Raw genomic sequence first — 288,358 nt, 5'->3', positions numbered from 1 at the left:
CTTACTATTCTATTTATTTTGTTAATAATGTGCATCTAGCTTTACTTCTATTTATTCTGATGACTTGACACCTGTCCACATGTTTTGTTTTGTTGTCTGTCTCCCCCTTCTAGACTGTGAGCCCATTGTTGGGTAGGGACCGTCTGTATAAGTTGCCAACTTGTACTTCCCAAGCACTTAGTACAGTGCTCTGCACACAGTAACTGCTCAATAAATATGATTGAATGAATGAATGAATGAATCCATCAACTCCCTGCTGCCCATCCCCAGCCTGCTGCCCTAAAGTCCCTGCCGAGGTCAACCCCAAGTCAAGGGAGACTAACCACTCTTAAGGTAACCCACCCTGGCCTAATGGCCTTCATCTTACAACTGAATTTATTGCAGACTTCCTGTCTCATATGTATACAGTCAGTTCTCCCATAACATGTGTTTTTCCTCTGTGGGCTGGATAGAATGCCCGGCACATGTGGAAAAATGATGACATCACACATGCCATTTTGCAGAACACAGATTTCTTGTGAACCTTAAAGTGTTTTCCCACCCAGGTCCATATGACCTTTTGGCACTGCTTCTGAACTGTGAAACTCAACAACAGGAACTGCAGAGGTGAGATCAAAACTTAAAAATTGGACATAAAAATGTCCAGTTCTGGGTCAGGACAAGCCAGGGGGCCAGCCAGCTGAAAACCAGACTATCCAGTATAAAACCTGATGAATAGGCACTCTAATGATGGGAGTAAAGCTAGCTAACTTCTTCCCCAAAGTTATCGGAGCTACTCAGACAGTTGAGGCCAGTCTGCCCCTTCCCGTAGTGCTGAAAAAGGACCCGAAGGAAGTGGAGTCACCAAGATGGCAGCTCCAGGCCCAACTCTTTGATCCACATCCCCACAGGAGGAGGCAAGCTCTGGTTCCTGTGGTTGCTGCAGACCCGGGCTCTCTCCAGCCCCCAGTCAGCCAGGCTAGAAACAGCCTTCACCCAGGCCCATCACAGCTGGCAGAGGGTTCTTTCGTGGTACCTGGCTTGACTCTGTATCCATAGCGAGGCTTTTTTCATTCTCAGTCATGGCTGAGGCAGGCCCTCTCTGCTCCTGTCCTCTTTTGAGAGTGAACTGTCTCCTACCCCAGAGCCACCCAAGGGATATCCGTGGCCCTCGTTCCGGGGCAGAAGTCCTTGCTCAGTTATTGTCACGCTCTTGGGCCAGAACTCAGGTCCTTCACTTCCCTCCCCTGGTCAGAAAACAGCATTGTTTCTGTTTCTGCCCTTCATCATCATCATCAATCGTATTTATTGAGCACTTACTATGTGCAGAGCACTGTACTAAGCGCTTGGGAAGTACAAATTAGCAACATATAGAGACAGTCCCTACCCAACAGTGGGCTCACAGTCTGAAAGGGGGAGACAGAGAACAAAACCAAACATACTAACAAAATAAAATAAATAGGATAGATATGTACAAGTAAAATAAATAAATAAATAAATAGAGTAATAAATATGTACAAACATATATACATATATACAGGTGCTGTGGGGAAGGGAAGGAGGTAAGATGGGGAGATGGAGAGGGGGACGAGGGGGGAGAGGAAGGAGGGGGCTCAGTCTGGGAAGGCCGCCTGGAGGAGGTGAGCTCTCAGTAGGGCCTTGAAGGGAGGAAGAGAGCTAGCTTGGTGGATGTGGGGAGGGAGGGCATTCCAGGCCAGGGGGATGACGTGGGCTGGGGGTCAACGGCGAGACAGGTGAGAACAAGGCACGATGAGGAGATTAGCGGCAGAGGAGCTGAGAGTGCGGGGTGAGCTTTAGAAGGAGAGAAAGGAGGTGAGGTAGGAGGGGGCGAGGTAATGGACAGCCTTGAAGCCCAGGGTGAGGAGTTTCTGCCTGATGTGCAGATTGATTGGTAGCCACTGGAGATTTTTGAGGAGGGGAGTAACATGCCCAGAGCGTTTCTGGACAAAGACAATGCGGGCAGCAGCATGAAGTATGGATTGAAGTGGGGAGAGACACGAGGATGGGAGATCAGAGAGAAGGCTGATACAGTAGTCCAGACGGGATAGGATAAGAGCTTGAACGAGCAGGGTAGCAGTTTGGATGGAGAGGAAAGGGCGGATCTTGGCAATGTTGCGGAGCTGAGACCGGCAGGTTTTGGTGACTGCTTGGATGTGAGGCGTGAATGAGAGAGCTGAGTCGAGGATGACACCAAGGTTGCGGGCTTGTGAGATGGGAAGGATGGTAGTGCCATTAACAGAGATGGGAAAGTCAGGGAGAGGGCAGGGTTTGGGAGGGAAGACAAGGAGCTCAGTCTTGGACATGTTGAGTTTTAGTTGGCGGGCAGACATCCAGATGGAGATGTCCTGAAGGCAGGAGGAGATGCAAGCCTGGAGAGAGGGGGAGAGAGCAGAGGCAGAGATGTAGATCTGGGTGTCAACAGTGTAGAGATGATAGTTGAAGCCGTGGGAGCGAATGAGGTCACCAAGGGAGTGAGTGTAGATCGAGAACAGAAGGGGGACCAAGAACTGAACCTTGGGGAACCCCCACAGTAAGGGGATGGGAGGGGGAGGAGGAGCCTGCAAAAGAGACTGAGAATGAACGACCGGAGAGATAAGAGGAGAACCAGGAGAGGACAGAGTCTGTGAAGCCAAGGTCAGATAGCATGTTGAGGAGAAGGGGGTTGTCCACAGTGTCGAAGGCAGCTGAGAGGTCGAGGAGGATTAGTATAGAGTATGAGCCGTTGGATTTTGCAAGCAGGAGGTCATTGGTGACCTTTGAGAGGGCAGTTTCCGTGGAATGTAGGGGATGGAAGCCAGACTGGAGGGGGTCGAGGAAAGTGTTGTTGTTGAGGAATTCGAGGCAGTGCATGTAGACAACTCATTCAAGGAGTTTGGAAAGGAATGGTAGGAGGGATATGGGGCGATAACTAGAAGGTGAGGTGGGGTCAAGAGAGGGTTTTTTTAGGATGGGAGAGACTTGGGCATGTTTGAAGGCAGAGGGGAAGGAACCAGTGGAGAGTGAGCGGTTGAAGATGGAAGTTAAGGAGGGGAGAAGGGATGGAGCAAGAGATTTCATAAGATGAGAGGGAATGGGGTCAGAAGCACAGGTGGACGGAGTAGCACTTGAGAGCAGGGGGGAGAGCTCCTCTGAGGATACTGCTGGGAAGGATGGGAGAGTAGCAGAGAGTGTTGAGAGCCAGGGGGTTGGAGAAGGGGGGGAAGTGACTTTGGGGAGGTCGGACCTGATGGATGATGATAATGATGATATTAATGAAGACGATGATGATGGTGGTGATGATGATGATAATGATGACAGTGATGCTGACAGCAACAATGATGATGATCATAACAACCATGATGGTGACAATGTTGATGATGATGACAGTGATGATGGTGAGGATCACTTCCAGACCCTAACTCTCAACTGCTTCCCACACACCTCCACCAGACTGACCCCTGGCTGGGGGACTCTGCAGCCTATTTCATCTGCTTCCAGTCTTCACTACGCAGCAGTGGAAACGCCGCCTGCTTCCTTTCCTCTCCCTTGGTCATTAGTTCCAGGTTTTTCTGGAGCAGCCTGTCAGTCTCCAGGCCGCCTCCACCTTCCACAAGGGCGAACTACTCTCTCCACCTCCCTCCCCAAGAATTAGCCCAGTGGTTTCTCTTGCACCTCCAGTCCACTTTTCCCCAGCATGGCATTAAGGGCCCATTTGTCCAGCTGAGGGAGACAACTCTGGGAGCCAGGCCCCCACTCCCTCCTGGAGATCATGTGGCCCAGTTGGCTCTCTTGGATGAGACCCATCCCTGGAGTCACTGCTGACGAACATCAGGTCCCTCAGACGTCTCTGGAACCACTGTAGGGTGACTCAACTTCTTAAATAAAAATTTAATGATCACTTCTTGCTTTCTAACATTCCCAACTTGTACGGCAGCCATCCATTTCAGCTGAGATTGGCAAAATCCAGAGGCCTCTCTCTGGAGTTCTGAGGTCCCCCAGGGCTAAAAATAACAATTAGTTTACACTAAGCTGGTGACTTACGGGTTTTGTCTGCCATGAACAGACATAACTCTCAGATAAGGACCATTAGAGTAAATTGAATAGCTCTAAAGTGGGGGAAATTTGGATAAATCATGTTTCACAAATCACAGGTAGAGGTCATACTTGGCAAATCTCTCACTCTAGGAAACGTGACAGGTATCTAAGCTAGGACAGTTCTCCATCACCTTGGAGACTCAAATTCTTAGTGTCTGAATCTGAAGCTTCCTAAGCTTCCTCTCAGATCCCTCAGATTTCAGGACTCCTTTCCTCCCAAGCCAAGCAGATGGGGGTTCCCCAGTTCTTACGAAGTCTCAGGAGAGGGGTCCCCTACCCTGTTTCAGATATGGCCTCAAGCCCCACACTACATGGGTGCCCTTTCTGACCTGAAATCCCTCATCTGGGAATGCTAATGCCTAAAATCACAGGTGTCAACTTTTCACTTACCAAAAGGTAGTCAAAAGGGGGCAAGAGGAAACACCTGGGATGCACTACAAACAGTTATTGAGCCACAAAGCTGCCACTCTGAATCTTTTCAGTTCTGAATGGAAGCTCTCAGGTCTTACCTGGGACTTGGGATGAGCAAAGCTGGGGAGTAAACATCATGGCCTCCAGAAAAGAGCCCTTGATTGGAAATGAGGAGACCTTGGTTTTAACCTAGCTCCACCGCTTGCCTGAGTGACCTTGGGCAAGTCACTTAACTTCTCTGGGCCTCCATTAACTCAATCGTAAAATGGAGATTCGATACTTTTTCTCCCTACTAGACTGTGAGCCCCACGTGGGACCGGGACTGTGTGGGATCTAATTGTATCTGCCCCAGTGCTTTGTTCAGTGCTTGGCACATAGTAAGCAGTTAACAAATACCATAATAACCAATAAATAATTATATATATTATATATGTATATTAATATGCATCTATGCATTTAGATATCTGCTTGTGTGAAGTGAATAAATGCATACACTGGGCTAAGGATGCCATTGATCTAACTTAATAATGACCTTCCTTATGGTCTTAGATACATTTTAAAATTTTCCTTCTGAAGGAAAAATAAAAGACAGTGAAGCAGAAAGAATAAGCTGAGAAAGAAAGCAAACATATTGATCTGGTATTCCACCCTGACTCCCTGCGGCCAGAGCCTTTTTTAAACTCCTTTTTCCACTCACACCAGCCAATTGAATTTATTATTAAGTGCGTACTGTGTGAAAAGCATGGTCACCCCCACTCTTCCTTGGGGGTTTGAGGCACCAATCCTTGCCCCCACTCTGCAACAACACTTCAGCCCTGCGCTGAACCTGGTGGGTCCTCACCAGTGACCCGCTCCAAACTCAGAGACCACCCTTCCCCTCGGATCACCTGTAATTACTACTAACAATAATGGTGGGATTTATGAAGTACTTTCCATGTGTCCAGCCCCGGGGAAAATACAAGATAATCAGTTTGGACACTATCGACATACCACAGTCTAACAAGGAGGGAGAACAGTTATTTCATCCCTATTTTACAGATGAGCAAACTGAAGCCGAGGGAAGTGAAGTGACTTGGCCAAGGTCACACAGCAGGCAAGAGGCGGAGCCGGGATTAGAACCTGGATTTTCTGATTTCTGGTCCTGCACTCTTTCCATTAGGCCACCCTGCCTCCCTACTGTTCCACTACAGCACTGAGAAGATAGCTGCATTCCCTTTGTCCTGCTGGTGGCCATCGAGGGCTTCACACACACACATCTTTTGAAAAAAGTGTTCCCTTAAAGGTAGGCAAAAGCTTAGGCTCTAAACTGGAGCTTTAAATCAAACACAGAAACTGTTAGAGTGCACTTGAGAAACAAGCCAGCTGAGGAAGCTTACATTCACGGATCAACCCACATTAAAGAACTTGTCACAGCACAGTTATAGCGAGGTTAATTAGCAGGAACCCATGTTCAACTGAGTAAATTGTATCTTTCGCAAATCATCTGGAACAGATATAGCCTTAGTTTTATCTACAACATCGCCATTCAGTGAGTCCTGCTTCCTCCATGATCATGCCTTTGTAATTCATTCAGTCATATTTATTGAGCTCTTAATGTATGCAAAGCACTGTACTAAGCATTTGGGAGCACAGTAAGTGCTCAATAAATACGATTGATTGATAGAGAGTACAATACAGGAATAAATGGACACATTCCCTACCCACAAAGAGATCATCCTGGAAGCCGGCTATAAATCCATTGCCCATTATTCCTAGATAAAGTAGTAGTAGTAGCAGCAGCCTGGTGTAGTGGATAGAGCATGGGCCTGGGAGTCAGAAGGTCATGGGTTCTAATCCTGCATCCACCACGTCTGCTGTGTGTCCTTGGACAAGTCACTTCATTTCTCTATGCCTCAGTCACCTCATCTGTAAAATGGGGATTAAGACTGTGAGCCACGTGTAAGATAGGGACTCTGTCCAACCCAATTTGTTTGTATCCATCCCAGCATTTAGTACAGCGCATGGCACATAATAAGCACTTAGCAAATACCATAATTAATATTATTATTAGTAATTGTGCTATTTTTAAGCACTTACTGTGCCAAGCTCTCTGGTACATACCAATCAATCAATCAATTTTTAATGGTATTGGTTAAGCACTTACTCCATTCCAGGCACTTTACTAAGCGCTGGGGTAGATACAAGCTAATCAGGGTGGACACATTCCCTGTCCCCTATGGGACTCATGATCTTAATCCCCATTTTACAGATGAGGTAACTGAAGCCCAGAGAAGTGAAGTGACTTGCCCAAGGTCACACAGCAGTAAGTGGTGGAGCTGGGATTAGAACCCAGGTCCTTCTGACTCCCAGGGCCGGACACAATCCACTAGGCCATGCTGCTTTCCTGAGATGAGGTTAGAGGAACGAAGTGTATGGGTTTCCATCTTGTGATCCTCTGGGTTCTCCTGGGGTGCTACACACACCCTCCCTCCTCCCTAAAACACACTATGCTTGGGGTCAGGTTTCCATGCTGTGGAGGAGAGAAGTCCAGTAAAAGCCTCTTTTTTCATTTGCCTATTTCTGAACTGATCAGGTTCTCAGCTACCAGGGGCTGGAGTGAGTGAAAGGGGGAGAAAAAGTAACTCTAATCAAGGTTCAATTCATTCAGTCATATTTATTGAGTGCTTACTATGTGCAGCACACTGTACTAAGCGCCTGGAAAGTACAATTTGGCAACAGATAGAGACAATTATGAATACCCTTCCTCAATACTCTCATATATAAGTTTATTCAAATTCACATGCCTGGATTTATTTTACCTACTCTTTTGCATGTTTTTTACATCTTTCTCCTGTTAGAGTCCAAGCTCCACGTGAGCAGGAAACGTTTCACTTCTTTCTTTATACTTAACAAGCTTGCAGTATATGGCATTACATCCTGGGGGCGCTCAATCCACCAGTGGTACTTATTGTGTGATTACTATGTGCAGAGCACTGTACTAGGCACTTGAGAGAGTACAACACAACAGAATTATCAGAAATGCTCCCTGCCCATAACAAGCTTACTGTCTAGAGACTGTCAGCTCAATAAAGATTACTTATTACTACTAATACTACTACAACCTTTGTTACTGGGGATCAAGGTGTCAGTGGTGCAGCATGAAGTCATACACCTACAATACTCAATCAATGAATCAATCAATTTTATGAATTAATCAATGGTAATTAATCAATCCATGATCCCACACTGAGTGCAAACTGCAGTACTGAATGCTTAGGAGAGAACAGCAGAAGCCACACACATGGTCTCCTGTCCTCAAAGCATGGCAAGTTCAAAAAGAAATCAGATCAATGTTATCGATGATGGGTAGCAGTGTGGCCTAGTGGAAGGAGCACGGGCCTGAGGTTCAGGGAACCGTTGTTCTAATCCTACCTCCACCATTTGCCTGCTGTGTGACCTTAGGGAAGTCACTTCCACTTCTCTATGCCTCAATTTCCTCAGTCTGTGCCAATTCTCCCTGCCCTTTAGACGGTGAGTCCCAAGTGGGACAGGGACTATGTCCAACTTGATTATTTTGTAACTGCTCTAGTGCTTAATACTGCATTTAGCACATAGTAAGTGCTTAACAAATATCTTTATTACTATGTTATTATTATTGACAAATTCAGGGAGAAGATGGAAGAATGGGATATTTCAGGAATCGGCCCAAATGTGTCAGTCTGAAGCAGCCAAATCACTAATCAAGCATGCATTCATTCATTCAATTGGATTTCTTGAGTGCTTACTATGTGCAAAGCACTGTACTAGGTGCCTAAGCAGTGCTTGACACATACTAAGTGCTTAACAAATACCATCATCATCAAATATAGAAGTAGGTGCTGAGGAAAGTAATAAAATGCATACATGCTATGGGTGGTAGTTGGGTGGGCCTGATTTGGATGTTGTGAAATGACCATGGAAAGCTTCCTGGAGGAGGTAGTATTTTGGGGGGCTTTGAAGATGGGGAGAGCGGTAGTCCGGCCAATCTGCAGGAGCACCCTGGGATTCTCCTATGCTCCCCCCACACCCTGTGAGGATCTGACTCCCAATATGAAAGATATCAGCCTTGGGGGAAATGTCTTTCTCTTTGAAGTGAAGTTGTACTAAAGTCTGGCGATAACTAGATTATGTCAAAGGATTTTCATGGCAGAATCCTGAACTTTATTTTGTGCTATTTATTCCTCAGCCTCCAACCCGGGGTTGAGCGCTCCAATATAAATCACCCCTTTTCCTTCCTGGAAATCCCTTAATCAGCTCCTGCTGCAGAAAGTAAACGAAACATATTGACCCAAAATCCATCCTAAAATTGCAAACAAGTCCATTGACGCAAGGCGGCTCGTGCCAAGACAGATCGGGCCAGAGCTCTCAAATCTTTCTGACTTTTCAAGAAATCCTCTTACCTTTCCTCCCTGTCATCAGCAGGCTGCATCTCCAAATGTGGAGACGCTTAAGGGATAATCAATTTAGCAATTTTTCCTTAAGTCTGTTGGCTTTTTGTTTGTTTGCTGGCTGGCTAGGTAGGCTGGTTCAGGATGAAGATGTCGCGGTCTTGGGCTATTTCTTCCACGAGGCAAGATCAGGGAAGATGGTGGGGGAAATGGGAACCCAGCATCAAATTCACTACTTGAGTGGAGCAAAACTCCATGCACGTTTCCCTGGGCCTCGATGAATTTCCCAGACTGCGCCTTCTAGGCTCTGCATGTCGAAGAACACATTTGCTCTCTTGGCTGGAAATCTAGTTGACCCCTTCCCCCAAGACCCTCATATTTATTATTCCATTTATTTTATTAATGATGTGTCTATATGTATAATTCTATCTATTTATATTGATGCCCATGCACTTGTTTTGTTTTGTTGTCTGTCACCCCCATTCTAGACTGTGAGACCATTGTTGGGTAGGGATTGTCTCTATTTGTTGCCGAATTGTACTTTCCAAGCACTTAGTACAGTGCTGTGCATACAATAAGCACTCAATAAATACCATTGAATGAATGAATGATGCTGGACACCCAGATGCAGAACTGGGGATTTTGACAAACAGTGAGGCTGAGTGGGAAGAGCACAGGCCTGGGAGCCAGAGGACTTGGGTTCTAATTCCTCCTCTGCCTCTTGCTTGATGGGTGATCTTGGACGAGTCATTGATCCATTCATTTATTCAGTTGTATTTATCTAGCGATTATTCATTCTTTCAATCGTATTTATTGAGCTCTTACTGTGTTCAGAGCACTATACTAAGTGGGTGGAAAGTACAATTCGGCAGCAGATTGAGACAATCCCTACCCAACAATGGGCTCACAGTCTAGAAGGGGGAGACAGGCAAAAAAAAACAAAACAAGTAGATAGGCATCAATAGCATCAAAACAGATAAATAGAATTAAAGTTATATGCACATCATTAATAAAATAAATAGAATAATAAATATGTACAAATATACACAAGTGCCGTGGGGCAGGGAAGGGGGTAGAGCAGAGGGAAGGAGTCAGGGTGATGGGGAGGGGAGGAGGAGCAGAGGAAAAGGGGAGCTCAGTCTGGGAAGGCCTCCTGGAGAAGGTGAGCTCTCAGTAGGGCTCTGAAGGGAGGAAGAGGAGCTAGTTTGGTGGATGTTCAGAGGGAGGGCATTCCAGGCCAGAGGTAGGACGTGGGCCAGGGGTCGATGGCGGGACAGGCGAGAAGGAGGCCCAGTGAAGAGGTTAGCGGTGGCAGAGGAGCAGAGTGTGTGGGCTGGGCTGTAGAAGGAGAGAAGGGAGGTGAGGTAGGAGGGGGCGAGGTGATGGTGAGCTTTGAAGCTAATAGTGAGGAGTTTTTGCTTCATGTGAAGGTTGATAGGCAACCATTGGAGATTTTTCAGGAGGGGGGTAACATGCCTAGACCATTTCTGTAGAAACAATTATTGTGTGCAGAGCACTGTACTAAGCTCTTGGGGGAGTACAATAAGACAATAAACAGACACATTCCCTGCCCACAATGAGCTTACATTCTAGAGGTGGGGAGACAGATATCAAGACTAATAAACAAATTACAGATATGTAAATAAGTGCTGTGGGGCCAGGAGGGGGATGAACAAAGGGAGTAAGTCAAGTCGCTGCACCTCGGCTTCTCCATCTGGAAAATGGGGTAGAAATACCTGTTCTCCCTCCTACATAAACTGTGAGCCGCCCGCCCCTCCCAGTCCCCAGACTTGATCCGATCTGATTATCTTGAATCTACCCCAATCAATCAGTCAATCTATCAATCGTATTTATTGAGCGCTTACTGTCTGCAGAGCACTGTACTAACTGCTTGGGAAGTACAAGTTGGCAAAATATAGAGACAGTCCCTACCCAACAGTGGGCTCACAGTCTAAAAGGGGGAGACAGAGAACAAAACCAAATATACTAACAAAATAAAATAAATAGAATAGATATGTACAAGTAAAATAAATAAATAAATAGAGTAATAAATATGTACAAACATATATACATATATACAGGATATACCCATATATACCCCAGTGCTTAGTGCAGTGGTTGGCCCATAGTAAGGACTTGAATACCTTTATTATCATTTGCCCTGGCCTAGAGTGTGACAGGTTCCATATTTTCCCATTCATTGAGAAGCAGCATGGCTCAGTGGAAAGAGCATGGGCTTTGGAGTCAGAGGTCGTGAGTTCAAATCCCTGCTCTGCCAATTGTCAGCTGTGTGACTTTGGGGAAGTCACTTAACTTTTCTGTGCCTCAGTTACCTCATCTGTAAAATGGGGATTAAAACTGTGAGTCCCCCATGGGACAACCTGATCACCTTGTAACCTCCCCAATGCTTAGAACAGTGCTTTGCACCTAGTAAGCGCTTAATAAATGCCATCATTATTATTATTATTGTTGCCTTCTGCTGAGGATCTACCCTTAGCATTTTGCCCTCAAAGCCATCAGGAATAGATTGGATCTGTTGGTTGTCATGTCAGCTCATTGTGGGTAGGGACCATGCTACCTCTTTATTCTGTACTTCCCAAGTACTTACTACAGTTCCTTGCACCAAGTGAATAATAATAATAATAACTGTGGTATTTGTCAAATGCTTACTATGTGCCAAGTACTTTACTAAGCGCTGGGTGGATACAAGCAAATCGGATTGGACACAGTCCCTGTCCCATGTGGGGTTCACAGTCTCAATCCCCATCTTACAGATGAGGTAACTGAGGCACAGAGAAGTGAAGTGACTTGCCCAAGGTCACACAGCAGACATAGAGAAGCAGCGTGGCTTAGTGGCAAGAGCACGGGCTTGGGAGTCAGAGGATGTAGGTTCTAATCCCACCTCCACCACTTGTCTGCTGTGTGACCTTGGGCAAGCCACTTCACTTCTCTGTGCCTCCGTTCCCTCATCTGTAAAATGGGGATTTAGATGGTGAGCCGCACGTGGGACAACTTTTTTACCTTGTGTCTACCCCAGCACTTAGAACAGTGCTTGGCACAGAGTAAGTGCTTAACAAATACCACGATTTAATTTTTTTTAATGTGACAGGGCCGGAATACTCAGTAAATACTAATACTACATGAGCTCAAGTGCTTTAACCCTAAATCATTCATCTATCCATCTTTCCAACCTCTTTTTTCTCTCGTCTATAAATTTTGGGTTTGATTTTAAACTCCTTGAGGGCAGGGATGGGGTGGGGGTGAAGGGAATAGTATTTATTGAGCTCCCACTAGGTGCAACCCACTGTACTAAGCTCTTGGGAAAGTATAACTGAAGCACAAGACACTTCTCCTGCCCACAGGGAGCTTACACTCTAACCTGGGAGACTTTTATCTCTTGCTCACCCAAGCACTTAGTATAGTGCTCAATGTGGGCAGGCAGAATGTCTACCAATCTGTTCTATTGTACTTTCCTAAGCACTCAGAAGTAGCACCCATGTTTCCAGGAAAGCGGTGTGGCTTAGTAGATAGAATGTGGGTCTGGAAGTCAGAAGGACCTGGGTTCTATTCCCAGCTCTGCCACATGTCTGCTGTGCACAAGTCACTTCACTTCTCTAGGCCTCAGTTACCTAGAAGTCTCCCCCTTCTAGACTGTGAGCCCGTTGTTGGGTAGGGACCATCTCTATATGTTGCCAACTTGTACTTCCCAAGCGCTTAGTACAGAGCTCTGTATATAGTAAGCACTCAATAAATACAACTGAATGAATGAATGAACAAATTCCACAATTACTATTGTTGGGGGAACTCCACACATCTGGGGCAAGTTGGGTGCCAGGGGTCCCCTGGAGAAGTGCTGTAGAAGCCTGGACTCCTGAGGCATTGTTTACAGATTATTCACTGGCCAAGGAATCAAAAGGCAAATCAGGGCCAAGGGATAAGGCAGGGATTATTTACTTGTTTAGCTCTTAAATGCCACTTGTCTGGATTCTGGTCTGTTTCCTCTCAACACCAGGCACTCAAAGACTCCACAGAACTAACACCCACCTTGGAAAATAAAAAGAAGAAAAGGCTCTGTCAGATCTTTATTGCAGGGAACCTCCTGGCAGCAGCCTGCAGGCCTGACTCATTACTGTATCAGGCCAACCAGCCCCCAGTCCACATATCGTCACCTCCCAGGGGACAGCAGGATCTGGAGCCCTGAAATGATTTCTAGACTGTGAGCCCACTGTTGGGTAGGGACTGTCTCTATGTGTTGCCAACTTGTACTTCCCAAGCGCTTAGTACAGTGCTCTGCACACAGTAAGCGCTCAATAAATACGATTGAATGAATGAATTAATTAATTGGTGACCCCTAGTCCTCGAGCAGGGCTTGTCCCAAGCAGACTCTAACGACAAGAGCATGGGGCTGGGAGGAGCTCCAGGTGCTAATCCCGCCTCCACCACTTGTCTGCTGTGTGACCTTGGATGAGTCATTTAACTTCTTTAGACTTCAGTTTCCTCATCTGTAAAATGGGAGTGAAATAGCTTTTCTCTTTCCTACTTAGACTGTGATCCCGATGAGGGACAGGGACTGTGTTCAACCTGATTATCTTGTATCTACCCCAGTGCTTACCCCAGTGCTTGGTATATAGTAAAGACTAACAAATAGCACAGTTATTGTTGTTTTCATTATTATTATTATTATTGTTATCGTTCTGGGTTTCCTTACAACCACAGGCTGAGATTTTCTGCAGGTTGCTTTCCCAATCACTTAGCAGAGTGCATTTCACTCAGTGGGCTTTCCAATTGATAAACAATGGTATTTACTGAGCACTTACTGTGTGTAGAGCATTGTACTACTTGCTTGGGAAAGTCCAATACAGCAGAGTTGGTAGAGATGTTCCCTGCCCATACCGAGCTTACAGCCTAGAGGTAATGGGGAGGTCTATTCAATCATTGCTATTACAACTACTATAGCAACTCCTGGGACCAAACAGCCAAGGGAGCCCAGCTCCCAGGGACCCTGAGCCCCCCAAAGCTTCCAGCCCAGAGGCTAGCCCAGATCCTCAATGCTCTGGCCAGAAATTGCAGAAATCAAGAAATTCAGAACCAGATCATGCAAACAGATGCTTCATCCACTGTTCCAGGAGGAGACAATGGGGATTTCAGCAGAGTTCTCTGAACCTCCCTATACTTTAATAGTACTACTAATAATAATGGTATTCGTTAAGCGCTTACTTTGTGCCAGACACTGTACTAAATGCTGGGGTGGTTACACAGTCCCTGTCCCACATGGGGCTCACAGTCTTATTCCCCATTTTACAGATGAGGTGACTGAGGCCCAGAGAAGTTCATTCATTCATTCGATCGTATTTATTGAGCGCTTACTGTGTGCAGAGCACTGTACTAAGTGCTTGGGAAATACAAGTCGGCAACATATACAGACAGTCCCTACCCAACAACGGGCTCACAGTCTAGAAGGGGGAGACAGACAACAAAACAAAACATGCAGACAGTTGTCAAAATAGTCAGAACAATTATGACTTGCCCAAAGTCACACAGCAGACTACTGGAGGAGCCGGGATTAGAACCCATGACCTTCTGACTCCCAGGCCCGTTCTCTATCCACTACTCCATGCTGATTCCCCTCATTCTACCTTCCTTCCTCTCCTCCTTCTCCTTCTCCTTCTCCTTCTCCTTCTCCTTCTCTTCCTCTCCCACTCCCCTCTCCTCCTCCCTTTCTCCTCATCCCCCTTCCCCTCCTCTTCCTCCTCCCTTCTTCTCTTTCCCTTCCTCCCCGCTCCTTCTTCCCCTCCCCATCCAGTTGAGTGTGCACATGCTGTAATTGAGATGAAGGGACAAGAATCCTGTTCAGAGCAGCCTGGCAAACTGGAGAGGAAAATAACATAATTGTCCTCATTGCTGTTCTCCTGAAGGGCCCTGCTGGTATGAGCCATGGCCCCAACAAAACACTTCAGCCACTAGGACCGCCATGCCTCACAGTGAGCTCTTGTGGCCCGGAAACCCAGAGGCCCAACATCCACCAACTGGTGGGTTGAGAATGCCACAGCATCTACTTATGCCTTTCACAGCCCAGTCCCTCAAGCTCCTCCAGCTACCCAGGAGATCAGCTGCTTATTCCTTTAGTCCCAGTTAAACACAGTAAGATTGATTAGTATTCATTGGGCTCTTACTGTGTGCAGAGCACTATATGAAGTGCTTGGGAGAGTACAATTATAACAATATAACAGACATAGTCTCTGCCCACAATGAGTTTACAGTCTAGAGGGGTGCTAATCAGGAGGAGCAACTGACAACATTTTTCTTCCAGCGAGCAATAAATACCTTTGACTGAGGGTTTGGTTGATTCCAAATGGCCTTTGTTGACAATATGGGAGTCAGAAGTCAGGAGTGGATGGGTCACTGGCCTGGGCTAGTAGAGCCTTGGCTAAGACCTTATGCTCAAAACCATTCCATTAGTTAGTGATGGTATTTTTTAAGCCTTGTGGAAAAGAAATGATCATTCTCTGAGCCACGGTCTTGGTTCCACACAGGAGGCACCTATCCAGAATCCCTTGTACCTGGAATCTCTCCTGTTGGACTGCCCTTTACCAACACGCTGGACGCTGGTCTGTTTTTCTGCTGCTCTTCCCCTGGACCCTTCATGCCTAGTATCTTTCCACTAGGCCTTAGGAAGCAGTGTGGCCTCCTGGAAAGAGCCAGGCCTGAGAGTCAGAGGACCTGGGTTCTAAACCCGGCTCCATCTTGTGACTGCTGTGTAAGCTTGAGCAAGTCACTTAACTTCTCTGTCCTGCAGTTCCCTCATCTGTTAAACACTACCTGTTCTCTTCTCCTACTTAGACTGTGAGCCCCAGGTGGGACCTGAGTATTTTGAATCCATCCCAGCGCTTAGTATAGTGCTTGACACATAATAAGCACATAACACATACCACAGTTATCATTTATTTTCAGCCCCCTTCCTGGCCACGGAGGGGAGTTACTCGTGAAAGGATTTTTTCATGTTCCCATCCCAGCCCCCAGAAGGATCAGTTTTGACTAAACAATGGAGCTGTGAATTGGGAAGGAGAGAGGGCACAGCTCAGAGTGTGGCCAGGAAGAAGCTGAGGGAGAATAAGATGTTCCAACCTGCCACGAAGTATTTAGGACTGTGCTGCCCTCCCTCCTAGAGAAGCTGGGCTCACTGGACTTCCTCATATTCCAGTTTCCACAGTGCAGAAGCCTCTGCCAGCAAGGACAGAAGACCCTTCTCTCCACCTCCCCACCCTCACAGCCTCCAATTGTGCTCTCTTGACCCAAACCACAACCTGGAGATCCCAGGGAACAAAGACCCTGGAAGAGACAAGATCCAGAGGACCCAGAGTGCAGGCAAAGAACACTAATTATTATTATGGTATTTCTGAAGCACATACTATATGCCAAACACTGTTCAAAGCACTAGGATAGATTCAAGAGAATCAGGTCAGACACAGTCTCTGTCCCTCATGGGACTCACAGTCTAAGGAGAAGGGAGAGTGTTTTGGGGAAGGACTTGGGGGTGGGGGTGGGGGGGTTGTGTGGGCCTTTAGGTGCTCACAGAGGGCTCCAGTGGGCACCCTTCACCCAGGAACCATTTTGGAACCCTCACTAGGATAGGTCTCCACCCAAATCTGGAGGGGTTGGGGAACTGGAATGGAGGAAGTGAGGGGACAGAGAAAGAGGGGGTGGGGCAGGAGAGCAATATGGATTTTCTGGTCCCATTTCAGTAATGAAATGCAGATGTCCAGTCAGGGTAGGCGGAGAAGCAGCTGGCTCCACCTGCTGCTGGGCCCCCAGGGGGACCCCAGGAGACAGTTCAGAGGTTAAAGGTCACAGGCTCTAAATGATTCTCTGAAAGCAGTGAAGGCTTGGCTTCTTCTCAAAGGCAATTAGCGAAATGATGGGAAATGAGGGATGCTTAAAGCCGGGTCCCCCTCCCCAACCACAGACAAGGGTGGAAGAGCAGCTTTAGGTCACTCGTCTAATTGTTGAAGATAAGGAAAGCTTCATGCTGGAGGGGGGACAAGGTGGAACACACTGAGCTCACCTCCCTGGGTGAGATGGGATGATAAAAATGTTGGGGGAGGACGAGAGGGCCACTAGGAACCTGCTTCGGTAGGTGGAGTCTCCAGCCCGGAATGAGATGAGCCTGTCTGGAGACTTTATTTTTTACATGGTATTAAGCACTTACTGTGGGTTAGGCACTGTACTAAACACTAGTGTAGATACAAGCTAATCAGATTGGACACAGTCCATGTCCCATTTTACAGGTGAGGTAACTGAGGCACAGAGAAGTTCCGTGACTTGCCCAAGCTACAGAAATTGGGGTTGGGAGCCATGCCAGAGGGAGGATGAGGGCTGAAAATTAAAATAATCAGCAACAAGGCATCTGGTATGGAATTCCTATCAGACAAGTGACAGACCAGCTGACAACAAGACTGTCCACTGTAACAACGGGAAGGTAGGCACCACCATGCCCCCCAAGGCCATTTGCACTTGAAAAAACTCCCGGGAGCCCGAGAACAAGGAGTCAGTCAGTCAATCAATTGTATTTATTCAAATCTACATCTCTGCCCCTGCTCTCTCTCCCTCCCTCCAGGCTCGCATCTCCTCCTGCCTTCAGGACATCTCCATCTGGATGTCTGCCTGCCACCTAAAACTCAACATGTTCAAGACTGAACTCCTTGTCTTCCCTCCCAAACCCTGCCCTCTCCCTGACTTTCCCATCACTGTTGACAGCACTACCATCCTTCCCCTCTCACAAGCCCGCAACCTTGGTGTCATCCTCGACTACGCCCTCTCGTTCACCCCTCACATCCAAGCCATCACCAAAACCTGCCAGTCTCACCTCCGCAACATTGCCAAGATCCACCCTTTCCTCTCCATCCAAACCGCTACCCTGCCCGTTCAAGCTCTCATCCTATCCTGTCTGGATTACTGTATCAGCCTCCTCTCCAATCTCCCATCCTCCTGTCTCTCCCCTCTTCAATCCATACTTCACTCCGCTGCCCGGATTGTCTTTGTCCAGAAACGCTCTGGGCGTGTTACTCCCCTCCTCAAAAATCTCCAGTGGCTACCAATCAACCTACTTATCAGGCAGAAACTCCTCACCCTCAGCTTCAAGGCTCTCCATCTCTTCGCCCCCTCCTACCTCACCACCCTTCTCTCCTTCTATAGCCCAGCCCGCACCCTCCACTCCTCTGCCGCTAATCTCCTCACCGTGCCTCGTTCTCGCCTGTCCCGCCATCAACCCCCGGCCCACGTCATCCCCCTGGCCCGGAATGCCCTCCCTCTGCACATCCTCCAAGCTAGCTCTCTTCCTCCCTTCAAGGCCCTACTGAGAGCGCACCTCCTCCAGGAGGCCTTCCCAGACTGAGCCCCTCCTTCCTCTCCCGTTCCTCCCCTTCTCCATCCCTCCGCCTCATCTCCTTCCCCTCACCAGAGCACCTGTACATATGTACATATGTTTGTATGTATTTATTACTCAATTTATTTATTTATTTTATTTGTGCGTATTTATTCTATTTATTTTATTTTGTTAATATGTTTGGTTTTGTTCTCTGTCTCCCCCTTCTAGACTGTGAGCCCACTGTTGGGTAGGGACCGTCTCTATATGTTGCCAACTTGTACTTCCCAAGTGCTTAGTACTGAGCTCTGCACACAGTAAGTGCTCAGTAAATACGATTGAATGAATGAATGAATGAATTTATTAAGCATTTACTTTGTGCAGAGCACTGTTCTAAGTGCTTGGGAGAATGCACGTAACAATGAACAGACACATTCCCTGTCCATAAGGAGAAGGAGTAGTAAGCACAGGGAGAGAGAAGAACCTAGAAGTCTGTCAGAGGAAGGCACCACCCTCTCTCCCACAGTGCTGAGAAGCAGCATGGTCTAGTGGTTAGAGCACGGACCTGAGAGTCAGAAGGACCTGGGTTCTAAACCTGGATCCACCGCTTGTCAGCTGTGGGACCTTGGGTAAGTCATCAAAAGCATCAATATAAATAAATAGAATTATAGATATATACACAACATTAATAAAATAAATAGAATAATAAATATGTACATGTATACACAAGTGTTGTGGGGTGGGGAGCTCACAGTCTTAATCCCTGTTTTACAGATGAGGTAACTGAGGTACAGTTACCTCATCTGTAAAACAGGGAGTATTCCATTTATTTTATTAATGATGTGTATATATCTATAATTCTATTTATTTATATTGATGCTTTTGATGCCTGTCTACTTGCTTTGTTTTGTTTTGTTGTCTATCTCTCGACTTCTAGACTGTGAGCCCATTGTTAGGTAGGGATTGTCTCTGTTACCGAATTGTACTTTCGAATCAATCAATCAATCGTATTTATTGAGCGCTTACTGTGTGCAGAGCACTGTACTAAGCACTTGGGAAGTACAAGTTGGCAACATATAGAGACAGTCCCTACCCAACAGTGGGCTCACAGTCTAGAAGGGGGAGACAGAGAACAAAACCAAACATATTAACAAAATAAAATAAATAGAATAGATATGTACAAGTAAAATGAATAAATAATGTAATAAATACGTACAAACATATATACATATATACAGGTGCTGTGGGGAAGGGAAGGAGGTAAGACGGGGGGTGGAGGGGGGGGCGAGGGGAAGAGGAAGGAGGGGGCTCAGTCTGGGAAGGCCTCCTGGAGGAGGTGAGCTCTCAGTAGGGCCTTGAAGGGAGGAAGAGAGCTAGCTTGGAGGATGTGCGGAGGGAGGGCATTCCAGGCCAGGGGGATGGCGTGGGCCGGGGGTCGATGGCGGGACAGGCGAGAACGAGACACGGTGAGGAGATTAGTGGCAGAGGAGCGGCGGGCGTGGGCTTGGCAGTAGAAGGAGAGAAGGGAGGTGAGGTAGGAGGAGGCGAGGTGATGGAGAGCCTTGAAGCCAAGGGTGAGGAGTTTCTGCCTAATGCGCAGATTGATTGGTAGCCACTGGAGATTTTTGAGGAGGGGAGTAACATGCCCAGAGCGTTTCTGGACAAAGACAATCCGGGCAGCAGCATGAAGTATGGATTTGAAGTGCTTAGTACAGTGCTCTGCACACAGTAAGTGGTCAATAAATATAATTGAATGAATGAATGAATGTGGGACATGGACTGCATCCAAACTGATTAATTTGTATCTACCCCAACACTTAGAACAGTGCCTGGAACATAGTAAGTACTTTACAAATACCATTAAAAATCATTGTGGTGGATTTTCATTTTCCCTTCTTTTGGGCCTGCAGGAAACATTTTAATGGCTCTGAAGAGCACACAGGGGGACTTTCAGAAGTCTGGATTGTCATGCACAAAAGAACCTTGATCTGAGGGCATAGAGAGTCTCACAAAGCTCCTCTAACTCCCAGGCCTGTGCTCTGTCCACTAGGCTTTGCTGTCTAAAGGACACTGCCTGACAGCTGGAATTAACTTTCTCCTAGTAAGTGGTTTGTTCTGGATTGGGGCAAGGGAGCTGGGGGCTCACAGCAGCTGCTGAGCCTAGGTAGGACAAATGGTTGTCCCCCATGAAGAGAGGCTGGGGAAAGTGGGTTCCCTTTCCTCCACAGGGCCACCCCTCTCAGATTCTGTAAATGGCCAGCTATGACCTCCAGGCTGACTCATTGATGGGGACACAAAGAAACATAATCCTAAACCCCGAGGTTCAGCTGTGGTCAGCTGGGAGACCGCAGCAGGGGGAACGGACCAACCGTGCCCAGGCACCACGTCCTTGGAGCCGAGATCCATGCTAGGGGCTGCCCCGTGGTGGTGCCAGCCACAAGCCGAAGGGTGGGCCCCTCGGTGACATCATCTTCCAGGTTGCAGGACCTCAAGGGGTGTGTGGTTTTGGTGGAGCCTCCAGGCTCTCCCTTCTGATGCCAAGGCTAGCTCTCCCCTTTCTCTGCAGCCAACTAACTGCCTGCCCCAATCTTAGATTGTCTCGGGTGGCCCCAGCCAGCCACCCCATCTTCCTGACTGAGAGTCCAGAAAGAGTCCCCTTCTAGGTCCCCAAGACTCCAAAGGGGTACCCAGGAACTCTTGGAAACGAAGCCTTCTCATGAAGCAGCATGAAGTGGCAAGGCTTAATGGATAGATCACAGGCCTAGAAGCCAGAAGGACTTGGGTTCTAATTTGAGTTCCTGCACTTGACTGCTGTGTGACCTTGGGCAAGTCACTTCACTTCTCTGGGCCTCAGTTACCTCATCTGTAAAATAAGGAATAAGAATGTGAGCCCCATGTGAGACATGGACTGTGTCCAACCTGAGCAGTTTGTAACTACCCCAGCATTTAGTACAGTGCCTGGCACATAGTAAGCACTTAATAAACCATAAAAATAAAAAAAGTGAAAAAGATAAGTTTAAAAGCAAAACAGACCTGGATGTCCCATCCCTGCAAACTAGAGCAAGCCCAGGCTGACAGGATCCAGGCTGGGGGTGAGTGGAGAATTTTTATTAAAATCTGAACTCCCTTCTGCCGAGTGGCTGACCCCATGATCCCCGCCTTCCCCTGATCCTGCCCGCCTTGGCCTGGGTGGTGCTCACAGCCATCACAAGCAGCAGGGGAAGTTTGGGGAGCACTTTGTGGGGGACACAAGATCTTTCTGCACTCCCTTGGGGTGACAAGAGTGACAATTGCGTACGAGAATCCCTCCACCCTTGGCCGCAGTCACAGCAACAACCCCGGCACCCTCTCCTTCGTTCAGAGATGCTCCAGATCCGAAAGAGATTTCTTTGAACTGCCAAATCCACTAAGATTCCCAAATTCTGCTTGTGGTTTGGCTGGAACTCCATCCGCCTAACGCCACACATGCTCCAGAGTCACATTTCCAACAGGGGAGAGGGGAGGTTCTTTTTCAGTCAGTTTTCTAGTTTTTTACAAAATACTTTTCTTAGGGAGACGGGTAGTGAGGAAGGGGTGGAAAAGAATATAGACTTGTTTGGTAAAGATCAAGAAGACCTTTGATCCCCACTCCCCTCCTCCCAGGCCCCTCCAACAAGTGCCTGTGTGTCAGCACTTCATATGGCAGGAAGTCCCTTTGCTTGCTGCTCCCGCTGACTGGCAGGAGGAAAAACCCTTCATAATTTACTTCTAAATAGGGTGGCCAGTCATCCAGCTTTATACCACACATCCTGGTGTTCAGCTGGTCTGCTCCCGATCTGGTATCAATGTGGCACCAACTTCTTTCATGTTAATGTCTGTCTCCCCCTCTGGCCTGTAAGCTCGTGGGCAGGGAATGTTTCTGTTTATTGTTATACTGTACTTCCCCAAGTGCTTAGTACAATATTCTGTACAAAGTAAGCACTCAATAAATACGATTGACTGACTGACTGACTGACTGACTATCATTTACATTTTTGGTGCTGTATCTTCCCCAGTCCTGGCTCCTGCCATGGCTCAGGTGAATGCCAGGGACCCCAGTGGCCTCTGAGGGGAGCACAAAGGCTCTGAAAGGTCGAGGAGAGGGAGATTCTGGGGTCCCCCTGAGGAGATGCTCTATGATCACATGACATGGGCATACTTCCCCAGTTAACGCACATGACATCATCAGGCTCCACTTGACCCAACACAGAACATGCGGAGCAGAACACGCTAAGGGTGTTGCAGTTCTCATCTCGAAATAAACTCTCTAGCAATGAATAATCATAGTTGTGATATTTATTCGTGCTTCTCTGTGCACCAAGAGCTGTGCTAACCACTGAGAGAGTCACAACACAGAATTCAGACCACCACTGGTAATGCTGACGGATTCCCTTGCAGACAATCTCAAACACGAGTCAAGGGGGGATAGCCAGTTTCTCATGAGCCCCCGTCCCATCTTCCCCAAGTCCAATGGCCGCCCAACACTTCTTTCTTACTTAATTGCCAACTGAAGGCATTTGTTGCTTCCGATCCTTCTCCCCAGAACCATCACCCCATGAAAGTAGAAGCTGAAAAGTTTCAGAGCTGGCAGAGAGAGACAGGAAAAGTCACACTATGACCTGATCCAGCTCTTCTTAGTTCCACCTCTGTCGGTTCATCTTTATTGGGTTTTCAACACCCTCCCACCTTTGCACGCAAAGTGAAAATCCAGCCAAAGCAAACTTGGCCAATTCACCTTCTGGCAGTAGCCCGGCCTGCTCTCACGCAGTCTCCCCAGTTTGCAACTGACAGAAAGTTCCTACTCACCAGCCACCGAGCAATCCGTGGTGTGACACTGGTGTCCCGGGGATGAGGCAGGTGGGAACACGAGGGACAAGGCCACAGGACTAAGGCCCGAAAAGAGCCAGCTAGCTCCCAGTCCCGCAAACCAGACTCTCCTCATTCACGGACAAGAATCTGTCTCAAGGCTGGAGAGAGCCATCAGAAAAAAAAAAATGTGCTTTCAGTAAAGGCTCTGTCCTCTTGTCAGTCAAACACTGCATAGTTTCAACTTGGCACTCATCCAGAGAGACATGGAATTATTCTATTTTTGTGTCCCATGGCAATGGAAACTTCTGGTTTTTTTGCAGATTTGTGGTCAGAACCTGAATTTTGCAGTCAGCATGTGGAGAAGCATAATTAGAGACCCTGCTAAACTGACGCCCTAATAGGAGAAAGAACCAGATTAAATCTGAAGCTGGAGATAACACTAACACCAGGACTGGAAAGTCAGGCATGGAAATAAATGAACTATAAAGAGACCGACAACCAGATGGGATTTACACCCAGGAGTCTGCAAAGCCTCAGGGCATGCTGGGATCATTTCCCAGGAAAATGCCTTTAATTTTTTTCAAAAAACAAAAAATAATGATTTTTAGGGATGAATGTGTATTCTTCAGTAGAGAAATCTGAATGTTAGTGTTCTTAACCACATAATGCTTGGAATGTTCGCCCTTTTCCTGCCCACGAGTGCTTACTTTAAGGGTTTCCACATTTCACTTTTGTTGGCTTGGAGAGTCAGCCTCCAAAATTCCATGGTTCTTGAGTTTTTAGGGAACAGAACCCACAAATTGTCCTCGAAAAACAGACCCCTTCATCAGTGACTTTGCCAGGTCTCCTATCAAAACAAAGGGAATGGGCCACAATCTTCCAAAATCTTCCCCCCCTAGAGGGGGTCCTTGAGGGAGCCATGACCTTCAGGAATCATCCAGTCCAACCCCCTGTCTCTAGGCAGGCTTCACCTGAATACATCATAGACATCACCTGTCCTGGGCAGCAGCAGCTTGGGAGAGGATCAAGGGCAAAGATTCATATTTACTACACAGAAGGAGGCAATGGCAAATCACTTCTGTATTTTTGCAGAGAAAATTCTATGGATACACTACCAGAACATTGCAGATGGAAGTGGGGCGTTCTGGGAGAGATGTGTCCATGGCATCACTTTGGGTCGAAGATGACTCAACGGCATAAGACAAACAGACCGACAGATCTCCAGTAGGGTCCCCAAAACTGTCTAAACTCTTCCAGAAGCGTCCACTATTTCTCTCCATTGTCTGCTTGAACAGTTGACAATCCTTCCTATTGGGAAGTTCTCCCAGATGTATAACTTTACTCCCTCTTGCTGCAGTTCAAGCCCATGTTCTCCTGCTCTGTTCTCAGTGCCCAGGGAAAAAAGGGTCGTTAACCTCTCTTTCACTTCCCTTCCTAGAATTAAAGACCATTCTTTAGCTCCCACTCTAAGGCTCCTTTCGCTCAAGCGAAATAATCCCCAAATCCTTTAACTTATCCTTCAGCGATCTTATAAATGACCATGACTGGGTTTTTGAGCTCATATGGGCCCAGATGAGCAGTGAGTCAGATCCCAGAGGGCTTTACTCACTAAATATAGGTAACCCCTGGCCTCGCAGGGACTACCAGAGCTAGGTTGAGGGAAGGGGGAGAAACAATTGTTATAATCATTATGGTGTTTGTTAATAATAATAATAATAATTGTGATATTTGTTCAGCACTTATTATGCACCAAGCACTGTACTAAACACTGGGGTGGATACAAGCAAACAAGGTTGGACACAGTCCCCGTCCCACATGGGGCTCCCAGTCTTAATCCCCATTTTACAGATGCGGTAACTGAGGCCTAGAGAAGTGAAATGACCTGTCCAAGGTCATACAGCAGACAAGTGGCAAAGCCAGGATTAAAACCATGACCCTCTGACTCCTAGGCCGGGCTCTATCCATTACACCATGCTGCTTCCTCACTTAGTGTGAGCCAAGCCAAGTTGTGATAAGTGCTAGGACAGATAGAAGATAATCAGGCTGAACACAGTCTCTATCCTAGGAGGGGCTCACAGTCTCAGGGGGTGCCCACAAGGAAAACCCCCCAACTTCCCGTAAATATCCTCCCCACCAAGTGTTGAGCCCCTAGAGGGTGGGGTTGCTGTAACCCCTCAACTTCTTGGGGCCTCAGTGAGGTCAGGGAATGAGGGAATCAGAGGGTGCACTGGGGGATGTTGGTGTTAGTATTGGGGTAGTTTATCAAATCAATCAATGTATCGAGAGCTTTCCATGTGCACAGCACTGTACTAAGCACTGGTGGAGTACAATTTAATAGAGTTGGTAGGACAACAAAGGGCTTATAATCAACATCCTTCCTCCACTTTCCATCCTCTCCCCAGCCCAAAGCCCTAACCCTCCTTGCTTTCTGACCTTTTACTTCCATTTTCCCAGCTCCAGGCACCACGTGTGATCCTGAGGGTCTCAGTCCTGTAACTCCAAAGCAACAGCCCTCCTCAAGACTGTAAGCTTATTATAGGCAGGGAATGTGTCTGTTTATTGTTCTATTGTACTCTCCCAACTGCTCAGTACAGTGCTCTGCACACAGTAACCACTCAATAAATACAACTGAATGAATGAACAGAGAGGCAGACCCTTAGTCTTACTGCACCTTTACCCAAATGGTTCCAGGTCCAGGATGCAGGCCAGAGTCTCCACCCTCAAATGCTAACCCCAACCCACCTCCGGTGTGCAGACATACATGGGGAGTCCTGTTTCAGAAGAAGAATCAAAGCTGTCCGAGGATCTGACCTACCTCCTGCTGCCTCCCTCAGGGGCCCATCTGCCCATCTCGGGGGCTCTCCTCATGGTGTCGAGTTCAGGTCCATCCATTCCCCATGGTTGGCCAAAGGAGGTGCCCTGGTCCCCCAGCCTTGGGGCCTGGGGCTCCAGATCCAACAGAGAAGGCTCCCCCAGGCCTCCACAAGTGCCCCAAAGGCTGCTCTCCATCTTAACTTCCACCTTAACTTCCATCTTCAACCGCTCACTCTCCACTGGTTCCTTCCCCTCTGCCTTCAAACATGCCCATGTCTCTCCCATCCTAAAAAAACCCTCTCTTGACCCCACCTCACCTTCTAGTTATCGTCCCATATCCCTCCTACCATTCCTTTCCAAACTCCTTGAACGAGTTGTCTACACGCGCTGCCTAGAATTCCTCAACAACAACTCTCTCCTCGACCCCCTCCAGTCTGGCTTCCGTCCCCTTCATTCCACGGAAACTGCGCTCTCAAAGGTCACCCATGACCTCCTGCTTGCCAAATCCAACGACTCATACTCTGTCCTAATCCTCCTCGACCTCTCAGCTGCCTTTGACACTGTGGACTACCCCCTTCTCCTCAACACGTTATCTGACCTTGGCTTCACAGACTCCGTCCTCTCCTGGTTCTCCTCTTATCTCTCCGGTCGTTCTTTCTCAGTCTCTTTTGCAGGCTCCTCCTCCCCCTCCCATCCTCTTACTGTGGGGGTTCCCCAAGGTTCAGTGCTTGGTCCCCTTCTGTTCTCAATATACACTCACTCCCTTGGTGACCTCATTCGCTCCCACGGCTTCAACTATCATCTCTACGCTGATGACACCCAGATTTACATCTCTGCCCCTGCTCTCTCCCCCTCCCTCCAGGCTCGCATCTCCTCCTGCCTTCAGGACATCTCCATCTGGATGTCCGCCCGCCACCTAAAGCTCAACATGTCGAAGACTGAGCTCCTTGTCTTCCCTCCCAAACCTTGTCCTCTCCCTGACTTTCCCATCTCTGTTGACGGCACTACCATCCTTCCCGTCTCACAAGCCCGCAAGCTTGGTGTCATCCTCGACTCCGCTCTCTCATTCACCCCTCACATCCAAGCCGTCACCAAAACCTGCCGGTCTCAGCTCCGCAACATTGCCAAGATCCGCCCTTTCCTCTCCATCCAAACCGCTACCCTGCTGATTCAAGCTCTCATCCTATCCCGTCTGGACTACTGCACTAGCCTTCTCTCTGATCTCCCATCCTCGTGTCTCTCTCCACTTCAATCCATACTTCATGCTGCTGCCCAGATTATCTTTGTCCAGAAACATTCTGGACATATTACTCCCCTCCTCAAAAACCTCCAATGGCTACCGATCAATCTGCGCATCAGGCAGAAACTCCTCATCCTGGGCTTCAAGGCTGTCCATCACCTCGCCCCCTCCTACCTCACCTCCCTTCTCTCCTTCTACTGCCCAGCCCGCACCCTCCGCTCCTCCACCACTAATCTCCTCACTGTACCTCGCTCTCGCCTGTCCCGCCATCGACCCCCGGCCCACATCATCCCCCGGGCCTGGAATGCCCTCCCTCTGCCCATCCGCCAAGCTAGCTCTCTTCCTCCCTTCAAGGCCCTGCTGAGAGCTCACCTCCTCCAGGAGGCCTTCCCAGACTGAGCCCCTTCTTTCCTGTCCCCCTCGTCCCCCTCTCCATCCCCCCATCTTACCTCCTTCCCTTCCCCACAGCACCTGTATATATGTATATATGGTTGTACATATTTATTACTCTATTTATTTATTTATTTATTTATTTTACTTGTACATTTCTAGCCTACTTATTTTATTTTGTTGGTATGTTTGGTTCTGTTCTCTGTCTCTCCCTTTTAGACTGTGAGCCCACTGTTGGGCAGGGACTGTCTCTATGTGATGCCAATTTGTACTTCCCAAGCGCTTAGTACAGTGCTCTGCACATAGTAAGCGCTCAATAAATACGATTGATTGATTGATTGATTGATTGCTCTCAAGGGACCTGTGGCAGGTGCCCCATTTCTGCCTCGGCCCCTCACTCCACGTGACCAGGCTGTCTACCCTCTCTCAGAAGCAGGCAGGGACTGTTCTCCGGAGGACCCCTAGTGGGACCTGGTGAACCATGGGCTTTCTCCAGAGACAGAGTCTGGGCTGGACGGGAAGACCCGGGGCCGGCAGGAGGATCAGTAGGAGCAGCAGTGCTCTGAAGGAGCAGGAACCCCAGGGTGGCAGCTGCTGGGCAGACACATCTGCCCTTCCTGGTTAATACTTAATTGAAATTCCATCCACTAGGTCCCAGGGACCCACTGCCCCTGGGTATGAGTGTCCAGGCTAAATAATAAGCCAGCTGGCACCTGCTGGGAACCATTCTGAAATAGGCACATACCATGCACCCAAACGCACACAGACACACACCCACTCCACGCGGGTGATGGGGATGATGCCCACCTCCCTTTCCTCCTGCTTTCTGAGCCGGACTCACAGGATGTGCACAGACCTGAGACTTTCCAGTCAGGCCTCAAAGACACAAAATGGTTGCTTTCTGACCGACTGGCTCCTTGCATCCTGCCGCTCAGGCCTTATTCACCCTAAAAACACCTTTTCCTCTCTTGGCCCCCATGCTCAAAGTAAAAAGCTGACATCTATGCATGCACACACACACATACACACATGTGTTCAATCTCTCTCCAAAAATTCCCCAGCACAGTACCTGCTACTCAGCCAACCTGGTCCTCTCTAGACCTTAAGCTCCCGGTGGGCAGGGAATGTGTCTACCAACTCTGTTATATTGTATTCATTCATTCAATTCATTCAAGTGTATATATTGAGCGCTTACTGTGTGCAGAGCACTGTACTAAGCACTTGGGAAGTACAAGTTGGCAACATATAGAGATGGTCCCTACCCAACAATGGTCTCACAGTCTAGAAGGGGGAGACAGACAACAAAACAAAACATGTGGACAGGTGTCAAGTCATCAGAATAAATAGAAATAAAGCTAGATGCACATCATTAACAAAATAAATAGAATAGTAAACATGTACAAGTAAAATAAAAAGAGTAATAAATCTGTACAAACATATATACAGGTGCTGCGGGGAGGGGAAGGAGGTAGGGTGGGGGAATGGGGAGGGGGAGAGGAAAGAGGGGGCTCAGTCTGGGAAGGCCTCCTGGAGAAGGTGAGCTCTCAGTAGGGCTTTGAAGGGAGGAAGAGAGCTAGCTTGGTGGATGTGCGGAGGGAGGGCGTTCCAGGCCTGGGGGAGGACATGGGCTGGGGGTCGATGGCAGGACAGGTGAGAATGAGGTACAGTGAGGAGGTTAGTGGCAGAGAAGCAGAGGGTGCAGGTTGGGTTGTAGAGGAGAGAAGGGAGGTGAGATAGGAGAGGGGGAGGTGATGGAGAGCCTTGAAGCTGAGAGTGAGGAGTTTATGCTTGATGCATAGGTTGACTGGTAGCCATTGGAGATTTTTGAGGAGGGGAGTAACATGCCCAGAGTGTTTCTGCACAAAGATGGTCTGGGCAGCAGCATGAAATATAGACTGAAGTGGGGAGAGACAGGAGGATGGGAGATCAGAGAGGAGGATGATGCAGTAATCCAGTCGGGACTAGGGTGAGAGATTGAACCAGCAAGGTAGTGTTTGTACTCTCCCAAGCACTTAGTACAGCACTATGCACATAGCAAGTGCCCAGTAAATACAATTGATTGATTGGTTGATCAGTGCTGAGGAGAGGCAAGCAATGGTCTGGTGTCTCGAGCCCCATGGGACACCATGGCTCTCGGCTGCCCCAGTTTGTTCACAGTTCACTCTGCAGATGAGGGGAGGAGCTTCAGATCTCTCCTTGAGAATGAGGGAATTGATTAAGTACTTACTGTGTGTCGAGTATTGTGCTGAGCACAAGATAATCTGGTCAGACCCATTTTCTATCTATTAGGGGCTCAAAATCTAAGCAGGAGAGGGAACATGTGTTTTATCCCCATTTAACAGATGAGGAGACTGAGCATCAGAGGATTTAAGAAATTGCCTAGGGTCACCCAAGCAGGCAAGGCAAGTTCTCCTGATTACAAGGCCTTTGATCTTTCCATTAGGCCACCCCTGCCTTCCTGCTGTTCCCCTGTGATGGACTTTCAAGTCTAGTCAGAGAAGGAAGTTCCCATCTCAGAAATGTCATTCAGACCACTTCTCTGCACTTAAGAAGCACACATAATAATAATAATAATCATAATTGTGGTATTTGTTAAGCGCTTACTATGTGCCAGGTACTGTACTAGGCACCGGAGTGGATACAAGCATATGGGGTTAGACACAGTCCCTGACCAACATGGGGCTCACAGTCTCAATCCCCATTTTACAGAAGAGGTAACTGAGACACAGAGAAGTGAAGTGACTTGCCTAAGGTCACACAGCAGACAAGTCATGGAGTCTGAATTAGAACCCATGACCATCTGACTCCCAGTCCATGTTCTAGCCACTGAGCCGTGCCCCTTCCCTATGTCATGCCACTTCTCTATAATAATAATTATAGTATTTGTTAAGTGCTTACTATGTGCCAAGCACTGTTCTAAGCACTGGGGTAGATACAAGGTAATCGGGTTGTCCCATGTGGAGCTCACAGTCGTAATCACCACTTCACAGATGAGGTTAACTGAGGCACAGAAAAGTTAAGTGAATTGCCCAAAGTCACACAGCGGACAAGTGACAGAGCCAGATTTAGAACCCACGACCTCTGACTCCCAAGCCCTTGCTCTTTACACTAAGCCATTTCCACACACCATATTTTTGAGTTTCTGTTCACCATGGTTAGAGTTTTTCCTGTGAGCTTATTCCTTTCAAGACAAAAAAGCAGTTAGCCTGTGGCACATTCTCATGTGCTTCTGGGCAGCAGCGAGACCTGGCAAACAAAGCATTGCCTGGGAGCCAGGACACCTGGCTCCTCCTTCCTGCCACTGCCTGGGCCCAAAGCATGCTCCACTCTTTTGTTTTACGATATTTGTTAAGGGCTTACTTTGTGCCAGGCACTCTTCTAAGCACTGGAGTAGATACAAGGTTAGACATAGACCCTGTCCCACATGGGGCTCACAGTCTTAATCCTCATTTTACAGATGAGGTAACTGAGGTACAGAGAAGTCAAGTGACTTGCTTAAGGTCACAGAGTGAGCAGGTGGCGGAGCCGGGACTAGAACCCAGGTACTTCTACCACTCAATCCTGTGCTGTGTCCACTAGTCTACAATGCTTCTTAACCCCACACCTCTTCTGGTGGCTTCTGCCATCTCAACCGTGGGGCCTAGGACACTACTAGCCATGCCCCAGCCACCGGCCAAGTTGAAGTGGGTCTCAATCTGGTGAGGGTCAGCAAATTTAGACCAAGTGCTTGGACAGGGTAGGGCCAGTCGCTGCACCCATCCCCAGCCCAACCCACCCAGGCAGAGCCCCCTGCAAAGGACTGGAGTAGTGATTTAAGGTAGGCAGCCACGGTAACCAAATAATCAGCTCTAAAGCATAGGGTGCCTCGTTTTGCATCACCTGCCACCTCACAGAGAAAGGAGAGCCACCATGGGGCCTGGGGCAGACACCCCAAGCATGGACTCAAGATCTGTCTAGCACTCAATTCCCCAGTCCTCTGTCGGCCTCTAAACAGGCCTCCAGTGCCGCTGCCACATCCCAGGTCCTCATGGCGGGCGAGATGAGAGGAACTAAGTCCCAGGCCCGAGGCGGGCCTTCAGGAGGGTCCAGCCTATGGAGGGAGCTCGCGGTACTCTGGAGAGGAGGCAGCCCCCAGAGTAGGGGTAGGAGGCTTGGGGGTGGGGGGAGAGGGAAGCTCAGGCATTGCTCCCAGGAGTCAGACAAGGGCCCCCGCCCTTGCTCAACAGCAGCACAGGCTGACAGAAGTGTCAGGGCAGCTGGCACAGACATAGCTTTCTTCCCCACGAGACAGTGGGCACCAAGGAAAGCTCAGCTGGTTTTGTTCTCCTTAATCGATGCCACATGGATTCTTATTGCCCTTCCAAAGTTAGACGATATTCACACGCCACACCCAGTCACTTCTTTTTCAAAAACAGGCTCTTGTAGAGGAAGCGCTGCTCCCTCCTGGCAGCTGCTCCAAAACCCTCCAGGGCTGGACGCCACCCACTGTGCCAGACCAGAGGGGACGGGAGGGGATGGCTGGGGCCCTGAGTCCTCTGTAAATTTAGAAGAAATGAATCATGTCTGACTCTCCAGCTAGGTCTGCCTGTCTCATCTCTCTGGTAAAATGTAGGCTTTGCTTTAAACCCACTAATTCAGTTTCCCCGAAATGGAGTCAAGAGCTTCCCAGCCCCAGCCAGCATTTACCAGGGACACTTATCTCTCAGACATTTGATGGGAAACTGGTCTCTCTAGTAACCCCTAGTAACCTTCTAGTACCCTTCTCTCTAGGAAAGTAGTGTGGTCTGCTGGATAGAGCACGGGCCTAGGAGTCAGAAGGACCTGAGTTCCAGTCCGGGGTCCACCACTTGTCTACTGGGTGAACTTAGGCAAGTTACTTCACTTCTCTGTGCCTCAGTAACCTCATCTGTTAAAGGGAGATGAAGACCATGAACCCCATGTGGGATATGGACTGTGTCCAACCTGATTAGCTTGTATCTACCCCAGTGCTTAGTACAGTGCCTGGCACATAGGAAATACCATACAAAAAAAAATCCCCTCTGGGGCCCAACACCATCAGAGAGGCTGGCAAGATCAGAGGTGGGGCACATTCACCATCCCATCATGGAACTGGAGCAACAAAGGAAGCAGTGTGGCCTAGTGGAAACACTACAGGCTTGGAAGTCAGAGGACTTGGGTTCTAATCCTTGCTCAAACACTTGCCTGCTGTGTGAACTTGGGCAGGTGACTTCACTTCTCTGTGCCTCAGTTACAGATGGGGAGTAACACTTGAACCTCATTTGGGACAGGGTCTGTGTCCAACCTGATTATCTTGAATATACCCCAGTGCATAGCTCAGGGCCTAGCACATAGTAAGTACTTAACAAATACCATAAAAAGGGGGGGAAGGGGCTGTCAGAGTGAGCACTCTCCTATACTTCACCTTCCTACACATATACCTACCATCCCTTCTCCACACAGCACACTTCTACGCTCACCAAACCCTCCATTACTGTCCCATCATCTAGGAAGTAGTGGGAGGGAGGTCTAGGCCAAAAAGCATGGCCCTGGGGTTCAGGAAACTTGGATTCTCTCTGCAAAACCCTGGAGAAGGCACTTAACCTCTCTGGGCCTCGGCTTCCTTCTCTATAAAATGAAGATAAACTACCTCCTCTTCCTCCCTCTTAGACTGTGAATTAGACAGGGACTCTGTCCAAATTGATTATTCTATAGCTACCCTGGTGCTTAGCACAGTGTTTGGTACATCTTGAGTGCTTAACGAAAACAATTTTTAAGAAAGAGGGTGGATGTTAGCAGACAATATTCTTCTGTCAGGCGGAAGGAAATCTAAGCGACAGCCCAGAGCCCGCCATCTGTTCAGTCTTCTTGTGGACCCAGAGAAAGTCTGGATCACTTTGATCTCCGCTCTGTGCTCCTGGATTTGGGGGGTCAAGGTCTCTGCCCCTGCGTCTCCTCTCAGCTCTTGCTCTGACTGCCCCCGGCCTCCGAGGCCTAGGGGAGTGGCTGGGAACTGGGCCCCAGACCCAGAGAACAACAGCATGTCTCCCAGGAATGCTGGACTACACTCTCCTCAGCTGGGACCTCAAACGATCCAGAGGGGCACCCCAACGAGACGCTCTGCTTATCTCATCAGCAAGAAGGCAAGACGGATGTCTATGCTTCTCTCAATCCCATTTACAAAGCACAGGCTCGTTCTTAATATCTTTATCAGAGAAAAGAGGAGATGGACAAAATAACATTAAGGGCCTCAATTTACAGAGCACAGATTTCCAGTTGGGGTGATTTCTCGTATGTGAAGTTATTTGCCTGAAAGAAGTGAGCCTGGGTCTCGGGTGGCTGGCAGTCCAAGCAGCTTTGTTCCCTGTCTACCCCAATGTCTCCCTGCTGAGAGAGGTCCTTGTCCATTCATTCAACTGTACTTATTGAGCACTTACTGTGCGCAGAGCTCTGCACTAAGCGCTTGGGAGAGTATAACAATAAACAGATACATTCCCTGCCCACAGATGAGCTTACAGTCTAGAGGACGAGCTTAGGCTGTGGCTCCCCTGCCATCCCTCTCTGGGGACTCACACCTTCCAGAACTTTCTTCCAAACCTGTCTCAGATGTTTGATTTGACCCTCGAGATGTGCTTCCTTCCCTCCACCTGCTTTTGGGGAAGGAAATAGTTAATGTTGAGAAACCACGGATTTGGGGGTTGGAGGGGGTGGTTTCTAGGGGAGCCTGTTCCCCTAGATAACAGTAGGAGTGCGTGTTAAGAGATGGGGCTATGCGAAAACATTAGTGAGATGGGCTTGCTGAGCCAATGGGAAATTGACCAGGAGTCACATTGTAATAGAGAAGGAAGTGTCCAGCTATTAACCCAGCGCTTAGAACAGTGCTTTGCACATAGTAAGCGCTTAACAAATACCATCATTATTAACCAGTGCCTTTACCCTATAGACCGTGAGCTCATTGTGGGCAGGAATGTATCTGTTTGTTGTTATACTGTACTCTCCCAAGAGCTTAGTATGGTACTCTGCATAGAGTAAGTGCTCAATAACTATGATTGAATGAATGAATGACATGCCCAGGGGCAGAGGGCAATTTTTATATGCACTAAATTATTTGGACTGGACATGCCAAGTATATATTCCAGGGCAGCGCATACTATGCTTGCTCGGTGTACATGGGTGGGGAAGGAAGTGACCAAAACAGCTCTTTTCTCAGGGTGGCTCTCAAACAAACTACAGGAGACAAAATCTGAGGCCAAGAGATGGCAGAGGCATCTTTTACCCCCAGGCTCTTGTGCCAGGGCCCTCTTGCTTTTTGTCCCCACAATCTGTGTGCCTACTAGGGTCTGGGACCCCCAGAGTCTGGGCACCAGGGTTGTAGGTCTCTTGGTCTTTGGGCCTGTCCCAAGAGCTTAGTACAGTGCTCTGCACAGTTAGCACTCAATAAGTACGAATGAATGGATGGGAGAATTCTGCCAGAGAACCAGACTCTGTGGGGTTACCCGCCAATGAACTCAGCTCTATTCATAATCAGTCATTCAATGGGTATTTATTGGGCACTTATCACGAGCAGGGCACTGTAACAAAAGCTTGGGAGAGTTCACTATAACCGAGTTGGTAGGCATGTTTCCTGACCACAAGGAGCTTACAGTGTAGAGGGGGAAATAGACATTAAAATAAATTATTAGATATGGACATAAGTGCTGGGGGATGAGGGTGGGTCTTTGACTTTTACCTGCATGGATAGCTTTCTCAGTGCCCAGTCAATCAGTAAATTAATCAATCATATTTACTGAGAGCTTACTGTATGCAGAGCCCTGTACTAAGGTCTTGGGAGTGCCCAGAGCCCAAGCATCTGTTTGGGTTAGAAAACCCTCTCAGTGCACTCCCCTCCCCCAAGCCACAGAGGAAGAATAATAATAATAATAACAATTACGGTATTTAAGAACTTACTAAGTGCCAGGCACTTCTAAGGGCTGGGGTGGATACAAGTTAATCAGGTTGGATGCATTCCTTGTCCCACATGTGGCTCACCAACTCAATCCCCATTTTACAAATGAGGATTGAGGCCCAGAGGCCCCTGGGCATCTCTGAGGCCCAGAGATGTAAAGTGATTTGCCCAAGATCACACAGCAGACAAGTGGCTGAACCGGGATTAGAACCCCTGAGTCAGGGCCTGGGACACTCCCAGGGGAAATGGGAAAAAGAGAAGTAGGGTGGCCTAGTGGATTAAGTACGGGCCTGGGAATCTGAAGGACCTGGGTTCTAAGGCTGGCTCCATCACTTGTCTGCTGTGGAAACTTGAGATGTCACTTAATTTTTCTGTGCCTCATTCCTCATCTGTAAAATGGGGATTAAGACTGTAAGCCCCTTGTGGAACATGGACTACACCCAAACTGATTAGCTAGTATCTATTCAGTGCTTAGTACAGTGGTTAGCAAATAGTAAGTGCCTAACAAATACCATTAAAAAAAAAAAAAAAAGAAAGAAAAAGAAGTTGCAACAGTTCTGCTTGCGGGGTAGGGAAGGAGAAGACAGGGGTTAGGGTACCTGATCGCCCCCTGGGGCACCAGATGGGATGAAACACCAGATCCACTACTCTCCCAAGTGCTTAGTAGATTGCTCCATATACAGTAGGCTCTCAATAAATTCCACTGATGGATTGACTGCCCGAGTTGCCTGGCTGCCATACTTACCTTTTCTGTACTGATTGACTTTATCATTTGACTACTATCAAATAATCTATCTGTATTAATCTTAATCTGCCGATTACTATCTGTAAATGACTTTAGGATCTGCCTCTATTGCTAAATTGTAAGCAATTTAAAAGGGCAAGAATGATATCTACTAATTCTATACTAGTCATCCACACACTGAATACAGTGCTCTGCACACAGTAGGTGCTCCTTAATTTCAATTGTTTGATTTTCTCTGCCTGCTTTTTCACCCTAAAACTTTGGAGGGGCACCCTCTCAGGACCTGGTGTTTCCCCAGATCCCAGCATGCCAAGGGACTTGGCCACAAGGCTTGCTGGGATGCATCAGCCTCCTCTCTGATCTCCCATCCTCCTGCCTCTCCCCACTTCAGTCTATACTTCACTCTGCTGCCTGGATTATCCTTGTTCAGAAATGCTCTGGGCATGTCACTCCCCTCCTCAAAAATCTCCAGTGGTTGCCTATCAACCTTCGAATCAAGCAAAAATTCCTCACTCTCAGCTTCAAGGCTCTCCATCACCTCGCCCCCCTCCTACCTCACCTCCCTTCTCTCCTTCTCCAGCCCAGCCCACACCCTCCGCTCCTCTGCCACTGCTCACCTCCTCACTGTGCCTCGTTCTTGCCTGTCCCACCATCGACCCCTGGCCCACGTCCTTCCCCTGGCCTGGAATGCCCTCCCTCCACACATCTGCTAAACTAGCTCTCTTCCTCCCTTCAAACCCCTACCAAGAGCTCACCTCCTCCAGGGGGCCTTCCCAGACTGAGCCCTCTTTTTCCTCTCCTCCTCCCTACCCCCCGTCCTACCTCCTTCCCCTCCCCACAGCACTTGTATATATTTGTACAGATTTATTACTCTATTTATTTTACTTGTAAACATTTACTATTCTATTTATTTTGTTAATGATGTGCATATAGCTATAATTCTATTTGTTCTGACGATTTTAACACCTGTCTACATGTTTTGTTTTGTTGTCTGTCTCCCCCTTCTAGACTGTGAGCCCATTGTTGGGTAGGGACTGTGTCTCTATATGTGGCTGACTTGAGCTTCCCAAGAGCTTAGTGCAGTGCTCTGCACACCGTAAGTGCTCAATAAATATGATTGAATGAATGAGTGAATGAATGAATGAATCTCTGTTCTCCTCACAGGTCTATCCTCTGGGGGTTGGGAAATGTTGTCCCAACTGGGCCAGTAAGGTGGAAGGAAAAGACCTAAGACCTTACTTAGACTGTGAGCCCCATGAGATACAGGGGCTGTGTCCGACCTGATTAGCTTGTGTCCACCTCAGTGGCTTAGTAGAGTCCCTGGCACAGCAGCGTGGCTCAGTGGAAAGAGCAAGGGCTTTGGAGTCAGAAGTCATGGGTTCAAATCCCAGCTCTGCCAATTGCCAGCTGTGTGACTTTGGGCAAGTCACTTCACTTCTCTGGGCCTCAGTTACCTCATCTGTAAAATGGGGATTAAGACTGTGAGCCCCACATGGGACAACCTGATCACCTTGTAACTTCCCAAGTGCTTTGCACATAGTAAGCGCTTAATAAATGCCATTATTATTATTATTATTATTATTATTAAGTTAGATAGATAAATAAATAAATACATACATACATACATACATAAATGCATATGCACATAAATATATAAAAAATAAATAAAGCCGTTGCTAGTTATTGACCAATGATAGGGAGTGGCCAATTCCCTCCAAGGTGCAAAAGGTCATTTCCAGCCCATCTGTCTGGGGCCAGTAGGGCTGCTGGGCATTGACCCGTCCAATTCACTCAGCATCCCTGAGGGCAAAGTCTGAGCACTTGCAGAGAAGCAGAGTGTCTCGTGGATAGAGCACAGGCCTGGGAGTCAGAAGGACCTGGATTCTAATCCCAGCTCCTCCACTTTGCTGTATTCATTTATTCATTCAATCATCATCATCATCATTATCAATCATATGTATTGAGCGCTTACTGTGTGCAAAGCACTGTACTAAGCGCTTGGGAAGTACAAGTTGGCAACATATAGAGACAGTCCCTACCCAACAGTGGGCTCACAGTCTAAAAGGGGGAGACAGAGAACAAAACCAAACATACTAACAAAATAAAATAAATAGAATAGATATGTACAAGTAAAATAAATAGAGTAATAAATATGTACAAACATATATACATATATACAGGTGCTGTGGGGAAGGGAAGGAGGTAAGATGGGGGGATGGAGAGGGGGACGAGGGGGAGAGGAAGGAAGGGGCTCAGTCTGGGAAGGCCTCCTGAAGGAGGTGAGCTCTCAGTAGGGCCTTGAAGGGAGGAAGAGAACTAGCTTGGCGGATGGGCAGAGGGAGGCCATTCCAGGCCCGGGGGATGACGTGGGCCGGGGGTCGATGGCGGGACAGGCGAGAACGAGGTACGGTGAAGAGATTAGCAGCAGAGGAGTGGAGGGTGATGGGTGGGCTGTAGAAGGAGAGAAGGGAGGTGAGGTAGGAGGGGGCGAGGTGATGGAGAGCCTTGAAGCCCAGGGTGAGGAGTTTCTGCCTGATGCGCAGATTGATTGGTAGCCACTGGAGATTTTTGAGGAGGGGAGTAATATGCCCAGAGTGTTTCTGGACAAAGATAATCCGGGCAGCAGCATGAAGTATGGATTGAAGTGGGGAGAGACACGAGGATGGGAGATCAGAGAGAAGGCTGATGCAGTAGTCCAAACGGGATAGGATGAGAGCTTGAATGAGCAGGGTAGTGGTTGGGATGGAGAGGTAAGGGCGGATCTTGGCAATGTTGCGGAGCTGATACCGGCAGGTTTTGGTGACGGCTTGGATGTGAGGGGTGAATGAGAGAGCGGAGCCGAGGATGACACCAAGGTTGTGGGCTTGTGAGACGGGAAGGATGGTAGTGCCATCAACAGAGATGGGAAAGTCAGGGAGAGGGCAGGGTTTGGGAGGGAAGACAAGGAGTTCAGTCTTGGACATGTTGAGTTTTAGGTGGCGGGCAGACATCCAGATGGAGATGGCCTGAAGGCAGGAGGAGATGCGAGCCTGGAGAGAGGGGGAGAGAGCAGGGGCAGAGATGTAGATCTGGATATTTAGTGAGTGCTTATTGTGTGCAGAGCACTGTACTAAGTGCTTGGAAAGTACAGAGACGGTACCTTTCCAACAATGGGTTCACAGTCTAGAAGGGGGAGACAGCCAACAAAACAAAACATGACCTTGGGAAGTCACTAAAACTTCACTGGTCCTCAGTTCCCTCATCTGTAAAATGGAAACTGAGAGAGACTGTGAGCCCCATGAGGGACAAGGACAGTGTCCAACCCGATTTGCTTTCTTTCCACCCCAGCACTTAATACAGTGCCTGGCACATAGTAGGTGCTTAACAAATACCACAATTATTATGGTTATCATTATTATTACAGGATCTCTTGGGAAAGCCAGCTTGGGCTGTGGTGCTTTCCCTGTTCCTAACACTATGTGTGTGAGCTCACAACCATTTCTTCCTGCCCTTCACCCCCTATGTCCCTCCAGTCTCATGGGGCTGGAACAATTTTCCCTAAATCTGCCGCATGTTCTACCCAGAGTGCCAAGGGAAAACTCGGAGTCTGACAGGGACTAAGTCTACTTTATTTGGCACATAGTAAATGCCTATCAACTAGTACAATCATTATAGATGATATGTTGGGTGTAAAAGTGTGTGTGTGTAGGGATGTGAGCATGTGTGCATTTGTTTTCCATATTGCTATACAAGGAGCTCCAAAGACTGTCATGTGGACATCTGTATCTGGTCAAATGTTACCAGGTTTCATCATCATTTCTGGTAGTCTCTTGCAGAACCTCGCAAGGTGACCAACACCATTCCCTGATTCTTCTTCCTGAGAGCAAAGCCCTCCCTCTGCATCCTCTCCCACCAGCTGGCAGCCCCCTCCTCCAGCTTCATTCCAGTCATTTTGGAATGTTCGGGGCAAACCAAGATAATAATAATGGTGGTATTTGTTAAGCGCTTACTATGTGCCAAGCACTGGGGATACAAGGTGATCAAGGTTGTCGCACGTGGGGCTCATAGTCTCACAGTCCCCATTTTACAGATGAGGGAACTGAGGCCCAGAGAAGTTAAGTGACTTGCCCAAGGTCACACAGCTGACAAGTGGCAGAACTGGAATTTGAACCCATGACCTCTGACTCCCAAGCCCCACTCTACCTGCCTGCCACAGCCCTGGAACAAAATGGCCTTGTGAGCCAGGGGTCCCTGAATTGAATGGCTGCTCTCCAGAGCAGGGAAATATCTTTCTACACTCATTGTGAAATTGAAGAGTGGAGCTCAGGAACTCACACATATACTCACACATTCACATACCCATGAACACCTGCACATGCATACACATAAACACCTATGCACACAAACCAGCACACATATGCACACAAACACACAGACATACACACACATACACATTCCCAAACACACGGAGTGCCCAGTTGCATTCTCTGAAACACTGTGACATTCCTGGGTGTCTGAACACCCTTGCCCAGAAGACTGCTCCAGTCTCCTCTGCCCTCTAGCTTCTAGAAGCTGCATTTTCCAGCAATATCCCATGCCTCAAGAGGATGGTTATGGGGAATCCCCCTGCTTATGACCTTCAGGAGCTCCAGACCCCCAGATAGTGGGCTCTGCAGCTGTGGGAGCTGGGTCCAGCCATTTGCAGGACAACCAGAGATGTAGGGGAGAAGCTACTGAAGAGGAAGGAGGCAGAGCCATCCTGGGCAGAAACAGACCTCATCCTCCCAGCTCCTCAAACTGGGGAGGGCTTTCCCTATAAGGAAGAAGCATCTCTCCTTCCTCACCTGCAGAGAGGGAGGCAATCAATCAATCAATCAATCAATCAATCGTATTTATTGAGCGCTTACTATGTGCAGAGCACTGTACTAAGCGCTTGGGAAGTACAAATTGGCATCACATAGAGACAGTCCCTACCCAACAGTGGGCTCACAGTCTAAAAGGGGGAGACAGAGAACAGAACCAAACATACCAACAAAATAAAATAAGTAGGATAGAAATGTACAAGTAAAATAAATAAATAGAGTAATAAATATGTACAACCATATATACATATATACAGGTGCTGTGGGGAAGGGAAGGAGGTAAGACGGGGGGATGGAGAGGGGGACGAGGGGGAGAGGAAAGAAGGGGCTCAGTCTGGGAAGGCCTCCTGGAGGAGGTGAGCTCTCAGCAGGGCCTTGAAGGGAGGAAGAGAGCTAGCTTGGCGGATGGGCAGAGGGAGGGCATTCCAGGCCCAGGGGATGACGTGGGCCGGGGGTCGATGGCGGGACAGGCGAGAGCGAGGTACAGTGAGGAGATTAGTGGTGGAGGAGCGGAGGGTGCGGGCTGGGCAGTAGAAGGAGAGAAGGGAGGTGAGGTAGGAGGGGGCGAGGTGATGGACAGCCTTGAAGCCCAGGGTGAGGAGTTTCTGCCTGATGCGCAGATTGATCAGTAGCCATTGGAGGTTTTTGAGGAGGGGAGTAATATGTCCAGAACGTTTCTGGACAAAGATAATCCGGGCAGCAGCATGAAGTATGGATTGAAGTGGAGAGAGACACGAGGATGGGAGATCAGAGAGAAGGCTAGTGCAGTAGTCCAGACAGTCCAGTCCAGTCCTGTCCAGAGGCAGGAGCCAGAGACCTGATTCTTGTCTGAACTCTGCTCAGCCTGCTGTAGGAATGTCTGTCTCCCGGAAGGAGCATGGTCTACTGGTTAGAGCATGGGCCTGGGAGTCAGAAGGACTGCGTTCTAATCCTGGATCTGTCACATGTCCACCTTGTGACCTTGGGTAAGTCGCTTCACTTCCCTGTGCCTCAGTTAAGTATTCTGGAAGCTTATTATGGCCAGAGAACATGTATGTTAATTCTGCTGTATTCTCCCAAGTACTTAGTACAGTTCTCTGCACATAAGCACTCAATAAATACCATTGATTGATTGACTGATAGGGCTTTAGGAGGTCTTTGCCCTGCTCTGAGCCCCCAGGGTTTCTCATCTCTCCTTTGTTATCCTCCACCCCAGAGGGCATGAGAATGGAGCCAATGACTAAAGTTCCCAGAGGCAACGTGGGTCATTAACAGATCAAATGCAAACTTCCTTTCTGAAGGCTGGTCACACAGGCAGTGACCAATTACTCACACCTCCTCCAAGAGGGCTTCCTTGACTAACCCCTCATTTCCCCTACTGCCTCTCCCTTCTGTCACTCTTCAATCAATCAATCAATCGTATTTACTGAGTGCTTACAGTGTGCAGAGCACTATACTAAGCGCCTGGAAGGGTACAGTATAGCACTATAACAGACACATTCCCTGCAGACAGTGAGTTTACAGTCTAGAGGTGTTGACAGGCATTAATAGAAATAAATAAATTAAAGCTATGTGCATAAGTGCTGCGGGGCTGGGAGGGGGGATGATTAAGAGGAGCAAATCAGGACAACACAGAAGGGTGTGGAGGAAAGGAAAGGAGGGCTTAGTCAGGAAAGTCCTCTTGAAGGAGACTTGCCTCATTAAGTCTTTGAAGGTGGGAAGAATAACTTTCTATTGGATATGAAGAGGGAGGACAATTCAGGCCAGAGGCAGGACATGGGCGAGAGGTCAGTGGCAAGACAGACCCTTGCTCTCCGATCCGTACCTTTTATTCTTCCCACTCTCAGCCCCACACCACTTATGTACATACATATCCACTTATGTACATACATACATATCGAGAAGCAGCATAGCTCAGTGGAAAGACCCCGGGCTTGGGAGTCAGAGGTCATGGGTTCTAACCCCGGCTCCGAAACGTGTCGGCTGTGTGACTTTGGGCAAGTCACTTTACTTCTCTGGGCCTCAGTTACCTCATCTGTAAAATGGGGATTAAGACTGTGAGCCCCACATGGAGCAAACTGATCACCTTGTAACCACCCCAGCGCTTAGAACAGTGCTTTGCACATAGTAAGGGCTTACAAATATCATCATTATTATTATTATATCCATAAAGGTATGTAAATGTCTGTCTCTCCCTCTAGCCTGTAAGCTCCTTGTAGTCAGGGAACATGCCTGCCAACTCTGTTATATTGCACGCTCACAAGTGCTTAGTAATAATAATAATTATGGTACTTATTAAGTGCTATGTGCCAGACACTGTACTAAGCACTGGGGCGAATGCAAGCAAATCAGGTTGGATACAGTCCCTGTCCCATGTAGGGATCACAGTCTCGATGCCCATTTTATGGATGAGGTAACTGATGTCCAGAGAAGTGAAGTGACTTGTCCAAGGTGACACAGCAGAGAAGTGGCAGAGCTGGGATTAGAACCCATGACCTCCTGACTCCCAGATTCACACGCTATCCACTACACCATGCTGCTTCACTTAGTACAGTACCAGGCACCTAATAAGTGCTTAACAAATACCATCATTATTATTACTACAGTGCCATACACACAGTAAGCACTCAACAAATATAATTGATGGATTGATTAATTGAACTATTGCATCTGCCAAATCTGTTGTATTGTAGTTTGCTGAGCTCCTAGTACAATGCTCTGAACACAATAAGTGCTCCAAATATACCATTGATTGATTTCATGCTCCCTGGGGCTCCTGACAGTCTTCACCCCTTATTCATTCAATTGGATTTATTGAGTACTTACTGTGTGCAGAGCACTGTACTAAGCATTTGCACTGTACTAAGAGAGTCCTGTTTGCCCTCTCATTTATCCCTGGGCAGAGCTAGCTGCAGTGAGGTCCCTCTCTCCTTGAGGAGATCCCACCCCCTGCTCCTGAACATAACCAGAGCCTGGACTGCTCCACCGCATTTAATACCAGAAGGCCTGCTGGGAGACCTTGAGCAAGTCACTTAACCTCTCTGTGCTTGCTCTGCACAAAATAAACACCCAATAAATACCAGCGATTGACTGATTTTGTCATCTGTAAAATGGGGGTGAAATACTGTTGTCTTAATCCCTTAGACTGTGAGCTCTGTGTGGAAGAGGGACTCTGTCTAATCTGGCTGACATGGAAAGTGTTGAATAAAACCCTAACCTACTAAAAGGAACTTGAGGCTCCCAAATTTCAGCCACACACCTCGCAGAATTTGCTGCCACCCAATCATTCATTCATTCAATCGTATTTATTGAGCACTTACTGTGTGCAGAGAACTGTACTGAGGGCTTGGAAAGTACAATTCAGCTATAAAGAGAGACAATCCCTGCCTACACTGGATTTCCCAAGCAGAAGTCCAGTCTTGGCTGTCCTGTCAACGTTCTGCAACTCAGCAACATCCTTTTTTTTCTGTGGTATATATTAATTGCTTACTCTGTGCCAGACACTGTACTAAGAGCTGGGGTAGATAGAAGCTAATCAGGTTGGACACAGTCCCTGTCTCACACGGGGCTCACAGTTTGCTTTACAGATAAGGTAACTGAGGCACAGCGAAGTGAAGTGACTTGTTCAAGGTCACATAGTAGACAAATGGCAGAGCCAGGATTAGAACCCAGGTAGTCTCCATCTCCCCAAGCAGAGGCGTCCCGCAGCTTAAGGTCTTGGCCCTCCAGCTGGGCCCCGTTTGGTTCAGCTAGGTTCTGCCCTTCAATCTGGTCTCCCCCACCCTCCCATCTCCCACAAGCTTCTGCAGTCTCCAGGGTTTAATAATAATAATAATAATGTCATTTGTTAAGTGCTTGCTATGTGCAAAGCACTGTACTAAGCACTGGGGGAGATACAAGATTTTCAGGTTGTCCCACATGGGGCTAACAGTCTAAATCCCTATTTTACAGATGGGGTAACTGAGGCCCAGAGAAGTAAAGTGACTTGCCAAAAGTCACACAATTGACAGAGCCAGGATTTGAACACATGACCTCTGACTCCCAAGCCCGTGCTCTTTCCACTGAGCCACACTGCTTCTCTAAATAATGATGATGATGGTATTTGTTAAGCGCTCACCATGTGCCAAGCGCTGTTCTAAGCACTGGGGGAGATACAAGATTTTCAGGTTGTCCCACGTGGGGCTCACATTCTTCATCCCCATTTTACAGATGAGGTAACTGAGGCACAGAGAACCGATGTGACTTGCCCAAAGCCACCCAGCTGACAAGTGGAGGAGCTGGGATTAGGACCCATGACTTCCGACTCCCAAGCCTGGGCTTTTTCCACTAAGCTATGCAGCTTCTCTTCAAGGTTTAGGCCCCTTGAACATCTTTTGGAGCCCAGAGCTTTTCCCCTCTGGATCGTAAGCTCATTGTAGGCAGAGAATGTGTCTGTTCATCATTATAATGTACTCTTCCAAGCACTTAGTACAGTGTTCTGCACACAGTCAGCAGTCAATAAATATGACCAAATGAATGAACGAACAGTGCCTGGAGAGAGGCTCGTGATTCTGTAGGGGAAGAGCTCCAATTAAGAAGGCTCTGCTTGACCATGGCCTTGGCCTTCCACCTCAGAACCGGAGTTCCTACCTGTTCCCTGGGGAAAGGTCAGGAGTATCAGTCAGGTGTTGCCTGAAGGCTACTAATTGTCCAGCCAGGAGATTCATCCTGCTTCACAAAACCTGTGAAGTTCATCTACCTACTGCAATGTATTCTCCCAGGTGCTTAGTACAGTGCTTTGCATGCAGTAAGGGCTCAATACATATTATTGATTAATGGATCAATCAATCAATCATATTTATTGAGTGCTTACTGTGTGCAGAGCACTGTACTAAACGCTTGGGAAGTACAAATTGGCAACATATAGAGACAGTCCCTACCCAACAGTGGGCTCACAGTCTAGAAGGGGGAGACAGAGAACAAAACAAAACATATTAACAAAATAAAATAAATAGAATAAATATGTACAAGTAAAATAAATAAATAGAGTAATAAATACGTGCAAACATATATACATATATACAGGTGCTGTGGGGAAGGGAAGGAGGTAAGGCGGAGGGGATGGAGAGGGGGAGGAGGGGGAGAGGAAGGAGGGGGCTCAGTCTGGGAAGGCCACATACCACCCTTGGCTGAAGAGGACCAGGAGAGATCAACTAGTCCATGAAAATGATGAAAGTCTTTATTGCTTCCCACGTGCCCAAGTGCTGTGCTAAGCACTGAAGTAAACACAAGATAATTGAATGGAGACAACCCATATGGGACCCACAGTCTAAAAGGAAGGGAGAACAGGAAGTTTATCCCCAAATTACAGATAAGGACACTGAGGCACAGAGAAGTTAAGTGACTTACCCACCTTGATTACTGTATCAGTCTCCTTGCTGACCTCCCTGCCGCCATCTCTTCCCACTCCAGTCCACACTTCACTCTGCTGCCCAGATCATTTTCCTACAAAAACGTTCAGACCATGTTTCCCCATTCCTCAAGACCCTCCAGTGGTAGCCTATCCACCTCCACATCAAACGGAAGCTCCTTAACATCAGATTTAAAGCACTCCATCACCTTGCCCCCTCCTACCTCACTTTGCTACTCTCCTCCTACAACCCATCTCACACACTTTGCTCCTCTAATGTCAACCTACTCACTGTACTTCTATCTCATCTATCTCACCCCCGACCTCTGGCCCACATACTGCCTCTGTCCTGGAACACCCTCCCTTTCCATATCTGTCAGACAATTACTCTTCTAACTTCAAAGCCTTAATGAAGGCTCATCTCCTCCAAGAGGCCTTCTCTAAGCCCTCATTTCCTCTTTTCCAAATACCTTCTCTCTTGTCCTGACTTGCTCCCTGTATGCATCACTGGCCTCCAGTCCCACAACACTTAGGTACATATCTGTAATTTCTTTCTTTATTTATATTAATGTCTGTCTCCCCCTGTAGTTTGTAAGCTCATTGTGGGCAGGGAATGTGTCTGTTATATATTGTTGTGTTATACTTCCCCAAGTGCTTAGTACTGTGCTCTAAACACAGTAATTGCTCAATAAATGTGATTGATTGATTGATTAACTTACCCAAGTTTCCACAGCAGGTAGAGGGGGATTAGAACCCAGGACTTCTGACTTCCAGTCTTGTGTTTTTCCACTATTTCACACACCTTCCCATTCCCCAACCTTTGGGCAAGACCTTTCTGACAAGAGGAGACTCTCCATCTGCTGAAGAGACTACGCCCTCCTACTCCTTTTCTGTCTCCCTCCCTCTCCTCCCTCACCTCTTCCTTCTTTCCCATTGCTAGTCTTTCTACCATTTTTAAACGGTATCTGTTAAGTGCTTACTATGTGTCAGGCACTAATAAGCACTGGGGTAGATACAAGATAATCAGATGGATGCAGTCCGTGTCCCACATGAGATTCACAGTCGTAACCCCCATTTTACAAGTGAAGTAATTGAGGCCATGAGAAGTTAAGTGACTTGCCCAAGGTCACACAGCAGACAAGTAGCAGAGCCAGGATTAGAACCCAGGTCCTCTGACTCCCAGGCCTATGCTCTGTCCACTAGACAACGCTGCTTCCCAAGCTGCTCTCCATGCTGCTCTTTTCCCTTCTACTTGGATCTGTCCCTATTAAGTACTTGATATTCACCCCACTCTCAACCCCACAGCACTATGTATATGTCTATATTTGACTTTAATATCTCCTCCTCTAGATAATAACAACAATAATAATGGCATTTGTTGAGGATTTACTATGTGTCAAGCACTGTTCTAAACACTGGGGTAGATACAAGCAAATTGGGTTCCCACATGAGGCTCACAGTTTGAATCCCCATTTTACAGATGAGGCAACTGATCCCCAGAGAAAGGAAGTGAATTACCCAAGGTCACACAGCAGTGACAGAGCCAGGATTAGAACCCATGTCCTCAACTCCAGGTCTGTGCTCTTTCCACTAGATCACGCTGACTGTAAGCTCCCTGTGGGAAAGGAATATGTCTACCAACTCTGTTGCACTGTACTGTGCCAAGAGCTTAGTCCAGTGCTCTGCACACAGTAAGCACTCAATCAATACCATTGATTGATTGACTGAGTCCAATGTTTGACCCTTTCTGTTAAAAAACATCTCACTGTATCTAGTCAAATCCCTCCCACTGCAGGGAAAACTCCTTGGGTCTTGTTCCGATTTTAGGGGAGAAGGCATCAGATGTTCTTATTCATGTCAGCCCTCCAGAGCCTGGAAGTTAATAATTGAAAGCTCACTGTGGGCAGGAATTGTGTTATACAATATACAATTGTTGCATTGTACTCTCCCAAGCACTTAGTACAGTACTATGCACACAGTAAGCACTCAATAAATACAACTGAATGAATGAATGGTGTCTCCCCAGAATCTCTTCTTCCTTGACCTTGAAGGCCCTGGTGCTATTTTTGCCATAGGAAATACCCCAGACCATAAATTGTTTAAAGGCAGGATTTGTCTTCGATTTCTATCATTTTCTCTCAATCAGTTAGTCATGTTTCTTGAGCTCTAACTGTGTGCAGGGCACTGTATTAAACACTTGGGAGAGTACAATGTGACAATAGACACATTCCCTGCCCACAAAGAGCTTACATGCTAGAGGGGAGACAGACATTAATATAAATACATAAATTACAGATATGTATATAGTGCTGTGGGGCTGGGAGGGGGGATGAATAAAGGGAACAAGTCAAGGTGATGCAGAAAGGAGTGGGAGAAGAGGAAAAGAGGGCTTAGTCAGGGAAGGCCTCTTGGAGAAGATATGCCTTCAAGTGCTTAGTTCTGTGTTCTGACTCAGGAATCGCTAAATACATGTTATTGGTGGAATGGTTGGTTGATAGCCCCTTCATATATAAACACACGCACACGTCGAGAAGCAGCATGGCTCAGTGGAATAAGCATGGGCTTGGGAGTCAGAGGTCATGGGTTCTAATCCCAGCTCCGCCACATGTCTGCTGTGTGGCCTTGGGCAAGTCACTTAACTTCTCTGAGCCTCAGTTACCTCATCTGTAAAATGGGGATTAAGACTGTGAGGCCCAAGTGGGACAACCTGATCACCTTGTATCCCCCCCAGTGCTTAGAACAGTGCTTCGCACATAGTAAGCGCTTAACAAATGCCATTATCATTATTATTATATACAGAGAAAGAGTGTAGTGGGCATATTCAAAGCCCTAGATGAGCAAGGTGGGTCCTTGAAAGGAGGGAATTGGTTCAGTGAAGAGGAACTTCCGGCTCACACTGGAATTGGCAGGAAGCTGGTTGGGAGAGTCAGTCAGATCAGCTTGGTGCCATCCTACAGTCATGTGACCATCTGAGGAAAATGGATTTCCCCTCAATGCACCCCAGCAGCAGGGCCATTCTCAGAAATTTCCAAGCATCTGTTTTGGGTGTTGCTCAGGGCACCTCCTCTGACCTGCCGGTCTCAGCTCCACAACATTGTCAAGATACGCCCTTTCCTCTCCATCTCAACCACTACCCTGCTCATTCAAGCTCTCATCCTATCCCATTTGGACTACTGCATCAGCCTTCTCTCTGATCTCCCATCCTCGTGTCTCTCCCCACTTCAATCCATACTTCATGCTGCTGCCCGGATTATCTTTGTCCAGAAACGCTCTGGGCGTATTACTCCCCTCCTCAAAAATCTCCAGTGGCTACCAATCAATCTGCGCATCAGGCAGAAACTCCTCACCCTGGGCTTCAAGGCTCTCCATCACCTCGCCCCCTCCTACCTCACCTCCCTTCTCTCCTTCTACAGCCCAGCCCGCAACCTCCGCTCCTCCGCCGCTAATCTCCTCACCGTACCTCGCTCTCGCCTGTCCCGCCATCGACCCCCGGCCCACATCATCTCCTGGGCCTGGAATGCCCTCCCTCTGCCCATCCACCAAGCTAGCTCTCTTCCTCCCTTCAAGGCCCTGCTGAGAGCTCACCTCCTCCAGGAGGCCTTCCCAGACTGAGCCCCTTCCTTCCTCTCCCCCTCGTCCCCCTCTCCATCCCCCCATCTTACCTCCTTCTCTTCCCCACAGCACCTGTATATATGTATATGTGTTTGTACATATCTATTACTCTATTTATTTATTTATTTTATTTGTACATATCTATTCTATTTATTTTATTTTGTTAGTATGTTTGGTTTTGTTCTCTGTCTCCCCCTTTTAGACTGTGAGCCCACTGTTGTGTAGGGACTGTCTCTATATGTTGCCAATTTGTACTTCCCAAGCACTTAGTACAGTGCTCTGCACATAGTAAGCGCTCAATAAATACGATTGATGATGATGATGATGATGACCATCTGTCCCAGGCATATGCCCCGGACATCTGCTCTGAGCATCTTCTCTGGGAATCTGCTCCAACCATCTGCCCAAGCATCTCCTCCAGGAGTTTGCTCCAAGGATCTTTCCCGGGCATCAGCTCTGGGTGTCTGCTATGGGCATCTGCCCCAGACATCTGATCCAAATATCTGCCCAGAGCTTGTGCCACATGCATCTGCCCCAGGCATAATAATGATAAGAACTGTATTTGCTAAGCACTTACTATGTGCCAGGCATTGTAATAAGAATAATAATGATGGCATTTGTTAAGTGCTTACTATGTGCTGAGCACTGTTCTAAGCGCTGGGTTAGATACCAGGTTATCAGATTGTCCCATATGGGGCTCACAGTCTTAATCCCCATTTTACAGATGAAGGAACTGAGACCCAGAGAAGTGAAGTGACTTGCCCAAATTCACACAGCTGACAAGTGGCAGAGTCAGGATTAGAACCCATGACCTCAGACTCCCAGGCCCATGCTCTTTCCATTAAGCCCTACTGCTTGTACTAAACACTGAGGTGGTTACAAGCAAATTGGTTTAGACACAGTCCCTGTCCCATGTGGGGCTCACAGTCTCAATCTCCATTTTACAGAGGCGGTAACTGAGGCCCAGAGAAGGGAAGTGATTTACCCAAGGTCACACAGCAGACAAGAGGCAGAGCCAGGATTAGAACCCATGACCTTCTGACTCCCAGGCCCATGTTCTATCTTCTAGGCCACACAGTGCCCAAGCATAATTATTATTATTATTGTATTATAATATATTAATTATTATATTACATATTATATTATATATAATAATATTTGTAGTATTTGTTGAGTATTTATTATACGCCAGCACTGTTCTAAGTGCTGGGGTAGATACGAGTTAATCAGGTTGGACACACTTTCTGTCCTATGTGGAGCTCACAGACTTAAACCCCATTATAGAGATGAGGGAACTGAGGCACAGAGAAGTTAAGTGACTTGACCGAAATCACACAGCAGGCAGCTGGTGGAGCTGGGATTAGAATCCAGGTCCTTCTGACTTCCAGGCCTGTTTCTTATCCACTAGGCCACACTGCTTTTCTGGGCATCTGCTCCAAGCACCTGCCCAGGGCGTATAATAATAATAATAATGATGGCATTTATTAAGCGCTTACTGTGTGCAAAGCACTGTTTTAAGCGATGGGGAGGTTACAAGGTGATAAGGTTGTCCCACGGGGGGCTCACAGTCTTAATCCCCATCTCACAGTCTTAATCCCCATTTTACAGTTGAGGTAACTGAGGCACAGAGAAGTTAAGTGACTTGCCCAAAGTCACATAGCTGACAATTGCCAGAGATGGGATTTGAACCCATGACCTCTGACTCCAAAGCCCGTGCTCTTTCCACTGAGTCACGCTGCCTCTCTACTGCCCCAAGCACCTGCTCCGGGCTTCTGCCCCTAGCCAGTGGCATCAGTCGTTCAGTCAGTTGTATTTATTAAGCACTTACTGTGAGCAGAGCACTGTACTTAGTGTTTAGGAGAGTACAGTTTAACAGTATAACAGACACTTTCCCTCCCACAGTGAGCCTACAGTCTAGAAGGGGGTCTCACCAGACCTGCTGGGAGAAAAGGATTCTCCTGCAGGAAGAGGCAGAGGAGGTGGGGAGAGAAAGCACCTGCCTTCAGAACACTAAATTTAACACCTTTGGGAGGGTTACCTGACAGGAACCCTACTGCACCTCCTCCCTCCCACTCCACCACCATCTTCTCTCCCCTGGTACCACAGAAGAATTAGAAATAGCCCAAGTAGCATCATTAGGGGGTGTGGGAGGAGAAGAGGAGTGCCCTCCGGGAAAGGCAGAAGGCATGGAATGTTCAACTTCCCCTGACTCAAACGCATCCAGAGCCTTAATCTGTCCCTGCCATGTGACCTTGGGTAAGTCACTGAGCCTCTCTGAATCTCCACTTCCCTTCCAACAAAATAGATCAGCCAGCCCTAATCCCTACTCCCTCCCCAGGATTCTAGGAGGACAAGGGTGTGATGAACGGTGAGATCATGGGAGATAAATATTTGACTCCTGGGGGAAAAGGCACTTTAAACAATCAAGCTGGATTCTGTGTTCATCTGGGGAAAGTGCTGGCTTTTAGGGAACCCGTTAAGTGTCTCATAGGAAGCAGGGACCATTGCTCACCCCATTCTCTTCCCAAATGGACTGAATTTGATAAGTAATTCACTGGACCTTGCCAAGAGCTGAAAGCCCTTCCCTTAAGGCTCTGCACAGACTTCATTACCACGATGGCATTAAAATGATCTTCCCGGAGACATGGTTATGCAGAAGCTTCAGTTGTCCGCCTTCTCTCTGTATTGAATTAGTGAATCAGAGAATCCATTCAGTCTCTTTCGTGCCTAGAAGGATGGGCACAAAACAAGAGTGGCCCCGTGTTAACCCCAGGGGATGGAAATCTGTCATTTCTCCCTCCGTCTTTGACATTTCTCGGCCGTTCTCCCTGTTCTCCCGGGGACTGGCTGGAGCACCTGCGGGCCCTTGGGTGGCCACACCGGGGTCTATTGTCCCAAACCAAGGTGGTTTTGAAGTGCAGCCTTCCCTGGCTGCATTGGCATCTGAAGTTGGTGCTAGTCTTTCTCCTCTTGGAATGAAACATTCAGAGTAGTCCATTTTCATCCAAGAAATGTTTGCTGAGCCTCAGCTGTTTCCAGAAGGAGGTTTGACCACAGAGGATGTTTGTCTTCATCAATCTGAATACTGTACTAAACAATGGGGTAGATACAGGATAATCAGAATGGACACAGTCACATCGGGCTCACAGTCTAAGTATCTGTGGTTTATTTGGTAGCTGTAATTTATTCTAAGGCAAGTCTTCCTTTAGGCAGTAAGCTCCTTGTGGGATTTCCACTGGGCCAAACTTCTTCTCTGCAAGTATGCTAGAGTGAACTATCAGAATATATCGAGAGACATGGTGGTGTGACGGAAAGAGCCTGGGGCTAGCAGTTTCTCATCTGAGCTCCACCTCTAGCCAGATTTGGAACTTGGGCAAATCATCTAACCCCTTTCTATCTCAGTTTCCTCATCGATAATAATAAAATGGGGAAAATAATGCCTGCTTTCTCCTACCTGGCAGGGATGTTTTGAGGGCAGAATGAGATAAATGTGAAAGTGCTTTGGGAATAACAAGGCATGGTTATTGAATATCCCTATCAGTCAAGCAATAGTATTTATTGAGTACTTACTTTGGGCAGAGTATTTGGGAGAGTACACTCCCAAGTTGTAGAGATGTAGACATAGGCCCTGCCCTGAAGAAGCTTACAGTCTAAAGGGGAAGACAAACATTAAAATAAATTGCAGGTATGGGAATCAAACAAGTATAAGGATTATGGACAAAAATGCCGTGGGGGTGGAATGAGAACCAAAGTGCTTAACAGGTGGGAATAAGTACGTGGTTGAGACAGTAGGAAGGGAAAATAGACAGTGTAGGAGTGAGAAGTTAGTCAGGGAAGGCTTCCTGAAGGAGAAATGATTCCAGTAGGACTTTGAAGATGGAGAGAGTGCTTGTTGAGATGGATACACAAACCTAAGTGCTAGGAATAGCCATTGGGCTAAAGCAATTTGGTGTGTTGGGAACTAATCAGGAAAGTCTTCCTGGAAGAGGTGAGATTTTAAAAAGGCTTTGAAGATGTGGTGGCCCCATTCCTTGGCTGAGTTCCCTAAGTAGTTTAGTGTCCCTATGTAAAAGAAGGAGTAGTCAGTCAGTCAGTCCGTTGTATTTATTGAGCGTTTACTATGTGCAGAGCATTGTATTAAGCACTTTTATGCATTCAATCGTATTTACTGAGCATTTATTGTGTACAAAGCACCATACTAACTGCTTGGGAGAGTACAATATAACAACAGACTCATTCCCTGCCCACAACAAGCTCACAGTCTAGGGGAGATATAAATAAATAAATAAATTACAGATATACATATGTACTGTGGGGATGGGAGGGAGGATGAATGAAGGAAACAAGAGTGATGTAGAGGGGAGTGAGAGAAGAAGAGAGGAGGTCTTAGTCAGGGAAGGCTTCTTGGAGGAGATGTGCGTTCAATTCCGCTTTGAAGTGGGGAAGAGCAGTTATCTGTCTGATACGAGGAGAGAGGGCTTTCCAGGTCAGAGGTAAATGTTGACAAGAGGGTGGCAGCAAGATAGACAAGATGGAGGTACAGTGAGAAGGTGAGCATTAGAGGAATGAGGTGTGCGGGCTGGGTTGTAGTAGAAAAGTAGGGAGATGAGGTAGGAGGGGGTAAGGTGATGGACTGCTTTAAAGCCAATGGTGAGGAGTTTTTGTCTGATGCAGAGGTGGATGGGCAACCACTGGAGTTTCTTGAGGATTGGGGAAACATTGTATGAATGTTTTTGAAGGAAAATGATCCGGGCAGCAGAGTGGAGTATGGGCTGGAGTGGGGAGAGACAGAAGGCAGAGAGGTCAGCAAGGTGGCCGATAAAATAATCATGGTGGGTTAGAATAAGTGCTTGCATTAATGTGGTAGCAGTTTGGACCGAGAGGAAGGAGCAGATTTTGGCGATGTTATGAAGGTGGAAATGCCAGTGATCACAGGCCACTTCCATAATGAGGAATCAGCAAAAGATTACAACCTGAATTAAGGATCAGCTCAGATTTTAAGGAACAGACACATGCCGAACAGAAGCTATTAATGGCATGTGCATCTTCCACCGGGGACATGCATCTTGGAGAGCTTCTGAAATGCCATAAAATGACTAACGCTTATATCCCTTTAGATGGGCACAGCTACCCAAAAGACCTCTAAATTACTCCTCTACAAAGAAAGCTTCAATCTGTGAATATTCCCTGACAACTGTGGATTCACTCACCTGGGCCAAACTGAACTCTGTTGGCTTCCAGCAACGTTCTGTGACAAGAACATTTGAAATTGCACCGTTAACTCCTCACCCCATGGCCGGGGAAGCTTTCAGCAAAATGAGTTGTTTCACCAACAGAGGAGAGGCAGAAAGATTTAAATAATTGAAGAGTGTGTTATTCTACCCACCCAAACACATTATTGAAAATGGATGGATAATTGTCCAGGAGGCCGCCTCCCCTGGGACCAGAGCTCACACAAAACCTACAGGAGCTCTTAAACAACAACAACAAGAACAACAACAAAAATCAGGATACTTTTTTTTTAAATTCCTAACCATGAACTCTCCGAAGTCAGTAGGACTCAAATGACCTCTAGCTATTCCTCCCACTCCATCCTCCACCAGACTGTCAGCTCATTTTGGGCAGGGAAGGTGTCTACTAATTCAGTTGTGCTATACTCTCTCAATAACTTAGTACAGTGCTCTGCACATAGTGCTCAATGAATACCATTGATTGATTGATTCCCAGAGACCAGGTCAATCCTGAGCTCGTGGCTGGCAGGATTGTAACAGGTTTTGCTGGGGGTTGGTGTGTTTCACAAAGCCTGTCCACAAGCACTAACTCAGGTAGTTTCCTGCGCTGAGTTTCGCTACCACTAATAAAGAAAGCTGACAGATGATTACTCTCCTCACCTTTGAAGCCTGATTGAAGACACACCTCCTCCAGGAGGCCTTTCCTGACTAAGCCCTCATTTTCTGTTCTCTCACTCCCTTCTGCGCTGCCCTTGCACTTGGATCTGTTCCCTTCATGGACCCCACCCTCAGTCCCCTAGCACTTATGTACATACCCATCATTTATTCATATTGATGTCTGTCTTCCCCTCTAGACTGTAAGCTCATCATGGGCAGGGAATGTGCCTGTTATATTGTTATTCTGTACTCTCCCGAGCACTTAATACAGTGCCCTGCACACAGTAAGTACTCAGTAAATACTGTTGATTGACTGTGGGCAGGGAACACATCTACCAACTCTGTTATATTGTTCTTTCAGATCCTTAGTACAGTGCTCTGCAACCAGGAAGTGCTCAATAAATACGTTGATTGATTGATCAGTAGTAGTATTACATATTTCCTGTGCTCAGAGCACTGTTCTAAGTGCTGAGCACTGTATCAAGTGCTGAAAACAGTTCTAAGCATTGGATCATGGCTATAGAGGGAGAGAGGGAGAAAAAGTGCCTCCTTCCTTACTAATTTCTCTCTTCACCAAGAGCCGCCCCTTCCAGCCATAGACTTTGGATTTGTTCATTCATTCATTCTGGGGCCTGGTGGGAAAGAAATGAGGAGAGAGGCCGGGAGAGAGAAGCTCCCCTGGGGAGGAATAAGAGGCATCTTCCAACTCTTTTGAGTCCAGGGCTCTGCACAGAGTGATGATAATGATGATGATGATGGTATTTGTTAAGCACTTACTATGTGCCAGGCACTGTACTAAGCACTGGGGTGGATACCAACAAATCAAGTTGAATACAGTCCCTGTCATTCATTCATTAATTGATTCACTTGTATTTATTGAGTGCTTACTGTGTGCAGAGCACAGTACTAAGCACCAAGGGAGTGAGTGTCCCACGTAGGGCTCACAGCCTCAATACTCATTTTACAGATGGGGCAACTGAGGCCCAGAGAAGTGAAGTGACTTGCCCAAGGTGACACAGCAGACAAGTGGCAGAGCTGGGATTAGAACCCATGGCCTTATGACTCCCAGGCCTGTGCCCTATCCAGTGTGTCATGCAATGCCAAACCAAAAAGCCCTTCAAGCCAGAATCTAACCAGCGACCTAAGGACAGCTCTATATTCACTACTACAGTCCTCCACTCTACCAGCTGAACTGGGCGCTCAATAAGCACTACTGAGTGATGGATTGGTTGCCTGGGGCTGGAGGAAGAGCCAGGCTTCTATTAGCTCGTCCTTCTGCCAAAACCCCACTTCCATCTCTCCACAGCCCCACCTGATTGAAGCCAAGACACACCCAGTGGAAAAGTGAATTTCTCTTCTTGCTCTTTCCTGCTCCCTCCATCTCTAAGGAAAGAGCTGTTCACCCTCAGGAAGCTGCTCACATAGTCCACCCATACACATGCATGCACACACATACACACCACACACACACACACACACACACACACACACACACACACACACACACAGGCACACCCCTCTCCCTTTCCCCTCCTCCCTCCTTTGGCTCAGGCCCGGACTTGTTCTCCACTCAGACAGGAGGAGGCAGCTGTCAGCTAGAAGCCCAGCTGGATCCTCCATCTGGCCTCCTGAAGAAGATGAGGAATCCCTGTCTTCCCCTACCTCCTACTTACTTTCCCACTTCCGTCTCCCATCTCCATGGGCCAGGTTCCATTTTGGGAAAACAGGAATGTCAGGCTTTGACCTTCTTCAGAGCCAGCCAGGCCAGCTACAGGACAGACTCTTCCCCCAATTGGTTCTGGTGCAATCATTGTTGAGGCATCCACAGGGCATCCATCCATGCAGCCTTCCTCCATCACCCAAAAACTTTGGGAAGTTGGAAGGGAAACTTTGGAAACAGCATGGTCTGGTGGATCAGAAGTATCTGGGTTCTAATCCCAGCTCCACCACTCATATGCTGTGTGACCTTGGGAAAGTCACTTCATTTCTCTGTGCCCCAGTTACCTCGTCTGTAAAATGAGGATTAAGACTGTAAGTCTCATGTGGGACAGGGACTGTGTCCAGCCTGATTAGCTTGTATCTACCCCAGCACTAAGTATGGTGCCTGGCACATAGTAAGTGCTTAACAAATATCAAAATAAAAGAAACTGGGGTGCTTTCCTGCCCAGCTTAATGAGGCAATGCAAAGAGCTTTGCAAGACCCTGGAAGTCCTCTCTGCTCTCTCCCCTGCAACCAACAACCCTACTTACACTCCATGTATCAGCTCAACATGAGAAGCAGCATGGCAGAATGGGTAGAGCACCTGCCTCGTAGTCAGAAGGTAATGGGTTCTAATCCTGGCTCCACCACTTGTCTGCTGTGTGATCTTGGGAGAGTCACTTCACTTCTTTGAGCCTCAGTTACCTCATCTTTAAAATGGGGATTGAGACTGTGAGCTATACATAGGACAGGGACTGTGTCCACCCCAATTTGCTTGTATACACCCCAGTGCTTAGTACAGTGCCTGGCACACAGTAAGCACTTAAATACCACAGTTATCATTATTATTAGATCCTTCTGCCTTGGACCCCTTCCCAGACGTCCTGTCCAGCACCCCAGTCCGGACTCCCTGTTAGCAGGGAGTGGAGCTCTCTGGCTTTGTCTGGGTAAAGGCCAGTTCTCAACCAACATCCATGAAGTCCACCTTGGCTCCAAACTAGCGCATGTGGGTGGGAGAGTTCAGAATCGGTGAGCAGGCGGCACTGAAGTCTATGATTCAGTAAGCTCCTTGAGAACAGGAATCTTGTCTCCCAACTTATTGGCTTGTACTCCAAGCAGAGAAGCTTGTAGAGAAGCAGCGTACCTTGTGGAAAGAGCCCAGGCTTGGGAGTCAGAGGACATGGGTTCTAATCCCAGCTCTGCCACTTGTTTGCTGTGTGACCTTGGGTAAGCCACTTAACTTCTCTATGCCTCAGTTACCTCATCTGTAAAATGGGGATTAAGACTGTGAGCCCCACATGGGATAACCTGATTACCTCGTATCTACCCCGGCGCTTAGAACAGAGCTTGGCACATAGTAAGCACTTGACAAACACCATAATTATTGTTATTATTATAACACTCCCCACTGTTCAACACAGGACTCAGCACCCACTAAGCACCCAGTCAATGGCACTCGCTGATTGACTGATTGACGAAGCACCGATCCAGCTACGAACCCAGCCATCCAGCAAGTGCTTGGAACAGTGCTTGGCACACAGTAAGCGCTCAGTTCTTTGTGGCTCCTCTGACTCAGATTCAGTCAAGAAGATCCGGCAGCCCTGGTCTCTAGCTAACTATCAACGCAAAACCCTCCCTCCCGCACCCCAGGGAGGGGGAGAGGGCTATCCCCACTGTGTCCACCCTGGGGACACAGATACCCATAGCTGCAGGTCTTGAGCCTCTGTCATGAGAACTCAGTCAAGCACCACAAAAGAAACTTAAAAGAACCATCACTTGACCAATCCAAGTGTATCTAAAATACTTTTTTTAATCTTGCGGAAATTCACAAATGATACAATATTGAAGATTTTTAAACATACTGTACAGTCATATTCTAGAACCATTTTACATCAAGGCACAGCACACCATATTTTACAAATACACCCTGACCGGCCGCGATTTGGTGGGATCAAGCACTTAGTACAGTGCAAGTGCTTACTGCAGTGCTCTGCACACAGTAAGCATTCAATAAATATGGTCGCTTGACAGATCCCCTAGATCTGGCAGTGTTGCCAAGGTGCATAGCGTGGGCCACATTGCACATATATGATCTGAGATCGAGAAACAATCGACACGCTCACATTTTATTTGAAGTAGCATCGCATGTAAAAAGAGTATACCATAATTAGCTTCTTTGGGACTATACGTAACAGAAGTGCTTTGTTCCGAACAAAAGAAACACTTTTCAATATCTAGAAGGATGCAAAAAGGTGGCTCTTCTATTTGGCCTTCTTGGTTTATGGAGGAAAGTTGCTTTCAGTAGAAATTAAAGGAAGTTAAGAATTCAATTTCATGGCAATCTGAAAGAAGACAAAGGGGAATTGCTAGGTGGGAACAATGCCTATCATTTATCATTTACCGATCAAAAGAAATTACTTAGAGTAAGTAGCTTTTTAGCAAATGATCTTTTCTTCTTCCCAGGGATCTCCAGAGAGGGGAAAAAGATGCCTGAGATGCTGATAAAGTTTGAAAATGAAAAGACAAGATTAGGCAAAAGTCTCTACTTGGTTTGCAGCCAAAGAGGCATTCTGCCCAGAAAAGAGGAATCCCAAGGCAGTCCATGGGACTCAGTGGCTGAATTGATTTCCAATTGGACTGGGCAAACCCTCCTTTAATTAGCCCTGTGGCCACTCAAGGTATCTGGCCTGGTAGGGAAGACACTACAAAACTGAAATCTGTCCAACACGCCCCCAGGAAACGCGGGAGACCATTATTCTGAGACCCAAATGCCACGGATCTATTGGTCACCAAAAGAGGAAGAGCTGAGGAGGAAGTGTGGTCTAGTGGAAAATATGCGGAACTGGGAGTCAGGTGACCTGGTTTCTCATCCCAGCTCTGCCACTGACCTGCTATGGGATCTTGGGCAAGTGATTTAACCTCTCTTGGCCTCAGTTTCCTCTTCTGTAAAATGAGGATAAGATACCCTCTCCCTCCCTCTTAAAAGATTGGACTCTCCTAAGCACTTAATACAATGTCTTGCACAGAGAAAGCCCTCAAAACATACAATAAATTAGTTGATTTATTGGTCAGTCAATCATATTTATTAAGTGCTTATTGTGTGCAGAGCACTGCATTACATGCTTGGGAGAGGACAATGCAACAAACAACTGACACATTCCCTGCCCACAATGAATTTGTAGTCTAGAGGGATTAAAGCAGGAGCACCCTGTGGGACAGGGGCTGCACCACAACTGATGACCTGTATCTACCCCGTTGCTTAGCACAGTGCTTTGACCCATAGGAAGTTCTTAATAAAAGCCATATTAATTCTAAAAATGTCTCTGAGGGGCTGAGAATAAGCTCCCAACCTAGGTTGCAAATGCATTTACCATTTTCCGGGGGTTGCTCAGGAGCTTAAATTTGCACATCTCTCCGTCGCCTGCCAAATGCTTTGGATCCCACGTTGGTGGGTACATAGTTGTTCTTGCCCACGCCTCCTGACCGGCTCAGGAAATCCGCCAGGCGATGGGTGACGCAGGTGGCCGTATTGCACGCTCTTTTCTGGGTTGAAATGCTGCTTTTCAAGGTGAGGGAGGGTAAAAGCACATTATCAACAAGACTCAGTTGCCTTGAGATGTTCAAAATAACACAGGGTGGGAAGTAGCCCTGCAGAGGCTGCCTTAGCATTATGAAGTTGTTGGGGTTTTGTTATGCTATTTGTTAAGGGCTTACTGTGTGTCAAATGCTTTTCTAGGCTCTAGGGTAGGTACGAGTTAATTAGGTCAGACACAATTCCTGTCCCGCATGGGGCTCACAGTTTAAGTAGGAGGGAGAAGAGGTATTGAATCCCTATTTTACTACTGAGGAAAATGAGGCACAGAGAAATCAAGTGACTTGCCTAAGGTCACATAGGAAGTAATTGGTAGAACCGGGATTAGAACCCAGGTTCTCTGGCTCCCAGGCACTGGCTCTTTCCACTAGGTCACGCTGCTTCTCATGGTCTATAACGTTCCCCTGAGCAATGGGGATTTCTTCTGTCTCTATCAGCAAGACAGTAAAAAAAAGTCAAGAAGACTGTAAGCTCTAGACTGTAAACTCATTGTAGGCAGGGAATGTGCTTACCAACTCCATTGAATTGTACTTTCCCAAGTGCTTAGTTCAGTGCTCTGCACATACTAAGCACTCGATAAATACCTTTGTTGTTTTTGATGATGACGATTCTTAAGAGAGATTATCCTTCATGATTGCCAGCTTTTGCAAAGAGCTCACCTCATAGATTATGGGGTGGGGCCTAGTGGAAAGAACATGGACTGGGTTCTTATCCCAGGGTCACCCTTCCCTGCTGTGTGACCTTGGGCAAGTCACTTAATTCCTCTCAGCTTCAGTTTCCTCATCTGTAAAGAGGGGATTTAATGCCTGTTCTCCCTCCCCCTTAGACTGTAAACCCGTGAAAGGCAGGGATTGTGTCTGACCTGATAATTCTGTATCTACCACAGGGTTGGGTACATAGTAAGTGCTTAACAAATAGCACAGTTATCAGTAAGAACAAAGAGCAAAGTTCAATGTCTACTGAAATAACCATGTTAACTAAAACTCATGTATTTTTTATTATGTTCTCTGTGAGGTTTCTCTCTCTCTGGTAAGTAAGCCCAGATCAGGCAGAAGCTGTTCTAAACCAGAAAAAAAAAGCGAGGAAATCTTACCATGACATAAAAAAAGAAATTAGCAATAGCCTGGGAGGGTAAAGATCATGTTACCTATAACCAACATCCTTAAACTTGTAGAGGGCAGGGAACGTGTTGGCTAACTCTGTTGTATTCTCCCAAGCGCTTAGTGCAGTGTTCTGCATATCATAGGTGCTCAATAAATACCATTGGTTGATTGATTGATTGATCCCATTTTAGTTCAGCAGAGACAGGCAAAACTCTGAAATTGCATTCCTCCCTCTTGGCTACATTCACATGCAGAAAGGCAGGCAGATCCCTTTACTAAAACATCCAATCCAAACCTAACCCGATGTGGAGGTTGCCCTAATTAGAAATTCAAGGTAAACACACAGAAAATGAATACTTGCAAAAGTCTTACCTTTAGGGATTCAGAGACAATATGGCTTTCATCGGTTTGTTACCTTTCTACAAGGGTGTCCTTCCGCCTTTTACACCTGTGTTTCTTGATTGCTGTGCTAGTTGAAGTTTACCTCCCAAAACAGTCTTCCTAAAATTTTACCCTTCAACAACTGATCTACCTGTGCAAATACTTAGGGTTCCGCTTAGGGACCTGAATTTTTGGAACCCATCACACAGGTTAGCAGGTTTCCGAATTTGTTTAAAGAAGAGGGTCTGAAATATTCCTATTTTTAAACTATTGCTCGTGATCAGCAAGGTCAAAGCAGTCCATACAGCAGTTCTAATCCTTATAGAAAAATAGGTTTGTTAAACGAGTGGCTGGGTGTGAAAGATGTTTTTATTGATATATTTAATAGCCAGAAATGGACAGCTTTGTTTTAAGACTATTCTTTAAAAATTAAACCTAAGAAAATCAGGGGAAATCTCAAGACAGTGCTGATGATCTTAGTTTATTTCACTGGCATTGCTTCGATTTTTCCCCCCTCGCTTGGCATGAATATTATACTTTCTTTATCCTCCTAGAGTAAGACAAACATTCCCTGTCGAAAAACCAAACTTAAGGAGCACAGCAAAGTGGGCATCAGCCTAAAAAAAAAAAAGCCCAAAAAACAGGGAGGGGAAGGGGAGGAGAGTTTCTCGCTAGTTGTTTCCAAAGGGTCCCCCATAGTTTGCATAAAGTTCGCTTTCCAGGTCATTCAGCACATTTCTTTTCTTGCCAGGAGTTCCAGCCCCGACGTCAGTGCGAGGATTAGTTTGCAACTTGTGCAATTCTTGAGAGAGTTTGCCCAGCACACAGGTACTCAGATTGCTGCAGCGTTTAGATATAGGTCTGTCCAGGCTGCAGGGAAAAAACATGCCAAAACGGTAAAGGGGGTACATGCAGTCACATGCACGTCAACTTGGGCAACGATCGACTAAGAAATGGCACTCATCACATGCAAAGGGGACAGAGTAGGGAGGAGAAGGCAATCCCTCAGAAACTGGGAAACTGAGCAAGGAGCCGCTGTTCAAGCAGGGAGGATGAGCTGTTCTGAGGCTCCTCGTTTGACTGCTGGAGGTTTTCTCTCCAGTGCATTCAAGCATGCCAGTCACAGCCTTTCATGCTCAGCAACAGGGATTCACTTAGAGAAGATGCAAACGTGACACATGCCCCGGCCCCCCGGGGGATGCTGGGAAAGGAAATCTTCATTGCCTCTGCGTGCACCTGGGGGTGGAAGGGGGAGGCTCTCCAGTCCCCGAGGCCAGCATGCCTCATGACAGCATGCACTATTCCAACAGAGAACCTGGCTGGGCCCTAACCCATCTCAGATCACAGCACGTACCTCTCCCGGCTCTATTTTATAAAACCCTCTGACAAGTTCAGCTCACTCTCTGGTGGCATATTTTGCCTCTTAAGAGTTGTGAAAACAAATATAAGCAGGTTAGGGGAGGATGGAGTTGGGGTGTGGGTGGGGGAACACAGTTGACCTAAAGTACAGGGAGCCCAGGGCCAAAAGGGGGCCGAGGAGGTCATATCCGCGAACCCACAGACTTCAGGCAGGACCGTGTCCCCTGGAAATCTCCTGTCCTGATTTTACAGGCCTCCAGAGAAGGAGGCCTAAATCTCCCAATCCCCCTAAATCCCTGTAAATCCCCCAATCCATCGTCATATAATCCTGTCAGGAAGTCATTCCTTATGTCTCACTGAGAGCTCTCCTGCCCCTACTGCTTTAGCCCAGTTACTCTTGATATATCATCAGGGGAGATTGAGGAGGCTTCCTCAGATAATGCAGTGATGAAGCAAGGCAACTCCTGGGCAGATATGTCTTTGGGACCTGTCAGCTTTCTTCTTCTGCCTTTAAGAAAACTGCCTGACAGAGTGAACTGCCAAAAGAAAGGGAAAGTATGTGTGTGTGGGCAATGGTCGGCCTAGTGGAGAGACATAGACAAGACCTTCCCCATGGCTAGAAACTCACTGGCCAGTGACCCTTACCTGTCCCCCTCAGTCATTTGCTCCAGCTCTTCTGTTTTCATCTGTATGAACTCTTTCACCAAGGCGTTTAGCAATCGTCTGGCTTCATCATCATTCAGGGTCACTCGGTCTGCGGTAGACTCAAACCCTGGTCTAGGTAAAAAGGAAATACAAAGGCTGGCCCCCACAAACCCAGAAAGACTCGGGGCATCAGTGAGTGTCTGGCCTTCAGAATGAGGTCTACCACCCTGAACCTTAGTGCTTCCTGAATCTCACACTCAGCCCACACTGAGTCCGAGAGGTGGCTGCACTCTAGTAGAGCTTCCCCAGGAAATCACCCAGAATTTCCTCCTTTATCCAAAGCTATAGGGGCTCTGTGGGTCACAGACCACATGCGACAGGCTGAGGGGATGGCTTCTGAGCTCAGAGTGCTCGGAGCAGGGTTGCCTCTTACCTGAGTGGAGCTGCCTGGAAACTGTCCATCTGGCAGGTGATCAAGGCGTAAACAGCCAGAAAGGAGGATAGCTTCAGCGTGACCATCCTATCCTCCCAGGAACAAAAGAATGACATCAAAATGGGGCTCCTTTCCTCTTTCCCCAGCCCTCCCGGTTCAACCCATGTCAGTAGCAATAATAATAGTAATAGCTATGGTATTTGTTAAGCGCTTACTCTGTGCCAGGCATTGTTCAAAGCACTGGGGTGGATACAAGCAAATCAGGGTGGACACAGTTCCTGTTCTATGCTGGGCTCACAGTCTCAATCCCCATTTTACAGATGAGGGAACTGAGGCTCAGAGAAGTGAAGTGACTTGCCCAAAGTCACACAGCAGACAAGTGGCAGAACTGAGGTTAGAACCCATGACCTTCAGACCCCCAGGCCCGGGCTCTGTGCACTACACCACACTGCTTCTCATGTCCTTCACTTCCCCCACTTGCATTTCCCTCACCCCCTCCTTACAAGGATGGTCACTTCCCACCACCACTCCTGGTAACTAGAGAAAAAGCAAATTATCAACAGTAAGAAGTTGGAGATAGTGCCACAAGCCCAGACCATGCCTGTGTGTTCTATTAAGCACTAGAAAATAAGGTGTGAGAGAATAATACAAGAATCAGTCTATTTAGTATCTGGTGGCAGCAGAGGTCCCCGAGGGAAAATTTTAATGTTGAAGTAATGACTGATACTTTGAACATGAGCCCTGCCCCCATCCATTACCAGCTATTTCATTTGGAGATGATCTTGGACGTGAATTAACATATTTATAACATCTTTGAGTTGATGATAAATTATGATAACCTGTAGCCATTATTTTAGAACAAAGCTAAGCAAAAATATTTAATTAAGTTTATTATAGTATATAAATGATGCCTCTAATAAATAATCTGATGAAGTACTTATTATTTAGCATTGCAGACTTTTTAAAAAATGAGACAGCTTCATGGTTTGCATTCCACGCTAAAATGTTTCACAGGATTAAATCCCAGAAGGGGCGAGGCTCTGCAACAGGTTGCCTATAAAACCCACCAGAAGTTACAAAACAGATTATCAGAATAATTAGGAAATCAGAAAACCCTTGTAAAGGTGGCCAAAATAGCAAATATTCTGAAGAATAAAGTGATCATTTGGAGACCATCGCTTAACCATTCCTTTTGCAGCTAAATTAGAGGATTAACCATAGAGAATTCTGTCAACCATTCCTGACTAAAATAAAATGCATCAGTTTTCCAAATAGTCACATAGGATATTTGAACAAAATTCATAAACTGTCATTTATGTAGCAGGATAAATTGAATAGGGAGAAATTAGCAACTCTATTTTGGATACTACAGGTAGCAGGTGCCAGAAGACTGCACTAACTTCCTCTAGCATTTGCTTTTCTTAAACTGAATGAATTCGGAGTGATCTCCATACACATCTCCCAGCGAGTTACTAGCCTTGCAATCCTTAAAAACACAGAGATTTTGGATGGAAAAATTACCAGTGGTTTAGTTTGAGGAAAAAACCATGCCCAGAGCAAGTTGCATTTGTTTCATGAACTTTAGAAACGTAAAACTTTCAAGCTTTGACAAACCAATCAATCGTATTTATTCAGCACTTACTGCGTAAAGAACACTGTAATAATAATTGTGGTGTTTGTTAAGTTCCTACTATGTGCCGGGCGCTGAACTAACTGCTAGGGTGCAAACAAGCAAATCAGGCTGGATTGTACTAAACGCTTGGGAGAATACAGCCTAACAGATTTGGGGAAATCCAGCTTTTGTAGCTGGCAAAGAAAAAAGATTAGAGTTACTATTTTAAAAAAAGCAATCAGAAATTCTCTTACCTGGATGAGCAAAGCTTCTTAAAGCAACAGTGTGGAGAGTGAGGGGTCCTCCCGAATTTGGGTCTCTAATCCTGTTGCTGTCCAAAATTGAAGCTCTCCCCTTTTATATCTACCGCCAGGAAGAGAAATCGTAGGCGTTGGAGCGGCCTCCGCCAGCCAATCACAGAGTCTGTTGGCAAAAAGCAGCCAATCCCCGGAAAGGCAGGAAAGCCTGAGAGTTCGAATTACGTCAGCCTCCAGTCATCCCAGTATCCCATTCACAAAATGTGCCAGTCATTGGAGCATCTCATAGGTTTATATTTGCATTGAGGTCATTGCTTAAAAAAAAAAGTGCGAGCGAGAAAAAGAGAGAAGATCGAACAATTAATGAAAAGTAAGGGAAATAGTCTGAAGCCATTACTAATATACCTGGGTGGCTCTTTCTTCCCCCTTACCTCCTCCGGAAAGACGCAGACCACATCTGATTTAACGGGTGCTACCCAGGATGGGGTATTTACATATTAGAAGCGACATCTGCTGCAAAAATGACTGCATTGCAGAAGAAGAGAGGACGTGGGTAAGAGGTTTAGACCCGTTCTCACTAAACTTGCTTGGATCGGGCACACACCCATGCCAAAGGCAATCTCAGCTCAGGTGTGCTGCGCTCCACTGACCCACGCTCCCAGAGAATAATAATTATGGTATTTGTGAAGCACTTACTATGTGCCAAGCACTGTTCTAAGTTCTGGAGTAGGTACGAGATAATCAGATTGTGCCCCGTGGGACTCACAGTCTTCATTCCCATTTTACAGATGAAGTAACTGAGGCAGACAGAATTTAAGTGGCTTGCCCAAGGTCATACAGCAGACAAGTGGCGGAGCCGGGATTTAGAACCCACGTCCTCTGACTCCCAAGCCCTTGCTCTTGCCACTAAATCAGGGAAGGGGTGAGGGGATGGGAGGAGCAGAAGTGAAACCTGTTTTAATGAAGTTCCCCTGTTTGGATAATAATTATGGTAATAATCATGATATTTGTGAAGTGCTTACTATGTGCCAAGCACTGTTATAAGCACGTGGGTAGATACAAGCTAATCAGGTTGTCCCACATGGGGCTCACAGTCTTAAATTCTCATTTTACAGATGAGGTAACTGAGGCACAGAGAACTTAGTGACTTGCCCAAGGACACACAGCAGACAGGTGGCAGAGCCAGATTAGAGTCCACGTTCTCTAACTCCCAAACCCTAGCACTTTCCATTAAACCATGCTGCTTCTCTCATAGCCCCTACAAGCTAGCCAGAAGCCACCCAGAGAAGATCCTTGGGTCTCCCTGGGATAGGTTGCCTAGGGACTGTCCAGGAGGCCTCTAGAGTAAGCAGGAGTAAAGGACTAACTTCGCCTCCATCTCAGTTAAATCCAACCAAGTCCATCCTCCAGTCTGGGGAGAAGACCCGAGAACTGAAACTGGGAAGATGAGGTAAAGATAAAGGCAAGAAACTCTTGCAAATAGTAACTTTTCTCTCATTTCCACCCACATCAGCCTAGAAATATAGTTTCCCAAGCCTGGGGCTCACCCTTCCAGGCAGATTTTATTAATAATTGTGGTACTGATTAAGGTCTTACTATGCTCCAAGCACTCGGGCAAATATAGGATAACCAGGTTAGACACCGTCCATGTCCCAAATGGGCTCACAAGTCTAAGGGGAAGGGAGAAAAGCTAGTTACTTAATCCCCATTTTACAGATGAGGAAGCTGAGGCCCAAAGCAATTAAATGACTTGCCTAAAGTCACATAGCAGGTAAATGCTGGAGCTGAGATTAGAACACAGGTCTCTTGATACCCAGACCTACACTCTTTCCCCTGGGCTCGCTGCTTCTCCTGATTTTCTCTTTCTTGGCCAGAATTCTGAGTTTCTTCATGGACCCTGGGGACAAGAGGGAGGGACAGTCAGACCCACTGATCCTCGGGTTCAAGAGTCCAGGCTCCAAAGGGTTAAGCAGAGGGGTCCGGCGGCCCCCCTTCACTGCCACCTCCCAGTAGAGAAGTTGGATACATGAGTCCTCCAGAAAAATCCTAATGTCAAACAAATACCTTTTCCCCTCCCTGTTACACTGTGAGCCCGTGAGGGTAAGGAACTGGGTGGGCACTGATTATACTTTATATGCCTTGGTGCTTAGTACAGTGTTGGAACATTGAAAGTGCTTAATTTTTGCCACTACTATTACTGCTACTATAACTATCACTGCTGCTGATGCTGCTTCTACTATTACTACTATCACTACCACCACCACCACCACTACTACTGGAAAGCAGCATGGCAAAGGGGATAGAGCACAGGCCTGGGAATCAGAAGGTCATGGGTTCTAATGCCTGCTCAGCCACTTGCCTGCTGTGTGGCCTTGGGCACATCACTTCACTTATCTGTGCCTCAGTTCCCTCATCTGTAAAATGGGGAGTGAGACTGTGAACCCCATGTGGGACAGGGACTGTGTCCAAACCAATCTGCTTGTATCCACCCCAGCGTTTAATATAGTGTCTGGCAGATAGTTAAGTGCTTAACAAATACCATAATTAATATTAGTAGTACTCCACTACTACTATCAGAGTACACAGCAGGCCTGACCAAGGTGTCAGTAAATTTTGCTTTTTGCAACTCGCAGGCAGGAGAGAGGACCTGCTGTGACGTTCCCTCGCCTTCTCCGGAGTTTCGTCCCAGGGGCTCAGCATTGGAATTGGCACTAGCTTTTGGATGCAGTTTTAGCTGGGTGGACAAGCAGCTCCCGGACCCATCGCTTCCATTCTGAGCTGAGTCTGGCGCCTTCTCTTTAGAAGGGTCTACTCAGGCATCTTCACTGGAGCCAAATCCACTGCCTCTGTCTGGGAAGTGCAATGACTGACCCAAACTAAAATAATCCCAGTCATGATAGATGAGGATAAGGGAGATGAAGTATGTTTTGTGATGATTAATAGTGACAAAGGTGGCCCTCCCCGGCCCTTGGGGTGGAAGCCTTGCTCTCTGCCCGTCAGGGAGAGGCCTTTATGCAAAATCTGGGAGTCGTGGGGAGAGGGCTGCCCTAATGCAGAGCCCTGAGTCGCCCTCTCCCCCTTCCCCTGCCTCACCCCAGGGCAGGTTGGACATTTTATCCCTCTCCATCCCCCCCCAACCCAACTCTTCCCCCCCCCCCCCCGTGGGGGGGAGGGTTGTAGGGGCAGAGCACAGCTCCCCTTCAGCAAGGCGACACCTCTCCTCTGCCCCCTCGCCCAGGCTCAGCGGTTTCTGGCCAGCGGGAGCCCCTTGGCTACCTGTCCACGCACACTTGGCCGCGCCCCCCCCGCTTCCACCGTCTCCCCCTCGGGCCCCGGGGTGGGGAGAGGGCTTCACAGCACCCCAATCCAGCCCCCGAGCCCCGGCCCCGGACAGCTGGAGCATGTCCAGCCGTTCGATCCCCGGGGAAGGAAGATGGGGGGAGGAGGGAAGGAGTCGGAGGAAGATGGAGAGAGACAGAGAGGGGGGTCCTGTTGGGTCCCCAGCGGCGACCCCCACCCCCGTTTTCCTCCGGCCGCAAGAGCGGCGCGCGGCCGGCGGGGATGCGCCCGCAGGGAAGGACTGGCTGGGTGATGCCCGGAAAGGGTCTTTCTGCCCACTGGGCAGGACTGGGGGAAGAGGGAGGCAGTGCCATTTTTTCCTTCTCCCTTCGCTTTTCTCTTCCCCTGTCCGGACAGGACCAAGCCGGGGAGGACAATCACACCACCCTGAGACTCGGAGCGCGTTAAACTGGCAACTTCTTGGTCTCCCTGGTGGTGGGTACCGGACTGGGCATCTTTCCCGTCTCCTAGAGCGCGCGCGCGCGGGCAGTGTGGATGTGCCTGCGCGTGAGTGTGGGTAAGTGAGGGTGGGCGTACGTGTGTGGGGAAAGTGTGTGGGGGGGTGAGTGTGTGTGTGGGTGGGTGGGTGTGGATGTGAGCCCGTTGTTGGGTAGGGACCGTCTCTATATGTTGCCGATTTGTACTTCCCAAGCGCTTAGTACAGTGCTCTGCACACAGTAAGCGCTCAATAAATACGATTGAATGATTGATTGATTGTGCGTGTGTGGTTGGGTGTGAGTGTGCGTGGGTGTGTGTGGGTGTGTGGGCGTGAATGTGCATATGTGGGTGGGTGGGTGTGAATGGAGGATGTGATGTGGTGTGTCTGGGTGGGGGTGTGGGCGCAGGGTCCCCCCTCCAGTGATGTCCGCCCCCTCCCCGCCCCCCCGGGCTGCGGACATGGACACTGAGCCCTGTGGATCGTGCGGCGGGAAAGTGCGTGTGTGTGTGTGTGTGTGTGTGTGTGCGCGCGCATCTCTGTTGTGTGTGTGTGTGTGTGTGTGTGTGCGCGCGCGCATCTCTGTTGGAGGAGAGGGTCTCTCCGCAGCGAAGATCGGGTCTGCCGGCTTCGCTGCTCGTGGTGGGGCAAGAATCTATTAGTCATAAATAATTCTATTTATTTATATTGATGCTTGTTCACTCCCTCCTCCCCAGACTGTGAGCCCGTTGTGGGCAAAGATTGTCTCTCTTTGTTGCTGAATTCTACTTTCCAAGCTTTTAGTACAGCACTCTGCACACAGTAAGGGCTCGATAGAGAAGCGGGGTGGTTTAGTGGCAAGAGCACGGGCTTGGGAGTCAGAGGCCATGGGTTCGAATCCTGATTGCGCGCTTATCAGCTCTGTGACTTTGGGCAAGTCACTTAATTTCTCTGTGCCTCAGTTACCTCATCTGTCAAATGGAGATGAAGACTATGAGCCCCACGTGGGACAACCTGTTGGCCTTTTATCTACCCCAGCGTTTAGAACAGTGCTTGGCACATAGTAAGGGCTTTACAAATGCTATTATTATTATAAATACGATTGAATGAGTGCATAAGGAATCTGAGAGGTGATGGAGAAGAGGTGATGACCTTGTATCTACCCTAGCGCTTAGAACAGTGCTTGGCACATAGTAAGGGCTTTACAAATACTATTATTATTATTATTATTATTATTATTATTATTATTGTTGTTATTATAAATACGACCGAATGAATGCATGAAGAATCTGAGAGGTGATGGAGAGGAGGCGATGACCTTGTATCTACCCCAGCGCTCAGAACAGTGTTTGGCACATAGTAAGGGCTTTACAAATACCATTATTATTATTATTATAAATACGACTGAATGAATGCATGAAGAATCGGACAGGTGATGGAGAGGAGGTGATGACCTTGTATCCACCCCAGCGCTTAGAACAGTGCCTGGGGACCCAGGTGGTCTCCGCTGCCCACCCACCAAGCGCCGGCAGGGAGGAGGGCCCGGGGCTGGGTCGGTTTGTTGTTGCATGGTCCCAAGCGCTTAGGACAGTGCTCTGCACACAGTAAGCGCTCAATAAATACGACTGGCTGACCGACTGACCGGCCGATCTCCCGCGGCAGCGGCCGGGGGAAGAGGGGGAGGAGGAGGATGGAGTGGGGAGGAGAAAGACGGGAGGAAGAAGGGAGGAGGAGAAAGAAGAAGAAAGGAAGAGGAGGAGGGAGGGAGGAGGAAAAGAAAGAAGGGAGGAAGAAGGGAGGAGGAGGAAGAGGAGAATGGAGGGAGTAAGAGGAGGAAGAAAGCAAGAGGGAGGGAGGAGGAGAAAGAAGGGAAGAGGAGGGAGAAGGGAGAAGGAGGAAGAGAAGGGAGGAAGGAGGGAGGGGGAGGAGGGAGGGAGGAAGAGGAGGAGGAAGAAGGGAAGAAGAGGAGGGAGGAGGAGGAGAAAGAAAGGAGGAAGAGAAGGAGGGAAAGAAGGAGGAGAAAGAAGGGAGGAAGAGAAGGAGAGAGGGAGGAGAAGGAGAAAGAAGGGAGGAAGAGAAGGCGGGAGGGAGAAGGGGAAAGAAGAGAGGAGGAGAAATAAGGGAGGAGAAGGAGGAGCCCCTAGCGGAGCGGGGCGGGGCGGGGCGTCCCGGCCCAAGGATCGGAAGGTGTCTGCCTGCTTTCCAAGCGCCCCCGCCCCCCCGGCCCGAAGCCCACCCCCCGGCAGCAGCCTCCCGCCCAAGGGGCCGCGGCTGAAGGCTCAGGGAGCGCGCCAGCTCCGCCCTCCCGGGGAGACCCCAGGGCCGGGTACCCCCCGACCCCTGACCCCTGCACCGGAGAGGGGGGAGGAGGGGTCCATCATCGTCACCATTATCAATCGTATTTATTGAGCGCTTACTGTGTGCAGAGCACTGGACTAAGCGCTTGGGAAGTACACATCGGCTACATATAGGGACGGTCCCAACCCAACAACAGGCTCACAGTCTAGAAGGGGGAGACAGACAACAAAATAAAACATGTGGACAGGTGTCAATACCATCAGAATAAAGAGAATTATAGCTATATGCACATCATTAATAAAATATCGTAAATATGTATAAATAAAAAAAATAGAGAAATATGTACAAATATATACAAGTGCTGTGGGGAGGGGAAGTGGGTAGGGCAGAGGGAGGGAGTGGGGACGGTGGGGAGGGGAGGAGGCTTCCCAGACTGAGCCCCCTTTTTTCTCTCCTCTCCATTTTCCCCGCCCTACTTCCTTCCCCTCCCCACAGCACCTGTATATATGTTTGTACAGATTTATTACTCATTTATTTTACTTGTACATATTTACTATTCTATTTATTTTGTTAATGATGGGCATATAGCTTTAATTCTATTTGTTCTGACGATTTTGACACCTATCTACATGCCTTTTTTTGTTGTCTGTCTCCCCCTTCTAGACTGTGAGCCCGTTGTTGGGTAGGGACCGTCTATATAGGTTGCTGACTTGAACTTTCCAAGCGCTTAGTACAGTGCTCTGCACATCATAAGCGCTCAATAAATACGATTGAATGAATGAATGAGAAGAGGAAAAAGCCGGTTTGGGGGGTGGGGGGCTCAGTCTGGGAAGGCCCCTGGGAAGTCAGCTCCTGGATTCTAATCCCGCCTCTGCCACTGGTCCGCCGTGGGACCTTACGCAAGTCACTTCACTTCTCTGGGCCTTAGTTCCCTCATCTGTAAAAAGGAGGATTAAGACTGTGAGCCTTATCTGAGACGGGGACTGTGTCTAAACCGACTTTCTTTTCTGGCCTAGTGACCAGAGCCCGGGCCTGGGAGTCAGGGGCTGTGTGTTCTAATCCCGGTTTCTCCACCTGTCTACTGTGTGTCCTTGGGCAAGTCACTTAACTTCTCTGGGCCTCAGTTACTTCATTTGTATAATGGGGATTGAGACTGTGAGCTCCACGTGGGACAATCTAATTACCTTGTATTTACCCCAGTGCTTAGGTCAGTGCTTGGCACATAGTAGGCACTTAACAATTATTATTATTATTATTGTTAATTATTATTATTATCCACCTCAGCGTTTAGAACAATGCCTGCATACAATAAGCGCTTAGCAAATGCCATTATTATTATTAGTGGTCTGCCCAGAGTTAGCCCTCAGTAAATACCACTGAGATTGATTAATTAGCAGATGGACAGCCTAGACCCCGGAGGGGGTGGGGGAAAGCGTGGCACCCAAACCGTGGTAATTTTGCAATCATTTTTTTCTTTTTCCAAGTCCCAGTCCCCTCTAGCTCTCCGTGAGCGGGCCGAGTGCCCAGGTGGCAGGCTTAGGCCAGGCATTTTCCGCCCACAGGCCCCCGCCGGGATTCCGCCCCAAGCTTTGCCCAAGGAATTGCGGGATTTCCGGCTCCCCGGGAGACGCAGTAAAGGGGTTGGGCTGAAGTCCCAAATCCTCCTGCGGCCCCCCAAAACTGTGCTGGGGGGTTGGGGGAGGGTCTTCCGAGCGAGAACCGCCCCAACTCCGGGAAGGAAGATCCCGACTCTCCCGGACACACGCTCGCAGGAGGCTGAACCTGTATCTGCCGAATTGTACTTTCCAAGCGCTTAGTACAGTACTCTGCACACAGTAAGCGTTCAATAAATACGATTGAATGAATGAGTGGGTGAATGAATGAATGAAAAGTGCCCGCAATAAACGCGAAACCCAGAATTCGTTTAGACGGTAGGAGATTATAATAATATTTACGACATTTTCTCAGCGCTTACTATGTGTCAAGCACTGTACTAAAGCGCTGGGGTGGATAATTTTGCTAAGAAGCAGCGTGGCTTAGTGAAGAGAGCCCGAGCTTGGGAGTCAGAGATCGTGGGTCCGAATCCCGGCTCTGCTACTTGTCAGCTGTGTGACTTTGGGCAAGTCACTTAACTTCTCTGTGCCTCAGTTACCTCATCTGTAAAATGGGGATTAAGACTGTGAGCCCACGTGGGACAACCTGATAACCTTGTATCTACCTCAGCGCTTAGAACAGGGCTTGGCACATAGTAAGCGCTAAACAAATACTATTGTTATTGTTATACCCGATTTGCTTGTATCCACCCCAGCCCTTAATACAGTGCCTGTCACTTAGTAGGCGCTTAACAAATGCTATTATTATTATTATTATTATTATTATTATTATTATTATTATTATTATTATTATTACAAGCAGATCGGGTTGGGAACGGTCCCTGTCCCACGTGGGGCTCCCAGTCTCAATTCCCATTTTACAGAGGAGGGAACTGAGGCCCAGAGAAGTGAAGTGACTTGGCCAAGGTCACACAGCAGACAAGTGGAGGAGACGGGATTAGAACCCAGGACCTTCTGACTCCCAGGCCGGAGCTCTAACCGCCCCCCCCCCCCCCCGCAATTCGTCTCCATCTGACAGAGGGGATCCGCGTGGAATAAGAAGCAGCCCCCCTCCAGCCAAGCCCCCGACCCCTCCCCCGAACCAGTCCCGTTCTCTGGACAAATTGCACCCCAACCCAGCCTCTCCTCCGACCCAACCGCACCCCAAAATCCAACCCCTCCTCCTCCCAGATCCAGCGCCCTTCGCTGGCTCGCGGGAATGGCGGGGGTGGGGGGCCTCATTTTTCCAATCGAAAGGCAGATTTCGTTGTAAAATCACGGCGCCTCTGACCAGTGCCTTCACCAGGTTATCTTTTGAACTGGAAAATCAACACGTTTCGAAGCCAAATTTTGAGGATATAATTCGTGACTGAGAAGGTAAAGGGGCTTGATTCATCAGAAAAAAAAAATAATGTAAATTACATGGAGGTAGAGCAAAACACCAAGGGGCACTACACAGCCATGCAAAAACCTAGCACGAGTGTCTCGTTCTGTGGACAACATGATTTTCTCGATTTGGGATGGGAATTGCGAACAGACAAGGTTAGACTTTATAGGTTAAGTAAATAATTGCATTTTCTCCCTTCCTCTCCCCTCCAACGAAGTGTTCTGCAATCCCAGAAGGGACAGTAAATGCGTTAATAAAAACATTTCCCGAGGAAATCCTTTTCCAGGTTTCCGTCTTCCGCCTTCTTCTGCAAAGGAAGAGAGGCGCCGCTTTTGTGCGTTTCTGGATTATTAAATGATAAGGGTGGGAGGAGAGAATTCGATGAATCACTGTAATTGGGCTGATCCCTCTGGACTGTAAACTCGTTATGGGCAGGGAACGTGTCTGCTAATCCTGTTGTAGTGCACTCACCCAAGCGCTTAGTACAGTGCACTGCACATAGTAAGTGCTTAATAAATAAATGATGCCCTGGGAAATTGCATTCTGTTTTTTTTGGGGGGTGTGTCTGAGCTTTGAAAGCATTCCCAGCCAGTCCGGCAGGAACAGAGCATCTCACTTCAAGTAATTTTCCTCTTAACTAACTGGCTGTGAACATGTGATCAGCCCACCAGCCCTCCACAAAATCTAGAGGAGCTCCGATTCAATTTGATAGAACGTGCAGTAATCTAAACTTTTCCCGTTTTCTTAGCTACTTTATTCTCTTTGGAAATTTAAATTGAAAGACTGTTTGTCAAGTCACATTCAGTAGTAACCAAATCAATCAATCAGTCAATCAATTGTATTTATTGAGCGCTTACTGTGTGCAGAGCACTGTACTAAGCGCTTGGGAAGTACAAGTTGGCAACATATAGAGACAGTCCCTACCCAACAGTGGGCTCACAGTCTAGAAGGGGGAGACAGAGAACAAAACCAAACATATTAACAAAATGAAATAGAATAGATATGTACAAGTAAAATAAATAAATAAATAGAGTAATAAATATGTACAACCATATATACATATATACAGGTGCTGTGGGGAAGGGAAGGAGGTAAGACGGGGGGATGGAGAGGGGGACAAGGGGGAGAGGAAGGAGGGGGCTCAGTCTAAGAAGGCCTCCTGGAGGAGGTGAGCTATCAGTAGGGCCTTGGGAGGAAGACAGCTAGCTTGGCGGATGGGCAGAGGGAGGGCATTCCAGGTCAGGGGGATGACATATCCAAATCAAATTAAAAATTCAAGTGTGACTATTAATAGTTATGCTTGACTACTGTCTATTTCTTGACCCTGCATAAATTTTTTTTAAAAATACCCTTTTAGTTGCTCTTTTCCAGTGATATTAGCTATTTATAGAGCTAATACTTTAAAAATCTCCAGGCTAATCTGCATATGGACACAGAAGTTATTTGTGCTTCCAGAATTTTGAGAATATTGTCCATTTCAAATAATACTGTATATTATCCATGCTCTTGGTAGGAGTATATTCTACAGTCATTCAATCAAGCACTCAATCAGTTCTCTTGCTCCTTTTTTCCACTCTCTTCTCCCACTACACGTCATTCCTCAATCTATCAGTCAGTCAAACAATGGTATTTATTAAATATTTACTGCATGCAGAGCATTATGCTCAGTGCATGGGAGAGTAAAATACAAAAGAGCTAATAGACATGATTCCTGTCCACAAGGAATTTACAAACTAGGGAGGAAGATGGACATTAAAATAAATTACACATAGGGGATCAAGCAATTAATGGTATTTATTGATCCCTTACCGTGTGCAGAGCACTTTGCTAAGAGAATACAATACAAATACTACTGTGGGGCTGCAGGTGGGTTGTATCAAAGTGCTTAAAGGGAACAGGCTCGATCGTATAAATGAGGCAAAAGGGAGGATAAGTGGGTTAGGAAAATGAAAATTCCTCTCAAGCTCACCTGTTTCCTGGGCCTCATTCTCATCTCTTTCTTCCTTTCTCTCTCTCGACCTCTCTCTCTCTCTCTCTCTCGACGTCTCTCTCTCTCTCTCACGACCTCTCTCGATCTCTTTCTAACACCTTTCCTTGCGCCTGGAATTCTCTTGTCCCTTAACCTGCAGCAGACCACTACTCTCGCCATCTTCAAAGCCCTCTTGAAATCACATCTCCTCTAGGAGGCCTCCCCTGATTAGTCTCTTATTTCTCCACCCCATTTCCCCTTCCACAGTCACTTCAGCACTTCCTCATGACTTAAGCATTTGGTTACCTTCCACTCCCACCCATTAACATTTATGAATGTATCTTTATACCCTACTGTTTTCCTCTTCCTGTAGTTTACACTAGTGACTGTCTCCCCAACTAAATTGTAAACTCCTTAATGCCAAAAATAATGCCTACTAACTCTACTGTATTCTCCAAAGTGCTTATTACAATGCTCTGCCTCCCCAACTAAATTGTAAGCTCCTTAATGCCAAAAATAATGCCTACTAACTCTACTGTATTCTCCCAAGTGCTTATTACAATGCTCTGCATGGAGTAAGTTCTTAATAAAACTTATTGATTAACTGAAGGTAAAATGAAAGGCTTTTTTCCAGACATAGTTTAGAGACTAGAAGATCCATGACAATTAGATTAATTAGTATTTATCAGACATTTACTTTATTCCTTACAGTGACTCCATTATAGATATTTTATTAGAAAATCAAACTTATCTGTGTCTAGCCCTTACAATGATTCCATTCCAGGTATTCTTTAGAGAATCAAACCTATCCATGTCTGACTTCTCCCTTTTTCTCACAATACTGGGTAATTGAGCTTTTCTCCTTCTTAGCAGAAAGTTATTATGGTCATATGTCTAAGGAAAGGAGATTGTGAGGACAACTTTGCTTGGAATGAATTTTATTTCTCATGACATGAGTAAAAATCGAAGGCAAGCACTGCATCTTTTTCTTCAATTGTGTGTTCCCCAAGCACCTAGTACAGTGCTCTGCACTTAGTAGACACTCAATAAACATTGTTGATGATGATTATGGTAATCAAAATGTGGTTGTTGAAGCAGAACTCAACATTTTGAGAATTTTCTTTGATGTTACTGTACTGTCATATATTTTATTTGTGCTTGCATTTAGTTGAAAATGTTGTAAATGGCTGTATCACACTCTCCCAAGTGCTTAGTACAATGCCCTGCACACAGACAGTGCTTAATATGATTGATTGATAGTGAATGTACAACTGGACATAATGTGTAGAAATACCTGACTGGAAATTAGTCAATAAACCACGATCACCTGACTGCTAAAATAGAAACTTCGATGAAGATGGTATTAAAGCCAGAATAGATATCTATCAAGAAGTACTCTATGTGGGAGAACCCTCTAAAGTGACTGCAGCATTAAACCCAGAAGAGTGACAGACAGGAGCATGAGGGGTTAAAATACTTAATCCCTTACCACTGAAAACAAAACATATAACAATAGGCTACAGTCTTCTCCTTGTAAAGAAAGAGAGAGGAGCAGTGTCTGGATGGATTTTCTGCCAAGTAAATGAAATAATGATGATGAGAAGAATAATAAGAATATTGATAATCATGGTGTGTCTTTGGTGTTTCTCTTTTGTCAAGCAACTTGGGAAGCAGTGTGTCCAGTGGGTAGAGCACAGTCCTGGGAGACAGAGGACAGAGGAGTAGATACAAGCTAATCAGGTTGGTCATACCCACATGGGGCTCCCAGGAAATGCTCCCAAGCTTCCATTGGTGATTTTCAACTAAAGTGAAACCCAAAGAGTAATAAAAAAAAAATAATGATGATGATGGTGTTTGTTAAGGGCTTACTATGTGTCCAGCACTGTTCTAAGTGCTGGAATAATAATGATGGTATTTGCTAAGCGCTTACTATGTGCCAAGCACTGTTCTAAGTACTGGGGTAGATACAAGGTAGTCATATTGTCCCATGTGGGGCTTGCAGTCTAATCCCCATTTTACAGATGAGGTAACTGAGACACAGAGAAGACTTGCACAAGGTCACACAGATGACAAGTCATGGAGTCAGGATTAGAACCCATAGTCCTTCTGACTCCCAGGCCCGTCCTTATCCACTAGGCTCTGCTGCTATAGTTACAAATACATGGTACCTCAGATAGGAACTGAAGCTCAAATACTCGGAGCAGCATGGCTCAGTAGCAAGAGCCTGGGCTTGGGAGTCAGAGGTCATGGGTTCTAATCCCACCTCTGCCACTTATCAGCTGTGTGACTTTGGACAAGTCACTTAACTTCTCTGTGCCTCAGTTACCTCATCTGTAAATTGGGGATTAGACTGTGAGCCCCATTTGGGACAACCTGACAACCTTGTATCTACCCCAGTGCTTAGAACAGGGCATGGCACATAGTAAGCCCTTAACAAATACCATAATTATTATTATTATTATTATTATTACTCTTTGGGCTTCACGTCAGTTGAAAATCACCAATGGAAGCTTGGGAGCATTTCCTGGGATTCTTCTTACTAACTCTCCAGCCTCAGCTCCAAAAACTCACACCCAAAGTTTAGGGCAAAACTTTTTCCAGGTTTGGAGGCCGGGAGGCTGTTGGCAACTTGGGAAATTCAGAGCTGCAGAAGAAAGTCTATTTTTAGTCTTGAGTTTTCATACATCCAGCCCCATCACTTTGGGTGACAGAGAGGCTCAGAGGATGACGTCAAGGAATTACCAAGGTTGGGCTCTGCTAGGATGATTAAAACTCAGCATTGGCCGACAGTCAACTGCGCAGGAGCCCAAATTGAATATTTTCTTTCTGGCTGGGAACACCATTCCAGTCAGCAAGGGAGAAGAAGGAAGATTCTTCTATGGACACCAAGACTTTTCACTTCCTTTCTGGAAAAGCGGAGATGGGGACCATGTCTTTGAAGATGGCTCATTGGTTACTCCAGACTGTAAGCTCGTTGTGGGCAGCGATGTGTCTGTTTATTGTCATGCTCCCAAGCCCTTAGTACAGTGCTTTGCACACAGTAAGAGCTCAATAAATATGACTGAATGAATGGCAGACTACAGGAGTGGGAGGGGCCCACCTCCTGGTCAAGTGATCTGGAAGACTGGAGTGAGAATTATTCTTCTGGTTCTCACAGAGCACTGAAGACCCCTATAACTCCTGTAGGCTGGGAAGACTGGGACCTGTATTCAGGATGTAGGATTCAAATGGGTAGGTTTTTTTTATGGTATTTGTTGAGAACTTACTACGCACCAGCACTGTACAGAGAGCTGGGGTAGCTAGAAGATGATCAGGTGGGACACAGTTCCCGTCCCATAAATAATAATAATAGTAATAATAATAATGGTATTTGGTATTAGTAAGGGGTTACTATGTGTGAAGCACTATTCTAAGCTCTGGGGTAGATACAAGGTAACCAGATTGTCCCACATGGGGCTCACAGTCTTAATCCCCATTTTACAGATGAGGTAACTGAGACCCAGAGAAGTGACTTGCCCAAAGTCACACAGCTGACATGTGGCAGAGGCGGCATTAGAACCCATGACTTCTGACTCCCAAGCCCGTGCACTTTCCACTAAACCATGCTCCCATACGAGGCTCACATTCTTAATCCCCATTTTCCAGAGAAGATAACTAAGGCACAGAGGAGTGATGTGATCCACCAAAGTCACACCGGAGATAAGTGGCAAAGCCAGGATTAGAACCCCAGTCCTACTGATTCTCAGGCCCATGCTCTATCCGCTACGATACAGTGCTTCTTGATTGTTTCTCTGGATTTGTTGCCAGTTGAAGATGTGTTTCCAAGTGTGGTCTCACGGCACTTTGTGAAATAGACCTGCCATAGCTGTAATCCTCAAATATCACTGGGGAGTGGAAATATTATAATCCTCAAATATCGTTGGGAAGCAGCATGGCCTAGTGGATAGAGCATGGGCCTGGAAATCAGAAGGACCAGGGTTCTAATTCCGGCTCTGCCACTCATCTCCTGTGTAACCTTGGGTAGATCACTTCACTCCTATGTGCTTCAGTTACCTCAAATGGAGAAAATGGGGATTAAGACTATGAGCCCCATGTGGAACAGGGACTATGCTCAAATTAACTTGCTTGTATCCACCCCACTGCTTAGTACATTGCCTGGCTTATAGTAAGCACCTAACAAATACCATAATTATTAATATTATTATCATTATTATTACTCTTCTAAGCACAATACAATACTTTGCATACAGAAAGTGCTCAACAAATACTGTTATTATTATTATTATTCTCCTAAGCACTTAGTACAGTACTTTGCATACAGAAAGTTGTTAATAAATATGATTGATGGATTGATTATTTGAGGAGATCTCACAGCACTGCTCCCACTCCCCACCACTCCTCCTGGGTCTGCCAGCCCAGGGGACATGGGGGATGGACGGCCCTCCTTAACTTCTTCCTCCCTCTGAAGGGGTTTGATTTCCTCCACCCCCGACCACATTCCCCTCTCTTCCTCAAACTGGGGGCTGGGGATTTGGAGGAGGAGGGTGAGAATTGAGCTGAAAACTTTGTCATTGAGCTGGTCAATTCAATTGCTCAGATCTGGCCCTCATCTTCCTCCCTCTCAACTAAATGCAAGCTTCAGCTTATGAAATGGCATTCTAAAATGAAGTAATATTTGTGTGTGTGCGTCATTCAGGGATATTACCGAGATCAGGGTGTATCGCGAGGCAGGAAGCCAAAGGCCAAAACACTGCAACCATCGGAGAAATGGCTACATGTGCCAGGGAGAGATTTATACCTGGTACTACTCCCTAGAGATGGAGCCAGGAGAAAATATTTTTCAAGTGCCCCACCCTTTACTTCCTTCCTCCCCCTAACGGGGTTCAATTCCCCCACCCATAGGTCTCACATTCAAAGTGGGATGCGGTAGGATTTAATCCCCATTTTACAGAAGAGGAAACAGAGGCATGGAGAAGTTTCTTACCCAAGAGCATACAGCAGGCAAGTGTTGGAGCTGGGTTTAGAACCCAGGTCTCCTGTCTCCCAGTTCTGTGCTCTTTCTGTCACACTCCTTCTCTGAACAAACCTAATACTGATTAATGGATCACCAGATAGATGAACTACATATTTGTGATTTTTCTCTACTAGCCCAAACTGGTAATCATGTGGTGGATTCCCATCAGCCATTTCAGTTTACAGTGTTTGAGGAGGAAAAGGCATTTATGTATGAATAGAGTTAAAAATTAATATTTTGCTTGATTTTGAGACCAAAAAAGGACAGTGCCATTATCCCCTCTATGATTTTCGATATGAATAGTTCCAAGTTCCAGCCTCCAAAATAGTAAGGTTGTGATGAATCGATCAATCCACCAAGTATCAGCTGTATGCAAAGCACTGTGGTAGGTGTTTTGAAACATTCAATAAATCAAGCAATGATCTCTCCTTTGAAGGAATCTACAATCTAGTGGACTTTTGTTGCTGTCAAAGGTAGAGGTGGATTTGGAATGGTTACCAAATTTCAAAATAACAAATTCTTCATAATAATAATAATAATAATAATGGCATTTGTTAAGCGCTTACTATATGCAAAACACTGTTCTAAGCACTGGGGCGGATACAAGGTGATCAAATTGTCCTACGTGGGGTTCACAGTCTTAATCCCCATTTTACAGATGAGGTAACTGAGGCTCAGAGAAGTTAAGTGACTTGCCCAAGGCACACATCAGACATGTGGCGGAGCTGGGATTCGAACCCATGACCTCTGTCTACAAAGCCCGTGCTCTTTCCACTGAGCCACTCTGCCTCTGTCAGTGACATTTATTGAGCACCTCCTGGGTATGAAGCAATGAGTTAAGTAAGCATTTGAGGGAGTCAACAGCAGTAGGACACATGATCCCTGCCCTCTGGGTTTGTTCATTTTATGGTATTTGTTAAGCTCATACTATACGTCAAACCTAAGTGCTGGGGTAGATACAACTCAATTAGGTTGGGCAGAGTACCTATCCTGAATGGGGCTCACAGTCTAAGTAGGAGGGAGAACAGGAGAACTGAGGCACAGAGAAGTTAAGGGACTTCCCCAAGGTCACACAGCAAGCAATTGGCAGAGCCAGGATTAGAACATGGGTCCTCTGACATGCAGGCCCATGCTCTTTCCACCAGGCCCTGTTGCTTCTGGGTTCTTATGGTCTGAGATTTTCTGGAGGTACTGGCCACAGAACTGGGTACATTCATCAATAACACAATAAATGTGTCATGTATTTGGTTCATTTTCCTGAAAGTCTTGCAGGTATTCCTGGGAAATCTCACCGTTGCTTTGAGTCGAGAAAACCCAGACCCAGAGTGGAAGAGGTGGTTTCAGCCCAGGGGAGGTTATTCCATAATTTCCTGGGAAATCTAGGCCAGGGGGATAAAAGACAAAGAGCAGAACTTTGAAAATGGATGCAACCAAGGTAGTTACTTTTCATTTTTAGCACAGGGGCAAAAGGATGATAAGGATTTTAATGGGGATGGGGACTGAGAGGGGGTGGGATTTCAAAGCGCAAATAGGTTAGAAAAGCTACAATTTCATGTTTTTCCCCTGACTGGAAGTATTTTCAGAGACCCAGATGAGGACAGCTGGGAGAGTAACTTAATAGGCCAAAGGGGGGAAACACATCGCCCTGCCCTTGTAGAGGACATCTGCGGGTGTAACCTGAAGTAGACTCTGAGCATAGACATAAATCCTTTTTGAAAGTGAAAGATGACCATGTGCCTTCTGTCTACACAAATCACCCTGTTCTGGACAATTATAGCATAGAAGGAAAAGATGGATCGCTTGTGTCAGCCAAGCCTGGATGGAACACCTACAGACTGAGTCACAGGAAGCCACAGTTAAAGGTTTTGAAATTTTACATGAGACTATTAAATCATCAGCACGGCTAATAGCCTTCACCAGTAGCCAGCATCTGAGTCTACAGGGGAGGATAAAAGAAGGCAATTCCAATTACCATTCATGTACACGGAGGAAAAGAAGGGCCTTAATAGGATTTTGCTAAACGTGTCTACCGATTCTGCTGTAGTGGACTCTCCCAAGTGCTTAGTACAGTGCTCTGCACGCAGTAAGTGCTCAGTAAATACCACTGATTGATTGATTAAACATAGTAGGAAGAATTCTCTCCCATCAAATCCCCAGGCCCACTTCCCTGTGTCCTCTTCTCCCCCTACAAAAGATGTACTGAGATGTCAATGGGACACCCACATAGAGATGTTTTGGAGACAGGAATTGTGAAATTGCAGAGGAGAGAGAGGTCCGAGTTCGTGAAGTAGATTGAGGAATCATCCATACAAAGGTGATGAACCGTTGAGGGGGCAAGCTCCTCAAGGGAGTGAGTCTAAAGTGAGAAAATACCTAGAACTAATACGAATAATAAGGGTGTTTGTTAAATGCTTACTATGTGCCAGGCACTGTACTAAGCCCTGGGGAGGATACAAGCAAATTGGATTGGACACAGTCCCTATCCCATGTGGAACTCACGCTCTCAATCCCCATTTTACAGATGAGGGAACTGAGGCTCAGGTAACTGAAATGACTTGCCCAAGTTCACACAGCAGATAAGTGGTGGAGTCAGCATTAGAACCTATGACCTTCTCCTCCCAGATCCATGTTCTATCCACTGCACCATGCAGAAAAGCAGCATGGTTTAGTGGAAAGAGCATGGGCTTGGGAGTCAGAGGTCGTGGGTTCTAATCCCACTCCACCACTTGTCTGCTGTGTTACCTTGGGCAAGTCACTTAACTTCTCTGTGTCTCAGTTACCTCATCTGTAAAATGGGGATTAAAAATGTGAGTCCCACGTGGAACAATCTGATTACCCTGTGTCTACCCCAGTGCTTAGAACAGTGCTTGGCACATAGTAAGTGCTTAACAAATACCAAAATAATAATAATATAATTATTATTATTCACAGCTGTGGGGTGTGGGGGGAGGGAAGCAGAGGAAGAATCCTTAAAAGAGACTGAGAGGGACTGGCCAGAGAGGGAAAGAGGAGAATCAGGAGAGGACTAGGTCAGAAAAAGTAAGTTTAAATAGTGGTTCCTGGAGAAGGGAGAGATCCACAGCATTGAAGGCAGCCAACAGGTGGTGTAGGAGGATTAGAAACAGTGTGCAGTTCATTAGATTTGGCAGGAAGGAGGTCATTGGTGACCTCACAATTTCAATGGAGTAGAGAGAGCGGAAGGCAGATTGGAGAGGGTCAAGAAGAGAGTGGGAGGAGAGGAAATGGAGCTAACTAACAGGTGCCTAGAATCCACTCAAGGGTCAGAGAAGGGGGAAGTGGTGGCACTTGTAGTTTCAGGAGGGAGTTAATGGTCTGGAATAATTGGTTGGGGCAGCTGGCATGGGAGTCAATAAGGGAGGGGAAGTACCGGTCTTGAGAGGAAGAGAGGGCAGAATTGCAGCAGGTGAGGATGACTTTGAGATGGATGAGGTTGGCCTGGTGCTTGGATTTTGGCCAACAGCGCTCCGTCGTCCGAGCGTAGGAGCAGAGGAAGTGTACTCTGGAGGTGATCCAGGTTTGGAGGTTGGTAGTGCAATATCGACAGAGCAAAGTACGGAAACTGTGGTTGAAGAATGGGGTTTCAGAATTGTTGAGTATAGAAATAATAACGGTAATAGTAATAACAATAATTGTGAAATTTGCTAGCACTTACTATGTGCTAAGCACTGTATTGAGGGCTGGGGTACATACAAGATAATCAGGTCAGACTCAGTACCTGTCCCACACAGCGAAGCAGCATGGCATAGACGATAGAGAATGGGCCTGGGAGTCAGGAGGTCATGGGTTCTAATTCCAGTTCTGCCACTTGTCTGCTGTGTGACCTTGGGCAAGTCACTTCACTTCTTTGTGCCACAGTTACCTCATCTGTAAAATGGGGATTAAGACTGTGAGCCCCATGTGGGACAGGAACTGTGTCCAAACTGAATAGCTTGTGTCTACCCCAGTGATTAGAACAGTGCTTGACACATAGTAAGAGGTTAACAAATACAATTTTTTTCACCCAGTTTATATACCTGCAACTTCCTTGTTATCATTTCCATTTCACCTCTTCACCTCCCAGAGTATGTGTGTACCTTCCAGACCCCATTACTAAAGTCCTAATTCAGGTACAAATCCCCCTTCCCTGGATTCCTCTTATTAGTAATTTATTTTAGCACATCTCTCCCCAGCTCAATTATAAATTCCCTGAGGGTAGGGATCATGTCTAGTTTACACCTATGCATTCTCTCCCAGGGCTTAGCACAGTGTTCCGCTCAAAGTAAGCACTTAATACTATTATGACTAATAATAATTCTATCATGTCCTCCCAAGCAGTTAGTACTATTTATTGATTGACCAGTGGTACTCTGACAAATTCCTGATATAAAATATCCCAACTGAAAGGTCCTACCACTGGCTGTCTCAATCAACACTGATTGTCATTTGATTTACGGTAAATCAAGAGGTCAAAGCTCAGACCTGGAGAATGGAACAAAGTGCCAGTGAGCTGAATGGGGGCAGAGTCCACAGGGCTGTGGATATGAGGAAGGCCACCTCTCACACGACACTGCTACGCTGATCCTTGAAAAATGTGCCTAGTCTCTTCGAGGTCTTTTTCTAAGTCTTTTTTTTTTTTTTTTTACTTGATGAGCAGACGTGGGTTGGGTGGGGGGAAGAGGGGATCATTAGGGGCCATTTCCCCCCGTGACCCACCCCCCAGAATTTGGTCCTTGGCTTCAGTATCCGTATAAGCCCCTCTAAGTCCCGCCTCAGGCCTCAGCCCACTCCAGGGCTCAGGGCCCCTACAGGCCACAGGGGTACAAAAAGGCTTAGGCTGGCCCTGGAACTCAGGTTGTGTGGGGCACAAAGTGCAGTCTGTAGGTAATTCAAAGACCCTCTACCCAGGTGTAAGAGCTCAGCAGGGCTAGAGGGGCTCTCCCCAACGCCCCTAGGCCAGAAGCAAGAGGATCTTTCACGGAGAGAGGTGGGCTAGGGGAGGGGGACCCTGGCTCACTCTTGAGGCAACTGTGGGGCTGGGATTGGGAAGCCAGAGCCTGCCAGAGTAAGGGAGAGTTCTAACGGTGGAGATGCCATCTTGCCACCACCACCTCCAGCCGGCTTCCATTCTGCTCTGGGGGTAGACTGGCTAGGCTGCCCACCCCGACACGGAAAGTCACTTAACTTCTCTGTGCCTCAGTGCAGAATAAAATGGGGAACAAGACTGTGAGCCCCCCGTGGGACAACCTGATCACGTTGTCACCTCCCCAGCACTTAGAACAGTGCTTTGCTCATAGTAAATGCTTAATAAATGCCATCGTTATTATTATTATTATTATAAGCCCCTCTAAGCCCCACCCCTACAACGTGGCTCAGTGGAAAGAGCACGGGCTTTGGAGTCAGAGGTCGTGGGTTCAAATCCCACCTCCGCCACTTGTCAGCTGTGTGACTTTGGGCAAGTCACTTCACTTCTCTGGGCCTCAGTTCCCTCATTTGTCAAATGGGGATGAAGACTGTGAGCCCCAAATGGGACAGCCCGATGACCTTGTATCTACTCCACCAGTTGGAACAGTGCTTGGCACATTCATTTCATTCATTCAATCGTATTTATTAAGCGCTTACTGTGTGCAGAGCACTGTACTAAGCGCTTGGGAAGTACACGTTGGCAACATTTAGATACGGTCCCTACCCAACAACGGGAGATGAGAGAGGGGAGAAAGCTGAGGAGGGGGTGGAGAGAGATTCATTCATGCAATCGTATTTATTGAGCGCTTACTGTGTGCAGAGCACAGTACTAAGCGCTTGGGAAGTACAAGTTGGCAACATATAGAGACGGTCCCTACCCAACAATGGGGTGGGGGGAGAGAGTCATTCATTCAATCATATTTATTGAGCGCTACTGTGTGCAGAGCACTGTACAAAGCGCTTCGGAAGTACAAGTCGGCAACATATAGAGACGGTCCCTACCCAACAACGGGGTGGGGGTGGGGGGGAGAGAGTCATTCATTCAATCGTATTTATTGAGCGCTACTGTGTGCAGAGCACTGTACTAAGCGCTTGGGAAGTACAAGTTGGCAACATATGGAGACGGTCCCTACCCAATAACGGGAGAGGAGCGTTGAGCACATAGTAAGCGCTGAGCAAATACCGACATTATTGTTATTAAACCACTCTAAACCCCGCCCCTCTAAATCCCTCTAATCCCGGCGCTTTACCGCCTCTTTAAACCCGCCCTTTTACATCCTTCTAAATCCCGTCCCTTTCCACCCCTCTAAGCCTCGCCCCTGTCCAGCCCGGGGCAGAGGGTGATGGAGGGGGAGGGCTGGCGTTCGGGCGGGGGCGGGAGCGGGAGCGGGGCTCCCCCTCAGGGGGAGCCCGGCGTCCCGGTCTCCCTGCCGGTCCTGCTGCCGGTTCTCCTGCTGCTCCTGCCGCCGCTTCTGGGGCTCCGCCTGCTGCTGAGGCGGAGGCGTCCGCCGGCCTTCCCCCCGGGCCCGCGGGGGCTCCCGCTCCTCGGCGACGTCCTGTCCCTGGCCGCCTCCGCAACCCTGCCGCACCTTTACCTGGAGCGGCTCAGCCGCCTCTACGGCCAGGTCAGATTTGGTAACCGCTTACTAGGGGCCGAGCACCGGGCTAAGCGCCGGGGGAGATACAAGGTCATCAGCTTGTCCCAACTGGGGCTCACAGTCTTCATCCCCATTTGACAGATGAGGTCACTGAGGCCCACTGAAGTGGCTCAGTGGAAAGAGCCCGGGCTTTGGAGTCAGGGATCGTGGGTTCAAATCCCGCTCCGCCAATTGTCAGCCGAGTGACTGTGGGCAAGTCACTTCACTTCTCTGGGTCTCAGTTACCTCATCTGTAAAATGGGGATTAAAGACCGTGAGCCCCCCGTGGGGCAACCTGATCACCTTGTATCCTCCCCAGGGCTTAGAACAGTGCTTGGCACGCAGTAAGCGCTTAATACATGCCATAAAAAAGTGACTTGCTCAAAGTAACACAGCTGACAACTGGCACCTCGGGATTCAAACCTATCACTTCTGACTCCCAAGCACGTGCTTTTTCCTCTGAGCCACGCTGCTACTTTATAATGATGGCATTTGTTAAGCGCTTACTAAGTGCCAAGCACTGTTCCAAGTACTGGGGAAGATCCAAGGTTATAGGTTGTCCTGTGGGGCTCACAGTCTTAATCTCCATTTTACAGATGAGGGAACTGAGGTCCAGAGAAGTTAAGTGACTTGCCCAAAATCAAACAGCTGACAAGTGGCAGAGGCCAGATTAGAATCCACGACCTCTGGCTCCCAAACCCGGGTTCTTTCCATTAAGCCACGCTGCATGATGGGCTTGGTTAAGCACTTACTATGTGTTAAGCGCTGGACCCTACACAGCCTTGGGGACCGCGCCTGAGAAGAATCATCATCATCATGGTGTTGGTTAGACGCTTACTGTGTGTCAAGCAGTATTCTAAGCGCTGGGGTAGATACGAGGTCATCAGGTTGTCCCACGTGGGGCTCACAGTCTTCATCCCCATTTTCCAGATGAGGTCACTGAGGCACAGAAGAGTGAAGTGTCTTGCCCAAGGTCACTCAGCAGACAAGTGGTGGAGTCGGGATTAGAACTCAAGTCCTCTGACTCCTCCAGCGCTTAGAACAGGGCTTGGCACATTCATTCAGTCATTCAGTCGTATTTATTGAGCATTTACAGTGTGCAGAGCACTGGACTGAGCACTTAGGAAGTACAAGTCGGCAACATATAGAGACGGTCCCTATCCAACAACGGGCCCACAGGCTAGACCGTCTCTGTATGTTGCCGACTTGTACTTCCCAAGCGCTTAGTACAGTGCTCTGCACCCAGTAAGCGCTCAATAAATACGATTGAATGAATGAATAGAAGGGGAGACAGACAAAAAAAGCGCTTAACAAATACCAAAAAAAAACAAACAACAAAACCCGGTCTCTTTTCCTCTAAGCCACGCTGCTTCCCTGCTGGGATCCGTGCAGGGAATGACTTTTGACACACCAAGCAAAAACTCCTCACTCTCCGCTTCAAGGTTCTCCATCCCCACGCCCCCTCCTTCCTCACCTCCCTTCTCTCCTTCTCCAGCCCAGCCCGCACCTTCTGCTCCTCTGACGCCCCTCAGCTCCTCACTGGGCCTCGTTCTCACCTGTTCCTCCGTCGACCCCGGGCCCACGTCCTTCTCCTGGCCCAGAATGCCCTCCCTCCGCACATCCGCCAAGCCAGCTCTCTTCCTCCCTTCAAAGCCCTACTGAGAGCTCACCTCCTCCAGGAGGCCTTCCCACATTGAGCCCCCTTTTTCCTCTCCTCCTCCTCCCCTCCCCAACGCCCCCCTCCCTCCCTCTGTCCTACCCCTTCCCTTCCCCACAGCACTTGTATATATCTCCACATATTTATTACTCTATTTTATTAATGATGTGTATTTAGCTGTAACTATTTATTCTGATGGTATTTACACCTGTCTCTACATGTTTTGTTGTCTGTCTCCCCCTTCTAGACTGTGAGCCCGTTGTTGGGTAGGGGCCGTCTCCATCTGTTGCTGATTTGTACTTCCCAAGCGCTTAGTACTGAGCTGTGCACACAGTAAGCCCTCAATAAATACGATTGAATGGATGAATGAATGAATGAAAGCCTTCTCTCCCACAAATTCCCGCCCGAGAATGATCCTGGCCGGGTTTTCCCACGTCCCCAGGCAACGGTTGGGTTGGTGCGGGGGGAGAGAGGGGTGTCTGGGGCGAGAGCGTCCACGAGGGGGCGCGCTCTCCCCGCGCCTTTTTTAAAAAATGCTATTCGTGGAGCGTTTACTATGTTCCAGCCACTGTGCTAAGTAATCAATCAATCAATCAATCGTATTTATTGAGCGCGTACTATGTGCAGAGCACTGTACTAAGCGCTTGGGAAGTACAAATTGGCAACACATAGAGACAGTCCCTACCCAACAGTGGGCTCACAGTCTAAAAGGGGGAGTACTGGGGTAGATACAAGGTGACCAGGTTGGACACAGTCCGTGTCCCACGTGGAGTTCAGAGTCTTAATCCCCATTAATCATTGTAGTTTAGTGGAAAGAGCATGGGCTTGGGAGTCAGAGGTCGTGGGTTCTAATCCCAGCTCTGCCACTTGTCAGCTGTGTGACTTTGGGCTAGTCGCTTCACTTCTCAGGGCTTCAGTGACCTCAACTATAAAATAGGGATTAAGACTGTGAGCCCCACCTGGGAAAACCCGATTACCTCGTATCTACCCCAGCACTTAGAATGGCTCTTGGCACATAGTAAGTACTTAACAAATACCACCATCGTCATCATCATCATTTTCCAGATGAGGTAACTGAGGCCCAGAGAAGTGAACAGGCTTGCCCAAGGTAACATAACAGACAAGTGTCAGAGTCGGAATTAGAACTCACATCTGACTCCCAAGCCCAGGCTCTTTCCACTAAACCACACTGCTTCCCTGCCGGGATCCATGCCAGGAATTACTTTTGTCACCCCCCTTTCCCCCCAACACCTGCCCAACCACACATTCCCCCAGGCTGGATTTTCCCAGATCCTCAGTTCACTGGGGTGGGGGTGGGGGGATCTGGGGCTAAAGCATGCATGTGGTGTCTCCCTCTCCTCCAACTGCTTGGGGAAAAGGGACTACAAAGGCCTCGCACCTTTTTTTAAAAAAATGCTATTCGTGGAGTGCTTACTACATGCCAGGCGCTGTGCTAAGCACTGGGGTAGATACAAGGTGATCAGGTTGAACACAGTCCCTGCCACATGTAGGGCTCAGAGTCTTAATCCCCATTTTCCAGATGAGGTCCCTGAGGCACAGAGAAGTGAGAGGAAAACTATTGCAGACACCAAAGGGGCCCTTTTTTTCAGCCGGAAGCATCTCAAGCCCTGGGAGAACCTGGTTTTCTTTGTTTAGATTCTCAATATCTTTTCCCCAACAACTTGTGACTGTATGGGCAGAGTGACATCTCTGCCCCTGCTCTCTCCCCCTCTCTCCAGGCTCGCATCTCCTCCTGCCTTCAGGACATCTCCATCTGGATGTCTGCCCGTCACCTAAAACTCAACATGTCCAAGACTGAACTCCTTGTCTTCCCTCCCAAACCCTGCCCTCTCCCTGACTTTGCCATCACTGTTGAAGGCACTACCATCCTTCCCGTCTCACAAGCCCGCAACCTTGGTGTCATCCTCGACCCTGCCCTCTCGTTCACCCCTCACGTCCAAGCCGTCACCAAAACCTGCCGGTTTCAGCTCCACAACATTGCCAAGATCCGCCCTTTCCTCTCCATCCAAACTGCTACCCTGCTCATTCAAGCTCTCATCCTATCCCGTCTGGATTACTGTATCAGCCTCCTCTCCGATCTCCCATCCTCGTGTCTCTCCCCACTTCAATCCATACTTCACACTGCTGCCCGGATTGTCTTTGTCCAGAAACGCTCTGGGCATGTTACTCCCCTCCTCATAAATCTCCAGTGGTTACCAATAAACCTACGCATCAGGCAAAAACTCCTCACCCTGGGCTTCAAGGCTCTCCATCACCTCGCCCCCTCCTACCTCACCTCCCTTCTCTCCTTCTACAGCCCACCCTGCACTCTCCGCTCCTCTGCCGCTAATCTGCTCACCGTGCCTCGTTCTCGCCTGTCCCGCTGTCGACCCCCAGCCCCCGTCATCCCCCTGGCCTGGAATGCCCTCCCTCTGCACATCCGCCAAGCTAGCTCTTTTCCTCCCTTCAAGGCCCTACTGAGAGCTCACCTCCTCCAGGAGGCCTTCCCAGACTGAGCCCCTCCTTCCTCTCCCCCTCCTCCCCCTTTCCATCCTCTCCGCCTTACCTCCTTCCCCTCCCCACAGCACCTGTATATATTTATAAGTTTGTATGAATTCATTACTTTATTTGTGCATATTTGTTCTATTTATTTTATTTTGTTAATATGTTTTGTTCTCTGTCTCCCCTTTCTAGACTGTGAGCCCACTGTTAGGTGGGGACTGTCTCTATATTTTGCCAACTTGTACTTCCCAAGCGCTTAGTACATTGCTGTGCACACAGTAAGCGCTCAGTAAATACGATTGAATGAATGAATGGGTGGCTTTCCCCGTCTTTTTCTTCCTTTCTTTCCCTAAGATCTTCAGTCTAGACCTCGGGGGGATCTCGGCGGTGGTTCTCAATGGCTACGACATATTGAAAGAGTGTCTGGTTCAACAGAGCGAAGCTTTCGCGGACAGGCCTGCTCTTCCCCTCTTCAACAAACTTACCGGAATGGGAGGTAGGTCAAAGGACAGCTATGGAGAGAATTGATCGGGATCACTTGGGCCAGCGAAGGGTGTCGTTAGGGTTCCTGCATTGTCATCTGGCAAAGCACTGAAGGTTTTGTGCAAAAATGAGAGGCCCACAACCGTGTGTGTGTGTGTGTGTGTGTGTGTGTGTGTGTGTGTGTTTAGCACTTACTATGTGTCCAACACTGTTCTAGGCACTGGGGTAGGTACAAGTCAATTAGGTTGGACACAGTCCCTGCCCTACATAGAGCTCAAAGGCTAAGTAGGAGGGAGAACAAGTATCCCCATTTGACAGTTGAGGAAACTGAGGCAGAGGGCAGTGAAGTGACTTGCCCAAGGTCACACAGCAAGCAATTAGTAGAGCCAGGATTAGAACCCAGGCCCTTCTGACTCCCAATCCTGGGTTCACTCTCTCCACTGGGCCATGCTGCTGCTCTTATCTGGGCGGCTGTGAATTTGGGGACCTCCAATTGCCGTGCTGGGGGAATTTGCTGGGGTTTCATTGTAAGCTTTGAAAAATGCCTCGATGTGGCCCCCTCCCCACTAGCTCACTGTGAGGAGCCAGGACCTGCAGAGATTGCCGCCGGTTGGTTGTACTTATTGAAGTAGGATCTAGAGGAATCAGAACTTGAACATGCATGGGGATTTACTGGCAAGGTGGTAGATTGGGGGGAAGAAAGGGGGAGAAGTGGAAATCTGGGAGCACTTTGGGCTAGCAGAAAGAGCATGGACTTGGGAGTCAGAGGACCTAGGTTTTAATCCTGGTTCTTCCCTGCTGCGTGAACTTGGGCAAAAGTTTCCTTGGCTAAAAGAAACAAGGGTTCGTAGGCCAAAAAAGTTCCAAAGCAGGAGGGCTCCCAGCACATGAGAAGGTTTTCCCCAAGGGTCCTGAGGCTGAAAGAAAGAAGAGAGCAAGAGACCTCACCTCACCCACTAGTTTTTTATGGTATATAATAATTAATACTAATACTTGTGGTATTGTTAAGCCCTTCCTATGTGCTAGGCACTGTACTAAGCACTGGAGTAGATATAAGTTAATTAGGTTGGACATACAGTCCCTGTCTCACATAGGGCTCAAAATCTTATTCCCCGTATTACAGATGAGGGAACGGAGGCCCAGAGAAGTGACTGGCCCAAAGTCACATAGCAGGCAAATGGCAGAGTCAGGATTAGAACTCAGATCCTTCTGGCTCCCAGACATGTGCTTTATTCACTAGGCCATGCTGCCTCTCCATTCTCTTAAAGATCCCTGTCCCCAGAGCATCTGAAGGATGCAAGTCTCTTGACTTCTGGGAAAGGTAGTTTCCTAAGGGATGATTTCTTACTTCCCCTAATCAATCAATCATTCATTCAATAGTAACAATAATAATAATGGCATTTATTAAGTGCTTACTATGTGCAAAGCACTGTTCTAAGCGCTGGGGACTTACAAGGTGATCAGGTTTTCCCACGGGGGGCTCACAGTCTTAATCCCCATTTTACAGATGAGGGAACTGAGGCCCAGAGAAGTTAAGTGACTTGCCCAAAGTCACACAGCTGACAATTGTCGGAGCTGGGATTTGAACCCTTGACCTCTGACTCCAAAGCCCGTGCTCTGTTCCACTGAGCCACGCTGCTTCTCAATAGTATTTATTGAGCGTTTACTGTGTGCAGAGCACTGTACTAAGTGCTTGGGAAGTACAAATTGGCAACATACAGAGACGTTCCGTACCCAACAATGGGTTCACGGTCTAGAAGGGGGAGACAGACAAGACAACAAAACAAAATAATCAACGGTATTTATTGAGTGCTTACTATGTGCAGAGCATTATACTAAACACTTGGGAGAGAACAGTAGAACAGAATTAGCAGACACTTTCCCTGCCCAAAATGAATTTATATTCCAAAGGGAGAGACAGACATTAATATTAATAAATAAATGATTTACACTACACAATTTAAAGATATGTACATAAGTGCTGTGCGGTTGGGAGTTGGGCAGAGATCAAGCATCCAAAGTTTACAGAACCAAGTGCATAAAAGTCAGGGAATGTGTCTGTTTATTGTGCAGCTGGGGGATTGGGTAACCGGTCACCAATGCTGTTGCTGATTGCCCACTTTCCCAGGGTGGTGTGTCCAAGCCCATGATGCTGAATTTTGCTTTCCAAGCACTTAGTACAGTGCTCTGCACGCAGTAAGTTCTCAATAAATAATATTGAATGAATGAGGGAAAAAACACTTCTTTGAGGGGGCAGGAGCAAGTGCAGGAGCATAGGTGTTGTCGCTGGCTTATGGTTTTTGTAAAGCACTTACTGTGTACTGGGCACTGTACTAAGTGCTGGGGTAGCGTGGTTTAAGTGGAAAGAGCACCGGCTTGGGAGTCAGAGGACATTCATTCATTCATTCAATTGTATTTATTGAGCACTTACTGTGTGCAGAGCTCTTTACTAAGCACTTGGGAAGTACAAGTTGGCAACAGAGACGGTCCCTACCCAAAAACAGACTCACAGTCTACAAGAGGGAGACAGACGACAAAACAAAACAAGTAGACAGGTGTCAAAACCATCAGAATAAATAGAATTATGGTTATATGCACATCATTAATAAAATAGAGTAGTAAATATGTACAAGTAAAATAAATAAAGTAATAAATATGTACAAATGAATACAAGTGCTATGGGGAGGAGAAGTGGGTAGGGCAGAGGGAGGGAGGGGGGACAATAGGGAGGGGAGGAGGAGAGGAAAAAGGAGGCTCAGTCTGGGAAGGCCTCCTGGAGGAGGTGAGCTCTCAGTAGGGCTTTGAAGGGAGGAAGAGAGCCAGTTTGGCAGATGTGTGGAGGGAGGGCATTCCAGGCCAGGGGAAGGATGTGGTCCGGGGTTCGATGGTGGGACAGGTGAGAACGAGGCCCAGTGAGGAGGTGAGCGGTGGCAGAGGAGCAGAGGGTGCGGCCTGGGCTGGAGAAGGAGAGAATGGAGGTGAGGTAGGAGGGGGCGAGGGGATGGAGAGCTTTGAAACCGAGAGTGAGGAGTTTTTGCTTGATTCAAAGGTTGATAGGCAACCACTGGAGATTTTTGAGGAGGGGAGTGACATTCTCAGAGCGTTTCTGTACAAAGATAATCCGGGCAGCAGAGTGAAGTATAGACAGGAGGATGGGAGATCAAAGAGGAGGCTGATGCAGTAATCCAGTTGGGTTAGGATGAGAGATTGAACCAGCAAGGTAGTGGTTTGGATGGAGAGGAAAAGGCGGATCTTGGCGATGTTGTGGAGGTGAGATGGGCAGGATTTGGTGATGGATTGGATATGTGGGGTGAATGAGAGAGCGGAGTGAAGGATGACACCAAGGTTGCGGGCTTGGGAGACAGGAAGGATGGTAGTGTCGTCTGCAGTGACAGGAAAGTCAGGGAGAGGACAGGGTTTGAGAGGGAAGATAAGGAGCTCAGATGAGTTCTAATCCTGACTCTGCCTCTTGTCTCTCTGTGAAACCTCGGGCTAGTTACTTCTCTGCCTCAGTGACCTCATCTGGAAACTGGAGATTAAGACTGTGAGCCCCATGTGGGACAAACTGATAACCTTGTATCTACCCCAGTGTTGGAACTGTGCTTGGCACATAGTAAGCACTTAACAAATACCATCATTGTCATTATTATTATTACAAGTTAAGTGGGACACAGTCTTAATCCCCATTTTACAGATAAGGGAACTGAGGCATGCAGAAGTGAAGAGACTTGCCCAAGGTCATACAGCAGGCAAGTAGTGGAGCGGGGATTTGAACCCAGTTCCTTCTGATTCCCAGGCCCATGCTTTATCCACTAGGCTGTGCTGCTTCTGTATGCACAAAGTCTTTCTGCCAGTATGAAATGAATCTCACTGTTATACTTTCTTCATCTGGTGCCAGGAACTAACAAAGCTTTTCTTAGTTTGAATTGGATATTATTTAAATGGAGTCATAGAAAGGTGAACCTTTCCTCATCAAGGTGAAATAACCAAGACCAATCTTGGACTATTGAGCTGTCAGTTCCCATGGTAGCCAGAGCAAAATAATCAGAATAGAGGTAGATTCTGAAAGCTCTATAGATTTTATTCCAAGTTACCCAGACCCTGGGTAGCAGTGTGGTCTAGTGGGTAGTGCACAGGCCTGGGAGTCAGAAGGACCTGGGTTCTATTCCTGGCTCTGCCACTTCTCTGTTGTGACACCTTGGGCAAATCACTTCACTTGTCTGTGCCTCAGTTACCACATCTGTAAAATGGGGATTAAAACTGTGAGCCCCATGTGAGACAGGGACTGCGTCCAACCTGATTTCCTTGTATTTACCACAGTACTTAAAACAGTGCTTGGAACATAGTAAGTTCTTAACAGATACCATTAAAAAAAAAGTCACTCCCAGGATCCCTCTGGTGCCCACAGTGAGGAAATTGAAATTTCCAACTATTTTCTCCCTTCTGTCTTCATCAATGCATGAATGCCTGAAGGCAAAAGAATAGCGAGCGATCCCTTAATGATGACTGAGTTTGTTTTAGTTGAAGGGTGAGGTGTTTGGCATTCAGACTGTTGACTGGCATCTATTTGCCTTACGTAGGAGGAAGAAGGGAAGGTGGGGGTGGCTTTTACTATAGTTGTCTTGAAATCCTTCATCTGATGGTGGTTTTAAATGCAATTCTCCATCCTACTCCTTGGCCTTTCAGTAGTGGTCACCCATTGGCTTTCTGGAGGCCAGTATTCACATTGCTGGACAGTGCTAATTCAGTCCTGCTGCTACCTATGTTTTTAAGTTGGAGCTAAAATCAAGCCATTTGCTTCCCCCTTTGGGCTCCGATTTAGCAACATCAAGAGACAAGTCATGGCCTAGGGATACAGTACAGGCCTGGGAGTCAAAAGGTCCTGGGTTCTAATCCCTGCTCCGCCGTATGTCTGCTGTGTGATCCTGGGCAAGTCGCTTAAGGTATCTGAGCCTCAGTCATCTCAACTGTAAAATGGGGATTAAGAGTGTAAGCCCCATGGCGAACAGGGACTATGGCCAACCCAATTTGCTTGTCTAGTGCTTACTACAGTGCCTGGCCCAGAGTAAGAGCTTAACAAATACCACTATTATTATTTGTATTGTCATCATTGTGTCACACACCTGACGAGCCATGGGGTGATTGTCCATATGCATTTGACTTTAATAATGATAATTGATAATTACAGTATTCGTTAAGCACTTGCTACGTGCCAGGCACTGTACTAAGCACCAGGGTAGATACAAGCAAATTGGGTTGGACACAGTCCCTGTCCCACGTGGGGCTCACAGTCTTAATCCCCATTTTACAAATGAGGTAACTGAGGCACAGAGATGTAAAATGACTTGCCCAAGGTCATATAGCAATGCCAATCAATGAGTCATGTATCGAGCCCTTACTTTGTGCAGAACATTGTACTAAGCGCTTGGGAGAGTACAGTACAACAGAGTTAGTGGATATGATCCGTGCCCACAACGAGCTCGCAGTCTAGGGCGGGAGGAGGTTTCCCGGAGTCCAAGTGTCCAAGGAGGGTATTAGCAAGTAATAACGGGTTTAAATTTCTTGCAAAAACCTTCCTCCAAGGCTTACTCAACTCCAGATATGGACGTGGATGGACAGAGCATCGCAGACTAGCTGTGAACAGCTTCCGCTCTTTCGGATGCGGGCAAAAATCCTTCCAAGCCAAGATGGCCACGGAAGTCAAGTACTTCCTCGCTGCAGTGGACACTTACAAGGGCACCTCTTTCGATCCCAAGCAGCTGGTCACCAACGCCGTCTCCAACGTGTCGAACATGATCCTCTTCGGAGGCCGTTTCTCGTATGAGGACGTGGATTTCCAGCGCATGATGGAGATGTTCAGCGAGAACGTGGAGCTGGCGGCCAGCCCCGCGGCTTTCCTCTACAATGCCTTCCCGGCTATAGGCCTGCTGCCCTTTGGGAAGCACCGGAGGCTATTTGAGAATGCTGCCAGGGTTTACGACTTCCTCTCGGGGATTATCACGAGGGTCTCGAGCAACAGGCAGCCCCAGGAACCTCAGCATTTCATTGACGTCTACCTGGACGAGATGGATCGAAAGGGAATGGATCCTGGCTCCACGTTGTCCAGGGAAAACCTGATTTTCACCTTGGGCGAACTCATCATAGCGGGGACGGAAACCACCACCAATGTCCTGAGATGGGCTGTTCTTCTCATGGCGCTTTATCCCAACATTCAAGGTGAGCCTTTCGATGCCAGGTTTTTTTTGGGTTTTTTTTACGGTATTTGTTGAGCGCTTACGATGTGCCAGGAACCGTTCTAAGCGCTAGGGTGGATACAAAGTAGGTTGGACACAGTCCATGTCCCACAAGGGGCTCACAGTCTTCATCCCTCTTGTACAGATGAGGTGCGGCTTTTCCAGAAGCAATTGGTTGAGTGGGTGGGTTTACTTAAGTGAACCTTGAAATTTCCCCATGAGGATGTGTGTGGCTGAAAACGTCGGAGGGGCACGACAGCCCTGGCCATATTGGACACACAAAAAGGTTGTCACTTGTTGTGGTGGTATACTTAAAGTTTGTAGTGCCTGGCCTTGTTTTCTATCTTTTTTTATTTAGTGGTATTTATTAAGTTCTCACTATGTGCCAGGCAATGTATGGGGGTAAATTCAAACTAATCAGGTTGGACACAGTCCCTAACCCACATGGAGCTCACAGTCTTAATCCCCATTTTACAGATGAGGGAACTGAGGCACAGAGAAGTTGAGCGATTTGCCCTAGGTCTCACAGCAGACAAGTGGCAGAGTCAGGTTTGGAATCCAGGTCCTTCTGATGCCCACTCCCATGCTCCATCCACTAGACCACACTGCTCTTTTGCCACCTCGACTCTTTTCATACAAAACTTTAGTTCAAAGAGAAAGACTCCCTTCCTGATAGCATTCTGCCATGCAGGTCTGTCCTCAGGAAGTGACTCCCACTTTTCAGTAGGGATGCAACCCTGCTTGAGGTAGGGATTGTCTCTATCTGTTGCCGAATTGTACTTTCCAAGTGCTTTGTACAGTGCTCTGCACACAATAAGCACTTAATACGATTGAATGAATGAAAATGCTTCCTTTGCCCTCCTCGCTTTTGGTTTCCCAATTTTGGTGCTCTCTGCTGCAGGTGCTTCCCTAGCCTTCTGTCATTCAGTCTTTTCATGTTCTCACCCATTGTAGATGTATTAAGGTGAGCAACAGTTACATGAGGAAGGCAAAACACAGGGGAAAGCAACATAAAGTAACAAAGAACTGCATGGTCTAGTGGATAGTGCCTGGCCTGGGAGTCAGCAGGACCTGGGTTCTGATCCCCGCTCTGCCACTCGTCTGCAGTGTGACCTTGGTCAAGTCACTTAGCTTCTCAGTGCTCAGTTCCCTCATCTGTAAAATGAGGATTGACTATTTAGCCCCATGTGGGACATGGACTGTGTCCATCCTGATTAACTTGTATCAACCCCAGTGCTTAGTATAGTGCCTGACGCATAGTAAGAGCTTAACATACCATACAATGATAAGAAATTTTAAAAAGACAAATTCATGAATAAATACCATATGAGTTACAGTTCCATGTTCCTCACCATACTGGCAAGGCTGGTCAGAGACCGACAACCATCACAACAACAGCCACAGTCTCTCGTTCCCCAGTCCTGACATCCTCAAAGTTCAAACTTCCCTCTCCCTGGATCAATGGGAAAACCAGAGTGGTTCCCAGTGTTGAAGGAAATGGTGGCTGCGGAGGGCACTTCTGGGTAGAGGGAATCACACTCCAGGACCAGAGGAGCAGGGATAATAAGAACAACGACAACGTACGTAGTATTTGTTAAGCATTTACTATGTGTCAAGCGCTGTTCTAAGCACCGGCGTAAATAGAGGATAACCAGGTTGGGCACCATTTCTGTCCCACATGGAGCTCATGGTCTAAGTAGGAGAGAGAATGGGGATTGAACCCCCATTTTACAGATGAGGAAGTGGAGGCCAAGAGAAGTGCAAGTGACAGAGCTGGGGTTAGAACCTAGGTCCTCTGATGCCCAGGCCTGTGCTTTTCCCTCTAAGCCATGTTGTAGTCTTCGGTGCTTTTTTTCACTACCCAGTAGTCTTTGGAGAATTGCCTCATCACTGCCACAATTCTTCTGCCACAGGCCAAGTTCAGAAGGAGATTGATCAATGGGTGGGCCCAAACAGAGCCCCTACTTTGGAAGACAAACCTCAAATGCCATATACGGAGGCAGTTTTGCACGAAGTCTTGCGGTTCTGCAATATAGTTCCACTAGGGATTTTCCATGCCACTTCTAAAGATACAGCCATTCGTGGCTACTCCATTCCTCAGGGGACCATGGTAATTACAAACCTGTATTCCGTACACTTTGATGAAAAGTACTGGCGAGACCCAGACGTGTTTTACCCTGAGCGATTTCTGGACAGCAGGGGCCAGTTTGTCAAGAACGAAGCACTGATTCCCTTCTCACTAGGTAAGAGAGCAATTTCAATCAATCAATCAATCAATTGTATTTATTGAGTCCTTTGTACAGGGCACTATACTCAGAGCGTGGGAGAGTACAACACAACAATGTAACAGACACTTTCCCAGCCCACAATGAACTTACAATCTAGAGGGAGAGACATTAATATAAGTAAATTATGGATATGTACACAAGTGCCGTGGGACTCATGGGGTGGTGGTGGCAAATAAAGGGAGCAAGTCAGGACGACGAGGAAATGAGGACTTAATCAGGGAAGGCCTCGAAGAAAACGTGCCTTCAATAAGACTTAGGGCAAGAAGGGATGTCTGTTATATGAAAAGGGAGGGTGTTCAAGGCCAGAGGCAGGTTGTGGGTGAGAGGTTGGTGGTGAGATAATAATAATAATTATGGTATTTGCTAAGCACTGTGTACCAGCCACTGGACTAAGTGCTGGGGTGGATACAAGTAAATTGGATTGGGCACAGTCCCTGTCCCAGATGGGGCTCACCATCTCAATTCCCATTTTACAGATGAGGGAACTGAGGCCTAGAGAAGTGAAGCAACTTGCCCAAGGTCACACAGCAAACAAGTGGAAGAGCCGGGATTAGAACCCATGACCTCCTGTCTCCCAGGCCTGTGCTCTATCCATTATGCCATGCTGCTCTCCTAGAGAAGATAGATGAGACTGAGGGACAATGAGTCAGTTTGGAATGGCTAGACTGACAGCACATTTCGATTTAGGGTTGCCTGTTTGAGCTGATCTGGAAGAACTAGCAGATTCTGAAACTTCTGAAACTGCTGCTCCTTAGGTGGGCCAGACCCCTCTCCAGTCACATCTCCCAGGGAACATATTTACTCCAAGTGTTTTAACTTGCTTTTACCTATCGAGTGCAGAAACTCTGGGGCAGTAATGAGAAAACGTTGGAGAGTTTTTCTGCCTGCTGTTTTCTCATTAAAAATTCAAAGTTTGCATAGAAAAATTGTAGCAGCAGGGAGCTTTGTGGGGCCTGGAGGCTTCTTGCTGTATTTTTTAATGTCACATGGTGAGTTTACTTGGCTTAGTCTTCAGCGGGTGGGGAGGGGGGTCTAAAAGCCTGTTGAAACAGGCCTCTTCCTCCAGGCTGCATGGCCTAATGGGAAGACAGAACTGAGAATCAAGAGACCCAGGTCCTACTCTCAGCTCCACTTCTTACCCCCTGTGTGATCTTGGGCAAGTTACTTAACCTCTCTGGTCCCGTTTCCTCGTCCATCAAATGGGAATGATCGACTGTGAACCCCCTGGGAGACAGGGACTGTGAATAATCTGATGATCCTGTATCTGTGTACCCCAGCCCTTAGAACAGTGCTTGGCACATAGTAAGCGCTTAGTAAACACCGTGATGGTTAAAGGGCCGTGGTGAGGTTCTGGGCCTGGCTCTGCCATCGCCACAGTGACTGTCCTTGGGCAAGTCACATATAGCACTCAATCAGTCATATTTATTGAGCACTTACTGTGTGCAGAGCACTGTACCAAGCACTTGGGAGAGTACAGTTTAGTGATGTAATGGACACATTCCCTGCCCACAGCTAGCTAAAAATTCCAGTGCTTAGAACAGTGCCTGGCACATAGTAAACGCTTAATAAATACCATCATTATTATTAATGATGATTATTATTAATAATAATAATGATGGTATTTGTTAAGCACTTACCGTATGCCAGGCACTGTACTAAGTATTGGGATGGAAACAAGCAAATAGGGTTGGACACAGCCCCTGTCCCACATGGGGCTCCCAGTCTCAATCCCCAGGTGAGGGAACTGAGACCCAGAGAAATGAAATGACTTGTCCAAGGCCACACAACAGTCAAGTGGCCTTCTAGACTGTGAGCCCATTGTTGGGTAGGGAACGTCTCTATATGTTGCCAACTTGTACTTCCCAAGTGCTTAGTACAGTGCTCTGCACACAGTATGTGCTCAATAAATACAATTGAATAAATGAAGTGGCAGAGCTGGGATTAGAACCCGTGACCTACTGACTCCCTGGGTAGAGCACTGGCCCTATCCACTAGGCCCTGCTGCTTCCCTGAGTTTACAGTCTAGAGGGTCTGGAGTCTGGAGCCTGGCCCAGTCAGAGCTCCACTGGGCAGGGGAGAAGGTCCACATAACCCCAGGGGAGCCTCATCCCTCACTGATTCCAACACAGACAACCGGTGGGGGTGGCTTTCACTTGGCCTCTTCAGGACTTCAGTGGCTCCTGGCTGGGGGAACGGGAAGGGAGCTCCGGCCAAAGCTATGGGTCCCAAATGAAGGACCCCCCCCTCGCCCCCAGCAATCTGGAGGGGGCTCCCCTTCTGGCCAGCAGAGCGGCACTTGATCCCAAACAGCTGCATCCCCCAGGCCTCAAGGACCTCAGTTGGAAATCCACACTCACCAAGGGAGCGCAGCTGAGCGGCTTTTCGAGTTAGGCCACGGGCCAGTGGTGCTAGCCCTAGGGGCAGCAGCGGGGCGGGCCAGATGGGAGGACTCCTTTTTGGCTGCTGGACAGGTCCATTTTCGTGTTTTGCCTGGGGAATAATTTGTGGCCATTTAGTGCGGAATCGTTGAGAACTTTTAGACAGGTGTGTTCCTAGGAACCCTGGCTCCTCTGTCTGATTGTTTGTGGATGCTGCTTTTGTACCCCCAAAGCCAAATTGTTCAGGATGAGGCCCTGCCCCAGTCTTTCCTTGGGATCATCAGAACAAATGGAAACTTCTAGCCCTTTGGTAGACCACAGTTCCTGGCCCGGGGGAAGCAATTATAGGCTCTTTACCTCTGGGGGCATGTGAGACTTTGGCCTCAGGAACACCAGGGAACACCAGGTACAGCAAGCTTCCTGACAGAGAGGCCCTAATGAGTCCAGAGCGACCAAGGTTCAGGAATTTTGTCTTCAACTACTTCTTCAATTTTAATAATAATAATAGTATTTGTTAAGCACTTACTATATGTCGAGCACTGTACCAAGCACTGGGGAGATTCAAGCTAATAATAATAATAATGATGGTATTTAAGTGCTTACTGTGTGCCAAGCACTGTTCTAAGCGCTGGGGTAGATACAAGGTTATCAGGTTGTCCCATGTGGGGCTTATAGTCTTAATTGCCATTTTACAGAAGAGGTAACTGAGGCACAGAGAAGTTAAGTGACTTGCCCAAAGTCACACAGCTGCAGCTTGGCTCAGTGGAAAGAGCATGGGCTTCGGAGTCAGAGTTCATGGGTTCCAATCCTGGCTCTGCCACTTGTCAGCTGTGTGACTTTGGGCAAGTCACTTAACTTCTCTGTGCCTCAGTTACCTTATCTGTAAAATGGGGATGAAGGCTGTGAGCCCCACGTGGGACAAACTGATCACCTTGTATCCTCCTCAGTGCTTAGAAGAGTGCTTGGCACATAATAAACGCTTAACAAATGCCATCCTCATCAAGTGGTGGAGCTGGGATTAGAACCAACTACCTCTGACTCCCAAGACCATGCTCTTTCCACTAAGCCACACCCACAGCGAGCTAATAGCATTAATCCCCATTTTACCACCGAGGTAACCGAGGAAAGAGAATCGTCTTGCCCAAGGTCACGTGGCCGACACGTGGCAGAGCTGGGATTAGAACCCAGATCTTTCTGACTCCCAGGCCCATGCTGTATCCACTAAGCCTCGCTGCTTATGGCTTGAAACCTCTCTCTGTAACACTCGAAACACTTCGAGGACAGGACAGGAGGCTGTCATTTTCTACAAGAATAAACCAGTGCAAGTTCTGGAAAGCATTTTCAACTGTTCTCCTCTTCTCTTTAGGAAAAAGGCACTGTTTAGGAGAACAGCTGGCCCGGATGGAGATGTTCCTGTTTTTCACCGGCTTACTTCAACAATTTCACTTACGCTTTCCTAACGAGCTGGTTCCCCCACTCAAGCCAAAGTTAGGCATGACCTTGCAGCCCCAGCCCTACCTCATCTGTGCTGAGAAACGGTGATGGTGGCCAGTTCTGATAACAAGACTGAAAGCTCGTTGTGGGCACGGAAAGTGTCCACCAACTCTAGTGTAGTGGACTCTCCTAAGTGCTTAGCGCAGTGCTCTGCGCACAGTAAGCTCTCGACAAATACCATTGATCGATGCCACGAAAAAGACTTCGAGAATCAACGTTTGGAAACTGCCCCTTAAATTGTCTTGCCTCAACTCGTCTGCTGCCTAAAGCGGTGTCTGAAATCTGAGCAGAAGTCACAGCAGCACAGCGGGCCATGGGAGGCACAGAATATGTTTTCAAATACTGGAATAGAGAAAAGCAATGTCAGCTTTGATGTTTTCCTATATAGATAAGACCTTTTCTCCCATTCTTAAAACACTAGAGAGTTTTTGTGGCGAATGACTTGATATGAATAAATGAAGACCTGATGAATATTGATATTTTCAAAGTGCCATAAACAATGGTCATGGTTTCGTAGGACTAGTTTCCCTTAAGGAACCTGCTTAAATTGATAGTGCTGTACAATGATTTCAGTTGCTCAAACTACTATAATCACAAGGACCAGGACATCAAAAGCCTGAAGCAGCAGCAGGTGGCCTGTTCCACCAACCCTAAGCAGCCTGGCTGCTGAAAAACATGTGTATAATGTACATTTTTACAGAATCAGAGACATAGACATCAAAAAGATCAAATGCTCTTTACTGACTTGTCTGTCAGTGCAAGGGAACATGTCTACCAACTCTGTTGTATTGCACTCTCCCAAGCGATTAGTACAGTGCTCTACACATAGTATGTATTCAATAAATTCCATTGATGGATTGCAAGTTTGACCCTTATCCTTCAAGTGGATGGTTCTGTTGAATATTGAAAGGACTTCTCCCTTTCAATAGGCTGCTAAGGCCACTTAACATTTGCCTTGCCTTTGTCCCCACTCCAATCCTAAAGTTTGTTTTTTCGGCACCCTAAGGCCCATGGGCTTTCAATCAATCAACCACATTTATTGTGCACCATGTGCAGAGCACTGTGCTAAGCACTTGGGACAGTACAATATAACAGAGTTGGTAGACAGGTTCCCTGCTCATACAGTCTATAGGGGGAGACAGACATTAATATAAATAAATCATGGTTATGTATATAAGTGCTGTGGGGGTGGGGGAGGAGGAAAGGAAGCAAATCCCAGTGTAAGGGTAATGTAGAAGGGGGTGGGAGAAGAGAAAAGGAGGGCTTAGGGAAGGCCTCTTGGAGGAGATGTATCCTCCTTGCTTTGGGTGTTGTGCTTGGAACAGTATACTTATATTCATATCCAAAACAGCACTCCTATCATGTCCCATCCAAACCTGTCCTCCCCATCTTTTCCATCACTGTAGACAACACCACTATCCTCCCTGTCACACAAGTCCATAATCTCGGCATTGTCCTCGACTCATCTCTCATTTAAACCACATATTCAAATCTGTCATCAAATCCTGTCAGTTCTACCTTCCCATCTCTAGAATCTGCCCTTTCCTCTCCTTCTCTTACAGTGCTCTACTCACAGTAAGTGCTCAATAAATACAATTGATTGATCCCAACTGCTACTAGGCTGATCCAAGTACTTATCAAACCACCATGACTCCCACATTAGCTTCTTCACTGAACCCCCCCTGCCCCCGCCCCTGGCCACCTCTTGTCTCACCCCTCTCTAGATCATACTTCACTATGCTGCCTGGATCATTTTTCTAAAAAAATGTTCAGTCCACATCTCCCCACTACTCAAGAATTTCCGGTGATGGGACATCCATTTCTGCATTAAAAGCCCCTTCCCATCGGCCTTTAAACATTTCATCATCTTACAACCCAGCCCATACAGTTCACTCCTCTATTAGAGAAGCAGCATGGCTTAGAGGATAGAGCCCAGGCCTGGGAGTCAGAAAGTCATGGATTCTAATTCCAGCTCTGCCACTGGTCTGCTGTGTGAGCTTGGGAAAGTCGCTTTACTTCTCAGTGCCAGGGAATGTGTCTGTTTATTGTTCTATTGTACTCTCCCAAGAGTTAGTACAGTGCTCTGCACACAGTAAGCACTCAATAAATACCATTCATTGATTTATTAATTTCCATTTCTTGGTGCTGGCTTTGCTAATGGGGAGGCAGCAAAGTCTTTCAAAACATTCCAAATAATCAAAGCCATTTCCGCTTCTAAGGACCTGGTAGAACAACACTTTTCTTCTTCATTAAAAAAAAAACAACTTACCGTTTCTCCTCAGGGGCCACTGAAGGAGCTTCATTGCTGTTAAGCAGTAATATGCCCAGCCTTGGCACTTTTATCATCGTTTTTCCCAAGAAACAACTTTTTGGGCCTTCCCAAACATTAATTCCACCTTGCAGTCTCCATGACCCTTCTATTCTAATTCCAGGATGCATTGCCATCAGACTCCACCACAATGAGAAGCAGCATGGAGTAGTGGATAGATCACGGGCCTGTGACTCAGGAGGTGAGGGGTTCTAATCCCAGCTCTGCCATATTTCTGCTGTGTGACCGTAGGCAAGTCACTTCACATCTCTGGGCCTCAGTTCTCTCATCCAGAAAATGAGGATGGAGACTGTGAGCCCTATGTGGGACAAGCACTGTATCCTACCTAATCACGTTATACCTACCTCAGTGTTTAGAACAGTGCTTGGCACATAGTAAGCATTTAACAAATACCATTATTATTATAGTTATTATAATCTGCTCACCACTCAATCAGGGGCACCTGCCCAGGCCTGGGGATTTACCATTCCAGGAAATACTGTTCTGAAAGGTGCCGGAGCCAGATCACAGCACACAAGGTCTAGCACAGGCCTGGAGTCTAAGAAGCAGCACAGGCATTCTAGCAGATAATAATGCGGTTGAGCAGGCAGCCATTCCAGTGCGGGCTTGAACCCCCGGGGCCCTTGATCTTTTTCCTGGAAGCCTGGGCCAGCTCTGAGGCTCCTGGGGCTTTCCTGGATCAGGTTGGTTCCCTGACCCGGAGGCTCCTTAGGGGTCTGAGTTAGGTCAGATCCCCTCTAGGGGCTTGGTCTGAACCAGCTGGTAGAGGTGAGCCTGAAGGCAGGTGGGCAATGGAGCAGAGCCATGATAGGCTCCCCGGCCTAGCGGTGTCATGACAAACCACCTCCAGCACCTCCTTGGGCATGCAGTGGCCTTCCGCCAACTTGGATTCAATCATGTCTCAATCATATTTATTGAGCACTTACTGTGCGCAAAGCACTGTACTAAGCTCTTGGATCACCCCTCTCTCCCTCGAGAGGAGACACAGGCAGGGAGGAAGAAGGGAGGAAAAGTCTCTAAATCGTGTCTCTCTCCACTTCAATCCATACTTCATGCTGCTGCCCGGATTATCTTTGTCCAGAAACGCTCTGGGCATATTACTCCCCTCCTCAAACATCTCCAGTGGCTACCAATCAATCTGCGCATCAGGCAGAAACTCCTCACCCTGGGCTTCAAGGCTCTCCATCACCTCGCCCCCTCCTACCCCACCTCCCTTCTCTCCATCTACTGCCCAGCCCGCAACCTCCGCTCCTCCACCGCTAATCTCCTCACTGCACCTCGTTCTTGCCTGTCCCGCCGTCGACCCCCGGCCCACGTCATCCCCCGGGCCTGGAATGCCCTCCCTCTGCCCCTCCGCCAAGCTAGCTCTCTTCCTCCCTTCAAGGCCCTGCTGAGAGCTCACCTCCTCCAGGAGGCCTTCCCAGACTGAGCCCCTTCCTTCCTCTCCCCCTCGTCCCCCTCTCCATCCCCCCATCTTACCTCCTTCCCTTCCCCATAGCACCTGTATATATGGTTGTACATATTTATTACTCTATTTATTTATTTATTTTACTTGTACATTTCTATCCTATTTTATTTTGTTGGTATGTTTGGTTCTGTTCTCTGTCTCCCCCTTTTAGACTGTGAGCCCACTGTTGGGTAGGGACTGTCTCTATGTGTTGCCAATTTGTACTTCCCAAGCGCTTAGTACAGTGCTCTGCACATAGTAAGTGCTCAATAAATACGATTGATTGATTGATTGATTACAATATGGATTTTTGTGAGGAAATTGCACAAATCTAGTCAGGATTTTTTCAAAGTGGCAAGGTTAAAATACAACACACAGCTAGCTCTCTCTCTCTCTCCTCTCTCTTACACACACACACACACACACACATACACACACAAAAAAAGAAAAAATCCCCCCCACAACTCCCACAACAAACCCAAAAAACCTACATTCATTTGCAGATCATAACATGAAATAGCAGGCAACTTTGGGTAATATGAAAATTCAAAGTTACACTTAAGGAGCTACACTTAGGGAGCAATATATGGCTTTGAGAAATGCTATCCCAAAACCATATTATAGGACTTCAGAACTATGACGTTCACTGAAATTCTCTCAGAATTTCTTTGGACAAGTACCTAAAGGATATGTCATAACCATAAATCACCTATGTTCCCAAGTGGAAAAGTTGTATGGGGAAAAAAGCATTTGCTTAGTAATTAATTTCAGTGAAAGAGTGCTGAAACACAAGTAGAAAAGTGTTTCCACATGTTTCTATTGAGAAGCTAAATAAAAAAGCACTCTCACCACATCGTATGTTACTACAAAATGGAAATCAAAAAAATGCTGGAAAATTTGTGTCTTTACATTCAGTTGTCTGAACAATCACTGCCAAATGACTGAAGTCATTATTTATTGACAATTATCAGTCCATCAGTGGCATTACTGAGTGCTACTGTGTACAGAGCACTGTACTAAGAGTCTGAGAAAGTACAATTTAACAGAGTTGGTAGACCTGTTCCCTTCCCACGAGGAGAGAAGTTCTTTCTCTAGGAGGGAAGATGTAATTAGGGAAGCAGAACAACAGGGGAGAGACTATAAAATTCACAATCAAAAAATGGTCAGTTTCAAAGTTCTAAATTTTATTACTCATAGGCATATTTGGTGGGGATACTACCTAGATGTTACAAATGACGTGGGAGTAGCAATGATAGTGGCAGAAGGGATTTTGGCACTGACTGTAGAATAAATAACAAGGAAATGTTTTAGTGATTTTCCAGACTGCCGAAGAAAGACTTCCGTCTGAGCCCCCGAACGCTCCGGGCTCTCCCTCCAACCCCCAAATCAGAACCACCTCCATCCCCATTCCCCAACTGCAGTCTGTGATTGGGTTACCCCAAGTCCCAGTCTGATCACAATTACAAGTCTATCTTTGAGAAAATAATGGCTTTTTGACCTAATCTGCACGTATATAAACAGATACATTCTGATACAGTCTGCGAGAATAATGAAACACATATTAGCTGAGATTCATTTTCAGGTCATATTGGCATTTTCCTGTGCAGAACTTAAACACTTCTGCGGCATTAGACGATGCACTGTTTGGAAACTAACATGGTACACCTTCCTATAAGAAAATTTCATATTTGTAATCTCTTTGCAAACATTGTGTCAGAGCTGGATGTGTTTTTTTCTTACCAATGATCTTTTACAGTGGCAGTCGTTCAAGCAAGAATTTCTGTATGAGAAATGGTTCCATGAAATATTCAGATTGTCTATAAAAAAGGGCTTTCCACTACTCTGCGGTACTGAAACTAGACAGCTGTTGGGTACTAAAAGAAAATAGTAGTCATTTCACACACTTCATGTGCACTAGCCCAAATGTAAATGGGGGAATGGCAGGAAATAATAAAATGTGTGTGTTTGTTATGGAAACTAAAAATATACACAATTTTCCACGGCACTGTCAAATAGGAAATAGTCTGGAGATGACTGTGTTTCAGTTCAACACAAAACCATGTTCTTTATTCAATGTATACATGCTTTTTAAAAAAATATCCTTTAGCATTTCTATTCCATACCTTCAGCAGGAGTGGTTTATATTAAGTTTTGCAAAATCGGAATATTTGAGGAAATAAGGGAAGATCACCGCTTCAATTTGGGGTACTTCTGTCTCAAAAGTTATAAACGAAGTGGAAATGATATTCTCTTTATCAACAATGCAAATCAACATTGGGACAGGATTTTAGCTTATGTAAAATCTGTGTGGAAAGTTCCTACACGTTTTAAAAACACGAAACCTGAGTCAGAGTGAAAAAAACCCAACAAAACCTAGCAGTATAGACTAAAAAATAAAATCCCTTCAATGTTAGAACAGAACAGTTTTGAAATTCTACCACAGGACATCAAGTCGATAAGGGATGATGTGGCTTGAAAACAAAGTACTTGGAGGCACACTGCAAACCTGAATATCTTCAGCAAAGTAAAATACATAGCAGAATCTACACAACAGTAAAAAGCATCACAATTGATGCACCTGGATTCTTTTCATCATCAAAAGTCCAAAACATAATTCTCCCTGCACGGCCATCGCCCTGCCAAGCCGCAAGGAAGACCCTCGCCCTGAACGGTGACCCCCAGGGCTAGAAGAGCCACAAAGATCTGCGTTCGTTTCTACACAGGCCCACAGAAGCAAAAAAAAAAAAAAAGTTGTGGCCACTTTGGTAACTGAAGTCACTTTTTTTTTTAAAGTTGTAGGTACCTCATGGAAAATAAGAGCTCTGTGTTCAAGCAAGGCAGCATTAGGATAAAGGATCCGTACACCCACAAAGGCATTTAAGGATTTTGCGTCTTGGTAGGCGCTATTCGATCTTCGAATCGAGTTTTATATTCCATGTGGTGAAAGTGCATAGGAGTGGGAGACTGCTGGGCTGCAAGAATCCGCTCACAGTATTAAGGCCTTTCGACATTACATGACATGTCAGTCTAGAGTCTGCACAGTGACAGCCAAGTCTGGGGTTCCCGACAATGGCATGGGCTCCACTGGAGCCCCCGCGGTGCTTTCACTCTTCAAACTGTCGTTCCTCCTCTTCATCCGCTTCCTCGATCACCTGAATCTCATCGGTTTGAGATAAGGACGAAGTCTCCACCTGCAGTTTATTCCCGTCGGTTTTACCCTTTTCTTCTTCCTCGATCACCTTCTTCCAGATCTTATGGTTTTCTGTCAGGTGGTGCATTAGCTGGCAAAATATTCGCCGCCTACCTTTTCTTCTTTTTGGCTCTGTATTAAGAATGATAATAATAGTAATAGTATTTGTTAAGCGCTTACTATGTGCCAAACACTGTTCTAAGCGCTGGGGGAGAAGCAAGGTAATCAGCTTGTCCCATGTGGGGCTCACAGTCTTAATCCCCATTTTACAGATCAGGGAACTGAGGCACAGAGAAGTTAAATGACTTGCCCAAAGTCACATAGCTGACAAGTGGCAGAACTGGGATTAGACTCTGACTCCCAAGCCCATGCTCTTTCCACTGAACCACACTGCTTCTCTGATGATGATAATAATAATAATAACGATAGTACCTGTTAAGCACTCGTAAGCCGTCAAGTGCTGCATTAAGCACCGGAGTAGTCAGATCGGACACAGCCTCTGTCTACACAGGACTCACAGTCTAAGAGATGGTGAGAACAGGTGTCTCAGCCCCGTGCAGATGAGGAAACTGAGGCCCAGAGAAGTGAAGTGACTAGCCCAAGGTCACGCAGCAAGCAACTGGCAGAGCCAGGAGTAGAACCCGGGGCCTTCTGACTCTCAGTCCCGGGCTCTTCCCACTAGGTCATGCTGTTTCCGGACAGGCACCTCTGGGGGTTTCCCTGTCCCAGCCCGCACAGGGGACGCCCCTCCAAAGGCTTTTCCCAAAGCACTGCAGGTCTCTGAGAGCTGCCCCATCCAGTATGCTCTCTCTGGGGCTGGAGGAAGAGGGCTTTGGAATGGGAGGAGGTGAGTTACGGTGGAGTGCCATATGTGCTTTCGGAGGGGTTGTCGGGCATTTTTTCCAGATTTTCCAGACGAAAGATATACTTTTAGCAACCTGCGGCTGATCAATCTATTTGGAATTTGCAAAGCTCCACCCCAAATCTCACATTTGTTTTTTCCTTTTTTAAGCCGCCTGGAAGCTTTTCAGGGGGTAATGGAAGCAAGGAAGCAGTATGCAAGGGTTTTTAAGAGCTGTCTATACAGCTAGGTTTTCCTGGGAAAAATCCACTTCAAATGGATTGATTCATCTGACAACTTTAACCTTCATTTTCAAAATGGAAATCCATAGGAATAGCTGGAAGACCAGGTATCAATGGATAAGTGTTTCTGATTATTTAGATATGGATATTACTGTTTTTTACTTTGTTCCTAATAGTAATAATGATAATAATAATAATTGTGGCATTCATTCAGTGCTTACTTTGTGCCAAGCACTGTACTAATTACTGGGGCAGATACAAGCAAATCGGGATGGACAAAGTCCCTGTCCCACATAGGGCTAACAGTCTTAATCCCCATTTTACAGATGAGGTATCCAAGGCACAGAGAAGGTAAGTGACTTGCCCTAAGTCACACAGCAGACAAGTGGCGGAGCCGGGATCAGAGATTCAGACTTGAGATTAAGACTATAAAATTTAAATGTATCAGTACTGGACACTAGCTAACAAACCCTTTATTAGTCAACCAGAACCCAAAATAAGTTCACATCTGGTTTGAAAGCCCAACCAGAATGATCCAAAAAAAAAGCACCCGGGCTTCTCATACTTTCAAACAATAATTTATGTATTCAAAGACTTGCGTATGGCCTTACTTGGATTGAGATTGTCTTCCATTTCTTCATCTTCTGTATCCAACTCTTCACCCACCTCTTCTTCCTCCTCCTCCTCTTCATCATCACCACTTTCAGTGTCATCATCCTCTTCTTCCACCCACTGGCCAGGAAGCAATCCGGCAGCATCGTAAGAATTGCACAGGGGACCTACTATGTGTGTAATAAAAGACTCTTGGAGTTTTGCCAGCTGAGGAGAAGAACGATCCATGAAGGGACTGATGGGCAAACCAAGATTTGCTTCTTCATCCCCCTGCACATTTTAAAAACAACAGAAGGTAATTTTTAAATGTCACCAAGACGAGTACCTGTTTTTTGCTAACAGGTTTAATTTCAAGCTCTGCTCCTCATTATTTTTACTGCTCCTAAAGCCAAGTCTTTTAAAACATTTTGGTTACTGGTCTTATTGTTGACACTAAGTTGTGAGCCCTTTGTGGGATGGGGTCTCTGTCCAATCTGATTATCTTGGATCTATCCCAGTACTTAGAACAGTGTTTAGTATATGGAAAGGAGTTAACAAATACCATCACTCCATCTACATTTACAGGATTGATTTTGACAGGAAAGGATTCAGGAGTAAATAAAATTGACTTTAAAACCTGTACATTGTTAAACAAAGAATATATGCTCCAACAGTTCAGGGCAAACAAAATAATATTTTAAGCTCATTAACAACAATAAAGACAGAAATGCTATTCCCCCAATTAATAATAATGATGGCATTTATTAAGCGCTTACTATGTGCAAAGCACTGTTCTAAGCACTGGGGAGGTTACAAGGTGATCAGGTAATTCCACGTGGGGCTCACAGTCTTAATCCCCATTTTACAGATGAGGTAACTGAGGCCCAGAGAAGTTAAGTGACTTGCCCAAAGTCACACAGCTGACAATGGGTGGAACCAGGATTTGAACCCATGACCTCTGACTACAAAGCCCGGGCTCTTTCCACTGAGCCACGCTGCTTCTCTAATTGTGCTAACACACTGGTTCCCACTCCATTGTTTTGATAAATTTCAGGCTACACAACATCACTGCAGTTACATCAAATATAAAATGTGAAAAAAACATCTCAAGGCTGGGTTTTCCCAAATGGTCATTTTTTCTCTCTGGTGGCCTCCTGTCACCAGAGGCATTCTATTTCCTATTTTGACATTGTTATTTTGAAAGGACCAAATGACGAGAGGGGAAGCAAAGGGGAGAGGGGGGTGTAAGCTCCCTGAGCTCAGGGATCCTGTCTACCGACTCTACTGTATTGTATTCTATTAGAACAACGCTCTGTACATAGTAAACAAATACCATCGATTGACTGACTGAGAAACAGATCATGAAGTGGAGTTGAAAGGGAAAGAGGAGAGGAGAGGCAATGCAGGAGCAGAGGACTCCACAGCGGAGAGAGAGGGAGTTCAAGGCCAGGAAAAAGAAAGAGATCACAGGCAGAAGCCCAAGCAAGGATCAGAGAGAGACATTTGAGAACAGAAGACTGGACTAGGACCTCAAATGAGGAAAGAAGCTGAACTTGAATCTTCTTCTGCCAAGAGGGGTGAGTGAGATCAAATTTCCAAATATGAGGTATTAAAATGAAAATACTCCTACTTATACTGTGAGCCTCACATGTGTCCAACCTGATTATCTTGTATCTACCCCAGCATTTAGAACAACGCTTGGCACATAGTAAGCGCTTAATAAGTACCATTAGAAAAAAAACAAAACAAAACAAAACAGTATTTCAAAGCTTCCTTGCTCCTGGAGTCCAGTGATTGGTGGCACAAAGTCATTCATTCATTTATTCATTCAATTATACTTATTGAGCGCTTACTGTGTGCACAGCACTGTACTAAATGTTTGGAAAGTACAGTTTATCAATAGAGAGACAATCTCTGCCCACACCAGCTTTACAGTCTAGAAGCGGGGAGACAGACATCAAATCAAGTAAACACGCATCAATATAAATAAATAGAATTATACATATATGCACATCAGAACAAGTAAACAGGCATTAATATAAATAGAATTATACATATGTACATATATACCCAAGTGTTGTGGAGTGGGGAGGCAGGGTAGAGCAAAGGGAGAGAGTCTGGGAGATGCGCTGGGGAAAGAGAGCTAAGAAAATGGCGGGGGGCGGCTTAGTCTGGGAAGGCCTCCTGGAGGAGGTGAGCCTTCAGTAGGGCTCTGAAGGGGGGAAGTGTGATTGGCGAATTTGAGGAAGGAGGGCGTTCCAGGCCAGAGGTAGGACGTGGGTCAGGGGTCGATGGCTGGACAGGTGAGAATGAGGCACAGTGAGAAGGCTAGCACCAGAGGAGCAGAGTGTGCCGGCTGGGATATAGAAGGAGAGAAGGGAGGTGAGGTGAGAGGTGGCAAGGTGTTAGAGAGCTTTGAGGCCAATGGTGAGGAGTTTTTGCTTGATACGGAGGTGGATAGACAACCACTGGAGATTTTTGAGGAGGGGAGTGAATGTCCAGAATGTTTCTGTAGAAAGATAATCCGGGCAGCAGAGTGAAGTACGGACTGAAGTGGGGAGAGACAAGAAGTCGGGAGGTCAGAAAGGAGGCTGATGCAGTAATCCAGTAGGGATGGGATGAGTGACTGGACTAACGTGGTAGCGATTTGGATGGACAGGAAAGGGCGGATCTTGGCGATGTTGTAAAGGTGAGACTGGCAGGCTTTGGTGACGGATTGGATGTGTGGGGTGAATGAGAGAGTGGCGTCAAGGATGACACCAAGGTTGCCGGCTTATATGTCCCATTCCTACTCTCCCAAGCGCTTAGTACGGTGCAGTGCACACAATAAGCGCTCAATAAATACAACTGAATGAATGAATATCTGATCTCGAGGGCCTGGCTACTGCTTCCACATCAGAGCTAATGATTCCACCTGCGAATTGAAGAGACCCTCAAGGGAGACTCTCTCCTAGATCGCAAGGGTGGGGGGCCAGATTCATAAGACAGTGTAATAGTGGAAAGCCCCAGTACCATCCCCCTCATCTCCAGACTGAGAAACACTCAAACCACCCTAGCCAGACACAAGTCCACCTTGAGGGAAGAGGAGGAAAGGAAAGCCGTCCTTCTTCTCCCGGATCCTTTTGGCTCCCGCATTGGCTGGGCAAGGATCCCACTCACCTGCTCGTAAAATTCGTTGACAATGCCTTCGGTCCATTTCAGATGCAGATCTCGAACTTTGGCTGGACCATTGATATCGGCTAATTTAATGCACACCTGGCAGACTAAGAGGCGGTCGTTCTCATTACTCCACTCTATACCGTGACTATTTACGTCGTTCGCCTGTTTTGGGGGGAAAAAGGGTTTTCAATCAGCCGAACTTGCATGCCTGCAGTTTACCGCCTCTACTTGGGGGTCTTACTGCAGATCACCTCTCTGTGGTGGTCTCAGGGGGCTGGTGGATGCCCCCCCTCAGGAGCCAGCCAGAGCCGGGGCATTTCCCACAGTGGAGAAACCAACCCAACCTGGACTGCCCTGCACTAAGGCAGGCCTACAGGTCACGGCAAGGCTCTGCTATGCAGCTCGGGCCAGCTGCCTTGCCAGGGAGCACAGTGTACAGTGTAGTACAGTGCAAGCGTTTAGCACAGTGCTCTGCAGACAGGAAGAGGTCAATATATAAAGCAGCAAGGCCTCATAAGAAGCAGTGTGATCTATTGGAAACAGCCCTGGCATGGGAAAACCTGAGGTCTAATCCAGGCTTTGACACTTGTCCGCTGTGCAACCTTGGACAAGTCCCTTCACTTCTCTGGCCTCTGTTACCCCATCTGTAAAATGGGGATTAAGACTGGGAGCCCCATGTGGGACATGGACTGGGTCCAACCTTATTTGTATCTACCCTAGCACTTAGGTCAGTGCCTGGCACATAATAAGCGCTTAATAAATACCATTAAAATAAATAATACCACCGATTGATTGATTGATTGACTGAATGAAACAGAAAGCACTTATTGTTCTGGGATCAACTGCCTCTAAGATCATAAGCTCACTGTGGGCAGGAATGTGTCTGTTTATTGTTGTACTGTAGTTCCCACGTGCTAAGTAGAGTGCTCTGCATGCAGTAAGTGCTCAATAAATACAGCTGAATGAATGACTGAAATAAACACATACTGGCTTCGGGTGAAGGGTAGTGGTCCAGCACCTCTCCAAAATAATAATAACAATGGTATTCGTTAAATGCTTACTATGTGCCAGGCACTGTACTAAGCACTAGGGTAAATACAAGCAAATCTGATTGAACACAGTCCCTGTCCCACATGGGGCTCACAGTTTCAATCCCCATTTTACAGATGCGGTAAGTGAGTCAAAGAGAAGTAAAGTGACTTTCCCAAGGTAACACAGCAGACAAGTGGCAGAGCAGGGATAAGAACCCATGGCCTTCTGACTCCCAGGCCGGTGCTCTATTCACTACACCATGCTGCTTCTGCATAATTTATCATAATTTCGATTATTGGTGATATCTTCTTCCGCATTTTTCCCCCCAGATTCTGATAATTACTGCTGAATTCTCATTTAAAAATCTGGACCTAACTTGGGGCAATTCAATACTTTTTTTTTTTTAACTCCTGTAGTGGTTTTACATACAATGATCCAAAACCACCCTAATGAAAAGGACAATCTAAAACAAAGGAATTCTAACAACAAACCAGGTTTCACCTGTGGCCCCGCCCAACCCTCCAGTGCTATTAGACTCCATCCGCTCTAAGCACAGACATGAACATCCATGACAAACCTTAGTGTTGAATTCCGCCAGAAAATCGAAATGCTTTTTGAGGTCTGTCGCAAGGATTGCTTCAATGACTAGGAAACGAAAACGTTTGAATTCTACGTGATCCAAGTTAGATAAGAAGTTGTATTCTGGGCGAGACAGGAAGAGATTCCACGCTGATGCAGCATGGTGATTTTCCAGGACGGAGCGATCATTGTATAGAACAGCCTACGGAGGGTCGGAAAACCAAGTCATTAGCTGTTTTAAAGACACAAGTCAATCGATCGACCAATGTCAGCCATTGGTATTTACCGAGCACTTACTGTGTGCAGCACACTATACTAAGCATTTGGGAAAATATAACAGAATTAGCAGACACATTCCCTGCCAATAGCAAAATTAGTCTAGAGGGGGAGTCAGACTTTAAAATGAATAAATAATCTGTAATATATAACTTAGAGATATATACACAAGTGCTGTGAGGTTGGAGGTGGGGTGAATATCAAATGGGCAAAGGTCACAGATTTCAGGTGCACAGACAATGAGGAAGGGACAGTGAGCTGGGGAAAAGAGAGCTTATTAGAGGAAGACCTCTTGGAGGAGATGTGTCCTCAACAATGTTTTGAAGGTTGAGAGAGTGGTGGTCTGGCATATACGGACGAGGAGGGAGTGGGAGGACTTCAGGGAGGACGTGGGAAAGGGGTTGGCAGTGAGATAGAGAACAGGGCACCGTGAATAAGCTGGCCCTTAGGGAGCGGAATGTGTGGGCTGGGCTGTAATAGGAGATTAGTGAGGTGAGGTATCATCAGTGGAGTCTATTGAGTGTTTACTGTGTGCAGAGCACTGTACTAAGCAGTTGGGAGGGTATTCAGTACAATAGAGTTGCAGCTCAAACTGACTCTGAGATGGATGCAAGAGACTTACGCCTGTCTACTTGTTTTGTTTTGTTGTCTGTCTCCCCCATTCTAGACTGTGAGCCCGTTGTTGGGTAGGGATTGCCTCTATCTATTGCCAAATTGTACTTTCCAAATGCTTAGTACAGTACTCTGCACACAGTAAGCGCTCAATAAATACTTGATTGAATGAATGAATGTTTACTGCCTGTTTTTCAGTCAGCAAATATTTACTGGGCACCATTAGGGCTCAGAGCAACAGAAGAGGCCCTTTTCCAACAGATTCTGAACATTTAGTTGAGCAGGTCAATTTGGTGTCCAAAGGAGGCTAAAAGTAACCTAAAGGGAGCTTCAGACCAATCTGCCTTGAGCTTCCAGTGAAGAGAAGAAGCATGCTTTAGATTACTGGAACCCTGCTGTGGGTTTTTTGGAAGCTGGCAGGCACTGACAACCTCTAGAAAGACTCACCAGAGAGTGGAATACCAAGATATTCTGGCCGGCATTTTTTTTTAAATAGTACTGGTAAAGTGCCTGTTATGTGTCAAGCACTGTTCTAAGCACTGGGGTAGACACCAGTTAATCAGATTGGACACAGTCCCTGTCCCAAATGGGGCTCAGTCTAAGTATGCGGGAGAACCGGTACTCTGCTATGTCTCAAGCAGAAATAGACCATGTGCAAAAACTCACATACATACTATCTATATAGATATAGCTATACATGTATCTATATATATCTGTATATATTGTGTATATATCTACAATTCTATTTACCTAGTTTGATGGTATCGACACCCTTCTACTTGTTTTGTTTTGTTGTCTTTCTCCCCTTTCTAGACCGTGAACCCATTGTTGGGTAGGGATTGTCTCTATTCGTTGTCGAATTGTACTTTCCAAGTGTTTAGTAAAGTGCTCTGCACACAGTAAATGCTCAATAAATATAATTGATTGAATGAATGAATACTACTTGGTACCCAAATATGTAATAGTCAGGCTCCTGACAACGTTTTTGCTGCTATGGAAGTGGTAATACATGAAAAAGTTTTTAATGCTGGTAAATTTCTTGGCCACTGGACTTTCAATGACTTTTTATTTTCTAATAATTTTGAAGATATGCAAGGTCTGGGGTTTTGTGCAAACAAAGGTGCTGTCAACTAAAACATAGAGATTACTTAGGTGTGTTCATATCGTTCCCAAAGAAGCCAAACTCAATCTGCTTTGATGTGAATTAAGTTTTTAGTGAGTAGACTTTATGGGTGCAGAACCTAGAAGAGTCCATGTATTTTAAATACCATCTCCTTCACTGATAATCCTCCCTAGCTTTTTCCCTCCCAAACCCCTTCCTGTTACTTAACCTCAGAGATGCTATCTCCCATTAGGTTGCCACATAATTGGAATTTGCCCAGTCAGACAGGGGAAAAGCACAGTCTTGGGATGAACTCTATTCAGGAAGTATGGCCTCATGGAATCAGAGATGAGGGGGGAACAATCAGACTTCTCTTATCACCAGCAGAGTGGCATTCTGAGGTGTCTTCCCTGAACTTTGTCTATTTGATGCATCCAAAGGTCGCAGTTTTAGTCTCATCCCACCCCCGCTTTTTTAAAAATGGAATTTGCTTCCCCTCTCCATCACCCTCCACTGCCCTTCCAAAAACAAATCCAACAACTCGCTCTTCTGGTTGGGAATATTTCACTTTAGAAAGGGTTAGGCCTTAGTCGACTCCTAAGATATTTTAAATCAGGTGCAAGCTACAATAATCATAGCCAGAGGTTGCATTTTTCAAAACAATCTCCCTCTTTCATAAACTACCTAGCATTTGGAGAGTTACGTCTGTTGAAGAATGAGATGACTGCCCTAGTTCCCTAGAAATATCTGACATCACGACGTTCACTGCTGTCATCCCAGAAAGAACAACGAGGGGCTCTTCCATCTGCCGTGTGAGTCTCACAATCAAAGGGCAATACTGACAGTGATTCAATTTCCAAATGATCCCTTCTTCGAGCAGTCTAATAGATCTCTTACCTGAGGTGCATTGGTAGCCACAAGAAATGCATTTGTCCGCCCCGGATGGTCATAATCATGCATGGCAGCTGCTACGTAGAGTGCCATCAGCTCCAAAGCGGGAATGTTTGATGCTAGGCACCCGTAACTGTCATCCAATATAGGGCAACTCTTTGAGGAAATATAAGCAACCCGACCAGGGGTAATTCCACTATCAGAATCTGGGGGGAAATATGTGGAAGAAGATATCACCAATAATCGAGATGATGATAAATTATGCAGAAGCGGCATGGAGTAGTGGATAGAGCATGGCCTGGGAGTCAGAAGGTCATAGGTTCTAATCTCTGCTCTGCCACTTGTCTGCTGTGTTACCTTGGGCAAGTCACTTTACTTCTCTGTGACTCAGTTACCTCATCTGTAAAATGGGGATTATTTTTAATGGCATTTATTAAGCGCTTACTCTGTGCAAAGCACTGTTCTAAGTGCTGAACACTGTTCTAAGCGCTGGCTTGAAACTGTGAGCCCCATGTGGGACAGGGACTGTGCTCAACCCGATTAGCTTGTACCTACCCTAGTGCTTAGTACAGTGCCTGGCACATTAAACACTTAACAAATACCCAAATTAATATTATTATTATTATTATTATTATTAACAATAAGAAATGATGCCAAACTCCCCTGGGTTTGGCATGATCACTGTTATCCTTTTTAACCAGGAGTGAGTTAGTAGCTGGGAAAGAAACTGAGTTTCTACAGATCTAGTGGTTTATATGTATATGCATTTCACACAAATCCAGAATTTATTTAGATTTTAAAATTCTGACTGTGATTCAAGATTGTAAGGTGAGAAAATTTTGGTTTGCTTTTATGGTGAACAACTACTATATAGCCTTCATTGAATCTGGAAAAAAAAAACGGGGCCCATTGATTTGCAATGCATTTTCCATAACCTGGACAAACAAAGGGCAAAATAAGATAGATGACAAGAACCCTAATCCTAAAATGTAGGACTGCTCTTTAGTCTTGCATCTCTTACCAATACCACACACCTTGCTCTATTCTTTCCCTCCTCTATCTGGGGGGAAAAAAGGCATACACCAACCATAAAGGTAAAATTTCTAGCTCAGGTCAAGGTTGATTTATGAAATGTGAATGTTTGATCATATGACACCACTGTTATATCCTAGTTATATCCTACAAGCACAGAGAAAAATTAAATTATCCACCTCCAGAGTTTGGTCAGGTAGTAAACCCTTTTTCCAACTTTCTTTTGGATCAGACCTTGTTTTGGAACTGCCCACTTTTCACTCCCATATCAGAAATGGTTTCTCCATTCTGAATCCCATAAGAAAGCTCAGAGTTGGGCATTCTTTTGACCTCTACAGTCACACTTCACTCATTTCCAGGCCCATAAAGTTGAAGGGGTAACAAAGTTACCTATTCTGTTTTCTCAGATGATTTATCTGCTCAGGATAAAAAAACTGAATATTCTGCCTCTAGAATGTTGAGTGAGGGTAAAATCCAGTAAGATTTCCCATCAGCTCACTTTTTTCCAGAGGGAAAACCATTCCTGTAGAATGGAGAGTTCTTCCAGCAAGACAGCAGAACTGTACAGACACAGATCCCACAGGATCTTATGCCAATAAGTAATAATTATGGTATTTTATTATTATTATGGAATTTATTAAGCCCTTAATATCTGTCATACACTGTTCTAAGTGCTGGGTTAGATACAACTTACTCTGGTTGTATCTAGTCTGGTCCTACTTGGGACTCACAGTCTAAGTAGGAGGGAGAACAGGATAGTATAGTGTTCTGCACACAGTAAGTGCTCAATAAATATGACTGAATGAATCCCCATTTTTCAGTTGAGGAAATCAAGGCAAAGAGAAGCTAAGTGACTTGCCCAAGGTCACACAGCAAACAATTGGCAGGGCGGGGAGTAGAACCCATGTCCTCTGACTCCCAGCCTCATGCTCTTTCCACTAGACCACACTGCTTTTCATTTTATTAAGTACTTACTACTTGCCAAAGCACTGTGCACTAGGCACTGGAGTCAAAACATGATCATCATACTGGACACTGTATTTGTCCGACTTAGGCCTCACAACCTAAGAGGTAGGGAGCGGATGTATCTTCACCTCATTTCACAGAGGGGGAAACTGAAGCACTTAAAGGACTTGGTGAAATTGGGACAAAGCTGTGACTAAGACTCCCAGCAGCGTGGCCTAATGAAAAGACCACAGGCCTGGGAGTCAGAGGACCTGGGTTCTCTATCCACAGATGGTGGCAGGATCCCAACTTGGCACAGGGCTGGGGTAGAAGATTGGCATAAAACAGACTAAAATAATTAAGGTACTTGTTAAGCGTTTACTATGTGCCAAACACTGTCCTAAGCCCTGGGGTAGATACAAGTTAATCAGGCTGGATACAGTCCCTGTCCCACATGGGGCTCACAGTTTTAATCCCCATTTTCCAGATGAAGTAACTAAGGCTGGAGAAGTTAAGTGACTTGCCCAAAGTCAGAAAGCGAACACGTGGCAGAGCTGGAATTAGAACCCAGGTTTTTCTGACTCCCAGCCCTGTGCTCTATCCACTAAGCCATGCTGCTTCTCTATAAAGGAGTCAAAGACTTCAGAAAAATCAGACAAAACCCCAGAGAAAAACAGGGAACAGTTTCAGTAACCTAAAAACACAGAGCTCGGTCGCTAAAATGACAAGGACCTGGCACAAAATGGAAGGACTTTGTCCGTTAGTAAGATATGAAGTTAGGGAGAGTATTTCAGGGTGCATGTGTTCCCCAGGGTGAGAGGAAAAGACAAGAAAACAAGTCCTATCTTTTATGACCAAGGCTGCCCTCTGGGGATGGAGCAAAAATCTTTGGGTACAAAATGGGACTGTGGCTGTCTTTTTTCTTCATTCTGAAGAGGTTTTTTTTGTTCCTGCTCTCAGTTTTTCATAAGTTCTGGGAATAAGTGCAATTATTTTTAAAGCCACAAAGAAAGAAAAAAGAACGAGGCATTTTTCTTTGAAAATAAAAACATGACCTCCTAGGAGAAACTCTTCTATTTTCAACAGAAAAATCCATGGATATAAAATGGAGGGCAGGTCCAAATTCAAGGAATTTTTTTATGCTGAATCCACTCTAGGTGTGCTTCAATAACTGGCCAGAAGAATGAGCATTTGGCAGTGATTCTGAAAGATGATATCAGTGTTCTTATTGTGTCAGCTGATGACTGCAGGCATTACCCTGGATCTACTAAGGACATGTACATATTGAACATGTATTTATTTCTCATGGCAGTACCTGTGTCACTTCCTGTCACATGATCACTGTGGGTCTGCTGAAATCCAGGAATGGGCCGGGTGGTCAGGTACCAAACTGCATGAAGGACATCTGTAGCATGAATTCGATTGTGATCTAAAAAGTCATTGACAGATATTTTCGTTACATTACAACGGAGATGACGTAGTGCGACACTTTTTAGAAAGTAGAGATGAGAAACAAAGCAATTGTTTGTCTTGAGCATTTACTCCACAAAACTTAATTCTTGAATGTTTTCTAATTTATAATTCCCTTTCACAAAATTTAATTTTTGTGGCTTCCAAGACTTTGACATTCTTTTTTCTTAAAGATAATATGTACTGATTACTCATAAAACAAGTGAGAAAAAAACTCACTACTTTGGGAAGAATTTTCTATTTCCTGTTCCTGTTTAACTCTGTGTGGCTCATACACTTGCTAGGTGTAAAACCAGTTATTAATCAACACAATTGATAGAGAATATACACAATAGGCTATAGTGAAATTTTTCTGGTATGCTGTAAATATCCATTTCTGTTCACACAATGAATATAAATTTACAGCTTAAATCGATTGTGTTCAGAAATTCATGTTGAATTGATAATAATTATTAAAGGTGATAGTATCAAGCTCTCAAATGCAGCAACGCCCCTAACTGCGGAAATACTGCTTACACTGAGGCACATTTGCCCAGCCCCGGCTGCTCAAAATAAAGGGAAAAAATCAGACTCAGCATTTGTGCTTGGTTTCCTCAGTTACAGATGAATAATACAGACTTTTAGAATATATCTCAAGGAGTACGATATTCCGATGACTAGAGCTCCTTCCAAGCTAATCTTCCAACTGCACCTCGCTCTCAACTTTCTTGTCTCCTCCCACTCATGGCATTCCTCAGGTCTGGAACTCCCTTGCTCCCTAATTCTCACATTCTCCGTATTCAAAGCCCTCCCAAAATCCCACTTCCACAAATTAACCTTCCCAAGTTGCGTTAACATCCACCTCGAACACAAGGATAGTGTCACCCATCCTCACCACTTGCTTACAAACGGTGATTCAAATGTACGTTCTATTATTTAATCTGATGATTCTATTTGCCAATATTTTTTATGTCTGTCTCCCCCATTAGAGTGAAATCTTCCATTTAGGCACTCGATAAATACTATTACTACAATTAGTACCCTTGAGAGTGAGGTTCCATAAATACATGGAGGAAAGAATACATGAAGGTTGCAACTGCTAGGAAGCTTAAAAAAGAAATGATGACAGCCATCTTCAATGGATTTGCAGAACACCCACTAGATGCATGGCACGGAATTAGGGAACTGGATACAGAATAAAAAATGCCCCCATCTTCCTCTTACAGTGGGCTGGGAAAGCTTAAAAATGAGCTATAAATTAGGCAGGAGGATGGGTTAGTGAATTCAATGAATAACTAAGGAGACTAGAAAGAGGGTGATTATGGAAAGAAAAACAATATGGTGAGAAGATGTGAAACAGAAAGTATAACAGAAAAGGTCTATTATCATGACTGTTTAAGAAAGCTGGCCATAATGATCCAAAGGTTGCCTCATGCTTCTACATCCAGGTTGACCACATTCACGGTGTCAAATTTGAAAAGGAGATTAATTTGATCTGGATTCAAACTAATTAAAGCTTAGGTTTTCAAAGACCGTAACTTGACCATCTTCACATTGGTGCTATTTACTTCACCATAAACCAAAAAAATATATGAAATCAGGACACACATTTCTGCATTTGACAACTTTTGTTTTTCTATTTAATCAATACAACACAATGCAAGAATGTTTGGGAGGCAACATTTCCCTTTTGAAATCAGGTTACAAACTATTTCAGAGTCAGCATTTCTAGCTAAAACTAATTAAAAGGACAGTCTTCAAAGGAGAGGTACTTACAAGGAATGTCTCGGTAGCCATTTTCTAATGCATGAAAGTAATTCATGAATTGTTGAATGGGAATTTTGAATATTTCCAACAAACCAGTGTCTTGAAATAGGGTGTACATTACCTAAACATAAATGAAAATCATTTCATTTTGAAGCTCCAAATTTCTAAGCCTTACAGGTTTTCAAGTTTTTAGAGTAAATCTGCTTCATAATGTTTACCTAAATATGTCACCCCATGTACATCCTTAAATTGATCCGATATTAGAACGTACCCCGATATCATATACCTGCTTGGCAGGTTAAATCAATAATTTCAAAAAGAAAGGGAGGTAGAATCTCATAATCCTGGAAAACGAAAAGCAACCTGAATGCCTCTCCCAAAGAAGATCTAACCCCCAACTCTTTATTCTTCCCTTGGCCTTTTAATTCAAAAGATGAAGAAGCTCATGACTTTTATACGGATCCCAAAGTAAGCTTGAGCTGCATTCATCTCATTAAAACACATTTTAAAAGGATTTAATAAAAATTAAGCTTCCTTTTTCAATAGAAGACTCTTACAGCTTTCTCAGGAGGAGCAACGAGATACAGCAAAGTCTCACCTAACTTAACAACAGCTATCCCCAAATGTTTGGAATATGTGAGAGTTTCCTCTATCCCTCATTCCCTGCATCTCCAGATGATAAAAGCAGAGGAGGACAGAACAATTTTGTTTTAGTTGTCCTCCAGCTTTTGACCTGGGGTTGGGGTTGGGGTGGGGGTCAGGTCCAGATTTCCCCAGCTTTTCATTCACTCATTCAGTATTATTTATCAAGCGCTTACTGTGTGCAGCGCACCATACTAGGCACTTGGAAAGTACAATTCAGCAAACAAAGAGAGACAATCTCTGCGCACAGTGGGCTCACAGGTATCTGAAAAAAAAAATCCACTGGAAAAAACTGATTTGGTGCTGATCATTTTGGTTGCCAGGGATTTCGTTGAAATAGCTGAAAACCATTATTTATTCCACAGTCAGATTTCAAAAGAACTGGAAAAAGAATCAAAATTGGGTATTATTGCTACCACAATGGGACAGGATTCAACAGCGTTTTTGTTTGATTTTTAAAGCTTTTCGATTTTTTCTTCTTCTTCTGGAAGAACCACCCAGAAAATCCAGTAGAAGGGAAAAATATTTGAAAACTATAAACCCAGGAAAAACTTCATTAATTTAAATGACAAGCAATGGGAGATGCAGATTTTAATATCAGCCAGGTTCTGGTTATTTGATATTTTTACTTTAAATACAATATGGCCTCTAGTCATTCAGGGAATAGCAGTTGCCTGGAATTACATGTCACTTTTAATAAATCAGAACTGTATTGATGAGGGTCACTGCCAAAGAAAAGAGGTGCTTAGATTATATTAGGAATCAACATAAAGTGAAATAAATACTCTCAAAAGTATCTATGACCCTGTTGGATTGTTTTAATTCCCAAATCAAGATTTCTTATATGAATGTATCAGGGTGAAGCGAATGGAATCAGTTCTTCAGTTTAAGGCTGTAAATGGAACACTTTTTGAGGAGTATTAAGTAATTTTAATACTGCCAGAGGCTACACTTCCAAAAATGAACAGCTTACTCCCTTGGCCAAGCCTATTGTTTTAGAAAATGTCACACCAATCAGTCGTATTTATGGAGTACTTATTATGGACAGATCACTGTACTAAGTGCTTTGGAGATTACGATAGGACAGAATCAGCAGATATGTACCCTGCCCATATTAGATTTATCTTTCTTGGAATAATTTAAAAAATAGTTTAACGATTAGATTTTACTCTATTTCTTCCTTCCATCTGAAATTTATTTTAGTGTCCATCTCCCCAAAGGATTGTAAGCTCCTTGAGGGTGATCAGGCTGACTAATTCTATTGTACTTGCCCAACTGCTTAGTACAGTACTCTGCACTGTGTACTACTGATTGACTGAGCTAAATTAAAGTGGAAGTTTTTCCCTCAATTTTCTATTTGAGAAGCAATAATTGCACTGCCATGCAGAATGAAGTGCACTAGTAACTTCTGGATTTTGGTCTTTTCAAATAATTCAAAATAAAAAATATCCAGTTGTTCTACACCCTCATTAAGCCTGGGCCTATCATTGGAAAGCTGTCTAGGAAGACAGTACCTTAAGGGCAGGACTCCTACCTTTAACCTCTAGTGCACTCTCCCAAAGGTTTAGTTTAGTTCTCTGCACACAGAGGCTCAAAAAATACTGCTGATTGACTGAAGTTTTCCAGATTACACAAATTCAGCTGAATAAGTATCACCAAAAGAGCCAACGTACAATCAACCAATCCATGGATAGTATTTGTCGAGCGCATCCTGTGTGCCAAGCACTGTACTAAGTCCTCGGGAGAATACAGTACAACAGAGTTGGTAGACACATTTCCTGCTCAGGAGCTTCCAGTATAAGTATTAGTGGATTTAGATACAGATTGTCCATTTCACAAATAATTAAAACTTGAAAAGAGGTTTCAAAGAATATACAAATCCCCAAACCTCATGAATTTGACTATCACCAATATGGAATTTTTGATAAGGAGATAGATTCTCCAGCTTCTTTCTTTTGTCCTCTTCACTTCCGCCAATGGAAGGTAAATCTATTATCTCGAGAAGGACACATCTCCTCCAAGAGGCCTTCCCTGACCAAGCCTTCTTTCCCCTGGCTCCCTTTCTCTTCTGTGTCATCTATGCACTTGGATCGGTGACCTTTGGGCATTTGATATTCACCCCACCGCCAACACCACAGCACTTATGTACATAACTTTAAATTATATCGATAATTATATGTATATAATTATATATAAGCAAATTTTTATCATTTATTCATATTATTGTCTGTCTCTTTCTCTAGACTGTAAGCTTGTTACAGACAGGGAACATGCCTGCTACTTCTACTGCATTGTACTCTCCCAAGTGCTTAGTACAGTGCTCTGCAGATAATCAATACCACTCGACTGATCGAGAAGGAAGTCTTGGATCCATTCAATGGTTAGCAAAGCTGCAGTTAGGTCACAAGCACCAGGAGAAATGAAGAAACAGCAGAGGAGAAGAGGGAGTGGAGATGATGCAGTTCTTGATTATCCCCCTGCCCTGAGCAGATTTAAAGAGATGAGACAAAGATAAACCAGTACAAACCCTAGCTGCTAAATTTAACTGTAATAGTCACCCCAAGGCACACAAACACAGGGGAAACACCCATTAAAAGCCCAATAATGAAACAACATTGAAAACCACAGCACACTGCAACTCGGACTTTACCTAAAGTACTAATTAGTATATGGAAATAATGTTTTCTAATGAAGAAACTGGCCTTTCCACTCCAAGTTACAATCCTCCAGTGCATTCATAACAATTACAGTTCTCTATCAAAATGCCAATTCTTTGACATATGTGAACTTCTATTCTGTATCTAAGTAGTTCTTTCTCAATAACTTTTCTGAGTATTCTCGAAAATAATGAAAAGGCAAGTGGCCACTTGCTCAGATGCCAGTGGCAAGCAACAATTTATGCTGAGAAAGCAAAGAAAAGCCAAATAATGATAATAATGTCATTTGTTAAGCGCTTACTATGTGCAAAGCACTATTCTAAGCACTTGGGAGGATACAAGATGATTAGGTTGTCCCATGGGGGGCTTACAGTCTTAATCCCCATTTTAAAGATGAGGTAACTGAGGCACAGAAAAGTTAAGTGACTTGCCCAAAGTCATACAGTTGATACGCGGTGGAGCCGGGGTTAGAACCCATGACCAAAGAGGGTTAATTTATGGCTGGGGGGCGGGGCAGAGCACATACCCTCCCCTTCTTTGCAAAGGCACCTGTAACTTTGTCTGTGCTTTCCTTCCCCAGCCCTTCCACAGCTCTTCATTCATTCATTCATTTAATCGTATTTATTGAGTGCTCACTGTGTGCAGAGCACTGTTCTAAGCTCTTGGAAAGTACAATTCAGTAGTAAAGAGAGACAATCCCTGCCCACACCAGGCTTACAGTCTAGAAGGGGGAAGACAGACATCAGAACAAGTAAACAGGCATCAATATAAATAGAATTATAGATATGTACATATATACCCAAGTGCTTTGGGGCGGGGGAGAGGGGTAGAGCAAAGGGAAGAGTCAGGGAAATGCAGAGGGGAGCAGGGAGCTGAGGAAAAGTTGGAGGCTAATTCTCTTTAGACTCTGGGCAGGGACCATGTCTATGAACACTCTTATTCTGTACTCTCCCAAGAGCTTAGCAGACTGCTCTGAACACAGTAAGCCTTCAATAAATACCATTGTTTGAGTGCCTGATAGGCGGGTGACAAAATGGAAGTGAGTCTGAGTGTCTGGTCTGTGTTTTCAAGACCACACCGATGGTGACCGGAGAGCCAGTGTAGATCTCCGTGACGAAGCATGACCGGGGGATGGTGGGGATGTCAGGGGAATGAGACCTGAGCAAACACCCATTTCAGAAAGATGCCTGGGCAAGTTAATAAAGCAAATATCACCTGATTAGTATGTATCTACCCCAGCACCTGGAACAGTGCCTGGCACACAGTAAGCGTTTAACAAACCCCATTTAAAAAAACCCACACAACTCTGAGAGTTTTTGTCAAATTTGCAAGGCTGCTAGAAACTACAGATTATATTTTCTGAGGTTACAAGCTGGCCCACAAACCTGGCTGAGGATCCTTCCTGATTTGCCTCCCATTTTTTCCATGAGTTCAAAAATTTGAAAGTTCCAGTTGCTCATCTTTTCCATTAACGATTCATGATCTTCCATTAACATTAGTTCTGACTCCTGTTCAGTCTGTACATGAGAGATGAAAGTTTTCAAAATGATTCTTCCACTGCAAGGTGTGTCATATCAACCCCCAAATTCCAGCACAAGGTTGGTGCTTCAAATGCTACGAAAACTGTGATTTGTGAGGGATATTCTCAAACTGTTGGTCTACATGGTTTGTATTTGGTTCCATCTTAGCAATTTTCTATTATTGGGTGATGATCTTCTGATGAATCAATAAAAAGTAATTTCAACTCACACTATATAAATACCACCAAGCAACTGCTAAGAAACCGCCAGAAAACAAAAGGTTTAAGCACACTATTTTAGTATTTCCAGCTTTTTAGTAATAAAAATGAAGAAAGCTTTCACTTTTTGATGGCTGTTTCCAGTGAGTTGTTAAGTGCCTCCTGGGATGTGGTGAAGGACACAAGACACTCTGCCTTTTTCTGTCTTGAGTTAGTGGACCAAAGAACTCTCCTAATGTTCAGATCTTCCAAAAACAGGTTAAAATGCACACAAGCCAACAGATTTATAACATTCCGTGAAGACACCCAGAGGTAGACACATTCTATATTCTACTTAACTAGTAGTACACACAAACATTCAACTTCTGAAATTTTACCCTTACATTTGGCTGCGGATCATTCTGTGCTTCTTCCGTTAGTTGACTGTCACTATGGAGGGGAAATTTTCTGCAGTCCCTCATCTCTGTTCCTTTTTCTTGCAGGGGGCCGGTAAGATGGACTGATTCTTTTGAAATACTAGGGTTTCCTTCTTCACCTTTTGAAGAACAGATTTGGTGAGAATTTTATTATTTTCTAGTTAGTATTTGCACCAAATGTGATAGGGATGCAGATAACTGTAGATATTTTTCCCATTCAGTCAATCATTTTTATTGAATGCAGAGCACTATATGAAGCCATCTGGGGAGTTTACCCAGAGGATATTAAATTTACAGTCTAGTGAGGGAACAGAACACATACACGAAATTGCATATGAATAAAAGGGAAAAAAACATACCGAAATATACATACCTCTTGTAGCACCAGTTTGGGAACTCAATGCTTTTGACTTATCTGTGGATTTCAGCTCTATTGGAATGTACCATATTTGAGCTAAGTCATGAAGTGGAGTACTGAAGCCAATTGGGTTTGTCTGTGAATGCCTTTTGAAGGAAGATGTGACAATTGGATAGAATTTTGAAGGAGAGGAGAGACATGGTTTGGTGAACAAAAGGGAGGGAGAAGCGGGGTGGTATTTCAGGCCAGCAGGAATAGCATATGTGTTGGCTTGGAGGTAGGAAAAGGCAAGTTGGGTGCAGGAAACAGTAGAAAGGTTTGCTTAACTGTAGAGGAAGGTGTAAGTCAGGGTGGAGAATGAGATCAAGACTGACACACAAAATGGTTTAGCTGGTAAAGGACCTTAATATCCACCATCAGTTTTAATGCGCTGAGACAGGAACTGTGTCAACCTGATCATTTTTTATCTACCCCAGTGCTCAGTACAGTGCTTGACACATAGGACATAACAAGGTCCATTATTGTTATTAAATGGAAGCACAGGAACTGACAGGACCCACACAGTGTTTAACAGAAAGATTAATTTGACCTTGTGCTCTAATAGACAGATTAGAGTAAGGAGAGGTGCAGGGAGGTCAGTTAAGAAGCTAATTCGGAAATACAGGTACAAAGTAGCTGCGCCTTGATTAGGAATGTGGAAATAAAGAGTAGGAGATAGAATGGAGAAATACTGTGGATTGGTTGTGAGGCATGAAAGGGACAGCAGAATTTCATCATCATCATCACCAATCGTATTTATTGAGCACTTACTGTGTGCAGAGCACTGTACTAAGCTCTTGGGAAGTACAAATTGGCAACATATAGAGACAGTCCCTACCCAACAGTGGGCTCACAGTCTAAAAGGGGGAGACAAAACCAAACATACTAACAAAATAAAATAAATAGAATAGATATGTACAAGTAAAATAAATAGAGTAATAAATATGTACAAACATATATACACATATACAGGTGCTGTGGGGAAGGGAAGGAGGTAAGATGGGGGGGATGGAGATGGGGACGAGGGGGAGAGGAAGGAAGGGGCTCAGTCTGGGAAGGCCTCCTGGAGGAGGTGAGCTCTCAGTAGGGCCTTGAAGGGAGGAATTTAAGATGAAGCTATGATTTTGAGCCTGGAGATTTGGGGGAACAGTTGTTCCACTTACAGAAAAAGGAGATTGACTGTTACCACCTTGGTACATGGGGACAAGGTCTTATCAAATCGTGGCTAGGCTACTCAATCAGCCTCCTTGATGCCTCCCTGCCTCCAGCCGCTTCCCACTCCAATCTATACTACATGCCACTGGACATGTCGGTTTTTTTTGAAGTATCACTCAAGTCAAATCTCCCCTTTCCTCAGAAGCTCTGATGGCTTCTAATTTCCCTCCTCATCTAACAAAAACTACTCATAATTGCCTTCAAGGCTTCACAACAACTCTCTCCATCTTACACATTCAAGCAGTGTGGCCTAGTGGATAGTGGACGGGCCTGGGAGTCCAAAGGACCTGGGTTCTAATCCTGGCTCTACCACTTGTCCGCTGTGTGAACTTGGGCAAATCACTTCACTTCTCTGTACCTCAGTTCCCTCATCTGTAAAATGGGGATTAAGACTATGAGCTCCAAGTGGGACAAGCCCCAAGGTAATCACCTTTTATCTACCCCAGCACATCACACAGTGCCTGGCACATAGCAAACGCTTAATAAATGCCCAAGTAATAATAATTTTTTCTCTCTCTCTGTATATATACACACATACACTTATTTACACACATATACATACATATACACACATATACATATTTATTTCTCTATCCTTCCCTTTCTCCTTTCTTCAACAAGCTTGGACTTTCATTTCTGCTCCCCGGAACCTCTTCACCTTCTTTCTCACAATGAATTACAGAAAATATGGTCCCTTTGTCTACCCAGGGCTTAAAACCACAGTTTTCTAAACTTGAATTTGTCTGGGCCAAGTGCTTAAGGTGGCAGGCCAGGGTGCGTTTTCCATGCTAAGTTTTAGGAAACGGCTGGTGGTGTTGACACGAAAAGCCAGTCTTTTTGCCTTCCAGATAGTCCCCTCCTTATGCCTACTACCTGGATCACCCTAGCTGCTGCCATCAATTCCCTACGGTGGCCTAATCAGATGGGAAGGGGAATGATGTGTTTCCCTCAAGAAGGGTGGTAAATTTTAGGAAGAATTGCCACTAGCCTCAGGGACTTACTTTCTTACCAAATTTTAATGCATTGCTCCTACCATTATAATAATGATAGTGGTATCTTTTAAGTGCTTACTATGTGCCAGGCACTGCACTAAGCGCTGGGGTGGATACAAGCAAATCGGGATGGTCACAGTCATTGTCCCATGTGGGGCTCACAGTCTTATCCCCATTTTATAGTTGAGGTAACTGAGGCCCAGAGAAGTGAAGTGACTTGCCCAAGGGCACACAGCAGATGAGTGGTGGAGCCAGGATTAGAACCCATGACCTTCTGACTCCCAGGCCCATGTTCTAACAACTACACCATGCAGGGAAAGAATGACAGTTTTTGGCGTTCTTTATATCTAATGTTCAAAAGCTACTCATCAATTAGGAGAGCGGTAAGCCACATCACAGAACTAAATCAAAACAACCTCAATCATGGGTTTCCTATCAACAAAATTATGGGATTAAATATGTCCTCTTATGTCCCTCTTAGGCTCAATAAATATTAACCGATGAGGAGAGTACAGTGATAAACCTAGTAACATCACAACCACTCTCAGTTCGGAAATTATGGCTTTTTTTTCACTTACGATCAATTATTAAAAGAAAAAACAGCCAAATCAATGCCTGAAGGTAATGAGGGCTCAATGAAAATCAAATCACATAAAATTTGATCCACTATTTAAGAAAAAAGATCCACCTATTAAAATCATACACAAAAATGACACTTTATCACTAATCCATTTTGTTTAGGGACTGGGATATCTAAATAGATATAATCTTGCCTTGAAATAGAGTTCTGGTTAAAAAGAAAAGCCCACACACAAAAACAACTGGAAAGTGATGTGGTGCAAGTGCAGCCTAATAGAAAGAGTGCGGGTCTGGGAGTCAAGAGGTCTGGATTTTAGTTTCTGACTCTAAGTTCCTGGAAGCAGCATGATGTAGCGGATAGAGCAAGGGCCTGGGAGTCAGAAGGTCATGGGTTCTAATCTTGGCTCCACCACCTGTCTGCTCTGTGACCTGGGGCATGTCGCTTCATTTCTCTGTGCCTCAGTGACCTCATCTGTAAAATGAGGACTGAAACTAGGAGCCCCACATGGGACAGGGACTGTATCCAACCAGATTTGCTTGTACTCACCCCAGTGCTTAGTACACTGTCTGGCACATAGTAAGCGCTCAACAAATGCCATAATTATTATTATTATTAGGCAGGGAACGTGTCTACCAACTCCGTTGATTGTTTTCTCCCAAGTGCTTGGTACATTGCTCTGCACAGGCTAAGTGCTTAGCAAATGTCAATGGACTGATGGACTGCTCCGCTACCAGCCTGTTGTGTGATCATGGAAAGACCTCTTAACCAGTCTGAGCCTCAGGTTTCTCATCTGTAAAATGGGGCTAACAATTCCTGCCTTTCTCTACCTTAAAGGGGTGCTGGGAAAAACGTTAAAAAGCCCCTTCTTCCTGCTCCAGGAACTCGTCGGATAACCACTAGACAACTGTTTCAACTCCCTTGATTAGTCTTCCTGCCTCTAGTCTATACCACACTCTGCTGCCTGGATCATTTTTCTGAAGAGCTCTTCTCTGCACATCTCCCCATTGTTCGAAAAAATGAACTCCAGTGGTTTCCAAATTCTCTCTGAATCAAGCAGAGACTCCAGACTTTTAATTTAGAGGTACTTCATGAGCTCTCTCCTATTAGCCCCTAGCTCTCACTCTTCCTTCCCCTTGAAGTAAGCTACTCACTGCACCTCACCCTCTTCTCTGCCACCTCCAACCCCCTGCTCAGGGGCTTCCCCTGACCAGAACCCCCTTCCTCTTCAAATCCGCCAAACCACAGCTCTCCCCATCTTCCAAGCCTTTCTGAAATCCCCACTCATCCAGGAGCTTCTCCCCAATTAATCTATATTTTCTTCAATCACGCTCCCTCAACAACCACCTAAAGTATGTTTGGGCCATTATCATACCTTGGCACTCACAATGACCTGTGGCAAGAGCTCACCTCCTCCAGGAGGCCTTCCCAGACTGAGCCCCCTCCTTCCTCTTCCCCCCCATACCCCCGCCCTACCTCCTTCCCCTCGCCACAGCACCTGTATATATGTTTGTACAGATTTATTTATTTTACTTGTACATATTTACTATTCTATTTATTTTATTTTGTTAATATGCTTGTTTTGTTGTCTGTCTCCCCCTTCTAGACTGTGAGCCCATTGTTGGGTAGGGACCTTCTCTATATGTTGCCAACTTGTACTTCCCAAGTGCCTAGTACAGTGCTCTGCACACAGTAAGTGCTCAATAAATACGACTGAATGAATGAATGAACCAAATACCCATCTTTCCATTTCTTTTTCCTTGTATCGGTAAACTATTTTCTGTCTTTCCCTTTAGGACAAGGATATCTTCTAACTCTATTATACTTTCCCATGCGTTGATCAATTTAGCATTTTGCACACAGTAGGCACTCAATAAATGCTACTGATTCAAGATGATAGAACTATCATTCTCATTATTATTATTGTGCAATTAGGAGAACTATCAATGTAGAAGTCCACTGGTTAACTGGAATCACTCAAGCAGCCGAGAGTAACTACAATATGCGTACATTTTGCATTCTCACCTGACTGTCCGCCCTGGCATTCTGCGCCAGTTTCTGATTCAGGGGATGGGACACACTTGAGTACTTTACGCCCACAGCTTACAGAATAAATTAGATAAGGCAAAACATCAGGCAATTTTTATCATTTCAACAGTGTTTGAAATATGCCTTGGCCCTCACTAAAAAACAAACAACTGTGATGAGAATGCAATCTATGGTGGCCCCCTCCTCTAACTGCATCCATACTCTAAAGAACGAAATTTTGTAGCAAAACTGGTGGTGTTATAATGACAACCTGACCTGGGGAGTATTTGGATAGAAGCCTTTCAAGGACTAAGGCTAGCAAAGTAATAATTCATCATGATGGCTCTTAACACGTCAGTGGAGTGACCCGATCCAATACGATAAATAGCTGTCCCATTATAGAGGTTACTAATGACCGAGTTACAGCCAGGAAAATTACAATTTTCCTTGGTGTCTTGTGATAAGTCATTATTCTTTTACAGATAAAAAAATGAGAGGATAAGGAATATTGCCGTATTTCATTTTGGAGGTAGCATGGGCTAGTGGAAAGAGCACAGAACTTGGGGGTTAGGATACCGAGGTTCTAGCCCCATCTCCGTGACCTTAGGAAAGTTACTTAACTCTCTGGGATAGAAGACTTGTTCTCCTTACCTCTTAAGACTGTGGGCCAAATGCCTGGTCAGAGTCTCCTGTCTATCCCCCAGGGCATAGCACAGTGCTTGGCACACAGTACGTGCTTAATCAATTCCATCATTAATTGAGAAGCTTCTTTCCTTAAAGAACCCTATTCTTAGATAATTAAGTTGAGGGAGGAGAAATATTTTGAGTCCGTTAAGGGGATATTTAAAGTATTTCAAAATCTATGCAATCTAAGGGAATGGACACAGCGGCAAAGGGGAATGCGAATTTTCAGAACTTCAGATTTATACCTGTTCCTTGAAATAGAAACAAACAAAAGTTTGGAGGGTTACCTGTTACACAGATGGCTACCAGATGCTCTAAACTGCAGGTGAGAATCTGGACTACCAAGTGCATATCCCAGAGATTTATGATAATTAACACTTGGCTTAGTCAGGAAATCAGCAGTATCAGAAATTCTACTGGTGACCGGTTAACTAGAGAACCACCAGACAATGGACAATGGCTAGGCGAGCTCACAGGACTCAAGTTAGGTGAAGTATCTAAAATACCCGATCAGAAACAGATATTAATTGGGCACTTTCTTTCTTTGTGAAGAAGCCATAGAAACAGCCAACTGTTGTGGGCTCATCAGTCATAACAGATATTAAGTTCATTCAATCACAATAACTACAATCACAACAAGTTACTGGCAAATGTATTTTAAAGAGGGTTTTGGGGCTCTGACATGAACATGAAAGAAACATTATAAATTACTCGAAAGAGGACTGTTAGATTAGGAAGGAACGGAGAAGGTTCTTTATGTTTCTCACCATTTTGATATATTTTAAAAGCTGGATGATGCTATGCTGCAAGTTAGCACTATTATTCTGTTTCATAAAAATGCTAAGTCTAAAAATGCTAACTAAAGTATGGTTTCCCACAGGAAATGATGTAAAACATGTTCATGTGTTCCCAAGAGGACAAGAAATGATCCAAATAATATGAATATATTATATTAAACATTGATTAAAGACACAATATCAGTACACGACCAAATTGCAATGTAGACACGTAACAATGACATTTTGAATAGCAGGTCTACCTTACGTGCAGCCCATGTAAATACTTAATTTTCACAGCACTGTCATTTGCCTCATACTCAGCAAACAGGCACCAGTGCTAACTCACCAGACATCTCTTATCTATGCTAAATCTGATCTGTTAGACATGATCTGCTAGACCTGCCATTATCACATGTTAAACTGAAATGGGCTCTAATCTCTCTATTCATGTCACTCAAATAACTTCAAAGGTTGAGGAGAGGACAGAGGTGTTTCAGCCAAACTAAACACAACCAACAAAGTAAACCAACTGAGAGAATACTGTAATTGCTGCGAGTACTTAAGTTCAATAGCACTACCATGTAAGAGTTCTAAGAGCAGAATTTTGCTATTTTATTACTATATTACATTTATAATGTACCTTTTTTCCTAGGGACCTTTAAAAGACTTCACAAAAACCCAGTTAAGAGAAAAGAAAAAAATAACACATTTTATTCCCTCCCTAAGCTTTGTTTCATTCTCCAATCCCTCCGAGGATTCCATGCCCCTTCTTTCTAAATTCTGAGATTTTCATCCTCAAATAATTAATGTGGGGACCAAATTCCTGTAGCCAACTGGCAGCACGCTATAACTGATTTTTTTTTAACGAATCAGATTGAAATTGGTAAAATATTATATATGAATGGTCTTAAATTAGAGCCTAACAAAACTTTAATCCACATCAGGATTTTCCCACTGAAATCATACAAAAAAGGATCTTACCAGATCGTCGGGGACCAAGGTGATGGGTCAGTGACACTGAGGATGACCTTTGCTTTGGAATTGTCAGGAGGTTTGAACAGAAAGGCCCATTAAGATGGGACCCTGGGCTAAAAGGAAAAGACAACAGTTGAGGATTAAAACTTCTCTAACAACTGAAATTTTTTTTCTCTGTTGGACTTGATGCAATTAGCATTTAGGGTGGACAAAGATATGTTCATTTACAGAATCGGGAGTGGGAAAGGAGGAAAAACAAATTCTGATGATAAAATTGGAAAAGGGGAAGCCACAAGATTATCCAACTTTTTACTGCTCTAAGACCCATTCTTCTCTTCCCTCCTATATTTCCCCACTTCCAATAAAGAACTATACTCCTGTGGATCCCATTAAACTGCAGAAATGGTTGGAAACCAAGGAAAACAAGAATGTCCAGCAACATTTCCTGACCTGTACCTTTAGTTACTTTGATAATGGCAGGAGGATTACAATTTTGAGAACTGCTGAGGGATCCTGCATCCCTGAAATAAATGACTAAATGTCAACGTGAATGACCATAATGTACACTCATACAATATTTTAGTATACTTCTAAAGAGAACAACTGGAATATCTGCTGTCACAGCGTAGTAAATTTTAGAGTGCTTTGAAATTAGACCTATATACCAAATTGTCTTCCTCTGATACTAAAATGTATAATCACTTCTCTTCATACCTCCTAGTTCCCAGAGCTAGGAAGTTGCTACCCTGGTTTTATAAGTGGGAAAACTAAAGCACTAAACACTAAGATGAAGTCAAATGCCAAAGAGTTAGTGTCATGGCTATTAAATCAGGGCCAGGCAACCCCTCACATACCTGACACATCAATCTACCAATCCATCAATCAATGGTATTTATTGAGTTCTTACTGTGTGTGGAGCACTGTCCTATGGCTTGTGAAACAGCACACCATTCTGGCTGTCACGCCAGTCAGTAGCAGCATGGCACAGTGGATAGAGCAGGGGCCTGGGAGTCAGAAGGTCATGGGTTCTAATCCCGGCTCAGCCACTTGACTGCTATGTGACCTTGGGCAAGTCACTTAACTTCTCTGGGCCTCAGTTACCTCATCTGTAAAATGGGGATTGAGACTGTGAGCCCCACCTGATTTACTTGTATCCACCCCAGCGCTTAGTATAGTGCCTGGCACATAGTAAGTGTTTAAAAAATACAATAATAATAATAATTATTATAATAATGCCACAGAATGCTTTTTCCACAGCCCCTAGGGCTTGCTCTACACCATTATTCCGGGCTTTCCCTTAGCTCTCCTCTGCCTGACCTCACCTCCCTTCATTCATTCAGTCGTATTTATTGAGCAGCTTACTGTGTTCAGAGCACTGTACTAAGCGCTTCGGAGAGTGCAACAGAACAATAAACAGACTCATTCCCTGCCCAAAACGAGTTTCCAGTCTAGAAGTCCCTCTAGAGCATGAGGGCCATGGGAGGACCTGGGACACTAGTGAGGAATGCTGGGTAATTTCAGCAGTGTTGGAGCTCTGCGGAAGAGTCCATTTGCCTGAGATTTCAACTTCAGGGTGTGGATTTACCAGAAATTAAACAAGTAGTAAGGGCAATCGTGCTACTGAAATAAGTCAAATATTTATTAATAATAATAATGACGATGGCATTTGTTAAGCGCTTACTATGGGCAAAGCACTGTTCTAAGCACGGGGAGGATACAAGGTGATCAGATTGTCCCATGTGGGGCTCACAGTCTTCATCCCATTTTACAGATGAGGTAACTGAGGCAGAGAGGAGTTAAGTGACTTGCCCAAAGTCACACAGCTGACAATTGGCAGAGCCAGAATTTGAACCCATGACCTCTGACTCCCAAGCCCATGCTCCTTCCATTGAGCCAGGCAGGGGTCGCAATATATATTGTCAGTGAATATGAAATGTTTCTTTCCTCATCCAGTTTGGGTATACTTGGTTAACTTAGCTCCAAGGCCACCCAACTGAACCCCTACAGATCACCTCAGCTCCCTGGTTTTTGTTGTTTTTTTTTATTGTATTTGTTAAGCGCTCGCTGTGTACCAGGCACTGTACTCAATGCTTCTTAAGAAAGATACAAACTAATCAGGTTGGACCCACTCCATGTCCCACATGAGGCTCACCATCTTAATCCCCATTTTACAGATGAGGGAACTGAGGCCCAGAGAAGTGAAGTGACTTGCCCAAGGTCACTCAGCAGACAACTAGAGGAGCCAGGATTAGTACCCAGGTCCTTCTGACTACCAGGCTTGTGCTCTATTCGCCAGACCACGCTACTTTTCTTATATGTTTGGGAGTCATCACCCTGGGCACTTCCGCAACATTGCCAAGATCCGCCCTTTCCTCTCCATCCAAACTGCTACCCTGCTAATTCAAGCTCTCATCCTATCCCGTCTGGACTACTGCACTAGCCTTCTCTCTGATCTCCCATCCTCGTGTCTCTCTCCACTTCAATCCATACTTCATGCTGCTGCCCGGATTATCTTTGTCCAGAAACGCTCTGGACATATTACTCCCCTCCTCGAAAACCTCCAATGGCTACCGACCAATCTGCGCATCAGGCAGAAACTCCTCACCCTGGGCTTCAAGGCTCTCCATCACCTCGCCCCCTCCTACCTCACCTCCCTTCTCTCCTTCTACTGCCCAGCCCGCACCCTCCGCTCCTCCACCACTAATCTCCTCACTGTACCTCGCTCTCGCCTGTCCCGCCATCGACCCCCGGCCCACGTCATCCCCCGGGCCTGGAATGCCCTCCCTCTGCCCATCCGCCAAGCTAGCTCTCTTCCTCCCTTCAAGGCCCTGCTGAGAGCTCACCTCCTCCAGGAGGCCTTCCCAGACTGAGCCCCTTCTTTCCTCTCCCCCTCGTCCCCCTCTCCATTCCCCCGTCTTACCTCCTTCCCTTCCCCACAGCACCTGTATATATGTATATATGGTTGTACATATTTATTACTCTATTTATTTATTTATTTATTTATTTTACTTGTACATTTCTATCCTACTTATTTTATTTTGTTGGTATGTTTGGTTCTGTTCTCTGTCTCCCCCTTTTAGACTGTGAGCCCACTGTTGGGTAGGGACTGTCTCTATGTGATGCCAATTTGTACTTCCCAAGCACTTAGTACAGTGCTCTGCACATAGTAAGCGCTCAATAAATACGACTGATTGATTGATTGATTGGGCAGTTATTTACAAGCATATTGGCTGAAATTAATTTCATCCCAACTAAAATAAACTTCTCCCTACTCCACATACACATCCTTCAACAGGCCACCACCAAGTGCTTAAAATCCCATTCTAGTCAAGAGGCTTTTCCTGATTAAGCCACCACTCCCTTCCTTCCTTCCTTCATTCATTCAGTAGTATTTATTGAGTGCTTACTGTGGGCAAAGCACTGTACTAAGTGCTTGGGGGAGTATAACATAATAATAAACAGACACATTCCCTGACCACAAGGAGCTTACAGTCTAGAGGGAGAGACAAACATTAATATGAATAAATAAATTACAAATTTACAATTACAAATTACAATAGCTCTACTCCCTCTCCCTTTTGTGTCACCCATGCGCCTGGATCTATACCTTTATAAGCAATTGAGAGTCATCCCACCATCAGTCCCACTGCACTTATGTACATAACCATAATTTATTTCATGCCTGTCACCCCCTCAAGACTGTAAGCTTTTTGTGGGCAGGGAACATGTTTACCAACTCTGTTGTATTTTACTCTCTATAATTCTATTTATCTATTTTGATGCTATTGATGCCTGTCTTGTTGTCTGTCTCCCCGTTCTAGACTGTGACCCCATTGTTGGGTAGGGATTGTCTCTACCTGTTGACAAATTGTACTTTCCAAGCACTCAGTACAATGCTCTGCACACAGTAAGCGCTCAATAAATATGACTGAATGAATGAATTCTCTCCCGAGCCCTTGTAGAGTGTTCTGCCCACAGAAAACATCCAATAAATACCACTGACTGATTGACTGCTCAGCACTCCAGCTGAAAAACACTGCTGGTCTCTGGCCTAGAGTGTTTCTGGGTAAATTAATGATCTAGGCCTTCCTACGGGGTGATAAAGTCTCTGGAATGAATCGGACACATATTAATGAATCGGAAACTCCATTAGTCCTCTCAGGACACTCTGCTTTGATTCTATCATCATCATCATCATCATCATCATCAATCGTATTTATTGAGCACTTACTGTGTGCAGAGCACTGTACTAAGCGCTTGGGAAGTACAAGTTGGCAACATATAGAGACAGTCCCTACCCAACAGTGGGCTCACAGTACTAAAAGTGGGAGACAGAGAACAAAACCAAACATACTAACAAAATAAAATGAATAGAATAGATATGTACAAGTAAAATAAATAGAGTAATAAATATGTACAAACATATATACATATATACAGGTACTGTGGGGAAGGGAAGGAGGTAAGATGGGGGCATAGAGAGGGGGACGAGGGGGAGAAGAAGGAAGGGGCTCAGTCTGGTAAGGCCTCCTGGAGGAGGTGAGCTCTCAGTAGGGCCTTGAAGGGAGGAAGAGAGCTAGCTTGGTGGATGGGCAGAGGGAGGGCATTCCAGGCCCGGGGGATGACGTGGGCCGGGGGTCGATGGCGGGACAGGCGAGAACGAGTACAAGTCGGCAACACATAGAGATGGTCCCTACCCAACAACGGGCTCATAGTCTAGAAGGGGGAGACAGACAACAAAACAAAACAAGTAGACAGGTGTCAAAACGGTTGCCAACTTGTACTTCCCAAGCGCTCAGTACAGTGCTCTGCACACAGTAAGTGCTCAATAAATACGACTGAATGAATGAAAAACCATCAGAATAAACAGAATTATAGCTATATGCATATCATTAATAAAATAGAGTAGTAAATATGTACAAGTAAAATAAATAAAGTAATAAATATGTACAAATATATGCAAGTGCTGTAGGGAGGGGAAAGGGGCAGGGAAGAGGGAGAAGGGGGGTGATGGGGAGGGGAGGAGGAGAGAAAAAAGGCGGCTCAGTCTGGGAAGGCCTCCTGGAGGAGGTGAGCTCTCTGTAGGACTTCGAAGGGAGGAAGAGAGCTAGTTTTATCTACTTTTATATCAGGACTGATCTTGATGTAAGTTTAAAAACCCATAAGTATCAATCAAGTAGTTTAAGCCTCAAATCAATGCTGGGTTTGGGAGTTTTAAAATATTAGCAACACTGAAATCTGAAAATTCACACAGTGCCCACATTAAAAAGTTAAGAAAGCCAAAGGCCTTTTGACAATACATTGAAAAAAGTAAAGGTCATTAAATGAGTGAAATTTATACAATGCCTTTTTTAAATCAAGCCTATCTTTTCGAATCATGGCAAAGTAGACAAAATTATCTCCAGCTATCAAAATGAATTGAGATGATAAAACTAGTTCAAATAATAAACAAGAATGTTAGGACTTTCCTTTATGTGAGATATTATGCGAAGTTAGAATTTACCTTACTGAATTCTATATGATATAAAATATGCAGAATGTAAGGGAAAATGTAGTGTTCGACTCTGCCATCTATTGTTATAAATGTGAAATTACCTGGCATAAATGATTCCTCAATTATTGAATAGATGCTATACATTCATGATGTGCAATGCACTAACACAAAACCTTGACTCAAACAAGAGACCCTTTCCAGACTGATAAAAGAAAAACACTTTAAGTGCTGGTTTTACATCAAAATTACCATCTTTGAAATAAATACCTGAAATATGCAATTTTGTTTACTTCGTTTTATCGGAAAATATCACTGAAAATGATGTTGAATCTCTGGAATCCTCCATTTTTTTTAACTCCTTTTTATGTTTTTTTTTTATGTCGGCACTGAACTAAATTAGACATTTAAGATCCCATTCATGATTACCCCCAACACAAATGTATTATTGAACCCTAACGGGAAACAGCGGTGAAACTCTATCCTTAAGTTCTCAGGCAAAATGCTGAAAAGCATCTTGGGAAATATTAGAGTTAAAAGATTTGCTCAAAGAAGGAAACTAGGGTTCAACCTGAAGCATCAATCTTCACTCCTTTGTGGGAGTATTTAGTGTTACGGTGTTACAGAGTTGGTCGACTCGTTCCCTGCTCGCAACGAGCTTACAGCCTACGGGGGAGAGAGATATTAATACTCCTCCTTATTATAAATAAATGAATTACGGGTATGTGTGCCAGTGCTTTGGGGCTGAGGGAGGGGTGAATAACGAGTGCAAATCCTAGTGCAGGACAACGCAGAAGCGAGTGGGAAAAGAGGAAATGATGGCTTAGGGAAGGCCTCTTGTAGGGGCTGTGGTTTTAATAAGGCGTTGAAGGTGGGGAGCTTGATAGGCCAGAGACAGGATGTGGGTAAGGGGTTGGCAGCGAGATTGATGAGATCGAGATACAGTGAGTTGGTATTAGAGGATTGAAGTATGCAGGCTGGATTGAAGTAGAAAATCAGAGGTAAGGTGGTGGGGGCATTGACTGAGAGCTCTAAAGCCAATGGTAAGGAGTTTCTGTTTGACACGGAGGTGGATGGGCAACTCTTGAGGAGTTGGGGGGCATGGACTGAATGGTTTTGTAGAAAAATGGCCCAGAAAATGCTCATGAGAATTTAACAGTATCTTATCTTCTGATTTGGGTGTTCAACCAGTAAGCCCCCCGTATTTTGGAATAAAGAGTTAATAGGTTATGACATCTAGCTTAGTACAGTGCTTCGCACACAGTAAGTGCTCAACATGAGCGAATGAATGAATGGCTGGGAGTGTTTCTTAAAATTCCACTCCTCCATAGTTCTTAGAGAGTAGTAAACAGATCAAAAAGTGTGGCCTAGAGGGAAGAGTGCAGGCCTGGAAATCAGAGGAACTGGGTTTTATTCCCAACTCTACCACTTGCTTGCTGTGTGACCCTGGGCAAGTCTTTTAACTTCTCTGTGCCTTGGTTCCCTCAACTGTAAAATGGGGATTCAAATCCTGTTTTGGGGTTGTGGTTTTTACAGTATTCATTAAGGTTATTATGGTATTCATTAAGCACCTACTATGTGTCAGGCACTGTACTAGCACAGGGGTAGATACGAGCTAATCAGGCTGGACACAGTCCCTATTCCACATGGGATTCACAGTCTTAATTCCACTTTACAGATGAGGTGACTGAAGCACACAGAAGTGAAGTGACTTGCCCAAGTGGTCTAGTGACTTGAGCAGAGAAGTGGTATAGCCAGGATTAGAACCCAGGTCATTTTGATTCCCAGGCCTGGGCTTTATCCACTAGGACACATTGCTTCTCCCTCCTACTTAGACTGCCGACTGGATAACCTTGTATCTACCCCAGCACTTAGAACCGTGCTTGACCCAGAGTATGCGCTTAATGAAAACCATAAAAAAACCCAATCAATCCATCAATTGTATTTATTGAGCACTTTACTGTGTGGAGAGCTCTGCACTAAGCACTTGGGAGAGTACAACACCAGAGTTGCTAGACATATTCCCTTCTTCCACAGAGGTTACAGACATTAAATAAATTATGGATATGTGCATAAGTGCCAGGCACTTCCCTGTGTCTCAGTTTCCTTGACTATAAAATGGGGATTCACTTCCTGTTCTCCCTCATACTTGCACCGTAAGCTCCATGCGGGACAGGAACTGGGTCTGACCTGATTATCTTGAATCTACGTCAGTGCTTACAACAGTACTTGACACATATTAAGCGCTTAACCAGTCTCATAAAAAAAGACAAATGTGTGAAAAGCCTATTAAAACCTTGACCTAAGAAACTGTTCTTTTTTTAAAGGTCTAGTAAAACCAAGACCTAAAAGGCTGATCTTTTCATTTATCACAGCACCTAGCCCCACTGATCAGAGCAATAAAATAGGGAGGGTTCTAAGAGTCTGAATACATGAACACATACCCATTGTTTATGAGGAACCTGTGCTTTTTCAAGCGTTCTACATGACAGCATTAGACATGAGAGATCTCATAGCTATTAAAACCCACAGGGGGGAACTGATTTAATCCAAAACAAAATGTTCCACGACTGATGACCAAAATGATACCATCCCTGATACAAATTTATCAGATTGGACACCATCCCTGTCCCACATGGGGCTCACAGTCTAAGTAGGAGGGAGTAGGATTTAATCTCCATTTTGTCAATGGGGAAATGAGGCCCAGAGAAGTGAAGTGACTTGACTAAGGTCACACAGCAGACACGTGGCAGAGCTGGGATTAGAACCCAAGTCCTCTGACTCCCAGGCCCAGGCTCTTTCCACTTGGCTAATGAAAAAGATTACAATCAAGCTGTTTAGGCTTTACCTGGAAATACCATATTCTTGATGAGCTCTTTTGCCATTATTGCGATCCCATTTTGAAGATGTCTGTTCAACTGGTGGCAGGACTGAGGCTCCCGAACTTCTCCTCAGCTGTGATGTTGGTAAACTACTTCTACTATTTAGTCCCTGTAAAATAATTTTACAGAAGTTAACATTTCTCTAATGAACATAAATATAATCTACACATATTACACACTTTTCGATGAATATGGGGGAAACGTAAAGATTCCTCTTCTGAAGTCGTGCCTTATGTCTCTCTTCTTAATTTCTTTTTTTGAATGATTATTGATGACAGGTGAATAAGGTCTATTCGTTTCTCAGGATTTTGATTCCTCTGAATTCTTGTCACTCACCACAAGGCACTCATTCCTAAAATGACTCTTACTTGGACTCACAGAAAAGATTAAAGCAGACATAGAGAAATTTCTAAGAAAGGAAAGTTCCATTTTTATCTGATATCTGTTTAATACGAAATAAAGCTGATGAGGTTTTTTCATTCTAAACTGACTTCTTATAAACAAGAGTCATAAAAGACCCAATATTGAATAAACCACAATTTTTACATGACTACATATTGTCATTTTTACTTTCCCAAGTGCTTAGTTCAGTGCTGTGCGCACAGTAAATGCTCTGAAAATACGACTGACTACAGTATATAGCCAAAACTCAAAACAGTTCATTCTCAATCTACGTTAGTTGGGAAAATAGGGATGATGTACAAAAAAGTAATACATTAAAAAAACCCCAAATTTCCCAAGACCTTACCAAGCTCCTTAGCAGAACAATGGCAAATGAAATCAACAAATTTTTTTCAGATGGCTTCTAGGTTTGCCCCACACAGATAAAGCTGACAAGCTACCTTGCACATTATAGAAACAAAAACAAAAGTTTATAAATGTTGGCAAATGCCCCAGAAGTTTCAATATGTTGTGGGGAAAAAAAAAAAACCCAAACTGGCCCTACCCAAATTCTTCCATTTTACCTAGGATCCTAAGGATTGATAAGAATTGGAAATTCTCTACAAGAGTGGAAAATTGTACTAAACAATTATTGTTAGAATCTTTTGACCTTGTGAAGTTTTCGATCTCCTTTTTCGGTTGGGTCTTCCGTTTCGGGGCAGGGGTAAAAGCCGGGAAATGGTGTGAATGGATTAACCTTTGGCCTGCACGAGCCTGAGAAAGCACCCAGCAAGCTGTTAATGCTTCGAAGGGAAGAGATCACTTGGGGAGAGAGGGCTGGATCATGCAGGAGGTCTGACACCATATTGCGAGCTTCATTAAGCACGGAAAGGTCAACTCCATTTCCACTGCTAGCATTCTGAAATAGAGGAAAAGAGTTAAAATTGCAGAAGCATTCCAACTGAAGAACTTTTAAAAAAGCTAACGGCTACCTGAAATCACAAACGAACAAACAAAATTTCTAGAAGAGTCTCTTGGTTGGGCAACCTAAGCTAAAAACGGTCAATATGAGATAACAGCACATACCCGAGGAGCTGCTAAATAGTCTAATCCCACATCAATCGATCAATCAGTAGGGTTGATTGAGCGCTTCTGTGTGCAGAACACTGTACTAAACATTTAATAATAATGGTATTTGTTAAACGCTTACTTTGTGCTAGGCACTCTACTGACAGCTGAGGTGGATACAAGCAAATCCACTTGGACATAGTCCCTGTCCCACACAGGGCTCACAGTCTCAATCCCCATTTTACAGGTGAGGTCACTGAGGCCCAGAGAAGTGAAATGACTTGCCCAAGGTCACACAGCAGACAAGTGGAAGAGCTGGGATTAGAACCCAGGACCTTCTGACTCCCAGGCCCGTGCTCTATCCAGTTTGGAAGAGATCGGTGCAATCAAGTTGATAGATACGATCCCTATCCAACAGGAGCTTTCAGATTATAAAGGGAAACAGACATTGAAATAAATTCCGATGGAAAGGGCTGAGTAAAAAGACACATACAGGTGCTGTGGGGCTGGGGTGAATATCAAAATTTTTAAGGGGAACAGACCTCTGTGCACTTGCAATGCAGAAGGAAGGGCAAATAGGGCAAGCAAGGGCTTAGTCGGGGAAGGCCTCCTAAGAAATGGGGTGACACAACAGCACACCCCACAGCCCCTCTCTCCACCTGACAGCCGAGCCAACCCACGGGGCCACTTGGGGCCATTAGGTCTTATGCGCCCTGGCCTCCCTGGACCTCAAATTTCCCAGACCCCTGCAATCAGATCTAGGACTATCAGATCTTGAAGACCTCAGTTCATTCATTTACTGAGAGCGCTTACTGCGTGCAGAGCACTGTACTAAGAGCTTGGGAGAGTACAACAGAACAATAAGCAGATACGTTCCCTGCCCACAACAAGCTCACAGTTGCCTTAGAGTGGGGTGGGTAGGGGTGAGGAAGACAGGCCAGGGCCTGTTCCTCATCTGAGGAAGACTCAGACACCTAGGTTAGTTTGGGGGACCACCAGGATTCTTGATGGGGTGAGAGAGGGAATGTCAAAAGGGTCTGAGTTTGATCAGAACCCTTCGAGGAGATTGGGACCGAGCCTCTTCTTGGTATGGTATTAGCCAAAGAGGCTAATGATCTGAGTGGGGTCTCCCCAGTCAATCATCAATGGTATTTATTGAGCACTTACAACGTGCAGAGTATTGTACTTGGGAAAGTACAGTACAACAGAATTAGCCGATACACTTCCTTCCCATAATGAGCAAAGCTTGTCTTTTCAACTGGGATTTCAGGACACAGACTCAAACCCTGTAGCGACCTCCATGTGAAATTGCCTCAGAATCTTGGTGTACATCTGATGAGACTATTCACTACTAAGATCCTCTGTGAACCATCATCCTTTATCATCACTCTATCATATAACTCTATCCTTCGGTTTACATGAGGAGCGGGCAGGTTACGTCTGTTTTCCTCCATTCTGTTTGTTAGTCTGGGCTGACCGGTGCTTCCTAAACAAAATCAGACCATTTCCAAGAACAAAATGTCCAGTTTTTGTGGTTGACTGCTGTTGTGTCCCATTTTTTTTTGTGCTTGTTAAGCACTTACCTTGTGCTAGGGACTATTCTAAGCCTTGGGGTAATCAGGTTGGCCACATTCCATGTCCCACATGGGACTCACAATCTTAATCCCCATTTTACAGACAAGGTAACTGAGGCACAGAGAAGTGAAGTGACTTGCCCAAGGTCTCTCAGCAGAAAGGACAGAGCCAGGAATAGAATCCAGGTCCTCTGACTCCTAGGTCTGTGCTCCTTCCACTGGGCTATGCTGCTTCTCCATAGCACTTGTACATAGCAATGCCCCTTTTTTCCAGACTGAACTTCAGTATACCCAAGAACTTGTTCATCTCTTCGCTCCCTACAAAATAGTAGTTTTAATACAGTTTTCAGCTGTCGCCTTTTTCCTTCCCCCATCAAGGCTGAGGAGCCCAGAGACATACCCAATTGTTGGACAATGTTTGCCCAATTTGGAACATTAATAGATCCAAGACTTACATACTAAAGGAGATTGATCACGACTATCCTTTTTAAGAACTGGAATTTGGTAAAGGTCTTGATGCCTGGCTGATCCAGCTAAATTCAGAGTGGCAATGATGTCTTGCATTTCCTTCTTCATTAATAACCATAATAGTAATAATGATAATGTAACAATAACCATAATAATAACGTTTATGGTATTTGCTAGCGTTTACTATGTGTCAGTGCTGTTCTAAGTCTGAGGAAGACACAAGATCATCAGGTCAGACACAGTCCCTGTCTCCCACAGAGTTCACAATCTAAGTAAGGAGGAGGATTGGTTTGAAAAACCAAAACCATCATGGTGTTCAGTGCTCTGAAGAAACTCCATAAATACTATCCATCGCCGACAGCGACACAACCTTCCAAGCAGGTTTTACCGAGAAATATTCCACAAGAGGATAGCTCTTCTCTTCACAATATCCATAAAAGGATAAAGAATGAATGCCTAGGAGGACCCCGCCCTTGTATATTAGCGTCAAAGGGATCGGACATCTGGCTTTTCATCGCTGTGATTATATTACAGCCAGATTGTTGCCAAAACGGAAACGAAACATGAAGGGAGACACTGGGAAACCCAAAGCAACTAAGTAGGAAGAAAAACACCCATTCTGAGTTTTTAATTATAAAATGTCCTTAACGAGAACAGAAGTTCACCTGATATTGGGGTTTATACCACTGCTTCAAGTCCCAGTCCCAAAGAATCATCTGAAAAAGAGCAAAAATATTTCTGTTAGGCAAGACCAGTTACGAAAGGCTAGAAAGGCTAAAATAAAAGTTCTCCAGAACATTTCAGAATCTTCTCTCTAGCTTAAGGACAAAGTGGGAAGAAAGAGTGGAAAACTTTTTAATTAGAACTTTGTGTGCAAATAATAACGCTTTCATGACAAATCATCAGAGAGAAAATTGTATAAGCCACCTGTACAGGCAGATGTAAAAGTATGATAGAGGGTAATGTGATAAAAGCAAAAATAATTCTTTCCTAGTAAACACTGTATGTGAAAAAGAATTCATACAAGAATATATTAGAATGAAAATAATCAATTATAGTAGCTTAACACTTACCATTAAAAAATAAAAATCAAAAGGAAGTGCTGGCCACTGATTCCTTTATAACAGGGGGTGGTGCTGCTTCCCTACTAGTTACTTCTCCACAAAGCCTGGAAAATCAGCCTCGGCAAATAGTTTCCTGCTGTGAAGCTATTACAAAAATTAACTTATGGAATGTTTTTTGACCTTTTGAATAAATAACAGTGCCTCGGTCTGGGCAGTAAATTATCCCCATACCCATTCACTTCTAGGAGTCTCACTGATTCACTATTCCAGGGAGTTTTTCCAAATCCCAATGGTGCTAAATTCACAAACACTTTCCAGAGTTCCAGGCTCTTTTCTTGCTGGTGGAATTCTGCACTCCCCTCTACTTCCTACAAACACATACCCTCTCTCTCAGTCATACGCACTAATCCATTACGATGAGACACGGGGATTTAAGCCGCAGCCGCACAAGCCACAGCCTTTCTCTCGACCTGACGACCGAAGGAACCCATGGGCAACCCTGCCGCCTTCTCAGCTATGCCCACCCAACCCCAGCGGATCTTCTGGAGTCCTGCACTGGCTCTCCTCCTCCTCCATGGCACTCTGGAACCTTCATCCCAGCCTGCCCAGCACCACCGCAGCGGAGCAGAGAAATGCAGTTGCAGCCTGGTGCCACTTCCACAGAACCTCGAGAAGATGTTGGCCACTGCCCCTAGACTGCTCACTGTGGCCACGGTGGAGACCATGGACTTTGAATTGCGAGGAGCCTGGAGTTTTGCGGGCCTACTCATCTAGAGCTTTAGTCTGCCTCTTTGTCCATGTCTTTATGGTGTCTTACTGTTTTATTTCATCTCTCCTGATGTATCCGTCATCAGTCCTCTCTCCCTGCTTAGAGTCTCGGTAGTCTTATCAGCCAATCAATCATATTTATTGAGCGCTTACTGTGTGCAGCAACGTGGCATAGTGGATAGAGCCTGGGCCTGGGGGTCAGAAGGACATGGGTTCTAATCCTGACTCTGCCACCTGGCTGCTGTGTGACCTTTGGCAAGTAGCTTTGCTTCTCTGTGTCTCAGTTACCTCATCTGTAAAATGGGGATTGAGACTGTAAGCACCACTTGAGACAGGGACTGTGTCTACCCTGATTTGCTTCTATCCACTCCAGAGCTTAGTACACTGCCTGGCACATAGTAAGCACTTAATAAATACCATAATTATTATCGTTATTATTACCAAGTGCTTGGGAAAGTACAACACAACAATATAACAGACACATTCTCTGCCCACAACGAGTTTACAGTCTGGAGGGGGAGACAGACATTAAGAGAAATAAATTCACTGCGGATATGTATATAAGTGCTGTGGGGCTGGGAGACGGACATGAATAAAGGAGCAAGTCAGGGTGACACTGAAGGGAGTAGGAAAAGAGGAAATGAAGGTTTAGTCGGGAGGGCCTCTTGCAGAAGACTTGCCTTCAATAAGGCTTTGACAGTGAGGAGAGTAATTGTCTTTCGGTTTTGAAAAGGGAGGGTTTTCCAGTCTTAGACTGTGACCCCAACCCCTCCGGCCCCAGGGGAGGGGATGTCTATTTCCCACCTATGTATTCTTTCCCAGAGCTCAATACAATGTTCTGCACACAGTAGGTGCTTAATAAATATTTGGAATATAGGAATGTACACTATTTTAAAACAGAAAAATCACCCAAAGTATTTCCAATGTTTGACATCACTGATTTCCAGAAATAGCCTAAAACTGACAGGAGAAGGAAACTGAATTCAATGCAACTTGCGTTTTTTCCTCTGTTCCTTCCAAATTGCTTTTGCCTTCTTATCTACTGCTACTGAGCAGGAACTCTCTCTTCTGTAAAATCTAATCTATGCCTAAACCATTGCTGGGACACAATTTTTCAGCTGTAGCTTCTGGTGAAGGGCTCTCAAGCAGAAACAACATGAACAAGTAGCTCAGAACCCTTAAGGAGTGAAGTCCCATCCCTCCGCCTCTTCACACACCACCTGACTGAACATTTGGGGGAACATAAGACAGAAAAGGAATAGGCAGTCATGCCTCAAGGTCAGTAAATTGTTACTTATAACAAAGGGATCCCCAAAGTAGTTAGAAGAGTACCATGCACTTAATAAAGCTCCAGGGTGAGACACAATATGCACAGAGGAATAGCCCCCTTTAAATTTCAAGTGTATATGTAAAATTCAAAATGATATCACTGAAGCCAGCGTTTAATGAAGAATGGAAACGAGCTATAAAACCTAAGAATACGGTTGCTTTTGACTGTGAGAACTTATGAAGCTGCACACTGGGTAATATAGGAAGAGAAAGTGTCGTTGGGGAGAAGCAACCCAATTACGATCATGGAAATGCTTTCACATCATCTTTGGCAGCTGAGCAATGCTGGACCGCCTACTGAAAAGCCTCCAGGCAGGGAATGTGTCTGCTAACTCTGTTGTATCGTGCCCTCCCAAGGGCTTATTAGTACAGCGCTCTGCCCATTGGAAGCACTCAACAAATACCGTTGATTGATCTCCCGTGATACAACAGGGTTTCTTTCCTTGAAACTGTGGTCGTACCAGAGGGTATGTCTGTCCTAGGGATGAAAGGAAAGAATTCCTTTTGCTGGACGGGCAAGCAGGCGCTTGCAGGAGGGGATCCTCTAAGCCTGGAAGGCAAATCCTCCCTCCCTCTCTCAGTATGGAGCCGATGCTGCTCTTCCAGTTGCCAAAAGGCCCCATAGCCTGGTCTCCCCAATCTCCGCTCCAGTATCAGCTCCGGCCCCAGCTCCAACCCAGTGCCAGCTAATTCACTCATTCATTCATTCACTTATTCAATCAATCATATTTTCTGAGTGCTTACTCTGTGCAGAGCACTGTACTAAGCTCTTGTAAAGTACAATAAGGCAAATAAAGAGAGACAATCCCTGTCCACGATGGGCTCATAGTCTAGAGGTGGGGAGGCAGGCATCAATACAAGCAGGCATCAATATAAATAAATAGAATTATGGATATGTGCATATAGACATAAGTGCTGTGGGGTGGGGAGAGGTGGGGAAGAGCAAAGGGAGCAAATCAGGGTGACGCGGAAGGGAGGTGGAGCTGAGGAAAAGCGGGGCTTAGTCTGCCCCAGCCTCATCCCCAGGCCTGCGACTCAGAGGTCTCCTGTCAGAGGGATTACGGTGGGCCGGAAGGTTTGTCCTGCAAAGGGAGAGAGATCTGCTTTATTGCCCTCAACCTGCAGCTCCTCTCCCTTTCCTCTCCCATACTCCCCCTCACTCCTACCTGCCCTTTCAATCAATCAATCGATCAACCCATCTTATTTCATGAGGACTCACTGGATGCAGGGCACCGTACTAAGCTCCCCACCACCTCCATCCCTCCCTTCTTACCGGCTTACCCCCGCCGCTGTCCCCGGGGGTCAGCCTGCCACAAGTGCCCTAAAGTGCCAGAGCAGCAGCGGCAGACCCACTGGGTGAGAAAGCTCGAGTTTGCCCCACCTAAAAAAGCACCCACTGAACTAAAGCCACATCTTTGCCAATGGGTAAACTTTCTGTTCTGCGAGCCTGACTCTGGACTGAAGAAGATCTATGCAAAGGGTTATTGGAGTGTGGCCATCCTTACAACTTTTCAAGCTCTTGGTGCAGTTGCCCCGCCATTTGTACTTATTTAAGGATGCCCTGGTTCAAGACTTCCCAGTCGTATGTGCACCCCGGGGACAGCAATCCAGCAATCAATGCAATTTTTTGAGTGCTTACTATTGGCAGAGCACTGTACTGAGTGATGGGGAAAGCAAAATACAACAGAATTAGCAGATGTGTTCCCTGCCCACAAGCTTACACTCTGGAGGGGGAAACAGACATCAATATAAATACATAATTTATAATATTAAGAGATGATTTACAGATATGTCCCCTACCACTGGCTGATTTATCTCAGCATACACAAACCCTGCCCCCAATATTATGTCCAATCACTGCAGGTAAGTCACTTCCCACTTCCTCCTACCCAGACTCCTTCTCCACCCTCTCTTGTTCCTAGCCATTTTTTTAAAAAAATTCATGGTACTTGTTAACCACCTACTAGGTGCCAAGCACTGTGCTACGGTCCTGGGGTAGATACAAGATAATCAGGTTGGATGCAGTCCCTGTCCCACATGGGGTTCACAGTCTAAGAAGGATGGAGTAGGATTTAATCCCCATTTTACAGAGGAGGGAACCGAGGCATAGAGAAATTGAGCTACTTGCCCGAGGTTACACAGGAGACCTGTGGTAGAGGGAGGATTAGAACCCAGGTGCTCTGACTCCCAGAACCGTGCTCTTCCCACGTTGCTTCCCCAGGCAACGATAAGAAGATTATTTTTTGATGCAGAGGTAGATGGGAAACCAACATCAAATATACATCAGATACAAGAGAAATGTCCCTTCCAAAGGGCTCTGGAAAATGTATGAAGCAGGATTTCTCCTTACAGAAATCACGATGGTCTTCTTTTCCGATACACTGTGTTGGTCTTCCCACTAGGCAAGCTCCTTGAAGCCGGGAATTGTGTCTTCTCAAGCTATTACGTGCTCCCAAGTTCTTAGTACTGTCCTCTGCACAAATAGTGGCCAATAAATAACAGGGATGGATTGACTGACTCTTCCAGAATGCTTTCAGTGACCCCTACGTTCCCATGTGCCATTTTTAAAGAGACCTGCAACAGTCATTAGCTTGTGACAGTTTCAATTTTCTCTACCTAAAGGAATTTAAATCTGGGGAAACTTCAGGAATGACTCAGAACTGGAATGAGTCAGACACAGAACACTTCACAGTTCAATTAGATTGTAAACTCCCTGTGGGAAAGGTCTGATTCTTTTGCTTCTGATGTCCTTGCTCAAGCGAGGAGCTTGAATGAATACTGTCGATTGATGATCAATTTGACTAACAGGCCAGGTGCCAGAGTTAGAAGCCCTGCTTTAAAACCCTGGATCCCTTCTTAAAGATTGGAACTACACTGGTGAACTGTGGGTCCTCAAATTCAGTGGCCACTCGTAATTCATTTAATCGTACTTATGGAGTGCTTACTGTGTGCAGGGCACCATACTAAGCACTTGGGAGAGTACATTGCAACATTAAACAGACACATTCCCTGCCCACAACAAGCTTACTAGACAGGCTACTCACTTCTGTCAGGATTTCTATAATCCCCACTCTCAGTTCCTTCAGAAGGGAGTTAGACTGGAAGTCAGAAGGACTTGAGTTCTAACCTCAGTTTCACCACTTGTCCGCTGGATGGCCTTGGTTAAGTCACTTAACTTCTCTGTGCCTTGGTTAACTCATCTGTACAAAGGGGATTAAGACTGTGAGCCCCATGTGGGACATGGACTGTGTCCAGCCTGATGAGCTTGTATCTACCTCAGTGATCAATGGTATTTATTTAGTACAAAGCCTGGCACATAGTAAGCACTTAACAAATAGCATGAAATAACCCCTTGGGTGGATGCCATCCCGTCCCAGTGATTTGCTTACATCAACTTTAACAATTTGATCAAAAATCTTCAGGAGCATCACAACCATCGGTCTGCTACAAAAAGCAATTTGAGGGTAGGACTCTTACATCTTCCTCAGTGAAGTCCAAATCAAAGAATCCATCGGGCCATTCTGCTATGTCTTTTACACCTTTATTGTGTGGTCTAGTGGGCACATCCTGGGCCTGGGAGTCAGAAGGACCTGGGTTCTAAGTCCGGCTCTGCAGCTTGTCTGCTTTGTGACCTCAGGCAAGTCACTTAACTTCTCTGTGCCTCAGTTACCTGATCTGGAAAAGGGGAATTAAGACTGTGAGCCCCATGTGGACAGAGACTGTGTCCAACCTGAGTTGTTCTAGCTGGCACTTAGAATTTAGAACATTTACAAAGTGCTTCCTGTGTGTCAGGCACTGAACTACGGCCTGATACCAGTTAATCAGGATGGACACAGACCTTGTCCCAAACGGGGCTCACAGTCATAATCCCCATTTTACAGATGAGATAACTGAGGCACAGAGAAGTTAAAAGCCTTGCTCAAGGTCACATAGCAGACAAGAGGAGGAGTTAGGATTAGAACCCAGGTCCTTCCTTCTGCCTCTTGGGACCATGTTTTTTTCCACTAGGCTATGCTGTTTTTACTCCACCTTTTTCTAGTGGCCCTTTTGATTCCTTAGACAGCTTCTGACTTTTGATAAATCTGAAGAACCCTCAAAGTAACAATCAAATCAATGGCACTTATTGAGCATTTACTGTGTGCAGAACACTGTACTACGTGCTTGGGAGAGAACAACAAAACAAAGCTGGTAGACAAGGGGCAACAACACCCTCCTTTCAAGAGCTAAGTGTGATATCTGAAAACCCAGAAATGGAGTTATTGACTATCTCTAACTCTAAAACGTACCCATAATGCTTTTACCCCACATTTAATTACACTACTTGTGGAAAATCAATTTACTTTAACATTCCTGTTCAGGCCACCAGGAAATAAATGAAGATTCTGTTTCTTTCTTTGAAAAGCATCCCCTTTCATTACATAGCAGCACATTAGAATTCTAATCCATGAGGCACAGGAGCATATTTGGGGGATTAGAGGATTCCCGAGGGTAGTCTGGGTACTTGTTTTAAGCCATGCCAGGGACCTAGAAAAAGACATTTTTTATGTTTGAGAGCTCTTTCAAGAAACAGCTAATGATTCAGAACTCAGAGGAACGAGGGGACAATGAAATGAATACACGAATACTCGTGAGTGAATAAACTGAAATACAGTAACAAGAACTAAGCTATGGGAAAACCTAATCAGAGATAGGAATACATTCCTGGATAGAGAGTCTGTGCCCTGTCTGAGGAAATTCAACAAATACTGGTGCTATAAATAACTGTGGTGTTTGTTAGTACTTACTGGGTGCCAAACACTGTACTGAGCACTCAACTTGATACAAGATAATCAGACCTCAAACAGTCCCCATCCCACATGGGACTCACAGTCTAAATAGGAGGGAGAACAGGCATTTTATCCCCATTTTACTGAAGAGGAAATTGAGACAAGGAGAAGTTAAGTGACTTGTCCAGGGTCAACCAGGCAAGAAGGCAGAGGTGGGACTAGAACCCGCGTCTTCTGACTCCCAGGACACTAGGCTCAGCAGTGATAAGGAAACGTTATTGAAAAAAAAAACTAGATAAAAAAGATTGAGGCAAAACAGGAAGAGGATGCTGAAAGTTTATAAAAATGGCAAGAAGCTGGCTAAAGTTAGAATCAACAACATCAACAACAGCAAGAAAGTTAAATAAAAGAACGTTCATTACACTCTACTATTAGAGTGACTGGACTTTATATTTTGAGGGAGAAACCATGCTCCAGTTTAGAAGACTGTTTGCTTGATTTTTATTAGTTATGCATGACCAGTATCATCTCTTTACATTCCTGATATTTGGTCACTAGCCGCAGTAGTATTTAAGCAATTGGGTACAAAAGTAATGAACTGCCATGTACTTTAACCCCTTGAAGCAGATATAAATTTAATAATTTTCTATGGTCACTCTAAAAACAAACTTTCTAAAAATGATTAAAGATCATGTCACATCTGACAAAGTATGGCAGAGCGGAGATATAAACTCCTTGTGGGCAGGGAACATGTCTACCAACTCCGTTGAACTGTACTCTCCCAAGTGCTTAATACAGTGATCTGCACACAGCAAGCACTCAAACACCACCAATTGATTGACAGATTTCTATTTTTTAATGGTACTTTTTAAAAGCTTATTACGTGTCAGGCACTGTACTAAGCGCTGGGGTAGAACAAGCTAATCAGGTTGGACCCATTCCATGTTCCACATGGGGCTCACAGTCTTCATCCCCAATTCACAGATGAGGGAACTAAGGAACAGAGAAGTTAAGTGACTTGCCCAAGGTCACCCAGCAGACAAATATGATTCTATTGAATCACAGAAAAAACACAAGCCATTCCAATTGTTTCTTCTTTTGCCCCATGTTCCAAATTGACATTACTCCAAGATACTGCCAACTAGCTGACAGAAAGCCTGTATAGTAGCACCAATCCCAACTGAGTTGGAGACACCTCTTTAGAAAATGTGAATAAGTGCTGCATGCTGAGAGAGCTTCCCAGTTTTCCCCTGTTAACTGCAAGTGGCGGTATCATTTTGCTGACAACTATTTTAAAATAATACCATGCCTATGGATTAAAATATTAAACATAATACAGTAATAATAATAATAGTAATTGTGGAATTTAAGCATTTACTGTGTGGCAGGCACTTGTGACTACCACCCCCAGCGCTTAGGACGGTGCCTGGCACATAGTAAGTGCTTAACAAATATCATAATTATTATTATTAGTTGTTATCATTATTCCTGTTAGAGTGTTAGCCCCACATGGGACAGTGTCCAATTTAACTATCCTGCTTCTACACCAGAATTCAGCAAACTGTCTGGCACATAAGTAGCAACTTGATCCTGTAATGATAATAATGCACGTAAGTACATCTCTAGACTGTAAGCTCATTGTGGGCAGGGACACAATTCTGTTAATTCTGTTGAATTGTTCCCAAGCATTTAATACAATGCTCTGCACATAGTAAGCCTCTCGATAAATACCATTGATTGATTGATGCAGAGCAAAAATTGAAGCTGAACACACAAAAAATAATTTTAAACTTTTGGGAGGGCTTTGGGGACTCATTCCTACCTGTAATTTCATTCATTCATTCAATCGTATTTATTGAGCGCTTACTGTATGCAGAGCACTGTACTAATTTCTTTTGTATCTGTCACTCCTGCTAGACTGTCAGATTGTTGAGGGAAGATAATGCCTTTTAATTCTATTGTATAATTCCAAGTTTTTAGAACAGTGCTCTGCACACAGTAGGCCATCACTAAACAAAACTGATCACGTTTTGCTATTTTAAAGAAATTTTACTTTGGGAAGCATCAGATTTTAGGGGGTGAACTAAAAGGCAGGGTTGTCACATTCAGAGCAATGTGGTAAATTTGATCTTCCAGTGGTTTCTTGACAGCCTATAAACCATTGATATGGTTACCTTAACTTTTCGGAACCCTGTGGAAATTTTCTGAAATTTTTCCAGATCTTGCAATTTTTAGTAGGAAAACTGAGCAAGAAATGTGTCCGTTCATTCCTTCTTCCTGGAGTTGTCTCTCTGCCTCACTGGGAAGTTCACCCACTCTATAAGGAGAAAACCAGTATGTGTGGAGCATATTGGCACTAATTCAGGAGCATACAATAAAAGGCCGGTACATGGCCCCTGTCCCCTTGGATCTTACAATCTAATGGCTGCCACTGGATATCCTCATAGGAGTGTCTAGGCCACAGATTATATTGAGGATGCAAGAATATTTTAGAATTCTCCATTTTCAATCTTAAATCCAAAATATTGATTGAAAATGTCCACCTATCAGCAGGACTCACTGAGAGTGGTACTCATTGAGCACTTACTTTGTTCAAGAGCCACTTGGGAGGATACTCAGCACTTAGAACAGTGCTTGGCACACAGTAAGTGCTTAACAAATACCATCATTATTATTATTATTACAAAAGTGTTAATTGGCCTGGGCCTTCCCTCAAGGAACTTACAATTTGGCAGGGGAGAAGTGCTTTTGTAATGCACAATTTTAGAAAGAGTGTTAATTAACAGTGAGGCAAAGGGGATGCAAAAATAACCACAGGATATAATAAAGTTCATTTTCAGTTAACAATACTTTGCCCTATAAATGGCAGAACTTTTAGCAAACTACATGCAAGAAATTTGACTTTTTCTCTACTTGCCTCTAACAGGAAAGATACTCTACGAAATGCACTCGTCGCTTTCAAACTGTGCTCTAGCCCTGATTGTTATAGTACAATGTTTTGACAGTTTTTCTGAGTATGAAAATTGCCTCAACTCAGTAGTTCAAAAGTCAAAATAAATCTCCCACCAATGGCTCAATTATGTAAACCTGCACAAAACCTGCAAGGATGCCTTGGTTCAAACCTGACTTATTTTTGCTTAAAAAGTTTTATTTTGCAACAAGTTTCTGGTTGATTAGAAGCCTAACATGTCTTGCACAGCTCTACCAAACCACCGAAACCACAGGGAGACGTCAGCAGTCCAATCAGACGATGTTATCTGATTCAGTTACGTCAATGAGGTTTATTGCATTGTTCCCCATGCAGACCAAAAGAAAAACATCCATATACACACACACACACACACACACACACACACACACACACGTCACATTTACAGAACTGTAAGGTTTTGGTGAGATTTAATATGAACCCATCTTCTGTTTTATCATAGTTGTAAACCAATTCTATCACTGAAATAATAGTTGAAACTTTAATATTATTTCTCCCTCTGGTGCATACCGTATAACTCTACTCTGCGTAAAACAAAACAAAATTTGATTTTTTCCAAAGTTATTTTTTCTATTTCCTTAGGTCCTGTTTTCCTCTGAGAGCTCCAGTTTAGCCACAATCCTAAAGAAAATACGACTTTCGTTAGCTTAAATCCATGAAGAGAAATCAACAGCACATAGCATAATATGAATGACACCCAGGAAACTGATCTCAAAAGCACGGTGCTGCTTAAAATTCATTAATTGTCGGCTCACAACAATTTAGATTTGAAGTTTGAATTCGAGCCTGTCTTGATTCAGGAACATCAAAATTCAGCTTGAAAAGACAGCTTTAGACCATTCCCTGTTGAAGGGCTTGTTTAGGTAAACGCTGATATATTGCATCTTTTGGGAGGTCCTGGAAACTTTTCATCATCCTTTTCCAGCTGGACGAGTGCCCAATCTCCACCCACCCCACCCCGCCTAATATCCCAATACCTTTTCATCCAGAAGAAAACAAATGCATCACAACATTGTCTCTTAAATGCAACTGAAGTATGAACAGCTTAAAGCTAACCCCTGAGAATATTCTGTGAGAAAAAGCCTTGCCAAGCTCACAAAATCTGAAACTAAAAGAGACAAGCTAAAGCAGAGGTAGCTGAAATTCTTTCACTCAATTAATGAGCACTTACTGTGTGCAGAGCGCTGTACTAAACGCTTGGGAGAGTGCAACACAATAGGACAGGTAATAATAGTAATAATAATAATAATAATAATGACGGCATTTGTTAAGCGCTTACTATATGCCAAGCACTGTTCTAAGCACTGACTGTAAGCTCGATGTGGACAGGGAAGTGGCTGTTTACTGTTAGAGTGTACTCTCCCAAGTGCTTAGTATAGTGCTTTGCACACAGTAAGTGCTCAATAAATACAACTGAATGAATGAATGAGCAGAGAAGATCCCTGCCCTCAGGAGTTTGACATCTAGTGGATTGTAATCTTTCTAACCCAACAGCTGGCGGGGAGCTGCGTCGGGGACCGGGGGGCGGGAATCTTTTTTCCAGTGCTTAGAGTCACTGGGGCCAGGCCAGTTCTGGTGAAAGAAAAACAGTTATTCCAATACAAAAATGGTTCTTCCGCTGCCACCAGAAGAGCAGCACTGCCCCCGGCCCCTGCCCTCTGCCGACTAATAATAATGATAACGATAATAGTAATTGCATTTGTTCAGCACTTACTATGTGCCAAGCACTGTTCTAGGTGCCGGGGTAGATACAAGGTAATTTGGTTGGACACAGTTCCTATCCCATATGAGCCTCACAGTCTTAATCCCCACTATGGTCCCCCTCTAGACTGTAAATTCGTTGTGGGCAGGAAATGTGTCTGTTTACTGTTATATTGTATGCTCCCAAGCTCTTAGTACAGTGCCCAGCACCCAGTAAGTGCTCAATAAATAATCCACCAAGCTAGCTCTCTTTCTTCCTTCAAAGCCCTACTGAGAGCTCACCCCCTCCAAGAGGCCTTCCCAGACTGAGCCCCCTTTTTCCTCTCCTCCTCCCCATCCCCCCAGCCCTACCTCCTTCCCCTCCCCACAGCACCTGTATATATGTTTGTACAGATTTATTACGCTATTTATTTTACTTGTACATACTTACTATTCTATTTATTGCATTAATGATGTGCATCTAGCTTTAATTCTATTTGTTCTGACGACTTAACACCTGTCCACATGTTTTGTTTTGTTGTCTGTCTCCCCCTTCTAGACTACTGTGAGCACGTTGTTGGGTGTACTTCCCAAGTGCTTAGTACAGTGATCTGCACACAGTAATCGCTCAATAAATACGACTGATTGAATGAATGAATGAACGAACATTTTACAGACAAAGTAACTGAGGCACAGAGAAGTGAAGCAATTTGCCTGAGGTCACCCAGCAGACATGGGGCAGAACCCATGTCCTCTGATTCCCAGGCCCCTGCTCTTTCTACTAGACCATGATGCTTCCAGAAGCCACGGCCCCCCACAGCTCTCATTTGACAGGGTCCTGAGAACCCGTCAGGGCTGCTGGCCCAGAGAGCCACTTGCTGTCCCTCCCCCTGCACATGCCCATTTGCCTGCTGCCGTCACCTTCCACCCGCCCCGTGCAATTCCCGCTTGTCGACGACGGGCAAGATAGAAACTGTTTTTTCTTTCACTCCCAATAGCTTTCTTCCAAATAATTCCAAGGGTCTGTATGTTGCAACTCCCTCATAAATATGTCTGAGATGGAAGGAGAATCTCTTCCAGGAAGTCTTCCCTAAGCGCCTCCATTCCTCCTCTCACAGCATCACCCTGACTTATTCCCTTTATTCTTCCCCTCGGCCAGCTCACAGCACTTATGTACATATCTGTCATTTACTTATTTCTATTTCACCCCCTCTGGACTGTGAGCTCATTGTGGGCAGGGAATGTGTCTGTTTATTTTTGTACTCTCCCAAGTGCTTAGTACTGTGCTCTGCACACAGTTTGTGCTCAATAAATACAACTGAATTATGAATGAATAATAATAATAATAATAGTAGTAATATTTGTTGTATTTGTTAAGTAGTTACTATGTGCCAAGTACTGTACTAAGCTCTGGGATTGATCAAAGATAATCAGGTCCCAAATGAGGCTCACAGTCTAAGTAAGAGGGAGAACAGGTATTGAATCCCCATTTTACAGACGAGGGAATGAAGCCCAAAGAAGTTAACTGCCTTGGCTAAGGTCCTGCAACAGACAAGTTGTGGAGGCAGCATTAGAACCCAAATCCTCTGACTCCCAAGCCCGGGTTCATTCATTCATTCATTCATTCAATTGTATTTACTAAGTGCTTACTGTGTGCAGAACACTGTACTAAGCGCTTGGGAAGGACAATTCAGCAACAAAGAGAGACCCTCCCTGCCCACAGCGGGCTCACAGTCTAGAAGGGGGGAGATAGAGAGCAAAACATGTAACAGGCATCATTCATTCATTCAATCGTATTTATTGAGCACTTACTGTACTCAGTAACAAATTCAGCAACAACAAATTCAGCAACAAAGAGAGACCCTCCCTGCCCACAGCAGGTTCACAGTCTAGAAGGGGGGAGACAGACAGCAAAACAGGCAATAGAGAAGCAGCGTGGCTCAGTGGAAAGAGCCCAGGCTTTGGAGTCAGAGGTCATGGGTTCCAATCCTGACTCTGCCAATTGTCAGCTGTGTGACCCTGGGCAAGTCACTTAACTTCTCTGGGCCTCAGTTCCCTCATCTGCAAAATGGGGATAAAGACTGTGAGCCCCCCGTGGGACAACCTGATCACCTTGTAACCTCCCCAGCGCTTAGGACAGTGCTTGGTGCATAGTGAGTGATTAATAAATGCCATTATCATTATTATTATTATTATTATAGATGAGGTAAACTGAGGCCCAGAGAAGTGAAGTGACTTGCCCAAAGTCACCCAGCTGACAAGGGACGGAGGAGGGATTAGAACCCACAACCTCTGACTCCCCAAGCCCATGCTCTATCCGCTGAGCCACAATGCTTAGGGTTGATCCACTAGCATGGCATGGTGGATAGAGCATGGGCCTGGGAGTCAGAGCATCTGCCATGTGACCTTGGGCAACTCACTTTACTTCTCTGTACCTCAGTTAACTCACCTGTAAAATGGTGATTGAGACTAGGAGTCCCACATGGGACAAGGACTGTGTCCACCCAAATTTGCTTGTATCTACCCCAGCACTTAGGATGGTGCCTGGCACATAGTAAGTGCTTAACAAATACCATAAATATTATTTTTATTATGATCATTAGTTTTCATAAAACATGTTTTGAATGGAATTGATAGGAAAAATGTGAACGTTCTTCCAACAGCACGCACCTGAATGGTTCCAGTGAGATTTGCTGTCAGAAGTAACAGTGGTTTGCGTGTGTGCAGTGTCAGTTCAGGGGTGTGCGTTACAACACAAGTTTTCCTTAATGTTAGCTTCTTCAAGAACACAACCCCATGTTAACAGAAGACTGTATCAGGATTACAAGTAACCAGTAGCTCCTGGAGGGCTGGGATCACATTTCCTAATTCTCACTCAATCAATAATCCTCAGATTGAGCACTTTCTGTGGGCAGAGCACCATACTAAGCGCTTGGGAGATTACAATATAACAGAGTTGGTAGAAACACTCCCTGCCCACAACCAGCTTACGGTCTAGAGAGGGAGATAGACATTGCTATAAGTTAAGAATATGTACATAAGTGCCGTGGGGCTGAGGGAGCATTGAATAAAGGGAGCAAATCAGGGTGACTCAGAAGGGAGTGGGTAAAGAGGAAATGAGGGCTTAGTCAGGGACAGCCTCTTGGAGACGTGCCTTCAATAAGGCTTTGAAGGTGGGGAGAATAACTGTCTGTCGGATATGAAGAGGGAGGGCATTCCAGGCCAGAGGCAGGACATGGGTGAGAGATCGATGGTGAGATAGACGATATCAAGATACAGTGAGTAGGTTGGCATTTAGAGGAGTGGAGTGTGTGGGCTGGGTTGTAGCAGGAGAGCAGCAAGGCAAGGCAGGAGGGGGCAAGGTGACAATGTTTTAAAGCCAATGGTAAGGAGTTTCTGTTTGATGCAGAGGTGGCTGGGCAACCACTGGAAGTTCTTGAGGAGTGGGGAAACATGGACATTTGTAGAAAAATGATCTGGGCAACTCACAGAAATACAGAATGGAGTGGGGAGAGATAGAATGCTGGGAGGTCAGCAAGCAGGCTGATAGAGTAATCAAGGCAGGATCAGATAAGTACTCGAATAAGTTTGGCTGGAGAGGAAAGGGCGATTTTAGTAATGTTTTGAAGGTTGAACCGAACGGATTTAGTGATAGATTTGAATATGTGGGTTGAATGAGAGAGATGAATCTACTGCTCTCTCTTCTCTCAAGCACCTAGTACTTTGGCATAGACTAAACACTCAATAAAACTCCTGACTGATTGCAGTTCATCCACATCTCTTTGCCAACCAGTTGACTAAAGTTCATCTAGCAGAATGTGGCTGTATGGAGCTTTTTAAATTTAAGTTTGATTTTTTAAAAAATCAGTGAAATTGGTGCTAAAGGTGTTCATCATTTATGATTTTCTCCATTTGTCATGAGGAAATGATCTTTAACTTTGTGTTGTGTCATCTTCTTAAATTCCACAAGGTGTCACTATAATTCCCAGAAAACCTTCCTTGGTTCCGCCTGTTGAATTTGTGCTTTTTACTGTGAAGAGGCAAAACGTTGCTAGAAACACATAACAAGGCTGCTCCTGTCTCAGGATAAAAGTAATCTGATGTTGGAAAGGAGGAGATAGTGTGGTTAGATTCCAAACAACTTTTGGTTGGCGAGAGAGGTAAACAGCGGGCAGAGGGTAGAGTTAGAAAGAAAAGACCGAGAGGGTGAATTAAGTGAGAAAGCGAAGGAAGAGGGGAATATAAACCCTCACTAGCTAAGCTACTTAAGAGCTCAAATTTGTATGAGCGGAAGGAAAACACAACTACAGAAAAGCATTCTTGACAAATTCAGAAGTATTTAAGACATGAACTAGAATGGTTTTTTAAAAACTAATTTTCTCACTTGCTCTAAAAACAAAATGTGGATGACTAAATACTTTTCTTCGAAAAGTGACTTTCCAGGATTGTTTCTGGGCAGAACTACATCTAATTCCCTGCACCATCTCATCTTCTCCCTGTTTTTTTTCCTCTTTTTTTCTTACACTCTCCCTCTCACGGAGTCCTTGGCTCTGAATAAAAGGGTTTGGATTGAGAGTAGCAAGAAAGGGCTCCTTCTACCAGCTTCGGTGAGGGGGAGGCCCCACAGAGGATCAAATACTAGTGGTTCTGAAGGGCTAACGAATATGTCCTAACATTTGCCAGAAGGAAAAATGCAGTTTTCAGATGCAGCCTAAGCAAATGAATCCTAATTCTAACCTCAAAGACAGTGGCTGCCTCATGTCCCTCATTGAGAAGCAGAGTGGCTTAGTGGCAAGGGCATGGGTTTGGGAGTCAAAAGTCATGAGTTCTAATACCGGTGCCCCCACTTGTCATCTGTGTGACTTTGGGCAAGTCACTTAACTTCTCGGTGCCTCAGTTACCTCATCTGTAAAATGGGGATGCAGATTGTGAGCCCCACCTGGGTCAACCTGATAACCACGTATCTCCCCCAGCATTTAGAACAGTACTTGGCACCTAGTAAGCGTTTAACAAATACCATCATTATTATTATTGTTGTTGTTCATCTCCCTTTATCTCCCTTGCCCCCATTTGGTGTCAACTGCAAAGGTAATAGATGTATATACCTCATCCTATCAACTAGGGTACTAATGAAACAACAATAATTGTGTTGTTTGTTAAGCACTCCTTATGTACCAAACATTGCACTAAGCACTGAGGTAAATACAAGATAATCAGGTCCCTCATGGGGCTTACAGTCTAAGTAAGAGGCTGAACAGGTATTGAATCTCCACTTTGCAGGTGAGAGAACCGAGGCCCAGAGAAGTAAAGTGACTTGCCCAAGAACACACAGGAGGTAAGTGGAGGAGCTGGGATTAGAACCCAAGTCCTCTGCCTCCCAGGCCTGTGCTCTTTCCACTAGGCCATGCCGCTTCCCAATAAGGGAATGTCCAGTAAGGAAATGGTTCCAGGACTGATCCATGGAGCTCACCTCTTCAGGAGGGCTCAGTTCAGACCGATCTTCTGGACACTGACCTAAATCCAAATGACAGGTCAAAAGCAGCGTGGCTCAGTGGAAAGGGCACGGGTTTGGGAGTCATAGGTCATGGGTTCTAATCCTGGCTCCGCCACTTGTCAGCTGTGTGACTTTGGGCAAGTCACTTAACTACATTGTGCCTCAGTTATCTCATCTGTAAAATGGGGATTAAGATTGTGAGCCCCACGTGGAACAACCTGATTACCTTGTATCCCCCCTAGCGCTTAGAACAGTGCTTGACACATAGTAAGTGCTTAACAAATACCATTATTATTATTATTATTGTCATTATTATTATTTGTTAAGCGCTCAGTCAGGTGCCAAGCACTGAACCAAGAGCTGGGACAGATATGTAATAATAATGGTATTTGTTAAGTGCTTACTATGTGCCAAGCACTGTTCTACGCACTGGGGTAAATACAAGGTAATAAGGTTGTCCCACATGGGGCTCACAGTCTCAATCCCCATTTTACAGATGAAGGAACTGAGGCACAGAGAAGTGAAGTGACTTGCCCAAGGTCACACAGCAGACAAGTGGGGAAGGCAGGATTAAAACCCACGACCACTAACTCCCAAGCCCAGGCTCTTGCCACTAGGCCATGCTGCTCCTCTTAGATACATGCTAATCGGGTCCGACATCTTCTCAGTCCCACCCGGAACGCACAGTCTAATAGGAGGGGAGATAGGTATTTAATCCCTATTTTACTGATGAGGAAATGGAGGCCCAGAGAAGTGAGGTGATTTGCCCAAGGTGACCCAGCAGGCAAGATCAGGACTCAAGTCCTCCCACTAGGCCACAATGCTTCTCATCAATGCTCCTCCAGAGGGAACCTCTCTACATGGCGTGAAGTCCCAACAGGCCCAAGTCTTGCTTCCAAAAGGAGGCAGGTTTGTACGGCTGGGAGCCACAGCTCCCAAGCTTGGAGGATAGTCTGTCGTCGGTCAGTCAACTGTATTTACTGAGCGCTTACTGTATGCAAAGCACTGCACTAAGAGCTTGGGAGACTACAATATAACAATAAACAGACATATTCCCTGCCTACGTGAATTTACAGACATTAACTGAAACAAATCAACGGCAGATAGGGACATAAGCGCTGTGGGGCTGGGAGGGGGGATGAATAAAGGGAGGAAAGGTAGTCACTGGTCCATGGAGGGAGGGGCCCAAAATGCAGGTGAGCCAATCCACCCTAGCTCAGGTCCCAGCATTCTGACGTCAATGGGGCTCTTCTTCAAGGTGGGACCTGCCCCTTGGGCTTCCTTGCTTACGTGGGCATTTATGAAGTACTCACCGCGTCCCTTCGCAACAAACAAAAACCTCCTCACAATCAGCTCGGGGGCTTTCCCTGGCCCAGCCCCATCTTACTGAACTGCTCTCTTCGCCAGCTACGTCATGCTTCGTTCCCAGCCAAACCTCTAGCTGTACCTCGCTGGCTTCCTTGCTTGTTTGGATATCTAAGTACTCACTGTGTCTCTTCACAGTGAATAAAACCTCCTCACAATTAACTTCGAGGCTTCGTCTAGCCCCACCTTACCAAACTGCTCTCTTCGTCAGCTACATCACACCTCTCTTCCAGCCAAACATCTAGCCAAGAAGCAACGTGGCTTAGTGGCAAGAGCCTGGGCTTGGGAGTCAGAAGTCGTGGGTTCTAATCCCAGCTCCGCCACTTGTCAGCTGTGTGACTTTGGGCAAGTCACAACTTTTCTGTACCTCAGTTACCTCATCTGTAAAATAGGGATAAAGACTGTGAGCTCCACATGGGACAACGTGATAACCTTGTACCTATCCCAGCACTTAGAACAGTGCTCGGCCATAGTAAGCGCTTAACAAATACCATCATTATTTGGCATTTATTAAGTACACACTATGTCCCATAGCATCAAACAAAACCTCCTCATGATCAGCTTCGAGGCCTTCCCTCATCCAGCCCCATCTTACCAAACTCCTCTCTTGAGCTGCTACATCACACCTCGCTCTGATCCAAAGTTCTAGCTGACTCTAGCTCGTTTTTCTTGCCTCCTTTCCCTTGGTCCTCCCATTCCCCCACCCTGATATTCCCTCCAGTTCCATCACTGATCCCTCCCTAACCAAAGCCCTTTTAATATTCCACCTCCTCCAACCAGCTTTCCCCGATTCATTATTCAGCACCCCGGGCCATACCATCCTCTCGGCTTCTCTCATGGTCGTGAATTTATTTCACCCTCCTTAGCACTCATATTTCAGCTCATTTGATATATTTTGACCACTCTAAGTCAAAAGTCATCCATGCTGGGCAGCAACGGCACAGGAGAGAGTCGAGGGGCAATGGTAAACCACTTCCGTATTTTTACCAAGAAAACTCTATGGATACACCACAGAGCGACTGCTGATGGAGGTGGGGGTTCTGGAAGAGATGTGTCCGTGGCGTCGCTGTGGGTTGGAGACGACTTAACAGGCATAAGACAAGACAAGTTGTAAATGTTTTGATGCTTATTTTCTCCATTGGGGTGTAAAGTTCTTCATGGGTAGGTAACATGGCACTTGGCTACTGTGCATTTACCAAGTGCCTAAAAGAGTATATTGCCTCAGGTGGCCATACATTACTATTACTATCAATCAGTCAATCTTAGTTATGGAGCGCTTACTGTGTGCAGAGTATCATACTAAGCGCATGGGGGAGACACATTCCCTGCCCATGAGGAGCTTACAGTCTAGAGGAAGAGTTTACACACTAGAGGACTGTAAGCTTACTGTATGTAGCCTTACTACCACACCAGACCCTCACCCAGGCTTTGGCAGCAAGCCTATGCCAGATTCCCACCTCCATTCCGATTCTTGTGGGCAGGGATCGTGTCTACCAACTTTGTTGTATTGGACTCTCCCAAGCGCTCAGTACAGTGTACTCTTGCACACAGTAAGCGTTCAATAAATACCATGGAATGATGATACATTTAGTTACTTCTGGGCCTGTTCCTGACACATTTCGGCCTCTGTTCCCACTGGAAGCAGTGGGCCACCCCTCCACTGCTGAAAGTCAGAGTTTTGGCAGCAAAGATATCCTGCAAACCAAGGTGACAACCACAGGTAGCCTTGAAAACAGTAACTGCTAGCTACAGAGGAGCAGTCTACTCACAGAAAGGCTTCAACTTGAAGAGTTAGGAACTTATGTTATAAGCAGTTGTCGTAATCAAAAGTGTTACCTCCTATACAAAGCCAGTGACTATCCCATGATGTGAGAAATACTGCATGAAGCAAGACCCTTGTCAATCTCTGAAAAGAATGGTTTCTTCAATTTGGGAACACATTAAATGAAAGGAGGATGGGTGTTTTAAAACCAGGTTCCACTGTATAGATCACTACTTTGAATGAAATCCAAAAGTTTCCCCAAAAGAAAAACTATTTGAATATTTTCCATTTTGATTGTAGTCAATTATTGATCAAATGGAAGGGATTCCAAGTTGCCACAGTGGCATCTGTTTAACTCTGTTAGGCATTAGTTGAGTAAATAAGCATTTCCATGGTAACCTAGCATAAAATTAAGCAAACAAAGATACTAGCACCATAGTAACTTGGTTCAAAAATCAAACTGGGGAAAGTCCTCTGCTGGGGGAAAAAAATTGGGGTACCAACTGATCAGGATCAATATTCTAAATTGGTGAAATTAAAAGACTCAGTAAAACATGCTAAATTTTTCACAAGACTGACGTTAGAGTGTGTTCAAAAGTCTTTTCAAGATCTCCGGCATACCTTAAAAAAAAAACTTTCTTTCATTCAGTGGTCAAAGTGGACTATTTAGCATTTCTCTCATCTGCTCTGTACTATTAACATGGTACCAAGCTGACAGATACAAATATCGCTTGTGATTTTGAAGTAAAATAGCAGTTAAAAAAGATTAACTTTATAATTGAAATTATGAACCCTATATCTTCTAATATTTCAATCTCTTTAATGGCATGTTACTGGTTGCAGAAAATGTTTTAAAAACATTAGATGAATGTATTTTTCAGACAGCATGGCAGCAGAAGTGATATTCCCAAGTAATAGCTTTAAGCTTTCATAATGGAAGGAGCCAGAGGACTTGGGTTCTAATCTCACTTGCCTGTCATGTAGCCTTGGGTAAGTCGCTTCGCTTCTCTGTGCCTCCTTTCCTCAACTGTAAAATGGGGATTCAATTACTGATCTCCCTCATACTTAGACTGTGAGCCCCCAGTGGGGACAGGGGATTGTGCCTGACCTGACTGATTTGTATCTACCCCAACACTTACAACAGTGCTTAACACATAGTAAAAAGTTAAAATACCATTACAAAACAATTTTAAAACATTTTTGCATAGTCTATAAAGCAAAAATTCAAAAATCTTATATTTAGAAAATGTAATTTTTAAATCACTAATTTTTAGTCACCTTGCTATATTCACAGACAACCTTTAATGTGGTGCAAGAAATTACAAATATAGAAATACCAGTGTTCAGAGAGAAAGCTACAGTTCGTTTGTCAAACATTAAAGACATGTGGAAACTAGAGAAGAGTCCAGGGAAGGTAAAAAAAGAATAACAAGTAGAAAATAAGTCTATTGTATCTACTTATATGGTGCACAGTTCTGTTCTTGCTGATTCCAATATTATATTTAAGTTCCTTGAGAGAAATTTCCCAGGACCCAGAATGGTACACTATCCACAATAAGAATGACAAATTCTGTTGGCTAAATCATTAAAATGAAGTGTAATTTCTTTCTTTAAAAAAAATTCAGACATCTATTAAAATCACTAGAAAATCGAGAATCAATGAAAGCAACCTGGCCACTTTGCAACTTATTTCGCATTCTGTCAATCTTCCAAGTTCAATATGGTGAACCAGTGGAATTGACCCAATTTGTAAGTACTGACCCATTTGGGTAACAATAATAATGATTATTATGATTATTATGATTATTATGGTATTTGTTAAGCACTTACTGTGTGCCAGGCACTGTACTTAGCACTGGGGTGGATACAAGCAAATTGGGTTGAACACAGTCCTTGTCCCACATGGGGCTCACAGTTTCAATCTCCATTTTACAAGTGAGGTAACTGAAGCACAGAGAAGTAACATGACTTGCCCAAGGCCACACAGCAGACAAGTGGTGGAGCCAGATTAAAACCCATGATCATCTGACTTCCAGGTCCGTGCTCTATTCACTATGCCACCCTGCTTCTCTTAGGCCTTCCCTCTGCCATATCTTAAACTCTAACTAGCCACCATATTGCTAAACTATGTAAAGTTGGCGCCTACTTGGGGCGTGGCAGAGTGGTGTGCCCATCTCTGCCATCAGCTGCTGACCTCCAGGACCAAGGGCCAGTGGCCCCCGGCCAACGACAAGGTGGTCATAACACCCTCCTCCCACTAACTGAGGTGGGGCACCAGCAGGCTTGATGCCATTTTCATCTGGGGCTGGCCCATATTAATAATTATAGTATTTGTTAAGTGCTTACTATGTGCCCAGCACTGTTCTAAGCACTGGGACAAATATAAGTCAATCGGGTAGGACACAATCCCAGTCCCACATGGGGCTCGCAGTCTATTATTCCTGTGTCTCGGGCCCACGCTCGGTCAATCAATGGAATTAATGGAGTGCTTAACTGTGTGCAGAGCACTGTACTAAGTGCTTGGGAGAGTACAATATGACAGAGCTGGAGATGTGTTCCCTTCCCACAAGAAGCTTACAGTCTAGAGAGGGAGACAGACATTAAAATAAACTATGGCCATGGACATTAGCGCTGTGGGGCCGAGGGTGGTGTGAAAATCAAATGCTTAAAAGGACCAGGTCTAAGTGCACTGGTGACGCAGAAGGGAGCCTCTTGACCGCGAGCTCCTTGTGGGCAGGAACTGTCACTCTTTATCGTTGTATTGTACTTCCCCAAGCGCTTAGCACAGTGCTCTGCACACAGTAGGCACTTAATAGATATGACTGAATGAATGAATGAATGGGAGGGAAGAGGGGGAATGATGGTTTAGTTGGGGAAGGCTTTGTGGAAAAGATGTGATTTTAATATGGCTTTGAAGGTTGGGAGAGTGGCGATCTGTCAGATATGAAGGGAGAGGGAATTCCAGGTCATGTGGAGGATGTAGACAAGGGGTCGGTGGTGGATGGACAAGATCGAGCACAGCAAGCAGGTCAGACCCGTACTCCTGGGGCTCGACTCAAGACTTAGATTTTGGGCACTTTTGAGGTGCTATTGTGGATCATGTGGCACAGTCACCCCAATAAAACATAGAAATCCCCTCAATCTACTTATTAGTTGAGGCCATATTCAGTTTGGACCAAAGGATATGGGAAGAGACAAGATGCTGAATGCAACAGAGTGAAACCCTGCATGAGTGAATCCACACTGAATTAGATTTTTTCCCAGAAAGGACAGCCTACAGGTTTTTAGTTAAATACGATTAAATAAATGTCATCAATATAATGATTTCAGAAGTCTAATTCAAATTATTCCGATAATCTGAAACAAAACTATACATCTGTAAAGAGATATTAGTGAAATACAGCCGTAAAGTTACAAAGCTACCTATCTAGCTGGGTCAAAACCACATCTCAAAACAAGTTTTGCTTTGACCGAAGAAAGCCTTGTTTATTTACACAAGCCACTATGAGTATGTTATTCAGTATTATCCCAAAATGAAGCCCCTGAAATACAGTTGGAACACAACCTCTGGGAGAGCTGAAACATGAGTTTAATTTCTCTGCTGCTTGGGATCATTCAAATTACCTAACCTTTATTATTCATTGTGTACCTACTAAATCATCCTCATTCAATAGGCTGGCTTGTGCAAAGGGATCTCTGCAATTTGTGAATGTCTGTTTCTGTTTTCTGGGAAAAAACCCAGGCAATTAAATTACTTCTGACTATTTGAAATGATTATTCGGGTTCATTTTAAATGCCCAACTCATCAAAAATGATGGATACGGGCCTAAAATGAGAAGTGTGTCTTTTCCTTCCTTCTCAAGAGCAAGACATTAGGAAAAGCTTCAAAGTTTCTATTTAAATGTGATGGCTCTGACTTCACTATTTTAAAGAAAGTTGAACAAAAGTAAATTAAAGAGATGATTCTCAAATCCTCATTTTTGTTTTAAAAATAATATGCTTATGGTTAAAATACTTCTGGCCAAGGAAAAGAGAGGTGATATTCTAGTAACTTTGGTTCTCTTAAAGTTGTACAATCATACCTATGTGAGAACTGCTGATGTTATCCCTCTCTAGACTACAAGCTCATTGTGGGCAGGGATCATGTCTACCAACTCAGTTATATTGTACATTCCAAAGCCCTTAGTACAGTTTTCTGCACACAGCAAGTGCTCAATAGATGCCATTGATTTTACTTCAAATGGTATCTGTTAAGCACTAACTCTGTGCCAGGCATCATTCTAAGCGCGGGGATAGATACAAGGTAATCGGGTTGGACACAATGACCCTAATGGAGCTCACAATCACAATTCCCAGTTTACAGATGAGGTAACTGAAGCCCAGAGAAGTATAGTGACTTGCTCAAGGTCACACAGCAGCAGCCAAGTGGCAGAGCTGGGATTAGAACCCAGGTCCTTCTGACTCCCAGGCCTGTGCTCTATCCACTAGTTCGTGCTGCTTCTCACTGGTTGATATTTATGTATGACTGAAAGTTACCTAGGCCTCCAGCTGGTACAGTGAAATACTCCATCCTAAACTGCGACCAGCCTAAATACTGGAAAAGAGTCTCAGAATCCTTCTACTCACATAGCTCTGGGGCTGTGAATGCTGCAGGCCCACAAAAATAAAAAACAGGATTCCAAAGACTATCTCGAGTAACAGTTCAAAGTTTTCATCTGAGAAACCCTAAAAACCATCTATTCAGTCCCTCTGAGCGGTACTAGTTTGGAATCGTCAACTTCAGTTGGAGACCTCTGGCACTTCGTTTACATATTTTATCCTGCAGGGGCAACTGATGTGGGAACACTGTGTAACAAATCTAATAATGCAAGACTGTAATTAGGAAGAATGGAAAGAAAGCCCATAGAAATTCTAGGCTGGGTAAATCACAACGTATATAATAGAATTACATATTCCATGCTGTGAACATTTCAAAATGAAGCTTGGTTTTCCGAAAGGCTAAGATCGCTCACCATTCAAAGCATGTCTACAAATTTGTTTAGATTGTTTGAGGAGATATGCTTATATTGCCATGAACCATACCAAAATCAGTCATGTGGAATAGAATGGATTACTCTAGCTCTTAAACATTAAAATAACATTCTTTTAATTTGTTTAAATAAACTTTCTGTTCTCTTAGCTCTTGACGGACTCGGACAGAACTGAACTGACCCCATATGTCCCAGCTATTTGTGTAACGTTATAAAAATACTGGCAAATGGCAAGGTCCTTAGCAGAACTCTACTCAGGAAAAATCAATCAGCTAACCAAAACGTTCTGGTTCCCTGCCAATGGCTTGTCAGCTGCCCCTCTTTCCACAAGCCCACTCTGATTTTCTTTCCTGGTCACTGTGACAAGCAGTTTGACCTAGTGAATAAAGCCCGGGCCTGGGTGCCAGAGGACCTGGGTTCTAATTCCATCTCCTCCCCTTGCCAGGGGTGACCCTGGGTAAGTCGCTTCACTTGTCTGTGCCTTGGTTTCCTCTACTACAAAATGGGAATTCAATTCCTGTTCTCCCTCCTACTTGACTGTGACCGCAGTGTGAGACGGGGACGCTGTCCTGCCTAATTAATCTGCATCTACCCCAACGCTTAGAGCAGTCCTTGATGCAGAGGACACACTTAACAAATGTTATAAAAAAAAAACTACATCAAACCATCTCTTCATGTTTGATGAGGGCATTTAACAGTTATCCAGTCAATCAATCAAAATATCAATGGCATTTACCGAGTGCTCACTAGGTACAGAACATGTACTAAGCGCTTGGGAAAATACAGTATTGTTGGTAAATGTGAGATTCCCTACTCACAAGGCATGTAGAGTCTATGGGGGAGAAAAACATTAAAATAGATTACATAGAGGCGAAATGGAGTATAAAGACGTGCTGAAGTGCTTAAGGAGTTCACAGCCAAGTGCCTAGGTAAAACAGAAGGAAGGTTTTGTTTTTGCTTTTTATGGTATTTGTTAAGCGCTCTGTGCCAAGCACTGGAGTAAGCGCTGGGGTAGATACGAGGTTGGACACAGTTCCTATCCCACTTGGGGCTCACACTCTTAACCCCCATTTTACAGATGAAGTGAAGTGACTTGCCCAAGATCACAAAGCAGACAAGTCCTTCTGACTCCCAGGCCCATGCCATCCCTACCCATTAAACCATACTGAGGGTGAGTAGGGAAAGTGAGGGTTTAGGCAGGGAAGGCCTCTTGGAAGAGGTGTGTTTTTAGGAGGGTTTTGAAGATAAGGAGAGGTCAATGCATGGTCACTAACCTTCCTCAAAACTCACATACACAGAGGTATTTTCTGCTATTGCTCTAAGCAGTGTCTGGCCCTCTCATGTTCATCGTGTTCTTAGGCTTATCAAAAATTCCTGCCTAAAGTGCCGGACGCTCACAAAGTCGCTTGGCCCTGAGCTCTCCCTCATTCCAACCGCCTGAGCTCGCATTTCACGGAATCCATTAGCTGTATTTTATTTCTGGTCCCTCCTCAGCCCCCACCCTTGCTTGTAATGTCCACATTTCAACCCACAATTCAGCAGTGATTAGGCTCTGCTGCCGTCATCCACACTGTTCACATGCCCCTCTTAGGTAACTGGGAAGTGACAAGCGTCACGAGTTGACTATAGGCCAACTGGGCAAGCTTCAGGACATCAGAGGTGTTGATAGCAGGCCTGGGCTTATGATGAGTCTCTGACTATGTGGATCTTCCCTTCAGGGGAGAGGGAAATTAATATAGTCAGCCAGTCAATGGTATTTATTGAGCGCTTACTGTGTGCAGAGCACTCTACAATATAATAGACACTTCCCTGCCCACAGTGAGTTTACAGTCTAGAGGGGGAGACAGATATTGATAAAAATAAATACCAGAAAGTCTGATATGAACAGCTCCTTTGAGCGGTTTAAGATGGTAGTGAAGGAGGGAAGGGGGTGAGAGTTTTTAGAGAATGCGAAGGAATGGGGTCCGATCCGCATGTGGAGGGGTGGCACTTGAGAGGAGGCAGGAGATCTCCTCTGAAGATACTGCTGGGAAGGATGGGAAAGTTGAACAGAAATGTTGTATGGTGCTCTCTCAAGCACGTAGTACAGTGCTCTGCACACAGTGATCACAGTGGAGTGATCAATAAATACAACCGAATGAATGAGTGAATGAATATTTACTGGGTGCTTACTGGGTGCAGAGCATTCACTCATTCATTCAGTCATATTTATTGAGCACTTACTGTGTGCAAAGCACTGAACTAAGCGCTTGGGAGAGTACGATAATAGTAAACAAGAGCACTTGTACTAAGCGCTGGGTAAAGTATGGGGCAACGGAAGCAGTAGACATGCTCCGTGCCCACAATAAGCCTAGTCCAGAGGGTCACGTAATAGCTCTCATTACCCCCCAAAACTGCCACCCACCCACAGCAGTTTGAGGTGATTCTGAATTATTACTTGATTTCAAGTACAACACCTTGATGTGCTCCTGATGAAGCCACCCAGGGAAACATTTGGATTACCTGGGAAAGCCTCTCAGTCCAGATCCTGCAGTGAGCCCACAACAAGCTGCTTTACGAGTGACCGTTCGTGATCCCGCAGACAACAATGAAGAAACTCACAAAAGAACTGGGGTGCTCTTCTTCAGGGTGGGTCGTTGCCGTCCCATGGGGTCGGAGCACAGAAGGAGATGTGGCCTTCTCTCCCTGATCTACCCAGTCCGGGCCTGGACGGATCAACGACTGCCACATAGAGCCACAGCTGTGACGCCTAAGGCAGATATGGCTGTGAATGGCGAGGCAGGGAAGTGTTCAAAGGGGGAAGCAGCGTTTGAGAGGGGAAGCATTAGAAGGGGAAGCCTTTGAGGGAAGCAGTGGAGGAAGCAGCACTGGGGAGAAACAGCATTTGGAGGGATGCAGCATGAGGGACCCAGAGACACATGGAGGAGGCTTGCAGCTTAAGTGGTCCATGTAGCCAGGAACTTCTCCCAAACTTTGGCTTGGGATAGGCAGAACAGGATCCCTTGATCAGCAGACTAGTACTGGACCGTTGATGGAGTGGAGTGAGAGTTTGTATGTTTCATTCCCTTGCACGGTGGTAAAAAAAAAAACTAAGTAAATTTTCTGCTGTAACTCTGATGGATGAGTCTGACTCTTTTCATGTCATTGAGGCTCCCCCGGTCCAAGAAAGTCCTGGTTGGTACAAGTCGGAGCCTCATCACAGTTCCCAGCTTAATTCCAGCCTGTTTCCTGAAGGCATCCTTGTGCTCCCTTTGTTAGTTTTCTGCCTTGTCAGTCAGTCAATCATATTTACTGAGCACTTACAGTGTGCAGAGCACTATACTAAGTGTTTGGGAGAGTACAATCTAACAATAAACACACACATTCCCTTCCCACGAGCTTACAGTGAGTCTCTTATGTACTGTGATGATCATTCATTCATTGTCTTATTTATTGAGCCCTGTACTAAGTGCTTGGGAGAGTACAATATAACAACAGACACACTCCTGCCCACGAGTTCACAGTCTAGAGGGGGAGAAAGACATTAATATAAATAAATAAATAAATTATAGCGATATACAGATATGTACATATGTGCTATGAGAATGGGAGGGAGGATGAATGAAGGAGTAGGTAAGAGCGACGTAGAAGGGAGTGGGAGAAGAGGGGAGGAAGGTTTAGTCAGGGAAGGATTCTTGGAGGAGATGTGCCTCTAATGGCCCAAGTAGCCAAAAAAAAACTCAGTGACCACTTGGAGTTCAAAAATGGCATGGAAAATTTCCAGTGGCCCTGAGTGCTTCCCCAGTATAGCTGAGCACAGTGATTTGGCCTTCCCCTGCTTTAACTTCAGTCGGTCCACAGTGCTGCACTGCCTCTTTCCAGAACTTCATAATCATTTCCCGGATGGACAGAAGCATATTCGAATATCAATTTCTTGGTGCTGTTATTGGGTCCTCAAGTATGGAAGGTAAAAACAGGCTGAGTGATGCTAGAATTATTATACATCCTTGTCCTATTCTGAATAGGAAACAGATCCAACAAAGACCTTTCTACACTGGAAGCCCAGCCAGGTCATCAAAAAGTAGCTCTGGCATGGTTAATGAATTCCTCAAGGCAGTCAAGTTTGCTTTGGTGGCTGCCAGAGTCCAAGTCTACTGATAGTGTCAATACAAATATTGAAACAGAGAAACAGGGATTGAGTACTCTAGGAGGCCTGATTTAGTGCCAAAGATTCAAAAAGGTCAAAGGTAGTGTCTGCCATGGGGGAAAAAAACCAAAAAAATCCCTTCCCCTGCATTGCAGCTCTTAAAAGAAAGCAGCCTTGGGACGCTCACCTCTTCTGGAATTCCCAGGAGGATTTTATTTCCGGTTAAAGTACTGTAATGCAATTTGAACAACCATAAAATCTCACAGCAAACTGTGGTTGTCTACTTGGACCATACCAGAGCTGATTAAATCATTTTTTTAGAGTCTCTGAGTCAATGGGAAATGAAGGGTTAGGTTCTAAAGTTTTCTGGGACTTTGTCCTTTTTTGGGGACATAGGATTTGTTGAGTACTTAAGTACTTGAAATAAATTTGCATGGAGAGTTAGGGAGCAGCCAACTGTCTTTCCAGTTCTGATCTCTATACTCCCTACCTTATTCTAGTCCATGACCCTCGCTTCCCTTGCTCTTGTCCTGCCTCACCATCCTTTGGGAGAGGATGTAGCTGGCATGAATGGATGCTGGGCTGCGTAGGTAACGTACAGCTCTGCTCTAACAAACAGGAAGGACTTCAAACTTCACTTCCCAATTTGCTGACACTATTTCTAATCCCAGCTTCGTCACTTGCTTGCTGTGTGCCCTGAGTTAGATCACAACAGCTCTGGGCCTCCGTTTCCTCATCGGTAAAATATGGCTTTGATACCTGTTCTCCCACCTACTTAAACTGTGGACCCCATGTGGGACAGGGACTAAGTACAAACAGTGATTGCCCTCTTTTTTTAACGGTATTTGTCAAGCACTTATTATGTGCCAGGCCCTGTTCTAAGCGCTGGGGTAGATTACAAGTTAATCAGGTTGGACACAATCCATGTCCCAGTAGGGCTCAGAGCCATAACCCCCATTTTACAGATGAGGTAACTGAGATAAGGAGAAGTGAAGTGACTTGCCCAAGGTCACGCAGCAGACAAGTGGCGGAGCTGGGATTAGAACTCCAGTCTTTTAAACTCCTAAACCTGTGCATTAGCCACTAGGGCATGCTGCTTCTGCTTATACTAATCTGCTTATACTGAATCAACCCCAGTGTTTAGTAAGGTTCTTGATACATAATAAGCACTTAATTGCCACATTTATCATCATCATCAATCATTCAATGGTATTCACTGAGCGCTTACTGTGTGTAGAACACTTTACTGAGTGCTTCAGAGAGTACAGTACAACAGAGCTGGTAGAAACGTTCTTTGACCACAAGGAGCTCACAGTCTAGCGAGGGAGACAGACATTAAAATAAATTATGGCTATTTATATAAGTACTATAGGATGGAGGGTAGAGATCCAACTTCGTAGGTGACAAGGAAGGGAGAAGGATTAAGGGAAATGAGGGCTTAGTCAGGGAAGGCCTCTTGGAGGAGATGAGATTTTTTAATACGGCTTTGAATACTAATAATAATGGTATTTGTTAAGCGCTATGTGCCTGGTACTGTACTAAATGCTGAGGTGGATACAAGCAAATTAGGTCAGACACAGTTCCTATCCCACATGGAGCTTACAGTCTCAATCCCCATTTTACAGACGACGTAACTGAGGCACTGAGAAGAGAAGTGACTTGCTTGAGGTCACACAGCAGATAAGTGGTAGAGCCAGGATTAGAACCCATGACCTTTTGACTCCCAGGCCTGGGCTGTAGCCACTACGCCATGCTGTGCCTCTGAAGATGGGCAGAGGGTTGAACTGTCAGATAAGTGGGAGGGAGTTCCAGGCCAGAGGGAGAATGTGGAGAGGGGGTCAGCGGTGAGATAGATGAGATTGAGGTACAGTGAGTAATTGGCATTGGACGAGCATAGTGTGAGGACTGGGTATAGGAGGAAGCAGTGAGGTTAGGCAGGAGCTGGGGGCATGCTGATTATCATCATTACTGTTATTATTGCTACTATTATTATTATCGTTGAGGAATTGCATCAGCAAAAGGTGAATCCAGGAGAGGCCAGGAGCAGAGAAAATTAGCAGAGGCAGTGGGTCCTTGAACGGTATCCATGTATCTAGCTGTTAGCCTGTCCAGAGCCCTGGAAATCGATGCTCGACAGAGATGGTATCGACAAGTGTGAATCGACTGATAAGTTTGAGGCTGCCCGGCATTTCCTTCCATGTTATGCGAAGACAGTCCCCACTCCAATGGTTCCGCTTGCTACTTGCACTTCATTGCGCTGTTTTTAATTTTGGTTCTTGCTTTCACAAGCTTCCTGAAGCATCTGCTATAGGATGGGTGCCACGTTTTACATCTTTGGGCTAATTCACTGGCTGCTGCTCTCTCCCAGCTGTACCCTGGGGACCACCAGCCACACAGGAATCAGTCCAGCATATTTACTGAGCGCTTACTGTGGGCACAGCACTGTAGTGTGCGAGAGTATGGTATAACAATATGACAGCTTCTGACTCCCATGCCCACTGCCCCCAACCTACTGGTTTAGATCTTCAACTCCCTGGGTCCTCAAAACTCCCCCGCTCCAACTCCAATGACTTCGCCAACTACTTTAATGGCCAAATGGGCTATACATGAGACCTTTCCCAAATCACTCCCTCACCACACCTACATCCTCACATCCCCACATCTCTTTCTCCTCCTCCCCAGGTGCCTCAAGAGGAGGTCCTTTGCCTGCTCTTAAAACCATTCATTCATTCATTTATTCATTCAATCGTATTTATTGAGTGTTTACCATGTGCAGAGCACTATACTAAACTCTTGAGTACATTATAACAATAAGCAGACACATTCCCTGCTCACAACAAATTTGCAGTCTAGAGTGAGGGAGACAGACATCACTATGCATAAATAAAATTACAGATAATATACATAAATGCTGAGGGACTGAGTGGGGGGAACAAGTCAGGACGATGCAAAAGGGAGTGGGAGAAGAGGAAAGGTGGGCTTAGTCAGGGAAGGTCTCCTGGAGGAGATGGGTCTTCAGAAAGGCTTTGGGTGGGGGGGTGCTGTTATATTTGAGAAGGGAGGGTGTTCCAGCTCAGAGGCAGGACATGGGCAAGTGGTCAGCGGTGAGATAGACAAGATTGAGGTACAATGAGAAGGTTAGCATTAGAGGAGTGAAGTGTACGAAGTTGGAGAGTAGCGAGGTGAGACAGAAGGGGGCGAGGTGATTGAGGGCTCTGAACTTACCCTTTTCAACTTTGTCCCCAAACCCCCTTCCTTTCTCACATCTTATAAACTCTTGTTCCCATCTTTCTTCCCTTCTGCCATCTTCAACCTCCTCCTTCTCTCCCACTTTATATATTTCTCTTTTCACTCTTTTCATTCATTTAGTCGTATTTATTGCACACTTACTGTGCAAAGCACCGTACTAAGTGCCTGGGAGAGTATAAAATAACAGTAGACACACACATTCCCAGCCCACAACAAGCTCCTTCCCTTCCGCTTTCAAACACATTCGCATCTTCAGTTCTGGATTCACTGCAGGTTCCAGCAACTGACACAGCTCCTCGCTTGCATTCTCGCCCACGCTCCTCCGTCACCAGATGGCATACTCCCTCCCACTGCCTTCATTTCCTCTCCACTACCTCCCTTCTTGTCCCACTACAATCAGGTTTGCGTCCTCTTTTCTCCACTGTGACCGAATCCTCCAAGGTCACCCATGATCACCCAATAGGGCAAGTTCATTGGGTTCTACTCTGACCTAATTCTTCTCGATTTCTTTGACACTGATGATCGCTCCCTACTCCCTTGCGCCTTAGTATAAGCAGCACAGTGCTCACCTGGTTCTCAGTCAATCGTACTGATTAAGCACTTACTATGCACAGAGCACTGTACAAAGCGCTTGGGAGCGATAGTACATATCTATCCTATTTATTTTATTTTGTTAGTATGTTTGGTTTTGTTCTCTGTCTCCCCCTTTTAGACTGTGAGCCCACTGTTGGGTAGGGACTGTCTCTATACGTTGCCAATTTGTACTTCCCAAGTGCTTAGTACAGTGCTCTGCACATAGTAAGCGCTCAATAAATACGACTGATGATGATGATGATGATGGAGAGTACAACACAACAGAGTTGACAGGCATCTTCCCTGCCCACAACAAGCTTACAGTCTGGAGGAACGCTTACCCTCCTACTTCTCCGAACACTACTCAGTACCATTTGCTGACTTCTACTTCTCTTTTCCTTTAATTGTGATATCCCACCAGGTTTTATTTGGGGCTCCATCCTTTGTTCGCTCTACATTCCCTCTCTTGGGGAACTCATCAATTTGCACAGCTTCAGTTACCACGTCTACTTGGAGGAGTCCCAAATTATTTCCATCTTGCATTTCCTTTGGCTTCCAAGACATCTCCCCCTGGGTGGCCTGCTGACACTTTTAACATGTTTCAAACTGAACTCCTCCTCTTCCCTCCTAGACCCACAGCTCCTCCTAATTTCCCAGTCTCTGTCAAGACCAAAACTCGCAACCTTAGCCTCACTATCCTTTAACCCTCACATTTGGCTGGAAGCTACCCAATCATTCCTTGGATCCTGTTCTTCCTTTTGAAACAAATGGTCTCCACCCCGGTTCAAGTCTTCTTCGGCTCTCAGATTATGGCATCAGCCTCCACACTGTTTTCCCCAGCTCCAACCTCTCCCCTGGTTCAATCAACTGTACTTAATCAATCATAGCTATTGGGTACTTACAGTACTAAAGTGCTTGGGAGAGTACTACAGATTTGGTAGACAGGTTTCCTACCCACAGTGAGTTTACAGTCTACAGTCTTTAGTATACAATCTCCTCTGCAGCCGGGATAATCACACTAAAAACTGTTTTGCTATCTCGCCCATCCTCAAAAACCTCCAAAGGCAACCCAATACCTTTCCCATGGAACAAAAACTCCTGATCATTGGTTGTAAGGTTTTCCCCTTCTTAGTGCCTTCCTCGCCCATTACGATCCACTCTCCTCCCAAGTAAACCTTTTCACTTCCTCGCTCTCACCTCCTTTTCTACCTCTAGCTCACTGCTCAGGCCAACCCCGCCTTCCAAATTATTATTATTATTATCGTATTTGTTAAGAACTTACTGTGTGTCAGCCACTGTACTGATCGCTGGGGTGGATACAAACAAATTGGGTTGGACACAGTCCCTGTCCCATGCAGGGCTCACAGTCTCAATCCCCATTTTATAGATGAGGTAACTGAGGCCCAGAGAAGTGAAGTGACTTGCCCAAGATGACAAAATAAACAAGAGGCAGAGCCGCGATGAGAACTCACGACCTTCTGACTCCCAGTCCCATGCTCTATCCACTACACAAATCTGGCAGATCACAGCTCTCCCCATCTTCAATGCACTCCGTAGAGAGGTGGAATTTCGAGGCAGCCTGAGTTCCCAGACTTCTCCGGCACAGACAGATCAGCTGTACGTGGAAGTGATGGAATTGCTTCAGAGCCTTATCAAAGCCACATCTCCAAGAAACCTTCCTTGACTAAGCCCTCGTTTCCTCTTCTCCCACTCCCTTTTGCGTCACCCTGATTTCCTCCCTGTATTCACCCCTCCCTCAACCCCACAGCCCTTAAAGCACATATCTGTAAATTTATTTCTTTATATTAATGTTGTCTCCCCCTCTTAGATGGTAAGCTCATTATGGGCAGGGAACATGTCTGCTAATTCTGTAGCACTGTACTCTCACAAGCTTACAGTACTCTGCACACAGTAAGAGCTCAATAAATACCACTGACGGATTGACTGATTGCTTGCTTCGGAAAGAAAAAGTGGCACCTGCAGTTAAGCCCACGTCTCCCCGTTTTATAGAAGGCCCACAGGACTGTAAGCTTCCAAAGAAACACTGGTCACATAGGGCAGTCAAGGAATACAAACTCTCTGACTGTGAACTGTGGGCAGCAGAAGTGACGGTGCAGCAACTGCCGTGTTTCACATGTGCGTGATATGGACGGGAGACCTGGTTGCTCTCGATCACATTATGCTCACCAACCCGGATAAAATCTCACCATCAGTGGCATCATCTCTGAACCCAAAAGGGCAGCAATATGTGCATATATGGTGAAAACCAAGGGTAGTATTAGATTCGGTGAGAAACAGTGTTTCACCATCTCTCCAAAAACCCTATGGAACAAAAGAGTTCCAGGTCCAACCAGACCCGCCACAGGAATTTCCCAATAAAAGGCCCAAGGAGAAGGCCCGACTGGCAAGTTCTTCCTGCTGCTATTTGTATCCTGACAGATCTCCTCCTACGCTTGTTTGTGAAGATGCTAGATAACGTGCAAATGCCTGATGGGCCAGAACGGTCTTTAAGGAACAGCGACCAGTTACTATGTCTTTTTTAGAGCAAACACCTTTGCCAGAAACCCATATGCCTGTAACTTCTTTATATATTTTGGAATGGCTCCAGAAAGAGGCAATTTGGCATTCTCCTTGAAACCCAGCCAGAACCGGGATGCTTGAAGCAACGCAACAGGGAATTATGATGCATACTCTCTCTCACGCAAACGAAATAAAAGACCATTCTTTCCCCTTTATGCCAACTGCAAAATGTGTACGATATTGTGTCTGCCCATTCTAGAAAACCATATGAGTGGTCCTTGGGGAAAGCCCCGGGGACTGCCTCGCCATTTGTTTATTCTTCCACTAGCTGGGTAAGAAATTCGACTGGGGAAGGAATCCTGTTTTATCTGGAGGTTACCAGAGGAGATCAGAGAAGGATCTGGGGAATTCCTTTTTATAAAACTCAGGGGACTGGGTTGAAACTGTTGGCTTTACTTGATCATATGAGCTCCTTGGGTCCTGGAGCTGTGGGTCATGTCACTGTATACAGGCGCTTCACCATGCCTCAGACTAAATTTACATCTTCATTCATTCAGTTGTATTTATTGAGCACTTACTGTGTACAGAAGCCTGTACTAAGCGCTTGGGAGAGTACGATATAACAATAAGCAGATACATTCCCTGCTCCCAACAAGCTTACAGTCTAGAGGACTGTAATTCAACTAATTCAACATGTAATTCAACATGTAATTCAACTGCAAAGAAAAAAACCCACTGCACTTTTTTGTTTTTTATGGAATTTGTTAAGTGCTTACTATATGCTAAATGCTACACTTAGCACTGGGGTAGACAAGAGTTAATCAGATGGGACTTAGTTCTTGTCCCACACAGGGCTCACGGTCTTAATCCTCATTTTACAGGTGAGGTAACTGAGGCCCAGACAAGTGAAATGACTTGCCCAAGGTCACAGAACAGAAAAGTGGCAGAGCCAGGATTAGAACCCAGGTCCTTCTGACTCCCAGGCCTGTGCTCTATCCACTAGACCATGCTGCTTGTAAGGAAAGTATTCCTTTGCTCAAAACAGAATCAACAAAAAGCCGTAGCCTACATTTAGGAATTTTTAGTGACATGTAGACACTTTACAATGAGTCTACCCTGGGGCTGGTTAGGAAAGCCTGGCTCTCAGGCAGCATCTGACTCCAGCAGTCAGGCAGCATCTCAATCAATCAATGATATTTATTGAGCACTTACTGGGTGCAAAGCCCTGTACTAAGTGCTTGGGAAGGTACAAGATAATAAGAGTTGGTAGACATATTCCCTGCCACAAGGAGCTTACAGCCTCCATAGGGAGAAATATATTTAAATAAATTACAGATAACAGAAATAGTAGAGTTTTGTTTTGTTGTTTATCTCCCCCCTTCAAGACTGTGAGCCTGTTGTTGGGCAGGGATTGTCTCCATAAGTTGTTGAATTGTACTTTCCAAGCACCTAGTACAGCGTTCTACACACAGTTAGCAGTCAGTAAATACAATTGAATGACTGTATGAATGAATGAGTATAAGGATGCGTACAAAAGTGCTGTGGGGCTGGGGTGACTATCAAAGTGCTTATTATAATCATTATGAATAATAATAATAATTGCATTGTTAAGCATTATGTACCAAGCACTGTGCTAAGCGCTGGGGGAGATACAAGATAATCAGGTCCCAGGCAGGGCTCACTGTCTGAGTAGGAGGGAGAACAGGTACTGAATCCCCATTCTGCAGTTGAGGGAACTGAGGAGAGAGAAGTCAAATGACTCGCCCAAGGTCACATGGCAGAAAAGTGGTAAAACTGGGATTAGAACCCAGATCCTCTAGGCTCCCAGGCCTGTGAACTTTCCACTAGGCCACACTGCTTAAGGGGTTCAAAGGCGAGTGCATAGTTGATGCCTAGGCAACAGAGCATAGGCCCGGTCCGAGAGCTGACTCCAGGCTCTGGTCCAGCATTTTCAGGAAGAGAAGAATTAGTGTACAACCGCTGATTCCCATTTTGGGGGGAATCAGGAGCCCAGGGCTCTGGTCTTGACTCCACCAATTGCCTATCTGACCTCGGGCAGGTCACAACCCCTCTGCGCTCCAGTAACCTCACTTGAAATAATTGGGAGAAAATTACAGTTCTCCCTCCGTCAATGGTATTTACTGAAAACTACTTTGGGCAGAGTACCGTACTAAGCACTTAATAATAATAATAATTATAATTATGGCATGTTAAGTGCTTATTATACGTCAGTTACTGTACTAAGCGCTGGGAAAGGAGAGCACGGTATAGAGGAGTTGGAAGACCTGATCCTACCCTGAAGGAGTTTATAATCTAGTACAGTGCTTGGCAATTATTAAGCTCTTAATAAATCCCATCATCATTACCACAGGTCTTTCCCCACCCAAAGATGTGAGTGATTAAGGCACTCTGAGCCCAAGGGGAAAGGGAAACCAAAATGCTGACACTGCAGGTAAAAAAAAAAAAAAGAAAGGATTACATGGGCAACCTGATATGATGGGGAACAACCTAAGGTGCTAATTGTTTCTCTAGCCCAAAAAGGTTCTTTAGAAAGCCAAACAGCCACATTCAGAGGCCGTGGCCCTCAGGCTTCCAAACTGCTGTGAAAGCCTGCTTTGCGGCTAGCAAGCCTCAACTTAGCTGTCTCTGGACAACTGCTATTTTAATGTGCTACCAAATAAAGGTTTGCTTACCACACCCTACAAAGGATATTTGTGTCTTCTTTGAATACAAAAGACAACTATTTAAACAAAGGCTATGGAAACATTTGCAAGGGACTAGAAGAGAATGACCAAAATAACAGAAAAGACGGAAAATAGTCAGATCCCTAATTCATAAAAAATTATAATAATGGTATTGGTTAATTGCTTTCTATGTGCCCAGGACACTGTTCTAAGGGTGGTGTAAATACATGCTAATCAGGTTGGACACAGTCCCTGGCCCTCATGGGGCTCACAGTCTCAATCCCCATTTTATAGTGAGGTAACTGAGGCCCAGAGAAGTGAAGTGACTTGCCCAAGGTCACACAGCAGACACGTGGCAGAGGCAATATTAGAACCCACATCTTCTGACTTGTCAACCCATGCTCTTGCCACTAGGCCATGGTTTCACTAGTTTCGTGGGGTACTTAGGGAACACACTTCTGATTCCATGCATCTGGCTGGGTAGGAGGAGATGTGTGATGTCAGAAGAAATTGCTATGGGCGATCACACTGTGCTACAAGCTGTTCTTAAAAGTAAGGTTGTGTTTTAGGGGAGCTGACTACCTGAGTAGAAAAAAGAAAGGAATTGGGGTTGTCCAGCCAAGAGAAAAGAAGTACTTCTTCCAGGTAAAGTGTTTTTATAAAAGGGGCACCAAACGGTTGTATCTGGGTCCATGGTGAGTTGAATAAGAGTGTAGAGATTTAAGTTACAATTGGACAACTACAGTTAACCAAAAAAACCAAAAACAAACCTTTTGGTACTCAAACACTGAGAAGTTGTGAAATGTCCATGGAGAGATACTGGGAAAAAATGAAACCTGACCATCCTCCAGGGTAAGTTAATAAATCACTTGCCTGAAGGCTGAGGCCCAGGTGAACTCTGAGAGGTCCCTTTCAGTATTTTTTTTTTTGGTATTTGTTAAGCACTTACTATGTTCCAGGCACTGCTATTAAATGCTGGGGTAGATATAAGGTAGGTTGGGCACAGTCCATGTCCCACATGGGGCTCACAGTATTAGTTCCCATTAGCACAGTGCCTAGCACAAAGTGCTTAACAAATACCACTAAAAAAAAGAAAAACATGACATTAAAATTAGGCTATACCTTTATTCATTCACTCGTACTTATTGATGCTTACTGTGTGCTAAGCACTGTACTAATCACTTGGGAGAGTACAATATAGCAATAAACAGACACATCCTCTGCCCACAACGAGTTTACAGTCTTACATCCTATTATCTATTTTGTACTTAAGAACTTACTTCACTCTACTTAACACGAGTAGATATGTCTACTCGATTTTACCTATATTGACCACTCGATGGCTAAATATTTTTATGCTTGATTCCCCCATTGAAGTGTAAGCTCCCCGTGGGCAGGGAATATGTCGCTTTGGGAGTCTGTACTTCCCAAACACCTAATACAATGCACCATGCCAGGTGGGTGATCAATAAATGCTATTCCCACTTCAGTTTCCACACAAGAAGAGAGGATAACTAATAAGAGTTAGCTTTCTGAAGTGTTAGCTAACAGAAATCCTAAAAAAGGTCTCCACAAACCTGAGAGAATAAACCCAGTGAAAAAGAGGAATGATTTAATATTAGCTTGAGGATGTATAAACATTTATACACCTGACCACAAGCTAATTTAGTTCCTGCACCCCCAGCCAGGGGCAGGTGGCCTTCTTCTTCCTCCTCCTCCAGGCTTTGCCCAGCCCAGCCTGCCAACCCTTTAGATGCCTGGCACCTTGCTCTACTTTTTCATTAGATTCAGCCCTCAGTTAGCACTCCACAAACATTTAGGACTATTTTCAGCCCTGAGAAAGACCCATGTCATTTTGTCCATATACGGGGGGAGGGGATAGCCTCCATCTCTCCCCCTCTAGACTGTGAGTTTGTTGCGGGCAGGGACTGTTTATTGTTAGAGTGCACTCTCCCAAACACTTGGTACAGTGCTTAGCACATAGCAAGTGCTCAGTAAATATGACTGACTGAATGATCAATCAATTGTAATGGAGTGGGGACATGTTTCCCCACTCCTCAAGAAACTCCAGTCATTGTCCATCCACCTCCGCATCAAACAAAAACTCCTCACCATTGGCTTCACAGCACTCATTCACCTCGCCCCTTTCTACCTCACCTCATTACTCTCCTACTACAACCTAGCCCACATACTTCACTCTTCTAATGCTAACCTTCTCACTGTACCTCCATCTCGTCTGTCTCGTGGCTGACCCCTCGCCCCCATCCTGACTCTGGCCTGGAACGCCCTCCCTCCTCAGTGCCCTCCCCCGCTTCAAAGCCTTATTGAAGGCACATCTCCTCCAAGAGGCCTTCCCAGACTAGATCTGTTTCCTCTTCTCCCATTCCATTCTGCATTGCCCTGACTTGCTCCCTTTGTTTTTCCCAGCTGCCCATTCTCTCCCCCCCAACACCCCAGCCATTATATAAATACCTGTAATTTATTTATTTGTACTGATGTCTGCCTCCCCCCTCTAGACCGTAAGCTCATTCTGGGCAGGGACTGTGTCTGTTTATTGTTACATTGTACTCTCTCAAGTGAGAGAAGCAGCATGGCTCAGTGGAAAGAGCCTGGGCTTTGGAGTCAGAGGTCACGGGTTCAAATCCCAGCTCTGCCAATTGTCAGCTGTGTGACTTTGGGCAAGTCACTTAACTTTTCTGTGCCTCAGTTGCCTCATCTGTAAAATGGGGATTAAGACTGTGAGCCACCCGTGGGACAACCTGATCACCCTGTAACCTCCCCAGTGCTTAGAAAAGTGCTTTACACATAGTAAGCGCTTAATGAATGCCATTTTAAAAACTTCTTAGTACAGTGCTCTGCACACAGTAAGCACTCAATTTGATTGATTGAATGATTAAATATTGAGTGTTTACTATGTACAGAGAACTGTACTAAGCACTTGAGAGAGTACAATATAACAGAGTTGATAGACAAGTTCCTGCCCACAACAAGCTTACATTCTGTGGGGGAGAAGAACAGCAACAGACACTGATATGACTAAACTACAGATATGTACATAAGCGCTAAGGAGCTGAGAGGTGCTAAAGGCTGCAAATACAAGTGTGATCCAAAGGGAGTGGGAGAAGAGGAAATGTGGGCTTAGTTGGGGAAGACCTCTTGGAAGAGATGTGCCTTCGATAAAGCTTTGAAGGTGGGGAGAGCAATCATCTGTCGGCTATAAAACGGGAGGGTGTTCCAGCCAGAGGCAGGACGTGGGCAAGAGGTTGGCAGCGAGACAGAAGAACAACTGAGGTACGGTGAGTAGGCTGGTGTTAGAGGAGTAAAGTGTGTGGTCTGGGTTGCAGTAGGAGAGCAGTGAGATATAGCAGCAGGCAACAAGGTGATCGAGTGTGTTGAAGACAAGTATCATTCTATTCTTTAAATTGCGAGTACCTGTCAAACAACACGGGAACCATGTCCAGTTGAAAAAATGGCAGAGAGTCCAAAACTTTCTGTCCCTGACTCCCTCTACCCAGTCTCTGGTGCTGAACCTCCAGTTCAGAGCCAAAATTCAGCTTTTAAAGGCCTGGGAGACTCTTGTCTTCCTTTTATTTTTTTTTTCACCTAAAGGTATTTACTAAGTGTTCACTATGTGTCAGGCCCTGTACTAAGCTTTGGTGCGAATACGAGCTCACCAGGTTGGGCACAGTCCATGGCCCACATGATGCTCAAGATCTTAATCCCCATTTTCCAGATGAGGTAACTGAGGCCGGGAGAAGTGAAGTTTGACCTGCCCAAGGTCATAAGCAGACAAGTGGTGAGACCAGGATTCAAACCCAGCTCCTCTTTTACAATATAACCTCAGTTTCCTGCGGACTGCTTTCTGTCCATGGCACTTGTACCATTTTGACAGGTAGTTCCCTAGTCATCTGCATATGTCAGGTATGTGTTGGGAGTAGTATTTGTAGTACTGGGAGTAATCAATCAATCATATTTATTGAGCACTTACTGTGTGCAGAGCACTGTACTAAGTGCTTGGGAAGTACAAGTTGGCAACATATAGAGACAGTCCCTACCCAACAGTGGGCTCACAGTCTAGAAGGGGGAGACAGAGAACAAAACCCAACATACTAACAAAATAAAATAAATAGAATAGATATGTACAAGTAAAATAAATAAATAAATAGGGTAATAAATATGTACGAACATATATACATATATACAGGCGCTGTGGGGAAGGGAAGGAGGTAAGACGGGGAGATGGAGGGGGGACGAGGGGGAGAGGGAGGAGGGGGCTCAGTCTGGGAAGGCCTCCTGGAGGAGGTGAGCTCTCAGTAGGGCCTTGAAGGGAGAAAGAGAGCTAGCTTGGCGGATGGGCAGTGGGAGGGCATTCCAGGCCAGGGGGATGACGTGGGCCGGGGGTCGATGGCGGGACAGGCGAGAACGAGGCACGGTGAGGAGCAGAGGAGCAGAGGGTGCGGGGTGGGCTGTAGAAGGAGATAAGGGAGGTGAGGTAGGAGGGGGCGAGGTGATGAAGCCTTGAAGCCAAGAGTGAGGAGTTTCTGCCTGATGCGCAGATTGATTGGTAGCCACTGGAGATTTCTGAGGAGGGGAGTAACATGCCCAGAGCGTTTCTGGACAAAGACAATCTGGGCAGCAGCATGAAGTATGGATTGAAGTGGGGAGAGACATGAGGATGGGAGATCAGAGAGAAGGCTGATGCAGTAGGCCAGACGGGATAGGATGAGAGCTTGAACGAGCAGGGTAGCGGTTTGGATGGAGAGGAAAGGGCGGATCTTGGCAGTGTTGCGGAGCTGAGACCGGCTTGGATGTGAGGGGTGAAGGAGAGAGCGGTGTCAAGGATGACACCAAGGTTGCGGGCTTGTGAGACGGGAAGGATGGTAGTGCTGTCAACAGTGATGGGAAAGTCAGGGAGAGGGCAGGGTATGGGAGGGAAGACAAGGAATTCAGTCTTGGACATGTTAGTAATGGTAGTACTGGTAGTAATAACAACAGTAGTCATATCAACAGTATTTATTATGTGTCTTCTGGGTGCAAAGCACTGTACTATGCCCTGGGAAAGCAATTCCCAGATGAGATACAGACACCGCCCCAGTCCCTTAAGTAGTCAGAAGCATAGAGAAACTCTCCGATTCCTGGACTTCAGTGACCTTCTCGTCCTCATCCCTGAGGCACAGAACTGAATTCTGATTCCAGCTTCCTGATTCTTTGCTGCCTCCTTAAGCCAGGCTGATGTATTTTGTTGGTCAAGAAGAGATCAAACGAGGCTGCTTCCATTTGGATGGTACCAACCACTTCACCAAGGAGTTCTCAGCAAGTGCTCTGCACATAGTAAGCCCTCAAAAAATAGCACTGATTGTCTCTCTAGATCTTGACATACTTCTCAAAGTAGCCAAACAGTTTTAGTAGATGCTAGAAAGCAGCTAGTAAACTTGCACTGAAGCAAAACTTGCCACATCATAGCCTCACACCTTTGCTGAGTGGAACATACAAAAAGAATAAACAGCAGCAGACTGCCACGCAATTACTATATGGTAAGCAGAAAGGGGACAATGATGAACGGACGAAATGCTTAAAAAGCAGTGGAGAGACAGCAGCAGAACACAGAACAGCCTAGAATAGAGAAACTGGAAATGGAGCGTCCGTCTTGGTACAGAAGTCTAGCGAAGACAGTGATGCCAAGACGAAGAAGTTAAAATGACCCCGGATACCAAGAGTAAAAGTGCATCCATGCAGCAAAAAGTAACCTCTCTGTGTTTATTTCATTGTTGTGCTCACTGATAAAAAATCTCATCAGTAGCACCATCTTCAAGCTTGAAAAGCAACTTCAACCAAACACACCAATCCCCAGCTGTCCTTTGGGTTCAATGATGCGGCTCTTGACGGGTGAGATTTTATCCTTGCGTGAAGGTGTTTACAAAAGTGCCTCTAGCACCCAACCCTCCAGTCTACAAGGCGCATCCCTAACTTTGTTTCCACATGTGCTGCTTTCCCTGCTTCACTGAATTTTGCTTCAGTGCAAGTTACTAGCTGCTTTCTAGCATTTTCATTTTTGGCTCTTGGTGAAGTAACAGTCACAGGCTAATCCTGAATCCCAGTTCCAATCCCGGCTCTGCCACTTGCGTGCTTGTGACCTTAGGTAAGTCACTTCACTTCTCCATGTCTCAGTTACCTCATCTGTAAAATGAGGATTAAGGCTATGAGTCCCACATGGAACAGGGACTGGTGCCCAACCTGATTAGCTTGTATCTACCCCAGTGCTTAGCAGAGTGTCTGGCACAGAGTAAGTGCTGAGCAAATACCATTAAAAAAATGATAATCCAGCCACAACATAGTAGTACCTCGTGCAAGGCACTTTCCCTTTGACCCATCTTCCATTTGATCCAAGAGCCCTGGAGCCTGTTTATAGCCACATAACAATAATAACAGCATTTGTTAAGCACTTGCTATGTTCCAGGCACTGTACTAAGTGCTGGGGTAGCTAGCTCTCTTCCTCCCTTCAAGGCCCTACTGAGAGCTCACCTCCTCCAGGAGGCCTTCCCAGACTGAGCCCCCTCCTTCCTCTCCCCCTCGTCCCCCTCTCCATCCCCACCGTCTTACCTCCTTCCCTTCCCCACAGCACCTGTATATATGTATATATGTTTGTACATATTTATTACTCTATTTATTTATTTTACTTGTACATATCTATTCTATTTATTTTATTTTGTTAATATGTTCGGTTGTTCTCTGTCTCCCCCTTCTAGACTGTGAGCCCACTGTTGGGTAGGGACTATCTCTATATGTTGCCAACTTGTACTTCCCAAGCGCTTAGTACAGTGCTCTGCACACAGTAAGCACTCAATAAATATGACTGATTGATTGGGGTAGATACAAGGTAATGGGTTTGGACAAAGTTCCTGTTCCACATAGGACTTACTGTCAATCCCCATTTTCCAGAGGAGGTAACTGAGGCCCAGAGAAGTGAAGTGACTTTCCCAAGGTCACACAGCAGACAAGTGGCAGAGCCAGGATTAGAACCAATGTCCTTCCGACTCCCAGGCCCGTGTTCTTCCCAAAGCCAGCCAGAGATCACCCATTTACCGAGGGCAGATTCAGTTTGTGCTCTGGAACTCCTGGGCAAGTAGAATGCTTCCATTTCAGGGTTCGGCCAGGAGCAACTGTGGGAGAAGTGAGGTTTTCTGAGCCAATGCCCTCCCCACCACACAAACGCAAAAAGTAGTGTTTTATCATAGAATGATTTGTCTCCTTCCTTACTCCTTTGTCATTAGACCCTGGAGTCAAATGACAAATTGTGTTGCCAATTTGTACTTCCCAAGCGCTTAGTACAGTGCTCTGCACATAGTAAGCGCTCAATAAATACGATTGATTGATTGATTGATTGAGTTAATCGTTAGACCTATTAACCTTCCATTCAGCATCAGAAAAGAAGACAGAAGTCTCTGGTGGATGCATGCTAGCAGTTGTAAACAGCTTCTATTCCATGTTGTTCCTGCAAAACTGGGACTTCTTGCTGCAATTGAGGAGATGTTGCATGTTACAGATAACAGTTTACATTAGCAAAGAACTAATTAAATCAACGTTTCCTAAAGTGAGGTTTGGGACAAAGGGATTTTTTGCCGATTTATACTTCAAGCACTTAGTACAGTGCTCTGCACACAGTAAGTGCTCAATAAATATGATTGAATGAATGAATGATTTCTTTAGAGTACAGGAATATTGACTGTGAGGCATTTGTAGAGACCAGGTCAACCAAAGTTTTTAAAAACCAGTACAAGTATAATAAATGCAGTTTACGTCAAACAGGCTATTATTACTCCCCCAAGACATAGAGGAAACAGCAAATGAAGTGACTCGCTGGCATTTTCCATCTCTAGTATCTATGGCTCAGAGAAAAGAAAGCAGGGTATGTTTAGACACTAAAACCAACTTAAAATTTTGTGAAGGCCTTAGAATTTATGAAGATCAACAACTGTTGGGTCCTCTTTATGAAACCAAGTCCTGTAGCCTTTGACACAAAGAAATGTTCTCAAATTGAATGAAAGCTATACAGGGGAAAACTCCAGGGTCAGACCTATGATTTGTGTGCTCCCCATATTAAAAAAAATGCCAACTAGAAAAAAAAAACCCACCCACTCCCTCAAAAACAACTCTCCCCATTTTAAATTTATGGCTCACATTATATTCAGCAGACATTCCTCAAGCATAGGAGACATAACTGTACTATCAATCGGATTTATTGAGCATTTACTGTGTGCAGAACAGTGTGCTAAAGTGAGACTTTTTTTGCTCTAAGTTATCTATTTAAGTACTGTATTTGCTTTCATTATGCATGAAAAAGCAACATTTTGCTGACAGTAGTGAAAATTTTCTTATCAAAGTGTTATCTACCGGTATCGTTTGAGAAGATGGTTATACTTACCTGCCTGACCAAAATAAAAGGAATACAAAACCAGAAAGAATAATGATGATCCAAATGAAATACAGTAGAAAAAAAATCAAGGCAGTGCATAGTGAAAAAACTGAAACAGAAATTTGTAGGTCATTATAATTCAACATCGAGCAGCTATTAATTTTCAAAAGTTTGGGCTGAAAAACCAAAAAGAGTGGCAAGATTTTGGTGAAATTTTTATCGAACCTCTTTGTGGAGGGGAAATATGGCTTCCAACTCTCCCAAGTGCTTAGTACAGTGCTCTGCACACAGTAAGCACTCAATAAATACCAGCGATGATGGCAATGATGAAAGCCTTAATCATTCATGGGTGTAAAAGCACTGTGCTGGATGCTTTATACACACGTTACAAAGACAATGTCCCTACCATTGTGCCTTTCAGAAGCAGTGTCGCTCAGTGGAAAGAGCACAGGCTTGGGAGTCAGAGGTCATGAGTTCTAATCCCGGCTCCACCACTAGTCAGCTGTGTGACTTTGGGCACAGTCACTTAACTTCTCTGTGCCTCAGTTACCTCATCTGAAAAATGGGGATTAAGACTGTGAGCCCCACGTGGGACAACCTGATCACCTTGTATCCAACCCGGTGCTTAGAACAGTGCTTCACACTTAGTAACCGCTTAACAAATGCCATCATTATTATTATTACCATTCACAATTGAACCGAGGAGAGACAGACAGGCTCTTTTACCAGCTCTAATCCCAGGTTCTACTGTAGCTCTGTCACTGGCCATCTTGTGTGACCTTGGGCAGATTATTTAACCGCTCTATGTCTCGGTTTCCTCATCTGTAAAACATCTTTGCCTTTCCCACTACTTAGGCCAGGAACGAGTTACAATGTACTCTCTCAAGAGCTTAGTACAGTGCTCTGCACGCAGTAAGTGTTCAATAAATACCACTGATTGACTGACTGATTACAGGAACTGATCTATCTTGCATCGACCCCATCACTTAGGCACAGTGCTTGGCTCATTTAGTAAGTCCTTAATAAATACCATCCACTCATTCATTCAATCATATTTATTGAGCACTTACTGTGTGCACAGAGCGCTGTACTACATGCTTGGAAAGAACAATTCAGCAACAGAGACAATCCCTGCCCACAGTCTAGGAGGATGGAGACAGACATCAAAACAAGTAAGCAGGCATCAGTAGCATCATTATAAATAGAATTATATATAGAGACAATAAAAATAAATGGAATTATCATTCTAAATATGTACATATATACACAAGTTCTGTGGAGCGGGGAGGGGGGTGGAGCAAAGGGAGCAAGTCAGGGCAATGGGGAAGGGCAGGGAGAGCAGAGGAAAGGCGGGGCTTAGTCTGGGAAGGCCTCCTGGAGGAAGTGAGCTTTCAGTACCACAACTATTAACAACAAAACTTACAGGTTGCTAGTTAAAAGACATCTGAGGAGATATACATTATAAGAAAACTACTCAAAAGGGATAAACACACAATGTTACAAAAGACATATTGCCAACTGCACCAAAGCAGATAGATGTGTCAGTTCTTCCTCCAAAACATTTGCAGAATCCACCCTTCCTCCACAACCAAACAGCCGCCATCCTGGCTCAGAGGCTTATCATATCACAGTCAGTCAGCCAGTCGATTGTATTTATTTGAGCACTTACTGTGTGCAGAGCGCTGCACTAAACGCTTGGGAAAGTACACTATGACAGACACATTCCCTGCCCACAACGAGCTTCCAGTCTAGAGAGGGAGACGGACATGAATAGAAATAAATGACAGACATGTATGTAAGTGCTTTGGGGCTGGGATGGGGATGAATAAAGGGAGCAAGCCCTACCTGGCTCCTGCATTTGCCTCTTGGCTGGCCTCATTTCACTTCCAATCCCTCCAGTCCACAGTTCATGCTGCTCCCCAGATCATTTTTCCAAAACTGCCCTCGTCTCCTCCCTAAAACCTGCCTGTTCCAGACTGTAAACTCATAGTGGACAAGGAATGCAACTGTTATACTGTATATTATTATATTGTACTCTCCCAAGTGCTTAGTACAGTGCTCTGCACACAGTAAGCGCTTAATAAGTACAGCTAAACAGAAACTCCTGACCATCGCCTTTGAGGAAATCTCCCTCTTACCTATCCCGTCTCCTCCCACTACACTCCAGCTCATGCACTTCACGTTCCTCCCACAATAATCTACTCGAGCTTCCTTCTCATCTGTGTGGCCACCAACCTCATAGTCAGTAATCTCCCCCAACCCAGAATTCCCTCCCACTTCACATCCACAGACCCACAGTCTCTCTATTTTCAAAGGCTTTCTGGAATCACATTTCCAGGAGGTTTCTTTTCCCAATTAATTTCTAAACTCCTGGATATATCCCCAGATAAGCAGCATGGCTCAGTGTAAAGAGCCCAGGCTTGGGAGTCAGAGGTCATGGGTTCTAATCCCGCTCTGCCACCTGTCAGCTGTGTGACTTTGGGAAAGTCACTTAACTTCTCTGTGTCTCAGTTACCTCATCTGTAAAATGGGGATTAAGACTGTGAGCCCCACGCGGGACAACCTGATTACCTTGTATCTTCCCCAGTGCTTAGAACAGTACTTGGCACTTAACAAAGACTATCATTATTATTATTACCATTATTCCTTCAGCACTTCCGTGCCACCTAAGGACTTGTTAATTAGTAATAATAATAATGATGATAATAATAATAATGGCATTTATTAAGTGCTTATTATGTGCAAAGCACTGTTCTACGCACTGGGGAGGTTACAAGGTGATCAGGTTGTCCCACGGGGGGCTCACAGTCTTAATCCCTATTTTACAGATGAGGTAACTGAGGCACAGAGAAGTTAAGTGACTTGCCCAAAGTCACACAGCTGACAAATGGCGGAGCCAGAATTTGAACCCATGACCTCTGACTCCAAAGCCTGTGCTCTTTCCACTGAGCCACGCTGCTTCTCTATTACTACTATCATTGAATTTTTTAGCACATACTACCTGTCCAGAACTGTTCTAAGTTCTGGGGTTAGGTTGGACATAGTTCTTGTCCCACATGGGGCTCAAGTCTAAGACCTGTTCAGGTGCTCCTTCCTTCCCTCCCATCCACAATATCCCCTCCATATACCTCTGTATACCCTAGTATTTCCCCTACCTGTAATTTGTTTTAGTACCTGTCTACCCCTCAATCTTGCCTATCTCGCTGCCAACCCCTAGCCCACAGCCTGCCTCTGGCCTGGAATGCCCTCCCTCCTCAAATCTGACAATTACTCTTCCCTCCTTCAAAGTCTTATTGAAGGCACACCTCCTCCATGAGGCCTTGCCAGACCAAGCCCCTCCTTTCCTCTTCTCCCACTCCCTTCTGCGTTGCCCTAACTTGCTTGCTTGGTTCTCCCAGACCCACAGCACTTAAAGTATATATCTGTAATTTATTTATATTGATGTCTGTCTTTCCGCCCGCCACCCCCACCAGACTGTAAGCTCATTGTGCACAGGTAATGTGTATAATAATTATCATTATTATTTGTGTCTACTTACTATTGCACTGTAGGCTCCCAAGGGCTTAGTACAGTGCTCTGCACATAATAAGCACTCAATAAATACAACTGACTGAATAAATGAATTAATGAATGGTAAGCACCTGGAGGTCAGGGATCAAGTGGATTCAAGTCTACTAATTCTATTAAACTCGCTTAAGTGCTTAGTACAGTGCTCTGCACATAGTAAGTGCTCATTAAATGCTATTGATTGATTGAGTGAATATATTCTATCATTTACAATAGGGACAAGCAAAACGGCCAAATATATTGGTGAGGGGGGGAAGGAGAGAGATGGTCAGAGAGAGATGCACTGGAATCAGTCTCATCCAATCAGGTGACAATTCAATCAATTTGATTCACTTTGAGTCCCACAAGATTTATGACCTTGGAGGCATCAATGGATTCAAAAGAAATGCTCTAAGACAATAGGAGAAATGGTCCTTTTCCCCAAAAACTAACAATCTAAAACAAGAGTGACAACAGTACTGGGATAAGAAAGTGGGATAAAAATGTGTCTACTACCTGGATCTGTGACCTTTGGGAATTTGATATTCACCCCACCCTCAATCCCACAGCACTTACATGTACAAACCTGTAAATTATATACTCTAAATTATTTACTTATATTAATGTCTAGAAGGGGCAGAAAGACTAAGCTCACTGTGCATAGGGAACATGTTTGCCGACTCTGCTGTATTATACTCCCCTTAGTACAATGTTCTGCACAAAATACAAAATAAATACCACTGATTGATTACCAACTTTGTTATACTGTATTCTCCGAAGCACAATGCTCTACACACAGTAAGTGCTCAAGAAATATGAGTGATTTATAATGAAGTGTGCACAGAAAGACAGAAAAGAATAATAATAATAATAATGGTATTTGTTAAGGGCTTACTATGTGCCAAGCACTGTTCTAAGCGCTGGGGAGGTTACAAGGGGATCAGGTTGTCCCACGTGGGGCTCACAGTCTTAATCCCCATTTTACAGATAAGGTAACTGAGGCACAGAGAAGTTAAGTACCTTACCCAGTAAGAGAACAGATAAAAAAGAGAAATGAGTGTCAGGAGCCTTATGGGATGAGAAGGATTTGGATCCTTAGCCATAGGTTTCCTTGGGAATTCGGGATGGAAAACTGAGGCAATTTCCCCTGACTTCGGGACAAAAGGAATCCCACCCCAGCTGGCAAGCAGTGTGACATCCGGTGGGGAACTAAATTGCTCCTGGGACAATTGCTCCCCGGGCTCGCTCCAAGGCCCTGGGAAGAGAAGGTGGAGGAATGATTTAAGGTCGGCCCTACTGCATCACCACATTGTTCCTCTCCATCTCCTCCCTCTGGCCCCACGGCTCTCCTGTCGGACCATTCGCTCCTGTGGTGTGCTAGGGGCAGCTGTGTCCACGGAGACACGGTGGAGCAGCTGCTCAAAGGCAATCGGGGGGGAATGCCAGGTCACAGTGACTTGGGATGAATCCAACTACGCCACGACTGAGTTATTTTAGGAAGAATTTCTTCAGATTTCTCTTCCTTCTTAATTGAGAAGACAGTGGCCCAGGCCTAGGTGCAAAGCAAATGGAATCACTATTAAAATATCCTTTATTTTATGTTTCTGCATCAAAATGATGCAAGAATACTACTACTACTACTACGAATAATAATAATAGTGGCATTTGTTAATGCAAGAATATGCAAGAATACATGCATATTCAAGAATACATGCAAGAGATGCAAGAATACTACTACTACTACTACTAATAACAATGATAGCATTTGTTAAGTGCTTATTCTATGCCAAGAACTGTACTAAGCACTGGGGTGGATACATGCAAATCAATTTGGACACAGTCCCTGTCCCACAAGGGGCTCAACAGTCTTAATCCCCATTTTACACATGAGGTAACCGAGGCCCAAAGAAGTGAAGTGACTTGCCCTAGGTCACAAAGCATACAAGCGGTGGAGCTGGGTTTAGGACCCAGGTCCTTCTGACTCCCGGGCCTGTGCGCTATCAACTAGGCATTGCTGCTTCTACAGACCTGAAATAACATTTCTGAAGACTTTCTGATCACAGTTGGTGCGCCCCACATGGGACAGGGATTGTGTCCAACCCAATTTGCTTGTATCCACCCTAGCGCTTAGTATAGTGCCTAGCACATATTAAGCGCTCAACAAATACCATAATTATTACAATTATTACTAAATTTCTCCAGACCCCAGGGCTTCCCTCTTTGGCGCTCATCCCCAAAACAGGGCTTAGTGCCCCATTTATGCCCACTGGCCTCTGTGGGCAGGGTGGGATATGTGTGTCTGAGCCAGGCTCAGGTGTCGGAAGCCCAGGTTCAGTCCTTTAACACTTCCATCTCCCAGTGGAGCTTGAGAGGCCAGGTCTGTCAGCTTTCTCTCTCTCCCCCCTCTATTATTTTCTTCTATTCTCCGCTTTGGTCTCCCCGAGGCCCTGCTCCCTTTCAGTCTCCCCACCTCCTCAAGTTCGAAATGAAGAGCAGACACCAGTGCTGTGCTTAGAATGACTGTTCATCATAATGAGCATTTCTCAGAATGCTACCGCTACTTCTCACTATAGCAACAGTTGTATCCAGAATTTCTCTGTTTGCAACACATCAACCATTCCTTTTATAATATTCACTACATTTTTCCTCCCTTGGGACAAAGTCTTGGACTCATTCCTTAGAAAGAAATATTGATATTTCATCATCAATGGTCTTTACTGAGCACTTACTGTGTGCAGAGCACTATATTAAATAAAGGATTCTTACCTTAGAGATTTGATTTTAAGCTTTGGATTAAGCTGTCACAATCTATGCTCCAATCTAGGAAGACCAGCCTAGAGTAACATGCATATATAATCAAGTTCCCCTAAGAGAAAAAATTGGTTGAATGACTTAGCATCAACCTATAGCAAGAGTTTCACGGCCACTCACAATCTCTTGATTCAAAAGAGAAGACTTTTTTTTAGTGTCCCATCTCTGCTCCCACCCGCAACCCCAAGAGTCTAGTAAAAACAACCAATACTTTTCATCTTCTGAAATAATGCTAAGCCCTCTTTGGAGTGGAGTTTCTTGTCCTGGATGAATGCCGACAAGCTTTACAGAAAAAAAATAGGCAGAGTAATGACAAACACGTGTTTGCAGGAAAAACAAAAATCCCACAAACTGAGGAAGGTCAGAAATATTACGTCAGGAATGAACTTTATCCCACAATGGCACATTTCAAGCAACGATGTCACATTTAAGTCCAGAACTATTTTTCAGGCATTTTTGTCACCCAGCTAAGACAAAACTTGGGATGCCTGCCACACTTCTTGCATAAAAGGCTTTCCCTCACAGTCTACCTTAATCCTCGCCATGTGATAATCAATCAATGCTATTTATTGAACGTTTGCTGTGTGCAGAGCACTGTACTAAGTGCATGGGAGAATGCAATACAACTGAGTTGGTAGACATGTTACACACCCACAATGAACACAACAAAACAACAGCATCCTGTAATTAAAATACGGATAAAATGAGAACTTGGAATTTCCAATTAATGTCATTTCGACCCAAAGGAAGGACATGTAGATCTTTCCCATCCCATCTCTCTCTGGCCAAGATCTTCTGGTCACAAACATCTTCTGGTGTCTTTCTGTCTTCTGTCTTGCTTTGCCCTCCACCCTCTTTCTGGCGTGATGATGTGGCCAGGCAAGTTAAATCCAGACCCGTAGGCCTAGGAGATGGAACAAACGGACTGGGCCTAAAACAAGTCCTGTTCTAGGAAGGAAATCATTTGAACATTCTCTGTGCCTCAGTTACCTCATCTGTAAAAATGGGGATTAAGACTGTGAGCTCCATTGGGACAATCTGATTACTCTGTCTCTGAATCTGTATTACTCCAGGACTTAGAACAGTGCTTCACACACAGTAAGCGCTTAACAAATACCATCATTATTATCACATTTCAATCTACATTCACAGCAGCTTTTTTTTAATGGTATCTGTTAAGCACTTAAGACATGCCAGGCACTGTACTAAGCGCTGCAGTAGATACAGGCTAATCAGTTCCTGTCCCAAATGGGGCTCCCAGTTTTAGTCCCCATTTTAGAGATGAGGGAACTGAGGCCCAAAGTGAAGTGACCCAAGGCCACAGAATAGTCAAGTGGCAGATCCGGGATTCGAACCCAGATCCTTCTGACTCTTAGGCTCTATCCACTAGGCCCCACTGCTTCTCTTCTATACACACAGCAGTTGTATAGCGGGAGACTGACAGACAGCAGGATTCAATGCTATTTGATGGTTCAATGCGCCCTAATGAAAAGGAGCCTGGGAAGGGTAAGCCAGGGTTAACTTAAGGGTTAAGAAGCAGCCTGGCCCAATGGAAAGAGCATTGGCCTGGGAGTCAGAGGAACTGGATTCTAATCCCAGCTCTGCCAACTGCTTGCTGTGTGACCTGGGGCAAGTCACGTGACTTCTCTGGGCCTCAGTTTCCTCAACTGTAAGAATGGGGATTCAGTACCTGTGCTCCCTCCTACTTAGGCTGTGAACCCCATGAGGGACAGGGACTGTGTTAAACCTAATTAACATGCACCTACCTGAGCATTTAGAACAGTTTTTGATGCGTAGTAAGTGCTTAACAAATACCTTTACTAAAAACTGGCTGGCTGGCGACATTTCACAGGCCAAAGAACTCGCTAAACCTATTCTCCTATAATACAATAATATCTTCTCTCCCTGCGGTCTCATCTCCGTATCATCAGGTTTGTTTCAATCAGAAGACAAGGAAGGAAAAAAGAGGATTCCTGGTCTTTTTGTTTGTAATAGCATCTGTAAAGCACTTACCATGTGTCAAACACTATTTTAAAGACTAGGTTGGATACAAATTAACTGGATGGACACAGTGCCTGTCCCATCTGGAGCTCACAATCTAACTAGGAGGGAGAACAGGTATTTGATCCCAATCAGTCAATCAATGGTATTTATTGAGCACTTACTACGTGCAGAGTACTATACTAAAAAGTAGACGTATTCCCTGCCCATAACGAGTCCCATTTTACGGCTAAAGGAACTGAGGCCCAGTGAAATGAAGTGACTTCCCCAAGGGCCCACAGCAGGAAAGTGGTGCAGCCAGAATTAGATCCCAGATCCTGTGACACCCAGATCCTGTGACTCTAGGACCCAGGTTCATTCCACTGCTTCGCTGTATGAGGGAAGTCCCACACCTCCCTTTGCCACCAAATGAGCTTGATTTCCTTTGTTACCATCAAGTGGGAGCAGAGAAAGAACTGAGACAGGTGCATGTCACAGTCCTACAAACTAAATAACGATCCAGGCTGCCTTGGTCCCCCAAGCTTCATCTGCTTGGGAACCGCTATACCCCATACCCACACGCACAGTCATCATTCAAGTTCAACAACTTATTTTCCATTTTAAATGACTTCAGGGAATCTTTCAAACAGGTGTAAGAGGAAACATCTACACTCAGAACCAGCTGTGGGTATTACAAGTGGCGAGGCCTAGTGGAAAGAGCATGAGACAGGGAGGCAGGGGACCTGGGTTCTACTCCCGACTCTTGTCATTTGTCTGCTGCTATGTGACCTTGGGCAAGACGCTTCACCTCTATGGAACTCAGTTACCTCATCAGGAAAATGGGGATTAAGACTGTGAGCCCCATGTGTGACAGGGACTATGTCCAACCTGACTGGCTTGTATCCACCCCAGTGCTTAGTACAGTGCTTGATGCATAGTAAACACTTAGTAAATACCGTAAAAATTAAAAAAGAAAAAGAAAACAAGCTTTTAAAATGCTGAAAAAATTATCCCTCTAGCTAAACCGACAAAGCACGGAGAAGAACTATCATGTAAACAGTTCTGACATTCCTTTTTAGTGATGCATGTAAGCACGCTCTTCATCACTGCCTTAATGGAATGTCATGCATCTTGAAAGGGCCTGCACAGGAAATGTATACCTGATATGGCTAGTCTCTCATTCTAAAAATTCTGGGCCTTTTAAGGAAACATCTGGGCTATTAAAAGCAAGATTAGCAGCTATATTCTTATTCATAGACAACCTATTAAACTAAGGATCACAGCCTCCAACAGGAAAATAAGGAAAGCTTCAGTTCATGCAGCCTAAGGAATTCCAACTTTCAAATTTATGAGGAAAAGCACCACCAAAATGTATAAGAAAAAAGCCTTGAAAATACACCAAGCCATGTGCTCAAAATTCATGAATGAAAACTCTTCTTTTAAATCTAGTCTTTCCATGGCCACCTAAATGAGTATTGTGATAATAACGATAATAATTGTGATATCTGTTAAACACTTACTGTGTGTTAAGCACTGTACTAAACACTTGGATAGATGAAAGATCTTCAAGTCCCCCATGGGGCTCACATTCCAAGTTGGAGGGAGTACGGGAATTGAATCCCCATTTTGCAGATGAGGGAACTGAGGCACAAAGAAAAGTGAAGTGACTCGCCCAAAGTCACACTGCAAGTAATTGGCAGAGCTGTTATCAGAACTCAGGTCCTCTGACTCCCAGGCCCAGGCTCTATCCACTAGGCCACACTGTTCATTCATTCAATCGTATTTATTGAACACTTACTGTGTGCAGAGCAGTGTACTAAGCGCTTGATGTTTCCCAAACATTCATTCAATCGTATTTATTGAACACTTACTGTGTGCACAGCAGTGTACTATGCGCTTGATGTTTCCCAAACATTCATCATTCAGGTTCAACAACTTATTCTAGCAACTTGTTATTTGGCTGATGAAACTGTTAACCCAGAAAAAGTAGAGTCTAGGGTGCTGGTGAGCTGAATACTCTGATGAAATCCTATTATTTAGGATAACAAATGCTAGGATAACAAATCTTAAATAATAAATCCTAAATAAAGAGGACACTTTCTGAATATCTTGTGAATTTGATGCAATTAAGAATGCATCGAAACAGAGAACCGTATCGTACTTTCCAAGCATTTAGTACAGTGCTCTGCACACAGTAGGTGCTGAACAAATACAATGGAATGAATGAATGAACCAGCACGGGCAAGTGAATTCAGCACGGACTTGGGAGTCTGAAGGACCTGGGTGCTAATCCTGGCTCGGCCACTTGTCTGCTGAGTAATCTTGGCAAGTCACTTCACTTCTCTGAGCCTGATTAGCTTATACCTACCCCAGCGCTTAGTATAACGCACACAATAAGCACTCAACAAATACCATTTAAAAAAAAAACTGCTTCCATCACTTGGGCCACTAATGGGTTTGTGATGTGACTGTAATGCGTTGCATTCCTGCCTTGTCTTCTCACTGGTTACATTCTGGGCCCCGGCAGGAATATGGGAGCGTGGGTGGAGACTATCACCAATTCCCTCCTGCAGGTTCTGCAGCCAAAAGTCCCCACATCCGGGCCTGTCCACCATTCTTGATGGGAAGCTTCATCATTATCCCAAAAAGCCTGTTCTCATCCCAAGCTTTGTTAGGATGACATCCATCTTGAAAGAGCCTGCATAATCAATCAGTACATCATTCATTCAATTGTATTTACTGAGTGCTTACTGCGTGCAGAAAGCACTGTACTAAGCACCTGGAAAGTACAATTCGGCAAAAGATAGAGACAATCCCTACCCAACAATGGGCTCACAGTCTAGAAGGGGAGACAGACAACAAAACAAACCAAGTAGATGGGCATCAATAGCATCAATATAAATAGACATCAATCGACCGTATTTATTGATGGCTTACTGAGTGCAGAGCACTTTATCAAGTGCTTGTGTATGACAGAGTTAGTAGTCACATGTTTCCTACCGACAAGTCTTAGGTGGTGATAGAGACAATAATATATATAGATAAGTTGGGAATAGGTACAAAAGTGTTGAGGGCTGAGGGAGGGGTGAATAAAGGGTGCAAATCCAAGTGCCTAGGAAATGTACACCTGATAGGGTGATTCTCTCATATCCTGTAAAACCTTGGTCTGTTTAACAAAACATCTAGGCTATTAAAACCATGAATAGCAACCATTTTTTCAGTCATAAATGAACGATAAAACTAAAAAATAAGGATCGCCGCAAACTTCCTTACCCCCAGATGACTTACCTAGAATTGTCTGTAAATATTTGTTTAAAAACTTTTTAAATATACACATATCCTGTTGAACTACAATCTCCAGAAAATGACAAGAAAAGGAAAGTGCATTTCATTCTGGCACAGCGCATGCGTTCACTCTATGTTTTGGTTAAAATGCCGCTGGGAATTTGGGAACATCTGTCTGACAATGTGATCCTGTTTGGCCACAGAGCAACACAGTTAATTCAGACATGGTTCCTGGCCCAGAAGGGGTTCACAGTTTCAGAAGGGAGTGAATAGAAATGCAAAGGAAAAGCTAACAGAAGGTATTTTTTAAAAATAGATACGTTGCAAAAAATTGCCACGAATTCCTCATCTCGAGGTCCTCACGGCTCCTGCCCACTCTGAGCCCTTGTGGTTTCCAACATTCCAAATATCGGGAAGAGGAGGGGTGAGGCTTCTCCCTCACATGCATGGCAGGCATGGTCTGTTGAGCAAGGGCCTGGGAGTCAGAAGGACCTGGGTTCTAATCCCGCCTCTGCCACATGTCTGCTGTGAGACATTGGGTGAGTCACTTCACTTCTCTGTGCCTCAGTTGCCTCACCTATACATTGGGGATTTAGACTGTGAGCCTCATATGGGACAGAGGCTATGTTCAACACAATTTGCTTGTATCCATCTCAGCACTTAGTACACTGCCTGGCACATAGTAAGTGCTTAACAAATACCACAGTTACCATTAGTATTAGCCTACCCCAGTGGACCATGGAGATGTACAGCTTTGAATCATGTGGTACTGTACTCTTCCCCAACTCCCACTCCTGCTCGCGGTGGGCTTCTTTCACTGAAGACTCTGAGATCCTTGTGGGCCGGGATCACTTCTACCAGCTCATCATACTGTGTTCTCCTAAGCACTTAGTACAGTGCTCGGGACACAGTGAGTGCTCAATAAATACCACTGAGCAACCGATGTATTTCCCATTAGACTAGTCCGAATACACACCCCAACACACTAATGATGGAGGAGGAGTTCCACACCGGGTGCTATTATTCATTATAGATTTCTTGACATTTGTGGATGACTCGGCCAAGACATTGAGTGTTGGTTCTCCAACCACCTGGGTCACCTAAAATTAACCAACACACTGTTAAAAGACCACTCTTAAAAGAATCCCACGCATTTGATTTTCTACTTCGACATAGTTCAAGGAAATATTACTGGGTATTTTCTGACATTTCAGGAGTATCATGGAGAATCAAATATTGCAATATATAGGAATGTGGCAAATTTAAATCAGGCATAAGAATCTGATGCTCACCAAACTAAATAAGCAGTATAGCCTAGTGGATAGATTAGAGGCCTGAGAGTCAGAAGGTCATGGGTCTAATCCTGGCTCTGTCACTTGTCTGCTGTGTGACGTTGGGCAAGTCACTTCACTTCTCTGGGCCTCAGTGTCTTCATCTGTAAATCAATCAATCAATCAATCAATCGTATTTATTGAGCACTTACTGTGCGCAGAGCACTGTACTAAGCGCTTGGGAAGTACAAGTTGGCAACATATAGAGACAGTCCCTACCCAACAGTGGGCTCACAGTCTAAAAGGGAGAGACAGAGAACAAAACCAAACATACTAACAAAATAAAATAAATAGAATAGCTATGTACAAGTAAAATAAATAAATAAATAATAGAGTAATAAATATGTACAAACATATATACATATATACAGGTGCTGTGGGGTAGGGAAGGAGGTAAGATGGGGGGATGGAGAGGGGGACAAGGGGGAGAGGAAGGAAGGGGCTCAGTCTGGGAAGGCCTCCTGGAGGAGGTGAGCTCTCAGTAGGGCCTTGAAGGAAGGAAGAGAGCTAGCTTGGCGGATGGGCAGAGGGAGGGCATTCCAGGCCCGGGGGATGACGTGGGCCGGGGGTCGATGGCGGGACAGGCGAGAACGAGGTACGGTGAGGAGAGTAGCGGAAGAGGAGCGGAGAGTGAGGGGTGGGCTGTAGAAGGAGAGAAGGGAGGTGAGGTAGGAGGGGGCGAGGTGATGGAGAGCCTTGAAGCCCATGGTGAGGAGTTTCTGCCTGATGCGCAGATTGATTGGTAGCCACTGGAGATTTTCGAGGAGGGGAGTAACATGCCCACAGCGTTTCTGGACAAAGACAATCCGGGCAGCAGCATGAAGTATGGATTGAAGTGGGGAGAGACATGAGGTTGGGAGATCAGAGAGAAGGCTGATGCAGGCTGATGAGAAGGCTGTAAAATGGGGATTGAGACTGTGAGCCTCATGTGGAACATGAACTATGTCTAACCCGATTACCTTGTATCTACCCCAGTGCTTTGAACAGTGCTTGACACATAATAAGTGCCTAAGAAATACCATCGTTATTATTATTATTGCTATTTCTCTAATTATGAAAGCTGAAATAAGAGTACCATTAAATGCCTTGCCCTAAGTCACACAATTATATCATCTACAGGGCAAGGAAGGGAATCACGGTTTCCAGTCAGCTCTCTCCATTGCGATTCTGCTCAATCAATCAGTGGTATTTACTGGGCACTTACTCTATGCAGAGCACTGTACCGAGCATTTGGGGGAGGACAACACAATAGTGTTGGGAGACAGTGCCCTACCCACAAGGAGCTTACAGACTAGAATAGACTCATAGGACATTGGAACAGAGAACAGATCATTAGCTCTGACCAGAAGAAGGTCATTGGAATTCTTACTGTGTTCGTTCTCAGCGGAATGAGAGGAGCAAAATCCAAACTGGATAGGCCTAAAAGGGCTCAACTCATCTCTCATTCAACTCAAATCTGCAGTCTGTCACCAAATCCTGTCGGTTCACCTTTCATAACCACTAAAATTTACTTCTCCTCTCCATCCAAACTGCTGCTACGTTAATCCAAGCATGAATCTTATTCCGCTTTGAGTCCTGCATCAGCCTGCTTGCTGACCTCCCTGCCTTCTGTCTCCTCCACTCCAGTCCTTACATTTCACTCTGCTGCCCAGACCAGTTTTCTGCAAAAATGTTCAGTCCATGCCTCCCCTCGAGAACCTCCAGTGGTTACCCACTCACCTTGTCATCAAACAGAAACTCCTCGCCGTTGGCTTTAAAGTGCTGAATCAGCTCGCCCCTCCTACCTCTCCTCACCAATTTCCTATGACAACTTGGCCCTCACACTTGGCTCCTCTAAATCTAGCCTACTAACGGTACCTCGATCGATAGAACAATCAGTCATATTTATTGAGGGGTTACTGTGTGCTTAGCAGTGTACTAAGAGTGCAATATAACAGAGTCAGTAGACACGTTCCCTGTCCACAATGACCTTACAGTTCTAGAGGGAGGATCAGTCTCATCACCAACCCCTTGCCCATGTCCTTCCTCTGCTCTGGAAATCCCTCACCCTCTGTATACAGCAGAACACCACTCTCTTCATTTTCAAAGCTTCATTAAAATCCCATCTCCTCCAAGAGGTCTTCCCCAACTAAGCCCTCATCTCTCCTACTCCCTCTCCCTTCTGTGTCATCTATGCACTTGCATCTGTGACCTTTAACCTCTTGATATTCACCCAGCTCTCTCCCCAACCCCAGCACTTACATACACATCCACAATTTATTTTAATGTCTTTCTCCCACTCTAGAATGTTAGCTCCTGAAGGCAGGAAACATGTCTACCAACTCTGCTGCACTGTACTCTCCCAACCACTTAATACAGGGGTCTGCACGCAATAAGCGTTCAATAAATAGCACTGAATGAATGATTGATCTACTATATACTACTTATACTGAATAAACAAACAATACCAGAAAACAACTCGATGAAAAACTGATAGAGGGGGAAAAGGGGGAAACTAGAAAAGTGAATTACAGGACATCAAGAGCAAACTTTTTTTTTTTACTTTTCAGTAATTTATTTTTCAGGCCAACCAGAGAAATGGCTATGCTAAGCTTCTGCACACTTCTACAAGAAATGGAATCATCAGCTTTATTCAAGGCAGTTGTGGCAAAGGAATTCTAGCTTTCTTTATTTAAGGGAGCATGGACTTAATCCTAAAAATGCTTATTCAAGAATGGAGGCAGTCCAAACAAACAAAAAAAACCAAAAACCATAGTGACTTTTTTAAATTTGTCTCAAAGCACAGGCAACAAGGGAATATACATTCTACAATCCTCTGAATCTAACATACCAAATCATTATTTGTACGATACCAAGCATGATACCAAGATAAAAGTCAACTGAAGAAACTCTAGGGATGGCACTCAAATCAATGTTTCTTTTGGTATCTTCTTTAAGTTTTTCCTAATTCTAAATGGCGTAGTTTACCACAAAGCACCCCTTGGCAGATATTTTAAATATGTGAAGGCTCAAGATCACTGACTTTTAAAAACTTGAACTGTTTCGCCAGAGATTAGTTTAAACTGGCCGTGGAAATGAGTGTCTGTTTACAACTTATCACAGGAGACTATAAATAGCAACTGGGAAGAGTGCTGTTTTGTGGGTCCAGAAAGGCCATTCCCAACCCTGACAAGATGGCACAAGGCTCAATCTGTGAGTCACAGAATGACCAGGAAAAGACACTTCCAGCAGTGCCCCGGTCCTCCCAGCATAATAATAATAATTATAATAATGGTGGTATTTGTTAAACAGTTATTTTGTGCCAGGCACTACTAAGCACTGAGGTGGATACAAGCAAATCTAGTTGGACACAGTCCTTGTCCCACATGGGGCTCACAGTCTCATCTCCATTATACAGGTGAGGTAATTGAGGCCCAGAGAAGCAAAGTGATTTGCCCAAGGTCACACAGCAGACCACTGGCGGAGTCGGGATTAGAAGCCAGGTCCTCCTGACTTCCAGACTCGGGCTCTATCCACTAAACCACGTTGCTTCCTGGATCACGATGATGATGATGATGATGGTATTTGTTAAGTGCTTACTATGGCGCCAAGCACTGTCCTAAACATTGGGGTAGATACAAGGTAATCAGGTTGTCCCATATGCGGCTCCCAGTCTTACTCCCCATTTTACAGATGAGAGAACTGAGGCACAAAGACATTAAGTGACTTGCCCAAAGTCACAAAGCAGACAAGTGCCAGAGCCGGGATTAGAACCCATGACCTCTGACTCCCAAGCCCAGGCTCTTTCCACTAAGTCACGCTGCTTCTCATCTCCAGCCCCAGATACCTCAGCCCTCTCCCCTCCAGGTGGGGGTGCCCTTACACCTTGAACTTGAGAAGTTCAGCACTGCCAACCACCAGCCAAATTCCAGCAGGAAGTAAATGAATTTCAGGAAGAGAGAGGTGAGCGATGGAGGTGGCAATTTGGGAACTTCAGGCTATGCATTTGCAAGCAAGTTGGCAAAATCAATCAGTGGTATTTATTTAGTGCCTACTATGTGCAGAGCACTGTGGGAGAGTACATCAGAGTAAGCAGAAACATTCCCTGCCCACAGTACTCAATCAATCAATCGTATTTATTGAGCACTTACTGTGTGCAGAGCACTGTAACTAAGCGCTTGGGAAGTACAAGTTGGCAACATATAGAGACAATCCCGACCCAACAGTGGGCTCACAGTCTAGAAGGGGGAGACAGACGACAAAGCCAAACATATTAACAAAATAAAATAAATAGAATAGATATGTAGAAGTAAAATAAATAGAGTAATAAATATGTACAAACATATATACATATATACAGGTGCTGTGGGGAAGGGAAGGAGGTAAGATAGGGGGATGGAGAGGGAGATGAGGGGGAGAGGAAGGACGGGGCTCAGTCTGGGAAGGCCTCCTGGAGGAGGTGAGCTCTCAGTAGGGCCTTGAAGGGAGGAAGAGAGCTAGCTTGGCGGATGGGCAGAGGGAGGGCATTCCAGGCCCGGGGGATGACGTGGGCCGGGGGTCGACAGCGGGACAGGCGAGAACGAGGCACGGTGAGCAGATTAGCGGCAGAGGAGCGGAGGGTGCGGGCTGGGCTGTAGAAGGAGAGAAGGGAGGTGAGGTAGGAGGGGGCGAGGTGATGGAGAGCCTTGAAGCCGAGGGTGAGGAGTTTCTGCCTGATGTGCAGATTGATTGGTAGCCACTGGAGATTTTTGAGGTGGGGAGTAACATGCCCAGAGCGTTTCTGGACAAAGACAATCCGGGCAGCGGCATGAAGTATGGATTGAAGTGGGGAGAAACACGAGGATAGGAGATCAGAGAGAAGGCTGATGCAGTAGTCCAGACGGGATAGGATGAGAGCTTGAACGAGCAGGGTAGCGGTTTGGATGGAGAGGAAAGGGCGGATCTTGGCAATGTTGCGGAGCTGAGACCGGCAGGTTTTGGTGACGGCTTGGATGTGAGGGATGAATGAGAGAGCGGAGTCGAGGATGACACCGAGGTTGAGGGCTTGTGAGACGGGAAGGATGGTAGTGCCGTCAACAGTGATGGGAAAGTCAGGGAGTGGGCAGGGTTTGGGAGGGAAAACAAGGAGTTCAGTCTTGGACATGTTGAGTTTTAGGTGGCGGGCAGACATCCAGATGGAGATGTCCTGAAGGCAGGAGGAGATGCGAGCCTGGAGGGAGGGGGAGAGAGCAGGGGCAGAGATGTAGATTTGGGTGTCATCAGCATAGAGATGATAGTTGAACCTGTGGGAGCGAATGAGGTCACCAAGGGAGTGAGTGTAGATCGAGAACAGAAGGGGACCAAGAACTGAACCTTGGGGGACCCCCACAGTAAGGGGATGGGAGGGGGAGGAGGAGCCTGCAAAAGAGACTGAGAATGAACAACCGGAGAGATAAGAGGAGAACCAGGAGAGGACGGAGTCTGTGAAGCCAAGGTTGGATAGCGTGTTGAGGAGAAGCGGGTGGTCCACAGTGCCGAAGGCAGCTGAGAGGTCTAGACTGTAAGCTTACAGTCTAGAGAGACTGTGGATAGGATCTCAGTGAGAGAGACCCTATACATATGAATGGAAAAAGGAGACACTCCTAAAAAAAAGAGGGGAGGGAACACAGGAAGGGGTCAAGGAGAGAGATAAAGAGAGACACAGAAAGATAGACAGAGAAAGAAAGAATAGGAGAGATAATAATAATAATGATAGTCTTTGTTAAGTGCCAAGCACTGTTCTAAGCACTGGGGGAGATACAGGGTAATCAGGTTGTCCCATGTGAGGCTCACAGTCTTAATTCCCATTTAACCGATGAGGTAACTGAGGCAAAGAGAAGTTAAGTGACTTGCCCAAAGTCACACAGCTGGTGAGTAATGGAGCCGGAATTAGAACCCATGACCTCTGACTCCCAAGCCCGTGCTCTTTCCACTGAGCCATGCTGCTTCTCTTCTCTAAGATCCCTTGTATACGATGGTATGATATGAGAAATATGGGTGAGATGAGTATTTCAGGGTGTGAATTTTTACATGGGCCTGTATATTATAGTTTCTTGGGCAGAGGAGAGGGTATGGATGGGTTTATTGAGAGATGTGTGTTAGGTCTGTCTTCAGTTTGCCAAGTAGGGAAACTTCCTCTATCAACCAAATGCAAACACACAGTTGAATGGCTCCCCAAAAGAGCATGAAGAAAATCCCATATTTAAGCCTGAGGCAGTCATCGGTTTAGCTGGAATCCAACTGAGATTGAACCGATTTCCAAGTACTCTGTAATTTCACTGAGTGGGACTTTGTTGGGTAGTCAGATGTAGCAACATAAAAGTAAATATCACAAAAAGTGTGGAGCAACACACAGATTTGCTTTACTCCCAGTTTCTCCTCAAAGAGATTTGCATTAGATTTGATACACATGACTGCTGGCAGCCTGCATTTGAGCCTGCAGAGATTTGGGCTGATGTTTAATAGGCATCCATTCTTTAGAATAACCCTCCACAATGCTCCAGCACTGTCCAAGTCAAAAGTTTTACTAATGTCAAGAAGAGGAGTATGGCATCATGGAAGAAGCACAGGCCTGGGAATCAGAGGACCTGAGTTCTAAATCTGACTCTGCCACTTGCCTGCCATGTGACCTTGGCCAAGTCATTTAACTTCTCTGGACTTCAATTACCTCATTTATAATATGGGGATTACAACGGTGAGTCCCATGTGGGACAGGAACTGTGTCCAACCTGATTATCTTTTATCAACCCTAGTGCTTAATACACTGCCCGGCACATAGTATGTACTTAAATACCATTTTGAGGAAAAAAAAAAGCATACATAAAGGCTTACTATATTTTTTCCTGTAATTTGCACTTCCAAGTATAAACTCATCTCCTCCATGAAGCCTTTCAAAAATTAACTCCAACAGGCCCTGGCCTCTCTATTTCAGGATCCTCTTTGCATTTATTTTTACCTCTCTAAAATTATATTTCTATGTGCATTCTGTACTACCTAGATGGTCGAAAACACCTTTTTAAATCCCTCTTCCTACTTTTTCTCCCCAAGAACAATCCTTACCTAACAAAAACTTGGGCAATTCCAACTGGATTCATTCATTCATATAATAATAATAATAATAATAGTAATAAATAATTATGGTATTTGTTAAGCATTTACTATGTGCCAAGCACAGTTCTGAACAGTGAGGTAGATACAAGGTAAGCAAGTGGTCCCACGTGGGGCTCACCGTCTTAATCCCCATTTTACAAATGAGGTAACTGAGGCACAGAGAAACTAAGTGACTTGCCCAAAGTCACACAGCTGATAAGTGGCAGACCCAGGATTAGAACCCAGGTCCTTCTGACTCCAAGACCCATGCTCTATCCACTAGGCAACTCTGCTTCTCCTCCTGTTGAAGGAGGAAAAGGCTAATGTTCAGAAGCCCGAGACCGGGGAACCATTTCTGGGGAACCTGTTCCCCATAATAACAGTAGGAAAAATATGTAACAAGTGAGGGAACTTTGAGACAATCCTTAGACAATTTTTTTATGGTATTTGGTAGGCGCTTACTATGTGCCAGGCACTGCATTAAGCACTGGGGTAGATACAAGGTTAACAGGTTGGATCCAATCCCAGTCTCATATAGGGCTCCCAGTCTTAATCCCCATTTTAGATATGAGGTAAATGAGACCCAAAGAAATTAAGTGACTTGCCTAAGATCACACGGCAGACAAGTGGCAGAGCCGGAATTAGAACTCAGGCCCTTCTGACTCCCAGGCCCGTGCTCTATCCACTGGACCACACTGCTACGATGCTGAAATGGACTTGCAGTTACAAATCTCTATGGTCCTTGTTGGCAGGGATGGCCTATAGCTACTCTTTTGGACTGTACTCTCCCAAGCGCTTATTACTGTGCCCAGGACACAGTAGGTGCTTAATACCATTGAGTGAAATTGACTAAAAGCCCGGCTCTGATATGGAAGGAGTGGTCCACCTATTAGCTGCCCTGTGCCCTCGCCACAGCAACCTGACATGTGCAGTGGCAAAGATGACTTTAACAGAGTGAGAAAATCCTTGAAACGAGCATGCCTAGCGTGTGTAACAATGGCTGGTGTGGGTGGAGAAGGTAGTGACCGACACGACTCCCCGCTCCGGAGGGCGCTCAGGAAAATCGTGGGAACTGAGCCGGGAGCACCAGAACAGGACAGAGGCCTCTTTCACCCCCAAGCTCTCACCCTCAGGTCCCCTCGCTTCTTGTCCTGGAAGCCCGTACAAGCACCAGTCTGCCTGCTGGGGTCTGAGAACCTGGGTCCCTTAGTCTCTGGGCAGAGACAGGTGCTGTGCCAGGGGGCTGGGGTCTGCAGTGACCCAGCCAATAAAGCCAGCTCGATTCTCACAACTGCTGCCATTTGCTATCGGATCGGTGACAGGGGAAGGAGTCACGTGGGTGGGGCTGTTGGCTAATGGGGGTGGGATGAGAGCTTGGAATCGGACATAGGGAAGCAGCGCGGCTTAGTAGCAAGAGTAAGGGCTTGGGAGGCAGAGGTCGTGGGTTCTAATCCCGACTCTGCCACTTGTCTGCTTCGTGACCTTGGGCAAGTCACATCACTTCTCTGGGCCTCAGTTACCTCATCTGTAAAATGGGGATGAAGACTGTGAGCCACACTTGGGGCAACCTGATTACCTTGTACTTACCCCACCACTTAGATCAGTGCTTGGCACACAGAAAGCGCTTAACAAATAACAATAATAATAATATCCAACTATCACTCTGCCTTCTTTCAAAGCCTTATTAAAGTCGTATCTCCTCCAAGAGGCCTTCTGAACCTAAGGCCTCATTTCCTCCACTCTCTTTCTCTTCTGCATCACCCTCCCACTTGGATTTGTACCCTTAATTCACCCTACCATCAGCTCCATGGCACTTAAGTACAAATCCATAATTTATTTTAACGTCTGTCTCCACTTGCAGACTGTGAGCCCTTTATGGACAGGGAATGTGTCCACCAGCTCTGTTGTACTGTCCTCTCCTAAGCACTTAGTACAGTGCTGTACACACAGAAGCGCTCAATGAATACCACTGAATGATTGATGAGGATAACAATTATTGTGACATTCAAGTGCTTACTAAGTACCACTGTGTCTACCAACTCTGTTTCATCATCATAATAATAATGGTATTTATTAAGCACTTACTAAGTGCCAGGCACTGTACTAGGTGCTAGGGTGGGTACAAGCAAATCAGATTGGACATTGTCTTTGTCCCATGTGGTGCTCACAGTCTCAATCCCTATTTTGCAGATGAGGCATCTGAGGCCCAGAGAAGCAAGGCAACTTGGCCAAGGGCACACAGCAGACAAATGGTGGGGCCGGGGGTTAGAACTCAGTACCTCCTGACTCCCAGGCCCATGTTCTATCCACTACACGATGCTGCTTCTCATACTTTCCAGAGCACCTAGCACAGTGCTCAGCACCCAGTATACCCTCAGTAAATGTGATCGTTTGATTGAGCGACAAGGGTGGTGGCCATCTGGATGGGGAGGAAGAAGCAGATCCAGAACATATAGAGGAAAAATCAGCGGGATTTAGTAACAAAGTGAGAGCTGTAAGCTCCTGGAGGGTAGAGATTGTGCCTACCAACTCCTGGACTCACCCAAACACTTCACTAAATACCAGTGGTTGATTAGAAGATGTGAGGAATGGAGGATCATACCAAAGTTGCAGGTTCCTGGGATGGGGAGGACAGCGGGGTGGTCATTTGGGATGAGGTAGTTGGAAGGCATGGGTTTAAGGAGGTAAGATGAGGAATTCAGTTTTAGCTTTACCCGACCTGAGGTGCCCACTAGACATCCAGGTGGAGATCACCTGACGGCAAGAGGAAACGGAAAACTGCAGGGCAGGTGAGAGGTCGGGTCTAGAAAGATGGGTTTGGGTATCATTCTTCAAACCTCGAGTGTTGTCTTCTCATCCGGTCGTCGTGGGATTCGGTGAACAGCGGGGCTCCTGGCTCCTCTTCTATCAGGGCTCAGGGGGGTCCGGCAGACAAGCCCTCCCACTCCCACCTGCCATGATTATGCTAAATCTCTCCATGGCCTAGAGGGGACTATCAGCAGCTGTCCAAACATTTCTCAAGCCTTCTCCTAAACATACCATTTCTTTCTGGTGTGCCTAACTTTCCCATCTGAGAAGCCCATATAGATCTCCGTGATTTTCATCTACCTTGCGTTGTTATTTTCTGCCCATACAGCTTTCAGTGACTGAAGCAGGTTTAACATCCACTGCCTGACAAAGGGTTTCCTCTGATTTATCTTGAGCTCACCATTTTCACATTTTGGTGATGCCCTCTAATCCCGACAATATATGATTTGATGGGCAACAGTTCATTGTCCACAACGCTCCTGATTTTGCAGTCTTCAACCTCACACTCCCTCCTTCCAGACCGAAGAGACCTAATCCAAAAATGTGACAGCTAGAACCGCATCTGATAATCTAGGTCTGAGCTTAACATGGATTTCTAGAACAGCCAAATGGTCCCATCTTGCTTTATTTTTTGAGCTAGTACCCAACTTCAAATATTGCATGAACTCTCGCTACATAACAACCCTAAGGAAAATATATTCTGCATTACATTTAACTGATTAAGTATTTAGTTCTCTGCTGCTCAAACACACAGGCTGTCACTTACTCTATTGAAGAACATCTCCTGTAAGATCACATTTTAAAAGAAGAAATTACCTTTTTGTATTAAGAAGGCTATTACAAAATGAACATTGCACAGAGATAAGAAGTGTCAATTTCATTGTTTTCTGGTTAATTAGACCTTTCGGCCACGTTCCTGTGAAATCTTTTCATCAGAATCTACCACCCGCTCCAACGAACAGCATCCCCAGTATGTGGGGGTGAATGAAATACAAAGAGGAGCAGCAAAATAATAATAATACTTAAAAAAAACCTCTAAATCTCAATCCATTTCTCACCCTGCCCCTAGGCTAATGCACCCATCTCTGTTTAGTCTTGCAATCCAACCAAACACTACTGGAACAAATGCTTAGGTAATGACGTCTTTATACTACCCTTGCCCTTAAAGACTGGTAACAGAGTATTGTACCCTTTTAGCTTTCCTTTAACAAAAGGAAAAAAAAGCCTGATATTGTACTTATCCCAAGTGCGTGCTTGAAGCACATGTATCTGAGGATAGTCACGTTGGGTTTTATACAGAAGTGACTAATGGAGTTTCATACTTCTGCCCTTTTCCGAGGGTCTGTCCTCAGCAGATAAACACACAAACCTTCTTGTGTAGCACTAACTGACGTCAGCTGTTGCTTAGTAACAATATTTGGTGCAAAAGTGGTGCTACAGGAACTGTATTTTCAATTGAAAAAAAAAAGAATGACACCACATTGGTTTGGTCAAGTTAGCAAACTACTAGAAACTCTTTTCAGAATATTTCAATTTATTTTTTTAAGAATGCCGATTAACCAAAAACCTCGAACTACCATGAACATTTGATGATCATAATATTTATTTATTTTTCTATCTTTGTAAAAACTAAAAAAGTCATTAATCAGGGAATGCACAACTGGTTGAATTCTCTAGTTCTCACACTGCAATCCAATAGACAAAGCAACAATTCTGATCAAATATTTCACTGAAAAACATTTTCAGAAACAAAGCCCTCCTTGTTCTCTTACAAGAAAAAAAAGTCACCAAACTTTACTGCTGTCATTTTCTAACCTGTTAAAAACATTTACTGTACTTAAAATCCATTTAAAAAGTGCCACATTCAAGTCACTGAAAAAAAGTTACCTTTTAAATCTGCAAAAATCTCACGGCATTTTAAATTGCTTAAAGTGCTCCCCCCCGCTTGACTGACAATTCAAGAAATTCTGTTTGGGGAGATTTTAAGTATCAATTATATATCAATTTTCTTTTGTAGGAAAGTAATGAACAAAGACTACCTAAAGAGTGATGGAAGCCATATCCACCCTGTTGGTTTTCTTAGCGACTAATAGTGCCAGAAACGGATGGACCTCTAGGACCAATTGTTCGGATTCGATTTCCCCAACAGACATTTCAGAAATGAATCCCAAGATCTCCTGGGGCACAGTAACACGAAAACAAAAGATCCAAACCGACCCGCTACAAAGGTCATGTGATGGAGTTTTTTAGCAAGGTGAAACTGCAGGGCAATTCAGATACAGAAGGGGATGCTCGTGAAAACCCTCACCCAAATATCTATTTATATATGAAATAATAATAATGACGATGGTATTTGTTAAGTGCTTGCTATGTGTGAAGCACTGTTACATATAAGCTAATCAGTTTGGACAGAGTCCCTGTCCCACATAGGACTATCACAGTCTTAATGCGCTGAACCCCTCTATTCATTCATTCAATCATATTTATTGAGCACTTACTGTGTGCAGAGCACTGTACTAAGCACTTAAATAATAATAATGGCATTTATTAAGCGCTTACTATGTGCAAAGCACTGTTCTAAGCACTGGGGAGGTTACAAGGTGATCAGGTTGTCCATCGGGGGGCTCACAGTCTTAATCCCCATTTTACAGATGAGGTCACTGAGGCACAGAGAAGGGAAGTGACTTGCCCAAAGTCACATAGCTGACAATTGGCGGAGCCAGGGTTTGAACCCATGACCTCTGACTCCAAAGCCTGTGCTCTTTCCAACGAGCCACGCCCTCTAGACTGTGAGCATGTTGTGGGCAGGGACTGTCACTCTTTATTGTTGAACTGTACTTTCCTAAGCACTTAATATAGTGCTCTGCACACAGTAAAAGCTTAATACAATTGAATGAATGAACGAACGTGTCCCCTGCAGAGTCTCCAGTGAGAGCCCCGGCAGAGAGTGTGTCTGCTATATTGTTCTATGGTACTCTCTCCAGCGCTTAGTACAGTGCTCTGCACACAGTAAGTGCTCAATAAATACGACTGACTGACTGACTGGCCAGATTCCAGGCTGCCTCTGACAGGTTGCATGTCCTAAGCCAGAAGACCATGAAACCACAAGCTGGGGGGAAGAAAGAGGAAAAGGCTGGAATAAGGAGGGGAAAAGAGTAGACTCCCTGAGTTCCCTCAATCAGCGACCACCTTCTAGGAACCCGGGTGAAGATCCGGCCCCCCAACTGATCCACTCCAGCCCTCGGTCCAACATGTTGGGGCAAGGGGGTGCTGCCGACTGTATTCGCTAAGCAGTTAAAAGTCGTCACAAGTTTGGCCATCTCTTCTTACACTCCTTCACCCTCTTAAGTGTGGAAGCCAGAAGAGGTTTAGGTGCGGCCTTTGACGGGTTAGAAGAGGTCTTTACGTGGCCTTCCAGCCCAAATATTTGACTACCTCCGCATTATGGTATTTGATTTCATCAGCTAGGCTAACAATCATCTCACACACGGTCCCTGCCATCTTGGGATAAAGGACAAAACTCAACATTGGGTATTTGTACTACTCTCTTAAGCCTACGGGTAGGAGGGTTCTTTTACGGGAAACACTAAATTGGATTTGCTCCTTCACAGTATGGAGAGGCTTCTCAAAGATTTGGAATAAAAATATAAATTCTACCAATTTATTTATTTATTTATATGAATGTGTGTCTCCCCTGCTAGACTGTGAGCTCATTGTGGGCAGGAATGTGTCTGTTTGTTGTTATATTATACTCTCCCAAGCACTTAGTACAGTGCTTAGCACGCAGTAAGTGCTCAATAAATGACTGAATGAATGAATAAATAAATATGGCAATAAGCCTTAAAAATCCATCAGTTACCAAACTGCTTGGCTAACAGACGTTCTATGGCTTTAGAGCTTGGGAAACAAGAAAATACAATGTTGACTTACTAAAAATCAAGGCCTGGAATCTATTGTTAGCTTTTTTTAAAATCTATTCAAGAACAATTCATTGTAGCTAACTGCTTGTCATATACTTAAGTATGGTCAACTAACTATGCTATAATATTCGGATATTCAGGAAACCTGGGATACGAAGAAATGAACATATACCTGACTCTTTTCATGGGGGACCTTTGGAGCCAGTGGACTGATGTAATATTTAGGACAGTGGTAAAACCATGATTTTTAGAAATGACCAATTAACCAAAGGATTGACGATACAATAAAGCCTAGACTATAGGGGCCACTGAAATCTTTAGTGCACTGCAGCAATAATATTCTCTTTCACTCAATCCCAAACTAGAACTAATAATAATGGTGATGATAATAGAGTTTGTTAAGCATTTACTATGAGCCAAGCACTGCATTAATCGCTGGGGTAGATACAAGATATTCAAGTCCTACATGGGGCTCACAGTCTTACGTAGCAGGGAGCCCAAGCACTGAATCCCCATTTTGCAGCAGAGGGAACTGAGGCACAGAGAAGTAAAGTGACTTGTCCAAGGTCACCCAGCAAGTACATGGCAGAGCCAGCATTAGAACCCAGATCTTCTGACTCTCGGGTCTGTGCTCGTTTCACTAGGCCAGGCTGCATCTCTAAGCTTTCATTAATAACAATATTTGTGGTTTTTGTTAAGTGCTGATTTCACCGATGTGGTCTACAAACTTGTGGTGTCTGAAAAACATTCTCTGGTTCCTTAACAGCATTCTAGTCAAATTCCAGAGTGAAAACATAATATGATAGAATGGTGTGTACCCTGAGAAACACTGGTTAAGCCTCTCTAATCTGCCTCGGGTAGCTCAGCAGTATGGCCTAGTGGATCTTACCTCCTTCCCTTCCCCACAGCACCTGTATATATGTATATATGTTTGTACATATTACTCTATTTATTTATTTATTTATTTTACTTGTACATATCTATTCTATTTATTTTATTTTATTAGTATGTTTGGTTTTGTTCTCCGTCTCCCCCTTTTAGACTGTGAGCCCACTGTTGGGTAGGGACTGTCTCTATACGTTGCCAATTTGTACTTCCCAAGCGCTTAGTACAGTGCTCTGCACATAGTAAGCGCTCAATAAATACAATTGATGATGATGATGATGGAGAGCGCACGGGTTTAGGAATCAGAGGACCTGGGATCCAATCCCAGCTCTGCCACTTGCGGGCTGTGTGATCTTGGGTGAGTCAGTTCATTTCTCTGGGCCTCAGTTGTCTCATCTGTAAAATGGGGATTAGGACTGTGAGCCTCATGTGGGGCAGGGACTATGTCCAACCTGATTTTCTTTCATCTATCCCAGAGCCTCATACAGTGTCTGACACATAAGCAGTCAACAAATACCATAAAAATAGTTGCAGGATGGTAAGTGAATTTGATAGAGGTACTACTGGAAAAGATTTTAATATAAATTCTAATGAAGAATCAATGAGGGCATAGGTAGTTTTTACTTCTATTTTATGACTAACATTGGTTATCGAGTTACATCATCTGAAACAGAGTGCAGTCATTCTCTGCTATAATGAGTGTTTTCACTTTTGCTTTGGAAAGGAGATAAAAGATCAGGGCAGCAGTTACGGCAACCTAGCTGAAAACGACTATGAACTGGCTACCCATGTAGCTCTGCCGGGAATGCTTTTCGATCAGTCAATCGATGGTATTTATTGAGTGCTTACCGTGCGCAGAGCTCTGTACTAAGTGCTTGAGAGAGTACGATGATGATGATGAGTTTCAGAAAAATGGCAAGATCTTATTATCAGTCCTTCAATAGTATATCCAAGGATACCAATTGTAGCTAATTTATAATAACAATAATTGTGGTATTTGTTAAGTACTTGCTAAATACCAAGCACTGTACTAAATGGTGGGGTAGATACAAGGTCCCACATGGGACACACAATCTAAGTAAGAGGGAGAACATGTACTGAATCCTCATTTTACCAATGAGATAACTGAGGCACAGATAAGTTAACTGACTTGCCCAAAGTCCCATAGCAGACAAGGCAACAGAGCATTATATTCAGTGCTTGGGAGCATACAGTACAACAGAGTTGGTAGCCAATGCTCTCTGCCCACAGGAGCTTATGTTACTCATTCATTCATTCATTCAATCAATCGTATTTATTGAGCGCTTACTGTGTGTAGAGTACTGTACTATGTGCTTGGGAAGTACAAGTCAGCAACATATAGAGACGGTCCTTACCCAACAACAGGCTCAAAGTCTAGAAGGGGGAGACAGACAACAAAACAAAACATGTTATTTACCAGAAACCGAGTTTTTAAGGAGCACAAAATAAGTTTCCAACACATCGTGTCAGAACTATGTCAGAGAAATCAGCGAAATGCAATAACTCATGTCTACCCAACAACAGAGATCAAATGTCTAAAGACTAATGGACAACAAGCTTACTCTATCTAGATCCAGAGGGGTTGCAGAAGCCTGAAATGGGGAAAACCGTTCTGCCGGACCAAAAACAAAAACTCGTTAGAAGGTTTGATGGGAGTGATCACGTACTCAATCCATTTCACCCAGCAACCCATAGGATAGGGGATGACTTCTACCATTTTATTCCTATCCAAGGCAGACATCACCAAAGAAACCTGGATTTCAAAAGTCGGGAGAGTCCTTCAAACTGCATGGACGCTTGAAACAAATGGATCTCTCTAAATTTTCAAGTGTGCTTCTCTTACCAATTGTTGTTAGAAAGTGCTAGCTTTCCTGAGAGATTCAAGAATCTTAAGATCTGACCTTTGTCTCTAAACAATTTGCTAGCAATTCAAGAGAATGGTAAAAACTTTCTTGCAAAATATACACTAACGCTCACTCACATTCAGATCTTACTCAAATTGCTGAACTGCTTCTGAAGGATGGATGCTGAGGAGAGAAACTCAGCTGAAAATGTCAAGAGTAAAATGGCAAAGATAACGCTGGTATCTTTGCTGAGTTTTTATGTGGTTTCATTGTTGTTTAGAGTCCATTCTAATTGCTTTCGGAGACTGTCCTTCCCCACCTGACAATCGGGAATCGTTTTCTTTAATTAAAAATGACACATCAACAGAAACAAGGACAGTTTCGCGCTTATATGTAAAGCAGAAGGAAAGTGAAGATAAGGGATACTAAAAAGACATTTAATGTTTTTATACTGTATCAAAAACAATCTCATCTTGACTCAGCTAACCAAAATATATGAGCACTGGGGTGTAAGAATAAAGAGCATGGGAAGAAGCCCCACTGAAAGATAAAAGAAAAAAAATAAACTTTTTAAATCCTGCCAGCATTCCCAAGGGACTTTAAGGAATCGGTGACAATTACCGCAGGGCCACTGGCTACTGTTTCAGATAATTTGGGAAAGGCCCATGAAATGACTAAAGTCTGCATGCCAAACGCGGGGTCCATTTGCTGAAACGGCAAAAGCGATGGCCTTCAAAATTAAATATTCATCATCTTAATTCCAATATTAAAGAGCCAAATAAACCTTCAATTTGCAAATGCTAGAAGGTCATTTACAACTTACTACCAACTCTTTTAAATCCTGCTGATTCCTCCTCCATAATGTTTCCCACATCCACTCCTTCCTCCCCACCCAAATGACCACCACCCTGGACCAAGCCCTCTTCTGCTCCCAGCTGGATCACTGCTTCAACCACCTCCATTCAACCGCTTCCCTCTTCAGTCTAAAATACAAACAACTGCTTGGATCATATTCCAAAAATGCTAACCAGAATGTATTCCTATCCTCCTCAAAAAACCTCCCATATCTACCCATTTCTTGCCACACTAAACAAAAGTTCCTGATTAATGCCCTTAACACTCTCCATCATTTATCTTCTCTTTACCTATCTTCATGAGGACAGGGTATGTGTCTATTTATTGTTGTATTGTACTCTCCCAAGCACTAAGTACAGTGCTCTGCACACAGGAAGTTCTCAATAAATATGACAATGAATGAATGACTCAACCAATGGCATTTAAATCAACAGCACTTACTGAGTTCTTACTCTGTGCAGAGCACTGAACTACTACTACTACTACTACTACTACTACTAATAATAATAATAATAATAATAATAATGGTATTTGTTAAGCTCTTACTATGTGCCAAGCACTGTTCTAAGTGCTGGGGTAGATACAAGGTAAGCAGATTGTCCCACGTGGGGCTCACAGTCTTAATCCCCATTTTACAGATGAGGTAACTGAGGCACAGAGAAGTTAAGTGACTTGCCCAAAGTCACACAGCAGACAAATGGCAGAGGTGGGATTAGAAACCACATCCTCTGACTCCCAAGCCCATGCTAAGAACTTGGGAGAGTACAATATAATAGAGTTGGTAGACAAGTTCCCTGCCCATGACAAGTTTACAGCCTAGAGGGGGAGACAGACAATATAAAAAATCACAGTTATGTACAAAAGTGTTGTGGGGCTTGAGGGAGGGGTGAAAAAAGGGAGCTAATCCAAGTAAAAGGGTGATGCAGAAGAGAGTAGGAGAAGAGAAGACAGGGCTTAGGCCTCTTGGAAGAGATGTGCCTTCAGTGATTTTTACTGAATATTTACTGAGTGTTTACTGGGTTCATAGCACTGTACTAAGCACTTGGGAGAGTACAATACAACAGAGTTGGTAGACATGTTCCCTGCCTACAGAGAGCTTAGTCTAGAGGGAGAGACAACTTCACCCACAACTTCATCTCCAAGCCCCTGCTCACAGATTTTCCCACAAAAGGATTTCCCTTTCAGTCCTAATCCTCCAAATCTAAGTCTCTCTCCATTCAAAGTCTTCCTAAAAGCCACCTGCTCTGGGAGATATTCCCCAATTAATTCCCACCACTCTCCTCAGCCTGCCCCTAAGTAGTATCTAGTAATAGTGCTGTGCCTACAAAAGGCCCTCAGTAAATATGGATGATCGTGTTTTTTTATGGTACTTGTTAACCACTTACTTTGAACCAAGTGCTATACTACATGCTGGGGTAGATACAAGACAATCAAGTTGGACATAGTCTATGTCCCTTATGGGATTCACAATCTAAGTAGGAGGGAGTATGATTTAGTCACCATTTTACAGATGAGGAAACTGAGGCCCAAAAAAGTGAAGTGACTTGCCCAAGGTCACAGAGCAGACAAGTGGCAGAGCAGGGATTAGAACTCCGGTCCTCTAACTTTCAAGCCCATATTCTTTCCACTAGGCTACACTGCTTCTTGATAATAATTTATACTGTTACATTTATTTTGAACAATATCTGTTCTTCACTAGGACATGAAAGACTAATTTCAGTTTCTTTGACAGGGTAATGGGCCTTCAATTTAGGTAGAAGGAAACAAAATATGCAAAATACAGTGGAATCCAGTGATGAATAGACAAGACACTGGTCCTATGATCTCCCTATATACAGCAAGACATCCTCACAGGTGTGTGTAATGGTAGTTGGGATGGGAAGGAATCTACAGAGGAGGTCGGCAAGTTCTTTGCACAGAAGAGCTGAAGCAAATGAAAGCTTTGAGCTGCTGGTGTACAAAAAAAGCCAGTCCTACAATTTACACCCACAATAATGTAGTTCACACCATCTGGAATTTCACAGTTTTCCATGCTTTCCCCACCCTCACCCTGTTTAGAGATATCCATGTTATGTTGAGATATCCATGAAGAGCCATACAACGGCTCTCGAGCCCAAGGTGTAGGCTCCGGGTCTCAAGCTCAAACCCAAATCGGGGTGGAGGGGTGCCCAGCTCTCTCTGCCATTACTCCTTGTGAAAAAAGGTTCCCCCATTCTCTGAAAGGACTGCACATATTAGCCCTCTGTTTCCTCTGAACAGGAAATGAGGCCACCTTTCCTACCCCTTACCATTCTCCACCTTCAGGCATCAGAAACGAGACTCCCCACAAGGAAAACCACCACATTTTCACCAGGAAAGAAATACCCTCATGTCTTCTCAGGACTAAGAACTCATTTCCTGTGGGAGCCTGGGATAAGAAGTGGCATGGCCTAGTAGATAAAGCACAGGCCTGGGAGTCAGAAGGATCTAGGTTCTAATCCCAGCTCTGCTGCATCTGCTTGTGTGACCTTGGGTAAGTCACTCCATTTCTCTGGGCCTCAGTTACCTTACCTGTAAAATGGGGATTAAATGGGGGATATGGACAGAGTCCAACCTGATTAGCTTGGCTCTACCCCAGCGCTTAGTATAGTGCCTGGCACAGAGTAAGCACTTAAATACCATTAAAAAAAACTTCCCTACTCCCTATGGAGGCCATAGTATGGCAGACTGGTCTTTTGGAACCAGATGGAAGTGAAAGTGGCTGAGGTAGGAGGGTTTGTAGGGTATAGAGAAGAAAGGATACGGGAGCAGGAAGAAGAGAGAATATCCAGCTTTAGTGCAGAAGAAGGGAAAAAAGAAACCTAAACAAAAACAGAAGGTTGAAAGGAAATGGAAGGGATTCTACCTATCTTTTCTCTCTTCTTCTTCTTCTTATTATAGCATTTATTAAGTGCTTGCTCTGTGCCAAGCACTGGACTAAGCTACAGGGTAGATACAAGATAATCAGGTTGATCACAGTCTCTGTCCCACATGGGGCTCACAGTCTAAACAGGTGAGATTTGGATTTAATCTCCATTTTACCAATGAGGAACCTGAGGCACAGAGATGTTAGACTTGCCCAGGATAATGCAGCAGACAAGTGGTGGAGCTACAATAGAACCTAGGTTCTCTTACTTCCAGGCCCATGCTTTTTCCATTAGGTCATGCTGCTTCCCTCATATGCATTCATTCTCTCTCTCTCTCCCTCTCTCTCCCCCCTCCCCCCCTTTTCCCCCCTCAAGATTTTTCAAGATGGCTGGAATTCAACAACACAATCACACCTGGAGGCCTGTTTGTTCCCCTCATCTTTAGTCCTAGAGCCTCCTTCTTGTAGCCAAGCACCCAAAATGCTGCACCTGGGTGAAAAATTCACTCCACCTACAGGAACTCGCCGGGGGCCAAGCAGTATGCACTGTTAGAACCAGGCACTTCCCTTAAGAGAGCTCATTAAAATGGGGCTTGAGCATATCATTTCTGTATGGCTTTTATGTATCCCATATGACATTCCCATCAAAGAGCTAGGAAAATATGGTCTAGACCAGGGCTTCGAAAATGTTGTTGCCAACTCATGACTGAAGTGAAGAGTTCAACACAGTAACAGACTGGACAGGAACCAGGCACTTTTCTGAAAAGGGGAGAAAAAAAAAAACCATCTACTCTGGCTCCAATCATCTAAGTGACATGCTGCAGCCAGCAGATTAAGTAAGATGTTAGGCACGCTTTTGCTCAGCCCAGGGTTCTCCAATAGCCTCATCTGGTTGACATCGGGCAGTACAGGGAAAGAAGAACTTCAGTCAAGTGTGGGCTTCTAATTTGACCAAGGTAGTCCTGAATGCCTTCCCTCAGCACTTAGAACAGTGCTCGGCACATAGTAAGCGCTTAACAAATACCATAAATATTATCATGATTTTATGTATCAGATCTCTGTAAGTCACTACTCCTGAGATCACCTAACTGCCTGTATCCCACCTCTGACCCCTTAGTTCATGCTGTCCCCCAACTCTCCCTGGTCAATCTACAGCTCTCCCTCCTCTTGGACGGAACACGGGCCTGGGAGTCAGAGGACCTGGGTTCTAATCCCGCCTCCCTGCTGCTACCTTAGGCAAGTCATTTCACTTCCCTGGGCCTCAGTTCCCTTATACGCAAAATGGGGATTCCATACCTGTTCTTTCTCCTTCTTAAGACTGAGAGCCCACATGGGACCCGATAACCTTGAATCTACCCCAGGCTCAGTACAGTGCTTGGAACATAGCAAGCCCTTACAAATACCAAAATTATCCACTAGACTGTGAGCTTGTTGTGGGCAGGAAACGTGTCTACAAACTCTGTTATACTGTACTCTCCCAAGTGTCTATGGCAATGCTCTATACTCAGTAAGCATTTAAATAAATACCACTGATCAATGACTGACCTCCTGAGCCCCCCTAAAACCCCACCTCCTACAGGAAGCCTCCCTGCTAAATTCACATTATTGCACTGACCCAACAGTCACACTTGGCACTCAAGCATTTTATGTCCATGTGTTAGATGATTACATATTCAAATACACATGTGGCTATTTGAGTCTGACACTTACACCTCTACCTACCATATTCTTGTTCGTCACTCTGCTCCCGCTATTCGTAAATAATTTTCAGTTGTCAGTATTCCCCACTGGACTGCTTTGTTTCTGCCATTCTCTCCCAAGTGCCTATCACAGTGGACACTTTATAGTAGCAAGATTTATTACACGCTGACTGTATGTAGAGAACTGTACTAAGCACTGGGAGAGAATCCACATTGGAAAATTCCCAATTGGAAAATTGAAAATTCCCCCTTCTAGACTGTGTGCCCGTTGTTGGGTAGGGACTGTCTCTATCTGTTGCTTAATTGTACTTTCCAGGCGCTTAGTCCAGTGCTCTGTACACAGTAAGTGTTCAATAAATACAACAATGAATGAATGAAAATTAGACACAGTCCCTGTCCCTCGGGGGCTCGCAACCTATAAATACCTAGTACTGATCGACTGATTACCTGCCTAACTTTTGGAACAGGTGACTAACCCTCTAATCTATTATTTGGCCCCACCTACATCACAGAAGCATTAACTGGGTGTTCGAGTCAGAAGCACTTCATCAAATAATAATTTAAGAATATTTTTCTTTGACTTGCGGTGGCAAAAAGAAAATGATCCTTCAGGATCTTTCTTAGGTATAGAATAATTTGCTCTCAATTACTCCGTGAACGTAATTAAAAAGCTCGCACCAAGTGTACAAGTAACATCACACTGCAAGGGAAAGATAGCACCCCGGAAGACTGGGCTAGAACTCAAAACAACCTTGCAAAAGCTGTAGGAAGAGTCAGAAAGAATAGGATGACAAGCAGTATGGACAAGTCAGAGAAACGAACAGGAGAAAAATAAAATCAAATGTCAAGTGAAAGACTGCCTGGGGAGGAATAATATGCAATCCTAATAACTAAGCATAATTCATAGAGATCTAAGAAATCATCTGGCAGACAGGCACTTCTCATTTTGATTTTGAATATGACTCGGTACAAATAAAGCAGTTACTGAAAAAGTGAAATATTGGAGGGTATTAATAACTGTATTGTGTCCCAGAGCCAGAATATCTTCCCAATCTATTTAGTACTGATCAAGGACTTTTAACAGAAGTATACGCAATTGGGGGCTCACCACTTAAGAAGAGATTTCACAAACCTACACATTTCGGAGTTTGGTGAAAATGCATTTGTCCCTTCTTCCTTGGGTCTTTCCTCTTCAAGGCTCAAGGTGTTTTACAAATAAATTTCACGATGAACATCCTAATTCTTCTAGCATTGAGAATGAGGGAGAGTAGGGGCAGCAGTCAAATGAGAAAATCCACCACGCTTGCAATTTCAAACAACACAAGGCACACAAAATAAGGTAGTTAGCAGACTGTAATCTGAATCCAAGCCTAAGAGGGATGGGAGGCCACCAGGAGATGCAGAGAGCTCTGTGGGACCTACAGGGGGACCCAGGCTGGGATCAGAGGCATTCCAGGGACCACCCACCATCTCCACCCCTAAAGAGCACACCATCAAAATCCTCAACATCAGCAATTTCTTGATGCGACTGGATGCCAGTTAAAAAGGAGCCAGACACGTAATGGTAACACTGTTGTGTGTTAACAACACATCTCTGTCGGTGTGATACCGCCTTCAAGTCACTGGCCCTCCCACTTCCCCCTCCTGTGTCTCTCCCTTGGTCTGGCCCTTCCAGTTAACTCATTGGGAACACTTAGGGAAGTGCTTGCTTCCTGAGGTTATGGTGGGCTTCTTCCCATCTGGATAGCTGCAGGGGAGGGCCCTGAGGTGTTAAGCTTCTCTTCGAATCAGTTCAACCCACTCTGCCCGTCTCTCAGACCTCACCACCTCCAACCCCAAGTCTGTGGAACTTTACAGGCAAAATGGGACTTTCATAGACACGGAGACCCTGAGAACGGGGGATTCGTATTCTCTGCTGTTTCCTTTATAACTTCCCAAAGTCCCTAAAACAGTCCTAGGCTCCTAGTGGAAATTCAATAAATGTTAACTGACTACCTGGCCTAAAAACTCCCCAAGGAGGATGCATTTTAAATCACTAGCAGCACCCCCGATAATAAAAATTTAGAATTTTCTGCCATGGCGCCCTTTCTATTTTTCAAATGAAGGGTGCTTTCCGGGGTTTAGAGCCCAAATGTCTTTTGTATTTCCCCCCGAGGTATTATGTTTTCAACCCTGCACACTTTACCCACCCCTTCAAAAAGGCTGGCACGAAAAGGCACTAGTCTCACAACCTGCTTTTCAGGGAGCGGGTAAATGTCCTACTTTCAAAACTTAATTTGAACTGCATTTACTCAAGCTTCACCTTCTGCTGAAACTTAGCCAGACTTTTCAGTCTTCCTCTTTCCAAACTGAATAACATATGCATTCACACACCAACAGCAGCCTGTGCTGAGGTCGGTCTTTGCAGCCATCCAATCCAGCCTGCGCTATCATCAGAAAGAAAAAAAAGGCAGTAAGCTAATTGCTGGGGAGTATGACGCAAACCGTTTCCTAGGTAACGGCCCAAGTTCTGGAGTGTCTGCTCCAACATTTCCTCATCTGTTTGCACTCTCACCAGCAGTCTGACAATATAGTCACTGCATCCTGTTTCACTCCTCAGCCCATGAAACACCCACGGCCTACAGTTTAACCCTTTGCCAGTCATTTGACGCTACCACGCTGGGGCCTTTAAAAGAACTCTTCCATTTACCCCGCACTGGAAATGGGCACTTGCATTCTACTCATTACCACTATACCCAGGTAGCATTTGCCATAGCAATCAGTCAGCAGTATTTACTGAGCGCTTACTATGCTCAGAGCCCTGTACTAAGTACCTGTGAGAGGACAATATAGAGTACCACAGTAAGCTCGCTTCACAAATAAATGCCTCATCTCTCAACAATGAAAGCTAGCTAAACTGTGACATGCATAAATGAGTCTAGATCATTTCTTGAGGGGCTACCACAGTGTTTAGCACCTACGCACCTAATATCAGATTATTCATCTCCCTACAGAACTTCTCAATGAGCCACAAAGTTTACAGTTTACCCACCACCATTAACATAAATGCACAAAATCAAATTGAGGAACATTTTGAGAAATTTCAATCTTGCAAATACCCCTCACTGTCAAATTGATCAATGATGCTTGAAATACCTAGCCCAAGTGCATAGTCCACATAAGGGAAACATGAGACATATAGAGAACACATGCTCAAATGCTACGCTAATTATCTGGGCCTAGAATGCAAACACATTGGAGATTGGCCCTTCTAAAAAATAAGGGAAAACTTTGCCACTATCGCTGAAGTGCTCTCTGAGAGTTTAAATTTACTTTGTTAAGCAATATCCTTTAAAAGGGACTGGAGTTGCACCACTCTCTCCTTTCAATCAATCAATCAATCAATCGTATTTATTGAGCGCTTACTGTGTGCAGAGCACTGTACTAAGCGCTTGGGAAGTACAAGTTGGCAACATATAGAGACAGTCCCTACCCAACAGTGGGAAAATAATTTTACAATACCTCCAACTGCTAGCTCGGTAAAATTGATAAGTACGAAGTTTATCGAAAAACATTTCCAGGGCTCTGGATGAAATATGCTTCCCTCTAGAGTTTTTCTCAAATGGTGCAACGCTTATTCAAAAGCCCCTTAAAAATAAAATGTTGATATATTACTAGACACATCCATCCCAATAAGTTATACACTAGCCCTTTGGTTCGAAGCTGCAGCTACACATCACAAAACTGCATCTCTGAGCGTCTTCTGAGGGGGAACCACTTGCAGACTTTTGTCTGTGGAAATACAGTAATATTCTGTCCCCAAAAGTAGCAACAGGGAGATTGAATTTGTAGGTCTCCAGACCTATCAGCCATACCCATATGCTTTTAATTCAGACGTAAGTGAATTAAGACAATAAATAGGGAATCCTGTAACTTCTGCGACAGTGTATTTCATCATTAGAACTGAAGTTTTCCATTCAGATAATGAAGGGTCTGACATTTTCCAGCAAGCTGCTCAGTTTCCCCTTCCAAAACACTTAACAGTGTTTACCTGATAAGCGCTTAGGACAGTACTGTGCACATAGTAAGAGCTCAATAAATACAACTGAGTGATTGAGAAGTGTCCCACCAACCAGGACACTTTAAAATCTAAACAACGAGCATGAGGGAAAGACTGCATATTTTTAATACTGGAATGTTACCCAGAAAATGGCACTCTACCTTGCCTGCATTTCCCATTCCCCTTTTCTACAGAGTTCAGATTCAAGCAATAATTACATTGATTGAAAAGAGAAACATTTTTGCTGGTCTCAGAAGATACCGTGGGCAATCAATAGAAAATCAACATGCACACTTTGCTAAGATCCTACCTTATTAGCCCTTAAATACAGAGTGGATTTTTGGAAGTGTTAGCGCACTGAAGACACAAGTACTATTTTGTCCACCAGAAAAAAAAAATTACCAAAATCCCAATTTTTCATTTTCCTCCCTAGTGTCCATACTGTGTTTGCAGGACTATTAAAGAAGGCTGACAATGATTTATTACCTCAGTGCAGAGCAAACTAAAGTATTTCAGTTTGGCACTAGCCAGACTTCTGATTGGGGCACTGGGGAATGAAAACAATCTTCACCGTATTCCCCTGCTTCTGCCAAATTCACCTCCCAACAGCATCAAACTCTCAGCTCTCTCAGTGTACTACTGTACCCCACTCCTGCACTGCAACCCACTCTCCAAACTCCCTCTTAATACACAGTGCTCTGCACACAGTAAGCACTCAATAAATACCATTGATAGACTGATCTCCCCCGGATCCCTTGCTCATGCAGTTCTCCCTACCCGGAACTCTCTTCCCTGCTCCCCACCCCCAAATAACAATACTAATAATAATGACATTTGTTAAGCACTTACTCTGTGTCAGACACTGACAGAGCTGGGGCAGATACAAGCAAATCGGGTTGGATACAGTCCCTGTCCCATGTGGGGCTCACAGTCTCAATCTCCATTTTACAGATGAGGTCACTGAGGCACAGAGAAGCGAAGTGACTTGCCTATGGTCACACAACAGACAAGTGGCAGAGCTGGGATTAGAACCCATGACCTTCTGACTCCCAGGCCAGGGTTCTATCCACTACACCACGCTGCTTCTTAAATCCACCAGATCAGAGAGCTGAGAAGAGAGCTGGAGTAAAGGAAGTGAAGGAAGGTGAGGGGAGATGTGAGAAGGTAATGCACCTAGTTCCACATCTTGAGACAGGAGTGAGAGGCGGGAGATGGGTTAATAGCTGATGGATGTGGTGAGGGGGTCAAGAAAAGGTCTTGAGCGTGTTTGAAGACAAGGGGTTAGAAGGAGGGGGAGAACGGACCAGACCAGAAGAGAATGAAGGAAAAGAAGAATGTCCTGAGTCCCTATTCTGACCCCAGGAGCCCCCTCTCTTCCACCAGTAACTCTGGATCTGAAGCAGGAGACAGAGTATTTTGATCCCACCTCCCCATTGCCTGTCCTTCCACACACTAAAAACAATTTTTATATTTACCCATAGAGTTCACACCTATTGTTCCCCCTTTTATTCCCCCACTTTAGTATGATCCAAACTGATCATTTTCTGGAGGGAAAAATTAATAAAATAAACTGAAAATGAAAGAGACTTCTTAATCTTTGGTTCTCTATGACTCCCACATCTTCCTCAGCCTTTATTTCCTGAATTAGTTCAGCTCTTTGGTTTTGTTTTTAGATGCTGTTGTTTTTTCAGGTTTTTTAATGGTATTTGCTAAGTGCTTAGAATGTGCCAAGCATCGTACTATGTGCTGGGATAGACACAAGATAATCAGGTTGGGCCCAGACCTCGTGCCACATGGGGTTCATAGTCTTAATCCCCATTTTGAAGATGAGGTAACTGAGGCCCAGAAAAGTTAACTGACTTCCCCAAGGTCATACAGCAGACAAGTGGTGGGGCTGGGATTTGAACCAAGGAACTATGACTCCCAGGCCCAAGCACTTTTGAAAACTTCCATTTCTATCACCTAAATAAAACAAAATGAAATCTGCTAAAACCTCAAAAAGAAATGGGTGGTTCTATCACACTCCCACTAGAATTTCAATTTAATAGAAAGGATCGCAATTGTCAGCATATGAATTATGTAGAGAATTTCTGCTACAAATACTTCAATTGGAATTAAAAATCTAACCTGCTAATAGATCCTTCACCTCACTTTTTGACAATGCACCTTCCAAAATGTATAATCTTTCCTATAGCATTTTAAATAGGACTATAGTGGGCAGATCGAGTCTAATGTCCTGATTCCTTTAACAGAATTAAAGAGCCATAGAACCTCACCACCCAGAGTACAACTACACTAACTACTTATTTAACATATCAGATCTGTGCCTGACCTGATTATCTTTTAGCTACCCCAGCGCTTTGTATAGTGCTTGGCACATAGTAAACGTTTAAACTACCTTTGCTCCTCCAATGCTCACATTCCCACTGTCCCCTGATTTCATTTACCTCTCTGCCAACCTCTCGCCCACATCCTCCCTTTGGCCTCGAACTCTCTCCCTCCTCACATCCGAAAGACAATTACTGTCCCCCGGCTTTCAAAGCTTTATTGAAGGCACATCTCCTCCAAGGGGTCTTCCCTGACTAAACCCTCCTTCCCTCTTCTCCCACTCCCTTCTGCATCACCCTGACTTGCTCCCTTTACTCATCCACCTCTCCGCAACCCCACAGCACTTGTGTACATAGCTGTAATTTATTTATTCATTTCGCCATGTTGTCTGCCTTCCCCCTAGACTGTAAGCTCACTGTGGGCAGGGAATGTGTCCACTTACCGTTGTATTCTCCCATGCTCTTAATACAGTGCTCTGCACACAGTAAGCGCTCAATGCGATTGAATAAATTACCACAAGTATTATTATCAATCAATGGCATTTATTGAGCACCTACTGTGCGCAGAGCTTACATTCTAGAGGGAGAGAGACATTAATATATATATATAAATAAATTATGGGTAGTTAGACAAACACCATGGGGCTGAAAGTGGGGTTGAATACCAAGCCCAGAGGGTGTGGTTCCAGGTGCACCGATGACGCAGAAGGGAAAGAGAGCCAGGGAGATGAGGAAGGACCCTTGGGGGAGATTTTCAGTTATCTTACTATCACTATCATTGCCCTTGGATCTGACCCTTTAAGCACTTGACACTGCACCCCACCATCAGCACCACGGTATTTATACTTTATTTTAATGTCTGTCTCCCCTTCCAGATTGCAAGCTATTTGTGGACAGAGAATGTGTCTACCAACTCTGCTATGTCATGCTCTCCCAGGCATTTAGTACAGTCCTCAGCACACAGTAAGAGCTCAATAAATATCACTGATTGCCTCACTGATCCCTCTAGACTGTTAGCTCACTGTGGGTGGGAAATGTCACTGTTTATTGTCGTATTGTACTTTCCCAAGCGCTTAATACAGGGCTCTGCACAGTGTAAGCGCTTAATAAATACAACTGAATGAACACAGTGCTCTGCAGACAGCAGGCACTTAATACAACTGAATGACTCATTAGATAGGGAACTCACCTACCAAAAACAGACTCATCTTCTATCATCTGACAGGGATTTAAGACCCCACCCATCTGTCCTCCCTCTGTCCTTTGATATTACAATGCTTCAATGCTCCAGGCACGATGCCAGGATAACACACTCTACCCCTTGTCTGCTGATCACCCAATGAAATGAAATATTACCAGACTGATGTGCGTCATGCTGTCGTTATTTAATCAACATCCCCTGCTGCAAACTATGCTACAGGAGAACACATGTTTAGGAGCCCATCCATGAAAATAGTTGTACATGTTCGATTCCTGGAGACTTTGAATCCCATTAGGATTAGGTTGATGGTATCAAATGAGACAATGTGCCAGACCCAGCCCAGTTCCTCACAGAAAACCATGGAAGAAAATGAGGAAGGACCTCATTTTGAGATGAGAGGGTAGGGATGAGACCTGTACTCAGCACTGCTGTCACCCAACCACCATATTTAGCCCAGAAGAGCAGCTGAAGTGGGAAATGAAGCAAGTGCTGAGAGTTCGTTCCTGACCTTTCAGTAGCAAGGCTGAAAGAAGGTAGAGAGATGGGGTGCTGCCACTTGACTGCCTGCCCAGTTTCTTAACATTCATTCATTCAATCGTATCTATTGAGCACTTACTGTGTGCAGAGCACTGTACTAAGCACTTGGGAAGTACAAGTTGGCAACATATGGAGATGGTCCCTAGCCAGTAACGGGCTCATTTTACACCAAGTCAACCTGTTTCTCTTTGAATGTCAGCAAAATTTACAATACTACTAAAATACTCTTATATAAGTGCTTAGTACAGTGCTCTGCACACAATAAGTGCTCAATAAATACCACTGACGAAGAGAATATGTACTCACAAGGTTGGCTGTCTTTAATTCTGTTTCCTTCCCTTATTTGTCTTTGTCCTTTGGTGCCTAAATTTCTTTCACCCTGCTGACTGATTTTAAATCTGTCTGTTTCGGTTTTGCAGGGTTCCTTTTTTGTTTGTTTTGTGGGCCTTTGTGCCTCCTGGGTAATTCTATTTCTCTGAATCTCTGAATGTGTATGGCTCCACTGGTGCCTAAGGGTTTCCAACATTAACATGGCTTTTAGAGGGATTTTGGACTTTGGTTGCCTTCTAGGTTTTTGGGTTTTTTTCATTCAATTTCATTCATTCAATAGCATTTATTGAGCACTGTGTGCACAGCACTGTACTTAGCACTTGGAGAGTAATAATACCTGGTGTCAACCTCGACTCCGCTCTCTCGTTCAACCCTCATATCCAATGCGTCACCAAAACCTGCTGGTCTCACCTCCGCAACATTGCCAAGATCCGCCCTTTCCTCTCCATCCAAACCGCTACCCTGCTGGTTCAAGCTCTCATCCTAGCCCGTCTGGATTACTGTAACAGCCTCCTCTCCAATCTCCCATTCTCCTGTCTCTCCCCACTTCAATCCATACTTCACACCACTGCCCGGATTGTCTTTGTCCAGAAACGCTCTGGGCATGTTACTCCCCTCCTCAAAAATCTCCAGTGGCTACCAATCAACCTACGCATCAGGCAAAAACTCCTCACCCTCGGCTTCAAGGATCTCCATCACCTCACCCCCTCCTACGTCACCTCCCTTCTCTCCTTCTACAGCCCAGCCCGCACCCTCCATTCCTCTGCCACTAATCTCCTCACCGTGCCTCGTTCTCGCCTGTCCTGCCGTCGACCCCCAGCCCGCGTCATCCCCCTGGCCTGGAATGCCCTCCCTCCGCACATCTGCCAAGCTAGCTCTCTTCCTCCCTTCAAGGCCCTACTGAGAGCTCACCTCCTCCAGGAGGCCTTCTCAGACTGAGCCCCCTCTTTCTTCTCCCCCTCCTCCCCCTCCCCATCCCCCCACCTTACCTCCTTCCCCTCCCCAGAGCACCTGTATATATGTATACATGTTTGTATGTATTTATTACTCTATTTATTTTATTTGTACATATTTATTCTAATTATTTATTTTGTTATTATATTTTGTTTTGTTCTCTGTCTCCCCCTTCTAGACTGTGAGCCCACTGTTGGGTAGGGACCGTCTCTATATGTTGCCAACTTGTCCCAAGCGCTTAGTACAGTGTTCTGCACACAGTAAGTGCTCAATACGATTGAATGAATGAATGAATGAATGAATGAATGAATAATAATGGTATTTGTCAAGCACTGTTCTAAGCACTGGGGTAGATACAAGGTTATCAGGTTGTCCCATGTGGGGCTTGCAGTCTTAATCCCCATTTTACAGACGAGGTAACTGGCACAGAGAAGTGACTTGCCTAAAGTCACACAGCTGACAAGTGGCAAAGCAGGGATTAGAACCCATGACCTCTGACTCCCAAGCCCGTGCTCTTTCCACTAAGACAACAGAGCTGGCAGACAAGTCCCCTGCCCACAATGAGCTAACAGTCAAGAACCTCCTTCTCACCTCAGGGCAGTGAGAACCACATTGATAGAAATGAGCATTTCCATGTTGCAGAGAGCAGAGAACCTCGGGTGTTTTGCTCTCCCATGGGTGCTGCTAGGCCCTGGTCGCTCCAAGCACACCAAAGAGTGTGGCTTAGCAACCCATCTGGGGAGGGAGGCAGTTGTGGAATAAAAACAAGATGGGCAGAGTACTCTGGGGACAGGAAAACATGCTAGGAAAATACCTGGGGAACCCCCTAAACCCTTGTTTCCAGGTCTCTCCTTTTGGCAGGTTTGGAGGAGAGCCTTGAGAAGAAGAAAAGAGGTTGTGCAGGACTCAAGGGTCAAAATCATCGTATCTCTTTTTCCTTTTTTTGTTTTATATGATATTTGATAAGCACTGGGCACTGTTCTAAGCCCTGGAATAGATACAAACTTATCAGGTTGGACACAGTCCCTGTCCCACAGAGGGCTCACAATCTTAATCCCCATTCTACAGACAAAGTAACTGAGGCACAGAGAACTGAAGCAACTTGCCCAAGGTCACCCAGTGGACATGTGGTGGAGCCAGGATTAGAACCCAGGCTGATTCCCAGGCACAAGTTCTGTCCAATAGGCCACATTGCTAACTCTTGTGTTCAATCCCTTCAAAGTTCTTTTGCCAGGCTCAGCCCCAGAAGAGCTTTCTCTTTTTTGATTGGCTTATATATATAAGCCAATATATATTTATATATATATTTATAAGGCAACATCACCCACACAACTCCAAGAAACTAATCCACAACTTCATTCTCGCTGGAACAGCAAAAGTTAGAAATGCTATGTATATAATCTTCAACCCTATCTGCCCCCTTGAATGTATCATTTTTCAAATCTGTCCCTGGAAAAGGCTCTACACTTTTAAAAAAGAGGATCTGGATCAAAGGGAACCAGACTCTCAAATTAAATTAACTGGAAATGAGACAAACTTATTGGGGTTTCATATGAAGCAAATGAAATAATACTGCTGGCACGCTGTACAATTTAGTGATTACGAAGCTTAGTAAATTGCTGAAAACTGTCACAGGAACCAACCGGCACTACCACCAGAGACTTCAAATACAAATGAAATGGTCCTAGGATGAGGAGAGAGCCACTGGTGAGCCACTGTGGAGCATACAATATTTAGCCATTAAGCAACTACAGCTGTTATTTAATCCGCTGTGTGGCTGGGACATATTGGAAAATGCATTTATCAAAACTATTTCCATACAGTCTTTTGTAACGTGATAGCATTATTTAAAATGACACGCTATAAAAAGAAATCCTTCAATACAAAGGAAATATGGCCACTTGGAGGCAAAATTTGACTCTGTAACTCAGAAAATTAATTTAAATGCCCACAAAGATTTGGAAATAATTTTAGGTTTCCTAACTACTATTCCCCTTTGCCTCAAATCTCTACCCCTCCCAAAAACTTTATGTGTCTGGCAACATGTTTTGTAGCAGGTGGATAACCAATTCTATATTGTCCAAAACCAAAATGAGGACAAATGTCTTTCTCTACTTTGAGCATTGACTGTGGTATTTGTTAAGCACTTACTATGTGCCAGGCACTGTACTAAGCACAGGGAGAGATACAAGTTTATCAGGTTGGACACAGTCCCTGTCCCAAATGGGGCTCACAGTCACTGAAAACCCAAAACTTAACATTCAAATCATGATGTACACAATTGCACACAAATAATCTCTGGGAACTGAGTGCTGAGGGCTAGAGCATTGCACTTTTTCCTTCTTCCCTATTTGGTTCAGCGACCTAAGGAGAACAGAACCAAACATGAGAATATCAGATGTTTGAGAAAACATTTCCTGACTTTCCCTCCTCACAAGCCACTACTAGAAAGTGGGATGGAGCCCAGCTCTTAGACATATTCACTGAAGGAGAAAAAACAAGAAGATAGGTTAGTGTTTGCTTTTTCTCCTCATCCGCCAAATATCTCTGCCTCTTGTTTCTTCCATGTTCTTCCATTTCCCTCTCTCTCCATCTCTCCCCCGACCACCACCGTACCACCACCTCTCTACTCCAAGCCAATCTCTACAGCCCCTGAAACCAAGCAGCTGGTTTGAGAACCAAGGTTTCTCTCTGAAATGTCACTGAGGCATCTTAAGACATCCATACCACAGCTGAGGCACTGCAATAGCCAGACTTTCCTATTTCACTGTTCAGAGCAAAAAAACAGCTGAGAGGTCGGCGACGATCGGCATGTCTTTGAGATTAACAGAAAACACCAGAAGCTCATCTCCAGAGTTGCGGAGAGCATCTCCATAATTTCTCACATTTTCCAGTTTACAATGGACCCCCCCCAACACACACATATGTTAACAAACCCACTTTCTCAGTAGTCACCTACCCCATCCGGTATTGGGTTTAGTTACTTACAGTGGGTAGCCAAGTGCTTGATTTCCTGACAGTAACAAATACTATTTATTTTTAAAAGCAATCCATCACAGAATTATTTAAATTGAAAGAGATTACTTGATAGGTATATTAATTGTAGGATATTTTAGTCCTCTAATTCAAACAATGACCTCCTGCTTGCCAATCCAATGGCTCCTACTCTATACTAATCCTCCTCGACCTCTCAGCTGCCTTCAACGCTGTGGACCACCCCCTTCTCCTCAACACGCTATCCAACCTTCGCTTCACAGTAATCTCTCAATAAATACTATTGATTGATTCACAGACTCCATCCTCTCCTGGTTCTCCTCATCTCTCCAGCCGTTTAATCTCAGTCTCCTTTGCGGGTTCCTCCTCCCCCTCCCATCCCCTTACTGTAGGAGCTCCTCAAGGGTCAGTTCTTGGTCCCCTTCTGTTCTCTACCTATACTCACTCCCTTGATGAACTTATTCACTCCCATGGCTTCAACTATCATCTCTACGCTGATGACACCCAAATCTATAACTCTGACCCTGCTTTCTCTCCCTCCCTTCAGGCTCGCATCTCCTCCTGCCTTCAGGACATCTCCATCTGGATGTCTGCCTGCCATCTAAAACTCCACATGTCCAAGACTGAACTCCTTATCTTCCCTCCCAAACCCTGCCCTCTCCCTGGCTTTCCCATCACTGTTGACAGCACTACCATCCTTCCCGCTTCACAAGCCCACAACCTAGGTGTCATCCTCGACTCTGCTCTCTCATTTACCACTCACATCCAATCCGTCACCAAAACCTGCCGGTCTCACCTCCGCAACATCGCCAAGATCCACCCTTTCCTCTCCATCCAAACTGCTACCCTGCTGGTTCAATCTCTCATCCTATCCCGTCTGGATTACTGCATCAGCCTCCTCTCTGATCTCCCATCCTCCTGCCTCTCCCCACTTCAGTCTATACTTCATGCCACTGCCCGGATCGTCTTTGTGCAGAAATGCGCAGGGCATATTACTCCCCTCCTCCAAAATTTCCAGTGGCCACCAGTCAACCTACGCATCAGGCAAAAACTCTTCACTCTCAGCTTCAAGGCTCTCCAACACCTCGCCCCCTCGTACCTCACCTCCCTTCTTTCCTTCTACAGCCCAGCCTGCACCCTCCGCTCCTCTGCCACTAACCTCCTCACCGTGCCTCGTTCTCACCTGTCCCGCCGTCGACCCCCGGCCCACGTCCTCCCCCTGGCCTTGAATGCCCTCCCTCCGCACATCCGCCAAGCTAGCTCTCTTCCTCCCTTCAAAGCCCTAATGAGAGCTCACCTCCTCCAGGAGGCCTTCCCAGACTGAGCCCCCTCGTTCCTCTCCCCCTCCCCCCCACCCTACCTCCTTCCCCTCTCCACAACACCTGTATATATGTTTGTACAGATTTATTACTCTATTTATTTTACTTGTACATAGTTACTATTCTATTTATTTTGTTAATGATGTGCATCTAGCTTTACTTCTATTTATTCTGATGACTTGATACCTGTCCACATGTTTTGTTTTGTTGTCTGTCTTCGCCTTCTAGACTGTGAGCCCTTTGTTGGGTAGGGACCGTCTCTATATGTTGCCAACTTGTACTTCGCAAGCGCTTAGTACAGTTCTCTGCACACAGTAGGCGCTCAATAAATACAATTGACTGAATGAATGAAACAATCAAAATCAACATGGGGCAAAAAAGGTGTATACAAGTACCTTTAAGAAAGAGAGCTCACAATGGGTGATAAAAGAAAGGGTTTGTTTCTATCAAACCGGCTTCCCACAGAGGTTTCAGTCATGTGTTGGGAGAGGGGAGTTCAAGGATTATATGTGAATTCCATTAAAGTTAGATGACTTTAGATTTCAGGTTCAGCCTAATGAAAGACCAGTTCTCATCTTAGTACAGTGTTCTGCACACAGTAAGCGCTCAATAAATACGACCGAATGAACTAAAATATACACATTTTCTTCCATGGAAAATAACTTCCCAGATATGATTCAATGAAGAACTGCATAACTGCAAGCAAAATCATGTTCATATTTCTCCCCCCAATACTTAGCTTGGGTCTGGTTTTACACACCCATTATAAAATCTGAGAGAAAACCATTTCTTCTTTTTTGTATTTCTTGTACAAGAAGATATTTACATACATACTATCCAAACTTTACCCACAAATGCAAGAGGCCTGGTCTTCCCAAAATGGTTGAGACATCTTTAAATTGATTTGAGGATACAACTTCTGAACTGTTACAGAAGTTTGGCAGACTAAAGTCTATTTGAGCTGTGCAAAACAAAACCCAAAATGTATCCTCCAATAGGTCACTTCTTCCTTTTCAGCACCAACTGTCCAGAAATAAGGATTTTTTAAAAAAACATCACATCAACACCTAGTTTAATAAAGCTCGATCATTACCATACTCTTTTCATATAAAAATTAATTGTACACATGCAAACCCCATTTAGCCAACCGGTGTCAGCCATTCCATTCAAAGAGCAGCCTCGTGAAACCTCAATGTAGTCTTAGTCCTGGTAATCATGGAAGAAATTTTATTCATTCATTCCTCCAATTAAATATTTCCCTTCGGCGAGCACTCCACTCTTTTCTTTGCTCCAGTGAACCGGGAGTCCTCGGGGCCCTAAGGGAGATGTAGTTCTTTTGCTCCTTCTACCTTCCGGCTGGCTCAAGCATCCCCTCCCCACAGTAAAACAAGCCTTCCCTCGATCCTGACTGACTCTTCCCCCCACCCCCCACCCCGGGGAAAAGGCCCTTGTTATCACCAAGTTACATTAACGACAGCCTCATTCGCACCTACTCAGCCTTCCTGTCCCGCCATCGACCCCCGGCCCACGTCCTCCCCCGGGCCTGGAATGCCCTCCCTTTGCCCATCCGCCAAGCTAGCTCTCTTCCTCCCTTCAAGGCCCTACTGAGAGCTAATCTCCTCCAGGAGGCCTTCCCAGACTGAGCCCCTTCCTTCCTCTCCCCCTCGTCCCCCTCTCCATCCCCTGCATCTTACCTCCTTCCCTTCCCCACAGCACCTGTATATATGTATATATGTTTGTACATATTTATTACTCTATTTATTTATTTTACTTGTACCTATCTATTCTGTTCATTTTATTTTGTTAGTATGTTTGGTTTTGTTCTCTGTCTCCCCCTTCTAGACTGTGAGCCCACTGTTGGGTAGGGACTGTATATGTTGCCAGCTTGTAGTTCCCAAGCGCTTAGTACAGTGCTCTGCACACAGTAAGCGCTCAGTAAATATGATTGATTGATTGATCCCAAAGCTCCCTAATCCTTCCAAATATCACCCATCTCTTTGCTTGCTTTCCTAGCTGAACCCCTGCAATGGGTCGGGTGCCGTCTCAGCTTACACTTCCTCACTTCACTCAGTAGGGGCTCGATAAAAACCCCTGACTGCTCCATCGTAGCTTCTCCCTGGTAGCGAGGGACTTCCACAACCGGTTTCACAGCTTTTCCGAGCGTCATCTTCGAACCGGAGGTCAATTCTACCACATCGTTCTCCAAAGAACCCAAGAGGAGGGTTGTCCCGGGGATGCTGTCATGTGTGGCTGGTCCCCTTCACTGAACGGCATGACGACCATGTCCCCATGGGCCGACGCTGTACACTAGCATGGCCTGCCTAAATCCTGGCGGGGCTCCCCTCCAGGTCTCTGAGTCGTTCTCCCTCAAAAGTAGAAAGCGCACTCCAAATACTTTGTTTGCTAAATGCTTCTGGCGATTTGGACAGTCCGGTCCATTTAGTAAAGATAAGGGTGAAAGATAATTCGCTGGATCGGAAGAAAACTTGGAAATTGAGAATTCCAGATCTTACTCACGGGTGGCAATTTTAGGCCTAAGAGAGCCTTTTCAACAGTTTACTACATGTGCGAATAGACTAAATGCATTCGTGAGTGGATTCAAAAAGTAAACCTGTTTAATTATGTTTAATGAAATGCTTGATGAACTGTTTAGTTAAAATTTTATGGGCAGATTTTTATGAGAAAGAAACCAGAAGAGTATGTTTTCTTTGCAGTTTTTTTTCCAAATGCCTTCATGAAGTCTAATAAATATGTTGCAATAATTACTCATAAATGTAAATTCCTAGCTTTCTGGAATTTGTTTCGGATTCTTTATGCTAATGTAATATTTTGTATACACACTCAAAAGGTTGCCTAGCAAAGGTTTTGTAGTCAACTCTTGATTTTCTAAAGCAATAAATAGGGACAAAATGAAGAAACTACATCACTTGAAAAGCCCAAAAATCATTGCTTTGGCCAATAATTTCAGGTTCTTTTAACAAACATTTTACCGAAGGTGCTAACTCACAGCAACATTTGAACCAGCTGAATTTCACTTCCTGTCTCTTCCATGGCCAATTCCTCCGTGTGAAGTGAGGTGAGAAGCAGCATGGCCTAGTGAATAGAGCACAGGCCTGGGAGTCATTAGGACCTGGGTTCTAATCCTGGATCCTCCATTTGCCTGCTATGTGACCTTGGGCAAGTCACTTGACTTTTCTGTGCCTCAGTTACCTCATCTGTAAAATGGGGATAAAGACTGTGAGCCCCAAGTGGGACAGGGATTGTGTCCAACCTGATTAGCTTGTGTCTACCCCAGCACTTAATGCAGTGCCTGGCACATAGTAAGCGCCTAATACCAAAAAAAATATTAAAAATGTAAAAAGGTGCTCATGAGTAGTAAAGGAGCACTAAAATAATCAAGTAGTAGAAGGGCTATGAGAAAGGAAGTCAGCTACACATTGGCTATTCAGCTTCTAAATAACTGAATACAGGCTAAGTACCTAAGAGATCATATCCATCATCCCTTAAATGAAAGTTTTGATAGTACATTAAGACACTAAATGATTTACTGGGTTCATTATATGTTTACATAGCACCTTTATAAAGTGGCTCAAGCTCACTAGGCAATTTTACAAGTGCATAGCAATCTTCAACACACCATCTGTAAAAGGCATCAAAAAGCTAAATAAAGTCTTAACCTTTCCAATCACCACACCCATTCTCCACCCAACCCAAAATTGTCAAAACATACCACAAAAATTATGTTATTGACATGGATGACAGAAATAAATGGAAGTACTGGGGAATTCCCCTCCACTTTCTAGAGCTGGGATTTATGGAAAACAGGACGGGAAATCCAGAGGGCCAAACGGAGAGGGGAGAAAGGAAGGGAAGCCTGAGATGCAATTCACGTTAAATCAATTTTCTTCCTTTCCACAACCTCTGCTGTTTAGTAATGCCAGAGGGTTTTCTGCTCAGCTTTTCTTCCAGAGTCACTTCACAGTCAAAACAACATGTTGATAGACCAACTGCTTAAATATGTGCTAAAACTGGAAAGCTCAGCTATTTAAGTGCACGATAAACAGGACAGTCTGCACGTGCTAACTGGTTTCTAAAACGTCTTTTATTTGTTTAAAACGTTTCCTTTTATTACTCTACTGAACCAAAACTAAGGGTGGTTAATGATCCATATCCTAACAAGAAAATGCAAGTTCAACTTCAAAAGCACTGTCACTTCAAACAGCCTGGCAAGTGCAGCAACAGAACACATTTTTTCAAAGGGAAAATAGTGAAATAGAGAGTTCATTCAAGTTCAGTTCAAAGGATGTACAGCTTCTAAGAAAGAAAAAGCAGTTCTCCCATTTTCTACATGCTTTGGACAGGCAGAGCGTCAAGGAATTAGGGTGTGTTCTTCTGACGACCCGGGTCTGTCTGGATACAGTGCGATACGATGGAGGAGGAAATGTTTACGTGTATGCGAATGACATCATTCAGGGCACAAGCACTATAACACGAGTTTTCTTTCACAGCATAACCCCTGCATTATCGGAGGACTGTCTGTATAGGACACCAGAGGTGGGTCAGTCAGTCGACCATATTTATTGAGCGCTTTATTATGCACAGACCAGTGGACTAAGCACTTGGTAGAGTACAATACATTAATGTAATAGACATATTCCCTGCCCACGAGGGAAATTCGGGATCTAGAATTTCACTTAATAGTTGAAATTAAAGATATGCCGATATGTTTAGCCTCTTCTTCTTTACAAAAAAGAATGAGGGGGCATTTGAAAGCAGTCTCTCTCCTTCCACCACATGCTGCAGTATTTGTTTCATCAGACCTCAAAATACAGTAGAACCCAGGTGAAAGTCAGGCAAATCCACCTCCCCCTTCTCACTCTCTTTCCCTTCCATGGGTACAATCTTCCATGGGTATAATCAGAGAAGCAGTGTGGCTTAGTGGAAAGAGCCCGGGCTTGGGAGTCAGAGGTCATGGGTTCTAATCCCAGCTCCACCACCTGTCAGCTGTGTGACTTTGGGCAAGTCACTTAACTTCTCTGTGCCTCAGTTACCTCATCTGTAAAATGGGGATTAAGACTGTGAGCCCCACATGGGACAACCTGATTACCTTGTATCTACCCCAGCACTTATAACAGTGCTTGGCACATAGTAAGCACTTAACAAATACCATCATCATTATTATTAATCTATGTATTTTATATCATTTTCTCTAACTTCGTTATGGTATTTGTTAAGCGCTTACTATGTGCCATGCACTCAGCATACTAAGCACAGACGTAGATACAAGCTAATCAGATTAGACACTGAAGAAAAGACTCTCTGGTTTTGTATCTTTAATAGAAATCACACATCACGTGCACTTGTTTTACCCCTTCACCAATCAAACGGTATTTACTGAGTACCTTACTGTATGCAGAGCACTTGTACTAAGCACTGGGGAGAGTGCAATACAACAGAGCTAATAATAATTAGTAATAATAATTGTGGTATTTATTTAGCACTTACTACATGACAGGCACTGTGCTGAGAGCTAATCGGGTTGGACACAGTCCATATCCCACATAGACCTCACAGTCTTAATCCCCATTTTACAGATGAGGTAACTGAGACACAAAGAAATGAAGTGACTTGCCCAAGGTCACACATCAGACAGGTGGCAGAGACAGAATTAGAACCAGGTCCTTCTGACCCCCAGGCTCGTGCTCTATCCATTACGCCCTGCTGCTCCGTTCCCTGCCCACAAGGAGATTGCAGTTAAATAGGCCTCAAAATTTACAGTTCTTCAGTTGCTACATGATGGGGCTATACAGCAATCCCCATTACACTGCTCTTCATTTAGGTCTGTCTTGTGATCATGCTGCTGAATTTTAATGGCAGCAATACTTACAGAACCCTTTAACTTCCAACATCTGTCCTAACCCCATCAAATTCCCTCAGCTTAAGCAGTTACCTTCTCCTCTTTTCAAATATTTTAACTGACTTGAACAGAGAGATTAGAGCTCACTTTAATTTAGCAGAGATAATGGCATCTGTAGAATGTCATCTCTAGAAAGTCATTTTTTCACTGGACAGGATGTAAAAGAAACACTTTGAAAATTATACGCAATCTGGATTCAGGAAAACATTCAAAATCTTGTTATTGGTACATATGTTCATTGTTATGTGATGTAAAATGCTCTTCTGCTTATCGCTTTAGCACTATATTTCTATTGTTTTGATCAATTCTGTTTTATCTTAGGAGCCCATTAATGCACTTTACTTTATTTCCTACCGGAAATGATAATTCCATTAAGTGCTCTTTCGCTTAACACTATTTTCACAGAACCAATTAAGAGTGCTAAACCGGTACAGCAGTACTGGCAACGGTTTGCTTTTCCACCAAATGATGCAGGGTCCAACTCTGATGTCCACCACCTGGGCTCTGACAGACAGGGAGCATCCGGGAAGGTCAAAGGACAGTTTGGCCAGGTCAACCAGGAGAACACATCGTGATCCTCCCGCCACACTCCCACCCAAACCACACGCAAGCACCGGTTGCCAGAGTTACCCCTTTGCTTTTTCTTGTGCCAGAGAAAGCAAGGGCCCAAAGTGACGTAATGTGACCAAAGACCACTTCTCTCGGTGGCACGGGGAAGAGCCCATAAATGTGGGTGTAGGAATTTTCCAGGCCTCCAGTTTTCATCCTGTTGCTTAGAGCGGAGGCCGTGGGGTTCCTGGTACCAAGATAAAGAGTACCAAGCTGTTGGTCTCGGCACCTGGGAGGAAGACTAGAACTCCAGGAACCGAGTCTGTTGGACAAAACATGCCTTGCTCACACACAGATGGGTCTCGCACCCTGCAACCTGAATGGCTTCCTGGTTAGTAGCCTTCAACCCGATTTTTCCAGACCCCTTATTAAATCATAGTATGTAAAGAGAAACATATGGCTTATAACTCCGAAAATATATAAGAACCTAAGTCTGTGAAAACTTCACTATTTCTGAGTGGTGTCCTTTCCTTCTCTCTATTTAACATAAGGATGGTCTTCACTGTGGATTTAGAACATCTGATTTCCACATTTCAATGTATTTTTTCCACAACATTCTCTCAACCAATGTTAACTGACAGAACCATAATCCTTAAGTGGAACCAATCTTCCAATAAATCAATTATTCCTATTTTACCACTCATCATCATCAACAGTATTTAATAAGAGCATTCTGTGTGCAGGGCACAGTACTAAGCCCTTCGGAGAGTACAATATAGCAGATGTGCTCCCTGCCCAAAAGAGTTTAAAGTCTAGAGGGGGAAAAAAGCCTCAGGAAGTTAGGTTTACCAAAGTAACTGAGCTATTAGAGAAGCAGCGTGGCTCAGTGGAAAGAGCCCGGGCTTTGGAGTCAGGGGTCATGGGTTCAAATCCCGGCTCCACCAATTGTCAGCCGTGTGAATCTGGGCAAGTCACTTAACTTCTCTGTGCCTCAGTTACCTCAAATGTAAAAGGTGGATTAATACTGTGAACCCCCTGTGGGACAACCAGATCACCTTGTAACCTCCCCAGGGCTTAGAACAGTCCCTTGCACATAGTAAGTGCTTAATGTCACCATTATTATTATTATTATCATTATTATTATTATTATTATTATTATTATTATCCCATCCTTGACGGCTCTTGAATTCACCTCAGGAGGTTCATGATCTATGAAGTCTTAAGACCTGCCTTGGAAGAGCAGAGTTGTGTATATATGTATATATCTACAATTCGATATATTTATATTAATGCCCATTTTACTTGTTGTGTGTGTGTGTGTGTGTGTGTGTGTAAATACAAATATTTATTTGTATTGATGCTATTGATTCTTGTTTACTTGTTTTGATGTCTTTCTCCCCCTTCTAGATTGTGAGCCCGTTGTGGGCAGGAATTGGCTCTCTTTATTACTGAATTGACTTTCCAAGGGCTTAGTACAGTGCTCAGGCAGAAACTCCTCAGCCTCGGCTTCAAGGCTTTCCATCACCTCGCCCCCTCCTACCTCAACTCCCTTCTCTCCTTCTACAGCCCAGCCTGCACCCTCCGCTCCTCTGCCGCTAATCTCCTCACTGTGCCTCGTTCTCGCCTGTCCCGCCATTGACCCCCAGCCCACATCATCCCCCTGGCTTGGAATGCCCTCCCTCCCCACATCCGCCAAGCTAGCTCTCTTCCTCCCTTCAAGGCCCTACTGAGAGCTCACCTCCTCCAGGAGGCCTTCCCAGACTGAGCCCCCTCCTTCCTCTCCCTCTCCTCCCCCTCTCCATTCCCCCCACCTTACCTCCTTCCCTTCTCCACAGCACCTGTATATATGTATATGTTTGTTCGTATTTATTACTCTATTTATTTCACTTGTACATATCTATTCTATTTATTTTATTTTGTTAATATGTTTTGTTTTGTTCTCTGTTTCCCCCTTCTAGACTGTGAGCCCACTGTTGGGTAGGGACCGTCTCTATATGTTGCCAACTTGTACTTCCCTAGCGCTTAGTACAGTGCTCTGCACACAGTAAGCGCTCAATAAATACGATTGATTGATTGCTCTGCACACAGAAAGCGCTTAATAAATACGATTGAATGAAAAGTGCACATCAGTAAAAGGGCACCACATGACCACATTATCAGCTCTGCCTCTTCAGTCACCTATTTACGCCAACACTGCTATTTGCAGTCTACACTGAATAAGTAAAACACTTTACCCAGGAAGAAAATGAACAGCTATTTCACCATTCCAATTCAAGTAATAAGGTTTTATGAATCCGTATGCATAGGTGTAAAGTTTGTACATGGAGTGAAGGGTTTGCACAATACAGAGTCCATTTTCAGCCCTTTAGCCCTGCTCCACTGAATGAACCCTTCGTAAACAAACTTCTAAAACAAGAGTTCACAAGCAAATAAGACTGACTGCTGACATCAATGTGGCAGTGACGTATCTATTTGCCTTCAGTTGCTAGGATTCCATCGGCTCATTTCCCTCTAAGCTTCAAAGCTGAAACTCTTTGCTGCTCTATAGATTCCACAGCTAAAGGCAATTAATACTATGTCGTGTTTTGAATCTAAACTTACGTCGTCTCTGCCACAATTGATATTTTTCTTTAAAAAATTAAATATCCACATTAGCTGAAGAAATTTCCTAACCAAAAATCTAAGTCTCTTTCCTGACAAATCAAAAGCAAAGAGATTTTATATTTCAAAGACAATTATCAAAAATGGAATTTTAAAGCAGTTTTAGAAAAAAAATCATCCTTATCAATCCAGGATCTTTAGCAATATGAGAAACTATTCGTTTTTATCCAAGTGGAGCAACAGGAAATTGTTTAATTGAATTAAACCTTATAAATGAGATTGTGATTCAACCACTTCCATAGTTTTTACCAAGAAAACTCTACTGATACACTACCAACCCAACTGCAGATGGAGTGGAGCGTTCTGGGAGAGATGTGTTCATGGAGTCGCTGTGGGTCGGAAACGACTCAACTGCGTAAGACGAGACAGGGCAACTAGAATCTACTCCCTCATTTAGCAACTCCCAGAAAAATCAAATACCCTATGCCCTCAAATGAACTTTATACATCATTCTTGCCCATTACAGTCTAACAACAGGGCAAATTCACAAATGCAACTGAATTTAGTGGCATTCTTCTGGCCTCCAACACTCTAGACCCCTGACACCAAAACAATCCCAACAAATTCTTAAAACTACTCTGGTTTCTTATTAACACTGGAACTGGAGCTAGCCCTGGCCATATGTTCTGGAATTAGGACTTGGGATAGTAGGAGATAGTAGTAACATTCACTGAGCAATTACTGAATGTCATGTGCTGTACAAAGCACCTGGAAAGTATAGCAGAAACATATTCCCTGTCCAAAAGGAACATACATTGTAATGGAGGGGGCAGCCATAAAAACATTCACAAGCAATGGCATTAGAATAAAATTGAATGATCAACTGTGTATACAGATGTTTATGCACACACATATATATATACACAGAACAGTACACATACTGTAATCTCCTTGAGAACACATCATCATCAATGGTATTCACTGAGCGCTTATAGTGTGCAGAGCACTGTACTAAATGCTTGGGACAATACAACACAACAGAGTTGATAGTCAAGGTCCCTGTCCATGATGAATTTACAGTCTAGAAGGGGAGACAGACACTAATCCCAAATGTTTAGGACAGTGCTCTGCACAGAGTAAGCGTTCAATATGTACAACTGATTTGTTGATTGACATACACAAGGGCTGAGGATGAGCAGACATACAATACATAAGAGTAACTGAAGGGTCTGTGAGATTGGAGGAGCTGTCGATTCATCCAGGAAGGCTTGTTGGAGGAAGGGAGATTTAGGAGGGCTCTGAGGGATAGGGAGAGTTGAAGGTTGGTGGAAGGAAAATGTGTTCCAGGTTCTTGAAACACTATGAGTAAGGAGTTGGGGCAGAAAAAGTGGGGACTTGAGAGAAGCAAAGAGTGCAAGAGCAGGGGGATAGTGGGCAAGGAGGGCCAATATGTCAGGGGAATAGCCATTAGCGGGATGGAGAGGAGCTTGAAAAATAAGAATAATCATGATGGTATTTGTTAAGCACTTACTATTTGTTAGGCACCATACTAAGGGATGGATACAAGCAAATCAAGTTGGACATAGTCCCTGCATGGGGCTCATGGTCTCAATCCCCACTTTACACAATGAGGTAACTGAGGCCCAGAGAAGTAAAGTGACTTGCCCAAGTTCACACAGCAGACAAGTGGTGGAGCCAGGATTAGAACCCATGATCTTCTGACTTCCCAGGCCCGCCCGCTATCCATTATGCCATTCTGCTTCTCATGCTGCTTCTGAAGAGGAGTTCCACCTGCCCTCTGGCACTGACCAAAAATTAAGTCATGGTGCCCAGAGGTGTCAAAACTCTAAAAACTTAACCCGCCAACTGTTAGGGAGAATTGTCCGGCAGGGAATAAGAGGGATCCTGAACCTTTCCCTAACAAATAATTCCCAACCTTATACAACTTTTCCACAAAGGAGGAGAACTTAGGCAGGCTTCACTTTGGACTAGGAAGCCCCCTAATTTATTTACCCTTGGTATCATTATAAAACGATAAGGCAGTCCAAAGCCCTAAATCCTATGTGATTGTGAGAGGGGGCGCAGGGGTCTACCTCTCCAGCACCCATAGAGGAAATCCCCCGCCGTCCCCTAGTCGTGTGGGTTTTGAAGTGGTCTCACCTCTAACAGGGCAACAGAGCATCTCACTGAGGTCACCAGGGGCATGCCTCCAATCATTCTTGTGCCAGTTGAAACTCACACCCCAAACTCCTGAACCTGCTGCAATATGGAAGGCTGCTGCTTTCTGACATTTGAAAAGCAGAGAGTGTACAGTTAAAGGTTTTATGAAGGTGGAATCCCACCACCCTCTTTTCCCAAAAGTCACCAAGGTTGGCTGGAATTTGACCAAAGATTTCTGAGAAGACAGGCATGGGACAACTAGGAAATACAAGCCCATAGGGTATGTCATTCTGGGCCACAAAAATGGTCCATCCAGGCCACAATTTGTCCGGATAGTAGTACCAGATGAGTCCAGAGAAATGATGCAAGGGTTGCTCTTGTTACATTCATTCTCAAAGTTGCTAAGACCCCTAATAATAATAATAATAATAATAATAATTATGATTATGGTATTTGTTAAGTGCTTACTATGTGCCAGCACTGTACTAAGTGCTGAGATGGATACAAGTGCTGAGATGGATACAAGCACTCTTCTCCCAGAAGAGTGGCAAGAGCACGGGCTTGGAAGTCAGAGAACATGGGTTCTAATCCCAGCTCCGCCACTTGTCTGTTGTGTGAACTTGGGCAAGCCACTTAACTTCTCTGGGCCTCAGTTACTTCATCTGTAAAATGGGGATTAAGAGAGTGAGCCCCACGTGGGACAACCTGATTACCTTGTATCTATCCCAGAGCTTAGACAAGTGCTTGGCACATAGTAAGCACTTAACAAATACCATTATTATTATTATATTATTATTATTATTTTATTATTATTATTATTAGTGAGATAATGCTATTCACAGTTAAACACAGAAAAGCAGTGTGGCCTAGCTGAAAGACCATGGGCCTGGGAGGAAGAGGACTTGGGTTCACATGTCTCCACCATACGTCTGCTGTGTGACACTGGGCAAGTCAATTCACGTCTCTGTGTTTCAGTTACCTCATCTGTAAAATGAGGATTAAGACTGTGAGCCCTATGTGGGACATCGATTGTGTCCAACCTTACTATCTTGTATGTACCCCAGTGCTTAGGACAGTGCCTCTCAACTTCCAAGGCCACACCACTGCCTGTATCCTGGCTCTGTGGTTCCTGTGATTTCTGCCCAATGGAGAAGACGACTGAATCCTTCTAGGCACCAAGGCAGCAGCAAATATGCATTATACTCATGCTAATGTATCCCCGACTGAGCCAGGCCTCAAAAGGATGGTGTGGGATGGTTCATTCATTCAGTCATATTTATTTAGCGCTTGGATTCAATATGTGAGTTTCAGGGTACTGCTCTACATGGAAATATTCTGCAAACATATCTGCCAACCAAAGACCCAAACCTAGGTTTCATGAAACGATATTGCAAGGTCACCCGTGTAGCAAGTATTTATGACTTTCCACCTGAATACAGTAGCCCGGAGATATTCAGCCCTAGGGAGGAGAGAGCGAAGAAGGTTCCTAGTTCTTTAGAGTCACCAGATTGGTGAATTACACTGGGTCACAGCTGGAGCCAACTCAAAGAATTGAAACTGTGGCAATGTAGTGTCTACCCTTACATTTCCTACGTGAGCTATGTAATCTCGGTCTGACTGCTCTAGAAGGTGCACTTATTTTGAACTATCGTATTATAAAATTATTGGCACATCCGCCAAGCTAGCTCTCTTCCTCTCTTCAAAGCCTTACTGAGAGCTCACCTCCTCCAGGAGGCCTTCCCAGACTGAGCCCCCTCCTTCCTCTCCCCCTCCTCACCCCTCCGCCCTACCTCCTTCCCCTCCCCACAGCACCTGTATATATGTTTGTACAGATTTATTACTCTATTTATTTTACTTGTACATATTTACTATTCTATTTATTTTATTTTGTTAATATGTTTTGTTTTGTTGTCTGTCTCCCCCTTCTAGACTGTGAGCCTGTTGTTGGGTAGGGACCGTCTCTATATGTTGCCAACTTGTACTTCCCAAGCGCTTAGTACAGTGCTCTGCACACAGTAAGCGCTTAATAAATACGATTGAATGAATTAATTAATTAACTGCAAATTAACTATGTGGACCCTCAAGAAGCGCTCAGTCCTAAGGATGGTGAACGGTTGACATGAGGAAGTACGTGTGCCACAAATATGAATGAGAGGTGGGAACTCACCCTGAAAAGCTTCCTGATAAAGGGGTCGATTAACCTATGGTTAATGACAGAGTATGTGGAGTATAAGAGAATGGACCTCACAGTAGAACAAAATATGCAAATTAATAAGTGGACCCTGATTTTTTTTGACCTTATTATCCTTCATGGGCAGGAACACAGATTAGGAAATTGGAGGCAATGCTTATGAGAACAAATAATGTCAATTTGATACAGTGTATGGGAATCAAATTACGGATTAGTTCCGTGGTCCCTATAATATTTAGCTGTTCTTAAAAACACTAGGAAAATTACACAACCCCAAGCAATTCACGTATGCAATTTTAAATTCAGTTGTTTATTAATAAAATTGCCAAATAAATATCTGGACCTAGACAGTCAATCCTAAGACTACTGAATTATGTAAACATGTACATGCCAAGTACAAAGAGAGAATACACACTTTTGGCCCACTGTACAATATGAATAAAACTGTGAATTACATAAGCAGGTCAAGAAATCTGATCTGATGGAAATGGTGAGCATACAAATTATCCAAGCAATATCCTTCTTTGCAATTTTTGATCACTCTATGTGGTTTAACATATAGCCCAATCATGAAATACATACCCTGTGACTGGAATGCACTTTGGTTTGGGGAGGGGAATAAGAGGGTGATAGCCCATTGTACCTTGGGAAAGGGGTGCTCCCTGTTTTGGGAGAGGATGTTTGGCAGGCAAGGAGGTGGCGAAGGCCATTTAGCAGCACAGGCATCGAACTCGGTACCCCAAAAACTGGGGCCTTGTGGCAGCTCATGACCAAAAGAAGCAGCAACGTGACCTAGTGGAAAGAGCAGAGACCTGGGAGTCGGAGGACCTGGGTTCTAATTCCAGGTCTGCCACTTGTCAGCTGTGTGACCTTGGGCAAATCACTTGACTTCTCTATGCCTCTGTTTCCTTAACTGTAAAACGGGGATTCAATCCTACTCCCTCCCACTTTGAGTGTAAACCACATATGGGACAGGGCCTCTGGGATTAAAAAGGTCCCAGAATGGGAGTTCTGGGCAGTGGCTATCCCGCCCTGATCCCCACCTCCCACCATTACTTTTTTTTAGTGGTATTTGTTAAGCATTATGTGCCACGCCCTGTACTAAGCACTGGGGTAGTTACAAGCTAATCAGAATGGACACAGTCCCTGTCCCACATAGGACTCAGTCTTAATCTCTATTTTACAGGTGAGGGAACTGAAGCACAGAGAAGCGAAGTGACTTGCTCAAGGTTACACAGGAGATAAATGGAGGAGTCGGGATCCTTCTGACCCCCAGGCCCGTGACCTATCCACTAAGCCACGCTGCTTCTCAGGTCCCTCCTGTCCGCTGTCCGTTTGGCTGCCAAGCAGCCATGGCCCTACCTCTCCCATTGTGCTCTGCCCAAGCTGGGTGTTCAGCCTATTTGGGAACAGTTAGCTGGCTGGTCGACCCCACCCACTACCATGAAATCTCACTCTCCACCAGAGACGCAGGTAAGAATTTCTTTTACTTTCCACACTGCAAATAAGAAACACTACTTCCGCCTCAGTGAAACTCGCACATCCGAGTCTAGTTTGAAAAGTAACAGGACAAGCAAACTTTCCTTGCTCAGACTGAAGTATTTTGGATGAATGCTAACAAGACCCTGTCAAAACTCGGTGTAATTAGTTTCAGATCCTCATTTCACCATTCTTTGTTCTAATGGTAATGAAGTCCTTACTACATGCCAGGCACTGTACTAAGTGCTGAGGCAAATAAAAGATAAATAGACTGGACACGGTCCCTGTCCCACATGGGACTCACAGTCTTAATCCCCTTTTTTCAGATGAGGTAAATGAGGCCCAGAGAAGTGAAGTGCCTTGTCCAAGGTCACACTGCAGACATGTGGCATTCATTCATTCATTCATATTTATTGAGCGCTTACTGTGTGCAGAGCACTGTACTAAGCACTTGAGAAGTACAAGTTGGCAACATATAGAGATGGTCCCTACCCAACAGCGGGCTCACAGTCTAGGAGGGGGAGACAGACAACAAAACAAAATATATTAACAAAATAAAACAAATAGAATAAATATGTACAAGTAAAATAAATAGAGTAATAAATATGTACAAACATATATACATATATACAGGTGCTGTGGGGAAGGGGAGGAGGTAAAGCGGAGGGGATAGGGAGGGGGAGGAGGAGGAGAGGAAGGAGGGGGCTCAGTCTGGGAAGGCCTCCTGGAGGAGGTGAGCACTCAATAGGGCTTTGAAGGGAGGAAGAGAGCTAGCTTGGCAGGTGTGCAGAGGGAGGGCATTCCAGGCCAGGGGGAGGACGTGGGCCGGGGGTCGACGGTGGGACAGGCGAGAACGAGGCACAGTGAGGAGATTAGCGGCAGAGGAGCGGAGGGTGCGGGCTGGGCTGTAGGAGGAGAGAAGGGAGGTGAGGTAGGAGGGGGCGAGGTGATGGAGAGCCTTGAAGCTGAGGGTGAGGAGTTTTTGCATGATGCGTAGGTTCATTGGTAGCCACTGCAGATTTTTGAGGAGGGGAGTAGCATGCCCAGAGTGCTTCTGCACAAAGACGATCCAGGCAGCGGCATGAAGTATGGATTGAAGTGGGGACAGACAGGAGGATGGGAGATCAGAGAGGAGGCTGATGCAGTAATCCAGTCGGGAAAGGATGAGAGATTGAACCAGCAGGGTAGCAGTTTGGATGGAGAGGAAAGGGCGGATCTTGGTGATGTTGCGGAGCTGAGACCGGCAGGTTTTGGTGACGGAATGGATGTGAGGGGTGAACGAGACAGCAGAGTCGGGGATGACACAAAGGTTGTGGGCTTGTGAGACGGGAAGGATAGTAGTGCCATCAACAGTGATGGGAAGTCAGGGAGAGGGCAGAGTTTGGGAGGGAAGATAAGGAGTTCAGTCTTGGACATGTTGAGTTTTAGATGGTGGGCAGACATCCAGATGGAGATGTCCTGAAAGCAGGAGGAGACACGAGCCTGGAGGGAGGAAGAGAGAGCAGGGGCAGAGATGTAGATTTGGGTGTCATCAGCGTAGAGATGATAGTTGAAGCCGTGGGAACGAATGAGGTCACCAAGGGAGTGAGTGTAGGTAGAGAACAGAAGGGGACCAAGAACTGACCCTTGAGGAACCCCTACAGTAAGGGGATGGGAGGGGGAAGAGGAGCCCGCAAAAGAGACTGAGAATGAACGGCCGGAGAGATAAGAGGAGAACCAGGAGAGGACAGTCTGTGAAGCCAAGGTTGGATAGCATGTTGAGGAGAAGGGGGGTGGTCCACAGTATCGACGGCAGCTGAGAGGTCGAGGAGGATTAGGATAGAGGAGGAGCCGTTGGATTTTGCAAGCAGGAGGTCATTGGTGACCTTGGAGAGGGCAGTTTCCGTGGAATGTAGGGAACAGAAGCCAGATTGGAGGGGGTCGAGGAGAGAGTTGGCGTTGAGGAATTCGAGGCAGCGCATGTAGATGACTCGTTCAAGGAGTTTGGAAAGGAATGGTAGGAGGGAGATAGGGCGATAACTAGAAGGTGAGGTGGGGTCAAGAGAGGGTTTTTTTAGGATGGGAGAGACATGGGCATGTTTGAAGGCAGAGGGGAAGGAACCAGTGGAGAGTGAGCGGTTGAAGATGGAAGTTAAGGAGGGGAGAAGGGACGGAGCGAGAGATTTCATAAGATGAGAGGGAATGGGGTCAGAAGCACAGGTGGCCGGAGTAGCACTTGAGAGGAGGAAGATCTCATCTGAGGATACTGCTGGGAAGGATGGGAGAGTAGCGGAGAGGGTTGAGAGCCGGGGGGTTGGAGAAGTGGGGGGAGTGACTTTGGGGAGCTCAGACCTGATGGATTCAATTTTATTAATGAAGTAGGAGGCCAGATCGTTGGGGGTGAGGGAAGGAGGGGGGGGGAGGAACAGGGGGCCTGAGAAGGGAGTTAAATGTACGGAAGAGCTGACGGGGATGATGGGCATGGGGGTCAATAAGACCCCTGGCAGAGCCCGGATTAGAACCCAGGTCCTCTGACTCCACCTATGGTTCTTTCCACTAGGCCACCCTGCTTCTCTCAACCTCCAATGATCCAAACGTATTCCCTAATCCGTCTCCCCAAATTACATACTGGATGCAAAGGATGCCACGGGTCTTCTGGGCACCTGCAGACCACATGAAGATGGACCCCTCCCACAGTTTCCACTCATTTGAAGACTGCCTTCAAATTCATGCTAACTGCTTCTAAACTGGGATGCCAAAGTAGGCCGCTTTCAGGAGAGCATCTTTGGGTGTGTGACTTTCTTCCTGTTATGGTCTGGTACCCTCAGGACCTGTTAATTTTCATTATTTTAGACAGGTTTATCCCATGGCTGAATCCAGAAGTTTACTTCTAATCTGAAAAAATTCTATTAAACAAAAACAAACCCGAGTCATCTGACCCACTTTTTACTAGCCAACTATATAATATACTGCTTTGTCTGAGAGTCACAAAGGAAAGCTGTATCCTCTTTCTCACACTTTGATTCTGGATGGAAGGAGTTGGAAGTCAAAAGGACCAGGGTTCTAATCCCTGCTCCGCCACTCGTCTGCTGTGTGACCTTGGGCAAGTCACTTTCACTTCTCTGTCCCTCAGTTCCTTCATCTATAAAATGGAGATTAAGACTGTGAGTCCCATGTAGGGCAGAGACTGTGTCAAAGCTGGTTAGTTTGTATCTACCCCAGCACACTTTGTGCAGTACCTGGAACATAGTAGTAAGCGCTTGACAAAAAAAATTTTTAAAAAAAGGAGCTTATGCTGTCCCTCAGTATTTTGGAAAATGGTGAGAGTGAAACTCCTAGAACCACTTCTGAAGGGGGTTAGGCAGCAGGGGAAAACGGAACCCATCGGGGGAATGGCAAAGAACTAGAGAGGAGGTCTGCGATGGGCCTCATGGAAGAGCTCTTTCCCTGAAAGAAAGAAAAAGAAAAAAGTTTGACCTGCCAGCCTCACCTGCCTGACCAGTCTTCTAAATTGGAGGCTTATTGTGGGTACGGAGCGTGCCTACTGACTCTATATTGTACTCTCCCAAGCCCTTAGAAGAGTGCTCAAGATGCAAATAAGCACTCAGTAAATCCCTCTAACTGCCACTGCTGCTGCACAGTCCAGTATGTGCTTCGTGGAGGAGAAATGCCCCGGAGTTCTCATCTTTATGAGTGAATCAAAATGAGATCACCTAGATGGCAAGTCACCTTACCTCTCTGGGCCTCGGGTGTCTTGGGTTCTGGATCCGAGCTGATGTTCTCCGGTGTACCCTGACACTTAGCACAGAGTAAGGCCTTTGATAGATGCCATATCTATTACTTTACGGAATCCTTAGTCAGCCTTTTCTCTTGATTTAATTTTTTCTCCCAGGTTTTAAACAGACTCCCTCCCTTGGGAAATGTTTCGAATCCAGATACAAATTGAACATATGGAACGAACCAGTGAGAGCAAGAAGACCATCGCTTCGCCACTCACACTAAGGACGACTGACCGATACTGGGCAACCAGCTGCAGATGGGCTCCAGGGATGGCTCTGAAGACCACGCGCCCCGGGGGGGCAAGGCCAACACCCACTCCCAACCTCCCCACCTTTCCAGGAACACAGGCCCAGCTCCGTCCTTCCCTGAGGACTACGGCAAGGAGAAAGCCAACAGCCTTATAGGAACTGATAAGACTATCAAAATAAGCAAGCTCAGTAGAATAAATCCCCTTGTAAAATATGGTGCAATTGAAACCATGTTATAAGTCACTGGATCCTGGGAAATAAAGGGCCAGGTTCTCAAGAAAGTTTTTATTATATTTTGACAAGTATTTAAAGGGCAGGATAGTCTTAAAATGAGTAACAGTCATATCTATCTATGTACCTGAATGTGTGCTGAGTTAACTTTCCCTTCCTGGTGGCTGACTGTCTTCTTTTCTTTCAGAAGTAAGGAACAGATCTCCTCCAGGCTGCTGCCGCCCCTACTTTTTTTCTTTGCTCCTAAGCACTTGGGGTCCGTTTACGGTTAACTGAGGCTTTTGTTAGCCACAATCCATCCAAAAGAACCCTCTAACCTTAGATCAAAATCAGCTTTCCTTTGGTAGAGGAGAAGGTAAAAAAAAACAGAACTGGGTACATTTTTCGTTTGTATCTTACTCAAGAAGTCCCTACTTTCCTTAAGTGAGGGAGAAGGGAAGGGAGAGATATCGACAACTGTTTTGTTGAAACTGTGCTGGGTAAATTCACCTAATTCAAAATGCTACTGAATAATGAATCGATGGTATTTATTGAGAGTTGTGTGCCCTACCCTCAAGGAGCATAAAGAGGGACAACAACGCAAGTTGTCCGAATAGGCCTTTAACCCCTGAAAAATGTGCTCAGTGGAGAAAAGGAGAGCCAGCCCTTTATCTATGTGTACATCATGAATTGTCACAGTCTAATGGAAACAAAATCCTTGTTTTTAATCCACTTCTTCTCTGAAGGGGTTTGAAGATTATCTTGAGATTTTCTCTCTCCCTCTCCCTTTCAGAGATTAAAAATGAATTAGCCCGTCTTATAACAAAATCAACATTAACACCTCACAGAACCTGGGCGGGGCAAATGAAGAAGCAGGGTAGCCTAGTGGAAAGGGCACGGTCCTGGAGGTCAGAGGACCTGGGTTCTAATACTACCTCCTCATTTTCCTGCTGCGTCGCCTGGAGCAAGTCACTTCACTTCTCTGTTCCTCAGTTTCCTCATATGTAAAATGGCAATAAAGTGACCTATTTTCCCGCCTAACTTAGTCCCTAGCCCGCATGGGATTCACGGTCTGTGTCAGACCTGATTAGGTTGCTTCTACCCCGGCGTTTGGCACATAGGAAATGCTTAACAAATACCAGTACAAATATTTATACAATTATTCCTTTATGACAATGGCCTAAGTCTTATTGAGTGCTTACTCTGTGCAGATCACTGCACTAAGCATTTGGGAGAATGCAGTACAGTTAGAAGGCACAATCCCAGCCTTCAAGGAGTTTACAATCTAGTGCTCCACACAGGTACATTTTATTTCTTATTCATCTATTTCATCCTTATATGCTTTTTCAATGTCATATTTACTGAGCGCTTACTATCTGCAGAGCACTATACTAAGCGCTTGGAAGAGTACAATACAACAGAATTAGCAGACACGTTCCCTGCCCACTTTCCATTACAAGTCATACCCTTAATTCTTCCTCCTGCTCCCACTATTGGTAAATCATTCGTCACTCTGAAAAGGTTCCAAACACTTGCATTTATTGAACGCTTACTGTGTGCACAGCACTGAACAAAGTATTTGGAAGAGTATCCTCTAACAGAGCTGATAGACCACACAACTGAGCTGATAGACCCTGTCCACAACAAGGAGCTTACAGTCTAGAGGACTGTGAGTTCCTTGAGGGCAAGGGCCAGGTCTTTTGTACCTTTTGTGAGTTCTCGGTGTGGTGCTTTGGACGAGCAACTCTGTAATTTCCAAACACCTAGTACAGTGCACTGCACCAAGTAGGTACCCAATCGATGCCGCCACCACTGCTACTACTATCACGATAAAAGCACATCATTGATTGAGACTATTACCAACTTAACTCTGAGAACCTGACTCTGGGAATGGCAGAGTTCACAAGTTTATGAGACCCACGGCCACCTGTGCGAGAACTCCTAATTACTAACCAAATGGTACGAGATTAGAGCAAGGAAGAGTTGGTCGTGCTGGCATACCACCTTGCAAATGTCTGTTTTTTGTATGTATCTCACTGTACCAAGTGGATTTAACAGCCTTGTAATCTGTAAAATAAATATTTTCCTATGATGCCTTATAATGTATTTTAGCAGGTGTATATTTACAGTAACAACTATGTGGTCTGACTGTACAACCAGGCACATACATGGTTTTGTGATTCTTTTTTAGTGATAAAAAGGCACTGCCTCTGAGGTCAGCGTCGCCTTCTCCACTCTAGCAATAGCCCTCATGGAAAGCAGTAACAGAGCCCTGGTCAGAATTCCGAGCCACTTAATTCTAGTCCAGGTTTCAGCCCACTGAACCACATTTTGAAGACTACTTGAGCTGAATTGTTTTGAACTCACTAGCACCTCCCCCAATTCTAGTGATCAATACAAGTTCATTATAATAATATTAATTCTCAAGCTAGCACTTCATTCAGAATGCTTATCAAACTAAGTGGTTAACTAGCCAAACAATACAAACAATTCTCCCAAGGGACAATAGAAATGCTAGTTTCCTCCACCTCAAACATCTTAGAAGGGCTAAGCCTCACATTCTTGGTGTTTCTCTTGATTTTTCTATCTCCTTATTAAAAATATGATGCGGGGCTTCTGGAATGTTAACGTGGGAGAATGACGGCAGGAGCTCTACAGAACAAAGTAATACATTTCAAGACACTTCATTTCTGAACCGGCCAAGAACCAGTTTGCCTCTCTTTTAAACCCGAAGTAGAATTACCCTAGATGAAAAGTCACAAGTTGGTCAGAGGATATTTAGGATCATTTACACAACAGTCTGAAGAGAACTTAAAGTCGCTACAACTGTTTGATTACCAATCAAATCAATAGCCACCTTTAAAAATGATGTCTCAATGACTTTTCAGAAACTAAGGGTAATTTTAGCTAGATCTCCTGAATACAGCTATAAAATAGCTAGAAGCTCCTGATTAACTGCTTAGAACAGTGCTTTGCACATAGTAAGTGCTTAATAAATGCCATTAAAAAAAAAACTGGCACCCACTCATTTCTAACACCAGTGTGGTGTTCTTCTAAGAGCCCTGAGTTTTGGAAAATTTGGGGTCTGGTAGCTACTGCCTCGGAGGGATTCACCAGGTATGGGGGTGAGATGGTCCCAAGATACCATCAAGCTTGATATTTTTCGCTGCAAATGCAATCAATCTTCCCACAGTATGGAAACGTCCACCATTAACAGAAAGGATGCAAGCTACTCCTGGCACTCATTGTTCATTTGCTTTATAGCATTCAAGCCGAGGCAAAAATACCAGACACGTGAACACAACCATTCCTTCCTCCATCCAACCTACTTGGGCCAAGTGCTGTGGCATGAATATCCTTCACACTTCCCACGTGTTCTACCCAAGCTGTGTACTGAAAATTCAAATTATAGTACACAGAACTGATTCGGTCTGGCGCAGTCGGATAGAGATGGCAGTGGGCAGAACCATTTCTCACCCCTGCCCACCACCACCACCATCAGCAGCAGCGATGGTGCCTACTGTGTGCCAAGCACTGTACTAAACGCTTTGGGAGAGCATACGACCCAGTTCATTCATTCATTCAATAGTATTTATTGAGTGCTTACTGTGTGCAAAGCACTGTACTAAGCACTTGGGAAGTACAAGTTGGCAACATATAGTGACAGTCCCTACCCAACAACGGGCTCAGTCTAGAAGGGGGATATATGCCCTAGTTGGTGGATATATGCCCTGCCCCCACATGCCAGATACCCAAAGTCATGCATGCTCACAGCGTGGCTCAGTGGAAAGAGCCTGGGCTTTGGAGTCAGAGGTCATGGGTTCAAGTCCCGGCTCCGCCACTTGTCAGCTGTGTGACTTTGGCAAGTCACTTAACTTCTCTGGGCCTCAGTTCCCTCATCTATAAAATGGGGATTAAGACTATGAGCCCCCCATGGGACAACCTCATCACCTTGTAACCTCCCCAGCGCTTAGAACAGTGCTTTGCACATAGTAAGTGCTTAATAAATGCTACCATTACTACTATTATTATCCTCACCTCTGTGGGGGGGAGGGGGGAAGAACCAATTCTAACACTCTAGATATTGGCTAGTCTACTTGGCCTGGGCATCTATCAAAATAGGCAGGGATTTCCTAAGCAGTCATTTCCCTTTGGAATCTAATTGGACTGCCAGGCAGAGCCTTATTCCTTTTATTCATTCATTAAATCGTATTTACTGAACACTTACTGTGTGTAGAGCACTGTACTAAGCGTTTGGGAAGTACAAGTTGGCAACATATAAAGACGGTCCCTACCCAACAGTGGGCTCACAGTCTAGAAGGGGGAGGCAGACAACAAAACAAAACATATTAACAATGGCAAGGGCTTAAATGGATTCTCAGACAGAGAACTGTCCTCTCCCAAGCGCTTAGTTCAGCACTCTGCACACAGTAAGCGCTCAACCAGTACCACCGGCAGATTAAGTCCCTATCGTTGAAAAACTGCTTTTTATCTCAGAAAGGGGTGGAGGGATCGGCCACGGTTGTTCAAAGGCTGCCTTCCATTAACTACCGATGGCTGTGAAGGTATCGTTTCTCACTGTAAAGCATATGGTTTCAAAGGTAGAGAGAATGTGGACAATGCTAAAGAGTTTCTCTACAATTATCTGAAGGGTGACTAAAGGGAGTAGGTTCACAAGTTATCCACTTCCATGAGAACGAAAGGCAAGCCTCGAGTTGGGAATCAGTCTAGTGCCGACAAAAAGATTAATCTTCAGGTTATTAGCCTATGGGAGCACACAGAGGAGGTATGATTTACATGTCTGCAATGACGACCTAACATTCTTGAGAACAATGATGTCAACAGGCTAGGGGGCTAGTAAAACCCAACTGTCTAGGGTTACGGTAATATATTTAGTTTCCCAGCATTGAGGAATTCCTCAAACTGAAGAGAGACCGGGGTCTCAAGAAAACAGTCTACTTCTCTTCCTCTCTCATAGCCCCGGAGAGAAAAGTTATAACTGCAGACCCAAAATACAAAAGATTTAAAAGATGAAAAATGACAGGCCAAAAGCAAATCACTTTCTGGTGGAAAGTCAGGCAAGAAAGTCCAACCCAGTATTTATTTTACATTCAATTTTCATACTATTTTTAATCTTTGTCAGCCAATAGACCGCATTTATTGAGTGCTTACTGGGTGCTGAGCATTGTACTAAGCACTTGGGAGAGTACAACATAACAATAAACAGACACATTCCCTGCCCACAATGAGCTTCTTTATTACAAAGGTTTGGCTTTTCTGAAATGACAAGGGGATACAGCAACCAAATTTCCACTGACCAATACAAAATTATTTCAAAGGGTACTGACAAAAGCAGGGTAGACATGATTACAAAACAGTACCCTTTTAAACTTAAACCGAATGAAGCAGGCCATTTCCCAATCACACGGGCAAATCTGAGTACCGACTTCCACTGGACTCTGACGAAGCACCTTTTTAGTCCAAAATGCAATAGTTTGCTATTCTTTAACAGAGCTCTTTCCAAATGCAAACAGACTCAGTCAACACAACTGCCCAAATATTCTAATTACTGCTGATAACAACCCAACCATTTTACGGGGGGAAAAGGGCAGGAGTTAAGTTTTTCCTGAAAGGCATGAAGCTTAGTTTGATCATTTTGAGAAACAGTTCCAAAATCTAAGCTCCTCTGAGAACCAAATGGTGTGTGCGTAACACTGGATCGTACATTTTTAAATGGCCTGCTCGATATTTGAGGAATACCCGATGTTTACATACTATGTTCTCAATTCACAAGCAGGGAAACAACGCTATTTCTGCTACATATGGGTTTGTCACCTACCCATATGCATACTGCACTCCCGGGAACATTTCTGTAAATGAAGTGATTTCAGTTCACCTGCTGTTTATCTACATATAACAAAGACAGTGATGGATACAAGTAAACAAGGATATCTGAAAGAGGTTGACATTACAGTACTTCAAATGTTTCTTTTTAGAGGATTCAACAGAAATCTTTCTCTAGCCCTATCAACTTTATGACAACACCATTGTCTGATCCTCAGAAGCTATAAACAATAAAATTATTTCATAAACACCGACAGGAACCTATGAACAATTAAATTATTTCATAAACATCATCCTTTTACAGGCAGCCTGCTGGCTTGCGAATTCCTTGAAACACAATTAACGTATACATATTTGAAATCCCATTGTTATTGACTTGAGTCCCCCTCCCCAGCTTTCGAATAACCCCTTACTTTGTAAGGTCAGCACTTGAAATGTTGTTGAGTTTTATACACTCTGCTTAAAAATACACTTCATCATTTTCGTGAGTAAAACATCCTAAAAGCACTCAAAATCATCAGCATTTCACAACCATGTAAAACCTGTACTTACGGTATAAAGAAATCAGGTTTAAAAATGGTAAATTACATTGTGTAATAAAAAACAAAGACTACAAATTAACTAATGACATTTTAAGTGCATTTCGGCTCCAAGGCTTGTAAAAATGTACTCAAGAGTCTGCGGGGGGGGGGGGGGGGGGGGGGGGGGCGGGGGGTAGATTCAATTTCTTCCAAGTATCAATTTTAGCTGACTACTGGAAAACATAATATGAACCTAGTGCTTCTTTCTCATAGGATTTTCATGAGCCAAACAAAGCAGAACACAGGCTGTCAGCAGTAACTAGATTTAAGTCTTAAACCTCTTACGTGTGTTGCGGACAAACTTTTAATAAGGTTAAGAACTTGGATTCTTATAAATTTATACCAGATTACTGGGAATCTAATCTCGAACATTTCAAATGTTCCAACATGCATTGTTAATTTTCAAAGTACACTCTCTAAGATTACCAAAAGAGTTCAGTATTACTATAAATGCGCTCACAAAGTGTACCAAAACCATAGATAGACAGATGAGTTTGCGGCATACATTTCAAATCCCTGAGGTTTTTCCAACAATGCCTACCTCTTTAAATTATGAACTGATTTGAAAATATGGTTTTGAAAGTGAAATGTACTCATAATCACAGTTCCTTATTTTTAAAGTTCAGTGGGTTTGCTGTCAGAAAAATCTTTTTTTCTCAAGAGCATAACAAATGCTTACCCTTCATCCTTTCCCAACAACTTTACCCTAAAAGGTAAAAACACACCCTTCAAATGTGCTAATAGAAAACTTAAAACTTAGCTAAAATTTCGCCTCACACTGCGTTTTCATCTTTTCCGGTTTCTTCCTATGCTGTACTGTTTTTTTTAATCTCCAATTTCATCTGAAAAGCCCGAATGAGATGCTTTATTACACCTTTCCTGCATTCCCCAGGCAATGTGAAAGTGGGATTCTGCTATCTGCCAAAGAAAGCTAACATCTTAACCGCTGGGAATCTTTTAATTACTGTCTTGATTTCCATAAAATCCTCACTTCCCTTTAAAGTGTGAAAATATTGTATTACACAAAGGGAGAAGCAAAACCACAGGTCTCTGTCTTTCACTCAGGTACATCTACGAGCGACTGTGTTCAGGTATGGACTTCCCTGTGTTAATAATCTAAAAAGAAACTTCACTCAAGGGCCACAATGATAGTTTGATAACTGTAGATACTCCTGAGCAGCTCATTCATCTTTACAGGAGTTCATTCGCTGGCATTATTTGTCAGCGGCCGCAGATTTTAAAAAGTCCTGCACCAAAAGCCAAAAAGAAGTGTGGTGGATTAGACTTTACGTAAAAATGGCAGAGGGGTATTTTGATTTAGCCCAGGGAATTTCCGAATGCAACATAATGGCTTACCATGCTGAAAACGGCATCTTTAATCAATTCAAAACCTTTAATAGCAATCAGTCCACCGGCATCAAGAGACGCTCTGTGCACTGTTGGTTTGAAGCGCGTTACGCCTTGCTATGATAAATCCGATCAGCAATTGGGCATTAAGTTAAAATATATGAAACTGGGTCGCTGAAGTCCAACGGGACGGACTCCAAATATCATCACAAGGATTGCCGTTTGCCTCCTCGGTACTATTTGGTTAGGCGATAAAAGGCCATAAAAGCTCCACACGTGGACTTGAACAATTTACAACGGCTTTGAAATTTCAAATTCAAATAGAATATGAGGAAATCTGGGTGCAATCGTGTCGCTTTCGTCAAGCCCATGGATGCTCTTCGGCTCTACAGCTTATCTTCCTACAGAAAGCAGTTTTTCCCCTGACACTTTTTGGTCTGCCCGTAGACTATCTGTGCAAGTATCGGTTACCAACAGCACGGAAAAGGGGAACCCAGCAATATTATCACCAGATGCAGAGGTCAAAGAAGGCAGCAGAAAAATATATTCATATAAACTCCCGATCTTCCTGACCACCACTGAATCTCTGAAGCAGCAGCAACAGCAGCTGGGGCCACACGAAGACCAATCGGTGAATGTACTGACTTCGGGAAAAAAAAAATAATAAAGGCTGCGCCCTTTCCTTTGCCAGTGGCAAAAAACTACTCTGCCTTTTTTATGATACACACGGACAGCTTGATGCTATAGGACATGTGCAACTCCTTAGGCTACAAACGGGATAAAACTCAATTCCCCGATGAAAGTTTCGCTCCCAAAATAAGCTTTCGCAAAGTCGAACCCTAAAGGACTTAACCCACTCAACCGAAAAAAAAAGACATCCTTTCGGGCATTGCGAAACCCCCCTCTGAACTCAGGATTATTTTGCAGCTACCCCGATGTTTAGCACGGTGGTTGGCGCAGAATATGGGCTTATAATGCCTGATCTAACACTGGAAATTCTTTCTCTAAAGTTTTTCGGGTACTCAAGATTAAGCATGATACTCTACTTTCCGAAAGAACTCTCCCATGCGGCTGAAAAAAAGAGTTCACGGCTTCTGAAGGCTTTTTTATGTCCCTCGAGGGAATTTTTTTTTAATTCCAAATTAACCCTTCAGTGTTTTAGACGTGAGTGTCCAGAAACCCTTCCTTCTTCCAAAAAAAAAGTTAATTTTCGAAATACACTCCTTTCGGTAGTCATCATTAGTAACAATCCATCGACTTCCCCGTTTCTTTCAACTTGACATCTGTGTTTTATTTCTATTTTGTGCTCGATCCTCTCCCGGTAACATGCGAGGCATCAGAGGAGTGCTAAAGCCTGTCTTATTTATTTATTTATTTTACTTGTACATAGCTATTCTATTTATTTTGTTAGTATGTTTGGTTTTGTTCTCTGTCTCCCCCTTTTAGACTGTGAGCCCACTTGGGTAGGGACTGTCTCTAAATGTTGCCAATTTGTACTTCCCAAGCGCTTAGTACAGTGCTCTGCACATAGTAAGCACTCAATAAATACGATTGATGATGTTTTTGGGAATCCACCATCAACGAGCACATTAAAATAAACTGATCCCGGGACCCCTTAAAAACAACAACGTACTGCCATTTTCGGAGGGCAGAAAATAAGCCATCCTATCAAAGCAGGATCACCAACACAACTTTGGAAGGCCGGGGGGGGGGACATTGTTGGGTAGGGACTGTCTCTATATGTTGCCACCTTGTACTTCCCAAACGCTTAGTACAGTGTTCTGCACACAGTAAGTGCTCAATAAATACGATTGATTGATTGATTTTGGCTGCAACTTTCAGGGTCCACCTTCTGGGCAAAATATCGGTTGGGCCATGAGGAAACAGGGATCTGTCGATCAAAACTATTCCTCTGTGTGTGGGGGGGGGGGGGGGCCTTGCGTGATGGGAGTGTGTGTTCACTCTTTGTTTTGCTTTTTCGAAGGGTCACATTCAAAGTGAGTACACACGCCCCCAGAAGCCCTGACGGGTTCCCGAAAATAACAATAATGATAACGATGACATTTGTTAAGCGCTTACTATGAGCGAAGCGCTGTACTCGAGAGCCAGCCCTTTTCCTTCATGCCCCAACCTTTCCTCCGCCCCCGCCAAACTGCGGCCTGGCCACCTACCTGTTCTCGGGAAATGCAAGGCAACGAGGGTCTCCTGAACATTTTGCAACTGCCGTAGTAGCTGGTGGAGGTTTCTCCTAAGGACACGCAGCTGGACCGTCTCCTGGGTCTTATGACAGGCACTTTGTCTTCCCCGGCGCTGGGCAGCCGGGGGTGGAGGGAGGGCTGGTGGTGGGGGGCTTCCCTGCCGGGCCACAAGCGGTCGAGGCCCAGGGCCAGGAGGCAGCCGGCCCCTCCGACCAGGCAGGCCAGCAGGGGCCGGAGGGCGGGGGGCAGGGAGCCCAGGCTGGTGCAGGACACCCACCAGGCCAGGCTGGAGAAGAGCACCGCCAGGATGCTGTGCTGGAGCCTGGCGGGGTGCAGCAGGGTCAGCAGGCTCACGCAGCTCAGCACCAGGACCAGCCGGCCCGCCACCGCCAGCTGCAGCTGGGGGGCCGGGGGCTGCGGGGCGGCTGCGGCGGCCGCGGGGTCCGGGGGGTCCCGGTCGCCGTCCCCCCAGGGCAGGCGGCCCCCCTGCTGCAGCACCAGGAGGTCCCCCAGGTAGCAGCAGGCGGGCAGGGCCAGCAGCCACCAGAAGCCGCCGGTCCGGCCCGGGTCCCCCTTGGCCCGGCGGAGGAAGCAGGTGAGGAAGAAGAAGGCACAAGCGATGCTCAGCAGGGGGCTGAGGCAGGGCGAGAGGCGGGCCGGCACGCTCCCCCCCGCCCACCACATCAGCGGCGCGGACAGCAGGACAAAGGCGGCCGGGGCGCCCAGCCACAGGCGCGCCCGGGACCAGGGGGAGCCCCGCCGCTGCAACTGCTGCTGCTGCTGCTGCTGCTGCTGCAACTGTTGCAAATGCAACTGCTGCTGCTGCTGCTGCTGCAAGTGCTGCCGCTGCAGGGTCGGGGAGGCCGGGGCCTCGCGGCCCCCCGCGGGCAGCAGCAGCTCCACGTTGCAGAAGCGGCAGAGGTGGAAGAAGAAGCCGCGCGGGGGATCCTGCCGCAGGGGGCTCACGCAGCTCTTCACGTAGCCGTTCCTCCGGCCGTCCGGCGGGGAGCCCGGGGCCAGGGGCTCCCGCTCGTCCCTCCTCATGGCCGGGGAAGGGGAGGGGGCCGTGGCGGAGGACCGGACCGAGGGGCGGCGGCGGCGGCGGCTGCTGGCGCTCCCGGGCTCGGGTCAGGGCAGCCTTGGGCGCCGCGGGCCGGGGTCCCCGCCGCCGGACGAGGGGGGCGGCGGCGGGGTCCGGACCATGGTGCCGGGGGGCGGGAAAAGCGGTCTCCCTTTCGCTCTGCCTCGCAACTGTCTGGGAAGTCGAGGCGCCGCCGTTGGGTGTTGGGTCCCGGCTCCCGGCTCCCGCCCGCGCCCTCGGTTACAGTTACTCTCCTCCCGGCCCTCGCACGGTCCGTTGGGCGCGCGCCCGCGCTCCGCCCCCTCCCCTCCCCTCCCCTCCGACCGGGGCTCGCGCCCCGCCGACCCCACTGGACTGAGCATGCTCAGTGAGGCCCCCTCGGCGGCGGGGCCCCGAGGCGGCCCGGGCGCGCGCTCGACCAAGGGGGACTGTGGTGCGGGGGGGCCTCGCCCCACAGCTCGGGCTGCCAGTTGGGGTGACGAGGAGGGGACATGGACGCGTGCCATATTTTTAGATATCTATCGTTCTGTTGGTCTGTTTTGATGCCATCGATGCCTGTCGACTTGCGTGTCTGTCTCCCCCCTTCTATTCATTCATTCAATCGTATTTATTGAGCGCTTACTGTGTGCAGAGCACTGTATTAATCAATCAATCAGTCGTATTTATTGAGTGCTTACTGTGTGCAGAGCACTGTGCTAAGCGCTTGGGACGTACCAGTTGGCAACATATACAGTCCCTACCCAACAGTGGGCTCACAGTCTAAAAAGGGGAGACAGAGAACAAAACCAAACATACTAACAAAATAAAATAAATAGAATAGATATGTATAAGTAAAATAAATAAATAAATAGAGTAATAAATATGTACAAACATATATACATATATACAGGTGCTGTGGGGAAGGGAAGGAGGTAAGATGGGATGGAGAGGGGGAGAGGAAGGAAGGCTCAGTCTGGGAAGGCCTCCTGGAGGAGGTGAGCTCTCAGTAGGGCCTTGAAGGGAGGAAGAGAGCTAGCTTGGCGGATGGGCAGAGGGAGGGCATTCCAGGCCAGGGGGATGACGTGGGCCGGGGGTCGATGGCGGGACAGGCGAGAACGAGGTACGGTGAGGAGATTAGCGGCGGAGGAGCGGAGGGTGCGGGGTGGGCTGTAGAAGGAGAGAGGGGAGGTGAGGTAGGAGGGGGCGAGGTGATGGAGAGCCTTGAAGCCGAGAGTGAGGAGTTTTTGCCTTCTAAGCTGTGAGCCCGTTGTTGGGTAGGTTGTGTCTCCATCCATCGCCGAATTGTCCTTTCCAAGCTTTCAGTGCAGAGCTCCTCACGCTAAGCGCTCGATAAATACGATTGAATGAATTAATGAACCTGACGAGGGTGGCGGGTTTACCTGTCTTCTGTGTATCACCATTCAAGGGGAGGACCGTCCACAGTAATAATAATGATGATGGCATTTATTAAGCGCTTACTGTGTGCAAAGCTCTGTTCCAAGCGCCAGGGAGGTTACAGGGTGATCAGGTTGTCCTACGGGGGGGCTCCCAGTCTTAGTCCCCATTTTTGCAGATGAGGTAACTGAGGCACACAGAAGTTAAGTGACTTGCCCGAAGTCACACAGCCAACAATTGGCGGAGCTGGGATTTGAACACATGACCTCTGACTCCAGAGCCCAGGCTCTTTCCACTGAGCCACGCTGCTTGCGCAGAACACTGACCTAAGAGCTCGGGAGAGCATGCTAGAGTTGGAGCCGACAGCCTAGGTAGCCCGGCACCACCAAGAAGAAGTTTTCATCGTAGTGAGGCAACCTCATGGATGGGGGTGGTGGAGGGGAGTAACGTGGAGACAAAATGGGTCCCCTGCCCACTGGTTACCTTTCAGAGTAGAGTCACTTTTCTACTCTTTCTCCTCCCTCTCCTCAGTCACTTAGAAAGCAAGATTCTTGCTTTTTGAATTCAATCGTATTTTTGAGACAACCTAGAGACGCACATAGGCTTGATTTTTATACCTTAGATTACAAATAGGTGGTTAGGGTCGCCCAAAAGTAGAGGGTTCCCTGGGTCACACCGGAGAATAGAGGCAACCATAATAGTGGCTCCTGATCTGCTGCTGTCAACGTTAATTCTGCTGCCCCTAAAATTCTGGGCTTTTTCCCTTGGATCTTTGTAGGAGGAGAACGGCTCAGCGACGCTCACGGGCTATGCTACCTGTGCTTTGGGCCTAGGGGTGGGAGTAGTTAAGTATTGGGGCAGGTGCCATTAGAGCTGCAATTGAGGAGTGGTTGGATGGCAAATGTCATACTTGTCATACTGTCCAGAAGAAAACAGTCACCTCCTCCCCAGTAGTTTTGGTGGGACATGCCTACAAAAACTAAAGGTGGCAGGATGAATCCAGTTCAAGTCATCCAAGTGAACTCACCAGCACTCAGTGATGGTTAGGAGATGATCAGCTATATAACAGAAATAGCCATTTCTCTGGACTTGTCACCAAATCAAAACAATTACAACAGTACTTGATGTAGGCATTGTTTCCTCCAAACCACACCCCCAACACTTAGCACCTGTGTCCTCAATTGCTTCCTCCTACTCCTAATTTTTTATAGTGCCTGTCTGCCTCTGCTTGGTAAAGTCTATGAAGGCAGGAAAATGGTCTAATAATTAGACTTTCTCAAACTCTCAGTTATTAAATGTTTAGTACAATAGTCTGAGCACAGTAAGGGCTCAAGAAATGCCACTGATTGATTGATTTACACCAGATAAAGGGCTAACACTGTTCGCACTGATTGAGGAACACTAGGAAGAGGGCTATTCTGCACCCACGTGCAGGTGTTGCACCTGAAAGCAGCAAAGATGTGCAGGGCCAGGCTGGCTCAGAAATCTTTACTGGCAAATCCCACCATGAACAATGAAGAGAAGAAGCAGCTCATCTACTCCCATTTGCTAGTTTCGAGTTCATGCTGGGATTTCCTGGCAGTGATTTCTGAGAAGCATCAGCTGAGCTGCTGGAACCACTCAGTCAGGCATGGCCTATGCTGCCACCAGTCCTCTGGGAATTTTCTGGTCTTGTGATGGGTCACTTTGATTCTAAGTGGAAGAATCCCAACAAATAATAATAATTACGGTATTTATTAAGTGCTTACTATGAGCTAAACGTAGGGTACCTCACCTCCATCCTAATAATAATAATAATGGTATTTGTTAAGCACTTACTATGTTTAGTAAGCACTGGGGAGGATACAAAGTGATCAGATTGTCCCACGTGGGGCTCACAGTCTCAATTCCCATTTTACAGATGAGGTAACCGAGGCTCAGAAAAGTTAAGTTTGACGGCACTACCATCCTTCCCGTCTCACAAGCCCGCAACCTTGGTGTCATCCTCGACTCCGCTCTTTCATTCAACCCTCACATCCAAGCCGTCACCAAAACCTGCCGGTCTCAGCTCCACAACATTGCCAAGATCCGCCCTTTCCTCTCCACCCATACCGCTACCCTGCTCGTTCAAGCTCTCATCCTGTCCCGTCTGGACTACTGCATCAGCCTTCTCTCTGATCTCCCATCCTCGTGTCTCTCTCCACTTCAATCCATACTTCACGCTGCTGCCCGGATTATCTTTGTCCAGAAACGCTCTGGGCATATTACTCCCCTCCTCAATAATCTCCAGTGGCTACCAATCAATCTGCGCATCAGGCAGAAACTCCTCACCCTGGGCTTCAAGGCTGACCATCACCTTGCCCCCTCCTACCTCACCTCCCTTCTCTCCTTCTACAGCCCAGACCACACCCTCCGCTCCTCTGCCGCTAATCTCCTCACCGTACCTCGTTCTCGCCTGTCCCGCCACCGACCCCCGGCCCACGTCATCCCCCGGGCCTGGAATGCCCTCCCTCTGCCCATCCGCCAAGCTAGCTCTCTTCCTCCCTTCAAGGCCCTGCTGAGAGCTCACCTCCTCCAGGAGGCCTTCCCAGACTGAGCCCCTTCCTTCCTCTCCCCCTTGTCCCCCTCTCCATCCCCCCATCTTACCTCCTTCCCTTCCCCACAGCGCCTGTATATATGTATATATGTTTGTACATATTTATTACTCTATTTATTTATTTATTTTACTTGTACATATCTATTCTATTTATTTTATTTTGTTAGTATGTTTGGTTTTGTTTTTTTTTTCTCTGTCTCCCCCTTTTAGACTGTGAGCCCAATGTTGGGTAGGGACTGTCTCTATATGTTGCCAATTTGTACTTCCCAAGCGCTTAGTACAGTGCTCTGCACATAGTAAGCGCTCAATAAATATGATTGATTGATTAAGTGACTTGCCCAAGGCCACCCAGCTGACAAGTGGCGAAACCAGGATTCGAACCCATGACCTCTGACTCTCAAGCCCGGGCTCTTTCCATTGAGCCACGCTTATTTGTATTATGGTACTTGTTAAGTGCTTAACTATATATCAAGCACCGTTCTAAGCACTGGAATGGATACAAATTAGCAGGGATTTAATCCCCCTTTTACAGCTGAGGAACCTGAGGTACACTTGGTGATTCACTCAAGGGTCACAGAGCAGGCCAGTGGCAGAACCAGGATTAGAACTCAGGTCCTCTGACTTCCGAGCTCATGCTCTTTCCACTAGGCCATGCTGCTTTCACAACTCTCAATCTTATTACCTTTCTTCCTCTCTTTCAAATAAGGTGAATTCTCCCCTGGAAAGTTGATCATTCAGCAGGTTACAAACAAGAACAAAATTGTAAAGGTAAACCAGCAGTCTTCCATGATGGTTGGATGAAAAGCAGGGTGGCATAGTAGATAGAGCACAGGCCTGGGAGTCAGAAGGTCATGGGGTCTAATCCTGACTCTGCCACTTGCCTGCTGTGTGACCCTGGGCAAGTCACTTTGCTTCTCTGGGTTTCAGTTGAGTGGATTGAGATTATGAGCCCTAAATGGGACAGGCATTGTGTCCAACTTGATTTTCTGTATCCACCCCAGCACTTAGTACAGTGCCTGGCACATAATAAGTGCTTAACAAATACCTTCATTATTATTACCATTATTATTATTTCAACCTCCATATTGTCAGTCATCAAATCTTGCTGGTTCACCTCCAATACATTTCCAGAATCTACCCCTTTTTTTCCATCCAAATAGCTACACGGCTAGCCAGGCACTTGTCATTCATTCAATCATTCTTTCAGTCATATTTCCTGAGTGTTTACTGTGTTCAGAGTGCTGTATTAAGCACTTGGGTGACTACAGATATAACAATAAACAGACACATTCCCTGCCCATAACGAGTTTCCATCATCATCAATCGTATTTCCAGTCTAGAGGAGCTTAGTCTCATATCAACTGTATTGCAGCAGCCTTGCTGCTGACCCCTACCTCCAGTCACTTCCCTTTCCAGTCCACATTTTACTGTCCAGATCATTTTTCTAAAACATTCTGTGCACATCTCCCCACTCTTCCAAAACCTCTAATGGTCATCCATTCCCCTCCCTATCTAACAGAAACTCCTGACCACCAGCCATAAGGAACATAAATCACCTCTCTCCTGTACTTATCTTCACTCTTCTCCCGCTACAGTCCATTTCACCACTTCATTCCTCTCAGGCCAACCTACTCACTGTGCCTCGTTCTTGCCTCTCCCACCTCTGATCTTTTGGTCCCCCTTCCCATCTGCCTGGAACTCGCTCCCCCTTCACATCCAACAGGCCATTTCTGTCCTCATTTTCAAAGCCCTTCTGCCAGCTCATCTCCCAAAACCTTTCCTGATTAACCTCTCATCTTTCCAACTACATCCTTCCCAAATGCTACTTCAGCATTTCCACCTAAGCCCTTGGCTGTTCACACCCCGCAACATTAGCACTTGTGTACATATTTTTATACTCAATTGCTTCCTCCTACCTGTGAGTTTTTATACCGTGTCTCCCTCTGAATTGTAAACTCGTGGGGATCATGTCTATTAAGTGCATGCCCCTAAGCATTCAGCACAGTGCTTTGTACACAGGAAAAGCTCAATCAGTATGATGGGTCAGGTTAGGTGTAAGATGTTCAGAATGGATACAGTCCTTGTCTCACACAGGACTCCCAGCCTAAGAGGGAGGGAGAAGAGCTGGGATCAGAACTAAGTGCTTAGTACAGTGCTCTGTACACAGTAAACGCTCAATAAATATGATTGAATGAATGGCTGTCTTAGCTCTGCTATATTCTTTCCACCTGGCTCGGTTGCTTGCCCAGATAATAATAATAATAATAATAATAATGGCATTTATTAAGTGCTTACTTTGTGCAAAGCACTGTTCTAAGCACTGGGGAGGTTACAAGGTGATTAGGTTGTCCCATGGGGGGCTCACAGTCTTAATCCCCATGTTACAGATGAGGTCACTGAGGCCCAGAGAAGTTAAGTGACTTGCCCACTAAATAGATAGATAGACGATGATAGGCTAGTACCAGTGGTTGCCTCCGCCTTGAACAGTATTTGTTATATTTAGTCACCACATTTGATTTCAAGAGGAACTAGCTCTCACGGTTCAGAATAGAGGAAGGCATCATTTTGGCCAGAGGGCCACTTACTAAGTTTTGGGATGTGGCTGAGGGCCGGATGATCCAACTCCTCCTGGCTGCCATGGGGAAGCATGGGACTGAAAGACAAGCGGGGCTGGTCCTGATAGACTCCGACCGATGCAGGATGGCTGTTGACTGCATCCGTGGCAACTCTGGGTGCTGAGTAAGAGCAGGGTCTATAAATCAGTTTGGGGTGGTGAATTAGTTAGATGGGCAGAAACTAGCCACATGCCTGGATTTGAAAATAATAATAACAATAAGTGACAGTATTTGTTAAGTGCTTCATATGTGCCAAGCACTGTTCTAAGCACTGGGGTAGAATACAAGGTTATCAGGTTGTCCCACCTGGGACTCACAGTCTTAATCCCAATTTTACAGATGAGATAACTGAGGCCCAGAGAATAATAATGATGGTATTTTTAACCGCTTACTATGAGCCAAGCACTGTTCTAAGCACTGGGGTAGCTACAAGGTAATCAGGTTGTCCCACATGGGACCCACAGTCTTAATCTCCATTTTACAGATGAGGGAACTGACGCACAGAGAAGTTAAGTGATTTGCCCAAAGTCACATAGCTGAGAAGTGGCGGAGCTGGGATTAGAACCCATGACCTTCTGACTCCCAGGCCTGTGCTCTCTCCACTACGCCGTGCTGCTTCTCCAACATCTGCATCTAGCGTAGTTTAATGGATAGAGCATAGGCCTGGGTATCGGAAGGACCTGGGTTCTAATTTCTACTCCATTACTTATCTGCTGTGTGTCCTTGAGCAAGTCACTTCACTTCTCCGTGCTTCTGTAACCTCATCTGTAAATGGGTATTAAGACCGGGATCCCCATGTGGGACATGGACTGTGTCCAACCTGACAGTCAGTTTCTAACTTGTATCTTAACTCATATCTACCTCAGCGCTTAGTACAGGGCCTGGTACATAGTAAGCACTTAACAAATACCATTAAAAGAAGCAAAACCCTCACCTAAGGATTGATTGATGCATTTCAATCCACTCAATTAAAGCCAACCAACATGATGTTGTGGATAACTTCAAGTTCCTCCCAAGAATCATCTTCAGTACACAAAGAAGCCACCCCTTGGAAACTAAATTTTCTATTACCACCCATGTGATCCAGTGATCCACCCTTCATCTTCCTCTTGTCATGTCTGGAGGCTGGAAAAGTGACTCGGCTTTTTAAAAACTCTTATTTGGCTCTAAGCAGCTGGCTGTGAAAAGAGCACAGGCTTGGAAGTCAGAGGTTGTGGGTTCTAATCCCGACCCTGCCACTTGTCAGCTGTGTGACTGTGGACAAGCCACTTAACTTCTCTGGGCCTCAGTTTCCTCATCTGTAAAATGGGGATTAAGACTGTGAGCCCCACGTGGGACAACGTGATTACCTTGTATACCCTCCAGCTCATAGAACTGTTCTTGTCACGTAGTAAGCGCTTAAGTACGATCATTATTATTATTATTATTGTTATATTCAAAACCTATGGCACTCGATTATAAGTTGTTTAAGGAAAAGGACTGCAGCTACCCAAAGCTCCAAAAGTTTCATAGTGCCCCAGGACAATGTCATGCTTCATAAATGCTTGTGGATGAAACTCTAAAACACTTTCACTTCACTTGAGAATTACCAGTGGCAGAAGCAATCTTAGCCAGTTACTGGTTAGTTAGTAAGCACTTGGATACTAACCCCAGCCCCACAGTCTTTAAGTACATATTCTTATACTCTACTGTTTCCCCTATTCCTAATCTATTATCATGCCCATCTCCCTGGAGACTGTAAGCTCCTTGTGGGCAGAGAACATGCTACCAACTCTGTTGCACTGTACTTCCCCAACAAATAATAATAATTATGTTATTGTACCTCCCCAAGCACTTAAACACAGTAAATACTCAATAAATATCATCGATAGAGTGGGAATAATGGAAATTTTATTGCAGTCCAAGAAGCTGAGTGTTCTTTGTGGTTCCCCAGAAATCTTACCTCCTTAATTGAGTGTCTTGGGCTGTAAACTCAGTATGGGCAGAGAATGTGTCTGCTTATTCTGTTGGGTCATACTCTCCCAAGTGCTTGTACGGTGCTCCTCACATAGTAAACACTCAGTA

General features: G+C 45.2%; 3 protein-coding genes across 5 annotated transcripts; 1 reads left to right on the top strand and 2 right to left on the bottom strand.

The window, feature by feature from the left end:
* Positions 1–59,742: 59,742 nt before the first annotated feature.
* Positions 59,743–65,217, bottom strand: CALCB (calcitonin related polypeptide beta). 2 transcript variants are annotated; one of them, XM_038765048.1, is made up of 4 exons: positions 65,132–65,217; positions 64,699–64,830; positions 60,990–61,174; positions 59,743–59,960 (listed from the first exon to the last, which is right to left on the bottom strand). In XM_038765048.1, exons 1-3 carry the CDS (start codon positions 65,215–65,217, stop codon positions 61,015–61,017), a joined length of 378 nt encoding a protein of 125 aa, XP_038620976.1. In that variant the 3' UTR covers positions 59,743–59,960; positions 60,990–61,014. The 2 variants fall into 2 exon arrangements, with proteins under 2 accessions (XP_038620976.1, XP_038620975.1); XM_038765047.1 differs by lacking the exons at positions 59,743–59,960; positions 60,990–61,174 and adding an exon at positions 63,219–63,564.
* Positions 65,218–89,352: 24,135 nt separating this feature from the next.
* On the top strand, positions 89,353–107,119 carry LOC119944132 (vitamin D 25-hydroxylase; the record flags this gene model as incomplete). The annotated part of the gene is made up of 5 exons (XM_038765352.1): positions 89,353–89,601; positions 94,127–94,268; positions 99,839–100,471; positions 102,402–102,731; positions 106,521–107,119. Coding segments are annotated over 5 exons (1,530 nt in total), but the record flags the coding sequence as incomplete, so codon positions are not given.
* Positions 107,120–111,587: 4,468 nt separating this feature from the next.
* PDE3B (phosphodiesterase 3B) lies at positions 111,588–279,793 on the bottom strand. Of its 2 annotated transcripts, none has more exons than XM_038764091.1 (14): positions 278,623–279,793; positions 153,762–153,812; positions 150,657–150,905; positions 149,572–149,714; positions 141,239–141,345; positions 133,553–133,704; positions 132,817–132,948; positions 128,142–128,253; positions 126,232–126,345; positions 122,946–123,145; positions 120,057–120,260; positions 118,448–118,609; positions 115,309–115,579; positions 111,588–113,746 (listed from the first exon to the last, which is right to left on the bottom strand). In XM_038764091.1, exons 1-14 carry the CDS (start codon positions 279,691–279,693, stop codon positions 113,529–113,531), a joined length of 3,186 nt encoding a protein of 1,061 aa, XP_038620019.1. In that variant the 5' UTR covers positions 279,694–279,793; the 3' UTR covers positions 111,588–113,528. The 2 variants fall into 2 exon arrangements, with proteins under 2 accessions (XP_038620019.1, XP_038620020.1); XM_038764092.1 differs by having other exon boundaries at positions 150,744–150,905.
* Between the last annotated feature and the right edge of the window lie 8,565 nt (positions 279,794–288,358).

Source organism: Tachyglossus aculeatus, chromosome 22, assembly GCF_015852505.1.
Source record: "Tachyglossus aculeatus isolate mTacAcu1 chromosome 22, mTacAcu1.pri, whole genome shotgun sequence".
NCBI classification, from domain to species: Eukaryota; Metazoa; Chordata; class Mammalia; order Monotremata; family Tachyglossidae; genus Tachyglossus; species Tachyglossus aculeatus.
The sequence above is the reverse complement of the archived record's forward strand: the minus strand, read 5'-3'. Positions and strand labels throughout refer to the sequence as shown.

Bases quoted from the DNA above. Each gene is read 5' to 3' on its own strand.
- PDE3B (XM_038764091.1), bottom strand. From the start codon at position 279,693: ATGAGGAGGGACGAGCGGGAGCCCCTGGCCCCGGGCTCCCCGCCGGAC. The intron at 126,346-128,141 runs GTAAGTACCTCT...ATGACTTTTTAG, and splicing joins TGGCTACCGAGACATTCCTT to ATCACAATCGAATTCATGCT. The intron at 120,261-122,945 runs GTAAGAGATCTA...GACCCTCCGTAG, and splicing joins TGGCTACCAATGCACCTCAG to GCTGTTCTATACAATGATCG.
- CALCB (XM_038765047.1), bottom strand. From the start codon at position 65,217: ATGGTCACGCTGAAGCTATCCTCCTTTCTGGCTGTTTACGCCTTGATC. The intron at 64,831-65,131 runs GTAAGAGGCAAC...CTTTTTACCTAG, and splicing joins TTCCAGGCAGCTCCACTCAG to ACCAGGGTTTGAGTCTACCG. The intron at 63,565-64,698 runs GTAAGGGTCACT...TTTTCCCTGCAG, and splicing joins CAAATGACTGAGGGGGACAG to CCTGGACAGACCTATATCTA.